At 39.5% G+C, this 263,303-nt stretch overlaps 1 protein-coding gene across 1 annotated transcript; it reads right to left on the reverse strand.

Annotated features, from left to right (window-relative positions):
- Positions 1–115,510: 115,510 nt before the first annotated feature.
- DNAJC12 (DnaJ heat shock protein family (Hsp40) member C12) lies at positions 115,511–231,799 on the reverse strand. The gene is made up of 5 exons (XM_053705115.1): positions 231,791–231,799; positions 231,449–231,527; positions 176,835–176,974; positions 132,483–132,603; positions 115,511–115,736 (listed from the first exon to the last, which is right to left on the reverse strand). The coding sequence occupies exons 1-5, from the start codon at positions 231,797–231,799 to the stop codon at positions 115,642–115,644; spliced, it is 444 nt and encodes a 147-aa protein (XP_053561090.1). The 3' UTR covers positions 115,511–115,641.
- Positions 231,800–263,303: the final 31,504 nt, after the last annotated feature.

Consider the following 263,303-nt stretch of genomic DNA (forward strand, 5'->3'; position numbering starts at 1 on the left):
TGTCTGTGTTTTTATATTAACTCCTATAGAAATTAAGCTCTTATAGCACATGTATATTACACTGCACTAGTATGTCTGTGTTTTTATATTAACTCCTATAGAAATTCAGCTCTTATAGCACATGTATATTACACTGCACTAGTATGTCTGTGTTTTTATATTAACTCTTATAGAAATTCAGCTCTTATAGCACATGCATATTACACTGCACTAGTATGTCTGTGTTTTTATATTAACTCCTATAGAAATTCAGCTCTTATAGCACATGTATATTACACTGCACTAGTATGTCTGTGTTTTTATATTAACTCTTATAGAAATTCAGCTCTTATAGCACATGTATATTACACTGCGCTAGTATGTCTGTGTTTTTATATTAACTCCTATAGAAATTCAGCTCTTATAACACATGTATATTACACTGCACTAGTATGTCTGTGTTTTTATATTAACTCCTATAGAAATTCAGCTCTTATAGCACATGTATATTACACTGCACTAGTATGTCTGTGTTTTTATATTAACTCCTATAGAAATTCAGCTCTTATAGCACATGTATATTACACTGCACTAGTATGTCTGTGTTTTTATATTAACTCCTATAGAAATTCAGCTCTTATAGCACATGTATATTACACTGCACTAGTATGTCTGTGTTTTTATATTAACTCCTATAGAAATTCAGCTCTTATAGCACATGTATATTACACTGCACTAGTATGTCTGTGTTTTTATATTAACTCCTATAGAAATTCAGCTCTTATAACACATGTATATTACACTGCACTAGTATGTCTGTGTTTTTATATTAACTCCTATAGAAATTCAGCTCTTATAGCACATGTATATTACACTGCACTAGTATGTCTGTGTTTTTATATTAACTCCTATAGAAATTCAGCTCTTATAGCACATGTATATTACACTGCACTAGTATGTCTGTGTTTTTATATTAACTCCTATAGAAATTCAGCTCTTATAACACATGTATATTACACTGCACTAGTATGTCTGTGTTTTTATATTAACTCCTATAGAAATTCAGCTCTTATAGCACATGTATATTACACTGCACTAGTATGTCTGTGTTTTATATTATCTCCTCTAGAAATTCAGCTCTTATAACACATGTATATTACACTGCACTAGTATGTCTGTGTTTTTATATTAACTCCTATAGAAATTCAGCTCTTATAGCACATGTATATTACACTGCACTAGTATGTCTGTGTTTTATATTATCTCCTCTAGAAATTCAGCTCTTATAGCACATGTATATTACACTGCACTAGTATGTCTGTGTTTTTATATTAACTCTTATAGAAATTCAGCTCTTATAGCACATGTATATTACACTGCACTAGTATGTCTGTGTTTTTATATTAACTCCTATAGAAATTCAGCTCTTATAGCACATGTATATTACACTGCACTAGTATGTCTGTGTTTTTATATTAACTCCTATAGAAATTCAGCTCTTATAGCACATGTATATTACACTGCACTAGTATGTCTGTGTTTTTATATTAACTCCTATAGAAATTCAGCTCTTATAACACATGTATATTACACTGCACTAGTATGTCTGTGTTTTTATATTAACTCCTATAGAAATTCAGCTCTTATAGCACATGTATATTACACTGCACTAGTATGTCTGTGTTTTTATATTAACTCCTATAGAAATTCAGCTCTTATAGCACATGTATATTACACTGCACTAGTATGTCTGTGTTTTTATATTAACTCCTATAGAAATTCAGCTCTTATAGCACATGTATATTACACTGCACTAGTATGTCTGTGTTTTTATATTAACTCCTATAGAAATTCAGCTCTTATAGCACATGTATATTACACTGCACTAGTATGTCTGTGTTTTTATATTAACTCCTATAGAAATTCAGCTCTTATAGCACATGTATATTACACTGCACTAGTATGTCTGTGTTTTTATATTAACTCCTATAGAAATTCAGCTCTTATAGCACATGTATATTACACTGCACTAGTATGTCTGTGTTTTTATATTAACTCCTATAGAAATTCAGCTGTTATAGCACATGTATATTACACTGCACTAGTATGTCTGTGTTTTTATATTAACTCCTATAGAAATTCAGCTCTTATAGCACATGTATATTACACTGCACTAGTATGTCTGTGTTTTTATATTAACTCCTATAGAAATTCAGCTCTTATAGCACATGTATATTACACTGCACTAGTATGTCTGTGTTTTTATATTAACTCCTATAGAAATTCAGCTCTTATAGCACATGTATATTACACTGCACTAGTATGTCTGTGTTTTTATATTAACTCCTATAGAAATTCAGCTCTTATAGCACATGTATATTACACTGCACTAGTATGTCTGTGTTTTTATATTAACTCCTATAGAAATTCAGCTCTTATAGCACATGTATATTACACTGCACTAGTATGTCTGTGTTTTTATATTAACTCTTATAGAAATTCAGCTCTTATAGCACATGTATATTACACTGCACTAGTATGTCTGTGTTCTTTTAATGTCTTGGTGACATACCCTAGCTCAAATTTACTCATGGAGTTAATAGAGGATAACTTTACTAGTAGTGTATTTGAAAGCTTAGAGACCCGATAGTAGTTACAAACCTGACATGGTAACTGGCTCCGCCCTCCACCCCCCATGACACTATAAAGCTAACTCCCCCTGGCCCTAATTTTACCTGAATAGATACTCTAATTTACTTTCTATACGGCACAGAGAGGACCATTATTGTTTTCACTACCTTTTTTATAAAACTGAAGTCTCACTATAGATTGCCCACATCTAATAATAACGCTTGAGATATATGGATATATAATGTCCTTTCTACATGGTTTTTTCTGCAATACTTATCTAGCAATAGTGTATATGCACTTTTCTGTAAATGTTTTGGGGCATACCCTTTATGTTGTATTTGTTTATGACTTCAATAAAAATTGTTTATAAAAAAAAAAAAAAGTGGTGTTTGAGTGCTTTGTTATATCCCAATTAATGAATTTATAAAAATGTACTAAAGTTATTCTGTTCATTTAGTCCATATGGTTGGACACTGTTTAATAAGAATATCCATTTGGTTTCTGCTTGGAGTAAACTTCTTTCTAAGTCACCTCCTCGAATTCCTAAGGATATTTTTTGTAGACCAAAGCACTTCAGTTCACATTGTCTTGCTTGATGGTAATAAAGAAAGTGCCTGGCCACTGATGTAATGTTTTTACCTTCTTTCAAATCCTTATCTGCGTTTTTGATATTTCTCAAGTGTTTCTGTAGTCTGGTTCTTATTTTTCTTGATTTCATTCCTATATATAATTTCTCACATTTGCATTTTAGGGCATAAATTACTCCTTCGGTATGGCAGTCAATGTGCTTGTTGATTTTATGTCTTTTATTGAATCTGTCTATGACAGTATCAATCTTCACCATGAAGCTGCAGGTGCTGCATATTCCACATTTAAATGATCCAGGTTTCAGAGCATTTCTTGTTTTTGGACCTTGAAATGACTTGGACTGACCATATCTTTAAGGTTTTTAGCTCGTCTATCTTCCAGATTTTTTTCCAATGTTGGGTCAGATTTGAGAATATGCCAATGTTCATTGATAATATCTACAATTTCTCTGGAATTTGGATTGTAAGTAGTTATAAATCTTACTTTATTATCACATTTTTTGGCTTTGGTTTCGAGCAGTGATGTTCTTACTGTAGTTCTTGCCCTAAATTCAGCTTTTTTAATAGACCTTTTGCTGTAACCACATATTATTAGCCTTTCTTTTAGTTCTTTGGCTCTTTGGTTGTAATTAAGTTCATTTGAGCAATTTCTATGCTTTCATAGAAATTCTCCTATAGGTAATGCTCTTATTGTGTTTGGTGCATGAGCACTGGCACTTTGTAAAAGGCTATTGGTTGCTGTTTTTTTCCGATGAACATCTGTGAACAAGGCAATTCGTGTAATATTGAAAAAATGAATGGGGTAGACTGTGTGATTGGTAGGGAATATAGCTCACCTTTAAAACGTTTATCCCAAAAAGTTTGCGAGTTATTTCTAGTATAAGGTGGCGCAATGGAAGTTGCTATTCCCAATGTAGGTCTAATTGGATTATTAAAAATTGTATATATTTGTTAAAAATTCCGTAGTTCATTAAACACGCCTCTATTTATATATTCCTCTTTGAAAAATAGATACTGAACCAAAATTTTGTGTTTTAAAAGTCTATGCAGTTTTATTACATTTCTATGCAGTTTTATTATTGCAACAATATATATCAGTTTAAAAGCTTGACACAGGTGTCTTCTAGATTAAAAATACATAAAATTGTATCTATTTGTTTATACAGCTGGTAGTATAAAATGTAAAATTGAATCTTAAAACCATATACAAAAGTGTCGATATACAATTCTAATAAGCTTATATGGCAAAATGTCTTTTATCCTGCAATGTGAGTTGCAGAATGAGTGTCGTAATTAACCACACTATGGAGACTATTAAGTCCGGTGTTACCTTATAGTGTATCTGCCTGATTACACTATATTGGTGAGTCCGTGGTGTGGGAAGATTTAACGTGCAGAAATTGCTCTTGGTATTTGAAAACAATCTTCCTTTCGGTCAGTGACCGCACGTCTGCTTCTGATTCGACCGCTTCTCCTGAGATGCCTCCTTGGCGGTTTTTTCTTTCTCTGTGGTCCTTGATTGACCTCCACTTGTCGAGGTTCTTGATTTTGTGGTCCTTTTTGTGCTGGGAGTAAGTCAGCGATCCTTGATGCAAATGGATAGTTGCGGTAATCCTTTGTTGGGCCACAATGAATATGGCTATTGGTCCGATGTCTGATCTTCCTCTCTGACTGTGACCGATCGATTCCTGCTTGTATAGCCCCTCTTTATTAGGGTCTTTGGGTGATAGTCTTTAGTACAGGCAAGTGGAGTAACGCTAGCAGTTGCAAATAGCAGTTCGTCTTGCCGGAGTTTGAAGGGTAGGTAAAGTTTGTTTAAGAGCACAAAAAGCTCCCTGATATCCTTTATTCACCACAATCAGTGTGGCTATCAGGGCCGCCATCAGGGGGTGACAGGGGTGACTCCTGTCAGGGGCCCAATGAGCTAGGGGGGCCCCATGAGGCAAGAACTAAAAAAAAAAATATGTTTTTTTTTTAAATTTTGGCAGTCACCAGTGGGTACTACAGCAGAGTGCTAATTGAGCATGGGAAATGTTATTACAAGGAGTAAAGTATTAGCATTTGAGAGGATTTCTGAGTGTGCACTAAACCACTATGCACAGTGTGAGACAGACTTGGCACTTTTTAGAGTGTGTGCCTGAGTCAGACGGCTGATCACTTTCATTTGCAGAGGAGGTAGGAATTACTTAGCAAATGTTTTTTATTTCTTTGTGCAATTTAAGATTGTAACTTCAGTGTGGTAGTAGTTGTATGGTGGGGCCAGCGGTCCATAAAAACACATTTTTTTAGCAGCAATGTATTTATGATTATTTGACAATGCTGTAGAAATTCTATATTTAAAACCATGCAGAAATGTTTCCTCCTCAATACACAAATGATATATATTACATTCCAGTTTACTGCCCCTTTATGCAAGGACTTTCCAGATACAAGGGGGCATTTTATCTAAGATTCTTACATCTGCATAACATCTTATACTCTCAGACTAAGATTGCTCAGTGTTGGAAATGAGACAGGTTAACTTAAAACTGTTCAGTTTACTCTACAGCTGACTTAATTTTGAAATGCATACCAGCAAGTTTAAATCCTGCATTTAACCAGATCTAATGGTATGAGTACCACAGCTTATGGTTCCCCCAAAGACCATATAGAGTACAGCATTTTCAAAATCCACAAGTACAGCTGACAGATGGGAACATTTGTACACTATATTTGAAGTGGTGCTCTTGGTTGGGGAAAATGGGGAAAATATCAAACAAACATATGTCAACCTTTTAAAAGTACTTTTCTTCATCTAGCCATCTACCCAGATCATTAATGTACAATTTTGAATTCACAGAATTATTTTTGTTTGCACATTTACAAATATGATTCTTTAAAAAGTGATCTCTTAATTTCTGCATTTTCTTTATCATGCATGTCACACACTGTTGATTTAGGGGATGCAAGGTGCATACATGTTTCCTCCTGTGAGTGTTTCTGTGGGTGTCTGTGTTTATGTAGGGTTTATGTAGGGTTTATGTAGGGTTTTGCATTTTCTGTGGATGTCTGTGAGGGTGTGTTCATATGTCTTTTGAGCTTTTTCTTTGGGTGTCTCTGTGAGGGTGGGCGTGTGTTTGTCTTTGTGTATTTTCTCTGGATGCCTCTGTGAGGGTGGGTGTGTATGTCTGTTTTCTGTGGATGTCTCTGTGAGTGTGTGTGTGTGTGTGTGTGTGTGTGTGTGTGTGTGTGTGTGTGTATGTCTGTGTTTTCTGTGGATGTCTCTGTGAGGGTGTGCTTTTTCTGTGGGTGTTTCTGTGAGGGTGTGTGTATATCTTTGTGTGTTTTCTGTGGATGTCTAAGTGAAGGTGTGTATGTATGTCTTTCTGTGTTTTCTGTGGGTGTCTCTGTGTGTGTGTGTATGTCTTTGTGTGTTTTCTGTGGGTGTCTCTGTGTTTGAGTATGTCTTTGTGTGTTTTCTGAGGCTGTCTCTGTTGGTGTCTCCTTGGGTGTATTTGCAAGTTTGAGTTTGTGTGTGTGTGTCCATTGTCTGTTCCTTTTTAGGACATTTTGATCTTACTACTGATTATTCACATCTTTCTACAGACTTTGAGACTAATGAGACCTTTCTGGAAGTCACCAATCTACCATTTAACCGTTAAATTGTTTAGGCAGTTCAGGGCCCTTCCTTTCAGCCACTGCATGCTGTTATCATTTAGTTGGCATCTTCCTTTACAAAAAGATAATCAGAACTCCATATTTTGTTTTCTAATTCTCCTTTTTTTTTTACAAAACTGTAGTGTACCTCATTACTTGTCAGGTCAATGTAAACACGTGCTAAGTGTCTGTTTGGGTGTCTGTGTCTGAGTTTCTTTGCGTGTTTGTTAGAGTGTCTATATGTGAATCCTTATGTGTGAGTGTGTGTGTGTTTCAGTGTATGAGTGTGTTTCAGTGTATGTTACTACCTTTACAACATTTCCAAGTTTAAATAGACACTATTATATAGAATAAAGTGCATATACGTTTTAGTCACTTGGTCAAAAATTGCACATGTCAAAGGAGAGGGGGGGGGGCCCTGATCAATGGTTAAGTCAGGGGCCCCAAAATTTCTAGTGGCGGCCCTGGTGGCTATTGCTCTGGTATCAACGAATTTCGGCTGGGCAGCCTTTCTCAAGATACCAGTGGGGTGAATTCTTGGCTTTTTAAAGCCTGATTTCTAACTCCTTCTTTGCCCATCATAATTGTTTGGTGTGTTTCATTTGTATTCCGTAATTATGTTTTTAGGAAGAGAGTCCGATCCTTTCTCTGCAATATGGTTCATATTTTAATAAAAACATTAGTGGAAACGTAAAATACTTCAAATATTTAGCAATATATTAGTATTTGTTGAATTTTTGTAAAAGATTGTCTTAATTTAAATCTTAGATTATACAGCTTTTTATAGGTATATGCTCAAAAGTTTTTTTTGCTTTTTTTCTATATAAAAGGATATTTATTAATTTTTTAGGCATATCAAAAAGGAATAAATAAACATATATGGATCTTGGCATTGGGTTTCACACTTTCTGATGTAGTTATGTTTGTTATTGTAAATTTGACCAGGTTTTAGTTTAATGTCTGGGTTTAGATATTAGTGGATTTTGGTCGAGATATTCTTATCCATTTTTTGGGGCATTTCTATAGTGGGGGCATGTGTTTGTCATAGAGTAATCGGTGGCAGATATTTGCATATTGTAATTGAATCCATTATATAATAGCGTTAAGGTCTAATTCGCTATTCAAGCCTTTTGGGTATAGAGTGCCCATTTCAAATATTAGTTTGGCTTCTTGGAATAGTAATCTATTTTCTAGATTCCCTCCTCTACCATCTGTCTTCACTTTCTTTATGCCCCAGAATTTCATGTCATTTGGGTTACCTCTATGAAACTGTTTGAAATGGGCATATAGCCTTGTGTTATCCTTCTCTTTTTCTATACTACGAATGTGTTCCCTAATTCTTTCTTTCAGTTTTCTGCCCATTTGGCCCAAATATTGAAGCTCACATGAGCACTGTAATACATATATAATGTTGGTGTCTGTGCACCTAATGATGTTGTTTATCTTAATTTCCTTCTGAGTTGCAGTTGATTTTACCATTTTGGTTTTGGTGCTGTACTTACACGATTTACATTCATGGCAGGGGAACAAACCTAATACTTTTTAATTTCTAAGATTATATTGGTTTACACAGGGTTTAGATTTGAACTCACTTGGGGCTAAAATATTTTTTAGGTTTGTAGCTTTCCTGAATATTATTTCAGGACGATATTTGAGTCTTTTCCCTATTATGGGGTCACTTCTGGCAATATGCAAGTGTTTCCTTATGATGTTTGCGATTTGTTTGTGCTGGCTCGAAAAAGTGGTTATAAATGGGATATCGTAAGGGTCATTTTCTTCTTTATTTGTTATGGTTTTATCTTGCAGTAGTGTCTTTCTTTCTATTCCTCTAACTTGTTCTTTAGTTTCTAGTAATGATTTAGAATGGTATCCTCTTTCTACAAATCTATCGTATAAGATGTTAGCTTGTCTATCATAGTCTGATATTTGAGTGCAATTCCTTCTGATTCTAGAGAATTGTCCTTTTGGTACGTTTTTCTTCCACCTTTCGTGGTGGCAGCTTTTAAAATCAATGTAACTATTCGCATCAACCTTTTTAAAGAATGTTGTGGTGGTGATTCTATTGTTTACTATGGCAATTTCAATGTCCAAAAAATAAATTTTTGTTTTGTGATATTCATGTGTGAATTTCAATCCAAAGTCGTTGGTATTGAAATCAGAAATAAATTGTTCAAGTAATTCCTCATCCCCTCTCCAGACAATAAATATGTCATCTATGAATCTCTTGTAGAGCACGAGATTCGCACCCCATGGTGTTCTTGATATAAAAAGTTCTTCAAAATATCCTACGAACAAATTCGCATAGCTGGGTGCGAATCTCATGCCCATGGCAGTACCTCTTTTCTGTAAGTAGTAGTTCCCATTGAACAAGAAATAATTATTTGTCAATATAAATTCCATACAATCTAGTATAAATTCTTGTTGTGGTTTGGACATATCATTATCTTTTGTTAAAAAAGTACTGGTGGCTTCTAGTCCTCTATTGTGTTCTATGCACGTGTAGAGGGAACTCACGTCACAAGTTACTAAAATGTAGTTGTCTTTCCACTCTAAATTTTCTATCAGATTTAAAAAATGTTTTGTGTCTTTAAGATGTGATGGTATGGATTTGACGTATTTCTGGCGGAAGTAATCAGTGTATTGCGAAAGATTTGATGTTAGGGAATCAATTCCTGAAATGATGGGTCAGCCTGGGGGGTTTGTGATATCCTTATGGATTTTAGGCAGGAAATAAAAGACTGGTTTTCTTGGGTGTTCTACTAATAGGAATTTAGTTTCCTGATGGTTAAGTATTCCTTTATCTTTTGCTGAAGATATCAGTTTTTCCAAATTATTTTTCATATGTTCTATGGGGTTCCCAGTTAGTTTTTTATATGTGACCTCATCTCCCAATAGTCTATTGGCCTCCTTGAGATAATTTACAGTGTCCATTATGACCACTCTCCCACCTTTATCGCTTGTTTAATCGTAATGTCTTTGTTCTCTTTGAGATCTTTTAAGAATAAGTTTTCTTTTTTACTTAAATTCCATTTTATGTCTTTTTTCTCCTCTAGTTTTTCAATATTTTCTTTCACCTTTTTTTCAAATATTTCAATTGCACTACCTTTATCTTGTGTAGGGTAAAAGGTTGATTTTTGCTTGAAATTGGTGCGAATGTAGGTAGAAGTGTAATTTTTTGTACTTTCTAAAGGTTTTTTTAGGAAATATTTTTTAAGGGCTAGTCTCCTTGTGAATTGATTAACATTAATCAAGGTTTCGAATTTGTTAATTTTGCAAGCAGGTGCAAAGGACAAGCCTTTGTTTAGCACAATTTTTTGCTCATTATTCAGTATTAATTTGCTCAAATTAAAAATTCCCTTAGATTCTATTTCAATTTTTTTGTGGCTTTCTTTGGTTCCACCTCCCCTTCCTCAGTTTCCTCTACCTTTCTTTTTCCTTTTGGGGGTTTGTGGGTCTGATTTGGGCCCTCTTCTAAAAAAGACAACCTCTTCCTAAAAACATAATTACGGAATACAAATGAAACACACCAAACAATTATGATCAGCAAAGAAGGAGTTAAAAATCAGGCTTTAAAAAGCCAAGAATCCACTCCACTGGTATCTTGAGAAAGGCTGCCCAGCCGAAACGCGTTGATACCAGAGCAATAGCCACACTGATTGTGGTGAATAAAGGATATCAGGGAGCTTTTTGTGCTCTTAAACAAACTTTACCTACTCTTCAAACTCCAGCAAGACAAACCGCTATTTGCAACTGCTAGCGTTACTACACTTGCCTGTACTAAAGACTATCACCCAAAGACCCTAATAAAGAGGGGCTATACAAGCAGGAATCGATCGGTCACTGACCGAGAGGAAGATCAGACATCGGACCAATAGCCATATTCATTGTGGCCCAACAAAGGATTAACGCAACTATCCATTTGCATCAAGGATCACTGACTTACTCCCAGCACAAAAAGGTCCACAAAATCAAGAACCTAGACAAGTGGAGGTCAATCAAGGACCGCAAAGAAAGAAAAAAATGCCAAGGAGGCATCTCAGGAGAAGCGGTCGAATCAGAAGCAGACGTGCGGTCACTGACTGAAAGGAAGATTGTTTTCAAATACCAAGAGCAATTTCTGCACATTAAATCTTCCCACACCACGGACTCACCAATATAGTGTAATCAGGCAGATACACTATAAGGTAACACCGGACTTAATAGTCTCCATAGTGTGGTTAATTACGGCACTCATTCTGCAACTCAAATTGCAGGATAAAAGACATTTTGCCATATAAGCTTATTAGAATTGTATATCAACACTTTTGTATATGGTTTTAAGATACAATTTTACATTTTATACTACCAACTGTATAAACAAATAGATACAATTTTATGTATTTTTAATCTAGAAGACACCGGTGTCAAGCTTTTAAACTGATATATATTGTTGCAATAATAAAACTGCATAGAAATTTAATAAAACTGCATAGACTTTTAAAACACAAAATTTTGGTTCAGTATCTATTTTTCAAAGAGGAATATATAAATAGAGGAGTGTTTAATGAACTACGGAATTTTTAACAAATATATTCAATTTTTAATAATCCAATTAGACCTACATTGTGAATAGTAACTTCCATTGCGCCACCTTATACTAAAAACAATTTGTGCAATATGTTGACTGCCATACCGAAGGAGTAATTTATGCCCTAAAATGCAAATGTGAGAAATTATATATAGGAATGACATCAAGAAAAATAAGAACCAGACTACAGGAATACTTGAGAAATATCAAAAACGTAGATAAGGATTTGGAAGAAGGTAAAAAAAATTACATCAGTGGCCAGGCACTTTCTTTATTACCATCAATCAAGACAATGTGAACTGAAGTGCTTTGGTCTACAAAAAATATCCTTAGGAATTTGAGGAGGTGACTTAGAAAGAAGTTTACTCAGGGTCGGCTCTAAGGGGGGGCATTGGGGAGCAATGCCTCCCCAAATGGAATGCTGTGCCCCCCAGGGCAAAAGAAGTGATTTAAAAAAAAAAAAAAAAAAATTTTTACATTTTAAAAGTGACGGAACGTCCAGGGTCCCAAATGTCGCATCAACCATTTGCAGCCACTGGACCCTGGAGATCCGCCACTGGAGGGCCCAGCTAATCTCTTTACTCTCCTCTATTTACAACCAGATAACAAATAAAGTTGCATTTCCCTGCTGGTGCTCTCATAGTTAACCTAGGGCTTGCAATGCCCCTCCTCCTGCTAGCCCACTTACTACTGAGCTGCAGTGAGATGATGACATCATCAGACCTCTGCAGGAAGTGCTGGGAGAAGCTAACAGTCAGTGAGAGGGAAGGCAGAAGTAAGTTTGTGAAAACACAGCCGTATAACCAATGTGTGTGTGAGAGTAGTATCCCTTCCCTATTGTGCTTTATATCCTGGCAGCCACAGATAAAGAAGCACATTGGGAATTCCTTGGTTTCCCCACTGCAGGTCACAGTGTGTGTGTGTGTGTGTATATGTATATATATATATATATATATATATATATATATATATATATATATATATATATATATATATATATATATATATATATATATATATGTGTGTGTGTATATGTGTGTATATATATATAATTTGTGTGTATATACATACTGTATATACTGTGTGTGTGCTAGTAAATATCATTAATAATATCTGTACAAGTAATGTACTGATTGGCACTCAAACTTATTGTCACGTAAAAGCTTATTTGATCATTAGTAGGGTCATTGGTAGAGCTACACATGCAAACAGTGTCCACTGGCTGTGTCATATGTTGGAGACATTCCTGAGATATGACAAATGTAACCCCTGCACTGCCATAAATCTGGTAAATGTAACTGCTGCGGCATTGCCAGACATCTTATAAATGTAACCCCTATACTCCTTGAGATATGACACATGTAACCGCTGCACTTCCAGAAATATAAACAAATCTAACTCCTGCACAGCTAGAGATCTGATAAATGTAACCCCTGGACTGCCACAGTATGTCTACTCTTATTTTGATTCTCATACATGCTTTTTAAATGCGTGCCCCCTCGTGAAAAAAAAATGCCCCCCCCATTTCATTTGTTCTGGAGCCGACCCTGAGTTTACTCCAAGCAGAAACCAAATGGATATTCTTATTAAACAGTGTGCAACCATATAGACTAAATGAATAGAATAACTTTAGTTCATTTTTATAAATTCATTAATTTGGATATAACAAAGCACTCAAACACAACTTCTAATAAGACACCGAGCAGGACAACATCAATATGAATTCTAAATAAGTATTATACAGCAAAGTAATGTACTAACCTTACATATAAACTACCATTGAATTAATACTCATAAATAATTGTAAAAATAATTTAATAAGAACAGTAAATATATAGCAAAATCAATATAATAACATAATTTCAAACCATTTTGAATAATAAAAAAATAGAGACCGGAGAAGTATGTTAAAAAACTTAAGTAAGTAATTTTTAGATAAATTCACGTATAAGAGTTTTTATTTGCTTACATAATGTCTACCTAATAGACACAATCCCTGTAATCACCTTAAATTTTAGTATAAAAAACACCCTAAATATTTTTCTTTAAAGCAATATCATTATCACACTTCACATCAAATTCACCTTAATACAATTAGTGAAGATCACATAGATAATATATATCTATATCAATTCATATTAAATCACAATTATTTCACATTAGTTCACTATAATAACACATTTATTCACTTAAAATCCATTCACTCATTATTATTATTTTTTTAGCTAATGTCCACATATGTCTCTTTTTATTTATTTATTTTTTTTATATTTTTTTATATTTTATTATTTTTTTTTTTTTAGTAAAGCACACCACGGCACAGTCACAACCACCGCACAATTTATTTTTTACTACAACAATGACACATTCGATTTTGTATATTACTAAATAATTTTAAGAATATATTATATATGCATTTGTTATTTCCAAAATGTATAGTCTCCATTTGAATAATGATAAAATGGGTTTTGCATATAATGTATTGGTCTTTAATAACATCACATATGTAGATATTACATTACCATCATAATCTAATGATGAAATACATATAAGGTCAAATTTATATTAAGTAAAATCATGATATCAGAATACATCATTTATATTACATGTAAGATGATAGAGATACGTATAATACATACTTTATGACAAACAATATTTGAAATTCTTCAGCCCAGCATTAAATCCAAGTTTATGAACCGACATAATAAAAACTGTCAAAAATAATGAGGACCAGCATTGACTCGTCTATACCATATGCAAAGAATTCATGGTAAAAGATAGAGAGAAACATGGGATTATACCGCACAGAACACAATCCAATCTGTGCCTACAATACCCAGAATTCCTTAAGGCCTCGTTTGAACTCTCATCATTACGTAATCGTAATGATGCTTTCCAAAAGGCGGAGCCAAACGACGAACCGGAATAAAAGGTGACAGCTAACATTGCAATCGCGATAACCCTTTGAAAAACCAGTGTTAGACGGCGAAACATGTTAGGGACTTAGGGAATTGTTGAGTTAATGCGCGCTCCTGTATTTTAGTAGCAAACCTTAACTGGTGACTCATGACTTTAATGAATGTAAGCAGGCTTTATAGATAGAAGCTATATCTGATAGCGATAGCGTTATAGTGAATTACTTAGTCTGTATACTTGAACCACTGAACTATCAATTAAACATAGGGTTAACAGTGGATCTAGCTGCCGCTTGTAAGAAACACTATCCGAGCGGTTAATTAGCTTGATATTCCACGAGATTGAATCCTATAATTCGGCATAATGCACTTTTTCTAATATACACGTAGTGGTTCAAAAACGTTACATTATTTGCCGTGTGTGTGTATGATTAGAAATCCAGACCAACTAATCTGGTATGAATGAATGGGAAACGTTTTTAGTCTGATGCCACACTACAAAAGCACATATTAGATCATATTATCTAAAGTGGATGAGAGGTTATTCTAATATATTTACATTGTGTGCGAATCTGAAGGATATAACTAGCTGCACTTTAGTCAATCCAATAAATGATTGAAAACCCTATGCTATAAAATAACAATGTATGTACATCAAGCAAATAAACACTCTCAAAAAAAGATCCATTAGCACATGTACTGGGAAAAGGAATTGGGCTCAGGAATATAACAAGTGACTAACATAATCTGTAGTCTAATGTTAATAAATTTACAAAAGTATCATCAAAGGAATACAAAGAAAGAAAACCTGATGGTGAAAGGAACCAAATCCTGTATATCACAAGCCACAACATTCTTGTGATGTTACATGAATGAAATAAAGGACATCATTTTTTTCACAACCTATCCCACTCAATATTTACACAAAGTGCAAACAATATATTGCTAGAAATCTAATAGTGCAAACCGGCAAATCTGATAATAAACTTGTCAGATATATAACATCATTTATAGTTACTCTATATTAATATTGGGTTTGAGTAACACTTTCTCACATCAGTTAACAGATGGTAACAACAAAGTTGAAGGATATCAACAAAAAACACAGTGTGTTTACATCAGTATACCAAACTGATAGAATCTACTGTTCAACAAAGGATACCTACACTATCCAATATTGTTAATAACACAAACAGAATATGTCTACTCTTTAGAAATAACTAGAGAAGACCATCACTAGATGATAACAACAAAATTCAAGGATATTAATAGCAAACACTGTGGCCTATATTTAGAGTTTTGTCGGTAACGACCCGCGTAGCTAACGCTGGCTTTTTTCTGGCCGCACCTTTTAAATACCTCTGGTATTGAGAGTTCACATAAAGGCTGCGTTAGGCTCCAAAAAGGGAGCGTAGAGAATATTTAACGCAACTGCAACTCTCGATACCAGAGTTGCTTACGGACGCGGCCAGCTTCAAAAACATGCTTGTGCACGATTCCTCCATAGAAAAAAATGGGGCTGTTTGAGCTGAAAAAAACCCTAACACCTGCAAAAAAGCCGCGTTCAGCTCCTAACGCAGCCCCATTCTTTGCTATGGGGAAACACTTCCTACGTCTGCACCTAACACTCTAACATGTACCCCGAGTCTAAACACCCCTAACCTTACACTTATTAACCCCTAATCTGCCGCCCCTGCTATCGCTGACCCCTGCATATTATTATTAACCCCTAATCTGCCACTCCGTAAACCGCCGCTACTTACATTATCCCTATGTACCCCTAATCTGCTGACCTAACATCGCCAACCCCTATATTATATTTATTAACCCCTAATCTGCCCCCCACAACGTCGCCACAACCTGCCTACACTTATTAACCCCTAATCTGCCGAGCGGACCGAACCGCTATTATAATAAAGTTATTAACCCCTAATCCGCCTCACTAACCCTATAATAAATAGTATTAACCCCTAATCTGCCCTCCCTAACATCGCCGACACCTAACTTCAAACATTAACCCCTAATCTGCCGACTGGAGCTCACCGCTATTCTAATAAATGTATTAACCCCTAAAGCTAAGTCTAACCCTAACACTAACACCCCCCTAAGTAAAATATAATTTAAATCTAACAAAATGAATTAACTCTTATTAAATAAATTATTCCTATTTAAAGCTAAATGCTTACCTGTAAAATAAATCCTAATATAGCTACAATATAAATTATAATTATATTATAGCTATTTTAGGATTTATATTTATTTTACAGGTAACTTTGTATTTATTTTAACCAGGTACAATAGCTATTAAATAGTTAAGAACTATTTAATAGTTACCTAGTTAAAATAATTACAAAATTACCTGTAAAATAAATCCTAACCTAAGTTACAATTAAACCTAAAACTACACTAGCAATAAATTAATTAAATAAAATACCTACAATTATCTACAATTAAACCTAACACTACACTATCAATAAATGAATTAAATAAAATATCTACAAATAAATACAATTAAATAAACTAACTAAAGTACAAAAAATAAAAAAGAACTAAGTTACAAAAAATAAAAAAATATTTACAAACATTAGAAAAATATTACAACAATTTTAAACTAATTACACCTACTCTAAGCCCCCTAATAAAATAACAAAGCCCCCCAAAATAAAAAAATGCCCTACCCTATTCTAAATTACAAAAGTTCAAAGCTCTTTTACCTTACCAGCCCTGAACAGGGCCCTTTGCGGGGCATGCCCCAAGAAATTCAGCTCTTTTGCCTGTAAAAAAAACACATACAATACTCCCCCCCCAACATTACAACCCACCACCCACATACCCCTAATCTAACCCAAACCCCCCTTAAATAAACCTTAAGGTAGGAAAATTCTGATTGGCTGATGGAATCAGCCAATCAGAATCAAGTTCAATCCGATTGGCTGATCCGATCAGCCAATCAGATTGAGCTCGCATTCTATTGGCTGTTCCGATCAGCCAATAGAATGCGAGCTCAATCTGATTAGCTGATCGGATCAGCCAATTGGATTGAACTTGATTCTGATTGGCTGATTCCATCAGCCAATCAGAATTTTCCTACCTTAATTCCGATTGGCTGATAGAATCCTATCAGCCAATCGGAATTAGAGGGATGCCATCTTGGATGACGTCCCTTAAAGGAACCGTCATTCTTCAGTTGGACGTCGTCGGAAGAAGATGGGTTCGCGCTGGAGGTCTTCACGATGGAGCCGGTCCTCATCGGATGAAGATAGAAGATGCCGCTTGGAAGAAGATGGTTGCCGGTCCGGATCTACTCTTCTTCCCGGATAGGATGAAGACTTTGGACCCTCTTCTGGACTTCTTCAGCCGTCGGATGATGGATGTCTAGCCCCCGCTTGGGCTTGGATGAAGATTTTGGAGCCAGGACGGATCGGTGATACCTGGTGAGGTGAAGATAAGGTAGGAAGATCTTCAGGGGCTTAGTGTTAGGTTTATTTAAGGGGGGTTTGGGTTAGATTAGGGGTATGTGGGTGGTGGGTTGTAATGTTGGGGGGGGTTTGTATGTGTTTTTTTACAGGCAAAAGAGCTGAATTTCTTGGGGCATGCCCCGCAAAGGGCCCTGTTCAGGGCTGGTAAGGTAAAAGAGCTTTGAACTTTTGTAATTTAGAATAGGGTAGGGCATTTTTTTTATTTTGGGGGGCTTTGTTATTTTATTAGGGGCTTAGAGTAGGTGTAATTAGTTTAAAATTGTTGTAATATTTTTCTTATGTTTGTAAATATTTTTTTATTTTTTGTAACTTAGTTCTTTTTTATTTTTTGTACTTTAGCTAGTTTATTTAATTGTATTTATTTGTAGGAATTGTGTTTAATTAATTTATTAATAGTGTAGTGTTAGGTTTAATTGTAGGTAATTGTAGGTATTTTATTTAATTAATTTATTGATAGTGTAGTGTTAGGTTTAATTGTAACTTAGGTTAGGATTTATTTTACAGGTAATTTTGTAATTATTTTAACTAGGTAACTATTAAATAGTTATTAACTATTTAATAGCTATTGTACCTGGTTAAAATAAATACAAAGTTGCCTGTAAAATAAATATTAATCCTAAAATAGCTATAATATAATTATAATTTATATTGTAGCTATATTAGGGTTTATTTTACAGGTAAGTATTTAGCTTTAAATAGGAATAATTTATTTAATAAGAGTTAATTTATTTCGTTAGATTTAAATTATATTTAACTTAGGGGGGTGTTAGGGTTTGGGTTAGACTTAGCTTTAGGGGTTAATCCATTTATTACAGTAGCGGCGCGAATCGGTCGGCAGATTAGGGGTTAATAATTGAAGTTAGGTGTCGGCGATGTTAGGGAGGGCAGATTAGGGGTTAATACTATTTCTTATAGGGTTATTGAGGCGGGAGTGAGGCGGATTAGGGGTTAATAACTTTATTATAGTAGCGGTGCGGTCCGCTCGGCAGATTAGGGGTTAATAAGTGTAGGCAGGTGGAGGCGACGTTGAGGGGGGCAGATTAGGGGTTAATAAATATAATATAGGGTCGGCGGCGTTAGGGGCAGCAGATTAGGGGTACATAAGTATAACGTAGGTGGCGGTCGGCAGATTAGGGGTTAATTATTGTAGGTAGCTGGCGGCGACGTTGTGGGGGGCAGATTAGGGGTTAATAAATATAATATAGGGTCGGCAGTGTTAGGGGCAGCAGATTAGGGGTACATAAGTATAACGTAGGTGGCGGTCGGCAGATTAGGGGTTAAAAAAAAATTAATCGAGTGGCGGCGATGTGGGGGGACCTCGGTTTAGGGGTACATAGGTAGTTTATGGGTGTTAGTGTACTTTAGAGCACAGTAGTTAAGAGCTTTATGAACCGGCGTTAGCCCAGAAAGCTCTTAACTACTGACTTTTTTCTGCGGCTGGAGTTTTGTCGTTAGAATTCTAACGCTCACTTCAGCCACGACTCTAAATACCGGCGTTAGAAAGATCCCATTGAAAAGATAGGATACGCAATTGACGTAAGGGGATCTGCGGTATGGAAAAGTCGCGGCTGAAAAGTGAGCGTTAGACCCTTTCCTGACTGACTCCAAATACCGGCGGTAGCCTAAAACCAGCGTTAGGCGCCTCTAACGCTGGTTTTCACGGCTACCGCCAAACTCTAAATCTAGGCCTGTGTGTTTACATCTAGATGTAATATTGAGGAATACAAATTACAACAACAATATATGATTAATATTAACAAGCAGGATACCTAACTGACAAAATCTATTGTTCAACATAGGATACCTAGACTATCCATTATTCTAACTTATAATATCAGAATATGTTTATTCTTCAGACAACTAGAGAGGGTAACCACGGAACCGATGTAATTTCAAAACCAAAATTGATTTCCAATAAACGAATATCTCAAGTATTGCCAATTGCCTACCTATAATTAACACATTTGCAATTTAACATTGAGTAAATGGTCATATGCGCATATCTACTCACAAAACAACTCACTTTTGGAGAGAGATATATAAAGCTATCAAATTGATTTTCCTCTGTACACAGATATGTACTCTTATTATAGATCACAATCTTAATACAGTTGTGATCTATTCTCGACCACATAAGCCTGATACTTAAATAATCAGACATTGAGTCACCTATTATTGTTTGTGTTTTTAAATTAAATTTCCTTTTCCGCATATTTTAAGCAATGTTAGAACATTAAAAGTTAAGTTTTAGGACTAGCAATAATCTTGACACTTTAGAGATCTGTGAACTAATCAGTTAAATATTCAGTCTTATGAAATAGTTAAGCACAGTGAGTTGTATCTATATAGCTCTAGAATGCTAAAGGTGTACTCTTTCCAGTGGTTATCTCTTTAACCACTACCAATCTGTCTAAGTTTATAAACCGTACACAGCACCACGTACTCTGATACCCAATATATAGTGATCTAGTAAATATTACTGACCACCTAAATAGAGTGATTTAGAGCTCTTTTCTAACCAATACAAATAGTGCCATTGTTTTTTTTTTCTCTTCTAATTAACAATGGTTACCTTATAAGTGACAGTCACAGTGATTACCTTATAAATGACACAGTGGTTACCTTATAAATGACAGTCACAGTGATTACCTTATAAATGTCAGTCACAGTGGTTACCTTATAAGTGACAGTCACAGTGATTACCTTATAAATGACAGTCACAGTGGTTACCTTATAAGTGACAGTCACAGTGATTACCTTATAAGTGACAGTCACAGTGATTACCTTATAAATGTCAGTCACAGTGATTACCTTATAAATGTCAGTCACAGTGATTACCTTATAAATGACAGTCACAGTGATTACCTTATAAGTGACAGTCACAGTGATTACCTTATAAGTGACAGTCACAGTGATTACCTTATAAATGTCAGTCACAGTGATTACCTTATAAATGTCAGTCACAGTGATTACCTTATAAATGACAGTCACAGTGGTTACCTTATAAGTGACAGTCACAGTGGTTACCTTATAAATGACAGTCACAGCGATTACCTTATAAATGACAGTCACAGTGGTTACCTTATAAGTGACAGTCACAGTGATTACCTTATAAATGACAGTCACAGTGATTACCATATAAATGACAGTCACAGGGGTTACTTTATAAATTACAGTCACAGGGGTTACCTTATAAATGACAGTCACAGTGGTTACCTTATAAATGACAGTCACAGTGATTACCATAGAAATGACAATCACAGTGGTTACCTTATAAATGACAGTCACAATGGTTACCTTATAAGCGACAGTCACAGTGGTTACCTTATAAGTGACAGTCACAGTCATTACCTTATAAATGACAGTCACAGTGATTACCATATAAATGACAGTCACAGGGGTTACTTTATAAATGACAGTCACAGGGGTTACTTTATAAATGACAGTCACAGGGGTTACTTTATAAATGACAGTCACAGGGGTTACTTTATAAATGACAGTCACAGGGGTTACCTTATAAATGACAGTCACAGTGGTTACCTTATAAATGACAATCACAGTGGTTACCTTATAAATGACAGTCACAATGGTTACCTTATAAGTGACATGCACAGTGGTTACCTTATAAATAACAGTCACAGTGATTACCTTATAAGTGACATGCACAGTGGTTACCTTATAAATAACAGTCACAGTGATTACCTTATAAATGACAGTCACAGTGGTTACCTTATAAATGACAGTCACAGTGGTTACCTTATAAATGACAGTCACAGTGATTACCATAGAAATGACAATCACAGTGGTTACCTTATAAATGACAGTCACAATGGTTACCTTATAAGCGACAGTCACAGTGGTTACCTTATAAGTGACAGTCACAGTCATTACCTTATAAATGACAGTCACAGTGATTACCATATAAATGACAGTCACAGGGGTTACTTTATAAATGACAGTCACAGGGGTTACTTTATAAATGACAGTCACAGGGGTTACCTTATAAATGACAGTCACAGTGGTTACCTTATAAATGACAATCACAGTGGTTACTTTATAAATGACAGTTACTTTAACCACTACCAATCTGTCTAAGGTAACCACTGTGACTGTCATTTATAAGTTAATCACTGTGACTGTCATTTATAAGGTAACCACTGTGACTGTCATTTATAAGGTAATCACTGTGACTGTTATTTATAAGGTAACCACTGTGCATGTCACTTATAAGGTAATCACTGTGACTGTTATTTATAAGGTAACCACTGTGCATGTCACTTATAAGGTAACCATTGTGACTGTCATTTATAAGGTAACCACTGTGATTGTCATTTATATGGTAATCACTGTGACTGTCATTTATAAGGTAACCACTGTGACTGTCATTTATAAGGTAATCACTGTGACTGTTATTTATAAGGTAACCACTGTGCATGTCACTTATAAGGTAATCACTGTGACTGTCATTTATAAGGTAAGAGCCCTCCGTTTTTTATATAACCTGTCTCCGGTTCCCTGTATATAGCTTTATAAAGGCAAAGAGGACTCCAGCTAATTGTTTTACCTCATATACGGGACTTTGCTGCCATTGATACATATATGTTTCACCTATGTTTCTATTTACCAGGATAGGCTCAATGACCTAAATATGTATAGCTTAGAGGAGAGAAGGGAAAGAGGTGATATGATAGCAACTTTCAAGTACATTAAAGGGTTTAGTAAAACTGAGGCTGTGGGTATTTTACATAAAATGGAAAATTCAAGAACAAGGGGTCATGAGCTCAAGCTAAAGGGTAGTAGATTCAGGAGTAATTTGAGGAAGCACTTCTTTACAGAAAGAGTGATTGATTTATGGAATAAACTTCCTCAAGAGGTAGTAGCAACAAACACTGTGGGGGACTTTAAAAATGCATGGGACAAGCATAGGGCTATCCTACGAACTAGATAAGTTTATACTGTTAGGTAAGGTCGGGCAGACTTGCTGGGCCTATGGCTCTTATCTGCCGTCAATATCTATGTTTCTATCTTTGATTGGTGCAGCTCTTTGTTTAATATATCCTCGAACTCTCCTTTTTTCTATTTGACTTTTTTCCTTGAATTTGGATATATATCAAAGAACTTCCAAAGGACACTGAAAGAACTGCATGCTTATATATCTCTATTTGGGACAGTTTATGTCTACAATTTATTTATTTATTAACTTTAATTGATTACATTTGTATTTCATCCACAGTATACATATTTATACTTTATTGATATGGAATTAACACATGATACCACACAATTTTATTCATTGCAACATTTAAATGATCAAGATTTTGAAGGGTTAGAATTAGAAGAATTATTCTCTACTGTGTCTAAAGATGTGAAACTAGGTGATTTATTTCATAATCTTGAAATCTTGAGACTTAAAGAATTACGTCTCAAATTAGATTCATGGATCCTAAACAAATATTTATTGTTACAAATGATTCCAAGAGGTTTAAGAGTTAAAAAATTCCCTAACTTTGATGTCAGTGACACAGAATTTATTAGAGAATGGAACAGCATATTGTCTGAATGTTCTTTTCGCCTGATGACTATGCTAGTTAAATACAAGACTGAACAACTAATCAGCATTAGAAATAACATTGCTAAATTACAGTCTGACTTAAATTGTTATAGAGACAGTGAGGAATATTAAAGATTCGATATTATGCTGAAAGAGGTAGTGGAAACATCTAGGACAGACTTAATCCATACTAAACACTCCAAATTTTTACGTGACCAAAAAGACTATAGTGATGGGCAGGTGTTTTTATGGCAGAAACAGAGGAGATTTAGAAACAATTTCCAGAGAAAACTGGGGTTCAACAAGAATAAAAACAATAAAAATAGAACTAATGACACCAATGCCAGTATTGAACACCTAGCTATTACTTCAGGAGAGGAATCAAATCCTGTACAACCTAAGAAAAAGAAAAATAAGTCTAAGAATCATAAGAAAAAGGTGACCTTTTCAGACCCTGAGACGAATGACGATGATCAATCATCACAGGTGGCATCGACATCATGTGATGAGGGCTCAGCTGTTGATTCTGAATCATTTACTGACATTGATGACATGGAGCCCCCATCATTGGATGTACACCCCAGTGGTGCTAATCAATCAAATTTGGGAGCTATACAAAAAAACTCTATGACTCATCCCTCAGTATTAAAACAAGGCCCTAGCTCACAATATAGTCACAACACAAAAGAGAGAAATACTTTGAGTAGTAATGAAAATATGAACAAGGAGACAACACCTCAGGTTTTTCACGTGGCCCAGAAACATACAGGAGGAGGGGGGGAAGCAGAAACACAAGCAACAACAACTACCCCCAAAACAACCACCTGCACAACTACATCGTTACACACTGAGGGACCAAAAAACAAGCATACATTGATAAACAGCAATGTAATTAATGTGTCTACATATAATCTGAATAAGACAGAAATACAAGTACTTGAATATGGCTTGTTATTTTGTCCTGATAGAAGGTTTGACATCTTTTAAACTATCATTGATGTCAACCGGTTTGTCAGGAAATTAACTCTTAAAAAACACTTAAATTCCAATAAAGCTCCAGATCAATCTACAAGGGTTATACATCATTCAGGTATCGGACATACAAATTTGGGGTTTGATGAAGCTTGTAGTGTAGTAACCCTGGAAAATTTAGAAACTGAATCTGATACTCATTCAGAACACCACACTTGCCAACTACCTAAGTTAAAGCCCAGTAGTGATTTTTACCCGATACACAACAGGGGAAAAGCCCTAGAGACATTTCATAAAAGGGTTTTCGAAGATCTACATCTACTAAATCAACAAAATACAAAACCCCCACACAACCTTTTTAAAAGAGAGAATGAAGCAATTGCCTCACTGAAAAACAGTGAATCCATTGTGATTCGTCAATCGGATAAGGGCGGTAGTGTGGTGGTTATGGATCGTACACATTATGTCAATGAAGCTCTATGTCAATTAAGTGACACCAATGTCTAGTCTATCTTAAAACGAAATCCAGTAGTTGAGTTTCAACATGAACTTGGGCAGGTCTTGGATGACGGAATATTTTTAGGTATTTTGGATCAGAAGACATCAGATACTTTATATGTCAGAAATCCCTTAACACCCGTCTTCCATCACCTGCCCAAAGTCCATCAAAGTCTGAGTGATATCAAGGGCCGACCCATCGTATCCGGTATTGGGTCTTTGTTGGAACCCCTATGCGATTGGTTGGATAAAATTCTTCAACCTTTTGTATTAGCTTTACCCAGCCATATCAGAGACACTACACATATTTTGAAACTTCTTGATGATATTGAGTGGAAACAGGAGTACAGCTGGCTCACCATTGACGTGGTATTGCTGTACTCCAGTATTCCCCATGACATGGGCTTAGAAGCCATAAAATTCTTTCTCCTAAAAGATCAAGGTATGTCTGATACAACTATTGAGTATCTACTGAGAGTTACTCGATTTCTTTTGAAGCACAACTATTTCCTCTTTGAGGGGGTGTTTTATTTACAAAAACAAGGTACAGCAATGGGGGCAAAATTTGCCCCCTCTTTTGCAAATTTATTTATGGGCTGGCTTGAACGAACATTCCTATACAATGAGAGAAACCCCTTCAGAGAGGAAAAAGTTGTTTCCTAACGGTTTATAGATGACCTTATTTTCATTTGGGCATCTACGGAAACCAGAGCTTCTGGATTTGTCAGATACCTAAATAGTAGCGACAATGGCCTCAATTTCACCTTCGAATGGCACAAAACACAAGTGAATTTTCTGGATGTCACTCTAAGTGGAAATTGTACAGACAATAAAATCCATTCTACTCTTTACAGAAAGACGATCTCTGCTAACACTATCCTACACAAAAAAGTGTCCATCCTTCACATGTGTTTAAAGGAATTGCTAAAAGTCAATTCCTTAGGGCACGTAGGATATGTAGTAGAGATCAGGATTTCCAAATTGAAAGCACAAACATAAAAGATAGACTCAAATCACGAGGGTATCCACTTAGAATGCTCAACCATCTGGCCAAAAAAACTTGGGAAGATGGTAGACCTTCTTTACACAATCAAGCATGTAAGAATAGTGAGGATAGAGATCTATCCTTTATCACTAAATATTCCACTGATTATTCATCAGTGTGTGATATTGTAAAGAAATATTTCCCAATTTTATTGGGGGATAACTGTCTAAAAGAAACAGTTGAGAAAGGATTCAAGTGTGTATACTCACGTGATCTTACCCTAGGTAACATTCTTGCCCCCAGCCAATTACCTAATACAAAGAAAAATGCTGGCTCATGGCTTCTTGTTAATGGCACATACAAATGTGGTAATCGTAGATGCAAAGCATGCAATTATGTGATTGAGGGCAGAGAATTTTACTCTTGTCAATCTAGTGAATCCTTTCTCACAAAAGGATGTGTAAAATGTTCTACTAGTTATGTAATATACCTTATTGAGTGTACGGATCACTCGAAACAGTATGTTGGCATGACTAGTCGGGATGTCAGAACCCGCATACGTGAGCATTTAGGCTACATAAAATATGAAAAACCTTGTTCAGCACTATCGAGACACTTCTTAGAAGTCCATCAAAAAGATGTTACATCTTTTAAATGGCGGGCAATAGAGGTGGTCACATTGCCCACAAGAGGAGGTGACAAAGATAACCTCCTTGCCCGACAAGAAGTCTATTGGATCATGAAATTAAAGACACAAATTCCACATGGCTTTAATTCAGAATATGACATAATCAATCATTGGAAATAGGTTAAGATGACTTTAAACTAATATATTATTAATTCCCTTTTAGGACATCATACACACCTTGATTATTTAACATTTTTTCCATCATCATATGAATATTACATCATTTAGGGGTCCTTAATTTAATTTAATCTATATCTTATATTGGATTGAGTAGGTTTTTCTATTTCCAATTTAGAGTTGTAATCAAGTAACCAAGATTTTCACTTTTTTGTTATTATCATTACCAATATTTCCATAAAATAAATATTTTTTCAAAATATTTTTTTAAAAATCTTTTCCAGATGTATGTAGTAAGGATGCCTTTCACTTGTGCTGGTTATATAATTAAATTACTATTCTCAAGCTATAGAAATTAATTATTTATCTATTCACTAATATTAATTTTGTATTCATCTATTTATATATTAGAACCATACTTGCACATCTGAAGATCGTTCTTGCTTCCCACTGGGTTTGTTTAAGATTCCACACTTCTAGATTAAATAGTCATATATCTGGAAGGGGTTTGAATGTTTCATGATACAACATAGCATAGTATGGTATTATGAAACACTACGTGTTCTTCCCGTATGGTTTTGTATCCTTTGTTGCTGTTGTATTAGATTCTATGATTCTTTTTGGAAAATGTTCTTATGGTACATACTCTAAGTTATTGATTGTCACTAAATCCTACCTTATATATACTTATTTATACATATTTACTATTTACTCTTTTGTATTTATGTATGTTTATATGGTTGTGTTCTTGGATCTAATCATTATGGAATATTCCCTTACACACATTTAGTTTATGTTGTGTATTAGAGTGTATAACAATATTATCTTGTCCTTAGTCTCCTCTAAACTGCATATTGTAATTTAATACATTGTACTACATTGTTTCTCTAATCCTTTATTATCAAAATTACTGTTCCGCTCTTGAATACTTTTTATGTATATAGGCAATTATACTATTGGTATGGTATGAGTTAATATTTTTGGTAGGTGTGTCTACACTAGCCAATTATCTCTTAGAGCACGCTTTTTAAACTTTGTCAGCTAGTGCACTCACAGGTTTATGAATACGGCTCTTAGCCGAAACGCGTATGTCATGATCCAGTGTACATGCGCTCAGGACACAGATCCTTGGGGCAGTGGTAGGGATTTGAAGACACCGACCCCTGACCCGGGGAAGAGTATCCTGGACGTGGATAGATGATATTCTGTGATTCATAGTTGCTAGAAGTTATTGTAGAATAAATGGAGAGTGCAACTTTTGTATACAATATATTCTGACTTCACTGTGACTTATAGTTAGTTAATAGAAGTAACTGCAGGATTCAATGAGAGAAAAAATATAGCAATGTGGAATGCAAACTTGGTTTGTTGCAGGTTCACAGTATATAATATTATAAAGAGCTGTATGTCAGTAATTAGCAGAGCAGCACAGGTGAAAGTTAGTTTAAGGCATCAATTACAGTTTGAACATATATTGGAGAATCACATGAAAGCTTTTAATTGAACACATAGATGCAGAGTTCAGAATATGTTAACATATTTGCAGCAGGATATTTCAGCAATGACAACTTGTAGCAGAGAAATAGTTATAAAGTTCTGAGTAAGATGCTGTTGTAATTAGAGAGTGATGATAACCAAAAGTATGCTTGATTTATAATAAAGTTCTGAGTTTGTTAAGTAGCAGTGTCCAGGAAACAGAAAATGGAATTATTTGGATACTTGCGATTTGATGATTTTAGGCATTGGAATAGAAAATGCTGTAGGTTGAAATAGTTGGTAAATTCATACAGGAAACAGTCACAGACCTCTGTTGTTCAGGATCACAACTTCAATGTTAATGCAAGGCACATTAGACCTGAGAAGGCTTAAAAAGAGGCTGAGGTAATCAGGTGCATGAATGATTAATCAGGCAGGCAAGCAAGCTGAATGTGAATACTGCCCAAATGCAGCAGTCAGAGAAGGAAATCTTAAAGGGATAGTGACATTAGGCTGAGATATGTTACAGATCGCCCTCCTTAAAGGCGACCTCCGGGCGCCCAACACAATCCAAAAGGAGAGAGAACAAAAATGATATGGAGAACCGGTAGTAAGCGTATGGAGGTAGTGAGTCCAATCGGAAATCAAGAAAGGAGGGTTGGAGATCTCTTGAAAAAGTTGAATGACGAAGTAAAGGCCATGTAATTCAGGTATCAAAAGATCTTGACAATGATGAGAGCAAAACTTGAAGTCAACTTTTTTGTAGTCATCGTGAGAATGCATGAACGTAACATACAATGAGCTTCCTACCACAGAATCATCCTGAGGGTAGATAGGCGGATGTTCTTCATGATAGATGACCATGTACATAGCCAATGAAAAGGCAGCCAGTCCTAGAGAAATGAATAGGCTTTCCTCAGCTTCAGAAATAGAGATGCAGCATTCTGGATTGATAACCAGATTAAGCACCTTTGGGTCAGAGATTTGAGTATCCTCAGAATTAACCTCTTGGCTGAGGATTAGATATACTCCAAAAGAAAAAGCTATAGCCACTTCTAACGCAATAGCAGGGCTTTCTTCAAAATAGGAGATAGGAGTGTAGAGTGCAAGATTTGTCCAGTTCTTGCCATCTTCTAATTCAATATGAAATGTCTCCTTACTGGATTCAGAATCAAAAGTGTTCTTACTAAGAACAGGTATATGAATGTCCACACCAGGGCAAGGTTCAGGAATACCCACATCTGGGCAAGGTTCAGTCATATCCTCAGTAGGATCAGGTGAAGGAATGCCCATGCCAGGGCAAGGTTCGGAAGTACCCACATCTGGGCAAGGTTCAGGAATATCCTCAATAGGATCGGGTGAAGGAATGCCCATGCCAGGGCAAGGTTCAACTATAGAGAAAGAAAAAGAACCCACTTTAGAGCCAGGAACCATACTCTCTTCTGAGCAGAGGGCAAGGCTTTCTTCAGGGTTCATAAACGAAGAATTAACAAGACCCACTTTAGAGCCAAGGACCATACTCGCTTCTGAGTAGAGGGCATGGCTATCTTCAGGATCAAGTATTATTACACCCATTTCTGGGTTAAACAAAGGAATACCCATACCAGGGTTAAAAACAGGAGAGTCCACCTTGATGTCAGGTTTAGTAGTATAATCATGGAAAACAGGAACAGGAATGGGCACTGGGGAATCTTCTTGAAGAACTTTTGTATAAGTTTCCGGTTCAAGAATGTCCACTTGCGAACTTGGTTCAAAGTTGTCCTCACAGGATTGAGTATCAGGAATTCCTGTACAGGAAACTGATGTAGTTGAAAATGTAGGTTGGTGCAAAGTATCTCCCAAGGGAAACAATTCCTTAGATGCAGTAACAGAAGAATTTTGAGAAGGTGAAGTGTACTGAAATATGCCACACTCAGGTAGATGCGAAGGAATTGTGACACAAGATTCTGACTGAGAAGTTGTCTGGGGTTCAGCAGGCATACTTATTTGAGTTTGAATATCAGAGCTAAATTCTCCAGGGACTATCTCTGGTAAACTGTTAGATTGTATATCTGGAACAAAATTATCTTTTGTTTCTAGCACAGGATTTATAGACATTGAGGCAGCATGAGTGGGATGCAAGAAATCAATAGTTGGAAACAGTTTTTGTAGTTGTTGTAGAGTCTGAGAAGAGATACCATTAGATGCTTTAAGAACAGACAGATGGTGACTAGAGACAACATCCAGCTTGGTGTTGACAGTGTCATGAGGCAAGAGAGGGTCTGGTACAACAGAAACTAAAACAGGGGAATCAGGCTGAGTTTCCTCTTTGCACTTCTGATTTTCTGTGGGCAGAAAGACTTTCTTCTTCTTCTTCTTCTTCTTTTCCTTAGATAACTGATATTTCTTCCCAGTATGAGGCTTCTTAGGTTGCTGCCATTGTGGCTTGTAGTAAGGTTGAGAACAGAAATCCTCTTCATCACTGTATGCTTAATTCTGATGTGATAAATCAGCATAGTAGTTGAGGGGACCTTTACTCCTAACAGCAGTCTGTAAACCAGATGTCTTTTCTTCCAGCTCTGCATCTGTCCAATCTAACAAATCCATGGTAATATCAGAAATAGGAAGATCAGTATTTCCATGAGAGGTTTCATGATGGGAGCTGTCTGTATCATCCATGTTGTAAATATAACAACCAAGGATGTCATTATAGCAAATAGGTTGAGGTTTTGTCTGAGTTTGTGGCGAATTAGAGTTGCGCTCATACCAGTCTAATGCCAATTCAGCTGGATCTGTGAAGTCATCCTCCTTGTTGACATATTCAGACTCAGAATCAGTATCACCAGGATAGGAATCACAAACAGGAGGAGTAGATGGTTTTCTGGAACAGTAGTCCTGTCTCTTTAAATCTTTAAAGGTCTGAATTTTTTCTGCTGAATCTATGAATGCATCCTCTTCAGCTACATAGTCAGACTCAGAATCAGTTTCACCAAAATGGAAATCACGAACATGAGGAACAGATGAAATTCTAGAATAGTGGTTCTGTCTCTTTAAATCTTTGAAAATCTGATTTTTTTCTGCTGAAGATATGGTTAAATCCTCTTTGTTTTCATAGTCAGATTCAGGATCAGTTTCACCAAAATGGTAAGCATGAAATTGAGGAACAGATGACATTTTAGAAAAGTGGTTGTTACGGTACCAACTGTGTACCAAGGGTTAACCCCAGATGAACAATGTCCTGCATAGACAATCAGCAATTCACAACCCAGCCAGTTTCAGGTTTAAAACAGAATGACATTTATTAAAAGGCAGCACACAGATTTATACAGGTTTTTGACCCCCCCTCAGATGGGGGTTGAAAGAATGTTGTACATTAGATAAAAGGGAGAAGCGCCCTTGACATGATACAATAGGATTATATTACTTAAACACTTCAACCACAAGACACTCTTGACTCTTCTTATCACTTTCTCTCTGGAGGTGATCAAACAATAGAATGCTAAGCATTAATTAGATTGTAGCTGGAGCCAGCCACTTGTGGTTAGAAAATAAAGTTAACACTTTCAGTCCTGACCGAAGGGTCTGTCACATAGCTCCCCCCTTGTGGAACACTCCGGCAGACCCGGCTTGACCCTTTTGCGGGTCAACCTGGGGATGACCGGACTAAGGGGTGGTAGGCATGTCAGTTTGCTGGGACAATCCATTTGTATTCCCGTTATGAGAGAGAATTCCTGTCCATACAAAGAAGGGTTCAACTTCCTCAGTGCCCAGACTAGGGCTAAACAGTCCTTCAAAATCCCATCAGCTTCTTTACGAGTTTTCTGTACCTGCTCTTTATAGGTATCCACAATCCCTTCATACTGACATAGGGTGCCCTTGAGTTGCTGCACCTCACTATGAGCCAGCGTCAGCTTCTCCTCAAGTGTCGCTAAGTTTGTCTTTAATGTTTCATGTCCCACTCTCAAGCTGGTGTTTTCTGCAGTCTGTCGGTGCAGCTTGTCTAGCAGAGATTCCTGTTCTAAACGTGCTTTTTCCTCTGCACTCCTCTTCTCTCCCGCTAGCACTGTTACATGATTATTTAACGTGACCATTTTATCCTCTACGTGACTCTTCTCCTTCATCAGCGCATTGTAACGTGACTCCCACATATCAATAGCGGATAGAGATTTACTGAGCTCAGCGTCCTGGGGCTTAGCAGCAGGGGGGTCAGTCTCTGCTGCACGGATCTGAGCACGGGTAGTCACAGGGTTAACATCAGCGGGACCCATGGGAGCATAGGCAGAAACAAGGGGGACCAAGGTATTTCCAAGGAGAACATCAGCTGGTAAATCCTTCATGACCCCCACATTCACAGGTCTAGCGCCCCCTCCCCAATCCAAATGCACCCTGGCAACAGGCAGGCGGAACACAGTGCCCCCTGCTACCCTCACAGCCACAGTGTCTCCTGTGTGCTGTTTCTCAGACACCAAGTTCTTTCGAAGCAAGGTCAGGGTAGCACCAGTATCCCGTAGACCACTGACCTCCTTCCCATTCACTTTAACCAGTTGCCGGTTATTCCGGTGGGCAGCTTGCACAAGGTCTGCCTCATGTAGGATGCCCCAGCATTCTTGCGCCTCTACATAGCGGGCCGCAGGCTGAGGATTACGTGGGATTCCGCTAGCGGGTCTTCTCCAGGACTGTGCTTGGTTCGCTGCGTTTAGGGGACACTCTGGTCTTTTGTGCCCTAGTTGCTTACATCCAAAGCACCGAATCGATTGTGAGTAGCCCCGCGAATTGAACCGGGCTCTCTGAGGGTAGTTCGTGGCCAGAGGCCGTGTGGTATAGCGGTGCGCCGGGGGTTGGTAACTGGCAGCTGCTGGGGTGACTGGGGGTCTGTACTCCACTCTAGCAGGGGGCTTAGTGGTAGCAGTGTCCAGTTTGCGGGCATCCGTATACTCATCTGCCAGGCGAGCAGCTTCATGCAGGGTGGAGGGTTTACGGTCCCGAACCCACTCTCGAACTCCTGCGGGTAACTTGTCGAAGCAATGTTCCAACAGGAATAGCTGCAGCACCTCTTCCCCAGATACGGCTTGGCACCCCGCTATCCAGTGAGCTGCTGTGCGGTGCACCTTACATGCCCCCTCAAGGTAGGAATCACCAGCTAATTTAACAGTGTCTCTGAACCGCCTCCGGTATGCCTCCGGTGTAACCGCATACCTGGAGAGCAGAGCCTCTTTTACAGTATTATAATCCCCGACTTCCTCATCTGGAATGGCCCGAAAAGCCTCACTGGCCCGGCCGGATAATTTTCCGGATAATATCATGACCCAGTCCTCTGCGGGTACCTTGTATAGTGCACATTGCCTCTCAAAATCCGCAAGGTACCCACCAATCTCTCCTTCTGTTTCCAGGAAGTTTTTAAAAGCTGCAAAATTTACTTTTCTCTTTTCCACTGGGGTTGCTGTGACTTGGGCTGCTGCAGCGCCGCTTTGGCGAAGTAGGTTGGCCTCCACAGCTGCTATGACCCGGTCGATAATTTCGGCAGATGGGTTGGGGCCATAATATGCCAGTCTTATTTTAACCGCCCGATCAAAGCTTGCTTCTTCAGGGGTTCTGTCTGATATGCTGGGCCCATTGGTTCCTTCTGTCCCTGGTACTCTTTCCATCTTAGTCAGTATTGTAATAATCCCCCTCTTCCTGAGGTTACTGGCTTGTGTAGTTGCTCTTCTGGGCGATAAGGATTATCCCACCGCTGCCACCAATGTTACGGTACCAACTGTGTACCAAGGGTTAACCCCAGATGAACAATGTCCTGCATAGACAATCAGCAATTCACAACCCAGCCAGTTTCAGGTTTAAAACAGAATGACATTTATTAAAAGGCAGCACACAGATTTATACAGGTTTTTGACCCCCCCTCAGATGGGGGTTGAAAGAATGTTGTACATTAGATAAAAGGGAGAAGTGCCCTTGACATGATACAATAGGATTATATTACTTAAACACTTCAACCACAAGACACTCTTGACTCTTCTTATCACTTTCTCTCTGGAGGTGATCAAACAATAGAATGCTAAGCATTAATTAGATTGTAGCTGGAGCCAGCCACTTGTGGTTAGAAAATAAAGTTAACACTTTCAGTCCTGACCGAAGGGTCTGTCACAGTGGTTCTGTCTCTTTAAATCTTTAAAAATCTGAATTTTTTCTGCTGAAGCTATGGTTAAATCCTCTTCATTTTCATAGTCAGATTCAGGATCAGTTTCACCAAAATGGTAACCACGAACATGAGTAGAGGATTGTCTAGAATGGGAGTACTGTGTCTTTAAATTTTTTAAAGTTTGAAAATCTTCTGTTTTTCCTTTAGGGATTGCTTGGGTCTGAGTTAAGTTGTAATTTTTTATTTTCCTTTGAGGGTCGGTGCATCCACTACCACTGCGGATCCCTTTTTTAGGCATTAACATTTTGTCATGATCCGGTGTACATGCGCTCAGGACACAGACCCTCGGGGCAGTGGTAGGGATTTGAAGACACCGACCCCTGACCCGGGGAAGAGTATCCTGGACGTGGATAGATGATATTCTCTGATTCATAGTTGCTAGAAGTTATTGTAGAATAAATGGAGAATGCAACTTTTGTATACAATATATTCTGACTTCACTGTGACTTATAGTTAGTTAATAGAAGTAACTGCAGGATTCAATGAGAGAAAAAATATAGCAATGTGGAATGTTCAGGCTTCAGAGTAATCTAGTAAAAGATTGACACTTAGATGCAAACTAAGGTTTGTTGCAGGTTCACAGTACATAATATTATATAAAGCTGTATGTCAGAGTTTAAGCACAGCTGCACAGGTACTTAGACAAGCTGCAAGTTTAGGCATTAATTACTGTTTATGCATTTAGATGCAAACTTGGTTTGTTGCAGGTTCACAGTATATAATATTATAAAGAGCTGTATGTCAGTAATTAGCAGAGCAGCACAGGTGAAAGTTAAGTTTAAGGCATCAATTACTGTTTGAACATATATTGGAGAATCACATGAAAGCTTTTAATTGAACACATAGATGCAGAGTTCAGAATATGTTAACATATTTGCAGCAGGATATTTCAGCAATGACAACTTGTAGCAGAGAAATAGTTATAAAGTTCTGAGTAAGATGCTGTTGTAATTAGAGAGTGATGATAATCAAAAGTATGCTTGATTTATAATAAAGTTCTGAGTTTGTTAAGTAGCAGTGTCCAGGAAACAGAAAATGGAAATATTTGGATACTTGCGATTTGATGATTTTAGGCATTGGAATAGAAAATGCTGTAGGTTGAAATAGTTGGTAAATTCATACAGGAAACAGTCACAGACCTCTGTTGTTCAGGATCACAACTTCAATGTTAATGCAAAAGCACATTAGACCTGAGAAGGCTTAAAAAGAGGCTGAGGTAATCAGGTGCATGAATGATTAATCAGGCAGGCAAGCAAGCTGAATGTGAATACTGCCCAAATGCAGCAGTCAGAGAAGGAAGTCTTAAAGGGATAGTGACATTAGGCTGAGATATGTTACAGCGTAAAACCTGTTAGTCCTATTCTAACATGTGTTTTTAACTGGATGTATAATTAATAAAGCTACTTTTACTTACCACGGATTTGAACTCCTTCTTCTATATTGAATCACTGTGACTGTCATTTATATGGTAATCACTGTGACTGTCATTTATATGGTAATCACTGTGACTGTCACTTATATGGTAATCACTGTGACTGTCATTTATAAGGTAACCACTGTGACTGTCATTTATAAGGTAATCATTGTGACTGACATTTATAAGGTAACCACTGTGACTGTAATTTATAAGGTAACCACTGTGACTGTCATTTATATGATAATCTCTGTGACTGTCATTTATATGGTAACCACTGTGACTGTCATTTATATGGTAATCACTGTGACTGTCATTTATAAGGTAATCATTGTGACTGACATTTATAAGGTAACCACTGTGACTGTAATTTATAAGGTAACCACTGTGACTGTCATTTATATGGTAATCGCTGTGACTGTCATTTATATGGTCACCACTGTGACTGTCATTTATATGGTAATCACTGTGACTGTCATTTATATGGTAACCACTATGACTATCATTTATAAGGTAATCACTGTGACTGTCACTTATAAGGTAACCACTGTGACTGTCATTTATAAAGTAACCCCTGTGACTGTCATTTATATGGTAACCACTGTGACTGTAATTTATAAAGTAACCACTGTGACTGTCATTTATAAGGCAACCACTGTGTCAGGCTCACTGCTGCAGGGCATATTGTTCTGCCTGTTCCTTTAAATAATAAACTCTGATTAACAACTTTCTCTATAAAACCTCTAATCTACTATCCTACATTGCTTGTTATTGACCGTCTGCCACCCAGTGGTAGCTAAACGGTATTATCCTGAGCCTTGCCTGTTTCCCTGCTCCTCACTGAAACTTGCCTGCACAACCTCTCAGAGTACCGGATCTACTTTGAATCACTCCGCGGTGACGTCACACGCCGACAACGGAACTACCTGAGCCCTGATCAAGCTCTCTACTCCGGTCCAGCTTACTCCCCACTGGGGTTCCCTATACCGGATTCCAGACCTCACTCTATAGGGAATTAATTCCCACTCAGGTACTTTTAAAAACTTCACTTGTTGCAATTTTGTTCTTACTGCTACCATTATTCTCTGAGCCTGTAACTAGAGTACACTTTAAAGTGCAACTTGTCAATTTCCTCTAGCTGTGCACATTATTCTTAACTTCTCAAAATATTACATATATATATATATATAACTAAGTTGTTCAACATTTATCCGCTACATAGCTATGCTTTATGATAATTATTTTTTTTACAAGTTTTGTAAGTTTGTTGTTTATTTGGGATTCATAGTGAGAGACACTGCTATATAAAACCAGTGTTAATACCAAACACATGTGATAGCAATAGTATCTTCTCACCTATTCCCCGTATATCAATCTTGCTGACTGTTCAATCTGCTGTCTGACACTATCTCTGATGATAGTTTATGTCACACAGCAATACCTCATTCTGCTACAATCATTCATATTTTTTAATACAAGTATAGTCCTCAGCAACTGTGGTTCACATAACTCATTATATGAATCTCATTACTTACCTATCGTATCTGAGTCTGACAGAATAACAAGCCATTATTACAAAATGGACCCAGCTGAGATGACTACAAGTATGCAGAATCTAAAGCAAAGAGTTGATTTACTAACAGAGGGCTTATCCACACTTAAGGCAGAAAACACTGCCCTTAAAGCTTACATTAAAGAATACATAGAACCTACGTTGCATACATCAGAACCACCAATAAGTCTCCCTGATAAATTTTCTGGAGACAGATCTCAATATAGAGATTTTAAAAATGCCTGCCTTCTGCTTTTCACAATGAAACCACAAACCTACCCAAATGATAGGTCACGTGTCCTGACTATCATTTCTTTCTTGAGAGGTGAACCCCGTACGTGGGCCAATACCTTTTTTGAGACTAACAACACTATATTGAACTCACTTGATGCCTTCCTAGCAGCTATGGGTCAATTATATGAAGACCCGTTCAAACAACAGACTGCTGAGACAGCTCTTAGGGCTCTGAAACAAAAGAAAATAATTGTAGAAGAGTACATCTCTGATTTTAAAAGATGGGCAAAAGATTCCCAGTGGAATGATGTATCTCTTGAAAACCAGTTTAGAATCGGTCTATCTGACCCTATTAAAGATGAGCTGTCTCGCATAGACTTACCTCCCACCTTAGAGGGGCTTAGGATTGTAACTATTATCCCTGTTTCATCTTTTTGCTTGCAACTATAATTTTTATACATTCATTGTTTATTATTATATTGCCAACAGCTAATGAATAGGATTGGGTAGGGGGAGGTGTGGGTGTGCGTGTGTTTGAATATGTTACTGATTGGTTAATTGACTGGAGGGTGTGTAACTCCAACTCCAATCAGTCTTGGAGCTAGGTTTTTTAAAGCTTTGTTTGATCACTTGTGTTTTAAGAGGCTATGAGTAAGGCTCACGCCGAAACGCGTTAGCCGCTATTTTGTCATTTAGCTCATTCTTTTTCATGCACTTCCATCTCTGTATTGAGTTTATTATTATTTTAAGAGGGATGTTTCCCTGAACATATTTTCTGTTACTTTTTGTACCCTGTTCATGGTTTTTCATTAAACTATAGTGTAACGGCCATCCCAGGTGCTCCTGTGTTTTCTTATGTGCTTCACTTTGTATCCAGGCCGGAGTGAGCACTGGTGTTTGGCCGCTAACTGCTGATTCATTTGACCACCGAGGGACAGCTCGTGGGACCAGGTGTCGAAAACAGCCTCCCCTATTTCAACCTAGGTAATAAACTCTGCAGTACGGTGGGATATGGAGAGAGCTGCTGGAGTATCTTGTGATAAGGTATTTGCCTAGTGTTTTTGCAAAGGGGTATCTGTTTGTCACCAATTCAGGGGTCCTGTGCCTTGGCTACTGTGATTTGGAGAGCCTTTAGAAGTGTGACTTTAGACCCAATTCCCGGTTTATATTTACCTGTACACAGGGAGGGAGGAACCCTGTTGTGCAGGATCAAGTTTGAACTGTCCATTGCAAGAATATCAAGGGGTGGATATAGAGTGCTCTTTACTGCCTATACACACCATCGCATTTGAAAGACTATTACTTGTGTTATTAGTTCGTGTAAACACCCATTGTTCTTTTTTCCTCCTACTTTGTCTTATTGTTTTAACACTGAAGTGTGGGGTCTGGCTGGACCCCGGGTGTTTACGCATTGTCATTTGAATCAGCAGTCAATATGGACAATGAGGGTACTACCAATACAGAGAGAACCCCTACCCTGTTCGCATTAAGGCCTGTGGAAGAAAGGGACCTTAATATTAAGGATTGTTACAAAATTTTCTCAACAAACAAAAGAAATTACAATCTGATAACACTTTTTGAGGAATTAGAATTTTTACTCCTGAAAGAGGATAAACTGTTCTGGGATATAAATACTCTAAACAAGTACCATGAGTTGGGTATTATTCCCAGAGGACTGAGACTCAACAAATATCCAACCTTCCTGACCGATGACAAAATATTTATCGAATTGTGGAATAGTAACCTTTCTGAGTGTTCTTTCAAACTTATGAAATTAATATGTGAATACAAACAAAAGGAATTGGAGGATACAGCAACCAAAATAAGGGAAATACAAAAGGAGCTCAACACCCGGAGTGAGGATACCAACTTCCTCAAGTTTAATGACACATTACAACGAGTAATAGCTGAGGCTAAGACCTTACTCCTACAGATTAAGCACAACAAGTACCTGCGGGATCAACAGGACTACGACCTTAACAGAGTATACATCTGGAATAAAAGGGACAGATCACTGTTGAGGAGGGAGCAAGGTAAAAATACCTTTCACCCCAATCAGCAACGTGGCGGTAATAGACATAGAAGACACAGAGGAAGGAGAGTGAATTTCTTTGAGAGTGAGGGTGAATCAGAGGGATCAGGGTCTGGTTCGGGAGGGGAAGAACGCCCGCTGGACCAGAGTGTAAGACCCAAGGAAATAACCCCAATTCTCAAGGTACCAACCCAACAATTCTACTCCCAGACTAACTATAGGGAGGAACCGACCACGAGCACAGGTCAGAGAGGTGAGACCAGGAATCAAGACCAAACCCAGATCGATCAGGTTTTTTCCATCCCCCAAAAAAGACCATAAGGGGGGGGGGTGAAGGAGACCCACACAGGATCCAGGATACAAACCATCAATACAAGGAGCAACGGAGGTACCCCCAGAGACGAGGAAGAGGAAGGGGGAACTACAGGTTCTGAATATCATCAATCTTTCGAACTATACTCCAGACACTAGTGAACTAGAAGTCTTAAGCCTGGGCTTAACATTTGTGCCCACGGCGGATTTTGATCTATTCAGGACACTACTTAATGTCAATAAACTCATACGTGACTTGACTTTAAAAAAGTTCTTTAAGATGAATCCTACGAGAGATCCTAATGAGAGCCATGATACCATGAATTGGGAGGATAGATTGAGGCCAATGGGGTCACAGAGGGACAGTACTCTAAGTTTCCAGGAGTTCTGTGATATTGGGACTTTGGAATCTCTCTCAGAAGGTGGGGGGAGTAACCTAACTGTATCTAATAGGTTACCCAATTTCAAAGAAAAATCTACCTTTTACCCCATTCAATGTCGAGGTAACCTTCTGGAGAAATTCCAAAACAGGGTTGAAGAGGATCTCACCCGCCTGTATTACAAATCTGTAAGGGGGGAAAAGAGCAATATCACTAGGAAACAAAAAATTGCAATAGATAAACTTGGTAAGAATGATGGGATCATCATCAGGGCGGCGGACAAAGGTGGTACCATTGTCCTGCAAAATAGAGAGGATTTTATCTCAGAGGCCATGAGGCAACTTACCAATGTGGATGATTATCTGTTGCTATCAGGGGATCCCACTCGAGCCTACCAGTCACGGTTGGCCTCCCTTGTAGATGATGGGGTGGAGGGTGGGATCATTGACCAGGCCACAAAAGAGTATCTGCTTGTTGTGAACCCCACCATAGCGACTTTTAACCATCTCCCAAAGGTACATAAATCTTTGGTGAACGTACAGGGGAGGCCAATTGTGAGTGGGATTGGCTCATTACTTGAGCACCTTTCGGAGTGGTTGGATGGCATCTTGCAGCCAATAGTGAGCACTCTGTGGAGCCATTTGGCTGATACGAAACATGTTCTAAACCTGTTGAATCAGGTCAAGTGGAATAAGCACTACAGATGGCTCACTGTGGATGTTAAGTCCCTCTACACCTGCATTCCTCATGATAAAGGGATAGAGGCCGTACGCTTTTTCCTCAACAGGCATTATGGTGAGCAACCAGTGTTCATCAACTTTGTGGTTGAGGTGACTCGGTTTCTCCTCACCCACAATTACTTTTAATTTATGGGACAGTTCTATCTACAGAGGCGTGGGACAGCCATGGGAGCCAAGTTTGCCCCATCCTATGCAAACATCTTCATGGGGTGGTGTGAGCTGTCCCACGTCTTTGGGGATCAGAATCCCTTTAGAACTGAGATCATCTGGTATGGTCGCTTTATTGATGATCTATTGTTCATCTGGGGAGGAACCGAGTCACAAATTGGTGAGTTTGTGAGAAATCTAGACAATAATGACTGTGATCTGAGGTTTACGTCTGAGGTTCAAGACAGGTGTGTTAACTTTCTAGACATTTTATTGGAGGGTGTAGAAGGTCAGGGGATTTGCACTGAGGTTTTCCGCAAACCCATAGCAGGGAATTCGCTGTTGCACGCTTCTAGCTGTCACCCGAGGAGAGTATTCAGGGGTGTGGCTAAGGGTCAATTTATCCGCCTGAAGAGGAACTAGACCCTTAGACTAAAGGAGAGGGGATATGATCCCCGTTTGATTATGAAGGCTAGGAGAGATGTAGAGAGAATTCCCAGAGAAACTTTATTATCCAGAACCAAAAGGAGAGAGAGAGAGGGGGGCGATCAGGATTTCACCACTAGAGTGTCTTTCATCACTGAGTACTCCAAACAATATGAAGAAGTTTGTGAAATAGTGGGCAAACATTTTAATCTCCTGCTAGCGGATGATGGACTAGCAGATGTAGTGGAAAAGGGGATCAGATTTGCGTATAAGAAGAACAGGACAATTGGCAACATGGTTGCCCCCACTAAGATTTGGTCAGAGCCTGTTGGGAATAGTGCCTCATCCTGGCTGACATCTGTGGGAGTCTTTAGATGCCACCATCACACGTGCGTTGCCTGTGAAAAGGTTGTGGTAGGGGATGTATTTAAATCCTCAGTGACGGGTGAGAGCTACAGGATTAGATATTGCCTAAACTGTAGACAAACATATATAGTGTATTTGATCACTTGTAGTGTGTGTTCTCTGCAATATGTTGGACTCTCAACAAGGGAGGCCCGAACCCGTATAAAGGAACATTTGTCAGACATCAGGATTTGTCAGACATCAGGATAGGGTCCAAAACTACCCCCCGGTGAGACATTTTGTCGAGACACACAACAAGTCAGCGAGGTCTTTTGTATGGAGCATCATTGACAAAGTTCCCCCAAAACGTGGCCAGGGAGATAGAGTGAACAAGCTTGGTGAAAGAGAGGCCTTCTGTATCTTCAAGTTGAAGACGAGGATTCCAGGGGGCCTCAACTCAGAATTTGATTTGATTAACTTCTGGTCACGTGTTTAGGTGTATATATATACATTTATATTTTATATTTCTCACAACTGAGGTCATTTATCTAGTTACTTATGTATCTTTTGACCTCCTTTGAATCATATGTTGAGGTAATTTTGTCATCTTGGAATTGACCCGGTTGGATTGATTCCTTAAATACTTAGATCCATGTCCACATATATAATATATATTTTTATAAAATCTTTTGTTCATTTGGTGTATAGGTATCAACTGGTTCCGTTTATGAGTTTGTTCCCTTATATACTCAATTCATTTGATTGCTATTGACATCGGTCTGGAGTACGGTATAAGGTTAGGATTGTGATTCTATAAACCCTAATTTTAATTTTACTGACATCATCAGATCAGTTTATGTCCATATATTGGGTGCAATTAGTTTGTTATGAACTACTTTTTGGATTTGGGGGACATATCAGTGTTACCTCTACATGGATTTATTTGATTACCTGTCTGTGTTGGTGGTACTCTATATCTGTTCAATGGTCCCCAGCGTGACACCTAGGTATAGATATGTATGTTTACGGATATTTTTGTTTATAACTGTTTACAATTTACGAGTTTTGTTTGGAGAATAGGTTTAGCTCGTGGTTTTAGACTAACAAATTCCTGTATTTACCTCTATAATTGAATGTATATCTACAGATAAGCTGACTTGTACATACAGAATGTGGTCACACTATTTATTTCTGTACAATATTTGGGTGCATAAGGTTGCCTATTCGATATTCATTTGCTTGTATGCATACTGGCATTATAGATATGCTGTGTCTTTTCACCAGCCTTTAGTGTGTTGCTCTAATTCTCTGGCACTCTGGTCTAAGTGGTTTGCAGTATATCGTTTAGTATTGCACATCGGGGTGGCGTGTGTTTATTTATTTATGTCTCTCCCTGTAATGATGACATGCATCTCAGGGGTGGACCCTCTGTAAGGGATAGGCGTTTGTTTATGCTCTGTTGACCAGCCAATTAGAGCTTTCCTGTCACGGAGCAGTGACGGCGGGCCCCGATCATCATTGGAGAGTATGATCCCTGTGACGGTATGGAGTCACGCGGTCGATTTGCGCTTTGCATATTTGATCCTCTTTTCCCCATCTCTAGCGGGGCGCTGTTTAAACGCAAATCAACACGGTTACATTGTAGGAGCGCTCAGTGATGGAGAGTACTGGGATAATTGTGCTTAGGATTGTAACTATTATCCCTGTTTCATGTTTTTGCTTGCAACTATAATTTTTATACATTCATTGTTTATTATTATATTGCCAACAGCTAATGAATAGGATTGGGTAGGGGGAGGTGTGGGTGTGCGTGTGTTTGAATATGTTACTGATTGGTTAATTGACTGGAGGGTGTGTAACTCCAACTCCAATCAGTCTTGGAGCTAGGTTTTTTAAAGCTTTGTTTGATCACTTGTGTTTTAAGAGGCTATGAGTAAGGCTCACGCCGAAACGCGTTAGCCGCTATTTTGTCATTTAGCTCATTCTTTTTCATGCACTTCTATCTCTGTATTGAGTTTATTATTATTTTAAGAGGGATGTTTCCCTGAACATATTTTCTGTTACTTTTTGTACCCTGTTCATGGTTTTTCATTAAACTATAGTGTAACGGCCATCCCCAGGTGCTCCTGTGTTTTCTTATGTGCTTCACTTTGTATCCAGGCCGGAGTGAGCACTGGTGTTTGGCCGCTAACTGCTGATTCATTTGACCACCGAGGGACAGCTCGTGGGACCAGGGGTCGAAAACAGCCTCCCCTATTTCAACCTAGGTAATCAACTCTGCAGTACGGTGGGATATGGAGAGAGCCGCTGGAGTATCTTGTGATAAGGTATTTGCCTAGTGTTTTTGCAAAGGGGTATCTGTTTGTCACCAATTCAGGGGTCCTGTGCCTTGGCTACTGTGATTTGGAGAGCCTTTAGAAGTGTGACTTTAGACCCAATTCCCGGTTTATAGTTACCTGTACACAGGGAGGGAGGAACCCTGTTGTGCAGGATCAAGTTTGAACTGTCCATTGCAAGAATATCAAGGGGTGGATATAGAGTGCTCTTTACTGCCTATACACACCATCGCATTTGAAAGACTATTACTTGTGTTATTAGTTCGTGTAAACACCCATTGTTCTTTTTTCCTCCTACTTTGTCTTATTGCTTATAAATCTAACCATTACAATAGACAGACGTCTCAGAGAACGCATGCATGAAAGGTCTTATCAGGACACACACTACAAAAAACACTATAACACTGCTACACCTCAGGCCTCTAGTAAATCAACAGCTGAACCTATGGATATCGGGTTCCTAAAAGGACCCCTATCTACCCAAGAGAAAAATAGAAGACAAGAGAACAACCTGTGTTTATATTGTGCTTCGGAAGATCATACTGTAAAAGACTGCCCCTCCTTGCTGAGACAACGAAAGGGTAAGAACTATTCAACCTTATCCTGCTGTAATACCTATGACTCCACCACAACCTATTGTAAAATTAATCTTCTATTACAGTGGGATCTTCTACGGGTCAAAGTTCCAGCCATTATTGACTCTGGGGCAACCACCTCTTATATCGATAAGGAATTCACCTATAATAATAAAATACCACTTGTGCACAAAAAATCTCCTATTTATTTGCGTGGTATAGATGGTAAGATCCTTTCCTCAGGTCCAGTTGAATATCAAACAATACCCCTTTTAGTATCCACGACTGACCATCACAGGGAATATATGTCTTTCAATGTCATTTCTTCACCAGTTTCCCCTGTTATCCTGGGTTTAACGTGGTTGAGTTTACATAACCCCAAAATATCCTGGGAGACACTCTCTCTCACTTTTAATTCTAGATACTGCACTACCACATGTTTCCCTATGCCTATCCTGCTCACTCCCCAGGCAGATACTGAGAACCATATACCCAATGAATACAGGGATTTTATGGATTTATTTAACAAAACTGAGTCAGAGAATTTGCCTCCTCATAGGAAGTACGACTGCCCTATAGAGATAATACCTGGAGCAGAGATTCCCTGTGGGCACATTTTTCCCCTCTCTAAAACAGAGCTTGATCATTTGAAATCGTATTTAGAGGAAAACCTAAGGAAAGGGTTTATACGCCCCTCAACATCACCGGCGGGAGCCGGAATATTCTTTGTAAAAAACAAAGACGGCTCCCTAAGGCCTATTATAGATTATAGACAATTGAATAAGATCACAGTAAAGAACAGATACCCTTTACCCCTGATCCCAGAGTTAATCGAGAGGTTAGAAGTGGCCAAGTTCTTTACGAAATTGGACCTTCGGGGGGCGTATAATTTAATCAGAGTGCGAAGTGGCGACGAGTGGTTAACAGCATTCAGGACCCGATACGGCCACTATGAATACACAGTCATGCCATTCGGGCTCTGTAACGCCCCGGCCACTTTCCAGTATTTAATAAATGATCTGTTCAGAGATATCCTAGATGTTTTTATAGTCATATATCTAGACGATATATTAATATACTCTAAAACGCTCTCTGAACACGTTCTACATGTCAGGCAAGTCCTATCTTGTTTAAGGGACAATCACCTGTATGTCAAACCAGAAAAATGTATATTCAATTCTCAGACCATAGCTTTTCTTGGGTATAACATCAGTTCCTCAGGTATCCATATGGAGGAATCAAAAATACAATCCATTAAGGATTGGCCTGTCCCTAAATCTAGAAAAGAAGTCCAAAGTTTCCTGGGCTTTGCGAATTTTTATTGCAAATTCATAAAAAATTTCTCTACCCTCACTAAACCATTAACGATGCTAACAAGAACTAGCATACTTTTTAGATGGAACCCCTCAGCACAGGAAGCTTTTGAGCTTTTAAAACTGAAGTTCACTACCGCTCCTATCCTTAGGTTTCCTAATCCAGAGTATCAATTTATACTGGAGGTCGATGCCTCAGATGTTGCTGTGGGTGTAGTTCTTTCACAAAGAAAAGGCTTAAAACAACCTCTCCATCCTGTTGCTTTTTTCTCTCGATCACTGAATTCTGCTGAACAGAACTACCCCATTGGGGAAAAAGAAATGTTAGCCATTAAACTATCACTCGAGCATTGGAGGCACCTACTCGAGGGTACAAGTGTTCCTATATTGATCTATACGGATCATAGAAACCTGCAGTACTTGAAAAGCACTAGGACCCTCTCCTCCCGGCAAGTAAGGTGGAATTTATTCCTTACCAGATTTAATTATCAAATAGTATATCGACCAGCAAGTAAGAACCATAAAGCAGACACCCTCTCCAGGTTACCATGTTATGAAAGGAAGCCTGTACCTAATGACAGCCTAATTCCTAAAGACAGGTTTGTTTCTTTTATCTGTGACTTCAAACCACAGTTACTACATGAACAAACGGAGGATCAAACAAAACCATTATCGCTCCTGCACAAGAGAAACGATAAATTATACTACCACCAAGATCAGTTGTATGTTCCCCCAATTCGTAGACAAATGGTTCTACAAACCGTCCACGATTCTTCGCTCGCCGGACACCCTGGAATGAAAAAGACATTAGAACTCGCAAAGAGATCCTACTGGTGGCCTAACATGGCTAAAGAAATAAACCAATATGTTGCATCCTGTCACAAATGTACCATTTCAAAATCAACAAAACAAGCACCCTATGGTTTTCTACTGCCCTTACCTACTCCATCAATTCCATGGTCTGAAATAGCACTTGATTTCATAGTAGACTTACCTGAATCGAACAACTTTAATACCATTCTAGTAGTATTGGACCTATTTAGTAAAATGGCACATTTAATTTCATATCACAAATTGCCTACCGCCATGGAAACCATCCAATTACTCATAAAACATGTCTTCAAACACCATGGCCTTCCTACTACTATCTTGAGCGACAGAGGCAGTCAATTCTCTAGCAGGTTATGGACGAACTTTTGCAAATTATTTAGGATTGACAAGAGGCTCACTACGGCATATCATCCTCAAAGTAACGGACAGACAGAGCAATGTAACCAATGGATCGAACAGTATATACGACTGTACTGCTCTGATCAACAAAACTCATGGTCCCTACATTTACCATATGCTGAATTTTCATTTAATAACACTATCAATACCTCCACTGGAACTACACCATTCTTTGCTAATTATGGATTTCACCCCAGGTTTCATCTACACCCTGATAATCGTACCACTTTCCCAGGTTTATCTGAACTCTCCGATGCCATCTCTGCCAGCTTCTCTGCTACACAGAATGCTATTGAATCTGCAAAGGAAACACAAAAAAAGTTTTATGATAGAAAAAGAAGAAAACCACCCTCTTATGCTGTGGGTGACCTCGTCTGGTTATCCACAAAAAACCTGAAGCTCAACACTCCTTCAAGGAAATTCTCTCCTTTATTCCTGGGACCCTATCCTATCACTTGAATACTCAATGTAAAGGCTGTCACCCTGAAACTACCGGACAGCATGAAGGTACACCCTACCTTTCATGTGTCCCTTCTAAAACCCTACAAGGCTTTAAGAAACGTTCCTTCGGATTCTGCCCCTCATATCTCAATAGACCCTACAACCGAATATGAAGTTCGAGCAATTCTTGATTCCCGGTTGTTCAGAGGGGTGTTGCAATATCTTATCAGTTGGAAGGGGTATTCTTCGGAGCACGATTCCTGGGAGCCTGCTAGTAACATCTCTGCACCGCGACTGGTGTCGCTTTTCCATAGGAGGAACCCGGATCGGCCGCATCCTGAGCACCGGAGCTGCTCCTAGAAGGGCGGATACTGTCAGGCTCACTGCAGGGCATATCGTTCTGCCTGTTCCTTTAAATAATAAACTCTGATTAACAACTTTCTCTATAAAACCTCTAATCTACTATCCTACATTGCTTGTTATTGACCGTCTGCCACCCACTGGTAGCTAAACGGTATTATCCTGAGCCTTGCCTGTTTCCCTGCTCCTCACTGAAACTTGCCTGCACAACCTCTCAGAGTACCGGATCTACTTTGAATCACTCCGCGGTGACGTCACACGCCGACAACGGAACTACCTGAGCCCTGATCAAGCTCTCTACTCCGGTCCAGCTTACTCCCCACTGGGGTTCCCTATACCGGATTCCAGACCTCACTCTATAGGGAATTAATTCCCACTCAGGTACTTTTAAAAACTTCACTTGTTGCAAGTTTGTTCCTACTGCTACCGTTATTCTCTGAGCCTGTAACTAGAGTACACTTTAAAGTGCAACTTGTCAATTTCCTCTAGCTGTGCACATTATTCTTAACTTCTCAAAATATTACATATATATATATATATATATATATATATATATATATATAAAACTAAGTTGTTCAACATTTATCCGCTACATAGCTATGCTTTATGATAATTATTTTTTTTTACAAGTTTTGTAAGTTTGTTGTTTATTTGGGATTCATAGTGAGAGACACTGCTATATAAAACCAGTGTTAATACCAAACACATGTGATAGCAATAGTATCTTCTCACCTATTCCCCGTATATCAATCTTGCTGACTGTTCAATCTGCTGTCTGACACTATCTCTGATGATAGTTTATGTCACACAGCAATACCTCATTCTGCTACAATCATTCATATTTTTTAATACAAGTATAGTCCTCAGCAACTGTGGTTCACATAACTCATTATATGAATCTCATTACTTAGCTATCATATCTGAGTCTGACACACTGTGACTGTGATTTATATGGTAATCACTGTGACTGTCATTTATAAGGTAATCATTGTGACTGACATTTATAAGGTAACCACTGTGACTGTCATTTATAAGGTAACCACTGTGACTGTCGACTTCCGGTTGGGGGAAGGAGAGCAAGTAAGTTGCTGAAGCTCTCTGTCTCGATCCATCAAGCTAGCTACCATTCCCCAACATCATAGGACACCTTTGCCGGTTACAACGATCGGCCTGGATAACAGACTTACGGGTCCCTGACGATCGGCCTGGATAACAGACTTACGGGTCCCTGATGTGGAAGTCATATTTTGCCAAATAAAGCTTTGTGGCAGAAGCATCTCTATTGCCTATCGACCCAAGTAGATTCTGAAGTACAGGCACTGGTCAAGTCAAGCCGTGTCCCCGCAGGTACTGAAAACAAAGTTACCAGCTGACTACAGAAGGCTCCTGAGAACAGAGCGAGGACGCTAGAACACACTACATTAATCTGATAGTCGGAGGACGGGTAAATCCCATAGCCTCCGAGCATTACCCTCTGTGAGGCTGACGACTCAGATCAGCAGGTGGATCTCCAATGTAGCGATCAAGTTGGTGAATGCGCTCAAAATATCGGTGGAGAGGCTGTGGAGGCAGACCGCTCCTGTAGGCTCCAGGCTTCTTTGGTACTACCTACGGTGGTCTTAGTTGGAGTGACGTGGAATAGAGGAGATGGAACCGGCCCAAGCGTGGTGAGCATAGGTACCTGGATTGCTAAACACTCGAAAGAGCAGTGTCGTGACTATACCTGGATCTAAAAGGAGACGATCACACAGCTTTATGTTGGGAGACGGGCAAATCCTGCGGCTCCCAGGGAAATAAGGGTCTTGGCCGGTATAAGATTAAAGGTACTTTTTATTTTGTCCCATATGCTTGGAACTTTACAATTTCTTAACAGGAAACAGTGATTGCTCCCAGGGGACTCAGAGTCGTTTTTATATTTAGGCAAAAACCGGCTTATTTACAAACAGGCTGTAGACCATAGAATAGAGTTTAATACAGTGGAACTAAACATTGTCTTGGGGCAACCAGTTGGTGAATAACTTTTGTGCTTCAAAGCCCGTTTAAGCTGGAATAATTGTTCCTAAAGTGCATTGCATGAACATTGGCTGTTATTGTATAAGTAGCAAATAACAAAATATGTGTTAAACACGAATATAATAAGGAGGTTTTGTTTCAGCATAATATAATACCCAGTAAACTGGGACAGTTCTATCTACAGAGGCGTGGGACAGCCATGGGAGCCAAGTTTGCCCCATCCTATGCAAACATCTTCATGGGGTGGTGGGAGCTGTCCCACGTCTTTGGGGATCAGAATCCCTTTAGAACTGAGATCATCTGGTATGGTCGCTTTATTGATGATCTATTGTTCATCTGGGGAGGAACCGAGTCACAAATTGGTGAGTTTGTGAGAAATCTAGACAATAATGACTGTGATCTGAGGTTTACGTCTGAGGTTCAAGACAGGTGTGTTAACTTTCTAGACATTTCATTGGAGGGTGTAGAAGGTCAGGGGATTTGCACTGAGGTTTTCCGCAAACCCATAGCAGGGAATTCGCTGTTGCACGCTTCTAGCTGTCACCCGAGGAGAGTATTCAGGGGTGTGGCTAAGGGTCAATTTATCCACCTGAAGAGGAACTGTACATTTCAGTCTGTGTATGAAAGACAGGCGGATGACTAGACCCTTAGACTAAAGGAGAGGGGATATGATCCCCGTTTGATTATGAAGGCTAGGAGAGATGTAGAGAGAATTCCCAGAGAAACTTTATTATCCAGAACCAAAAGGAGAGAGAGAGAGGGGGGCGATCAGGATTTCACCACTAGAGTGTCTTTCATCACTGAGTACTCCAAACAATATGAAGAAGTTTGTGAAATAGTGGGCAAACATTTTAATCTCCTGCTAGCAGATGATGGACTAGCAGATGTAGTGGAAAAGGGGATCAGATTTGCGTGTAAGAAGAACAGGACAATTGGCAACATGGTTGCCCCCACTAAGATTTGGTCAGAGCCTGTTGGGAATAGTGCCTCATCCTGGCTGACATCTGTGGGAGTCTTTAGATGCCACCATCACACGTGCGTTGTCTGTGAAAAGGTTGTGGTAGGGGATGTATTTAAATCCTCAGTGACGGGTGAGAGCTACAGGATTAGATATTGCCTAAACTGTAGACAAACATATATAGTGTATTTGATCACTTGTAGTGTGTGTTCTCTGCAATATGTTGGACTCTCAACGAGGGAGGCCCGAACCCGTATAAAGGAACATTTGTCAGACATCAGGATAGGGTCCAAAACTACCCCCCTGGTGAGACATTTTGTCGAGACGCACAACAAGTCAGCGAGGTCTTTTGTATGGAGCATCATTGACAAAGTTCCCCCAAAACGTGGCCAGGGAGATAGAGTGAACAAGCTTGGTGAAAGAGAGGCCTTCTGGATCTTCAAGTTGAAGACGAGGATTCCAGGGGGCCTCAAGTCAGAATTTGATTTGATTAACTTCTGGTCACGTGTTTAGGTGTATATATATATACATTTATATTTGATATTTCTCACAACTGAGGTCATTTATCTAGTTACTTATGTATCTTTTGACCTCCTTTGAATCATATGTTGAGGTAATTTTGTCATCTTGGAATTGACCCAGTTGGATTGATTCCTTAAATACTTAGATCCATGTCCACATATATAATATATATTTTTATAAAATCTTTTGTTCATTTGGTGTATAGGTATCAACTGGTTCCGTTTATGAGTTTGTTCCCTTATATACTCAATTCATTTGATTGCTATTGACATCGGTCTGGAGTACGGTATAAGGTTAGGATTGTGATTCTATAAACCCTAATTTTAATTTTACTGACATCATCAGATCAGTTTATGTGCATATATTGGGTGCAATTAGTTTGTTATGAACTACTTTTTGGATTTGGGGGACATATCAGTGTTACCTCTACATGGATTTATTTGATTACCTGTCTGTGCTGGTGGTACTCTATATCTGTTCAATGGTCCCCAGCGTGACACCTAGGTATAGATATGTATGTTTACGGATATGTTTGTTTATAACTGTTTACAATTTACGAGTTTTGTTTGGAGAATAGGTTTAGCTCGTGGTTTTAGACTAACAAATTCCTGTATTTACCTCTATAATTGAATGTATATCTACAGATAAGCTGACTTGTACATACAGAATGTGGTCAGACTATTTATTTCTGTACAATATTTGGGTGCATAAGGTTGCCTATTCGATATTCATTTGCTTGTATGCATACTGGCATTATAGATATGCTGTGTCTTTTCACCAGCCTTTAGTGTGTTGCTCTAATTCTCTGGCACTCTGGTCTAAGTGGTTTGCAGTATATCGTTTAGTATTGCACATCGGGGTGGCGTGTGTTTATTTATTTATGTCTCTCCCTGTAATGATGACGTGCATCTCAGGGGTGGACCCTGTGTAAGGGATAGGCGTTTGTTTATGCTCTGTTGACCAGCCAATTAGAGCTTTCCTGTCACGGAGCAGTGACGGCGGGCCCTGATCATCATTGGAGAGTATGATCCCTGTGACGGTATGGAGTCACGCGGTCGATTTGCGCTTTGCATATTTGATCCTCTTTTCCCCATCTCTAGCGGGGCACTGTTTAAACGCAAATCAGCACGGTTACATTGTAGGAGCGCTCAGTGATGGAGAGTACTGGGATAATTGTGCTTAGGATTGTAACTATTATCCCTGTTTCAAGTTTTTGCTTGCAACTATAATTTTTATACATTCATTGTTTATTATTATATTGCCAACAGCTAATGAATAGGATTGGGTAGGGGGAGGTGTGGGTGTGCGTGTGTTTGAATATGTTACTGATTGGTTAATTGACTGGAGGGTGTGTAACTCCAACTCCAATCAGTCTTGGAGCTAGGTTTTTTAAAGCTTTGTTTGATCACTTGTGTTTTAAGAGGCTATGAGTAAGGCTCACGCCGAAACGCGTTAGCCGCTATTTTGTCATTTAGCTCATTCTTTTTCATGCACTTCCATCTCTGTATTGAGTTTATTATTATTTTAAGAGGGATGTTTCCCTGAACATATTTTCTGTTACTTTTTGTACCCTGTTCATGGTTTTTCATTAAACTATAGTGTAACGGCCATCCCCAGGTGCTCCTGTGTTTTCTTATGTGCTTCACTTTGTATCCAGGCCGGAGTGAGCACTGGTGTTTGGCCGCTAACTGCTGATTCATTTGACCACCGAGGGACAGCTCGTGGGACCAGGGGTCGAAAACAGCCTCCCCTATTTCAACCTAGGTAATCAACTCTGCAGTACGGTGGGATATGGAGAGAGCCGCTGGAGTATCTTGTGATAAGGTATTTGCCTAGTGTTTTTGCAAAGGGGTATCTGTTTGTCACCAATTCAGGGGTCCTGTGCCTTGGCTACTGTGATTTGGAGAGCCTTTAGAAGTGTGACTTTAGACCCAATTCCCGGTTTATAGTTACCTGTACACAGGGAGGGAGGAACCCTGTTGTGCAGGATCAAGTTTGAACTGTCCATTGCAAGAATATCAAGGGGTGGATATAGAGTGCTCTTTACTGCCTATACACACCATCGCATTTGAAAGACTATTACTTGTGTTATTAGTTCGTGTAAACACCCATTGTTCTTTTTTCCTCCTACTTTGTCTTATTGCTTATAAATCTAACCATTACAATAGGCAGACGTCTCAGAGAACGCATGCATGAAAGGTCTTATCAGGACACACACTACAAAAAACACTATAACACTGCTACACCTCAGGCCTCTAGTAAATCAACAGCTGAACCTATGGATATCGGGTTCCTAAAAGGACCCCTATCTACCCAAGAGAAAAATAGAAGACGAGAGAACAACCTGTGTTTATATTGTGCTTCGGAAGATCATACTGTAAAAGACTGCCCCTCCTTGCTGAGACAACGAAAGGGTAAGAACTATTCAACCTTATCCTGCTGTAATACCTATGACTCCACCACAACCTATTGCAAAATTAATCTTCTATTACAGTGGGATCTTCTACGGGTTAAAGTTCCAGCCATTATTGACTCTGGGGCAACCGCCTCTTATATCGATAAGGAATTCACCTATAATAATAAAATACCACTTGTGCACAAAAAATCTCCTATTTATTTGCGTGGTATAGATGGTAAGATCCTTTCCTCAGGTCCAGTTGAATATCAAACAATACCCCTTTTAGTATCCACGACTGACCATCACAGGGAATATATGTCTTTCGATGTCATTTCTTCACCAGTTTCCCCTGTTATCCTGGGTTTAACGTGGTTGAGTTTACATAACCCCAAAATATCCTGGGAGACACTCTCTCTCACTTTTTAATTCTAGATACTGCACTACCACATGTTTCCCTATGCCTATCCTGCTCACTCCCCAGGCAGATACTGAGAACCATATACCCAATGAATACAGGGATTTTATGGATTTATTTAACAAAACTGAGTCAGATAATTTACCTCCTCATAGGAAGTACGACTGCCCTATAGAGATAATACCTGGAGCAGAGATTCCCTGTGGGCACATTTTTCCCCTCTCTAAAACAGAGCTTGATCATTTGAAATCGTATTTAGAGGAAAACCTAAGGAAAGGGTTTATACGTCCCTCAACATCACCGGCGGGAGCCGGAATATTCTTTGTAAAAAACAAAGACGGCTCCCTAAGGCCTATTATAGATTATAGACAATTGAATAAGATCACAGTAAAGAACAGATACCCTTTACCCCTGATCCCAGAGTTAATCGAGAGGTTAGAAGGGGCCAAGTTCTTTACGAAATTGGACCTTCGGGGGGCGTATAATTTAATCAGAGTGCGAAGTGGCGACGAGTGGTTAACAGCATTCAGGACGATGCCACTATGAATACACAGTCATGCCGTTCGGGCTCTGTAACGCCCCGGCCACTTTCCAGTATTTAATAAATGATCTGTTCAGAGATATCCTAGATGTTTTTATAGTCATATATCTAGACGATATATTAATATACTCTAAAACGCTCTCTGAACACGTTCTACATGTCAGGCAAGTCCCATCTTGTTTAAGGGACAATCACCTGTATGTCAAACCAGAAAAATGTATATTCAATTCTCAGACCATGGGCTCCATGTACTAAGCAGTCAGCGAGCTACCCGCAACAAATCTCGCGCCCAAACTCGCAAACTGATATGTACAAAGCCGTCAATTATGTAAAAACTCGCATCTTTAAAATTGCGAGCGTACTTATCCGCCATACCTCGCTACCTCTCCATTTTTTACTGTAATTAGACACATTTGACCACCAACTCGCCAAAAACGAATGTACTAAAAAATCTATTTGTCCGCTCGCGTCAATTTCCGCTCCCACCTCGTTATTTTTGCCTCGCCACCTTTTAGGTGGCGGGCAAGGTACAAAACAATAGGAAAGTCACTCTAGACGCCAGTCTAGACATATATAAAAGGCAGTAATATCAGCATTGTACTTACATTGTTCATTTCAGCAGCTATGGAGAGAATTCTGTTTTTGTTTATTCTCCGTTTGATGCGAATCCGGGCTAGAAGACAGAATACTGGAAATGTAGCTAATCGATTGGTTAGAAGAAGGAGAGTTCGAGTCCCCCGTGTATTCCTTCCACGGGTTGGTTTGCACGGCCTTTCTGACCGAGAGATCATACAAAGATTCCGGCTTGATCGTGAATCGATATTACACCTGTATCGAGAGATTGAAGATCATTTGGAGCCGATGACTGCTCGTTCACAAGCTATTCCGGGACTTCTCAAACTATTAGCGGCATTGCATTTTTTTGCAACAGGCTCCTTTCAGGCAGTTTCTAGCGTCATTATTGGAATGAGTCAATCTGCTTTTTCACGCCACTTATCCAAAGTAATAGGGGCTATGATGGTTATTTTTCATCGATATGTTTGTTTGCCATCTACCCCTGAAGAATGGCAATCTATCAAGTCAAATTTCTATAGGATGGCTGGGATGCCCAATGTCCTAGGTGCCATAGACTGTACCCATGTTGCTGTAAGACCACTTCAAGCTCGTGAGGAGATCTATAGGAATCAAAAGCATTTCCATTCCTTGAATGTCCAGATGGTCTGTGACCCCCACATGAGGATTATCAGTGTCCGTTCTAACTTTCCTGGATCCTGTCATGATTCTTACATTTTAAGGCAGACTGGGTTATACCGGAAGTTCGAGGAGGGAAATATGCCTGACGGATGGCTTCTAGGTAAGCATAACTGGCGTCTAATATGTCTCTCATTTCAATGTACCAAAATTGCGCCCAATTTGTCGACTGTAATCTGTATAGTTTAATTGTATTGTATAGTTCTGAATCTTTATAATTATTCTTATATTAATATTTATATTTATTATATCTTCTATTAGGAGATGGAGGGTACTCATGTACAGAATGGCTGTTGACTCCCTATAACAACCCACAGACCAGAAGTCAAGTACGTTTCAATGAAGCTCACCAATCTACCAGGGGGATTATTGAGAGGACTTTCGGTCTTTTGAAAATGCGGTTTCGATGTCTTGATCGTTCTGGTGGTGCTATGCAGTATGCACCAGAGAAAGTTGCCAAAATTATATTGGTTTGCTGCATACTGCACAATATTGCAATTAAAAGAGGCTGTCCATTAGAAGATGAAGATCCAATAGATACTGATGATTTACCAGAAGAAATATGTGTCGAACAAGCTAATAGGCGTGGAAATGCAACAAGGGACATGGTTTCAGAACAATATTTTGTGTTTGAGGATTAAAGTTTCAGTTGATCAATAAAAAACTTTCTTTATTAACTTGTCTCCATTTTTTTTAAGAGTTAAGGTTATTAAAAATCACTCATGATAAACAGTTAAATACATAACAGTTGTTGATCTTCAATTATCAAAGGTTTCAAATAAATAAAGTTTATGATCAAAGTTATTACAGACAATATATTATAGGTAATACATTGTCTTTGTGACATCACACTAGTGTCTACAGCTGCTCTCACTCTTTTACATATGTGATTATTGTAATGTAATCCCTCCATAGCTGATGCTAATTCATTATTGTGTCATTGAATTGTAGCTGTAACAAGCGACAGTATATTCAACAGTGCTTTATGTTATCAGATTGGATTTTTGAGTTAAAAAAGACTTGCTAATTTTATTTGTTTTATTCTAACCTCTATTTTTAACAGCTACTAGGTTTTCCCATATTCAAATAAATACCTTAAGGGCTTACTCTTAGCACTTATTTTCTTAACCTTTATAATATATTTTTGCATTCAAGATTTGTTAAAAGAATAGTGGCATATAGAAAATAATGGCAAAATAAATTATTTTATTACAAAATTATAATCTTTAAACATTATATATTAACAATTGTAAACCAAAGTAACTTGTTATACATATAAACACATCTGAAAAAAAAGGAAATGTTTAGAAACCAAATAACAATTGTAAACCAAAATAAATTCTAATACATATAAACACATATGAAACAAAGAAAATGTTTAGAAACAAAATAACAATTGTAAACCAAACAACATTTTAATACATATAAACACATCTTAAAAAAATTAAATGTTTAGAAACAAAATAAAAATTGTAAACCAAATTAAATTTTAATACATAAAAACACATCTGAAACAAATAAAAAAATGTTTAGAAACAATAACTATTGTAAACCAAAGTATAAATGTTAATACATACACATCTGAAACAAAGAAAATGTTTAGAAACAAAATAACAATTGTAAAACAAAGTAAATTTTAATACATATCAACACATCTGAAACAAAGAAAATGTATATGAAACAAATATCATTTCTAATAACTATAAACATTGATATTTACAAACCTTCATAAAATACATTAATCTACATATACATTATATTTTTCTCTATTTTTCGGGGATACATATCTGGATCAATGCGCTAATGATTGACATAACGATTAATCACGTCATCGTCAAACATGTCGCGTCCTGAACCTTTTGGTGCTGGAGAATTGGTGATATTAGTTTATGCCATGGATAAATATTTCCCTAAACGGATTGGTGGTGTGAGGGGAGTGAGACAGGAATGCCGAGACAAAATTATATACGAGATGCTGAGAAGAATGCATCGTATTTCAAAAATTAAAAGAACAAGACGACAGTGTCTTAGAAAATATAGTGATTTGAAGAGAAGAGAACCGAAGTACTATAAATCGATTCGAAGATTGATAAGGACATGTAAGTTTCAAAATTATATATGAAATAATTTTTAATAATATAAAAAAAGGGTTTATTTTTGAACTGCGTCATCATTGACGAATCCAGGAAAATAATATTTCCTGACTGTTACTTTGACTATATTAGTATATACAATTGCAAAAAGTTACAAAAGTTAGCATGCAGAACTGAGTTAGTAGATTAAAATTTAACTATATAACTATATACACTTAAAAGGTTAGAAAACTTAGCATACAAAAATGAGTTAGTAGAGTAAAATATAACTATATTAGTATATAACATTGAAACATGCAGAACTGAGTTAGTAGAATAAAATATAAATATATTACTATATAACATTGAAACATGTTAGAAAAGTAAGCATGCAGCATAATTATTTCAATTTTTTTTATTAAATTTTTTTCTTATATATATGTTTATAGATATGAGAAGTAGGAGAATGAAGTGTGCACACCCACCACGCTACTTAAGGTCAATGTTGGTGCAAACACCCAGAAGTGAAGCTCTTTCTCCACCTTTGCCAATAACACTATTGGATATTGAATTATCTCCAAATCCATATGCAATTTGTCATAAAGAGACACAGACAGGTAATGACTTATTATTTAAATTTTAAATCATATATTTTAGGTTTTGGCTTAAAAAGTTTTAGCATGCAATATTAATCAAGTTGCTAATTTACTTCTATTATCATTTTTTTCCTCATTTACTTTCTATTTTTATTTGAAAAAGAGGGCATCTAAGCTAAGGAGCCAGCCAATTTTTGGTTGAGCACCATGGACAGCACTCTTTGATTGGTTCTGTCCAATTATCAAGTACAACACAGTTGGTTCACCAAAAATGGGCTGGCATCTAAACTTAGATTCTTGCTTTTCAAATAAAGATACAAAAAGAATGAAGTAAAATATAAAGTTTATTTAAATTGCATGCACTATCTGAATCATGAAACTTAAAAATTGGTTTCTATGTCACTTGTAATGATTATTATTATTATTGTTTTAAATAATATATACAAGGTTTTTGATTTAATAGTTTTCTATCTTTGTAATTTCGTTCATAGATATTACCATGGAAGAAATGGAAACTAGTATGGAAATGGAAGAATTTCAAAATCCAGATAGTGTGACAATATTTGAAGCATTAACTTCAGATGATACTCAACCAAGGATAGAAGTTTTACCAACAATGATGGTAGATAAAGGTATGTTTCATACTCAGTAATCTTAAATCTAAGAAAATACAAGTTTTAACTAATACATATATTGTATATTTCAAATAGGAGTTGGCTCAGATGAAAGCTTTAAAGGAGTGGACATAAGTGTAGAAGCCAATATAGTAGATAACGTAGATAACAGCACATCAGGAGGTAATATTTGTGATGAAAAACCCTATCATACATTGAATATGTATATGACAATTGAATTAAATTTTGCTTTTCATTTATTTTTCTACAGATTTATCTTCAACATCAACTATTGAGACTGCAGACAAAAGTACTCAGAGTTGTCTAGAAGATCATGTCAAACAAAAAATTTCTAAAATTAGGGCAACTTTGGCAATGTTAATGGAGCAAGTAGATTTTTTATACCGTAAATATGTAATTTGATTTCATTTTTTGTTTTGTCATGATTAATAACTGAGAAAAAGTTTTGTGTTGAAGAATCAAAAGTGAGTTTGAATTTATGTAAATAAACTTTTTTTTTGGCCATAAAAAAATTTGTCTTTATTAAATAATAACATTTTAAACTTAAAGGGACACTGTATCCAAATTTTATCTTTTGTGATTCAGATAGAGCATGCAATTTTAAGCAACTTTCAAATGTACTCCTATGATCAAATTTGCATGCTCTATCTGAATCACAAAAGAAAAAATTTGAGTACAGTGTCCCTTAAAAATACACAAACAATAACTTTGTACACAATATACAGAGTAAAAAAATTAACAGTGACTAACATTTTAAACTTAAAGGGACACTGTATCCAAATTTTATCTTTTGTGATTCAGATCGAGCATGCAATTTTAAGCAACTTTCAAATGTACTCCTATGATCAAATTTGCATGCTCTATCTGAATCACAAAAGAAAAAATTTGAGTACAGTGTCCCTTAAAAATACACAAACAATAACTTTGTACACAATATACAGAGTAAAAAAATTAACAGTGACTAACATTTTAAACTTAAAGGGACACTGTATCCAAATTTTATCTTTTGTGATTCAGATCGAGCATGCAATTTTAAGCAACTTTCAAATGTACTCCTATGATCAAATTTGCATGCTCTATCTGAATCACAAAAGAAAAAATTTGAGTACAGTGTCCCTTAAAAATACACAAACAATAACTTTGTACACAATATACAGAGTAAAAAAATTAACAGTGACTAGATAATAAAAAATGTTCACTCCAGACGTTGCCTCTTTGGGTCTGTTGTCGCCTCCCTTTCACTGACAATAGCCAACAGAGATTGTAATGTCCTTTCGCTGATGCTCAAAGCTCTGTTAATTTGATGGTTTTTCTCTTCATCCATCTGCCTCTGCCACTGGAACATCTCTCTTTGCAGCTGTAATTTCTGCATCTCTATCTCATTCCTTTGCCTTTCGATTTCCACATTTTTTTCTGACAGAGCAGCCCAGCGTTCAATATTAGTGTTAATAATATTCAGCATTTCTCTGTGGTCCTCTCTGTATTGCCTTGCCAGTGTCAACATTTCCCTCAATGCAACATCGCCAAATTGTCCTTCTGCCGGTGTATTGTCAATATTTACACCACCTGTTTGCAGTTCAATTGGTGGTGCCTGTGTTTCAACAGGTTCCTCAATGTTTTCTGGTGTGTGAATTTCATCCGGTTGCGCATCTCCCAAATCTTCAAGAATATCCGGAGTCTCACTTCCATCATGCCCTCCTGGTGGTTCATCTTGAATGGGATTTTCCACTATCGGCATGAGATTGATAGTGATCTCCCTTGATGAGTTTTCTTCTTCTAGATCAAGACATAACAAATTGTTAGTAAATAAAAATAAAATGTTATAAAAACACTTGCAGAAATAGAATAGAAGGAGAGAGCAGATACAACCGTCATACACCAATTTAAGTTATATTATATATATATATACATATGTGATACATACCATCAAATAATGGAGATGAATGTCCAGTCAATCTCTGGAAAAGACGTCCCAAATCACCTATAAAAAAATAAATAACATAAAAATAAATAAATAAAATGCTTTTTTGTCAATGTAACGATATATTCGAAATTATTAATGGAAATGTATTTTGCAATTAACTGGACACTGAAGCAAAAATAATCTTTTTGAGAATAAGATATATTGCATGGAATTTCTATCAGCTTTCTTATGTAATACTATGATCAATTCTCAAAAAGAAAATAATGATAAATTTTAAAAAAATTTGAAAGTTGATTAAAATAGCATGCATGCTCTACAAGAATCCTCATTTAAAAAAATATGTACAAGATCTCGAAATAGAATATGTCAATAATGACATTTGACATTTAAAAAAAAAATTACAAAAAAAAAATTGAGAGATAAAAGAGATAAAACACACAACATTGAAATTATTCATTTGTAAAGTACTTACCAGTTGCTCTACCAACACCAGTTTGTGGAGTGCTGGTCCTTAGATCCGGAAGTGTGTCCGCCGAGGAAGTTGTGTGTGTAACATTAGATGATGAGCGTATAAATTGTCCATGTGTAAAACTGTCCGAAGGTCTTGAAACAGCTGCACCGGGTGGTCTCGAAACCGCAGAAGAAGAAGTAGAACAAGTGGGCACCTCGTTACTCCTCACAGGCTCTGCTGTTGTTGGCATTGCTTAAAAAAAAAAAAATTTAAAAAAAAATTAGGTTTATTTTTATTTATATTTGAAACTGAAAGTTAAAACTGTTAATAATAATAATTACAGCAGTGAATGCAGGCTCAATCATTAAAGGGACATGCCAACCACCTTTTTTTATGATTTGGAAAGAGAATGCAGTTATAAACATCTTTATAATTTACTTATATTATCTAATTTGTTTTATTCTATAGATATTCTTTGTTGAAAAGCATTTGATTGATGCACAAAGAAGCCTCGTGTGATTGGCTCAACATGTGTATTTATTTTTCTTCAACTAAGAATATCTAGAAAATTGAAGTAATATGTTGTTTAAATTTCAATTCTCTATCCGAATCATTAATAAAAGATTTTGGGTTTAGTGGCCCTTTAAAGGGACATGAAAAAAAATAATTACCTTTACAAATTGCATAAGAAAATGCATTTTTAAAAATATTTAAATGTATTATGTTTTTGCATTCATTGGATTTTTATACTTTGAGGAAAAGCAAATCTATACAGGCACAGTAAATGATCATTGGTTGATGCACATAGATGGTTCATGTGACTGCGTCAACTATGTGCATAGCTATATCTGAAAAATGTATGTTTATAAAGCGGAGAACAATTTTGAAAGATGCTAACAATAATATTCTATAGTGAAATAACGCAACATGGAAGTCAATAGATCAGAAATTTAAGAAGGCATGTGATCTGGGGTTAGTCTCATGATTAATGTCGGACATACAATATTATTTTAATAGTTTCAAATTACATTATTTCTATTGTCATTATCTCTTTAAGGTTTCTATGCAATACTGGTTTGAAAATAAACACATGGGTGTTATCTTTAGGGATCACTATAGTAATAATCAACAAATCTTTAGTTCCGTTAGACCATTAAAAAAAAGGCAGTATAACAATACTATTATTGTACAATCCCTTATACATATATGAGACATAAATGATTACAGTATTTGGGGCCTAAATGGCTTGTACAATCCCTTATACATATATGCGAGATAAATTATTACAGTATTTCGGGCCTAAATGGCTTGTACAATCCCTTATACATATATGCGAGATAAATTATTACAGTATTTGGGGCCTAAATGGCTTGTACAATCCCTTATACATATATGCGACATAAATGATTACAGTATTTGGGGCCTAGATGGCATATAGGATACTGAAGCGTAAGAAGTCAGATAATGTTATTTTAAAGAAATATATATTGGAGACAATAACCTATCATAACTTTAAAAAGAACATTTACGTCAACTATGTTGTACATTTACCTCTTAAATCACTGTCACAATCATCCGTTATGCCAGTGATGATCTCCGGTCCCAGACGCTGAACAAGCTTCTGCTCATAGTCATTGAGGTCTGCCACATATGCTGGTCCACCTCCGGTAGCACGTGCCGAATTTTTCTCTCTGGCCAATTTAGCTTTGGCGAAGCGTTTAATGTCGTTGTAACGCTTCTTCAGCTGATCGACATCCTTTTTTCCTGGACCCTGGGCACTAACAGCGTCGCTGATCCTTTGCCAGATCTGCTTCCTTCTAGAAAAATTTGTCTGTTTGACACGACATCCAAACAAATAATCATAAGAGTCAATAATCATATCAATCAAAACGACGTTTTGCTGATGAGAAAAGTGAGGATTCTTGGATTTTGAAGCGGTTTCAGATCCAGATGAAGCCATATCGAAATAGTAAATAAAGATCTCAAAAACGAGCGCTCTGTAATTACTCTCCAAAAATTTTGGAACAATAATAAAGTTGTTTAGAAAACTTGTCCATTTATAGGAGCAAAATTCTATTCCCGCTTCTACTATGACGTTCATGACACCTTACATCACGTGTTAACAATTGGCCAGACAATTGAACTGAAAGTTAAGTACATCAGCTTATTCGCGGCGAGCGAGGCGTCAAATTTATCAATATTCCGCCACTGCTCGCGGCGGGCTAGAGGTGTCTATTTGTTGTGGGATTATTAGTACATAGCTACAGCGGACACCATTTCGCCCGCGGCGAGTAACGGCGAGTTTAGCCGCGACTAAAATGACGGATGAATTGACGGCTTAGTACATGGAGCCCCATAGCTTTTCTTGGGTATAACATCAGTTCCTCAGGTATCCATATGGAGGAATCAAAAATACAAACCATTAAGGATTGGCCTGTCCCTAAGGGCTCCATGTACTAAGAGGCGGGCGGACAGCTTCTTAACTCGCGAAGCTGTCCGCCCGCCTCCGCTACACACGGGCAGCGGATCTATTGATCCGCTTGCCCGTATGTACCATTACACACTCAGCGGAGTGTGTAATGCCCGCCCCTTCAGTCGCGCGACCAATCACGCGACTGAAGGGGCTGTCAATCACCGAGAGCGAGCGAGCTCTCGGTGATTTTGCTTCGCCACCTAAGAGGTGGCGTAGGGTGTAGGAAGCAGCGGTCTAATGACCGCTGCTTCTTACATTGCGGGAAGCAGGCTCGCATATGCGAACCTGCCCCGCAAAGGCTCCGGAGCAGCTTTAATGGTTTGTATTTTTGATTCCTCCATATGGATACCTGAGGAACTGATGTTATACCATTTACCATATGCTGAATTTTCATTTAATAACACTATCAATACCTCCACTGGAACTACACCATTCTTTGCTAATTATGGATTTCACCCCAGGTTTCATCTACACCCTGATAACCGTACCACTTTCCCAGGTTTATCTGAACTCTCCGATGCCATCTCTGCCAGCTTCTCTGCTACACAGAATGCTATTGAATCTGCAAAGGAAACACAAAAAAAGTTTTATGATAGAAAAAGAAGAAAACCACCCTCTTATGCTGTGGGTGACCTCGTCTGGTTATCCACAAAAAACCTGAAGCTCAACACTCCTTCAAGGAAATTCTCTCCTTTATTCCTGGGACCCTATCCTATCACCTGAATACTCAATGTAAATGCTGTCACCCTGAAACTACCGGACAGCATGAAGGTACACCCTACCTTTCATGTGTCCCTTCTAAAACCCTACAAGGCTTTAAGAAACGTTCCTTCGGATTCTGCCTCTCATATCTCAATAGACCCTACAACCGAATATGAAGTTCGAGCAATTCTTGATTCCCGGTTGTTCCGAGGGGTGTTGCAATATCTTATCAGTTGGAAGTGGTATTCTTCGGAGCACGATTCCTGGGAGCCTGCTAGTAACATCTCTGCACCGCGACTGGTGTTGCTTTTCCATAGGAGGAACCCGGATCGGCCGCATCCTGAGCACCGGAGCTGCTCCTAGAAGGGGGGATACTGTCAGGCTCACTGCTGCAGGGCATATCGTTCTGCCTGTTCCTTTAAATAATAAACTCTGATTAACAACTTTCTCTATAAAACCTCTAATCTACTATCCTACATTGCTTGTTATTGACCGTCTGCCACCCACTGGTAGCTAAACGGTATTATCCTGAGCCTTGCCTGTTTCCCTGCTCCTCACTGAAACTTGCCTGCACAACCTCTCAGAGTACCGGATCTACTTTGAATCACTCTGCGGTGACGTCACACGCCGACAATGGAACTACCTGAGCCCTGATCAAGCTCTCTACTCCGGTCCAGCTTACTCCCCACTGGGGTTCCCTATACCGGATTCCAGACCTCACTCTATAGGGAATTAATTCCCACTCAGGTACTTTTAAAAACTTCACTTGTTGCAAGTTTGTTCCTACTGCTACCGTTATTCTCTGAGCCTGTAACTAGAGTACACTTTAAAGTGCAACTTGTCAATTTCCTCTAGCTGTGCACATTATTCTTAACTTCTCAAAATATTACATATATATATATATATATATATATATATAACTAAGTTGTTCAACATTTATCCGCTACATAGCTATGCTTTATGATAATTATTTTTTTTACAAGTTTTGTAAGTTTGTTGTTTATTTGGGATTCATAGTGAGAGACACTGCTATATAAAACCAGTGTTAATACCAAACACATGTGATAGCAATAGTATCTTCTCACCTATTCCCCGTATATCAATCTTGCTGACTGTTCAATCTGCTGTCTGACACTATCTCTGATGATAGTTTATGTCACACAGCAATACCTCATTCTGCTACAATCATTCATATTTTTTAATACAAGTATAGTCCTCAGCAACTGTGGTTCACATAACTCATTATATGAATCTCATTACTTAGCTATCATATCTGAGTCTGACACACTGTGACTGTGATTAATATGGTAATCACTGTGACTGTCATTTATAAGGTAATCATTGTGACTGACATTTATAAGGTAACCACTGTGACTGTCATTTATAAGGTAACCACTGTGACTGTCGACTTCCGGTTGGGGGAAGGAGAGCAAGTAAGTTGCTGAAGCTCTCTGTCTCGATCCATCAAGCTAGCTACCATTCCCCAACATCATAGGACACCTTTGCCGGTTACAACGATCGGCCAGGATAACAGACTTACGGGTCCCTGACGATCGGCCTGGATAACAGACTTACGGGTCCCTGATGTGGAAGTCATATTTTGCCAAATAAAGCTTTGTGGCAGAAGCATCTCTATTGCCTATCGACCCAAGTAGATTCTGAAGTACAGGCACTGGTCAAGTCAAGCCGAGTCCCCGCAGGTACTGAAAACAAAGTTACCAGCTGACTACAGAAGGCTCCTGAGAACAGAGCGAGGACGCTAGAACACACTACATTAATCTGATAGTCGGAGGACGGGTAAATCCCATATCCTCCGAGCATTACCCTCTGTGAGGCTGACGACTCAGATCAGCAGGTGGATCTCCAATTTAGCGATCAAGTTGGTGAATGCGCTCAAAATATCGGTGGAGAGGCTGTGGAGGCAGACCGCTCCTGTAGGCTCCAGGCTTCTTTGGTACTACCTACGGTGGTCTTAGTTGGAGTGACGTGGAATAGAGGAGATGGAACCGGCCCAAGCGTGGTGAGCATAGGTACCTGGATTGCTAAACACTCGAAAGAGCAGTGTCGTGACTATACCTGGATCTAAAAGGAGACGATCACACAGCTTTATGTTGGGAGACGGGCAAATCCTGCGGCTCCCAGGGAAAGAAGGGTCTTGGCTGGTATAAGATTAAAGGTACTTTTTATTTTGTCCCATACGCTTGGAACTTTACAATTTCTTAACAGGAAACAGTGATTGCTCCCAGGGGACTCAGAGTCGTTTTTATATTTAGGCAAAAACAGGCTTATTTACAAACAGGCTGTAGACCATAGAATAGAGTTGAATACAGTGGAACTAAACATTGTCTTGGGACAACCAGTTGGTGAATAACTTTTGTGCTTCAAAGCCCGTTTAAGCTGGAATAATTGTTCCTAAAGTGCTAACAGATTTTCATTGCATGAACATTGGCTGTTATTGTATAAGTAGCAAATAACAAAATATGTGTTAAACACGAATATAATAAGGAGGTTTTGTTTCAGCATAATATAATACCCAGTAAACTGATAGAGTGTTGATTCTGGTTGTATTATAACATCTGCAGGTAATCCTGAATTTTTAAGAAGGGCTAAACTCCTAGAAAGGTCAAGGGGCATATTATATAGTGGCAAACTAGTAGTATAATTGGTGTTATCTTGCTCTGTATATGATATATTGTGCTACAAACCAGTTTATGACTCACTGTAATGTTAAATAGGTGTTACATGTAAGCTAGTTTTTCTCTTGCAAGACAGCAACTTGTGCTCTATTTAGTTGTCCTGATTTGATATATTTTTTACAAAGTTGCTTTGGGGAAATATGAATTAATTTTGTCTGGCGCTATAGCACGCACACTGAAGCTTACATTAGCTTCTTAGATTTCCACTTATAGTCAACAGAAGGGAAGTCACACCACGTTTTGTTGTTCTTGTTTAAGATATAGATTTTTTTTTTCTTCTCTATATAATATAATCACAATTTGCTTTTTTTTTTTTTTTGGTTTGCACAATCAATTTCCAACTACATACACACACACACACACACACACACATATATATATATATATATATATATATATATATATATATATAACTTCTGGTGTTTCAATTAGAATGTATATATTGTCCTATTGTTTAACTAAGCACTGTTAAATTGTATTGCTTGAAGTTGAATGTTAGCAGCTAAATATATTTGGATATCATATCTCATTGTGTTAACTGAATGAAATTCTATTGTGAATAAGGCTAGTTTAAAAGTTACAATCTGGGTTGCTTTGTGAATAGTATAGCATATTTTAATAATTCATATACGTGTATAGTATTGATTCATATTCTTGTTCCTACAAATATATTTCAATGTGTTCACAGATATTAACTAATAATAAAGAATTTAGGAATTTTATATTAATTTTATGGTTTCTAGTATATGCATATTTTATTGGGGTTTAGTTTAAAGGATAATTATTAAATATATTGTGTTATAGCCCTGCCATATACTGACACTATCAAAGGCCTTAATGGCAGTAGGTGACCAATAGAGTGGATCATTCTCTTTACGGGTCATGTCTGTGATAGGTTTGACCAAGGAAGAAAAGTTTTTAATAAACTTTCTATAGTAATTGGCGAACCCCAAAAAACATTGAAAAGACCGAAGACCAACTGGGCGAGGCCATTGCAGAACTGCAGATAACTTGTCAGGATCCATGGAGAACCCTGCAACGGAGATAACCTAACCTAGGAAGGTTACTTGAGTCTGATGGAACTCACATTTCTTGAGTTTACAAAACAGGCCGTTCTCACGTAGTCTCTGAAGAACCTGTGTAACATAAGAACGATGAGCCTCAAGTGTGGGTGAGTGTATGCAACACTGTGAGTGTATGCAACACTGTTTCAACATTGGACATCATTAATAAATTCCTGAAAAACAGCAGGAGCATTACATAGGCCAAAGGGCATTACAAGATACTCATAATGCCCGCTCCTGGTGTTAAATGCTGTTTTCCATTTGTGGCCCTCCTTAATCCTAACGTGATTGTACGCTCCTCTCAAATCAAGTTTAGTAAAGACCGTAGCTCCCTTGAGGTGGTCAAAGAGTTCCGTAATGAGCGGAATAGGATAAGCATTCTTAATGGTAAGACGATTAAGACCCCTATAATCGATACATGGTCTTAACTCGCCACCCTTTTTCTTCACAAAGAAGAAGCCAGCCCCTGCAGGAGAGCAGGATTTGCGGATGATCCCCCGCGACAGAGCATCGGCAACATACTCCTCCATAGCACAATTCTCTGCAACAGACAGAGGGTACACCCGGCCCCGAGGAGGAATGGCTCCAGGTTGCAGGTCTATGGCACAATCGTAAGAACGGTGAGGAGTTAACGTACCGGCACGCACCTTGTCAAACACGTCTAGGAACTCTCGGTACTCCTCTGGCAATTGAGATACCGAAAAAGTGCACAAGACTTTAACTGGTTTCCGAAGACAAGTGGAAATACATTGCAGGGACCACAACAAAATTTCGGACCTGCGCCAGTCGAGACTGGGATTGTGCTTTTGGAGCCAGGGATAACCCAGAACAACCGGAAAATGCGGAGAGTTTATCACCTGCAACTGGAGGGTTTCAAAATGGAGAGCACCAACAGCCATGGACAATGGAGCAGTTTCGAGAGTAACAAGTGCGGGCTGAAGGGGCCTGCCATCAATGGCCTTAATAGCAAGCGGAACAGACCGAGGCAAAACAGGAATGGAGTGCTTTGATACAAAAGCACTGTCAATGAAATAGCCCGCAGCACCGGAGTCAACAAGAGCCTGGGTGACTATGGAGGAGTCCACCCAGGAAAGGACAACCGTGACCAAAGGTTTCTCTTTAAGCGGTTCCGGGGACGAGGATAAACCACCCAAGGTCTGCCCCCGACAGGACCTTAGGTGTGAGTGTTTCCCGGCCGTGTAAGACAAGACTTCAAAAGGTGGCCCTGTAACCCACAATAGAGGCAGAGCCCCTCCCTCCTCCTAAAGGCCCACTCGGGACCAGGAAGCATGGGAGGAGAGGGAGGCATGGGTGGGAACGAACATGTAGGAGACAACGGAACAGGAGGTTTCTGCAAGCGCTCCTTGAAAGAGGGCCTCTCTCTGAGTCTGATGTCAATTAGGATAAAAAAAGACACCAATGCCTCGAGATCCTCTGGTAAATCTCTGGCAGCAATTTCGTCTTTAATCGCATCAGAGAGCCCATGAAAGAAGGCGGCAACAAGGGCTTCATTGTTCCAACCTACTTCTGCGGCAAGCATACGGAACTCAATAGCATACTGAGCAACAGATCTTGTACCTTGCTGAATGGACATGAGTCGTTTAGCAGCAGAGGAGGAGCGAGCCGGAACATCAAATACCCTTCGAAAGGAGGCCACAAATTCAGGGTAATTTGAAATCACAGGTTTATTAGTCCCCCACAATGGATTGGCCCAGGAAAGAGCTGTGTCAGAGAGTAACAAGATGAGAAATCCCACCTTAGCTCTGTCAGAGGGAAACGCCTGAGGTAACATCTCAAAGTAAATGCCCACCTGGTTCAAAAACCCTCTACACTAAATAGGTTCTCCTCCATATCTCTGAGGTAGAGGTGCAGAACCGGACATCCTCTTGGTAGGACTAGGTGCAGCAGCGGAAACAGGAGCAGCCATAACTTGTGGGACACTTTGGTCCAAATGTGCAGTGCGAGTCAGCAGGATTTGCAGGGCTAGTACAAATTGATCCAAGCGGTGATCCTGTTCATCCATCCTGGAAATGATGGCAAGTAAAGGTGGATTATTAGCACCATCAGGATTCATGGCCTTTGCGTAATGTCAGGGTGCCAGGAATCAGACTGAGACGAGAAGTGCAAAAATAATCACACCTTTATTAATAACAAAAAATAATAAAAAGTCCACAAGTCGAATAACAAGCCAGGAGTCAAAACCAGAGCTGGTAGTCAGACGAGCCGAGTCAGGAGCCAAAGAGAATAGTCAGACGAGCCGAATAAGGAGCCAAAGCGAGTAGTCAGATGTGCAGGAATCAGGAACAAGGAAAACAGCAGAGTCAGGAACAAGCCAGGGATCAGGAACCAGGAAGGACATCAGACAGCCAGGTAATACACAGGAACTCTCACAAACAGGTCTGAGACAACGCAAAGGCAAAGCATACTGAACAGAGGCCCTTTAAATAATAAGTGATGACATTACAATTCTGAGACTGCATCCTGTCTCACACAGATGATGCACACCAGTCTGGCCATAGAAGGAATTGCAGGAAATGAGCAGCATCCCCCACAATGCACCATAGTCAGCAAGAGAGGTGAGTAAAATGGCTGCCAGCAGCACATGGCAAACAAAACAGGGAAAAAACCCTGACAGTGAAATGGTGGCATGAAATATAACAAAATGGGCCTAGATCAATACTTTGGGTTGTCTACTAAAAAAAAAAAATATACATGTGAAGGGTTATTCAGGGTTTCCTGACAGATATTAGTGTCGCAATGTAACTAGCGCTAATTTTGAAAAAAAAAATGGTTTGGAAATAGCAAAGTGCTACTTGTATTTATTGCCCTATAACTAGCAAAAAAAGCAAAGAACATGTAAACATTGGGTATTTCTATACTCAGGACAAAATTTAGAAATTATTTAGCATGGTTGTTTTTTGGTGGTTGTAGATGTGTAACAGAGTTTGGGGGTCAAAGTTAGAAAAAGTGTGTTTTTTTCCTTCATATTTTATAAAAAGAGATTACTAATTATTTTCTTTTGTCAGTTAACGTTTTATTTCACAAAATTAAATTAAAATTACACATACTGTTAAATATACTAATTAATTCATTTAACGACACCGGTGTCTATATAGACTAAAATACTCACTACTTTTCTATATTCAAATTAATCAAGTGTAGTTGAAAATTAACCCTAAATTGATTGCTTCTTTAAAAAATTATCTAAATAGTTTTCTCACATACAATACTTTATACTTAGAATTGTTTCTAAAAAATGCCACACATAATACTAACGCCTAGATTTAGAGTTCTGCGTTAGCCGTCAAAATCAGCGTTAAGGGCTACTAACGCTGCTTTTTACTGCCCACTGTTATTTAGAGTCAGCCAGGAAAGGGTCTAACGCTCACTTCCAAGCCGCGACTTTTCCATACCGCAGATCCCCTTACGCCAATTGCGTATCCTATCTTTTCAATGGGATCTTCCTAACGCCTGTATTTAGAGTCTTGGCTGAAGTGAGCGGTAGAGCCTCTACCGACAAGACTCCGGCCACAAAAAAAAGTCAGTAGTTAAGAGCTTTCTGGGCTAACACCGGTTTATAAAGCTCTTAACTACTGTGCTCTAAAGTACACTAACACCCATAAACTACCTATGTCCCCCCACATCGCCGCCACTCTAATAAAAAAATTTAACCCCTAATCTGCCGACCGCACACCGCCGCCACCTACATTATACCTATAAACCCCTATTCTGCTGCCCCTAACATCGCCGACACCTACATAATATTTATTAACCCCTAATCTGCCCCCCCCAACGTCGCCGCTACCTACCTACACTTATTAACCCCTAATCTGCCGACCGGAGCTCGCCCCCCTAAGTTAAATATACTTTTATTCTAACTAAATAAATTAACTCTTATTAAATAAAGTATTCCTATTTAAAGCTAAATACTTACCTGTAAAATAAACCCTAATATAGCTACAATATAACAAATAATTATATTGTAGCTATTTTAGAATTTATATTTATTTTACAGGCAACTTTGTATTTATTTAAACTAGGTACAATAGCTATTAGTTAATAGTTATTTACTATTTAATAGCTACCTTGTTAAAATAATTACAAACTTACCTGTAAAATAAATCCTAACCTAAGTTACATTTAAACCTAACACTACACTATCAATAAATTAATTAAATCAATTAACTACAAGTACCTACAATTAAATAAACTAAACTAAATTACAAAAAAAAACAAACACTAAATTACAAAAAATAAAAAAAGATTACAAGAATTTTAAGCTAATTACACCTACTCTAAGCCCCCTAAAAAAATAACAAAGCCCCCCAAAATAAAAAAAAAATACCCTACCCTAATCTAAATTTAAAAAGTTAACAGCTCTATTACCTTACCAGCCCTTAAAAGGGCTTTTTGCGGGGCATGCCCCAAAGAAATCATCCCTTTTGCCTGTAAAAAAACACAATACCACCCCCCAACATTACAACCCACCACCCACATTACCGTACTCTAACCCAGGGTAGATAGGATTCTATCAGCCAATCGGAATTAAGGTAGGAAAAATCTGATTGGCTGATTGAATCAGCCAATCAGATTCAAGTTCAATCGGATTGGCTGATCCAATCAGCCAATCAGATTGATCTTGCATTCAGTTGGCTGTTCCGATCAGCCAATAGAATGCGAGCTCAATCTGATTGGCTGATTGGATCAGCCAATCTAATTGAACTTGAATCTGATTGGCTGATTCAATCAGCCAATCAAATTTTTTCTACCTTAATTCCGATTGGCTGATAGAATCCTATCAGCCAATCGGAATTCGAGGGACACCATCTTGGATGACGTCATTTAAAGGAACCTCCATTCGGCGAGTAGGCGTCGGTAGAAGAGGATGGATCCACGTCGGCTGGAAGAAGATGGCTCCGCTCCGCACCGGATGGATGGATGAAGATAGAAGATGCCGCTTGGATGTCTGCCGGTCCGGATGTCCTCTTCTGCCCGGATAGGATGAAGACTTCTGCCGCTCCGGATGCCCTCTTTTGGTCCATCGGATGAAGACTTCGGCCCGGTTGGGTGAAGACGACTCAAGGTAGGGAGATCTTCAGGGGGTAGTGTTAGGTTTATTTAAGGGGGGTTTGGGTTAGAGTAGGGGTATGTGGGTGGTGGGTTGTAATGTTGCGGGGTGGTATTGTGTTTTTTTTTTACAGGCAAAAGAGCTGATTTCTTTGGGGCATGCCCCGCAAAAAGCCCTTTTAAGGGCTGGTAAGGTAATAGAGCTGTTAACTTTTTAAATTTAGATTAGGGTAGGGTATTTTTTATTTTGGGGGGCTTTGTTATTTTTTTAGGGGGCTTAGAGTAGGTGTAATTAGCTTAAAATTCTTGTAATCTTTTTTTATTTTTTGTAATTTAGTGTTTGTTTTCTCCAACATTGGTGTGTCCGGTCCACGGCGTCATCCTTACTTGTGGGATATTCTCTTCCCCAACAGGAAATGGCAAAGAGTCCCAGCAAAGCTGGTCACATGATCCCTCCTAGGCTCCGCCCACCCCAGTCATTCTCTTTGCCGTTGCACAGGCAACATCTCCACAGAGATGGTTAAGAGTTTTTTGGTGTTTAAATGTAGTTTTATTCTTCTATCAAGTGTTTGTTATTTTAAAATAGTGCTGGTATGTACTATTTACTCTGAAACAGAAAAGGATGAAGATTTCTGTTTGTAAGAGGAAGATGATTTTAGCAGACAGTAACTAAAATCGATTGCTGTTTCCACACAGGACTGTTGAGATGAAGTAACTTCAGTTGGGGGAAACAGTTAGCAGTCTTTTCTGCTTAAGGTATGACTAGCCATATTTCTAACAAGACCATGTAATGCTGGAAGGCTGTCATTTCCCCTCATGGGGACCGGTAAGCCATTTTCTTAGTTAAACATAAAAGAATAAAGGGCTTCAAAAAGGGCTTAAAAACTGGTAGACATTTTTCTGGGCTAAAACAATTGCTTTACTAGGCATATTATGCAGATTCTAACTAATTATTGGTATTATAATCTTGGGGAACGTTGATTTATTTTACAGGTAATTTTGTAATTATTTTAACTAGGTAGCTATTAAATAGTAAATAACTATTTAATAGCTATTGTACCTAGTTAAAATAAATACAAAGTTGCCTGTAAAATAAATATAAATTCTAAAATAGCTTCAATATAATTATTTGTTATAGTGTAGCTATATTAGGGTTTATTTTACAGGTAAGTATTTAGCTTTAAATAGGAATACTTTATTTAATAAGAGTTAATTTATTTTGTTAGATTAAAATTATATTTAACTTAGGGGGTGTTAGGGTTAGATTTAGCTTTAGGGGTTAATACACTTATTAGAGTAGCGGTGAGGTCCGGTCGGCAGATTAGGGGTTAATACTTGAAGTTAGGTGTCGGCGATGTTAGGGAGGGCAGATTAGGGGTTAATACTATTTATTATAGGGTTTTTGAGGCGGGAGTGAGGCGGTTTAGGTTTTAATACATTTATTAGAGTAGTGGCGAGCTCCGGTCGGCAGATTAGGGGTTAATAAGTGTAGGTAGGTAGCGGCGACGTTGGGGGGGCAGATTAGGGGTTAATAAATATTATGTAGGTGCCGGCGATGTTGGGGGCAGCAGATTAGGGGTACATAGGGATAATGTAGGTTGCGGCGGTGTATGGAGCGGCAGATTAGGGGTTAATTGTGTAATGCAGGGGTCAGCGATAGCGGGGTCGGCAGATTAGGGGTTAATAAGTGTAAGGTTAGGGGTGTTTAGACTCTGGGTTCATGTTAGGGTGTTAGGTGCAGACTTAGAAAGTGTTTCCCGATAGGAAACAATGGGGCTGCGTTAGGAGCTGAACGCTGCTTTTTTGCAGGTGTTAGGTTTTTTTCCAGCCCAAACTGCCCCATTGTTTCCTATGGGGGAATCGTGCACAAGCACGTTTTTCCAGCTAGCCGCTACTGTAAGCAATGCTGGTATTGAGAGTTGAAGTGGCAGTAAATTATGCCTGTACGCTCCCTTTTTGGAGCCTAATGCAGCCCTTCAGAGAACTCTCAATACCAGCGTTATTTAAAAGGTGCGGGGGGGGAAAAAAGGAGCGTTGGCTACGCGGGTCTTTACCGACAAAACTCTAAATCTAGCCGTTAGTTTCTTATAAATTCATAAGCAAAAGATACAATATCACAGTTATTCAAAGTCCCAATGGTTTGGTGCATTCATTAATTCAGCAACGTAATGGCACTTTCTTTGACCCAAACTATAGCTGGATTTTTTGCTTTATATTTGTTGCTTTAGATGTAAAAATATTTTTTTCCAACTAGATGGTAATGCACAAAGGTTTTAAAGGTCATTTTTAACTTGGTATCTTGTTAATGTGGTCTCCGGTAAGTAGCCACGCTAGCTGTGTTTCAGAAGTAACAGAGTGGGGGAGTCGATTTAATTTAAACCTCCGTCCTCTGCTGCAAACTTCCACTGATATGTTGTCTCGTCCGTTGGTGCGCACATTTCTTTGGTTCCTCCTACCGCTCCACCTGCACACTCACGTTTGGTATCCGTATGCAACACTTCTTGTTATTTTGATTTCTTGTTTATCGGAGGTTTATAAATAGCTTCTTTCTTCTTTATTTTATCTATCCAGACCTTAGTAATTCGCTCCTGTATTCATGCAGCTCCAGATAGTATCAACACGTATCGGCTCCCATAGAGCCTTTGTCAAGATAGTTAGTCCTTGCTGCTCCTCCCTTATTTATATCCCTATATTTAACCCATTGTTCTCTTCATCATATTAGGCTTAAAGGTAACAACACCAAGCACATTTTTCTTGGCATTTAAATTATATGTTTGTTCAGATTTTTATCCAAGTATGGCAATTCATTCATATATAAAAAATTCATTCATATATAGAAAACTACTTCTAATAATTATAGAAATGGTCAATATTAAAATGTAATTCCTAATATATATAATTACATTTTAGTTTTTTGTTTTTGTTTTTTTTTATGAAGTTTTTTATTGATTTTACAACTTGTACATTTACAAAACTTAGTAGAAAATCGGAACAAAGAAAGACAGTTTACAATCATTAGTATCACATGTTCTTGACATCTTAGTAATAACAGAATTACCCGTCTCTCTCCGTCTGCATTACAATCATCTAAATTCTAAACAATCAAACTAGGTCACATCGACCCAACTTAAATCAAATCTAAATGCTTTAATTAAGTTTAATTATATTAATAATAATAGATTGCTGCTGCATCATTCCTCTCTCCTTTATCATCGTGTCTGTGTCTGTAGTAAGATATATGGTTTGAATGACCTCAATGCCGTCCCCAGGTACTCTTCCCAAAGGAACACCATGGAGTGATAATCTCCATACGGTTGGTTTGCTGGTAGTGATATTTTTCTAGTGATAGCCACCTAGATACCTGTTCCCTCCACTCCTGAGCCGTAGGTAATCTTACACTTTTCCAGAGTCTCGGGACCAGCTGCCTAGCACAGTTTAACATAATATATAGTAACATTGCTCTCAATTTACATTTTATTTTAGGTACTTTGTTGAGCAGGAACACAAATGGATTACATTCTAATTGGGCTGTTATTATCTTCCCTATTTCTGATTGTATATTATTCCAGTATGTTTTCATTAAGGGGCAGCTCCACCATATATGTGAGAGACTTCCCTCTTGTCCACATCCCCTCCAGCATAGTTTACTAGCACTTGGATAAATACTAGACAGTCTCTTGGGGGTTAAGTACCATCTGGTAAGCAGCTTCATATTGGTCTCTGTGGCATTCATGGAGGATGGGGCTTTCCCCATTTGCTGGAAAATCGTCTGCCACTCACTTGGTGTTAGGGGGATCTGTAGTTCCCCTTCCCACGCTTTAGTGTAGGCAGGCAGTTGTTTTGAGTGCATCGCTACTAATAATTTATAGGATTGTGATAGCCCCCTTTTCGATATACCTGGGGAATAGCATAACAATTCAAACGGGGTGAGTGGCCTGGTGAAGTCAGATTTTTTATTGTTGTGGCTAATATAGTGTGAAAGTTGTAGATACTCATACCAGCTCTGGCCTTTGAGTATATTCTTGTCTGTCATTTCTTTTCTGGACAGTATTCTACCATTATCTAAGCTTGAATATATCGGCACACAGCAATGTATGTTCATGGCTCCTTCCTCTATCTTGTTGTGTCCTATCGGGGAGTCAGTGTTTGTTAGTAAAGGGGTTAAGGGGGCCGGAATGAATGAAATATCTTTTTTATTTTTGAATGAATGAATGAAATATCTTTTTTATTTTTTAAAATTGAGTCCCATACATCAAATGTTTCCCCTACTATGTTTGGAGGTATATAACCGAGCCTCCTCGTGTTCTAGCTTCACCCATTCTTTGTTATCTACGTGTTTACACCAATCTATAATTCTCGTCAACATAGACGCTTGCTTATACCACAGAAGGTTAGGCACTCATAGGCCGCCATTATATCTATCCCTATACAAAATTTTCCTTGAGACTCTCGGCATTTTGTTCTGCCAGATAAATGCATTAACATTGTTTTGGAGTTTATTCAAGTATGCTTTTGAGAGTGTGATGGGTACCGTTTGAAATATGTATAATATTCTTGGCAGAAATGACATTTTAAAGGCATGTATTCTACCAAGCCAGGACAGACATTTATTTTTCCACCCATTAATCTCTACCTGTAGTTCTTTTAGCAATTTCGTATAGTTTAATGTAAAGAGTTCTTCCCTGGTTCTTGCTATATATATACCTAGGTATGTTAAAGAGTTTTTTTGGATAGAAAATTGGAATTGGTTACTAATGCGCTGTAGCAGGGTGTCAGATACTGCCACCCCCAGGACCTCCGACTTAGTTGTGTTAATTTTAAAATAAGAGTGTGAGCTATATGAGTCAAACTCTATTTGTAATGCATTTAAGGATGATATCGGATTGGTCAATATCAAGAGAATATCAACTGCATAAAGTGATAATTTATAATTTGTGTCTTGGATCTTGAGGCCCTCAATAGCAGGATTTTGGCGTATTTTGGAGGCCAATACCTCCATAGCTAGCACAAAAAGCAGAGGGGAAAGAGGCCATCCCTGTCTGGTTCCATTTCTTATATTGATGAAGTTCGAGAGTGAGTCGTTTAGTCTGACCTTGGCCGAGGGGTTACTATACAGTGCAAAAATCTTGTCTAGCATATGAGGCCCGATTCCAAATCTAACGAGAGTTTGCCTTAGAAAAGTCCAATTCAGCCTATCAAAGGCCTTCTCAGCATCGATACCCAAGAATATCGTTGGTATCTACTCTTTGTAAGCATATTCCAGAAGATCAATGGTTTTTACCATATTGTCCCGCGCCTCTCAGCGCGGCACAAAGCTGGTTTGGTTTAGGTGTATTAGTTCTGGCAGGTATCTATTAAGTCTCGCCGCTAGTACTTTCGCGTATATCTTCACATCTACATTTAGCAGAGATATAGGTCGAAAGTTTGCAGGGGTGACCCCTGGTTTCTCAGGCTTTGGGAGCACCGTAATGTGTGCTTCCAGCATACTAGATGGGAATGTAGTATCATTTGATATTTGATTGAAAATCTTCTGCAGGTGTGGTATTAGAATAGGGTAGAACTTTTTATAGTATTGTACAGAATAACCGTCTGGGCCAGGGCTTTTTCCTGAGTTTAAATTATTGATGGCCAATGTTATCTCCCCTGACGTTATTGGATTTTCTAGGTCAAAAACCAAAAACCAGAAGCTGAAAATGGAAAAATGTATAGCCCTGGTCCCAAATGGTCAGAAAATGGTTTAAGTACAAAATCACTTTGTGTAGAAGAAGGATCTTGGTTAAAATACCAACCAATAGCATCTAATCCTAGAGTATGTGGTATATAAAGAGCGTTTGCATCACAAGACAGCCAAATGTCTGTAAATTATATTTAAAGGGACACTGAACCCAAATTTGTTTTCCATGATTCAGATAGAGCAGCAATTTTAAGCAATGTTCTAATTTACTCCTATTATCAATTTGTCTTTGTTCTCTTGCTATCTTTATTTGAAAAAGAAGGCATCTAAACTTACATTCTTGCTTTTCAAATAAAGATACCAAGAGAATGAAGAAAATTTGATAATAGGAGTAAATTAGAAAGTTGCTTAAATTGCTGTAAGAAAACAATTGGGTTCCGTGTTTCTTTAAGATATTTTGGACGACAAATCTGTTGAATCCTTAATATATGATTCTAAACCAACCACATAGATATTTCTGGAGACAATAATCTTGTCTGTAAGGCTTCCTATACCTGCGCCCAGGGGGTAGCAAAAGGCCACATTAGGTTTAATAGGAATAATAGAATCTCTCTCTCTTTAAATCTTCAATTGCCAATGTCTCTAAATAAAGATAAATGTCTTCCTATTTGAGATTGGGTGTAAATTTGTTACTGTAAGTGAAGCCACTAAATAATTGTTCTGCTAATGTGTCTGTGTAAATTGTTTGTTGATTTCCTTTCCTAGATATAGGGCAAGATTTATCAGTGAGAATAAGAAAATTCTCACATTTGTCGTTAAAAACCCCCATTACAAATGATATCACCATATTTATGAAAGGTTATGCGCCAATAAAGTCGCAACTTTTCATATGTGCGAACAAATTGACTCATAACCATTCGCAAGTCTTAAGTATATGCGAATAATGCCTAATTCTTGTATTAATCTCTATTGGCATTTTAAAATGCCCGTATATATTCGCAGTTCTCATATATTTATGAAAAGTGGTGCATGCCATATTCACTGCTTTTAATCTCGCCAATTTGTTGGTTGCGAGGAGTGAAAAATAAAGAGCGATATTGTTGTTTGTCTGGAGGGAAAATGGAAATATGTCTTTTTCTTGCTGTATCTAGGGTTAGAAATTGCCCACAACAAGGCGCAGCACCTGAATAATAATAAATATATTATAAAAAAGTTAAATAATTTAAGTGCAATTGAAATAAGTGTATTAAAAAGAACGAAGATGAGCTCCAAAAAACAGGCAACCTTCCTTAATGAAAGCGAGCCAAAGAAGGGGCAACCTTCCTTAATGAAAGCGAGCCAAAGAAGGGGCAAAATAAAACTAACTTTAATATATAAGAAATAATATTCTTTTGAACAATCACTGGATTAAAACAATAAACCATTTACCGGTGTCTAAAATTAAGATTGATAAATAAAGTGAAAATGACATTTTCGCAAGAAAACTAGGATCAGCCAGTCGCTTGACACCGCAAAAAAGTTTTGCTCAAAAAATGTCTCTAGAATTTTGATAAATACTGGCGACATTTTTTACTTCACACATTGTGAACTATTGCAAAAATAATCTCGACTTTTTAGACGCATTTTTTCAGGGCTTGATAAATTTTGCCCTTAGTGTCAGAATAGTACACAAATAAGGATTTTTTAGTTTATTTTGGGCAAAATATTTTTTGTAGGGATAGTTTTCTAACATATCTGTTAGTGTCTAGATAAAGTTTAAGGCATCTACTTATCAAGCCGTCAACTGTGCTGCATTCAACGGCACCAATACGCTCACCTAACATCTCTGCCACGGACCTGAATACGTTCTCCAAAGTCACCAAAAAAGCCGTGCACCAAGTATGGGGCGATGAGCAGCGGACTGTTGTTAACTAACAGTTATCGATCTCGCTGCTAGTCGGCTTTTTCACACCTTTATTGGTATACTGTCACTAAACACCGCCACTATACTAAACTGTTTAACCCCTATCCCGCTGCTCACGGACCCCGCTGCAACTAAATAAAGTTATTAACCCCTATCCTGCCACTCCCGGAGCCCACCACCACCTACATTATGTTATTAACCCCTAATTTGCCGCCCCCTACACCGCCGCCACCTACATTATACTTATTAACCCCTAATCTGCCACCCCTACACTCCGCCACCTACATTATACTTATTAACCCCTAATCTGCCGCCCCCAACGTTGCCGCCACTATATTAAATTTATTAACCCCTAAACCTAAGTCTAACCCTAACACCCCCTAACTTAAATATAATTTAAATAAATCTAAATAAAATTCCTATCATTACCTAAATTATTTCTATTTAAAACTAAATACTTACCTATAAAATAAACCCTAAGCTAGCTACAATATAACAAATAGTTACATTGTATCTAGCTTAGGGTTTATTTATATTTTACAGGCAACTTTGTATTTATTTTAACTAGGTAGAATAGTTACTAAATAGCTATTAACTATTTACTAACTACCTAGATAAAATAAATACAAAGGGAAATGGATAGGACTGCGCTAATTGTTAATGGTTCTAGCAGTGGGAATGGGGAGGATTCAGATGAGGAGACTCCAGAATGTAGCTAGGTCACAGTCAGAGGGCGAGGTAAAGGTAAGCGGAAGAGACAGGCCAGTTCTGAGCTGGTACACCCCAACATATTTGCCAGATTAAGTGAAGATGTTGGGGATATCAGTTCGGGGGTGGCAGTGTCAGAGAGGGGTGTGTTGCCTCGTAAAGTGAACAGTCCTTTAGCTGTGGAAGAGGAGCATACTATGGTGGGCAGGCCTTCAGACATGGTAGAGGGGCATACTATAGTTAACAGTCCTTTAGTCATGGAAGAGGGGCATACTATAGTTAACAGTCCTTTAGTCATGGAAGAGGGGCATACTATAGTTAACAGTCCTTTAGTCATGGAAGAGGGGTATACAAGTCAGGGCCTGAGACAGATGTTGGTGGTAGGAGACTATTATTAGGAAGGTAGATAGGGTAATTTGTTATCCAGACCCTTTAAATAGAAGTTTGCTGTCTTCCAGGGGCTCGTGTTAGGCATATTGTGGAGCGTATTGATAGATTGTTAGAGGGATGTGGGTCTGATCCTGCAGTCATGGTGCATATTGGTACTAAAGAAGGAATCAGCAGGAGATGGAGAGTCCAAAAAATGACTTCAGGGAGTTAGGTAGCAAGCTTAAAGCAAGGCCCTCCAAAGTAATATTTTCTGAGATATTACCAGTGTCGTGTGCTAACTCAGTAAGGCAGAAGGAGCTAAGGTCTGTTAATTCATGGTTAAAAACATGATGTAAAAATGAGGGGTTTTACTTTTTAGAGCACTGGGCTGATTTTTTATTAGGGTACAATTTGTACAGTAAGGATGGATTGCATCTGAATGACATGGGTGCAGGTGTGTTGGGGGAAAGGATGGTAGCAAGTTTAGAGAATCTTTTAAACTAGGCAAAGGGGGGGGAGGGTCAGTTAGAACACAATAGAATAGAAGGATCAGTCTGTGAATCTGTCAGTTCTTTGATATCTCAAGGAAGAGATGACTTAAGAAATGTCACATTAGAAAGTATAGAGGAAAGCACATGAAAATTAAATGTATGACAACAAATGCAAGAAGCATGACAGGTAAAATGGGGAGCTGACGCTCTTAGTTGCAGAAGAGGACTATGATGTTATCAGTATAACTGAAACTTGGTGGGATGATTCACATGACTGGGCAGTTAACTTAGAGGGGTATACTTTATTTAGGAGGGACAGAAATAAGAAAAGGGGTGGAGGAATCTGCATGTATATTAAACCTAACCTTAAACCTACAATAAGGGAAGATATTTCTGATACAGGCCACAATGTAGAGACCCTGTGGGTGGAAATAAAGAGTGGGAGGAAAAATCCTAAAAAAAATATTACTAGGAACATGCTACAAGCCCCCCAACATTAGTGACCCAGAGGAAACAACTACTAATAAAAATAGGTAAGGCTGCTAATAACAGTGCTGTAATCATGGGAGATTTGAACTACCCTGATATAAACTGGGCCGACTAGTAATTCAGCTAAGGGGGATAGATTTATAAATGTTCTCAGGGATAACTTCTTGTCACAATTAATAGGAGGAGGAGCCAGCTAGGAGTAAAGCTATATTGGATTTAGTGCTATCAAATAATACAGATATAATATCAAACATAGAACTCAAAGAACATTTGGGTAACAGTGATCATAACATGGTCACATTTGAAATCTCTTTTCATAAGCAGTGTCTTAAAGGTTTAACCAAGGCTTTTAACTTTAAGAAAGCAAAAGTCAACGATTTAAGGAAATCATCAAATAACATAAATTGGGACAAAGTATTCTCTAATAAAAATACAGAGGATAAATGGATAACATTTAAAACTTTGTTAAATAAATATACATATCAACAAATACCATATGGTTATAAAAATAAAAATAAAAAATCCAAGCCAATGTGTCTGAATATAAATGTGTTAAGAGAAATTAGGAAAAAACGTAGGGCATTTAAATTATTCAAAGAAAATAGTACAGACTCAAAATTCCATATTTATAAGGAATGTAACAAAGCATGCAAAAAAGCAATCAAATTAGCCAAAATTGAAAATTAAACATTAATTGCAAAGGATTCTAAATCTAACCCTAAAAGGTTCTTTAAGTACATAAATAGCAAAAAATCTAAGAAAGACAATATTGGTAGTGATGTTGTGAACTTAAAAAGTTCGGTTCGCGGACGGCTCCCATGGAAAATTACATAGTTTATGCAGAGTCTGCTTTTAACCCATAAAGGGCCTTAATCACCTAACATAACTAAAATTTTTTTGAATAACATGCTTTAAAACATCAGGTATGATGTTGTATAGATCAGGTAGTGTAAGGGTTACGCCCGCTTCACAGTGACAGACCAAACACCCCGTGTAACGCACCGCAATCAACCGCAAACAGTCCATTTGCACAACCACGAGATAGATAGATTTCATAGATAGATACATAGATTACATAGCTCAATCGATGCAATATACATATGATCGATACACTGTACATAGATCAATACATGCAATATACATTTGATAGATATGAATTTCATCGATCAATAGATGCAATATACATTTGATAGATACGAATGTTATCGAATCAAAGATGCAATATACATTTTATAGATACGAATGACATCAACCAAAATATGTAATATACATTTTCTAGATACAAATTACATAGATCAATAGATGCAATATACATTTGATAGATACGAATTACATCGATCAATAGATGCAATATACATTTGATAGATACGAATGTTATCGAATCAAAGATGCAATATACATTTTATAGATACGAATTACATCGATCAATAGATGCAATCTACATTTGATCGATACGTTTGATAGTTCGATCGATTTGATAGATAAATAAATCGATTTGAAATATATATAATTTCCCTGACAGAGTATAACAATAAGATATGCGGTCTGTGACCCGTGGTGTGTTAAGTAGTACTATTCTTAACATTTTACTACAACGTGTTACTCCCCCTATCGGGGGAGGTCTATATGGCCTTCATTTTTGGAACCGGGAGATGGAAGAAGATGATTGTTCTGTCCTCCTACTTCAAATTTGTCAAAAACACAAGTGGCTGTCTCAAAACAGTCCGGACAGAAGATAGATCGATAGATAGGATAGATAGATATACATAGATTGATAGTTAGATAGAATCGATAGAATAGAAATAGATAGATTTGTTAGATATATAATTACCCTGATAAAGTATAATCATTAAACATGCGGTCTTGGACCCATGGTAACTCGGTTGTGTTAAGTAGTACTATTCTTAGCACTTTCACCCCTGTAACTCCCCCTATTGGTGGAGGTCTATATGGCGGTTATGATTACCCTGACAAAGTATAACAACAAGACACGCGGTCTGGGACCCATGGTAATTTTGCTGTGTTAAGTAAAACTTTTCTTATCACTTGAAGCCCTCTTACCCCCCCTTTTGTTGGAGCTCTATATGGCCTGCATGATTAGCCTGACAAAGTATAATAAGAAAACATCTGGTCTTGGACCCATGGTAATTAGGTTGTGTTAAGTAGTACTATTCTTAGAACTGTAATCCCTGTTACTCCCCCTATCAAGGGAGGTCTATATGGCCTGCATGATTACCCTGACAAAGTATAACAACAAGACACACAGTGTTGGACCCATGGTAACTAGCTTGTGTTAATTAGTACTTTTCTTAGCACTTTAATCCCTGTTACCCCCCCTATCGGGGGAGGTCTATATGGCCTGCCTGATTACCCTGAAAAAATATAATAATAAGACATGCGGTCTGGTACCCATGTTATCTAGGTTGTGTTTTAAGTAGTACCATTCTTAGCACTTTAATCTCTGTAACTCCCCCTATTTGGGGAGGTCTATACGGCCTGGATGATTACCCATACAAAATATAATAATAAGATATCTGCTCTGGGTCTTGGACCCATGGTAACTATGTTGTGTTAAGTAGTAATGTCCTTAGCATTTTAATAGCTGTTACTCATACTCACCCTATCGGTGGAGGTCTATATGGCCTGCATGATTACCCTTACAAAATATAATAACACAACCTAGTTACCATTAGTCCCAGACCACATGTTTTGTTATTATATTTTGTAAGGGTAATCGTGCAGGCCATATAGACCTCCACCGATAGGGTGAGTATGAGTAACAGCTATTAAAATGCTAAGGACATTACTACTTAACACAACATAGTTACCATGGGTCTCAGACCACATGTTTTGTTAAGTAGTAATTTCCTTCGCATTTTAATACCTGTTAGGGGAGGTCTATATGGCCTGCATGATTACCCTGACAAAATATAATAACAAAACATGCGGTCTGGGACCCATGGTAACTAGGTTGTGTTAAGTATTACTCTTCTTAGCATTTTAATACCTGTTACTCACCCTATCGTGGGAGGTCTATACGGCCTGCATGAATACCCATACAAAATATAATAATAAGACATATGCTCTGGGTCTGTGACCCATGGTAACTAGGTTGTGTTAAGTAGAACTGTTCTTAGCATTTTAATACCTGTTACACCCTGTCGGGGGAGGTCTATATGGCCTGCATGATTACCCTGACAAAGTATAACAACAAGACATGCGGTGTGGGACCCATGGTAACTAGCTTGTGTTAATTAGTACTGTTCTTAGCATTTTAATACCTGTTACTCACCCTATCGGGGGAGGTCTATATGGCCTGCCTGATTACCCTAACAAAATATAATAATAAGACATATGCTCTGGGACCCATGGTAACTTTGTGTTAAGTAGTACTGTTCTTAGCATTTCAATACCTGTTACTCACCCTATTGGGGGAGGTCTATATGGCCTGCATGATTACCCTTACAAAATATAATAACAAAACATATGCTCTGGGACCCATGTTAACTTGGTTGTGTTAAGTAGTACTGTTCTTAGCAGTTTAGTACCTGTTACAACACCAAATGGTGGCAGGTCTATCTGGCCTTCATGATTAGCCGCACCCAAACCCAAAAAAAAGCCTAGCGGTCTTGGACTAACACCCATGGCTAACTCGGTTGTTTCAATTAGTACTATTCTTAGCACTTTCATCCCTGTTACTTCCAGGACTCTCGGTGGTGGTCTACATGGCCATCATGATTAGCCTAACCAAATACTACAATCCAACCTTGTCTCAGTCTTCATAAGGCCCTTCATTGGCTGTATTTTGGTAGTACTGTTCTTATTAGTGTAATACCTGATACAACACCGAATGGTGGCAGCTCTATATGGCCTGCATGATTAGCCGCACCCAAAGCCAAAAAAAAGCCAAGTGGTTTTGGACTAACACCCATGGCTAACTCGGTTGTTTCTAGTTGTACTATTCTTTGCACTTTCATCTCATCCCTGTTACTTCCAGGCCTCTCGGTGGTGGTCTACATGCCCATCATGATTATCCTAACAAAGTACAACAATAAAACCTTGGCTCTTGAAAGCCTGTTAATTGGCTGTATTTTGGTAGTTCTGTTCTTATTAGTTTAATAACTGATACAACACCGAATGGCAGCAGCTCTATATGGCCTGCATGATTAGCCGCACCCAAACCAAAAAAAAAGCCAAGCGGTCTTGGATTAACACCCATGGCTAACTCGGTTGTTTCAAGTAGTAGTATTCTTAGCACTTTCATCTCATCCCTGTTACTTCCAGGACTCTCGGTGGTGGTCTACATGGCCATCATGATTAACCTAACCAAATACTACAATCCAACCTTGGCTCAGTCTTCATAAGGCCCTTCATTGGCTGTATTTTGGTAGTTCTGTTCTTATTAGTTTAATACCTGATACAACACCGAATGGTGGCAGCTCTATATGGCCTGCATGATTAGCCACATCCAAACCAAAAAAAAAGCCAAGCGGTCTTGGATTAACACCCATGGCTAACTCGGTTGTTTCAAGTAGTACTATTCTTAGCACTTTCATCTCATCCCTGTTACTTCCAGGCCTCTCGTGGTGGTCTACATGGCCATCATGATTAGCCTAACCAAATACTACAATCCAACCTTGGCTCAGTCTTCATAAGGCCCTTCATTGGCTATATTTTGGTAGTACTGTTCTTATTTGTTTAATACCTGATACAACACAGAATGGTGGCAGCTCTATATGGCCTGCATGATTAGCCGCACCCAAAGCCAAAAAAAAGCCAAGCGGTCTTGGATTAACACCCATGGCTAACTCGGTTGTTTCAAGTAGTACTATTCTTAGCACTTTCATCTCATCCCTGTTACTTCCAGGACTCTCGGTGGTGGTCTACATGGCCATCATGATTAGCCGAACAAAATACTACAATCCAACCTTGGCTCAGTCTTCATAAGGCCCTTCATTGGCTGTATTTTGGTAGTACTGTTCTTATTTGTTTAATACCTGATACAACACCGAATGGTGGCAGCTCTATATGGCCTGCATGATTAGCCGCACCCAAACCAAAAAAAAAGCCAAGTGGTCTTGGTTAACACCCATGGCTAACTCGGTTGTTTCAAGTAGTACTATTCTTAGCACTTTCATCTCATCCCTGTTACTTCCAGGACTCTCGGTGGTGGTCTACATGGCCATCATGATTAGCCTAACCAAATACTACAATCCAACCTTGGCTCAGTCTTCATAAGGCCCTTCATTGATTGTATTTTGGTAGTACTGTTCTTATTTGCTTAATACCTGATACAACACCGAATGGTGGCAGCTCTATGTGGCCTGCATGATTAGCCGCACCCAAAGCCAAAAAAAAGCCAAGCGGTCTTGCACTAACACCCATGGCTAACTCTGTTGTTTCAAGTTGTACTATTCTTAGCACTTTCATCTCATCCCTTACTTCCATGCCTCTCAGGGGTGGTCTACATGGCCATCATGATTACCCTCACCAAAATATAACAACAATACGTGCATGCAGGGAACCATGGTAAGGTTACTTTCTTTCGCAAAATCGAGTATAACAGTTGCAGGCAGAGGTTCTGACCCTGCATTATGGCTGCACCTCTCCCTAAAAGAGGCATGCATTACAGAGTCTGTGGGCATGTATGCAAAGAGCTGGCCTGCCTAAAAGGAGCAGCAAGGCAGTACAGGTCGTTCTCTTTCAGCCGTTTTATACGCTGTCCCACGGCCACGACCCTCAACAGCCACAACAGAATGAAACACCACATATGCCATCCTTTTGAACAATAGAGTACAGGTATGGCATTGATTTTAGTTACACGGAGATATTTATTATGAACCGTGAAATTGAAAACAAAAACATGATTGGACACCCAGTACAGTACAGGTCGTTCTCTTTCGGCCTTTTTAGAAGAGTGTCCCAGACCCTAAACAAAAACAACAGCAGGAAAGAGGACATATGGCATCCTTTTGAACAATAGAGTACAGGTACATCATTGATTTTAGAAACCCAGAGATAATTATTGGCAAATGGGAAATAGAAAAAAACATTGATTGGACACCCAGTACACTTCTTTCTCCTTAGGCCTTTTTATAAGAGGGTCCCAGACCCTCAACAGAAACAACAGCAGTAAAGAGGACATATGCATCCTTTTGAACAATAGATGACAGGTAAGGCATTGATTTAAGAATCCCTGAGATAATTTTTATGAACCTGGAAATAGAAAAAAACATTGATTGGACACCCAGTACACTTCTTTATCCTTTTGCCTTTTTAATTTTTTATAAGAGGGTCCAGGACCCTCAACCAAAACACCAGCAGGAAAGAGGATATATGGCATCCTTTTGAACAATAGATGACAGGTAAGGCATTGATTTAAGAATCCCTGAGATAATTTATATGAACCGGGAAATAGAAAAAAACATTGATTGGACACCCAGTACACTTCTTTATCCTTAGGCCTTTTTAAAAGAGAGTCCCTGAGCATCAACAGAAACAACAGCAGAAAAGAGGACATATGGCATCCTTTTTAACAATAGATGACAGGTAAGGCATTGATTTAAGAATCCCTGAGATAATTTATATGAACCGGGAAATAGAAAAAAACATTGATTGGACACCCAGTACACTTCTTTATCCTTAGGCCTTTTTAAAAGAGGGTCCCGGAGCCTCAACAGAAACAACAGCAGGAAAGAGGACATATGGCATCCTTTTGAACAATAGATGACAGGTAAGGCATTGATTTTAGAAACCCAGAGATAATTTTTATGAACAGGGAAATAAAAAAAACATTGATTGGACACCCAGTACACTGCTTTACCCTTAGGCCTTTTTAGAAGAGGGTCCAGGACCCTCAACAGAAACAACAGCATGAAAGAGGACATATGGCATCCTTTTGAACAATAGATTACAGTTAAGGCATCGATTTTAGAATCCCTGAGATAATTTATATGAACCGGGAAATAGAAAAAAACATTGATTGGACACCCAGTACACTGCTTTACCCTTAGGCCTTTTTAGAAGAGGGTCCAGGACCCTCAACAGAAACAACTGCAGGGAAGAGGACATATGGCATCCTTTTGAACAATAGATGACAGGTAAGGCATTGATTTTAGAAACCCAGAGATAATTTGTTGCAACCGTGAAATGGAACCAAATAAATGATTGGTCAGTGGTCACCCAGTACACTTCTTTCTACTTCTGCCTTGTTATAAGAGGGTCCCGGACCCTCAACAAAAACAACAGCAGGGAGCTGGGCATAGGAGTACAAGGGAGTGTGACAATAATAATGTGAAGGGGAAGATTGAGGAGTTGTGGCATTTTGAATTTGTTATCGTGGGAAGTACTTGCAATGACCTTGCTCTGGTGAATCCATATCGCAAAGGTCTTTTTAAGGCACTGTTTGTCTATTTTTTGAATTTCAGCATTCGGTAAATGAAGCGCGACTTAAGGCTGGTGAGAACCGACCTTTCTTCTGGCTGTTTGAAAATGTTGTGGCTCTGGACAAACATGTGAAGAAGAGGGCCATCTGCCATATTCTGCACGCAACCCCTTTGATGATTGACGCTAAACATGTGTCACCTGCAAGCAGAGCTTGTTACTTCTGTCTAAATCTTCCTGGTATGGACAGGCCACTGTTTCCCACAGCAAGTCATAATCTTGAACTACAAGATTGTCTTGAGTATGGTAGGAAATCAAAGTTTAGTGAAGTCTGTACTATCACCACAAAAACTGAACTTCTTGAAGCAAGGGAAATGCCAGCAGTTTCCTGTGCTTATGGATGACAAGGAGGACATCCTGTGGTGCACAGAGATGGAGAGGATTTTTGGTTTCCCTGTACACTACACAGATGTCTCCAACATCACCCGAAACACAAGACAGCGCGTTCCGGTAGCCATCTCTTTGCGCCCCTAAAGGAATACTTTATCAGTGTTTAACCCCTTCACTTCTAAACCTAACCGCCTTGATGAAGCAGATTGTATATTTTTTTTATGCTGCTACTTATAGATCTAACCCCTATTGTAAATCATGCTTCAGTTAGTAACTCAAGTTAAATTATATTAATTTTTTTTTTATTATTATTATGCTCAGCAGATTCAAAACATACCATTCTTGTATTCATATCACACGATATGTCAAAATGCTGCATGGAAAATGGCAGTGTGCAAAGTCATAATCTTAGTGAACCTGTAAGTGCATTCAATTTTCTAAAATAAAAAAAAATACAGAAAAAAAAAGAAAAAAAAGGAAAGAGGACATATGGCATCCTTTTGAACAATAGAGTACAGGTGAGGTAAGGCATTGATTTTTGAAACCCTGAGATAATTTGTTGCAAACGGGAAATAGAAAAAAAACATTGGACAGGACACCCAGTACACTTCTTTATCCTTAGGCCTTTTTATAAGAGGGTCCCGGACCCTCAACAAAAACAGCAGCAGGAAAGAGGACATATGGCATCCTTTTGAACAATAGATTACAGGAAAGGCATTGATTTTAGAAACCCAGAGATAATTTGTTGCAACCGGGAAATAGAAAAAAACATTGATTAGACACCCTGTACACTTCTTTATCCTTAGGCCTTTTTATAAGAGGCTCCAGGACCCTCAACAAAAACAGCAGCAGGAAAGAGGACATATGGCATCCTTTTGAACAATAGAGTAGAGGTAAAGCATTGATTTTAGAAACCCGGAGATAATTTTTAGGAAACGTGAAATAGAAAAAAACATTGGACAGGACACCCAGTGCACTTCTTTATCCTTAGGCCTTTTTATAAGAGGGTCCCGGACCCTCAACAAAAATAGCAGCAGGAAAGAGGACATATGGCATCCTTTTGAACAATAGATTACAGGAAAGGCATTGATTTTAGAAACCCAGAGATAATTTGTTGCAACCGGGAAATCGAAAAAAAAACATTGATTAGACACCCAGTACACTTCTTTATCCTTAGGCCTTTTTATAAGAGGCTCCAGGACCCTCACCAAAAGCAGCAGCAGGAAAGAGGACATATGGCATCCTTTTGAACAATACATTACAGGTAAGGCATTGATTTTATAATCCCTGAGATAAATTGTTACAACCGGTAAATAGAACCCAAAAAATGATTGGACACCCAGTAAACTTCTTTCTCCTTAGGCCTTTTTATAAGAGGGTCCAGGACCCTCAAACAAAACACCAGCAGGAAAGAGGACATAAGCATCCTTTTGAACAATAGAGTACAGGTAAAGCATTGATTTTAGAAACCTGGAGATAATTTTTTGCAACCGGGAATTTGAATAAAAAAATGATTGGATGGACACCCAGTACACTTCTTTCTCCTTCAGCCTTTTTATAACAGGGTCCAGGACCCTCAACAGAAACAACAGCAGGAAAGAGGACATATGGCATCCTTTTGAACAATAGAGTACAGGTAAAGCATTGATTTTAGAAACCCGGAGATAATTTGTTGCAACCGGGAAATTGAACCCAAAAAATGATTGGACACCCAGGACACTTCTTTCTACTTCAGCCTTTTTATAAGAGAGTCCAGGACCCTCATATGAAACAACAGCAGTAAAGAGGACATATGGCATCCTTTTGAACAATAGAGTACAGGTACAGCATTGATTTTAGAAACCCAGAGATAATTGTTTGGAAACGTGAAATTGCCCAAAAAAACATGCTTGGACACCCACTACAGGTCGTTCTCCTTCAGCATTTTTATATGAGGGTCCAGCACCCTCAACAGAAACAACTGCAGGAAACACCACATATGCCATCCTTTTGCACAATCGAGTACAGGTATGGCATCCATTTTAGAAACCCGGAGATAATTGAGAGGAACTGGGAACATTTTTCAAAAAATTTGCTGGGGCACCCATTACAGGTCGTTCTCCTTCAGCCTTTTTATACCATGGGCCACGACCCGCAACAGGCACAACAGCATGAAACACCACATATGCCACCCTTTTGCACAATAGAGTACAGGTATGGCATAGATGGAACCCAGAGATAATTTAGAGCAACCAAGAGACGGATAAAGATGCTTGGTCGGTCCTCCTACTTCACATTTGGGGCACTGCGCGTGCAATTTAATGGTCCACCAGATATGAGTGGTGTGTTAAATTGTACTATTCTTAACAGTTTAATCACTGTTATGTGCCTTATTTTTTTATTTGAGTTTTGTACCCACAGAGCAGCAGCAGAGGCCAGAAAAATTAGGAATGTACAAATGACTGAAAAATGTGGGTATTGTTGTAGCAACTGCTGTAGCAGCGGCCAGAAAAATTGATGTCTGTAAAACATTTAGAAAGTGCCCTAAAAGCTTGTGGCTTGAACACTAGTTGTTGGCGGATAAGTCAAGCAAGTCATCTGGCTTTATAAGAAAAAAAAGGCCAGCCTGTGTACCAGTTGTAGCCCAAGCCAGCTCATCTCATCATCAGGGCCTTTTTTACTCAAATGTATCGCCCAATGTCAGTCCCTTCAGGATCCATCCCTCATTCATTTTTATAAAAGTGAGATAGTCAAGGCTTTTTTTTACCTAGGCGACTTCTCTTCTCAGTGACAAAACCTCCTGTTGCACTGAAGGTCCTTTCGGACAGGACACTTGAAGCGGGACAGGCCAGATGTTCCATTGCAAATTGGGATAGCTCAGGCCACAAGTCAAGCCTGCACACCCAGTAGTCAAGGGGTCCATCGCTCCTGAGAGTGTCGAGATCCGCAGTTAAAGCTAGGTAGTCTGCTACCTGTCGGTTGAGTCTTTCTCTGAGGCTGGATCCCGAAAGGCTCTGGGGATGCATGGGAGTTAAAAAGGTACGCATGTCCTCCATCAACAAGACGTCAGGAAAGCATCCTGTCCTTGCCGCCGTGGTCGTGGGAGGAGGAGGAGGATTACTTTCATCTCTTCCCCTGTTACATTTCCGTTGTGCTGTGACATCACCCTTATACGCTGTGTAAAGCATATTTTTTAATTTATTCTTAAAATGCTCCATCCTTTCCGACTTGTGGGAATTTGGTAACATTTCAGGCACTTTATGCTTATACCGGGGGTCGAGGAGCGAGGACACCCATTACAGGTCGTTCTCCTTCAGCTTTTTTATACGAGGGTCCCTCAACAGGCACAACAGCATGAAAGAACCCATTTGAACAAGGTTGGATGCTGAGCTAATCATGTCCCGTTCCTCATCCTCACTGAGGGTATCTTCTTCCCCCCAGCCACGTACAACACCACGGGTACCAGAGAGGTGACAACAACGAGCACCCTGGGATGCTTTTGTGCTCTGTCTTCCTCCTCCTCCTCCTCCTCAAAGCCACATTCCTCCTCTGACTCCTCTTCCTCACAATCCTCTTCCTGCGTTGCTGCAGGTCCAGCAAGTGATGCTGATAAGGCTGTTTGTGGGGGTGATGGACACCACAACTCTTCCTCTTCACGCTCATCTACGGCCTGATCCAGCACTCTTCGCAGGGCACGCTCCAGGAAGAAAACAAATGGTATGATGTCGCTGATGGTGCCTTCGGTGCAACTGACAAGGTTTGTCACCTCCTCAAAAGGACGCATGAGCCTACAGGCATTGCGCATGAGCATCCAGTAATTTGGAAAAAATATCCCCAGCTCCCCAGAGGCTGTCCTAGCACCCCGGTCATACAAATACTCATTAACAGCTTTTTCTTGTTGGAGCAGGCGGTCAAACATTAGGAGTGTTGAATTCCACAGTGTCGGGCTGTCGCAAATCAAGCGCCTCACTGGCAGGTTGTTTCGACGCTGGATATCGGACAAGTGCGCCATGGCCATGTAGGAACGCCTGAAATGGCCACACACCTTCCGGGCCTGCTTCAGTACGTCCTGTAAGCCTGGGTACTTATGGACATATCATTGTACAATTAGATTACACACATGTCCCAATTTCAATGCCGCCACCAAATTACTTCCATTGTCAGAAACAACCTTGCCAATCTCCAGTTGGTGCAGAGTCAGCCACTGATCCACCTGTGCATTCAGGGCGGTCAGGAGTGCTGGTGCGGTGTGACTCTCCGCTTTCAGGCAAGTCAACCCCAAGACGGCGTGACACTGCCGTACCCGGGATGTAGCATAGTACCTGGGGAGCTGGGGGGGTGCCATAGATGTGGAGCAAGACGCAGAAGTTGAAGAGGACTCAGCCGAGGAAGAGGTTATGGAAGAGGATGGAGTAGGAGGAGTAGAAGAGGTAGCAGCAGGCCTGCCTGCAAGTCGTGGCGGTGTCACCAACTCTTCTGCAGAGCCACGCATTCCATGCTTGTCAGACATCAGCAGGTTTACCCAATGCGCAGTGTAGGTGATATACCTGCCCTGACCATGCTTTGCAGACCAGCTATCCGTGGTCATATGGACCCTTGCCCCAACGCTGTGTGGCAGACATGCCATAACTTCCTTTCTCACAACAGAGTACAGGTTTGGGATTGCCTTTTGTGAAAAGAAATTTCTGCCAGGTACCTTCCACTGCGGTGTCCCAATAGATGCAAATTTTTTGAAAGCATCAGACTCCACCAGCTTGTATGGTAAACAGCAGTGGTTGACGTGGCTGAAGATGCTGGAGCAGGAGGAGGAGGGCGGCTTTCACTTTGTGTGCTGCTTCTACTCATGTGTTCTTCCCATCGGCATTTGTGATTGGAGATCATGTGCCTTCGCAAAGCAGTTGTACCTAGGTGGGTGTTGGACTTCCCACAACTCAGTTTCTTTTGGCACAGGTTGCAAATGTCATCGTTGTTGTCAGAGGCAGACAGACAAAAAAAATGCCACACTGCTGAGCTCTGCGATGACGGCATTCTGGTGGTGGCAACAGCATGCGTTGATGGGCGTCGGCGTGCTGTCTGGCTGACCCCGGGTGCCGATGCATGCTGTCTGACTGTGCCACTAGCTCCTTGAGACAACCTCCCCATGCTTCCAACTCATCTCCTCCTCCTCCTCCTCCTCCTCCTCCTCTCTGTCTCCCCATCTGAACTTTCCCCCTCTTCTTCTTCTCTTCTAGCAGGCACCCACGTGACATCCACCGACACATCATCATCAACCACTTCACTTGTATCTGACACATCAAGAAAGGAAGCAGCAGCGGGTACAACATCATCATCATCACACCGTACCTCCATGTTGGTAATGCTGCCTGACTGAGACTGATCACTGTTATCTACATCCTCTGTCAATGATGGTTGCGCATCACTCATTTCTTCCAACTGATGTGTCAATAACTCCTCTGACAGATCAAGTGAAGCGGCTGTGGTGCTAGTGTTGGTGGTGGCGACAGGCGGGCGAGTGGCACTGGTCACTTGAGACCTGCCCAAAGCACAGCTGGACGTAGATGGTGCATCAAGGTTAGGAGGACTAGGAGTGGAAGCTGTAGAAGATTGGGTGTCCTGTGTTAGCCATTCAACTAGGACCTCCTCAGAACTTTTCGCGTCCCCCCTGGCACCCAGCGTCTGAACAATGTGCAAATTTGTAGGGTCTAAAGGAATCACAGCACCACGACCCCGACCACAGAACCTGCGGGGTGGCCTGCCTCTGCCTGTCATTTTTTTTAAATGGACACTAACAATACTATTACACAAATTATATGAGTGGTGGCACTGTGCAAGTGGGCACAGTATATGCTGTGAGACTGACAACAACAAAAAAGACAGATGTTTTAAAAATCACAAATTGTTAATTTTTTTAAATATTAGAAGTACTGTGACAACAAATATGATTGTTGGCAATAGTTGGCAAATGGGCCTGTCTGGCACACACGCTGGGAGAAAAGAAACTGCAATTCAATGGCACTAGGAGACTGAAGATTCACAGTCAAAACAGTTATGATTAACAAAAATTTCAATACTGCTACAAGAAATATGATTGGTGGCACTAATTGGCTAGTTGGGCCTGGCACACAGGCTGGCAGGCAGGAGGAAAATGCAATTCAAGGACACTAGTAGACTGAATATTGACAGTCAAAACAGTGATTGACAATTTTTGCAATACTGTTAAAATAAATATGATTGCTGGGAATAATTGGCTAGGTGGGCCTTGCACACAGGCTGGCAGGCAGGAGGAAAGTGCAATTCAATGGCACGAGCAAACTGAGGATTCAGAACAACAATTAAAAAAAATTTACATTTTAATTATTAAGAATACTGTGACAACAAATATGATTGGTGTAAATATTTGGAAAGTCGGCCTGGCAAACAGGCTGCCAGGCAGGAGGAAAGTGCAATTTAATGGCACGAGCAAACTGAGGATTCAGAACAACAATCAAAAAATGTTTGATTTTAATTATTAACAATACTGTGACAACAAATATGATTGGTGTAAATATTTGGAAAGTCGGCCTGGCAAACAGGCTGGCAGGCAGGAGGAAAGTGCAATTCAATGGCACAAGAAAACTGAGGATTGACTGAATATTTGCAGTCAAATAAAATATGATTTTACATTTTTTATATACTGTTACAAGAATTATGATTGGTGGCACTAATTGGCTAGTTGGGCCTGGAATACACGCTGGCAGGCAGGAGGAAAGTGCAATTCAATGGCACGAGCACACTGATGAATCACAAGCGAACAATTTGGAATTTTAAAGATTAACAATACTGTTACAACAACTAGGATTGGTGGCACTAATTGGCTAGTTTGGGCCTGGCACACAGGCTGGCAGGCAGGAGGAAACTGCAATTCAATGGCACTAGGAGACTGAATATTTGCAGTAAAAAAATTATGATTTTACATTTTTTATATACAGGGAGTGCAGAATTATTAGGCAAGTTGTATTTTTGAGGATTAATTTTATTATTGAACAACAACCATGTTCTCAATGAACCCAAAAAATTCATTAATATCAAAGCTGAATAGTTTTGGAAGTAGTTTTTAGTTTGTTTTTAGTTATAGCTATTTTAGGGGGATATCTGTGTGTGCAGGTGACTATTATTGTGCATAATTATTAGGCAACTTAACAAAAAACAAATATATACCCATTTCAATTATTTATTTTTACCAGTGAAACCAATATAACATCTCAACATTCACAAATATACATTTCTGACATTCAAAAACAAAACAAAAACAAATCAGTGACCAATATAGCCACCTTTCTTTGCAAGGACACTCAAAAGCCTGCCATCCATGGATTCTGTCAGTGTTTTGATCTGTTCACCATCAACATTGCGTGCAGCAGCAACCACAGCCTCCCAGACACTGTTCAGAGAGGTGTACTGTTTTCCCTCCTTGTAAATGTCACATTTGATGATGGACCACAGGTTCTCAATGGGGTTCAGATCAGGTGAACAAGGAGGCCATGTCATTAGATTTTCTTCTTTTATACCCTTTCTTGCCAGCCACGCTGTGGAGTACTTGGACGCATGTGATGGAGCATTGTCCTGCATGAAAATCATGTTTTTCTTGAAGGATGCAGACTTCTTCCTGTACCACTGCTTGAAGAAGGTGTCTTCCAGAAACTGGCAGTAGGACTGGGAGTTGAGCTTGACTCCATCCTCAACCCGAAAAGGCCCCACAAGCTCATCTTTGATGATACCAGCCCAAACCAGTACTCCACCTCCACCTTGCTGGCGTCTGAGTCGGACTGGAGCTCTCTGCCCTTTACCAATCCAGCCACGGGCCCATCCATCTGGCCCATCAAGACTCACTCTCATTTCATCAGTCCATAAAACCTTAGAAAAATCAGTCTTGAGATATTTCTTGGCCCAGTCTTGACGTTTCAGCTTGTGTGTCTTGTTCAGTGGTGGTCGTCTTTCAGCCTTTCTTACCTTGGCCATGTCTCTGAGTATTGCACACCTTGTGCTTTTGGGCACTCCAGTGATGTTGCAGCTCTGAAATATGGCCAAACTGGTGGCAAGTGGCATCTTGGCAGCTGCACGCTTGACTTTTCTCAGTTCATGGGCAGTTATTTTGCGCCTTGGTTTTTCCACACGCTTCTTGCGACCCTGTTGACTATTTTGAATGAAACGCTTGATTGTTTGATGATCACGCTTCAGAAGCTTTGCAATTTTAAGAGTGCTGCATCCCTCTGCAAGATATCTCACTATTTTTGACTTTTCTGAGCCTGTCAAGTCCTTCTTTTGACCCATTTTGCCAAAGGAAAGGAATTTGCGTAATAATTATGCACATCTGATATAGGGTGTTGATGTCATTAGACCACACCCCTTCTCATTACAGAGATGCACATCACCTAATATGCTTAATTGGTAGTAGGCTTTTGAGCCTATACAGCTTGGAGTAAGACAACATGCATAAAGAGGATGATGTGGTCAAAATACTCATTTGCCTAATAACTCTGCACTCCCTGTACTGTTACAAGAATTATGATTGGTGCCACTAATTGGCTAGTTGGACCTGGAAAACACGCTGGCAGGCAGGAGGAAAGTGCAATTCAATGGCACGAGCAAACTGATGAATCACAAGCAAACAATTTGGAATTTTAAAGATTAACAATACTGTTACAACAACTAGGATTGGTGGCACTAATTGGCTAGTTTGGTCCTGGCACACAGGCTGGCAGGCAGGAGGAAACTGCAATTCAATGGCACTAGGAGACTGAATATTTGCAGTCAAATAAAATATGATTTTAATTTTTTTATATACTGTTACAAGAATTATGATTGGTGGCACTAATTGGCTAGTTGGGCCTGGAAAACACGCTGGCAGGCAGGAGGAAAGTGCAATTCAATGGCACGAGCAAACTGATGAATCACAAGTGAACAATTTGTAATTTTAAAGATTAACAACACTGTTACAACAACTAGGATTGGTGGCACTAATTGGCTAGTTGGGCCTGGCACACAGGCTGGCAGGCAGGAGGGAACTGCAATTCAATGGCACTACTAGACTGCAGATTGACAGTCAAAAAAGTGATGATTCACAATGTTTTCAATACTGTTACAACAACTATGATTGGTGGCACTAATTGGCTAGTTGGGCCTGGCACACATGCTGGCAGATATGAGTCGTGGCTGGTAGGTAGGGCAGCAATTTAACACAGTATGCTGTGTAAGTGACAAAAACACAGGCCTGATAGAAAATTAAGTTAGATTACACTAGCAAAATAATTTAAAATTTTATATTTTAATATTAAAATGTTAAGAAGTGCAATGCACATATGAGTGGTCACACTGGCTGGCTGCTACGTAGGGCAGCAATTAACAGTATGCTGTGTAACTCAGATAGACAGTTAGACACAGGCCTGATAGAAAATAAAATTAGATTACACTAGCATAATGATTTAAAGATTTTTTGGGGGAATTTAAAGAAAAAGGTTAAGCACATAGATATGAGTCGTGGCTGATAGCCTTGGAAGGGCAGCTATTAAAAACAGTAGGCTCTGTAAGTCAGATACACACACGCCTGATAGAAAATACTATTAGATTACACTAGAAAAATGATTTAAATTTTTTTTGGGGGGGGGAAATTAAAAAAAGGTTAAACACATATGAGTCGTGGCGAATAGACTAGGGGGGGGAGCAAGTAAACACAGTAGGCTCTGTATGTCAGCAAAACACACAGGCCTGATAGAAAATGATATTAGATTACACTATCAAAAAAATGTAAAGGTTTTTTTTTTTTAAATTTAAATTAAGGTGAAGAAGATATGAGTGGTGGCTGCCTGGCACAGAGCAATTAACCAAAAGACTGAAAAAAATGAAGTATATTAATGCTGTGTTAGCATGACAGACACAGGCCTGATAGAAAATGTAATTAGATTACACTAGCAAAATTATTTAATTTTTTTTTTTTTAAATTTAAAATCCTATATAATAAATGGCCAAGTATGTTTGTCAGATGCAGTCATGCGCAGTAGAGACTGCACGTGACAAACATACCTGGCCATTTGAATCCTGACACTCAGCACTCAGCACAGAGTAAGGCTGAAGCAGAGTGTCAGGGGGCGTGGCCGGGTGCGGCGAGGGGCATGGCCGGCGGGTGTCACCGCGATGGGCGTGGCCGGGCGGAGTGCTGCGGTGGGCGTGGCCGGGCGGGTGTCACCGCGATGGGCGTAGCCGGGCGGGTGTCGCCAAGAGGGGGCGTGGCCGGGCGGGTGTCACCGTGAGGGGGCGTGGTCGGGCGGGGTGCCGCGATGTGGGCGTGGCAAGAGAGGGAGCAAGAGAGGGGGGAGAAGGCCCAAAGAAGGTGGTAGAGAGCCAAATTCATGGGGGAGAGAGCCAAATACAGGGGGGAGAGCCAAAGAGGGGGCAGAGAACAATAGAGGGGGGAGAGAGAGCCAAACAGGGGGCAGAGAGAGCCAATAAGGGGGCAGAGCGAGCCAAAGAGGGGGCAGAGAGAGCAAAAGAAAGGGGGGAGAGAGCCAAAGAGGGGGCAGAGAGAGCCAAAGAGGGGGGAGAGAGAGCCAAAGAGGGGGGGGAGAGAGGAGAGCCAAAGATGGGGGAGAGAACAAAAGAGGGGGCAGAGAGAGCCAAAGAGGGGAGAGAGAGAGCAAAAGAGGGTAGAGTGCAAAGGAGAGGGGGGAGAGAAAGCAAAAGAGAGGGGGAGAGAGAGCAATAGAGAGGGGGTGAGAGCAAGGGGTGGGACCGCTGTACTGCACAAATTGGCCCGTGTACACAGGCTTTAGTACTAGTAATGTTATAAACGGATATTAACACTGGTGGCTGGCACAGAGCAATGAACCAGAGTATATGCTGTGTGACACAGGCCTGATAGAAAATGCTGAAAGCCAGGCAAATGCTAATAAAAATACGAAGAAACGGCTCAAACTATAGCCCTAAAAAGGGCTTTTTGGGGTGCTGTCCTTGCAGCAGAGATGAGATGAGTCCTTCTGGACTGTAGTGGAAACTAAATACACTAGCCTAGCTATCTTTTTCCTTATAATGTCAGCAGCACAAAAACAACACGTCCTCTCACTAAGAAAGCAAGGTCGTTATGAGTCTAAAATGGCGGCTTCCAAGTAGCTGGGAGGGTCTGTGAGGGAGTGTCTGATGTTGATTGGCTCTAATGTGTCAGAAGGCTGTGACATACAGGGTCAAAGTTTCCTCAATGATGACACATAGGGGGCGGATCGAACATCGCATGTGTTCGCCCACAGCCGCGAACGAGAACATACTATGTTCGCCGTGAACCGGTCGCGGGCGAACAGTTCGGGACATCACTAAATATAGGTACATTAAAATACGGGGAGGGTAGCATGATTAACAGTGACAGGGAGAAGGCTGAGATACTAAACCAGTTTTTTTCTTCAGTATACACAAGAGAGGAACCATTGGATGATACTTTGGAACAAAATAGAACATGCCAGCCCATACTATTAATTGGGTTATGTATAGAGGATATCAGGAACAAATTGTATAATATTAAGGTAAATAAAACTCCAAGCCCAGATGGAATACACCCAAGGGTGTTAAGGGAACTTAGCACTGTTATAGACAAACCTCTACTCTTAATTTTTCAAGATTCATTATCCTCAGGCATGGTACCCAAGGATTGGCGTAAAGCTGATGTGCTGCGACTCTTCAAAAAGGGAAGTAGGGATGATCCAGGAAGCTATAGACCAGTTAGTTTGACATCAATAGTGGGGAAGATATTTGAAGGGATTATAAGGGATTATATTGATGAGCATATTCATGTAAACAAGATTATGAGTTTTAATCAGCATGGTTTTATGAGAAATAGATCATGTCAAACTAATCTAATTAGATTCTATGAGGAAGTAAGTAAAAATATAGATAAAGGGGAATCAGTTGATGTGATATACTTAGATTTTGCAAAGGCGTTTGATACAGTGCCACATGAGAGATTAATGCACAAAATGAAGGAACTAGGAATAGCTGAAAATGTTAGTTTGTGGATAAATAACTGGATAAAAGATAGGGAGCAACGAGTAGTAGTAAATGGATCATACTCAGATTGGACAAAGGTAATCAGTGGAGTACCCCAGGGATCAGTTCTGGGTCCTATTCTTTTTAATATTTTTATAAATGACTTGGAGCTAGGATTAAATAGCTACATCTCTAATTTTGCAGATGATACTAAGTTAAGTAAGGTCATTAGGTCAGAGGAGGAATAACTTTCGTTACAAAGGGACCTGCAAAAATTAGAAGTATGGGCAGGTAAATGGAAAATAAGATTTAATACGGGAAAATGCAAGGTTCTACATTTTGGAAGTAAAAATAAGCAGGCAACGTATTATTTAAATGGGACAAGATTTAGCCAAACACAGGAGGAAAGGGATTTGGGGGTAGTAATAGACAATAAGCTAAAGATGGATGCACAATGCAGAGCAGCAGCTTCAAAGGCTAATAAGATACTAGCATGTATTAAAAGAGGCATTGACTCAAGGGAGGAAAGCATAATTCTGTCACTATATAAATCCCTGGTAAGACCTCACCTTGAGTATGGAGTGCAGTTCTGGGGACCAATCACAAAAAAAGATATTGCAGAACTAGAAAAAGTTCAGAGAAGGGCCACAAAGCTAATAAGGGGATTGGAGAATTTAACCTATGAGGAGAGGCTAGCCAAACTGGGTCTGTTTTCTTTAGAAAAAAGGCGCTTAAGAGGTGACATGATTACTTTATATAAATATATTCAAGGCCTATATACAGAGATGGCAGAAGCTCTGTTTATTCCAAGAAAATTGTTTGTGACCAGAGGTCACAATTTAAGGTTGGAGGAAAGGAGATTTAATCTCCTGCAACGGAAACGTTTTTTCACTGTAAGAGCAATAAAATTGTGGAACTCATTACCAAAGGAGGTAGTGAATGCCAATACCCTAGATACATTTAAAAATTATTTGGATACATTTCTGTCTATAAACAAAATTCATGGATATGACTGCTAGTATTAAATGGGTCACCTTTTAGTGGGATTATTTAAGCTTAACTGGAGCTTTTTGTATATATTTTAGATTTGTATAGGTTGAACTCGATGGACTTCGGTCTTTTTTCAGCCTCATCTACTATGTTACTATGTTACAAAAGTACCTGTAAAATAAAACCTAACCTAAGTTACAATAACACCTAACACTACACTATAATTAAATAACGTAACTAAATTAAATAAATTAAATTAGCTAAAGTACAAAAAAATCCCCACTAAATTACAGAAAATATTAAACAAATTACAGATATTTAAACTAATTACACCTAATCTAATAGCCCTATCAAAATATAAAAGCCCCCAAAATAAAAAAACCCTAGCCTAAACTACCAATAGCCCTTAAAAGGGCCTTTTGCGGTTCATCGCCCCAAAGTAATCAGCTCTTTTACCTGTAAAAAAAAATACAAGCAACCCCCCCAACAGTAAAACCCACCACCCACACAACCAACCCCCCCAAAAAAAATTACTAAAAAGACCTAAGTTCCCCATTGCCCTGAAAAGGGCATTTGGATGGGTATTGCCCTTAAAAGGGCAGTTAGCTCTTTTTCAGCCCAAAGCCCTAACCTAAAAATAAAACCCACCCAATACACCCTTAAAAAAACCTAACACTAACCCCCTGAAGATCGACTTACCGGGAAACGTCTTCATCCAAGCCGGGCGAAGTGGTCCTCCAGACGGGCAGAAATCTTCATCCAGACGGCATCTTCTATCTTCATCCATCCTGCGCGGAGCGGCTCCATCTTCAAGACATCCAACGTGGAGCATCCTCTTCTGCCAACAACTACCTGACGAATGAAGGTTCCTTTAAGTGATGTCATCCAAGATGGCGTCCCCTAGATTCCGATTGGCTGATAGAATTCAGAATCAGCCAATCGGAAGTAAGGTAGAAACAATCCTATTGGATGATTGGAACAGCCAATAGAATGCAAGCTCAATCCTATTGGCTGATTGGATCAGCCAATAGGATTGAACTTCAATCCTATTGGCTGACTCCATCAGCCAATAGGATTTTTTCTACCTTAATTCCGATTGGCTGATAGAATTCCATCAGCTAATCGGAATCTAAGGAACACCATCTTGGATGACGTCACTTAAAGGAACCTTCATTCGTCGGGTAGTCGTCGGCAGAAGAGGATGCTCCACGTCGGATGTCTTGAAGATGGAGCCGCTCCGCGCAGGATGGGTGAAGATAGTAAATGCCGTCTGGATGAAGACTTCTGCCCGTCTGGAGGACCACTTCGCCCGGCTTGGATGAAGAGGTCTTCCGGTAAGATGATCTTCAGGAGGTTAGTGTTAGGTTTTTTTAAGGGTGTATTGGGTGGGTTTTATTTTTTGTATTCTTTCTTTTTTGGCGGCTGTATTGCATCCTCTGCAACCCTGTTTGTCTGTGTTTTGATCTTGGTGTATTTTGTTGATTTGTGTGATTGGAATGCATTTTAAAACAAGGGTTTGGGGGATTCCATAAAAATGGGGTGCGTGTAACATTACTTTCATTCCTTGCTGTAGATGGAATGACAGTGTATTCAGTGGGGGATTCCATAAAAATGGGGTGCGTGTAACATTACTTTCATTCCTTGCTGTAGATGGAATGACAGTGTATTCAGTGGGGGATTCCATGACAATGGGGTGTGTGTAACATTACTTTCATTCTTTGCTGTAGATGGAATGACAGTGTAATCATTGGGGGATTCCATAACAATGGGGTGTGTGTAACATTAGTTTCATTCCTTGCTGTAGATGGAATGACAGTGTATTCAGTGGGGGATTCCATAACAATGGGGTGCGTGTAACATTACTTTCATTCCTTGCTGTAGATGGAATGACCGTGTATTCAGTGGGGGATTCCATAACAATGGGGTGTGTGTAACATTACTTTCATTCCTTGTTGTAGATGGAATGACAGTGTATTCAGTGGGGGATTCCATAACAATGGGGTGTGTGTAACATTACTTTCATTCCTTGCTGTAGATGGAATGACAGTGTATTCAGTGGGGGATTCCATAACAATGGGGTGTGTGTAACATTACTTTCATTCCTTGCTGTAGATGGAATGACAGTGTATTCAGTGGGGGATTCTATAACAATGGGGTGTGTGTAACATTACTTTCATTCTTTGCTGTAGATGGAATGACAGTGTAATCATTGGGGGATTCCATAACAATGGGGTGTGTGTAACATTACTTTCATTCCTTGCTGTAGATGGAATGACCGTGTATTCAGTGGGGGATTCCATAACAATGGTGTGTGTAACATTACTTTCATTCCTTGCTGTAGATGGAATGACCGTGTATTCAGTGGGGGATTCCATAACAATGGTGTGTGTAACATTACTTTCATTCCTTGCTGTAGATGGAATGACCGTGTATTCAGTGGGGGATTCCATAACAATGGGGTGTGTGTAACATTACTTTCATTCCTTGCTGTAGATGGAATGACCGTGTATTCAGTGGGGGATTCCATAACAATGGTGTGTGTAACATTACTTTCATTCCTTGCTGTGGATGGAATGACAGTGTATTCAGTGGGGGATTCCATAACAATGGTGTGTGTAACATTACTTTCATTCCTTGCTGTGGATGGAATGACAGTGTATTCAGTGGGGGATTCCATGACAATGGGGTGTGTGTAACTTTACTTTCATTCCTTGCTGTAGATGGAATGAAAGTGTATTCAGTGGGGGATTCCATAACAATGGTGTGTGTAACATTACTTTCATTCCTTGCTGTGGATGGAATGACAGTGTATTCAGTGGGGGATTCCATAACAATGGTGTGTGTAACATTACTTTCATTCCTTGCTGTAGATGGAATGACCGTGTATTCAGTGGGGGATTCCATAACAATGGGGTGTGTGTAACATTACTTTCATTCCTTGCTGTAGATGGAATGACCGTGTATTCATGGGGGATTCCATAACAATGGTGTGTGTGTAACATTACTTTCATTCCTTGCTGTGGATGGAATGACCGTGTATTCAGTGGGGGATTCCATAACAATGGGGTGTGTGTGTAACATTACTTTCATTCCTTGCTGTGGATGGAATGACAGTGTATTCAGTGGGGGATTCCATAACAATGGGGTGTGTGTAACATTAGTTTCATTCCTTGCTGTAGATGGAATGACAGTGTATTCAGTGGGGGATTCCATAACAATGGTGTGTGTAACATTACTTTCATTCCTTGCTGTGGATGGAATGACCGTGTATTCAGTGGGGGATTCCATAACAATGGGGTGTGTGTAACATTACTTTCATTCCTTGCTGTAGATGGAATGACAGTGTATTCAGTGGGGGATTCCATAACAATGGTGTGTGTAACATTAGTTTCATTCCTTGCTGTAGATGGAATGACCGTGTATTCAGTGGGGGATTCCATAACAATGGGGTGTGTGTAACATTACTTTCATTCCTTGCTGTGGATGGAATGATAGTGTATTCAGTGGGGGATTCCATAACAATGGGGTGTGTGTAACATTACTTTCATTCCTTGCTGTAGATGGAATGACAGTGTATTCAGTGGGGGATTCCATAACAATGGTGTGTGTAACATTAGTTTCATTCCTTGCTGTAGATGGAATGACCGTGTATTCAGTGGGGGATTCCATAACAATGGGGTGTGTGTAACATTACTTTCATTCCTTGCTGTGGATGGAATGACAGTGTATTCAGTGGGGGATTTGGTACAAGTGCTTGGTTAGGATCAGGGTCAATACCATGATTGTCTGGTATCTATTTATTGTGTTTATGTTGATCCCCATCAGATCTCATGTAGGAAGTCTGATGAGATCCTGTTTTATTGTTAATTTGTTGTAATTTTTATTGTTTTTGTTTTTAACCAATGTCCATTCATTATTTGTTTGTTCTGAGGTTTCTTTTCTACGATTATCGGTATAAACTTCTCCTTTCATGTGTTCAGCTAGCACCTAGTGCATTGCTGCTCCTTCAACAAAGAAAAACAAGAGAATGAAGCAAATCTGAGAGTAAATCATAAAGTTGTTGCTGTATAACACTAAGTTCTATCTGAATCATGAAAGAAACATTTTGGATTTCATGTACGTTTATTACATATTGAGGCCAACAGGGTCTTACAAATGGCAAATCGCACAAAACTTCCTACAATAATCCATTGAACGAGATGTTTTACATAAAAACCACAAGTCACAACTTTACTTAGATATCATAATTTCGGAATTTTTGAAGAAGAGATGAAGGAACATCAGCGGCACAGCGGAAGCGCAGGAGGCTGAACATTGTGTCACATGGCCCTGCGGTAAAATAACAAAAGAAACAAATGTGTATTAATCACTTGTTCAAGGGTACAATAAATACCCAGCGACAGCGCAGGCACAATAAATACCCAGCGACAGCGCAGGCACAATAAATACCCAGCGAAAGCGCAGGCACAATAAATACCCAGCGACAGCGCAGGCACAATAAATACCCAGCGACAGCGCAGGCACAATAAATACCCAGCGAAAGCGCAGGCACAATAAATACCCAGCGACAGCGCAGGCACAATAAATACCCAGCGACAGCGCAGGCACAATAAATACCCAGCGACAGCGCAGGCACAATAAATACCCAGCGACAGCGCAGGCACAATAAATACCCAGCGACAGCGCAGGCACAATAAATACCCAGCGACAGCGCAGGCACAATAAATACCCAGCGACAGCGCAGGCACAATAAATACCCAGCGACAGTGCAGACACAATAAATATGCAGTGACAGTGCAGACACAATAAATGTGCATCGACAATGCAGACACAATAAATATGCAGTGACAGTGCAGGCACAATTAATGAGCAGTGACAGCGCAGGCACAATTAATAAGCAGCTACAGCGAAGGCACAATAAATATGCAGCGACAGGGCAGGTACAATAAATACGCAGTGATATTACAGGCATAATATATCATTAGTGTGATACAAAGAGATAAAACTCACAACCCAAAAACCGAATGTTAAAAAAGAGAGAGTTGGTGGTGTGGGTGAGGTTATCAGGGAACAATCTGCGAAATGTCTTCTATAGTAAGGGATGGATCTCACAGGTACGGGTGAGGTTATCAGGTTATTGTCTGTGAGTGGTGAAATGTCTTCTATAGTAACGGATAGCGCTCGCGGGTACAGGTGAGGTTATCAGGGTATTGTCTGCGAATGGTGAAATGTCTCCTATAGTAAGGGATAGCGCTTGCGGGTATGGGGGAGGTTATCAGGGTATTGTCTGCGAGTGGCAAGATGTCTCCTACATTAAGGGATATAGCTCGCGGGTACGGGGAAGGTTATCAGGGTATTGTCTGCAAGTGGCAAGATGTCTCCTACGTTAAGGGATGGAGCTCGCGGTTATGGGGGAGGTTATCAGGTTATTGTCTGCGAGTGGTGAAATGTCTTCTATAGTATGGGATGGAGCTTGTGGGTACAGTGTGAGGTTATCAGGGAATTGTCTGTGAGTGGTGAGATGTCTCCTATAGTATGGGATGGAGCTTGCGGGTACAGTGTGAGGTTATCAGGGAATTATCTGTGAGTGGTGAGATGTCTCCTATAGTATGGGATGGAGCTTGCGGGTACAGTGTGAGGTTATCAGGGAATTGTCTGTGAGTGGTGAGATGTCTTCTATAGTATGGGATGGAGCTTGCGGGTACAGTGTGAGGTTATCAGGGAATTGTCTGCGAGTGTTGAGATGTCTCCTATAGTAAGGAATAGAGCTTGTGGGTACAGTGTGAGGTTATCGGGGAATTGTCTGTGAGTGGCGAGATGTCTCCTACAGTAAGGGATTGAGCTTGCAGGTACAGTGTGAGGTTATCAGGGAATTGTCTGTGAGTGGAGAGATGTCTCCTACAGTAAGGGATGGAGCTTGCAGGTACGGGGGAGGTTATCAGGGAAATGTCTGTGAGCGGTGAGATGTCTCAAATAGTAAGGGATGGAGCTCGCGGGTACGGGGGAGGTTATCAAGGAATTGTCTGCAAGTGGTGAGATGTCTCCTATATTAAGGGATGGAGCTTGCGGGTACGGGGGAGGTTATCAGGGAATTGTCTGCAAGTGGTGAGATGTCTCCTATATTAAGGGATGGAGCTTGCAGGTTACGGGTGAGGTTATCAGGGAATTGTCTGTGAGTGGTGAGATGTCTCCTATAGTAAGGGATGGAGCTTGCGGGTATGGGGGAGGTTATCAGGGAATTGTCTGTGAGTGGTGAGATGTCTCAAATAGTAAGGGATGGAGCTCGCGGGTACGGGGAGGTTATCAGGTATTTATCTGAGTGGTGAGATGTCTCCTATAGTAAGGGATGGAGCTTCCAGGTACAGTGTGAGGATATCAGGGAATTGTCTGCAAGTGGTGAGATGTCTCCTATATTAAGGGATGGAGCTTCCAGGTACAGTGTGAGGATATCAGGGAATTGTCTGCAAGTGGTGAGATGTCTCCTATATTAAGGGATGGATCTTGCGGGTACGGAGGAGGTTATAAGGGAATTGTCTGCAAGTGGTGAGATGTCTCCTATATTAAGGGATGGAGCTTGCGGGTACGGGGGAGGTTATAAGGGAATTGTCTGCAAGTGATGAGATGTCTCCTATATTAAGGGATGGAGCTTGCAGGTACGGGTGAGGTTATCAAAGAATTATCTGCAAGTGGTGAGATGTCTCCTATAGTAAGGGATGGAGCTTGCAGATACGGGGGAGGTTATCAGAGAATTATCTGTGAGTCATGAGATGTCTCCTATACTAAGGGATGGAGCTTGCGGATACGGGGGAGGTTATCAGGGAATTATCTGCAAGTGGTGAGATGTCTCCTATAGTAAGGGATGGAGCTTGCAGATACGGGGGAGGTTATCAGAGAATTATCTGTGAGTAGTGAGATGTCTCCTATAGTAAGGAATAGAGCTTGCGGATACAGTGTGAGGTTATCAGGGAATTGTCTGTGAGTGGCAAGATGTCTCCTACAGTAAGGGATGGAGCTTGCAGGTACAGGGGAGGTTATCGGGGAATTGTCTGTGAGTGGTGAGATGTCTCAAATAGTAAGGGATGGAGCTTGCGGGTACGGGGGAGGTTATCAGGTATTTATCTGAGTGGTGAGATGTCTCCTATAGAAAGGGATGGAGCTTGCAGGTACAGTGTGAGGTTATCAGGGAATTGTCTGTGAGTGGAGAGATGTCTCCTACAGTAAGGGATGGAGCTTGTGGATACGGGGGAGGTTATCAGGGAATTATCTGTGAGTGGTGAGATGTCTCCTATATTAAGGGATGGAGCTTGCGGATACGGGGGAGGTTATCAGGGAATTATCTGTGAGTGGTGAGATGTCTCCTATAGTAAGGGATGGAGCTTGCAGATACGGGGGAGGTTATCAGAGAATTATCCGCGAGTGGTGAGATGTCTCCTATAGTAAGGTATGGAGCTTGCGGATACGGGGGAGGTTATCAGGGAATTATCTGCGAGTGGTGAGATGTCTCCTATATTAAGGGATGGAGCTTGCGGATACGGGGGAGGTTATCAGGGAATTGTCTTGCTGTAGATGGAATGACAGTGTATTCAGTGGGGGATTCCATAACAATGGGGTGTGTGTAACATTACTTTCATTCCTTGCTGTAGATGGAATGCCAGTGTATTCAGTGGGGGATTCCATAACAATGGGGTGCGTGTAACATTACTTTCATTCCTTGCTGTAGATGGAATGACAGTGTATTCAGTGGGGGATTCCATAACAATGGGGTGTGTGTAACATTACTTTCATTCCTTGCTGTAGATGGAATGACAGTGTATTCAGTGGGGGATTCCATAACAATGGTGTGTGTGTAACATTACTGTCATTCCTTGCTGTAGATGGAATGACAGTGTATTCTGTGGGGATTCCATAACAATGGGTTGCGTGTAACATTAGTTTAATTCCTTGCTGTAGATGGAATGACAGTGTATTCAGTGGGGGATTCCATAAAAATCGGGTGCGTGTAACATTACTTTCATTCCTTGCTGTAGATGGAATGACAGTGTATTCAGTGGGGGATTCCATGACAATGGGGTGTGTGTAACATTACTTTCATTCCTTGCTGTAGATGGAATGACAGTGTATTCAGTGGGGGATTCCATGACAATGGTGTGTGTGTAACATTACTTTCATTCCTTGCTGTAGATGGAATGACCGTGTATTCAGTGGGGGATTCCATGACAATGGGGTGTGTGTAACATTACTTTCATTCCTTGCTGTAGATGGAATGACAGTGTATTCAGTGGGGGATTCCATAACAATGGGGTGTGTGTAACATTACTTTCATTCCTTGCTGTAGATGGAATGACAGTGTATTCAGTGGGGGATTCCATAACAATGGGGTGCGTGTAACATTACTCTCATTCCTTGCTGTAGATGGAATGACAGTGTATTCAGTGGGAGATTCCATAACAATAGTGTGTGTGTGCAACATTACTTTCATTCCTTGCTGTAGATGGAATGACAGTGTATTCAGTGGGGGATTCCATGACAATGGGGTGTGTGTAACATTACTTTCATTCCTTGCTGTAGATGGAATGACAGTGTATTCAGTGGGGGATTCCATAACAATGGGGTGTGTGTAACATTACTTTCATTCCTTGCTGTAGATGGAATGACAGTGTATTCAGTGGGGGATTCCATAACAATGGGGTGTGTGTAACATTACTTTCATTCCTTGTTGTAGATGGAATGACAGTGTAATCATTGGGGGATTCCATGACAATGGGATGTGTGTAACATTACTTTCATTCCTTGCTGTAGATGGAATGACCGTGTATTCAGTGGGGGATTCCATAACAATGGGGTGTGTGTAACATTACTTTCATTCCTTGCTGTAGATGGAATGACTGTGTATTCAGTGGGGGATTCCATAACAATGGGGTGTGTGTAACATTACTTTCATTCCTTGTTGTAGATGGAATGACAGTGTAATCATTGGGGGATTCCATGACAATGGGGTGTGTGTAACTTTACTTTCATTCCTTGCTGTAGATGGAATGACCGTGTATTCAGTGGGGGATTCCATAACAATGGGGTGTGTGTAACATTACTTTCATTCCTTGTTGTAGATGGAATGACAGTGTAATCATTGGGGGATTCCATGACAATGGGGTGTGTGTAACATTACTTTCATTCCTTGCTGTAGATGGAATGACCGTGTATTCAGTGGGGGATTCCATAACAATGGTGTGTGTAACATTACTTTCATTCCTTGCTGTAGATGGAATGACAGTGTATTCAGTGGGGGATTCCATAACAATGGGGTGTGTGTAACATTACTTTCATTCCTTGCTGTAGATGGAATGACCGTGTATTCAGTGGGGGATTCCATGACAATGGTGTGTGTAACATTACTTTCATTCCTTGCTGTAGATGGAATGACAGTGTATTCAGTGGGGGATTCCATAACAATGGTGTGTGTAACATTACTTTCATTCCTTGCTGTAGATGGAATGACAGTGTATTCAGTGGGGGATTCCATAACAATGGGGTGTGTGTAACATTACTTTCATTCCTTGCTGTAGATGGAATGACAGTGTATTCAGTGGGGGATTCCATTACAATGGGGTGTGTGTAACATTAGTTTCATTCCTTGCTGTGGATGGAATGACAGTGTATTCAGTGGGGGATTCCATTACAATGGGGTGTGTGTAACATTAGTTTCATTCCTTGCTGTAGATGGAATGACAGTGTATTCAGTGGGGGATTCCATAACAATAGTGTGTGTGTGTAACATTACTTTCATTCCTTGCTGTAGATGGAATTACCGTGTATTCAGTGGGGGATTCCATAACAATGGTGTGTGTAACATTAGTTTCATTCCTTGCTGTGGATGGAATGACAGTGTATTCAGTGGGGGATTCCATAACAATGGTGTGTGTAACATTACTTTCATTCCTTGCTGTGGATGGAATGACCGTGTATTCAGTGGGGGATTCCATAACAATGGTGTGTGTAACATTACTTTCATTCCTTGCTGTGGATGGAATGACCGTGTATTCAGTGGGGGATTCCATAACAATGGGGTGTGTGTAACATTACTTTCATTCCTTGCTGTAGATGGAATGACAGTGTATTCAGTGGGGGATTCCATAACAATGGGGTGTGTGTAACATTACTTTCATTCCTTGCTGTGGATGGAATGACCGTGTATTCAGTGGGGGATTCCATGACAATGGGGTGTGTGTAACATTAGTTTCATTCCTTGCTGTAGATGGAATGACAGTGTATTCAGTGGGGGATTCCATAACAATGGTGTGTGTAACATTAGTTTCATTCCTTGCTGTAGATGGAATGACAGTGTATTCAGTGGGGGATTCCATAACAATGGGGTGTGTGTAACATTACTTTCATTCCTTGTTGTAGATGGAATGACCGTGTATTCAGTGGGGGATTCCATAACAATGGGGTGTGTGTAACTTTACTTTCATTCCTTGCTGTGGATGGAATGACAGTGTATTCAGTGGGGGATTCCATAACAATGGGGTGTGTGTAACATTACTTTCATTCCTTGCTGTAGATGGAATTACCGTGTATTCAGTGGGGGATTCCATAACAATGGGGTGTGTGTAACATTACTTTCATTCCTTGCTGTGGATGGAATGACCGTGTATTCAGTGGGGGATTCCATAACAATGGGGTGTGTGTAACATTACTTTCATTCCTTGCTGTGGATGGAATGACCGTGTATTCAGTGGGGGATTCCATAACAATGGGGTGTGTGTAACATTACTTTCATTCCTTGCTGTAGATGGAATGACCGTGTATTCAGTGGGGGATTCCATAACAATGGGGTGTGTGTAACATTACTTTCATTCCTTGCTGTGGATGGAATGACAGTGTATTCAGTGGGGGATTTGGTACAAGTGCTTGGTTAGGATCAGGGTCAATACCATGATTGTCTGGTATCTATTTATTGTGTTTATGTTGATCCCCATCAGATCTCATGTAGGAAGTCTGATGAGATCCTGTTTTATTGTTAATTTGTTGTAATTTTTATTGTTTTTGTTTTTAACCAATGTCCATTCATTATTTGTTTGTTCTGAGGTTTCTTTTCTACGATTATCGGTATAAACTTCTCCTTTCATGTGTTCAGCTAGCACCTAGTGCATTGCTGCTCCTTCAACAAAGAAAAACAAGAGAATGAAGCAAATCTGAGAGTAAATCATAAAGTTGTTGCTGTATAACACTAAGTTCTATCTGAATCATGAAAGAAACATTTTGGATTTCATGTACGTTTATTACATATTGAGGCCAACAGGGTCTTACAAATGACAAATCGCACAAAACTTCCTACAATAATCCATTGAACGAGATGTTTTACATAAAAACCACAAGTCACAACTTTACTTAGATATCATAATTTCGGAATTTTTGAAGAAGAGATGAAGGAACATCAGCGGCACAGCGGAAGCGCAGGAGGCTGAACATTGTGTCACATGGCCCTGCGGTAAAATAACAAAAGAAACAAATGTGTATTAATCACTTGTTCAAGGGTACAATAAATACCCAGCGACAGCGCAGGCACAATAAATACCCAGCGACAGCGCAGGCACAATAAATACCCAGCGACAGCGCAGGCACAATAAATACCCAGCGACAGCGCAGGCACAATAAATACCCAGCGACAGCGCAGGCACAATAAATACCCAGCGACAGCGCAGGCACAATAAATACCCAGCGACAGCGCAGGCACAATAAATTCCCAGCGACAGCGCAGGCACAATAAATTCCCAGCGACAGCGCAGGCACAATAAATACCCAGCGACAGCACAGGCACAATAAATACCCAGCGAAAGCACAGGCACAATAAATACCCAGCGACAGTGCAGGCACAATAAATACCCAGCGACAGCGCAGGCACAATAAATACCCAGCGACAGCGCAGGCACAATAAATACCCAGCGACAGCGCAGGCACAATAAATACGCAGCGACAGCGCAGGCACAATAAATACGCAGCGACAGCGCAGGCACAATAAATACCCAGCGACAGCGCAGGCACAATAAATACCCAGCGACAGCGCAGGCACAATAAATACCCAGCGACAGCGCAGGCACAATAAATTCCCAGCGACAGCGCAGGCACAATAAATACCCAGCAACAGCACAGGCACAATAAATACCCAGCGAAAGCGCAGGCACAATAAATACCCAGCGACAGCGCAGGCACAATAAATACCCAGCAACAGGGCAGGCACAATATATACCCAGCGAAAGCGCAGGCACAATAAATACCCAGCGACAGCGCAGGCACAATAAATACCCAGCGACAGCGCAGGCACAATAAATACCCAGCGACAGCGCAGGCACAATAAATACCCAGCGACAGCGCAGGCACAATAAATACCCAGCGACAGCGCAGGCACAATAAATACCCAGCGAAAGCGCAGGCACAATAAATACCCAGCGAAAGCGCAGGCACAATAAATACCCAGCGACAGTGCAGGCACAATAAATACCCAGCGACAGCGCAGGCACAATAAATACCCAGCGACAGCGCAGGCACAATAAATACCCAGCGACAGCGCAGGCACAATAAATACCCAGCGACAGCGCAGGCACAATAAATACCCAGCGACAGCACAGGCACAATAAATACCCAGCGAAAGCGCAGGCACAATAAATACCCAGCGAAAGCGCAGGCACAATAAATACCCAGCGACAGCGCAGGCACAATAAATACCCAGCGACAGCGCAGGCACAATAAATACCCAGCGACAGCGCAGGCACAATAAATACGCAGCGACAGCGCAGGCACAATAAATACGCAGCGACAGTGCAGGCACAATTAATGAGCAGTGACAGCGCAGGCACAATTAATGAGCAGTGACACCGCAGGCACAATTAATGAGCAGTGACAGCGCAGGCACAATTAATAAGCAGTGACAGCGCAGGCACAATAAATACCCAGCGACAGCGCAGGCACAATTAATGAGCAGTGACAGCGCAGGCACAATTAATAAGCAGCGACAGCGCAGGCACAATAAATACCCAGCGACAGCGCAGGCACAATTAATGAGCAGTGACAGCGCAGGCACAATATATACCCAGCGACAGCGCAGGCACAATAAATACCCAGCGACAGCGCAGGCACAATAAATACCCAGCGACAGCGCAGGCACAATAAATACCCAGCGACAGTGCAGGCACAATTAATAAGCAGTGACAGCGCAGGCACAATAAATATGCAGTGACAGCGCAGGCACAATAAATACCCAGCGACAGCGCAGGCACAATTAATGAGCAGTGACAGCGCAGGCACAATAAATACCCAGCGACAGCGCAGGCACAAATAAATACCCAGCAACAGCGCAGGCACAATAAATATGCAGTGACAGTGCAGGCACAAATAAATACCCAGCGACAGCGCAGGCACAATAAATACCCAGCGACAGCGCAGGCACAATAAATACCCAGCGACAGCGCAGGCACAATAAATACCCAGCGACATCGCAGGCACAATAAATATGCAGTGACAGTGCAGGCACAATAAATACCCAGCGACAGCGCAGGCACAATAAATATGCAGTGACAGCGCAGGCACAATAAATACCCAGCGACAGCGCAGGCACAATAAATACCCAGCGACAGTGCAGGCACAATTAATAAGCAGTGACAGCGCAGGCACAATAAATATGCAGTGACAGCGCAGGCACAATAAATACCCAGCGACAGCGCAGGCACAATTAATGAGCAGTGACAGCGGCGGCACAATAAATACCCAGCGACAGCGCAGGCACAATAAATATGCAGTGACAGTGCAGGCACAAATAAATACCCAGCGACAGCGCAGGCACAATAAATACCCAGCGACAGCGCAGGCACAATAAATATGCAGTGACAGCGCAGGCACAATAAATACCCAGCGACATCGCAGGCACAATAAATATGCAGTGACAGTGCAGGCACAATAAATACCCAGCGACAGCGCAGGCACAATAAATATGCAGTGACAGCGCAGGCACAATAAATACCCAGCGACAGCGCAGGCACAATAAATATGCAGTGACAGCGCAGGCACAATAAATACCCAGCAACAGGGCAGGCACAATATATACCCAGCGAAAGCGCAGGCACAATAAATACCCAGCGACAGCGCAGGCACAATAAATACCCAGCGACAGCGCAGGCACAATAAATACCCAGCGACAGCGCAGGCACAATAAATACCCAGCGACAGCGCAGGCACAATAAATACCCAGCGACAGCACAGGCACAATAAATACCCAGCGAAAGCGCAGGCACAATAAATACCCAGCGAAAGCGCAGGCACAATAAATACCCAACGACAGCGCAGGCACAATAAATACCCAGCAACAGCGCAGGCACAATAAATACCCAGCGACAGCGCAGGCACAATAAATACCCAGCGACAGCGCAGGCACAATAAATACCCAGCGACAGCGCAGGCACAATAAATACCCAGCGACAGCACAGGCACAATAAATACCCAGCGAAAGCGCAGGCACAATAAATACCCAGCGAAAGCGCAGGCACAATAAATACCCAGCGACAGCGCAGGCACAATAAATACCCAGCGACAGCGCAGGCACAATAAATACCCAGCGACAGTGCAGGCACAATTAATAAGCAGTGACAGCGCAGGCACAATAAATATGCAGTGACAGCGCAGGCACAATAAATACCCAGCGACAGCGCAGGCACAATTAATGAGCAGTGACAGCGCAGGCACAATAAATACCCAGCGACAGCGCAGGCACAAATAAATACCCAGCAACAGCGCAGGCACAATAAATATGCAGTGACAGTGCAGGCACAAATAAATACCCAGCGACAGCGCAGGCACAATAAATACCCAGCGACAGCGCAGGCACAATAAATATGCAGTGACAGCGCAGGCACAATAAATACCCAGCGACATCGCAGGCACAATAAATATGCAGTGACAGTGCAGGCACAATAAATACCCAGCGACAGCGCAGGCACAATAAATATGCAGTGACAGCGCAGGCACAATAAATACCCAGCGACAGCGCAGGCACAATAAATATGCAGTGACAGTGCAGGCACAATAAATACCCAGCGACAGCGCAGGCACAATAAATATGCAGTGACAGCGCAGGCACAATAAATATGCAGTGACAGTGCAGGCACAAATAAATACCCAGCGACAGCGCAGGCACAATAAATACCCAGCGACAGCGCAGGCACAATAAATATGCAGTGACAGCGCAGGCACAATAAATACCCAGCGACAGCGCAGGCACAATAAATATGCAGTGACAGTGCAGGCACAATAAATACCCAGCGACAGCGCAGGCACAATAAATATGCAGTGACAGTGCAGGCACAATAAATACCCAGAGACAGCGCAGGCACAATAAATATGCAGTGACAGTGCAGGCACAATAAATATGCAGTGACAGCGCAGGCACAATAAATACCCAGTGACAGCGCAGGCACAATAAATATGCAGTGACAGTGCAGGCACAAATAAATACCCAGCGACAGCGCAGGCACAATAAATATGCAGTGACAGCGCAGGCACAATAAATACCCAGCGACAGCGCAGGCACAATAAATATGCAGTTACAGTGCAAGCACAATAAATACCCAGCGACAGCGCAGGCACAATAAATATGCAGTGACAGTGCAGGCACAATAAATACCCAGCGACAGCACAGGCACAATAAATACCCAGCGACAGCACAGGCACAATAAATATGCAGTGACAGCGCAGGCACAATAAATATGCAGTGAAAGTGCAGGCACAATAAATATGCAGTGACAGTGCAGGCACAATAAATATGCAGTGACAGCGCAGGAACAATAAATACCCAGCGACAGCACAGGCACAATAAATACCCAGCGACAGCGCAGGCACAATAAATATGCAGTGACAGTGCAGGCACAATAAATATGCAGTGACAGTGCAGGCACAATAAATATGCAGCGACAGTGCAGGCACAATAAATATGCAGTGACAGTGCAGGCACAATAAATAAGCAGTGACAGCGCAGGCACAATAAATACCCAGTGACAGCGCAGGCACAATAAATAAGCAGTGACAGCGCAGGCACAATAAATATGCAGTGACAGCGCAGGCACAATAATTATGCAGTGACAGCGCAGGCACAATAAATAAGCAGTGACAGCGCAGGCACAATAAATAAGCAGTGACAGCGCAGGCACAATAAATACCCAGCGACAGTGCAGGCACAATAAATACCCAGCGACAGCGCAGGCACAATAAATACCCAGCGACAGCGCAGGCACAATAAATACCCAGCGACAGCGCAGGCACAATAAATACCCAGCGACAGCGCAGGCACAATAAATACCCAGCGACAGCACAGGCACAATAAATACCCAGCGAAAGCGCAGGCACAATAAATACCCAGCGAAAGCGCAGGCACAATAAATACCCAGCGACAGCGCAGGCACAATAAATATGCAGTGACAGCGCAGGCACAATAAATATGCAGTGACAGTGCAGGCACAATAAATATGCAGTGACAGCGCAGGCACAATAAATGAGCAGTGACAGCGCAGGAACAATAAATATGCAGTGACAGTGCAGGCACAATAAATATGCAGTGACAGTGCAGGCACAATAAATATGCAGTGACAGTGCAGGCACAATTAATAAGCAGCTACAGCGCAGGCACAATAAATATGCAGTGACAGTGCAGGCACAATAAATATGCAGTGACAGTGCAGGCACAATAAATACCCAGCGACAGCGCAGGCACAATAAATACCCAGCGACAGCGCAGGCACAATAAATATGCAGTGACAGTGCAGGCACAATAAATATTCAGTGACAGTGCAGGCACAATAAATATGCAGTGACAGTGCAGACACAATAAATATGCAGTGACAGTGCAGGCACAATAAATATGCAGTGACAGTGCAGGCACAATAAATACCCAGCGACAGCGCAGGCACAATAAATATGCAGTGACAGTGCAGGCACAATAAATACCCAGCGACAGCGCAGGCACAATAAATATGCAGTGACAGTGCAGGCACAATAATAAGCAGTGACAGCGCAGGCACAATAAATATGCAGTGACAGTGCAGGCACAATAAATATGCAGTGACAGTGCAGGCACAATAAATATGCAGTGACAGTGCAGGCACAATAAATATGCAGCGACAAGGCAGGCACAATAAATACGCAGCGATATTACAGGCATAAGATATCATTAGTGTGATACAAAGAGATAAAACTCACAACCCAAAAACCGAATGTTAAAAAAGAGAGAGTTGGTGGTGTGGGTGAGGTTATCAGGGAACAATCTGCAAAATGTCTTCTATAGTAAGGGATGGATCTCGCAGGTACGGGTGAGGTTATCAGGTTATTGTCTGTGAGTGGTGAAATGTCTTCTATAGTAACGGATAGCGCTTGCGGGTACAGGTGAGGTTATCAGGGTATTGTCTGCGAATGGTGAAATGTCTCCTATAGTAAGGGATAGCGCTTGCGGGTATGGGGGAGGTTATCAGGGTATTGTCTGCGAGTGGCAAGATGTCTCCTACATTAAGGGATATAGCTGGCGGGTACGGGGAAGGTTATCAGGGTATTGTCTGCAAGTGGCAAGATGTCTTCTACGTTAAGGAATGGAGCTCGTGGTTATGGGGGAGGTTATCAGGGTATTGTCTGCGAGTGGTGAAATGTCTTCTATAGTATGGGATGGAGCTTGTGGGTACAGTGTGAGGTTATCAGGGTATTGTCTGCGAGTGGTGAAATGTCTTCTATAGTAAGGGATGGATCTCGCAGGTACGGGTGAGGTTATCAGGGTATTGTCTGCAAGTGGCAAGATGTCTCCTACGTTAAGGAATGGAGCTCGCGGTTATGGGGGAGGTTATCAGGGTATTGGCTGCAAGTGGCAAGATGTCTTCTACGTTAAGGAATGGAGCTCGCGGTTATGGGGGAGGTTATCAGGTTATTGTTTGAAAGTGGCAAGATGTCTCCTACATTAAGGGATGGAGCTCACAGGTATGGGTGAGGTTATCAGGTTATTGTCTGCGAGTGGTGAAATGTCTTCTATAGTAATGGATACCTCTCGCGTGTACAGGTGAGGTTATCAGGGTATTGTCTACGAGTGGTGAAATGTCTCCTATAGTAAGGGATAGCGCTCGCGGGTACGGGGGAGGTTATCAGGGTATTGTCTGCGAGTGGCAAGATGTCTCCTACATTAAGGGATATAGCTCGCGGGTATGGGGGAGGTTATCAGGGAATTATCTGTGAATAGTGAGATGTCTCCTATAGTAAAGGATAGAACTTGTGTGTACAGGTCAGGGTATCAGGGAATTGTCTGAGAGTGGAGAGAAATCTCCTATAGTAAGGGATAGAGCTTGCGGGTACGGGTGAGGTTATCAGAGGGTTTTCTGCAATTGGCAAGATGTCTCCTATAGTAAGGGATAGAGTTAGCGGGTACAGGGTGAGGTTATCAGGGGATTCTGTGTGGCAAGATGTCTCCTATAATCAAGACATCTCACCACTCGCAGACAATTCCCTTCACATGGTGTGGGGAAAGTGTAATTTTATGTTTTATATTTTCCATGATAACTAGGGGCAGCAGGGAGGGGATCTGGAGGTGTGGGCTACCACCAGGCAAATGGGTTAAATGGGGGTGGGGGATAGATTATTGTTTGTACGTAGAGGGACTGGGAATCCCCTAGGTATTTTTTAATTTGCATGAACTTATTTTTATTTTATATGAATTTATCTAGAGTGATTGGGACCTCTCTTGGTACTTGTATTATTATATACTGCCCATCTCACAGGCTGCCATGCATGAAGTGTCAATATTAACCCCTATACTTGCAGAAGGTGGCCGGATATAACCTCCCCCATACCCGCAAGCTCAATCCCTTACTATAGGACACATCTTACCACTCATAGACAATTGCCTAATAACCTCCCCCGTACCCGCAAGCTCCATCCCTTATTATAGGAGACATCTCACCACTCACACGGGGGAGGTTATCAGGGAATTATCTGTGAGTGGTGAGATGTCTCCTATAGTATGGGATGGAGCTTGCGGGTACAGTGTGAGGTTATCAGGGAATTGTCTATGAGTGGCATAGATGTCTCCTATAGTATGGGATGAAGCTTGCGGGTACAGTGTGAGGTTATCAGGGAATTATCTGTGAGTGGTGAGATTTCTCCTATAGTAAGGGATGGAGCTTGCGGGTACAGTGTGAGGTTATCAGGGAATTGTCTGCAAGTGGTGAGATGTCTCCTACAGTAAGGGATGGAGCCTGCGGGTACGGGTGAGGTTATCAGGGAATTGTCTGTGAGTGGCGAGATGTCTCCTACAGTAAGGGATGGAGCTTCCAGGTACGGGGGAGGTTATCTGTGATTTGTCTGTGAGTGGTGAGATGTCTCCTATAGTATGGGATGAAGCTTGCGGGTACAGTGTGAGGTTATCAGGGAATTGTCAGCGAGTGGCCAGATGTCTCCTACAGTAAGGGATGGAGCTTGCAGGTACGGGGGAGGTTATTAGGGAATTATCTGTGAGTGGTGAGATGTCTCAAATTGTAAGGGATGAAGCTCGCTGGTACGGGGGAGGTTATCAGGTATTTATCTGAGTGGTGAGATGTCTCCTATAGTAAGGGATGAAGCTTGCGGGTACAGTGTGAGGTTATCAGGGAATTGTCTGCGAGTGGTGAGATGTCTCCTATAGTATGGGATGGAGCTTGCGGGTACAGTGTGAGGTTATCAGGAAATTGTCTGTGAGTGGTGAGATGTCTTCTATAGTATGGGATGGAGCTTGCGGGTACAGTGTGAGGTTATCAGGGAATTGTCTGTGAGTGGTGAGATGTCTTCTATAGTATGGGATGGAGCTTGTGGGTACAGTGTGAGGTTATCGGGGAATTGTCTGTGAGTGGCGAGATGTCTCCTACAGTAAGGGATGGAGTTTGCAGGTACGGGGGAGGTTATCAGGGAATTGTCTGTGAGTGGTGAGATGTCTCAAATAGTAAGGGATGGAGCTCGCGGGTACGGGGGAGGTTATCAGGTATTTATCTGAGTGGTGAGATGTCTCCTATAGTAAGGGATGGAGCTTGCAGGTACAGTGTGAGGTTATCAGGGAATTGTCTGTGAGTGGAGAGATGTCTCCTACAGTAAGGGATGGAGCTTGCAGGTACGGGGGAGGTTATCAGGGATATGTCTGTGAGTGGTGAGATGTCTCCTACAGTAAGGGATGGAGCTTGCAGGTACGGGGGAGGTTATCAGGGAAATGTCTGTGAGTGGTGAGATGTCTCAAATAGTAAGGGATGGAGCTCGCGGGTACGGGGGAGGTTATCAGGGAATTGTCTGCAAGTGGTGAGATGTCTCCTATATTAAGGGATGGAGCTTGCGGGTACGGGGGAGGTTATCAGGGAATTGTCTGCAAGTGGTGAGATGTCTCCTATAGTAAGGGATGGAGCTTGCAGGTACGGTGGAGGTTATCAGGGATATGTCTGTGAGTGGTGAGATGTCTCCTACAGTAAGGGATGGAGCTTGCAGGTACGGGGGAGGTTATCAGGGAATTGTCTGTGAGTGGTGAGATGTCTCCTATAGTATGGGATGGAGCTTGCGGGTACAGTGTGAGGTTATCAGGGAATTGTCTATGAGTGGCATAGATGTCTCCTATAGTATGGGATGAAGCTTGCGGGTACAGTGTGAGGTTATCAGGGAATTATCTGTGAGTGGTGAGATTTCTCCTATAGTAAGGGATGGAGCTTGCGGGTACAGTGTGAGGTTATCAGGGAATTGTCTGCAAGTGGTGAGATGTCTCCTTCAGTAAGGGATGGAGCTTGCGGGTACGGGTGAGGTTATCAGGGAATTGTCTGTGAGTGGCGAGATGTCTCCTACAGTAAGGGATGGAGCTTCCAGGTACGGGGGAGGTTATCTGTGATTTGTCTGTGAGTGGTGAGATGTCTCCTATAGAAAGGAATAGAGCTTGCGGGTACAGTGTGAGGTTATCGGGGAATTATCTGTGAGTGGTGAGATGTCTCAAATAATAAGGGATGGAGCTTGCGGGTACGGGGGAGGTTATCAGGTATTTATCTGAGTGGTGAGATGTCTCCTATAGTAAGGGATGGAGCTTGCGGGTACAGTGTGAGGTTATCAGGGAATTGTCTGTGAGTGGTGAGATGTCTCCTATAGTATGGGATGGAGCTTGCGGGTACAGTGTGAGGTTATCAGGAAATTGTCTGTGAGTGGTGAGAGGTCTTCTATAGTATGGGATGGAGCTTGCGGGTACAGTGTGAGGTTATCAGGGAATTGTCTGTGAGTGGTGAGATGTCTTCTATAGTATGGGATGGAGCTTGCGGGTACAGTGTGAGGTTATCAGGGAATTGTCTGCGAGTGGTGAGATGTCTCCTATAGTAAGGAATAGAGCTTGTGGGTACAGTGTGAGGTTATCGGGGAATTGTCTGTGAGTGGCGAGATGTCTCCTACAGTAAGGGATGGAGTTTGCAGGTACGGGGGAGGTTATCAGGGAATTGTCTGTGAGTGGTGAGATGTCTCCTATATTAAGGGATGGAGCTTGCAGGTACGGGTGAGGTTATCAAAGAATTATCTGCAAGTGGTGAGATGTCTCCTATAGTAAGGGATGGAGCTTGCAGATATGGGGGAGGTTATCAGAGAATTATCTGTGAGTGATGAGATGTCTCCTACAGTAAGGGATGGAGCTTGCGGATACGGGGGAGGCTATCAGGGAATTATCTGCAAGTGGTGAGATGTCTCCTATAGTATGGGATGGAGCTTGTGGGTACAGTGTGAGGTTAGCAGGAAATTGTCTGTGAGTGGTGAGATGTCTCCTATAGAAAGGAATAGAGCTTGCGGGTACAGTGTGAGGTTAGCAGGAAATTGTCTGTGAGTGGTGAGATGTCTCCTATAGAAAGGAATAGAGCTTGCGGGTACAGTGTGAGGTTATCGGGGAATTATCTGTGAGTGGTGAGATGTCTCAAATAATAAGGGATGGAGCTCGCGGGTACGGGGGAGGTTATCAGGTATTTATCCGAGTGGAGAGATGTCTCCTACTTTAAGGGATGGAGCTTGCGGATACGGGGGAGGTTATCAGAGAATTATCTGTGAGTGATGAGATGTCTCCTATAGTAAGGGATGGAGCTTGCGGGTACAGTGTGAGGTTATCAGGGAATTGTCTGTGAGTGGTGAGATGTCTTCTATAGTATGGGATGGAGCTTGCGGGTACAGTGTGAGGTTATCAGGGAATTGTCTGCGAGTGGTGAGATGTCTCCTATAGTAAGGAATAGAGCTTGTGGGTACAGTGTGAGGTTATCGGGGAATTGTCTGTGAGTGGCGAGATGTCTCCTACAGTAAGCGATGGAGTTTGCAGGTACGGGGGAGGTTATCAGGGAATTGTCTGTGAGTGGTGAGATGTCTCCTATATTAAGGGATGGAGCTTGCAGGTACGGGTGAGGTTATCAAAGAATTATCTGCAAGTGGTGAGATGTCTCCTATAGTAAGGGATGGAGCTTGCAGATATGGGGGAGGTTATCAGAGAATTATCTGTGAGTGATGAGATGTCTCCTACAGTAAGGGATGGAGCTTGCGGATACGGGGGAGGCTATCAGGGAATTATCTGCAAGTGGTGAGATGTCTCCTATAGTATGGGATGGAGCTTGTGGGTACAGTGTGAGGTTAGCAGGAAATTGTCTGTGAGTGGTGAGATGTCTCCTATAGAAAGGAATAGAGCTTGCGGGTACAGTGTGAGGTTAGCAGGAAATTGTCTGTGAGTGGTGAGATGTCTCCTATAGAAAGGAATAGAGCTTGCGGGTACAGTGTGAGGTTATCGGGGAATTATCTGTGAGTGGTGAGATGTCTCAAATAATAAGGGATGGAGCTCGCAGGTACGGGGGAGGTTATCAGGTATTTATCCGAGTGGAGAGATGTCTCCTACTTTAAGGGATGGAGCTTGCGGATACGGGGGAGATTATCAGGAAATTATCTGTGAGTGGTGAGATGTCTCCTACAGTAAGGGATGGAGCTTGTGGATACGGGGGAGGTTATCAGAGAATTATCTGTGAGTGATGAGATGTCTCCTATAGTAAGGGATGGAGCTTGCGGATACGGGGGAGGTTATCAGGGAATTATCTGCAAGTGGTGAGATGTCTCATATAGTAAAGGATGGAGCTTGCAGATATGGGGGAGGTTATCAGAGAATTATCCGCGAGTGGTGAGATGTCTCCTATAGTAAGGGATGGAGCTTGCGGATACGGGGGAGGTTATCAGGGAATTATCTGCGAGTGGTGAGATGTCTCCTATAGTAAGGGATGGAGCTTGCGGATACGGGGGAGGTTATCAGGGAATTGTCTAGGAGTGGTGAGATGTCTCCTATAGTAAGGGATAGCACTTGCGGGTACAGGTGAGGTTATCAGGGTATTGTCTGCGAGTGGTGATATGTCTCCTATAGTAAGGGATAGCGCTCGCGGGTACGGAGGTGGTTATCAGGGTATTATCTGCGAGTGGCAATATGTCTCCTACATTAAGGGATATAGCTCGTGGGTACGGGGGAGGTTATCAGGGAATTATCTGTGAATGGTGAGATGTCTCCTATAGTAAGGGATGGAGCTTGCGGATACAGGGGAGGTTATCAGAGGATTTTCTGCAAGTGGCAAGATGTCTCCTAAAGTAAGGGATAGAGTTAGCGGGTACAGGGTGAGGTTATCAGGGGATTCTGTGAGTGGCAAGATGTCTCCTATAATCAAGACATCTCACCACTCCCAGACAATTCCCTTCACATGGGGTTGGGAAAGTTTAATTTATGTTTTATATTTTTCATGATAACTAGGGGCAGCAGGGAGGGGATCTGGAGGTGTGGGCTACCACCAGGCAAATGGGTTAAATGGGGGTGGGGGATAGATTATTGTTTGTACTTAGAGGGACTGGGAATCCCCTAGGTGTTTTTTAATTTGCATGAATTTATTTTTATTTTATATGAATTTATCTAGTGATTGGGACCTCTCTTGGTACTTGTATTATTATATACTGTCCATCTCACAGGTTGCCATGCATGAAGTGTCAATATTAACCCCTATACTTGCACAGGGTGGCAGGATAAAACCTCCCCCATACCCACAAGCTCAATCCCTTACTATAGGACACATCTTACAACTCAGACAATTGCTTGATAACCTCCCCCGTACCCGCAAGCTCCATCCCTTATTATAGGAGACATCTCACCACTCACACGGGGGAGGTTATCAGGGAATTATCTGTGAGTGGTGAGATGTCTCCTATAGTATGGGATGGAGCTTGCAGGTACAGTGTGAGGTTATCAGGGAATTATCTGTGAGTGGTGAGATGTCTCCTATAGTATGGGATGGAGCTTGCGGGCACAGTGTGAGGTTATCAGGGAATTGTCTGTGAGTGGTGAGATGTCTCAAATAGTAAGGGATGGAGCTCGCGGGTACGGGGGAGGTTATCAGGTATTTATCTGAGTGGTGAGATGTCTCCTATAGTAAGGGATGGAGCTTGCGGGTACAGGGGAGGTTATCAGGGAATTGTCTGCGAGTGGTGAGATGTCTACTATAGTAAGGAATAGAGCTTGCGGGTACAGTGTGATGTTATCAGGGAATTGTCTGCAAGTGGTGAGATGTCTCCTACAGTGAGGGATGGAGCTTGCGGGTTACGGGTGAGGTTATCAGGGAGTTGTCTGTGAGTGATGAGATGTCTCCTATATTAAGGGATGGAGCTTGAGGGTACGGGTGAGGTTATCAGGGAATTATCTGCAAGTGGTGAGATGTCTCCTATAGTAAGGGATCAAGCTTGCAGATACGGGGGATGTTATCAGAGAATTATCTGTGAGTGGTGAGATGTCTCCTATAGTAAGGGATGGAACTTGCGGATACTGGGGAGGTTATAAGAGAATTATCTGCGAGTGGTGAGATGTCTCCTATAGTAAGGGATGGAGCTTGCGGATACGGGGGAGGTTATCAGAGAATTATCTGCGAGTGTTGAGATGTCTCCTATAGTAAGGGATGGAGCTTGCGGATACGGGGGAGGTTATCAGGGATTTATCTGCGAGTGGTGAGATGTCTCCTATAATAAGGGATGGAGCTTGCGGATACGGGGGAGGTTATCAGGGAATTATCTGCGAGTGGTGAGATGTCTCCTATAGTAAGGAATGGAGCTTGCGGATACGCGGGAGGTTATCAAGGAATTATCTGAGAGTGGTGAGATGTCTCCTATAGTAAGGGTTGGAGCTTGCGGATACGGGGGAGGCTATCAGGGAATTATCTGTGAGTGGTGAGATGTCTCCTATAGTAAGGGATGGAACTTGCGGATACGGGGGAGGTTATCAGAGAATTATCTGTGAGTGGTGAGATGTCTCCTATAGTAAGGGATGGAGCTTGCGGATACGGGGGAGGTTATCAGAATTATCTGTGAGTGGTGAGATGTCTCCTATAGTAAGGGATGGAGCTTGCGGGTACGGGGGAGGTTATCAGAATTATCTGTGAGTGGTGAGATGTCTCCTATAGTAAGGGATGGAGCTTGCGGGTACGGGGGAGGTTATCAGGGAATTGTCTATGAGTGGCGAGATGTCTCCTATAGTAAGGGATGGAGCTTGCTGATACGGGGGAGGTTATTAGAGAATTATCTGCGAGTGGTGAGATGTCTCCTATAATAAGGGATGGAGCTTGCGGATACGGGGGAGGTTATCTGGGAATTATCTGCGATTTGTGAGATGTCTCCTATAGTAAGGGATGGAGCTTGCGGATACGGGGGAGGTTATCAGGGAATTATCTGCGAGTGGTGAGATGTCTCCTATAGTAAGGGATGGAGCTTGCGGATACGGGGGAGGTTATCAGGGAATTATCTGCGAGTGGTGAGATGTCTCCTATAGTAAGGGATGGAGCTTGCGGGTACGGGGGAGGTTATCAGGGAATTATCTGTGAGTGGTGAGATGTCTCCTATAGTAAGGGATGGAGCTTGCGGGTACGGGGGAGGTTATCAGGGAATTGTCTATGAGTGGCGAAATGTCTCCTATAGTAAGGGATGGAGCTTGCTGATACGGGGGAGGTTATCAGAGAATTATCTGCGAGTGGTGAGATGTCTCCTATAATAAGGGATGGAGCTTGCGGATATGGGGGAGGTTATCTGGGAATTATCTGCGATTGGTGAGATGTCTCCTATAGTAAGGTATGGAGCTTGCGGATACGGGGGAGGTTAACAGGGAATTATCTGTGAGTGGTGAGATGTCTCCTATAGTAAGGGATGGAGCTTGCGGATACGGGGGAGGTTATCAGAGAATTATCTGTGAGTGGTGAGATGTCTCCTATAGTAAGGGATGGAACTTGCGGATACGGGGGAGGTTATCAGGGAATTGTCTATGAGTGGCGAGATGTCTCCTATAGTAAGGGATGGAGCTCGCGGGTACAGGGGAGGTTATATCCTGCCACCCTGTGCAAGTATAGGGGTTAATATTGACACTTCATGCATGGCAGCCTGTGAGATGGGCAGTATATAATAATACAAGTACCAAAAGAGGTCCCAATTAGTCTAAATACATTTATATAAAATAAAAATAAATTCATGCAAATTAAAAAATACCTAGGGGGTTCCCAGTCCCTCTAAGTACAAACAATAATCTATCCCCCACCCCCATTTAACCCATTTGCCTGGTGGTAGCCCACACCTCCAGATCCCCTCCCTGCTGCCCCTAGTTATCATGGTAAATATAAAACATAAATTACACTTTCCCCATCCCATGTGCAGGAGGGTGGGGTTTAATAATATTGAGATGGGTTGTGGATTAATATTGAGATGGGTTAATTCCCAATAGGAGCAGTGGCTATAAACCTCTCAATAAGCTGTGTTTTCAAGTGGACTCTGTGCTGCTAGGATCAATTGTTTTGTATTGTGGTCATTGTTTTTAATTATTTAGTACTGCATTGGTTTATTCTGGATTTATTTTTGATTGATGGATTATGGATGCCCTAGTTCAAGGGACCAAAGATTAGCAATCTACTGGCTTAGTGGAGATAACTGCAATTACTAATTTTATTATTCCAACAGGACTTATTATTTGTATGAAACATTAATGGAAGACACCTATCCCCTGTCCATGTGGTATTATATGAGCGTACCTAGAGAGATTGGGGATTTAGGATTATTGGCCTTAGGATATATGGTCATTTATATGGTCGCGAGGACCTCAGTGAGTGCTAGGGTCAGCATGGAGCTGATACTAGTGTCTGCTCCATGTCGATGCGGCATTCTAGTAAAAGCACAGTTTTGAGCCCTGATATTACTATGAGCAATAGTGACCATTTGTCTTATGACCAAATATCCTATGACCATATGTCCTATAACCAAATATCTTACGACAATAAGTCCTAACACCCTACTCTATATCTCACTCCCTCCTCTACATCTATCTATCCCTCTTCTATATTTCTCTATCCCTCTCCCTCCTCTATATCTCTGTATCCCTCTCTCTATCTCTCTATCTCTCCTCTATATATCTCTCTCCCTCTATCTACTCTATATATCTCTATCACTCTCTCCTCTATATCTCTCTATCCCTCTCACCCCTTTATATCTCTTTATCCTCCCTCCCCTCTATATCTCTCTCCTCTACATCTCTCTCCTCTACATCTCTCTATCCCTCTCTCTCATCTATATCTCTCAATCCCTCTCTCTCTCTCCTCTATATCTCTCTATCCCTCTCTCTCTCATCTATATCTCTCAATCCATCTCTCTCTCTCCTCTATATCTCTCTCTCAATCTCTCTCCTCTATATCTCTCTATCCCTCTCTCTCTCCTCTACACCTCTTTATCCCTCTCTCTCTCCTCTATATCTCTCTATCCCTCTCCCTCCTATATTTTGTGGGCACATATAGTTGTATATTTTGGTGGCATGTATAGAATATTATTATTTTGGGGGCATGTATAAAATAATATTTTGGGCCGTATATAAAGAATAATATTTTGGTGGAATGTACAAGTGTAGATTTTGGGGACATGTATAGGAGTATATTTTAGAGCATATAAAGGGGTATGTTTTTGGGACCTGAATAGAGTATATTATAGGGGTACAATGCCTTGGGGTTCTTATAACGTTGATAAAACATACAATCTTTAGTCTTGTGGGTAATAAGGTCATCAGAACCCCTAGGGAATGCCCCAAATAGAGAATTAAATGGTGAGTAGTACAAAACACTCTCTCAGGCAGGTCACTGGGTACAAACAGACAGTTGTTTTGTTACCTTCAGAACTTTCAGGTGATTCTTTGTTTGCACCAATAGGTTCTGTTTTCTTGTCTGCAGAGGCGCAAACCGGCGATTCCAGCATCGGCTCTTTCTTGTGCTTTACGCCCCAATGCATGGACTTAAATCAAGAAATAAATCATTAAAATAGGCCAATAATCTGCATCATAGGGCAGATATTTATTTAATAATAAAATACAACATGGTATAATAATACAAACTTCCGTGTATATTCATCAATCGATACACAATATGGTAAAGCCAATCAAATCTCCAGAGAAAGAAGGGGAGATTATTATATAGTAGAGGAACCAAACATAGAGATAAATATTAGTGATGTCCAGTTCATGAACGAATCGTTCTTTTGAACTGGTTCTTTTCAGTGAACTGTATGAATCAGTTCACCAGACTGAACTGATTCATTTGCAAACAGTCCACTTCCTGAGTCTGCAGTAGCACTGTTAATAGGATCCTAGAGTGAGTTCTGCTTCTGCTAACTCCTCCTTTGCAATGAATCAGAACTCCTCACTCTAGGATCATATTACCAGTACTGTTACTGATTCAATAAGTGAACTGTTTGCAAATGAATCAGTGTACTGTTAACTAACTCCTTTGCTATGAATCGTTAGATAACAGTACACTGATTCAAATAACAAGTCACAGCAGTTCTCAACAGACCCCTGCATTTACCCCTAACATCCACCTTAAATTAACTCTTACTCTCCCTTACCATATGCCTTACCATAATTTAACCCTAATGACCACTAACTGCCCCTAAATTAACCCCAAATAGTGATGTGGAGCTCTATGATAATATTTAATATTTATATGTATTATTATACCTTTAAGGTAAATAAAGCTGTTATCACTCATGGATAAACAGTCTTTTGTTAGATAGGCTGATACAACATTGTATGCCAAGATTTTAAGCTGACATTTTGCTGGGGATCATTATAGCAGGTTACCAGCCTCACAACCACCCCACATATTGCTTTCTCCCCGCAGATACCTCTGCACTTCAAACTACACATTTCAACTTAAACCCTCAGTTGCAGTTTGCATGCTAAGCTTTCACTGTGGGACTATCACTGCATTAACCCCTGTGTCTGCGTGTATATTAGGCAAATACAACATAAGTACTGTACATATAATAGAGTTTGCTGCAGGCTGTGTGAGACCCACACAACACGCAGCATACTCTATTCTATGTATTGTGCTTTTTGTATTGTCAGACAGTGACTCATGACTCGAGTCAGGAATCGGATCCCCAGAGCGTCCATACAGTAGAATCGCATCAATGCCAAAAAGTGAACTGATGAATCGTTCATGAACCGGTTCAGTTAAACGAATCGTCCGAAATGAACCGATTCATCAAGATGAACCGAACTTCCCATCACTAATAAATATGCATTTAACACATCCAGAACAATTAAGATTACCTCCATATTTTTCTAAATAGGGTGACCATAAATTTCAAAATGAATTTAATCTTCATCCATTCTCAGAATATTCAATGATTATTTGTTTTACAATTTCACTTTTCAAATGAGTAATATTCGAACATTTCTTTTCCTATCCCATACTTTAATTTCTAGCCAATAATAGGATATAACTCTTTGCATTGGGGTCTTTTGTACTGCTCTCCTGACAAGAATAGCAGATCTACTAAAGTATATCCAGTATTATGCAATTTACCTAAATAAAGAAACTTTGTCCCAGAATTGAGTTATCTTAAGAAAATACCACACGAAATGAAGCAAATTTGGATTATTTAAAGAACATTTTAAACCTTAATTTCTTTCATATTGGCAAGAGTCCATGAGCTAGTGACGTATGGGATATACAATCCTACCAGGAGGGGCAAAGTTTCCCAAACCTCAAAATGCCTATAAATACACCCCTCACCACACCCACAATTCAGTTTTACAAACTTTGCCTCCTATGGAGGTGGTGAAGTAAGTTTGTGCTTGATTTTTATGATTTCTTCTATGATAAGCGCTTCTCAGCATTTTGAAGCCCAATTCCTCTCAGAGTACAGCGAATGTCAGAGGGATGTGAAGATAGTATTGCCTATAGATTTTATGGTTTTCCTTGTGGCAAATCTTTTCAAAGGTTCTCTGTTATCGGTCGTAGGGATTCATCTCCTACCTCCCTTTTCAGATGGACGATATACTCTCATATACCATTACCTCTACTAATAACTGTTTCAGTACTGGTTTGGCTATCTGCTATATGTGGATGGGTGTCTTTCGGTAAGTATGTTTTTATTACTTAAGACACCTCAGCTATGGTTTGGCACTTTATGTATTATTATAAAGTTTTAAATATATGTATTGTACTTATATTTGCCATGAGTCAGGTTAATGTATATTTTCTTTTGCAGACTATCCGTTTCAAAATTGGGAAACATATTTAGGAAGTTACTTGTCTTACTTGGGGGTATAGTCCTTTTTTTCAAATTGACTGTTTTTTTTCTTTTAATTTTGCGGGCAAAATTAGGCTCGCGAGGGCACAAATTGCTGGTTTTTATTGCGTCATTCTTAGCGCGATAATTTTTTTTTTTTTTTTGATGATGCAAGTTTGTCAATTCCAGTGTCTTAGTTAAAGCCAGGTTTTCTTGCACGAGGTGGCGTCTGTTATGATGCAAGTTGCGTCATTTCCAGATGTTGTTGGTGGCAAAACATTTTTCAACTTCCTTTTGCGTCGTGCGTCATACTTGTCGCCAAAAAATTGAGTTTATTTTCCACCTCACTTCCTATATGCCTTCTATATGCTCAGATGGCTATGCTGTTTGCATTTTTTCCCATTCCTGAAACTGCCATATAAGGAAAATGTAAATTTTGCTTTAATGTTGTTTTTTCTTTTACATTTTACAAGATGTCTCAATCTGATCCTGTCTCAGAATCTGATCCTGTCTCAGAAGCAAATGTTGGAACCTTGCTACCTGATCACAGTTCTACCAAAGCTAAGTGTATCTGTTGTAGGTAAGCTGAGATTATTTTTCCAGCTGTAGTATGTAACAGTTGTCATAATAAGCTTTTGCATGCAGAAAACGTTTCCATCAGTACTAGTACAGTTTCTGTTGTTCCTTCAACATCTAATGTACATGATATCCGTGTTGATATGAAAAATTATATTGCTGATGCGATACAGAAGGCTTTGTCTGCTATTCCACCTTCTAATAAACGTAAAAGGTCTTTTAAAACTTATCATAAATTTGATGAAATTTCTAATGACCGACAACATACTGAAATATCCTCTTCTGATGAGGGTCTCTCTGATTCAGAAGATCCTACCTCACACATTGACACTGACAAATCTACTTATCTTTTCAAGATTGAGTATATTCGTTCCTTGTTAAAAGCAGTGTTGGTTACTTTAGATATTGAGGAGTCTAGTCTAGTTGATATCAAAACTAGTAAACGTTTAAATTCTGTTTATAAACCTCCTGTGGTTACTCCTGAGGTTTTTCCAGTTTCTGATTCTATTTCTGATGTGATTGCTAAGGAATGGATTAAGTCTGGTACTTCTTTCATTCCTTTTTCTAGTTTTAAAAGGTTGTACCCTTTGCCAGCGGCTAGATTAGAGTTTTGGGAAAAAGTCCCCAAAGTTGATGGGGCTATTTCTACTCTTGCCAAACGTACTACTATTCCTATGGAAGACAGTACTTCTTTTAAAGATCCTTTAGATAGGAAACTTGAATCTTATCTAAGGAAAGCTTATTTATATTCTGGCTATCTTCTCAGGCCTGCCATTGCTATGGCTGATGTTGCGGCTGCATCAACCTTTTGGTTGGATAGCTTAGCGCAACAGGAAACTGATCCTGATTTGTCTAGCATTGTTCGTTTGCTTCAACATGCTAATAATTTTATCTGTGATGCTATTTTTGATATCAAAATGTTAAATCTATGTCTTTAGCTATTTTAGCTAGAAGAGCTTTATGGCTCAAATCTTGGAATGCTGACATGGTATCTAAGTCTAGATTACTATCTCTTTCTTTCCAATGTAACAATTTATTTGGTTCTCAGTTGGATTCAATTATTTCAACTATCACTGGGGGAAGGGAGTTTTTTGCCTCAGGATAAAAGATCTAAGGGTAAATCTAAAGCTTCTAATCATTTTCGTTCTTTTCGACAGAACAAGGAACAGAAAACCAATCCTTCCCTTAAAGACTCTGGTTCCAATTGGAAACCTTATTCAAGTTGGAATAAATCCAAGCCTTTTAAGAAACCAAAGCGAGCCCCCAAGTCTGCATGAAGGTGCGGCCCTCAATCCAGTTCAGCTGGTGGGGGGCAGATGGAAATTATTCCAAGACATTTGGGCAGATTCTGTTCAAAATTAGTGGATTCAGCGTATTGTCTCTCAAGGGTATCGAATAGGATTCAGAGTAAGACTCATGTGAGAAGATTCTCTCTCTCTCACGTTCCAGCAAATCCGGTGAAGGCTCAGGCTTTTCTGAAGTGTGTTTCAGATCTAGAGAATTCAGGGTTAATAATACCAGTACCGTTTCAGGAACAGGGTCTGGGGTTTTATTCAAATCTATTCATTGTCCCAAAGAAAGAAAATTCATGCAGGCCAGTTCTGGATCTGAAGTTTTTTAATCGTTTTGTAAGAGTCCCAGACTATAAGGACTATTTTGCCTTTTGTTCAGCAAGGTCATTATATGTCCATGATAGACTTACAGGATGCATATCTTCACATTTCGATTCATCCAGACCACTATCGGTTTCTGAGATTCTCTTTTCTAGACAAGCATTACCAATCTGTCGCTCTTCCATTTGGCCTGGCAACAGCTCCAAGGATCTTTTGAAGGTTTTCGGTGCCCTTCTATCTGTAATCAGAGGTCAGGGTATTGCGGTGTTTCCTTATTTAGACGATATCTTGGTACTAGCTCAGTCTTTACATTTAGCCGAATCTCACACAAATCAACTAGTGTTTCTCCAAAGACATGGTTGGAGGATCAATTTACCAAAGAGTTTCTTGATTCTTCAGACAACCTTTTTAGTGTTCCAGATAGATTCAGTGTCCATGACTCTGTCCTTAACACACAAGAGACAAATGAAATTGGTTTCAGCTTGTCGAAACCTTCAGTCTCAATCATTCCCTTCAGTGGCTATGTGCATGGAAGTTTTAGGTCTCATGACTGCAGCATCAGACGCGATCCCCTTTGCTCGTTTTCATATGAGACCTCTACAGCTTTGTATGCTGAATCAATGGTGCAGGGATTATTCTCGGATATCACAATTGATATACTTAAATCCCAACATTCAACTCTCTCTGACTTGGTGGTTAGACCATCATTGTTTAATTCAGGGGCCTCTTTTATTCGTCCTACCTGAACTGTGATCACAACAGATGCAAGTCTTTCAGGTTGGGGATCTCTGACAGCACAAGGGGTTTGGAAACCTCAAGAGGCGAGGTTACCAATCAATATTTTAGGACTCCGTGGTATTTTCAGGGCTCTTCAGGTTTGGCCTCTGTTAAAGAGAGAACCATTCATTTGTTTTCAGATGGACAATATCGCAACTGTGGCATATGTCAATCATCAGGGTGGGACTCGCAGTCCCCTAGGTATAAAAAAAAAGTATCTTGGATACTTTCTTGGGCAGAATCCAGCTCTTGTCTAATATCCCAGGTGTAGACAATTGGGAAGCGGATTATCTCAGCCGTCAGACCTTACATCAGGGGAGTGGTCTCTTCATCCAAATGTATTTTGTCAGATTGAACAGATGTGGGGTCTTCCAGAAATAGATCTTAGCTCAGTGGATCTCACTAAAATAAGGATCTCATCTATATAAGGATTGCATTAAGTGGAAGAGTTATTTCAGGAGTTATTCAGAGTTAGTCAGTGAGGAGGTTAAATATTGTAGTCATTTGATAGAGTATCTACATATTTATTTAATCATGTCTCAGATTCAGTGCAATGGATGCCTTTCCTTGTTTGATCGTGCCATATTCTGGAGATTCAGAGGCTGCCCAGTGTGTAAGCAGTTTTCTCTCTTATGGAAAGAAATAGCTTATCTTAAAGATACAATGAATAACATGTCTGTTTGCTCAAAGCAGCCTCCTAAGGAAGCTGCACCTCTACCCCGGAGACTAAGAAAAAAAGAGATTGACAACTGTTGGCACAGGAAGGGTAAGAACAGTAGAACAAAGGCATACTTCTAATCCTCTGCCTTTGAAAAACTCTTATGCTGCTATTACTGCTGGCATCTGTGAAGAAGAGAGCACAACTGCTAGTACTTCTGACAGTGTAACAGGGAGGTCTGAGAGAGCACAACTGCTAGTACTTCTGACAGTGTAACAGGGAGGTCTGAGAGAGCACAACTGCTAGTACTTCTGACAGTGTAACAGGGAGGTCTGAGAGAGCACAACTGCTAGTACTTCTGACAGTGTAACAGGGAGGTCTGAGAGAGCACAACTGCTAGTACTTCTGACAGTGTAACAGGGAGGTCTGAGAGAGCACAACTGCTAGTACTTCTGACAGTGTAACAGGGAGGTCTGAGAGAGCACAACTGCTAGTACTTCTGACAGTGTAACAGGGAGGTCTGAGAGAGCACAACTGCTAGTACTTCTGACAGTGTAACAGGGAGGTCTGAGAGAGCACAACTGCTAGTACTTCTGACAGTGTAACAGGGAGGTCTGAGAGAGCACAACTGCTAGTACGTCTGACAGTGTAACAGGGAGGTCTGAGAGAGCACAACTGCTAGTACTTCTGACAGTGTAACAGGGAGGTCTGAGAGAGCACAACTGCTAGTACTTCTGACAGTGTAACAGGGAGGTCTGAGAGAGCACAACTGCTAGTACTTCTGACAGTGTAACAGGGAGGTCTGAGAGAGCACAACTGCTAGTACTTCTGACAGTGTAACAGGGAGGTCTGAGAGAGCACAACTGCTAGTACTTCTGACAGTGTAACAGGGAGGTCTGAGAGAGCACAACTGCTAGTACTTCTGACAGTGTAACAGGGAGGTCTGAGAGAGCACAACTGCTAGTACTTCTGACAGTGTAACAGGGAGGTCTGAGAGAACACAACTGCTAGTACTTCTGACAGTGTAACAGGGAGGTCTGAGAGAGCACAACTGCTAGTACTTCTGACAGTGTAACAGGGAGGTCTGAGAGAGCACAACTGCTAGTACTTCTGACAGTGTAACAGGGAGGTCTGAGAGAGCACAACTGCTAGTACTTCTGACAGTGTAACAGGGAGGTCTGAGAGAGCACAACTGCTAGTACTTCTGACAGTGTAACAGGGAGGTCTGAGAGAGCACAACTGCTAGTACTTCTGACAGTGTAACAGGGAGGTCTGAGAGAGCACAACTGCTAGTACTTCTGACAGTGTAACAGGGAGGTCTGAGAGAGCACAACTGCTAGTACTTCTGACAGTGTAACAGGGAGGTCTGAGAGAGCACAACTGCTAGTACTTCTGACAGTGTAACAGGGAGGTCTGAGAGAGCACAACTGCTAGTACTTCTGACAGTGTAACAGGGAGGTCTGAGAGAGCACAACTGCTAGTACTTCTGACAGTGTAACAGGGAGGTCTGAGAGAGCACAACTGCTAGTACTTCTGACAGTGTAACAGGGAGGTCTGAGAGAGCACAACTGCTAGTACTTCTGACAGTGTAACAGGGAGGTCTGAGAGAGCACAACTGCTAGTACTTCTGACAGTGTAACAGGGAGGTCTGAGAGAGCACAACTGCTAGTACTTCTGACAGTGTAACAGGGAGGTCTGAGAGAGCACAACTGCTAGTACTTCTGACAGTGTAACAGGGAGGTCTGAGAGAGCACAACTGCTAGTACTTCTGACAGTGTAACAGGGAGGTCTGAGAGAGCACAACTGCTAGTACTTCTGACAGTGTAACAGGGAGGTCTGAGAGAGCACAACTGCTAGTACTTCTGACAGTGTAACAGGGAGGTCTGAGAGAGCACAACTGCTAGTACTTCTGACAGTGTAACAGGGAGGTCTGAGAGAGCACAACTGCTAGTACTTCTGACAGTGTAACAGGGAGGTCTGAGAGAGCACAACTGCTAGTACTTCTGACAGTGTAACAGGGAGGTCTGAGAGAGCACAACTGCTAGTACTTCTGACAGTGTAACAGGGAGGTCTGAGAGAGCACAACTGCTAGTACTTCTGACAGTGTAACAGGGAGGTCTGAGAGAGCACAACTGCTAGTACTTCTGACAGTGTAACAGGGAGGTCTGAGAGAGCACAGCTGCTAGTACTTCTGACAGTGTAACAGGGAGGTCTGAGCTTCTGGTGTCTGAATCTGCAAACAAGAAATCCAAGGTAAGATCTGCAAATGTAAATTTCTGTAAGACCTTGTTAATAGGCGACTCCATTTTAAGAAATGTACAGATGATAAAGGAGATTTGAGAGAGAGATTTAAGGCAGCTAGAAAAGACAGTGAGTTAGATGTTTTTGCTGTGTAAACTAGGAAGTTGTTTAGATCATGTGGCTGTGTCCTGTTCTGCTGTTTTATCTGTGTATGGACAGGAAGAATGCAGCGTATTATAGAATTTAACTCTTGGTTAGAGAGGTGGTGTAGGGAGAGAAGATTTGGTTTTGTGTTTGGCTTGATAGCAGCTTGTATAAGAAGGAGGTTTGCATCTGGATATTAAAGGGACAGGGGTATTAAGTAAACAATTTAAAGACATTCGGCTAGATTACAAGTTTTGCGTTACGAGGGGGCGGTGCTAACGAGCAGTTTTTTCTCACCGCTCACTTACAGACAGCGCTGGTATTACGGGTTTTTACAAACCCGGCGTTAAAAGACAAGAAGTGAGCGTTGAGCAAAATTTTGCTCCACATCTGACTTCAATACCAGCGCTGCTTAAGTGAGCGGTGAGCTGGTGTAACGTGCTTGTGCACAATTTCCCCATAGGAATCAATGGGGAGAGCCGGCTGAGAAAAAGTCTAACACCTGCAAAAAAGCAGCGTTTAGCTCTTAACGCAGCCCCATTGATTCCTATGGGGAAATAAAGTTTATGTCTACACCTAACACCCTAACATGAACCCCGAGTCTAAACACCCCTAATCTTACACTTATTAACCCCTAATCTGCTGCCCCCGACATCACCGACACCTACATTATATTATTAACCCCTAATCTGCCGCTCTGGACACCGCCGCCACTATAATAAACATATTAACCCCTAAAACGACGCACTCCGGCATTGCAAACACTAGTTAAATATTATTAACCCTTAATCTGCCGTCCCTAACATCGCCGACACCTACCTACATTTATTAACCCCTAATCTGCCGCCCACACTGTCGCCGCCACTTTACTACATTTATTAACCCCTAAACCTAAGTCTAACCCTAACACCCCCTAACTTAAATATAGTTTAAATAAATCTAAATAAATATAACTATCATTAACTAAATTATTCCTATTTAAAACTAAATACTTACCTATAAAATAAACCCTAAGATAGCTACAATATAACTAATAGTTACATTGTATCTAGCTTAGGGTTTATTTTTATTTTACATGCAAGTTTGTATTTATTTTAACTAGGTAGAATAGTTATTAAATAGTTATTAACTATTTAATAACTACCTAGTTAAAATAAATACAAATTTACCTGTAAAATAAAACCTAACCTAAGTTACAATTACACCTAACACTACACTATAATTAAATTAATTCCCTAAATTAAATACAATTAAATAAAAGTATCTAAAGTACAAACCCCCCCCACTAAATTACAGAAAATAATAAACAAATTACAAGATTTTTAAACTAATTACACCTAATCTAATCCCCCTAACAAAATAAAAAAAAACATAATTTATGCTTACCTGATAAATTTATTTCTCTTATGGTGTATCCAGTCCACGGATCATCCATTACTTGTTGGATATTCTCCTTCCCAACAGGAAGTTGCAAGAGGATCACCCACAGCAGAGCTGCTATATAGCTCCTCCCCTAACTGCCATATCCAGTCATTCGACCGAAAACAAGCAGAGAAAGGAGAAACCATAGGGTGCAGTGGTGACTGTAGTTTAAAATTAAAAAATACCTGCCTTAAAATGACAGGGCGGGTCATGGACTGGATACACCACAAGAGAAATAAATTTATCAGGTAAGCATAAATTATGTTTTCTCTTGTAAGGTGTATCCAGTCCATGGATCATCCATTACTTGTGGGATACCAATACCAAAGCTAAAGTACACGGATGAAGGGAGGGACAAGGCAGGTACCACTGCCTGTAAAACCTTTCTCCCAAAAATAGCCTCTGAAGAAGCAAAAGTATCAAATTTGTAGAATTTTGAAAAAGTATGAAGTGAAGACCAAATCGCCGCCTTGCAAATCTGTTCAACAGAAGCCTCATTTTTAAAGGCCCATGTGGAAGCCACAGCTCTAGTAGAATGAGCTGTAATCATTTCAGGAGGCTGCTGGCCAGCAGTCTCATAGGATAAGCGGATTATGCTTCTTAGCCAAAAAGAAAGAGAGGTTGCCAAAGCCTTTTGACCTCTCCTCTGTCCAGAGTAGACAACAAACAAAACAGATGTTTGACGAAAATCTTTAGTAGCTTGTAAGTAAAACTTTAAAGCACGAACCACGTCCAGATTGTGTAATAGACGTTCCTTCTTTGAAGAAGGATTAGGACACAAAGACGGAACAACAATCTCTTGATTGATATTCTTATTAGATACCACCTTAGGTAAAAACCCAGGTTTGGTACGCAGAACTACCTTATCTGCATGGAAGATCAGATAAGGAGAATCACATTGTAAGGCAGATAACTCGGAAACTCTACGAGCCGAGGAAATAGCTACCAAAAATGAACTTTCCAAGATAAAAGTTTGATATCTATGGAATGAAGAGGTTCAAACGGAACCCCCTGAAGAACTTTAAGAACCAAATTTAAGCTCCAAGGTGGAGCAACAGGTTTAAACACAGGCTTGATTCTAACTAAAGCCTGACAAAATGCCTGAACGTCTGGAACATCCGCCAGATGCTTGTGCAAAAGAATAGACAGCACAGAAATCTATCCCTTTAAGGAACTAGCTGACAATCCTTTTTCCAATCCTTCTTGGAGAAAAGATAATATCCTGGGAATCCTGACCTTACTCCATGAGTAGCCCTTGGATTCACACCAATAAAGATATTTACGCCATATCTTATGATAGATTTTCCTGGTGACAGGCTTTCGTGCCTGAATTAAGGTATCAATGACTGACTCGGAGAAACCACGCTTTGATAAAATCAAGCGTTCAATCTCCAGGCAGTCAGCCTCAGAGAAATTAGATTTGGATGGTTGAAAGGACCTTGAAGTAGAAGGTCCTGTCTCAGCGGCAGAGTCCATGGTGGAAAGGATGACATGTCCACCAGATCTGCATACCAAGTCCTGTGTGGCCACGCAGGCGCTATCAAGATCACTGATGCTCTCTCCTGCTTGATTTTGGCAATCAGACGAGGGAGCAGAGGAAACGGTGGAAACACATAAGCCAGGTTGAAGGACCAAGGCGCTGCTAGAGCATCTATCAGCGTTGCCTTGGGGTCCCTGGACCTGTATCCGTAACAAGGAAGCTTGGCGTTCTGGCGAGACGCCATGAGATCCAGTTTTGGTTTTCCCCAACGATGAATCAATTGTGCAAACACCTCCGGATGGAGCTCCCACTCCCCCGGATGAAAAGTCTGTCGACTTAGAAAATCCGCCTCCCAGTTCTCTACACCTGGGATATGGATAGCCGATAGGTGGCAAGAGTGAATCTCTGCCCAGCGAATTATCTTTGAGACTTCTAACATCGCTAGGGAACTCCTTGTTCCCCCTTGATGGTTGATGTAAGCCACAGTCGTGATGTTGTCCGACTGAAATCTGATGAACCTCATTGTCTCTAGCTGAGGCCAAGCCTGAAGAGCATTGAATATCGCTCTTAGTTCCAGAATGTTTATTGGAAGGAGTGTCTCCTCCTGAGTCCACGATCCCTGAGCCTTCAGGGAGTTCCAGACTGCCCCCCAGCCTAGAAGGCTGGCATCTGTTGTTACAATTGTCCAATCTGGCCTGTGAAAGGTCATTCCCTTGGACAGATGGACCCGAGATAGCCACCAGAGAAGAGAATCCCTGGTCTCTTGATCCAGATTTAGTAGAGGGGACAAATCTGTGTAATCCCCATTCCACTGACTGAGCATGCATAGTTGCAGCGGTCTGAGATGTAGGCGTGCAAACGGCACTATGTCCATTGCCGCTACCATTAAGCCAATTACTTCCATGCACTGAGCCACCGAAGGGCGAGGAATGGAATAAAGAACACGGCAGGAATTTAGAAGTTTTGATAACCTGGACTCCGTCAGGTAAATTTTCATTTCTACAGAATCTATCAGAGTCCCTAGGAAGGAAACTCTTGTGAGGGGGGATAGAGAACTCTTTTCCTTGTTCATTTTCCACCCATGCAACCTCAGAAATGCCAACACTATGTCCGTATGAGACTTGGCAATTTGGAAGTTTGATGCCTGAATCAGGATGTAGTCTAAATAAGGGGCCACTGCTATGCCCCGCGGCCTTAGGAAATTCGCAAAAATTCTTGGGGCTGTAGCTAACCCAAAGGGAAGAGCTACAAACTGGTAATGCCTGGTTAGGAAGGCAAACCTGAGAAACCGGTGATGATCTTTGTGCATCGGAATGTGAAGATAAGCATCCTTTAAATCCACTGTAGTCATGTATTGACCATCCTGGGTCATAGGTAGGATGGTACGAATAGTCTCCATCTTGAATGATGGAACTCTGAGGAATTTGTTTAAGATCTTTAGATCCAAAATTGGTCTGAAGGTTCCCTCTTTTTGGGAACCACAAACAGATTTGAGTAAAATCCCTGTCCCTGTTCCTCCTTTGGAACTGGATGGATCACTCCCATAACTAGGAGGTCTTGTACACAGTGTAAGAATGCCTCTCTCTTTATCTGGTTTGCAGATAATTGTGAAAGGTGAAATCTCCCTTTTGGGGGGGAAGCCTTGAAGTTCAGAAGATATCCCTGGGATATAATTTCCAACGCCCAGGGATCCTGGACATCTCTTGCCCACGCCTGGGCGAAGAGCGAAAGTCTGCCCCCTACTAGATCCGTTACCAGATAGGGGGCCGTTCCTTCATGCTGTCTTAGAGGCAGCAGCAGGCTTTTTGGCCTGCTTACCTTTGTTCCAGGTCTGGTTAGGTCTCCAGACCGTCTTGGACTGAGCAAAAGTTCCCTCTTGTTTTGCATTAGAGGAAGTTGATGCCGCACTTGCCTTGAAGTTTCGAAAGGCTAGCTTAAGTGCTCTAAGCTTGTCAAGTATGTCATCCAATGGAGTCGCTACCTGTAAAGCCTCTTCCAGAGACTCAAACCAGAATGCCGCAGCAGTGACAGGAGCAATGCATGCAAGGGGCTGTAGGATAAAACCTTGTTGAATAAACATTTTCTTAAGGTAACCCTCTAACTTTTTATCCATTGGATCTAAGAAAGCACAACTGTCCTCGACAGGGATAGTAGTACGCTTTGCTAGAGTAGAAACTGCTCCCTCAACCTTAGGAACTGTCTGCCATAAGTCCCGTGTGGTGGCGTCTATTGGAAACATTTTTCTAAAAATAGGAGGGGGAGAGAACGGCACACCTGGTCTATCCCATTTCTTAGTAATAATTTCTGTAAACCTTTTAGGTATTGGAAAAACATCAGTGCACAACAGCACTGCATAGTATTTATCCAGTCTACACAATTTCTCTGGCACTGCAATTGTATCACAGTCATTCAGAGCAGCTAAAACCTCCCTGAGTAACACGCAGAGGTGTTCAAGCTTAAATTTAAATGTAGAGATATCAGAATCAGGTTGCATCATCTTCCCTGAGTCAGAAACATCACCCACAGAAAGAAGCTCACCTTCTTCAGCTTCTGCATATTGTGAGGCAGTATCAGACATAGCTCTTAAAGCGTCAGTAAGCTCTGTATTTCGTCTAACTCCAGAGCTATCTCGCTTTCCTCGAAATTCAGGTAGTCTGGCTAATACCGCTGACAGTGTATTATCCATGACTGCCGCCATGTCTTGTAAAGTAAACGCTATGGGCGCCCTAGATGTACTTGGCGCCATTTGAGCATGAGTCCCTTGAGCGGGAGTCAAAGGATCTGACACGTGGGGAGAGTTAGTCGGCATAACTTCCCCCTCGTCAGATTCCTCTGGTGATAAATTTTTTAAAGACAGAATATGATCTTTATTGCTTAAAGTGAAATCAGTACATTTGGTACACATTCTAAGAGGGGGTTCCACCATGGCTTTTAAACATAATGAACAAGGAGTTTCCTCTATGTCAGACATGTTTGTACAGACTAGCAATGAGACTAGCAAGCTTGGAAAACACTTTAAATCAAGTTAACAAGCAAATATAAGAAACGGTACTGTGCCTTTAAGAGAAACAAATTGTCAGAATTTGAAAAACAGTGAAAAAAGGCAGTAAATCAAACGAAATTTTTACAGTGTGTATAATAATGGATGATTAACCCCTTAGTTAAAAAAAACGGATCAAAAAAACGTTTTTTAACAGTCACACCAAACTGCCACAGCCTTGCTGTGGGCCTACCTTCCCCAACAAACGATTTTGGAAAGCCTAAGAGCCCTTTAGAGATGTCCTATAGCATTCAGGGGACTCCTGGAGGAAGCTGGATGTCTCAGTCTGTAAAAGTTACTGCGCAAAAAAACGCTAAAGTAGGCCCCTCCCACTCATAGTAACACAGTGGAAAACCTCAGGAAACAGTTTCTAGGCAAATTTAAGCCAGCCATGTGGAAAAAACTAGGCCCCAATAAAGTTTTATCACCAAAGTATATATAAAAACGTTTAAACATGCCAGCAAACGTTTTATATTGTAAATATAAAAGAGTATTACCTCAGAAAGTAAGCATGATACCAGTCGCTATTAAATCACTGTATTCAGGCCTACCTTACATAATTTTGGTATCAGCAGCATTTTCTAGCATTCACATCTTGTAGAAAAAATCTTAACTGCACATACCTCATAGCAGGATAACCTGCACGCCATTCCCCCGCTGAAGTTACCTATCTCTTCAGTCATGTGTGAGAACAGCAATGGATCTTAGTTACAACCTGCTAAGATCATAGAAATCACAGGCAGATTCTTCTATTTTTCTGCCTGGGACAAAATAGTACAACTCCGGTACCATTTAAAAAATAACAAACTTTTGATTGAAGCAAGATAACAGCTACATTTCACCACTTTCCTCTTACTACCTCCATGCTTGTTGAGAGTTGCAAGAGAATGACTGGATATGGCAGTTAGGGGAGGAGCTATATAGCAGCTCTGCTGTGGGTGATCCTCTAGCAACTTCCTGTTGGGAAGGAGAATATCCCACAAGTAATGGATGATCCGTGGACAGGATACACCTTACAAGAGAAAAGCCCTACCCTACACTAAATTACAAATAGCCCTTAAAAGGACCTTTTGCGGGGCATTGCCCCAAAGTAATCAGCTCTTTTACCTGTAAAAAAAATTACAAATTGCCCCCCCAACATTAAAACCCACCACCCACACAAACAACCCTACTCTAAAACCCACCCTATACCCCCTTAAAAAAACCTAACACTAACCCCTTGAAGATCACCTTACCGGGAGAAGTCTTCACCCAACCGGGCTGAAGTCCTCAACGAATCCGGCAGAAGTGGTCCTCCAGACGGGCAGATGTCTTCTTCCAGACGGCATCTTCTATCTTCATCCATCCGGCGCGGAGCGGGTCCATCTTCAAGACATCCGACGTGGAGCATCCTCTTCATCCGACGGATAAGACTGAATGAAGGTTCCTTTAAATGACGTCATCCAAAATGGCGTCCCTTCAATTCCGATTAGCTGATAGAATTCTATCAGCCAATCGGAATTAAGGTAGAAAAAATCCTATTGGCTGATGCAATCGGCCAATAGGATTGAGCTGGCATTCTATTGGCTGATTGGAACAGCCAATAGAATGCCAGCTCAATCCTATGGGCCGATTGCATCAACCAATAGGATTTTTCCTACCTTAATTCCGATTGGCTGATAGAATTCTATCAGCCAATCAGAATTGAAGGGACGCCATCTTGGATGACGTCATTTAAAGGAACCTTCATTCAGTCTTATTCGTCGGATGAAGAGGATGCTCCACGTCGGATGTAATGATAATTATATTTATTTAGATTTATTTAAATTATATTTAAGTTAGGGGATGTTAGGTTTAGACAGGTTTAGGGGTTAATAAATTTAGTATAGTGGCGGCGACGTTGGGGGTGGCAGATTAGGGTTTAATAAATGTAGGTAGGTGTCGGTGATGTTAGGGACGGCAAATTAGGGGTTAATAATATTTAACTAGTTTTTGCAATGCGGGAGTGTGGCTGTTTAGGGGTTAATATGTTTATTATAGTGGCAGCGATGTCCGGTTCGGCAGATTAGGGGTTAATTATTTTTTTTTAAGTGTTTGCGATGTGGGAGGGCCTCAGTTTATGGGTTAATAGGTAGTTTATGGGTGTTAGTGTACTTTTTAGAACTTTAGTTAAGAGTTTTATGCTACGGCGTTGTAGTGTAAAACTCTTAACTACTGACTTTAAAATGCGGTACCAGTCTTGACAGGAGAGGGTCTACCGCTCACTTTTGGTCAGACTTGTAATAACGGCGCTATGCAAGTCCCATTGAAAAAATAGGATACGCAATTTACGTAAGTGGATTTGCGGTATTTCCAAGTCTGGCCAAAAAAGTGAGCGGTACACCTGTACCTGCAAGACTCGTAATACCAGCGGGCGTTAAAAAGCAGCATTAGGACCGGCTAACGCTGCTTTTTAAGCATAACGCACAACTCGTAATCTAGCCGATTATTAGTAACAATTTAAACTAATGAAGGGGGACAGAGTTACTATACCCATCTGTCCCCCAGAGCATGACAAGACAGTCAACCAAATTTTAGATTCTTCTTTATTTAAGAAAAAACCCCATTACTTTTAGGAATAAGACTTTGAATAATGTAGGCAGTGGTTGTATTGACCATGCAAAAGGATTTGAGAATTCTAGAAATATTCTACGTGCAATATGCACAAATGCTTGCAGTTTAGTAAGTAAATTACCTGCACTTACTTCAATAATTATTCAAGATAAATTGGATTTAGTAGCTATAACAGAGACATAGTACAATGACTCTCACGACTGGGAAACAGTCATACCTGGTTACATCTTAAACAAACAAACACTTTGAAAAGCGCCAAACACATATATCCATAGGCCTAGATTTGGAGTTCGGCGTTAGCCGTGAAAACCAGCGTTAGAGGCTCCTAACGCGGGTTTCTTACGGACTCCGGTATTTAGAGTTCAGTTACCGACACTCAAAAATCACCTAACGCTCAAATTTCTACCGACACCTCAGAACCAGTAGTAAACATATACCGACAAAAAAAACATCCACGAATCACAAAACAAATATTACACAAACTACACTTACACTCATACAAACACTACACTATGTTTATTTTTCATATTTAATAATTTTTCATCAAAATACAAAGGATTAAAGTTGCGAGATCTCGGGTGTTAGAAAAAAAACAACACAAATCCATTTTCCCATTGACTTACATTGACACACGGGAAAAGACCCTCATATACCTACATCTAACTAATAACATTATCACAAACATACACTCATCGATGCATACAAACAATATACACCACATGACATACACAAAATATTTATTTATCACAAAAAGAACACGATTTTGTTACTTTTTCACAAAAGCTCATGACGTCATTCACTTTACGAGGAAAACCAGTCTTAGAAAAAAAAAATGAACAAATTTTAGAGCCTCCATTGACTTCTATTGGGAAGACGTGCTCGTGCACGCGAAACCCTCATTTCCCTAACGCACGCAAATAGCGTAGACATAAAAACTCCAAATACCAGCGCTAGAAAATACATGATTTCACGCGTTAGACACAGCTATGATAAATAGATCAAGAAATGACTATTTCCCTATGATTTATGGATTTTACTGTTTGAATATTCACAACACCATTAAATTCTTTCATACTTTTATATTACATCAACTACAAATCAACATCACTAGTAACAACATTTTTGTTTTAAAAATATTACATTTAAACAGACACAAAAATAATGTCAACTTTTCAGGATTCACAAACACTACACAATGGGAAACAATTCTCATTTACATTTATTATTGCATTTCAGTTATTCAACTCATATGCTTGCAGCAACAGCATATCTACATAGGCTTAACACATGATCACTCATGGATGCACATACATTACTTTTAACATTCACTCATACATGTGCATTAAATTGATGGGGGAAAAACACATTACATTCTCTCGAGGAATCACAAAACACAACATATGGATTTTACTGTACTTTTAACATCATGATTCCATCACCAGAAACCATTAGGAATTACGTACAACAAGAACATCATTACACCAGATTACAGATGTCACTTTATGGGAAGGAACAACAATGACAGACCGCTATATAGAAGTCAGCATATGTGGGACACAATCACAATATATACGTATATGTACATAACACGCATCACCCATCACGCAACCACAAAGCACACATTTAGATTTTATTCAGCACACAATAACAATGTAGTCAAATACAACAACACAATGAGGATTTCACAACTACATAGGCAGGTTAATAATATCATGACGTCATTAGAAGATTCAACCATACACATCACAGATTCACGACTGTACCGCCCCTTTCGGAACTTTAACACTCAATACTACAATACAACATATACGTAAACAACAGTTTGGAACATCATTATTAAGGCTATTTCAATGGGACAATTAATAAATATTGTCAGATCGCAAATCACTTATATATATAATACTACAGATGACAGCCGGAAGTTCTTCAGTATTAGTGCCATTTGAATGGGACGCATACAATATTGACATCTCGGCAATCACTTATATATACAATACTACAGATGACAGCCGGAAGTTATTCAGTATTAGTGCAATTTTAAAGGGACGCATACAATATTGACAGCTCGGCAATCACTTATATATACAATACTACAGATGGCAGACGGGAAGTTCGGAATTATTATTGCGATTTTAAAGGGACGCATACAATATTGACAGCTCGGCAATCACTTATATATACAATACTACAGATGGCAGACGGGAAGTTCTGAATTATTATTGCGATTTTAAAGGGACGCATACAATATTGACATCTAGCTAATCACGTATAGATACAATACTACAGATGGCAGATGTTACTTTATCGTTTACAAACAATATTGCAGCAACATTGATCGATCACATTCGATGCACATTATACACAACTATGCACTTTCATTCATGTTAGCCTGGACGTGTGCTTGTTACTATAAGATCGCGTTTAAGAAATATTGATTACGCATATGAACAAACATTACAAACATGCACTGTATGTGTGATATTTGACACTTTCACATTGAGATTCATTGTTGCAAAATAACATTTCAGCAAACAACAAATAAACGCCCACTGTGAAAGCATTCGCGCCGCTCACATACAAACAGGTGAATACAATCAGCAATCATTACAAACTCACTACCATTGGACTAATTGTACTATAAATCCCCCAAACAACATGGCCAATGCATCACTTGTGATCCACATCAGATCAAGTGCTTACCTTGTTACGCTGTTTTGAAAGATGGATGACGATGACATGGTAGACGCTGCTGGTGCTGCTATTGGCGAACTAGCTGTTGGTCAAATCAGGCAGCCTCGGCGGCTCAGACTGAGACGAAGGGGTCATCTGGTTCGAGGTCCTCGTGTCTACAGGGTGAGACCCACCTTGGAAAACATGAGCGACTTTGAGGTTTTTGATAAGTATCGGCTCGATCGCGAACAGCTCATTGGCCTTTACGATCTTCTTAAACCTCATTTGGAGCCACGTATAAGAATAAGGACTGCTGTTCCCGCCATGAGTAAGATGCTAAGCTGTCTATACGCCCTGGCCTCCGGGAGTTTTCAATCCGGACAACTGTACATGCATGGCCTGGCTCAAGGTACATTCTCTGGGGTGTTTGATAACTTTCTGGACGCCATGGTACGTATCAGTAAGCAATACATAGGATTCCCACAGAATGATGGTGATTGGAGGCACCTGAAGCGGGAATTCTTTGATATTGCTCAATTGCCCAATGTCTTGGGAGCCATAGATTGTACCCACATTGCGCTGCGTGCTCCAATTGATGACTCGCCCTTCAGAAATCACAAACATTTTCATAGCCTCAACGTGCAGTATGTTTGTGACGCTCAGATGAGGATTATGCATGTGTGTGCGAATTTTGGAGGGGCTTGTCATGATGCCCGCATCCTCTCTCTGTCGTCCCTGTGGAGACAGTTTGAGGAAAGACAAATGCCCCCTGGTTATCTCGTTGGTGAGTATTTGTGCACAACATGGTTAATTAGTTTGACAATTGCCACTGTAGTTTTAAAATGTTAGCGTAATGTTCAGCTATAGGATGCAATTTAACCATATATTTTCCCCCCGCTAATGTCTACTTTTAGTTCAATGCAGATATGTAGCATGTCTTACCTTAAATGCTCAGATAGAGAATGTAATGTAACCATGTAGTTAGCATTTTACACAAGGCTTGATTTAGGAGAAATACGCATATGTAGCATGTCTTAGCTGAAATGGGAAGATATTATCTAATGCAATTTAACCATGTCATTGTCTCTTTCCGCAAATGTCTTTTAGTTCAATGCAGATATGTAGCATGTCTTACCTTAAATGCTCAGATAGAGAATGTAATGTAACCATGTAGTTAGCATTTTACACAAGGCTTGATTTAGGAGAAATACGCATATGTAGCATGTCTTAGCTGAAATGGGAAGATATTATCTAATGCAATTTAACCATGTCATTGTCTCTTTCCGCAAATGTCTTTTAGTTCAATGCAGATATGTAGCATGTCTTACCTTAAATGCTCAGATAGAGAATGTAATGTAACCATGTAGTTAGCATTTTACACAAGGCTTGATTTAGGAGAAATACGCATATGTAGCATGTCTTAGCTGAAATGGGAAGATATTATCTAATGCAATTTAACCATGTCATTGTCTCTTTCCGCAAATGTCTTTTAGTTCAATGCAGATATGTAGCATGTCTTACCTTAAATGCTCAGATAGAGAATGTAATGTAACCATGTAGTTAGCATTTTACACAAGGCTTGATTTAGGAGAAATACGCATATGTAGCATGTCTTAGCTGAAATGGGAAGATATTAGCTAATGCAATTTAACCATGTCATTGTCTCTTTCCGCAAATGTCTTTTAGTTCAATGCAGAAATGTAGCATGTCTTACCTTAAATGCTCAGATAGAGAATGTAATGTAACCATGTAGTTAGAATTTTACACAAGGCTTGATTTAGGAGAAATACGCATATGTAGCATGTCTTAGCTGAAATGGGAAGATATTAGCTAATGCAATTTAACCATGTCATTGTCTCTTTCCGCAAATGTCTTTTAGTTCAATGCAGATATGTAGCATGTCTTACCTTAAATGCTCAGATAGAGAATGTAATGTAACCATGTAGTTAGCATTTTACACAAGGCTTGATTTAGGAGAAATACGCATATGTAGCATGTCTTAGCTGAAATGGGAAGATAGAGAATAATATTGAACTAGATATTTTAAAGTTAAAATAAACATTTGTTAATGGATTATTGTGTACAAAACTTTTTATTGTACTACAAATACTATTTTGAGGATTCTGTTAGAATTATGTTCTGTTCATAATTTATAGGTGATTCTGGGTACATAAGCCGGCCTTGGCTCATTACCCCCTTGCGTAGCCCGACTGATGTGTCTGAGGAGCGCTACAATAGGGCTCATAAGAGAACCAGGGCGGTGGTTGAACGGATGTTCGGGCTCCTGAAGATGAGGTTCAGGTGCCTGGACAGGTCGGGAGGAGCCCTCCAGTACAACCCAAAGAAGGTGGCTAAGATCGTTGTAGCCTGTAGCGTCCTGCATAATATTGCACAGCGGGCTGGGATGCTGCAGGCCGTCCGGCCGGACAGAAACCTCCTCAGAGATGAGGAGGATGATCCTGTTCTAGAGGGGCCATTCCGGGACGAGGGGCTCAATGTCAGAGCAGACATCATCAACCGCAACTTTAGACGGTAAAGAATAGAAGTTAGACTGGAGTATTATCAATAGATGTGAACTCTAGGGAAATGACAAGTAGAGAATTGTGCAAACATGTTAGGATTGTTCATCAAATGCTAAAAATGTGTTTCATTTATTAATATAGGTGATGCTCTGGCCATTGGGTCCTGTAGCGAGTCTTTGCCACCTGGTTTTTAAAGAGGACATCAGCTGGTAAGTATAAATGTCTGGACTGTTGCTGGCATGAATTGTACACAAATAGATCATATGGCATACATTTTATAAACTAGTATTTAGTTTACACATTACTTAAAATGTAAATACTCAGAAAGGGATCCTCTAGCATGACTATGGTTCAATGTCACACATTAGAGGTTTGTTCTGCTCAATATGACTCATCTTCACACTTGATAGAACATAACACAAGATGCTACACAGTAAGCTAGTGACAGAAATTTCTTATGAAATGGGGGGTGGGAGAGGGCTACAGAAATGATTCACACACTTGTAGTAATTTTGAATAAACTTTTTATGCCATTAGGGAGCTGACGTAATCTAAAGACTGAAAGGGAAGAATTAGAAGCCTGACAGTGAAGATTGCCCAGACTGACAGTGGAAAAAGCCAAGATTGAAATTGAAGTATACCAATGGGATCATGTCTGGCATTATCATTCAAATCTGCTGACCTTGAAAACCATACAAAGACATGTTCACATGGTAAGTGCCAACTATTTGATAGAATAAGGCTGTTGAGGCATCCTATTGGAGACACTTAGATGATTTTCTAATTTTTAGATGGTATTTCACAGTCCTCTATTTTTGAAATGATGAATAAGACACCTATTGAAGATCAACTTTTTACCCCTGAATTGACTTTCAAAGACCATGCATTATCCAGGTTGGTGTACCAATGCATGCTAGTTAAGAATCACAGGAAGAATGTTGAATATTAGTAGCTTACATACATTAGTCATATTTAGTTCTTAATTAGATATTTAGGGATCACAATCAGACACTTAGATGAATTTCTAATTTTTAGATGGGATTTCAGTCCTCTATTTTTGAAATGATGAATAAGACACCTATTGAAGATCAACTGTTTACCCCTGAATTGACTTTCAAAGACCATGCATTATCCAGGTTGGTGTACCAATGCATGCTAGTTAAGAATCACAGGAAGAATGTTGAATATTAGTAGCTTACATACATTAGTTATATTTAGTTCTTAATTAGATATTTAGGGATCACAATCAGACACTTAGATGAATTTCTAATTTTTAGATTGGATTTCAGTCCTCTATTTTTGAAATGATGAATAAGACACCTATTGAAGATCAACTGTTTACCCCTGAATTGACTTTCAAAGACCATGCATTATCCAGGTTAGTGTACCAATGCATGCTAGTTAAGAATCACAGGAAGAATGTTGATTATTGGTAGCTTACATACATTTGTCATACATATTTCATCATTAGATATTAAGGGATCACAATCAGAAAAAGGAATACATATTATAGTTGATATAGAGGTATTTGAATGGACATGAAATATGACATTTATGTTCAACATATATATTATTGAAATATGATATACATTATTATGTATAATAAGAAAATCAGATTTTTTTTTTTATTTTATTACACAATATAATGGTTATTTTTTATTTTTTTAAATATAATTAATAAATATCTTTAAAAAATGTTGAACAAAGTTAGAGCATAGACACAAGATGATTGTAAATGTATTTTATGAATCTTTGACTACGTGTGTATTAACTTTGTTAAAAAAAAATTTTTACATTTCAGATTGGCATCTGATGACTTCCAGGAATATTTTTTTCTTTTTGGTTCAGAAACTATTAAATTTTAAAATGGTAATAATAAACATTTTAGTATGAAATACACTCTTTGGAACAGATTATAATAAATATCCATATAATCTGTCAATAAAATTTTTTTTGACTCCCATGACTGGTAGTTGTCTATTTGACAAGCACATGCATAAGATCAAATAATGCATTAATCGTGGAAAATCCACTGATTCCGAGAATATTACATTAAACTATCTTTTTTAACATTCATTATTCTAAAAGTCAATTTTGTAATATCAATGATATCAAATGTTTCTCACCAATTAATCATTTGTCTGTGTTTATTTAAATTTGCTAGCTAAACCTATGAGGTTCGTGTGCTCATTTCTTCGAGCTTGAAGAGTGCATGTAATCATTATACAATTTGACCACTAGAGGGCATTTGGATAGCATTTCTATATGTAAAACCTTGTGCTCATACAGCATATTATTTACCATGTATTGATCATTGATATCTAAAATGTTGTTATGTCAGAGCAACAAATAAGTGGTCATTTTTCCTAGTCATAGATACAAGGTTAAGCACATAAGTCACACGTATTTCTCCATGTTTTGTTGTTTCCAACTTGATAATGCGTAATACAGTGTTTTCTTTGTAATCAATAATTTTCTGACTTTCCCTTTAAGCTGTGTTATTGGCATTCAAACAGTAATATGCCATCATGGATAATTGTAATGGTAATTTTGTTTGCGATTCGGGAAACAGTTTGGACATCACATCACAGAAACTAATCAATATCATGAACAAGGATAGGTATGTGATGATGTGGTTTTCACACACTTATAACCCACACTCTGCAAACAATCTGCCTCCATGGACCTGGTCCCATAGAAGTAGATTATATACAGAGTGTGGTCCACAAGTGTATGAAAACCACATCATCACATACCTATCCATTACACATTAAATAAAAAAACATTAAAGATGAAAATAAATAATTACTTCCTCTTCCTTCCCCTCTTCCCACGGGGCTGAGGCTCTGGGAGGGGCAACTGCCGACTCCGAAGAGTTCTCCTTGGAGATGTTGTGGGAAGAGTGGAAGGAAGAGTACTGGGACGACCAAGGTGAGGAGGAGAAGATGGCTGAGGAGGAGAAGATGGCTGAGGAGGAGAAGATGGCTGAAGAGGAGGAGATGGCTGAAGAGGAGGAGATGGCTGAAGAGGAGTAGATGGCCCGGCAGGAGTAGATGGGCCGGCAGGAGGAGATGGCCCAGCAGCAGGAGGCCCAGCAGCAAGAGGCCCAGCAGCAAGAGGCCCAGCAGCAGGAGGCCCAGCAGCAGGAGGCGGACCAGGAGGTAGACCAGCATGCGCCTCCCGGAAAAAATTGAACATCTCTTGGTGCAGATTAATGATTCGGTTTTGGCCTTGTTCGATTCTATTAAGTATGTTTATTATTTGGTTTTGTCCTTCAATTATTTGATTTTGTCCATCAAGAATTCGAGTTCAGCCTTTGATATTTTGTATCCGGGAGTTACGCATCTGGTCTATGTAGTCCAGTAGAACCCGCACCTCCGCTATTTCCTCTTGTTGTGCTTGGCGGGGTACCCGTGCACGGCAGTGTGCGGGTCCTTGAGGGTCCTCTGGTTCCGCGGGCTCCTCCTCTGCTTCCGGGGCCTCTTCATCAGCTTCCGTGCGCTCTTCGTCACGGGGGGCCTCTTCCCTCCGAAGTGGAAATTCCTCCCCACCACTCTCATCCCGGGGAGATGGATGAGGCTGTGTTTCTTGTGCTGCCTCCTCCCCAGACTCTGTATATTTAAAAAAATAAATAAAAAATGTATATATTAGCATATTTGCAAATGAAGCTTTAAATGACTTAGCTTTCGATACAATTACAAATGCAGAATCATTAATCCACTTTGAAATCTAACAAACAATCAATACGATTTCCGCATTTTCTAAACCGTGTTTGTGATATCTCTGGTCAATCTGAATGTTTTCGCGTTTGTTTTCAGTCTGTTTAAATGCACACCTAACCTATAGCCTAGATACTGATGTAACGCAAAGTAATTGAATGCGTGTAAACAACGTTATAGCATTAATCTGATCCTTAAAGGGACATGAAACCCAATGTTTTATCTTTCATGATTTAGAAGCATACATTTATTATCAACTTTCTAATTTACTTTTCTTATCTAATTAGCTTCATTCTCTGGATATTCTTTGCTGAAAAGCATATCTAAATATGCTTATAAGATGCTGATTGTTAGCTGAATATAGCTGCCTCCTGTGATTGTTTCACCGTGTGCATGGCTATTTCTTTATTAAAATATATCTCAAGAATGATTCAAATTAGGTAATATAATTACATTTGAATTTTTTGTCAAATTGTATTCGCTACCTCAATCATGAAAGTAAATGTTTGCGTATAGTGTCCCTTGAAATACATTCGTATGTGAATTTATTGTTCAATGAGCTTACCGTCAGATGAGAGTGGCAGGTTCCCGGTATCAATTCCTCCGATACCGACTATTTCCACCTCGGAGATGCTGGGCCGCAACATTTCATCCCATCGGCAGTAATCTATTTCCAGGGCAGGTCCGCCACCGGTTCCTGCGGCATGTCGGGCCTCCAGGCTTAACTTTTTCTTGAGATCCATCTTACAGTCCCGGTAGTGATGTTTTATCGAATCCAGATCTCTGTTCCGGCCACCCACTGCATTGACTGCATTTCTTATCTTATTCCAGAGCCTCCTCTTGTCAGTCGGGGTAGTCTTCTGGTGCTGCAGCCTCCTATACCTGGCCATATAGGCCTCTACGAGGGCCTCCTTCTCCTCCATCGAAAACCTCGCCTCCCTAGTCGCCTTGGCCTTCCCCTGTGACGATGCCCTCTGTTTCGCGGACTGTGAAGCCCTACTCTGTCCGCCACTGGGCCCAGCCACTTGTTCATCTTGAACCAAGTGGCTGGGTCCACCCACCGCTTCCACCCCCGCTTCCTGCCCCCCTTCCTGCCCCCCTTCCTGCCCTGTTCCTCTCCCCCTCCCTCTCCTCCCCCCTCTACCTCTCCCCTGCCTGGCCTCCATCTGTTCCCTAAACTAAACCCCAAATAATCAAACAAAAAGTGAGTGTGATGAAATGAAAGGGGGTCAAAATAAAGAACTAAAAAGACAAAAAAAGTGCTGAAAGTGTGAGAGGGATGTAAAAAAACAAAGAGGGTAAGGAGTATTTAAATAAACCAAAAGAAGAAGAAGACTAAAAGGAGGATATGTAAACTAAATGTAACTAGGGTATGGGTATGGGATAAGTATGGGGTATGGGATAAGAGTAAATGGGATGAAAGGGAATGGGACTACAGGGAATGGGGTATGGAGTGTAGTATGAGGGGGTAGGGGGTATGGAGTGTATGTAGTGTTATTGATAAGTGTATGTATGTATTGAATGTGTTTGCGTGTAAATGTGTTACGTGTACAGAAAAATCACTCGCTCGCTAACTCACACTACTACTAATTCTCACTAACACACTACTACTAATTCTCACTAACAAACACTCCCACTAACTCTCACTAACTACCACTAACTCACGCTCCCACTAACAACTCTCACTAACAACTCCCACTCCCACTAACTCACTCACGCTCCCACTAACAGACTCTATCCCACTAACTCCCACTAACTCACTCACGATAACACTAACAACTGACTCTCTCACGCTAACACTAACTCACTCACAATAATGCACCAACTCTTAAATCTTAAACCACCAACTCTTAAATCTTAAACCTCCAATCTCCAAAGACCCAACAGCAACACAGTCAAAGAAGCCCTGCTTGTGTGGTGCTTATATACCCTGTGTAAATGTTTAATGATGTACCAATTTCCGTTGTAAATTGTGTTCAGGTGTGCTTTATTAGCAATTAATATTAGTGCAATGTGTATTAGTTGTGTGAATTTGCGCATGCTCATTTTGAGTTAGTATTTGTGGAATGTGTAGAATGCGATGATGTCATAGTGGTCGTTTTCTCTAACATTGTCCAATAGTATTATGTTTAAATGTGAATTTGCGATGGTGTGGTATTAGTGAAGTGTTGTATATGTATGTTTGTCCTAATATATAGTGATATTGAATGCGATTATTTTTCTAGTGTAGGTATATATTTTTTATTCCTTGTTGTTATTTTGCGAATTTCCGCATCTTAAAGTATATGCATATTCCCCGTATTAAATTTTAATAAAAATCGCCCCGCTTGTGAATGTGTAATGCTTGTGTGCTTTGTTGAGTGATTGTTGTTGTGACATTTGCGGCGTGTTATTGTTGTGCATGATGTGGTATGCGTCATATGACTGAGCTGTGCGTATTCTCGCGAGATCGAGTGTTAGGGGAAAAAAGCTATTTTTTTGCTTTCCCATTGATCTCTATGGGAGACTGTCTAACGCGGGCAGTATTCCGCGTGTGACATACACGCGTTAGGAGTATCGTTAGATGGTCTTTTTTGAACTCTAAATACCTGAGTCAAACAATGCCATGCGTTAGACATAAAACACGCGTGGCGTTAGCAACCCATCTACCGCCGAACTCCAAATCTAGCCGTTAGAAAGCTACTGAATAAGCAAAATCTTAAAAATATTTCAAAACATACAAGCATATATAAAATGCATATAAATTCCAATGGTATTAAAACATGCAATACAGTTAAAAATGGATAAGTAATGAGGAAAACCTTTCCTACTTTATTGCAGGTAGTGTCTCTTTAAATGCTTGTGTAGCAATGTCCAAAAGTGAAAGCAATTCTCTTTTTCCTTGTGCAGCTCCTTTTAAATCACTGGTGTGATAGCGATGAGGTAGAAACTAAAAAAAGAAAAACATGGAGCGCAAGGAAGAAAGCAGAGAAAAGATCATAGTGCAGTATATCTGGATTAAAATAACAATTTATTAATAACAAAAAACAAACTCACAAACTAACCCTCAAACAATATGAGGTATGTGACAGCGTGTGGTATAGATGTTGCTATACGATCTCACAATGTCCTGTTTCTCCCTCCTGGCTAACCTGGCTGTGACCGTCCAGTCTCAGTATTTCTTACAGGAAGTCAGGATACAGGATCTTGGTCCTTCAAACAGAAATTTCCCTCATGCGGTAGGTCAATCCGTGTAGCCGGCAACAGATTCTCCTAACCTAGATGGATTACCACGTAACTCAGCGTGTGCGTGTGGGCGTGGCCTTATATCATGCTAACAATCTGAACCATAATAAATAAATAAATAAACATATATGAAGATATATGTAAAAATATAATTTAAATATAAGTTAAAATTTAAAAAAATGCATTCACTACTTTTTTAATTGCTAAAACCTGATACATTACCATCATTAAAAATACATTATCTAAATATTATTATTAAAAAAAAATTCATTGTTCAGACAAATGATCATTTCATAAATGTTAAAAGGCTTCCAACAAATTAATTCCTCATAGTTGATTAATATGCATATCCACTATTCTTCAATAAATGCTGCTAGGTCTATTGAGACCCACTGGTTCCATAGTTCCCAACTTGTGGATCCAGTAGGTCTCACGTTGCCTGAGTTTGAGCAACTTATTCCCCCCCCTAATCTCATTCTTTACACATTCAATAGCCCTAATACTTAGCCCTGTCCTATCTTTATTGTGTACTTCAGAAAAATGAGCCGACAACCCATGTGTCGTCAGCCCATTTTCTATGTTCTTCAAATGTTCACTAAACCTTATCTTCACGGGGCGTTTAGTACGTCCTATGTAAAGCCTATTACATGGACATTTCAACATATACACTACGTACTTGGTTTTGCAATTCATTAGGTCTTTAATTTTAAAATGCAAATTCATTTCCTTCTTCTCCAAAGTTTTTATTATTTTTGTCTATATGTTCACAACAAGTACAACCTGCTCTTCCGCATCTATAGAAGCCACAGGATGCTTTGTTTAACCAATTCATCTCTGTTTCTACTTTTAACATACTGGGACTGATGCGATTCCTTAGGTTCATATTTCTCTTAAAAACTACCTGTCCTCTATCAGTTATTGTATCTTTAAGGATGGAATCTTGCATGAGGATAGGGGGGGAATAAGTTGCTCAAACTCAGGCAACGTGAGACCTACTGGATCCACAAGTTGGGAACTATGGAACCAGTGGGTCTCAATAGAGATATTGATCTAGCAGCATTTATAGAAGAATAGTGGATATGCATATTAATCAACTATGAGGAATTCATTTGTTGGAAGCCTTTTAACATTTATGAAATGAGCATTTGTCTGAACAATTACATTTTTTTTAATAATAATATTTAGATAATGTATTTTTAATGATGGTAATGTATCAGGTTTTAGCAATTAAAAAAGTAGTGAATGCATTTTTTTAAATTTTAAATTTTAACTTATATTTAAATTATATTTTTACATATATCTTATATGTTTATTTATTTATTTATTTATTATGGTTCAGATTGTTAGCATGATATTTGAGTATCCATCAAATCTATCTATATATATATGAATTGGTATTACATATTCCTTTTGTGAGTTTATCATTGTAGTATTTTAATGTGTTTGTATACAAATTAATTTATGTTTAGATATAAGCAGGTAATGTTTGTTTTAAGGATTAACCAAATTTTCAAACATGATGGACAAAGTTAATTAACCGCATATATAGAATAAAGACTTTCATAATATTCCCCTGCATAAGCTGATGTGACAGGTTATGGGATTGCTGAACCGCACTATTGTCTATAGGAGTCACAGCATAAAAAGGGGAATACAAGGAGGAGTGGGCATAAACCTCTGACGAAGCGGGAGGAGTCCCGTGAAACGCGTAAGGCCACGTCCACACGCACACGCTGAGTTACGTTGTAATCCCTCTAGGTTAGGAGAATCTGTTGCCGGCTACACGGATTGACCTACCGCATGAGGGAAATTTCTGTTTGAAGGACCAAGATCCTGTATCCTGACTTCCTGTAAGAAACACTGAGACTGGACGGTCACAGCCAGGTTAGCCAGGAGGGAGAAACAGGACATTGTGAGATCGTATAGCAACATCTATACAACACGCTGTCACATACCTCATATTGTTTGAGGGTTTGTTTGTGAGTTTGTTTTTTGTTATTAATAAATTGTTATTTTTATCAAGATATACTGCACTATGATCTTTTCTCTGCTTTCTTCCTTGCGCTCCATGTTTTTCTTTTTTTAGTTTCTGGTTACATCTTGTTTAAAAAAAATAGAGTAGGAAAAAAAGGGGGCGGAGTTGCTCTGTACGTGAAAGACAATATTAAAGTAACTGAAATTGTAGAAAAAATGACAATGTAGAAAGTGTTTGGGTAACTATAGAAACTGAAGGGAAACAGGTGTTTATAATAGGAGTAGTATATAGACCACAATTACAGGATGAAGCATCAGACAATTTATTCATGATGAAATAGCCAAAATTACAATGAAGGGCAATGTTATAGTAGTGGGGAACTTTAATATGCCTGATGTAAACTGGGAAGTACCTGTTGCCAAATCAACTAGAAGTAAATATATCCTGGAATCTTTACAAGGGGAATCTCTTGAGCAACTAGTAAAAGAACCAACACGTAAAGGAACTATATTAGATTTAGTACTTAAACAGTGATATAGTATCTGAGGTGTCTGAGTGAGAACCTAGGCTCTAGTGATCATCTGTCTGTCTGGTTTAATATTCATGTGGTGCAACCATAGTAAAACAATAGTCTTAGACTTTAGATCAATTGATTTTTCTTACATGGGCAGATACCTAGATAAATCCATAAAAGGGATGGCACAGATTACAGGAGTACAAGAACAGTGGGGATATTTTAAAAATGCTATTCTAGATGCAACTAAACACTGTATTAGACTTGTTTGTAAAAGTAAAAGAAAAAGAAAACCAATATGGTTTTCAAGAGAAGTAGCATATGCAGTTAAGACAAAAAAAGACAGTCTATAAAATATTCAAACTCACTGGCTCAGAGGAGGATAAAGAAAAATGGAGAACCCATCAAAAGATGACAAAGCAGTTAATCAGAAAGGCTAAAGCTGATGCAGAAGAGAAAAGCACAATCTGTAAAAAACGGTGACAAAACCTTCTTTAGCTATATCAGTGAAAAGAGAAAAACTAACAGAGGGATAATTAGACTCAAGAATAAGGATAGAGTAGTGGAAGAAGATAGACAAATAGCAAACAGTTTACATGATTACTTTTGTTCAGTCTTTACAACAGATGGTAAAGATAGTGAGATTCTATTAAGGGATGCTACTGTAAATAATGTGAGTAGTACTTTTCTTTTTACAGAGGAAGAGGTTTCAAGGGCTTTATCAAAAATAAAAGTAAATAAGTCTGTGGGTCCAGATAATATTCTGTCAGGGTACAGGTAAATGACATATATATATATATATATATATATATATATATATATATATATATATATATATATATATATATATATATATATGTGTGTGTAAATAGGACAAGGGAATGTGTTTATGTATGAAACCATCTTTTTGTCAGATATTACTAAAGTAAGGGCTGCAATTCTGATGTCAGGTTTGATTCAGGGTCCCATGAGTTGAATAAACATTTCAGGACTAAATTGCCGACAGGATGTCTCCAGAGACTTTGACACTAAAGCATTTGCTCTTTAGTTGGAAGTGCAAATTTCATAGCACTCTTTATATATGGAACTGGAACATATTATATTAAATTAATAATTGCTGCAGTGAATAGATATATGAATACATAAATTCAAATCTGTAATAGATTAAATAGAAATTACAATAAACCCATTGTTAAAAGACAGCATAGAAATTAATACATGTGTGTGCATATAACATAATTTTTCTATTTTTCAGATGGACCATAGAGGAATTCATGCAGGCAGAACTTGTTGGAGATGTAGAACAGGCTGTATCTGTGTAGATACATACATATAACAGATGTATAAATGCCAGGATACTGATAAAAATTGTAATGGACTTTAAGCTAATAATTAGCAGCATAATTCTTTTAATATAAAGTAATATTAAAAAGAATTTGAGGGCATACTGCGTTTCATATTAAAATAATCAGAATAAATATTGTGATATAATACAATACATATAAACATATAACTTATTAATGTAAGGAAATTATGACAGTTATTACACATTTTAAAGAAATATTTTAAATGCTAGAAATGTTAAGAATGAAGCTGTGTTGTTTTGTCACGCTGCCCCCGGTGTTATGATTATATAACAGAAAAGTTAAATGTAAGAGAGGACAGTTTTTTGTGATTTGCTTAGACTGGTAATTGATAACTGGCGGCCATACTTGGAACACGGCCATTTAAGCAAGGAGCTGAAACTAACCTTGATCTATGCAAAATAACTTTCCTTCAAATGAGGAGATCTAAAGATATTTGGAAAAGATTTAATTACAATTTGGTTCAAACTGGTGATGTATGATTTCTAACTATTAATATTTTAAACAAAGGTTATTGGCACAAATAATATTTACAATTTCTGCTATTTTAATATAAGTGTATATTGTACTATTGATTAAATTAGTATTGTAATTATTTTGCTGAATATTAGTAGCTGCCATCTTAAGTCTCATTGTGATATTTTAAATGCAATATTAAATGAAAGGCTATTTGTAAATAAGGCTGGTTTTAAAGGTAAACTCTTATGAGAGTTGTAAGAAGTATAGCATATCTAAATAGTTTTTTTTTAACGTGTATAATATTGTTTCATATTCTAGTATTACAAATATATTCCAATATGCTCTTAGATATTAACTAATAAAAAGAATTCAGATATTTATATTAATTTAAAGGTTTCTAGTAGATGCATATTGATTGAGGGTTGATATTTTTAAAGGATAATTATTAAATACATTGTATTATAACCCTGCCATAGGTTGATATATTATTTGGAGAGCACTACTGAAGATTTTTATAAATATACTGACATATAGTATGGAGGCACTTGCATGAGATATTATTAAAATTTATCATATTGATATAATATATTTGTAGTAAATAGAAATTATTATAAAATATTTTTTTTTTCATATTTCGAAATTAATATTTTGAAATATTGATGTTCATATTTCGAGATTGATATTAATATTTTGAAATATTGTTAAAGATAAATTTTTGAAAAATTAATAAAAATATTGATTTTTCATATTTCAAAATTAATCAAAAATATTAATTTTTCATATTTAAAAATTCATAAAAATATTAATTTTTCGTATTTTCAAAATTCATAAAAAAATATATATTTTTTTTTAACATGTTTATTTATTTTTCCATCAGTGTCAAGAGAAGTATAACAGAGCTCATTTGCTCACATTGTGCGCCACGCAGGTTTTTAGAGGTTAAACCAATTGCATCTTCTGGGATTTAGCATTAGAGTAGATGAGTGTTGTATCTCTATAACATTTTTGTTTCCCAATAATTCTCTTAATATCAGACCTTCAAAGTAGTCTGTTTTTTCATATATAATATATATATTATATATATATATAATATATATAATATTTTTCATGTATAATTTTTTTCATATTTCAAAATTCATAAAAATATTGTTTTTTCATATTTCAAAATTAATATATTTTTTTTTTTAAATATAAATTTTTTCTTCTCTCTTTTTATTGGTAAAAATTGTATTGGCATTTTAATTTAACTAAATACTAAGCCAATATAATAATGTCTGTATCCAGAAGTGACTCATTTAATTCTGTACACAGCGTTGAAAATGGTCCCATCACAATACCCATTACTAGAGGTCAGGTCCTTAAGAAAGATATCATAAGTCACATTAAAGAGAAGTTTAATATTGCGGGTGAATTAAATGATTTTATGGATATGCTTGAAATTAGGGCTAAAAATATTACCGTTAATAATAATATGTGGAATGAAAACAATGAATTTTTCCAAGAATTATTAATGATTAATCAATGCAAGACTCTCAAAAAGTGAGACGAACTAATACTAAAATCTTGGCCCCTTATGATATGTATTATTGACGAAATGTCGCTTTGTGTCATAGACAAACAATTGCAGATACAGGAGCTAGAAAGTAGTATTCGTTCCTCACGCAGATGCAAAGAGGATTTAAAAATAGCCAAAAATAAAATGGATGAATTTGCCCAACACCTAACCCCTTAGATAAGCATAACATAGATTTACTCGCACAGATACAAGAATTAAATAAACAGCTTGCGCAAAGCCAGAGAGAATTAAGTGATTTAAAAAGGTCATATCACCATAATGAAAACCCCTATATTAACAGTGAGAATAATGCAGATAATGCTAACTCCCTTAGAGAACGCGTCAGGGACGAGGTACAGAAATATATGGAAGAGTATAGACAAATGTCCCCTAATGGGTCAGAAATAGATTTCCCAAATAGGCAGTCACCTCATGATGTAAATCCAGGAAACTGCTGTAACTCAGCCGGTGAGGGTGAGGGTGAGGGAAACTAATAGAGAATCCCAAAGTAAGTCTAATAAGGTCTACGACTCCCATAAAATAATTACTTTAATACAGGGTGCAGTACCTATATTCTCCAATAAAGGAACAAAATCTGTAATTGATCACTTAGAGGCTTTTGAAAATGCATTAGTTATAATGAATGTAACAAGTGAGAAATTAAAAATTGAATTTCTACCCTGGGTATTTGACAGTAAACATCACAAATTCTTTACTTCACTAAAGGATATGAACATTCATTCCTGGTGTGAAATAAAACGACAATGCAGGAAATAATTCGGGCAACATCGCACTAAAACTGCCGTGAAAATAGCGGTATATGGTTTAAAATGTAGTGCGAATCAGAGTCCCATTGAATTCCTTTCTGAATTGAAAAATGCGTACAGTATGACTGAAGATAATCCCAGATTTGTTTGCTTAGAGTTTGTAAATTTTAGAAGCACTGCCTACACCCATCAAAATTAACTTAGCTAGAGATTTTGATGAGGACTGCTCATTGGAATGGCTGATCAAAGAGAGTACAAAATTATACTCTATTCAGCAGTCCAGTGAGCAGGGGGTTAAAAAGGAATCAAAACCCAAAATTGTAGCAGAAACTAGGGTGTCACCAAGCCCCCTCAATTTGGAGTTTAAAAAGAAAACCTTCGCGGAGGTGGCCAGTCAAAACAGGCCATCTCCACAGAGGTTTAACTCTGCCCCTCCCCCAACACGGGCTGAGGCGCAGAGAGACTATAACCAAAGTGGGGGACATAATCAGTTGAATAATTACTCACAAAGAGAATACTCACCAAATAATTGGTACCCACACAAAGGTAAATACAATAGATGGTGAAGATATTCTCAAGTTAACAAGACACCCCAAGTATATAATGCTCCCCAAAGTAATAATACTGAACAAGTTGAACCCCAGGGGCAACCACACCAAAATAGAAATAGCGGCCCTGATTCTGAGGGGACCCAATGGTCCAGGAATCACTATTATGGGGCATCAACAGATAGGCCCAGGGGTAGAGGTAACTTGTACAATCAGGTAGATATGCTTTTTACCCAGTTAAATCAGTTGAGCGAACAATTTGCTAATATGAGTCAACCTTCTACGGCTCAGCAAACGAACAATACTTTTTTAGGGGTACAGCCAGTGGTCAGCAGTGTACCACAGGCGCAGTCATAAATACTGCAGCATCACCTGAGAGGAAGGGGAGAGATATACAAAATGTAATAATAAATATCAATGATACTAATCATGTTCTCTCCCCACAGACCGGAAAGGGACGATTTAGCTGTGATGACGAGCAACCTAGGCCTGAAAGCACTAACCAATCTTTCCCTTTGCAGTGTTCTCTTAACCTTATTTTCACAGATGCAGTACACAAGAATCCAGCTGACCCTGTCATAGAGGAGACCAGTAGGTATGAAATTCCTTCTGCATGGGAAAACATAGCGGATTTTGATAGGGGGAGGCGCCGCTGCTGGCTGCCACACTTTCCTCAGGCTCCTGACCTCTTCTGGATTTATCTTAATTTTAACCTTCTTACATTCAAAATTCATTATAATTATTTCAAGGACCAATACCGACTCCACATAATGCACAAGACTCAACCCATGCACAAATTGGATTTTGGATTTCATCATCCATTTAACAATGCTCAGATTTAATTTCTAAACACAAGAAAAACTAATTGATTAAGTCTATTTTACTAAAATACATTGGTTTTAAAAACCCCTGCATGCTTTCTTATCTGTTATCTACAATGCAGCCTGAAGTGCAAAATTTCACACCTCATTCTGGCCTGAATCCTATAGAGCAGGGAAATGTAACCAGCCCCCACTGCTAACATTCCAACAAATACTAGAAGCAATTTTAACCCCTTCACTGCAGAGGGAATGACCACCTATACAACCTCACATCTGCACTCCTTAAGACCCCAAAAAGCGGTCGCAGCACTCAGTCCCTCACTAGTGGCTACCCTAAAATCACTCAGCATTTTCAAAGGGACCGACAGGGGCTGTCGTGGAGGAAAATCAAAATTTAAAGTTCTATATCCTGACACTATCACAGCTGCCCCACCATCCTGTCCACCCGCAAGCCCAATTGAAGTGATCCAACCTAAAAGCCACAAAAACCGCACTATCAAATCAAGAAAATCTCTTTGTGTGATCCCTATTAGAAGACATGTTGTCTCCAAAGTACAGAGCAAAAACTCAGAATCCCAAGACTGTCCTATTAGAGCAATCCTATGCAATGCCAGATCAATAAAGAACAAAACAGCTATTATTTCCGACCTTATTGAAACATGTGAATTAGCATGCATCACAGAATCATGGTTAGATGAAAATGCAGGGCCTATTCTAGAGGCAGCTATTCCAGACAATTACACAGTGTTCCACCGCCCGAGACAAGAGCGCAAGGGAGGCGGAGTTATGATCTGTGCAAAATCATCCTTAAATCCCAGACCAATATCAGTCCACAAAACCCTATCTTTTGAATGTGTGGCTGCCAGCCTCTCAATAGAGAGAGGATTCCGAATACTGCTAATATACAGATCACCAGGAGATGGGAAGAGATTTCGTCAGGAACTCCCAGACCTTTTGGCTGGCTTAATCCTTGAACACCCCAGATGGCTTATATTAGGAGACTTCAACACTTGGATTGACAACACCCTATCCCTGCTTGGGCACGATCTCCTCAGCTTGATGAGTACACTCGGCTTTACACAAATCGTCACCACTCCCACCCACAGAAAAGGTCATACACTTGATCTAGTGTTTCAGTCTGGACTAGAAGTGTCACCAGTAACTGTAAACCCAGTTACCTGGTCAGACCACCACTCCATTCACTTCTCCATTGTATCACAATCAACCAGACACCAGCCTCAGAACCTGGTCAAACACCGCTCATTAAAAGGGGTGACACCACTGGATGTAGCATCACATATGGATCTAAGTGAACTAATGGGCACCTGCGAAGACCCCAGCTCCTTAGTCCGACTCTACAACAAAACCATGAGAGACACCCTAGAAAGCATTGCACCAACTCGCATAGGCACTGTCCAAACCCACAACCATGCACCGTGGTTTGATAGCTCCATCAGAGAAATGAAAAGAACAGGACGTAAGCTCGAGAGAAAGTGGCGCAGAACACATGATCCAGAGGATAAAGCTGCTCTTACCAAACATCTAAATAAATATCAATCCAAGATAACTCAGAAAAAATCTTCATTTTTATCACGTGAAATTGCACTCTCCCACAATAGACCCAGGCAACTGTTTCGCACAGTAGAAAGGCTCTGCAAACCAGCATGCATGCTTAGCCCCACCAACTTTTCTCAGGATATATGTGAAGCATTTGCAAACTTCTTCAGAGACAAGATTTCCTCAATCCGAACTGCTATCAAAGCAGGCCAAACAGTTACACACCAGAACCACTACAATGGAATGCCAGACTGCCCCAGTTTATGGTCCACTTTTACAAATGTGGATATAAAAGAAGTTAAAAACACCATACAAAAGTTGCACCCTACTACGTGTGACTTAGACCCTGCTCCAAATCAGCTCATATCTGGATGCATTGAAACACTCGCCCCAGTCCTCACAAAAATAGTGCAGTGTTCACTAAAAACAGGAGACTTTCCAGATCCTCTAAAAGAAGCTGTGGTAAAACCACTCCTAAAGAAACCTTTATTAGACCCAGACTGCATGACTAATTACAGACCGGTATCCAACCTCCCATTTCTGGGGAAAATAATTGAAAAAGTAGTGACAACTCAACTGGAAGCCCATCTATCACGCCTAAACATATTTGATCCCTTCCAGTCAGGCTTCAGATGCCGCCACAGCACTGAAACAGCGCTAGTCCGAGTGCTAAATGATCTCCTCATGGTAAGAGACAAAGGTGATTACTCCATTCTAATCCTCCTGGATCTCTCAGCTGCATTTGACACCATTGACCATAGGATTCTAATAGAGCGCTTGCAGTACATCTGTGGTCTAGGAGGCACAGTCCTTAACTGGTTTAAATCCTTCCTCGCTGGTAGATCACAGAGAGTAATATCAGGATCAAGCTCATCAGCGCCAACAGAACTGGCCTGCGGAGTTCCACAAGGATCTATCCTGTCTCCCATGCTATTCGCAATTTACTTATTACCACTGAGGGACATCATTAACCGACATGGCCTAAGGTATCATTGTTACGCTGATGACACACAACTCTACTTCTCCTTTGCTCCAGATACTACAGACCCAGCATGCCGCATAAACAGTTGCTTAACAGACCTCATAGAATGGATGAATGCTAGCTGTCTCAAAGTGAACCCGGACAAAACAGAGTTACTCTTGGTGAGGGGACCCCGGGCATCAAAAATATCCCACGATTTCCCAACTGGCCTGGAGCTTGGAGGTTCTGAACTAGTTAGTTCAGCAAAGGTACGAAACCTCGGAGTGCTGATTGACGCTGGACTATCTTTTAAACAGCAGATTTCCTCCGTAATAAAATCTGCCTACTTTCATCTGAAAAACATAGCCAGGATACAACACTTAATTCCACCGGATGATATGCCAACATTAATCCATGCATTTGTATCCTCTAGGCTAGATTACTGCAATGCACTTTACTTGGGCCTCCCAAAAAAAGAACTCCATCGCCTTCAGACAGTACAAAACGCAGCAGCAAGACTATTGACCAATCAAACTCGCTCCTGCCACATAACACCTGTTCTCCACTCCCTGCATTGGCTTCCAATTAAATGGCGAACATATTTTAAAATTGGCCTGCTGACATTCAAAGCCTTAAACAACCAAGGCCCACAGTACCTGAAAGAGCTCCTAACACGCTACATCCCATCCCGTTCACTTAGGTCAGCCAACACATCCCTCCTCTCAGTGCCAAGAATAAGGACAAACTCAGGCTCCAGAGCATTCTGCCACACTGCGCCTACTTTCTGGAACTCTTTACCGTGCGCAATCAGAGAGGCACCGTCCTTACAGACTTTTAAAAAAAAGCTAAAGACCCACCTCTTCCATCAGGCATTCAGTCTGCTTATCTGACCTTCAGAAACTCCTAACTTTTATGTCTTATGTTGGTACAGTATATTTGTAAAGTGCTTTGAGTCTCACAGGGAGAAAAGCGCTATATAAATCGCAAATTATTATTATATATTATTATTATTCAGGTAACACGTGGCGAAACCCACATATGTACAATAATGCAAACTTTGTGTGAAATGATAGAAACTGCAGGGAGATATTATGTATTAGCTGAGCTGCAAGATTCAGTCTCCAACCCTATCATGGGATTAATTGATACTGGGTCTCAGGCAACTATTTTATCCCACAGGTACTACACACAGCTAAATGAGCTAACACCCCACAAACCTAAAATAAAAGAATTTGATGGTTCTCTAATAGGAATTGGGGTGACTCTCTAAAAGTCTACGGTACGGCCTGGCTAAAATTTAAACTAGGGAACAGGGTCATAAGACACCGTGTCATTATAGTGAATTTGCCAACTGATCGTTTAATTATTGGTAGTGATCTCCTGAAGCGACTAAGCACCATAATTGATTGCATAAATAATGTAATTTGGTCACAAGTAAAACGGCCAATAAATTATTAGCAATCCAGTATATATCGCACCCGACATAGCTGTCACGTGGTGGAAGAGAAACCAGATGCTGTGGAGATTCATTTCAGGAATAACTCTGTACCTGAAATCACTATTTTACAAATAGATGATCAGATAATACTTTTAAAATTTCGCCTGGAAAGATAGTGAATATTTCCCTAGATGGCGATGTATTAACCATATCTCTCCACAAGGGGGATCATAAAATGCCTAAGGGGGGAGGCCACGCTCAATACCTCACAGGGATTGAGAGAGTTAAAGAGGATCTATTTATCCCTATACAAGTGCATGACCTTGGTACAACAAAATACGCCAAGTTGAGTTTAAAACAGGAAGCCAGCTATATAAGCGAAGGTTTATTAGCGCAGATAGCTGAACCTAAAGTGATTAAATATCTTTTTCCCAAAGACCACTGTATCCACAACCTGGATAACAGGTTTGAAAGCTATAACATCACAGCAAAGTGCTTATTATCTATATCTATAGGTAATAAACCAGTAAAGCACCTGTTTTTAGTTTTAAATACTCCCCATAATCAAATATACATTGGCAATGATATCTTACACAGATATTCCATACAAATAGATTTGATTAACTCTTGCCTCTGGAGCAGGTTAAAGGGGGACCCTGAAGTATTTCAGGATGAGAATGCAGCCCTGAAATCAAACCATCAATTGCCATATGCTGTGAATATGCAGGTGTCTAGCGATGTTATAATTCCTGCCGGGGCTGATAAATTTCTTTTACCCTTACAGGTAAAGAGAGGTCAGAAATTAAAAACTTCTGAAACACTAATTTGCCTCTCCCATAGAATACAAAATATGGGTGTTACTATGGCCCAAACTCATTTGGTGAATATTGGAACTATTCCAATACGTGTTATTGTGCATAACATGACCCCACAGGATATAACCTTATCTAAGGAAACCACCATAGGATATGCGCTGGAATCTTTTGGATTCCAGAATAATGTACTTGAGCTAATACCTGAAGGATACTTAACTGAAGAACAATTAATAGAACAATCCTTTGCATCTATGCCAGAGGGTCTATTTAATATTCAGTCTATTTATCCCTTCAGCTCAGAGGAAGGCATCTGTAAAATTGAAGAAGCCTCTCAAAGAGCAAGAATACCCCAATACCCAGAATCATGGGGCAATGTAAATTATAATCAAGGGGATCTCACCTCTAGGTTGGAAGAAGCCTATGAAATAGGACAAAAAGAAGGGGGGAGAGGGAAAGTGGATAGTTCAGAGCACTCTACAGTACTATATGATACAAGCAAGTTAGTATAAACTAACAGTGAGGTTTGGTAGAATCAGAAGGTAAATAAAACAACATTTAATCAGGAGTTAATACAATATTAAAGAGACACTTACTAGTGTGTGTGTGTATAAAAACAAGTAAAATTTGTTATGAAACAAAAGGAAAGCGTATATGCCCAGGTAACAACCATACAGTGTGTTGTGGAAAATATTGTTGGTATATCTGGCAGGGAAGCACCCAAAAATGCTCACGGATTGCACAGTGTAACTTATCTAAAAAAGAGGATTGACCTCAGAACAAATTATCTATCCCTAGTGCAATACTGGAGCGGTGCAAACCCTGTCAGAGTCCCAACTATGAATAAACAAAATATAAATGGCAATAAAGGAGTTTGATGGCTTTCTATGTATCACTTAATAATTAACTCAAATAAGTGTCCCCATAGGGTTAATAATCACTCATAGTGCAAATACAAGTTATCAGAACATTCCTAAATACCAAGGGGGAAATCAATATAATTACAAATAATCTTCTAATAAAATACTAACACTATTAGCATCATAGTGTTAACAAACACACATGGGCAAAGGGAAGCTTTCAAAAAACGCGCCTGATGCGCATTTCGCCAAACAAATGGCTTTCTCAAAGGCTGACCCGATCCGGGCAAGCCTCACTGCTTAAATACTACAGTCATCCAATCAGGGGTGTGTAATCTCACACACCCCTTGCAGAAGAGCCAATGTCATGTGGCCTCTCTTCATTGGATCAACGTATGTCACATGACTTTGCTATGATGACGAAAGGGGGCGGGGCCAGTAGCCGATCCGCTGAGCTATTGAAGATAATATTGATCTTCTATCATTGTGAAATAGGTCTTAGGAGAGTGATGAAATTATTAATATTGGTTCCTTATACCACATGAATTTCTTCCGATTACAAAAATGAATAAATCATGAGTTGTTAGGGATGATATAACCAATGTCAGATTATTCAAATTAGTTACGTTATTGTTTCATTTGTGTACATTATTACCGATCATCAAGACCCCTGAATGATATATTACTGAAAACAGGGGGCAGATTTTTAGTCTATACGACGTACAAAGTACATATTTGTATTGACAAATTATAAATTATAAAACCTACATGAGCAATGTTAGCTCTTAATATTGAGAAGTTGCCCCACATACTAAGTTGACGTATATCTAAACAAAATTAATATTGGGCTAAAGATCAATGGGTCCCTTGTCGAAATTAATTTATATAACATATAATTTGTTACCAAATTCATTGTTTTGTAATTTCATTCGTATATATTTGTCAATCTAATTCATACCATTACCAAACTTACGTAATAAAAAGAACGCAGAACATAAGATTTAATGTTAAATACATAGTCAAAATCCTGCAAATTGGCTTATGGATGGATTACTGTAATAGTTTGATTCCGGTGAAATGCCCTTAGTGATCTTATGATTAAGATCTAATATCGATTTAGTGTTCATTATCGATATGAACCAATTTGTATAAAACAGGGGGGGGGAGGGGAAAAAAGGGGGAGATGTTATCCAATTTGAACAAATTACTGTCCCACTGAAAGTGAAAGCTCATAAATAAGGAATCATCTGTGGTTGTGTATATAAAGTGTTTCTAATCGATCCTTTAAAAAATTCTTATATTAAAAGAATTCATGTATATTTCACACAAGCTGTTGTTACAAGATATACTATCCCCATATATCTGTTAAGAAAAGCGGCATACTATATAAATAATATGATCACAATGAATATTTCGTTTAAATTAATGTCTCTCTGTACTGATCTGAAAATGATCAACTTTTATTTGCACTATGCCGTATGAAGACAGTGTTGTACATTTCCTATGGCATATAGTGTATCATAATCGATTATCTAAGCTATATAATGTAATGAAGGGGTATCAAGTTGTATTTATGGAATTGATGACTACTGTGGCCTTGTGATACAAACATTGGTGACTGTAAAACAAAAAACTCACCATCTTCACAGAGTCCTGTAGCACTGCCCACTGAGAGAAGGGAACCAGAATGCTGCTCCTGCGCCAATGATCATACTGAGCCCTCGCAACCTCGTTAGTGAGAACCTCTTTAGCCTTCTGCAGGGCCTGGAAATCTTGTACTACAATAAAACAGATATTTATCTAGTGAGTTTATTATTCTCATCACTAAACAGAAGCACAAGAACGGTCACATGACGTGCATCCTTGTCACTTAACCCTTTATTACCAATGAACAGTGCACCATTCGTCCCCCTGCTGCTTACGTACAGCGCACCGTCGTCCCCATGCTGCTAACGTACAGCGCACCGTACCCCTGCTGATTACATACAGTTCACGCCCCCTGCTGCTTACGTACAGCGCACCGTGCCCCTGCTGCTTACATACAGTGCACCGTCAACCTGCTGATTACATACAGCGCACCGTCCCCCTGCTGCTTACTTACAGCGCACCGTCCCCCTGCTGCTTACATACAGCGCACCGTCCCCCTGCTGCTTACATACAGCGCACCAGCCCCCTGCTGGCACACTCTACCTGAGAATATATACAGTAACATACTGTAATCCGACACACTACCTGAGAATATATACAGTAACATACTGTAAGCCGGCACATACTACCTGTGAATATATACAGTAACATACTGTAATCCGGCACACACTACCTGAGAATATATACAGTAACATACTGTAAGCTGGCACACACTACCTGAGAATATATACAGTAACATACTGTAAGCTTACACACTACCTGAGAATATATACAGTAACATACTGTAAGCTGGCACACACTACCTGAGAATATATACAGTAACATACTGTAAGCTGGCACACACTACCTGAGAATATATACAGTAACATACTGTAATCCGGCACACACTACCTGAGAATATATACAGTAACATACTGTAAGCCGGCACATACTACCTGAGAATATATACAGTAACATACTGTAAGCTGGCACACACTACCTGAGAATATGTACAGTAACATACTGTAAGCTGACACACACTACCTGAGAATATATACAGTAAGATACTGTAAGCCGGCACACACTACCTGAGAATATATACAGTAACATACTGTAAGATGGCACACACTACCTGAGAATATATACAGTAACATACTGTAAGCCGGCACATACTACCTGTGAATATATACAGTAACATACTGTAAGCTGGCACACACTACCTGAGAATATATACAGTAACATACTGTAAGCCGGCACACACTACCTGAGAATATATACAGTAACATACTGTAAGCCGGCACACACTACCTGAGAATATATACAGTAACATACTGTAAGCCGGCACACACTACCTGAGAATATATACAGTAACATACTGTAAGCCGGCACACACTACCTGAGAATATATACAGTAACATACTGTAAGCCGGCACACACTACCTGAGAATATATACAGTAACATACTGTAAGCCGGCACACACTTCCTGAGAATATATACAGTAACATACTGTAAGCCGGCACACACTAACTGAGAATATATACAGTAACATACTGTAAGCCGGCACACACTACCTGAGAATATATACAGTAACATACTGTAAGCCGGCACACACTACCTGAGAATATATACAGTAACATACTGTAAGCTTACACACTACCTGAGACTATTTACAGTAACATACTGTAAGCCGGCACACACTACCTGAGAATATATACAGTAACATACTGTAAGCCGGCACACACTACCTGAGAATATATACAGTAACATACTGTAAGCCGGCACACACTACCTGAGAATATATACAGTAGCATACTGTAAGCTTACACACTACCTGAGAATATGTACAGTAACATACTGTAAGCTGGCACACACTACCTGAGAATATATACGGTAACATACTGTAAGCCGGCACACAATACCTGAGAATATATACAGTAACATACTGTAAGCCGGCACACACTACCTGAGAATATATACAGTAACATACTGTAAGCCGGCACACACTACCTGAGAATATATACAGTAACATACTGTAAGCCGGCACACACTACCTGAGAATTTATACAGTAACATACTGTAAGCCGGCACACACTACCTGAGAATATATACAGTAACATACTGTAATCCGGCACACTACCTGAGAATATATACAGTAACATACTGTAAGCCAGCACATACTACCTGTGAATATATACAGTAACATACTGTAAACTTACACACTACCTGAGAATATATACAGTAACATACTGTAAGCTGGCACACACTACCTGAGAATATATACAGTAACATACTGTAAGCTTACACACTACCTGAGAATATATACAGTAACATACTGTAAGCTTACACACTACCTGAGAATATATACAGTAACATACTGTAAGCTCACACACTACCTGAGAATATATACAGTAACATACTGTAAGCCGGCACACACTACCTGAGAATATATACAGTAACATACTGTAAGCTTACACACTACCTGAGACTATTTACAGTAACATACTGTAAGCCGGCACACACTACCTGAGAATATATACAGTAACATACTGTAAGCCGGCACACACTACCTGAGAATATATACAGTAACATACTGTAAGCCGGCACACACTATCTGAGAATATATACAGTAGCATACTGTAAGCTTACACACTACCTGAGAATATGTACAGTAACATACTGTAAGCTGGCACACACTACCTGAGAATATATACGGTAACATACTGTAAGCCGGCACACAATACCTGAGAATATATACAGTAACATACTGTAAGCTGGCACACACTACCTGAGAATATATACAGTAACATACTGTAAGCCGGCACACACTACCTGAGAATATATACAGTAACATACTGTAAGCCAGTGGCGTCACTAGGGTTGGTGTCACCCGGTGCGGTAAGTTATGGTGTCACCCCCCCCCCCCCCAGAAAGCAGACACACACAAAAACACAGGCAAACACACATACAAACACTCAGACACACTTAAAACATACTCAGATGCACACACAAACACTCGGAAACACACTCAGACACACACACACACAAAAACACTCAGACACACACACACACAAAAACACACACACACAAAAACACTGATACACACACACACAAAAACTCAGACACACACATACAAAATATGTAAACTGCACTGCATTAATTATAAAGCTCATGTCTAGAGCTGCTCCCTGGCTCAGCAGAGCATCAAATGAAAGATAAACAGAGCACTCTAAAAATAAATCACTAAAGAAAAGTTTTAGGTGCAAACTATGAAAATTCTGCTCTCTGACTCTGTTCCAAGTCTGTCAGTGCACAGCCACGGGCCGCGTGCCTACCGCTTCTTATGGCCAATCAGCTCTGCACTCTGCCCACCCCCAGACCCCCGCCCGCCCTCCTACCTGTTCAGTGTGCACTTAGTGTACCGTAACCGTAATGGTCTGGTGGGCATCATATGTGGCTGCTTCACTTTAAAGACAGTGTCAAACAGTCATGCGGTCAGGTGCCAGGTATCCCCTCATGATTTGCCAGTTCCCGTTTAGAGAGACAGCACAGCAGTGAGTGACTCCACTGCTCCACATGTCACTGAGCAGTGAGCACAGATAGGCAGACAGGTTTAGGCTAGGAGCAGCCGGGAAAACTATTTGTTGAAATTGCAGCACTGGCTCAAGGGGCAAAAAAATTGTGTGTCTACATCTTCCCCAGTCCCACCAATGTTCACAAATGCCAGCCCCTCTAATAAAAAAAAAATCTATGCATCTCAACATTGTATTTCTTTGAATTTCAATAAAATTAAAAAAAAAAAAAAAAAAAAATTTTTTTTTTTTTTTTTTTTTGGTGTCACCCCCTGGTGGGTGTCACCCGGGTGCGGCCCGCCCCCCCCCGCCCCCCCCCTAGTGACGCCACTGCTGTAAGCCGGCACACACTACCTGAGAATATATACAGTAACATACTGTAAGCCGGCACACACTACCTGAGAATTTATACAGTAACATACTGTAAGCCGGCACACACTACCTGAGAATATATACAGTAACATACTGTAATCCGGCACACTACCTGAGAATATATACAGTAACATACTGTAAGCCGGCACACACTACCTGAGAATATATACAGTAACATACTGTAAGCCGGCACACACTACCTGAGAATATATACAGTAACATACTGTAAGCCGGCACACACTTCCTGAGAATATATACAGTAACATACTGTAAGCCGGCACACACTAACTGAGAATAAATACAGTAACATACTGTAAGCCGGCACACACTACCTGAGAATATATACAGTAACATACTGTAAGCCGGCACACACTACCTGAGAATATATACAGTAACATACTGTAAGCTTACACACTACCTGAGACTATTTACAGTAACATACTGTAAGCCGGCACACACTACCTGAGAATATATACAGTAACATACTGTAAGCCGGCACACACTACCTGAGAATATATACAGTAACATACTGTAAGCCGGCACACACTACCTGAGAATATATACAGTAGCATACTGTAAGCTTACACACTACCTGAGAATATGTACAGTAACATACTGTAAGCTGGCACACACTACCTGAGAATATATACGGTAACATACTGTAAGCCGGCACACAATACCTGAGAATATATACAGTAACATACTGTAAGCCGGCACACACTACCTGAGAATATATACAGTAACATACTGTAAGCCGGCACACACTACCTGAGAATATATACAGTAACATACTGTAAGCCGGCACACACTACCTGAGAATTTATACAGTAACATACTGTAAGCCGGCACACACTACCTGAGAATATATACAGTAACATACTGTAATCCGGCACACTACCTGAGAATATATACAGTAACATACTGTAAGCCAGCACATACTACCTGTGAATATATACAGTAACATACTGTAAACTTACACACTACCTGAGAATATATACAGTAACATACTGTAAGCTGGCACACACTACCTGAGAATATATACAGTAACATACTGTAAGCTTACACACTACCTGAGAATATATACAGTAACATACTGTAAGCTTAAACACTACCTGAGAATATATACAGTAACATACTGTAAGCTCACACACTACCTGAGAATATATACAGTAACATACTGTAAGCCGGCACACACTACCTGAGAATATATACAGTAACATACTGTAAGCTTACACACTACCTGAGACTATTTACAGTAACATACTGTAAGCCGGCACACACTACCTGAGAATATATACAGTAACATACTGTAAGCCGGCACACACTACCTGAGAATATATACAGTAACATACTGTAAGCCGGCACACACTATCTGAGAATATATACAGTAGCATACTGTAAGCTTACACACTACCTGAGAATATGTACAGTAACATACTGTAAGCTGGCACACACTACCTGAGAATATATACGGTAACATACTGTAAGCCGGCACACAATACCTGAGAATATATACAGTAACATACTGTAAGCTGGCACACACTACCTGAGAATATATACAGTAACATACTGTAAGCCGGCACACACTACCTGAGAATATATACAGTAACATACTGTAAGCCGGCACACACTACCTGAGAATATATACAGTAACATACTGTAAGCCGGCACACACTACCTGAGAATTTATACAGTAACATACTGTAAGCCGGCACACACTACCTGAGAATATATACAGTAACATACTGTAATCCGGCACACTACCTGAGAATATATACAGTAACATACTGTAAGCCGGCACATACTACCTGTGAATATATACAGTAACATACTGTAAACTTACACACTACCTGAGAATATATACAGTAACATACTGTAAGCTGGCACACACTACCTGAGAATATATACAGTAACATACTGTAAGCTTACACACTACCTGAGAATATATACAGTAACATACTGTAAGATTACACACTACCTGAGAATATATACAGTAACATACTGTAATCCGGCACACACTACCTGAGAATATATACAGTAACATACTGTAAGCTGGCACACACTACCTGAGAATATATACAGTAAAATACTGTAAGCTGGCACACACTACCTGAGAATATATACAGTAACATACTGTAAGCTGGCACACACTACCTGAGAATATATACAGTAACATACTGTAAGCCGGCACACACTACCTGAGAATATATACAGTAACATACTGTAAGCCGGCACACACTAACTGAGAATATATACAGTAACATACTGTAAGCCGGCACACACTACCTGAGAATATATACAGTAACATACTGTAAGCCGGCACACACTACCTGAGAATATATACAGTAACATACTGTAAGCTTACACACTACCTGAGACTATTTACAGTAACATACTGTAAGCCGGCACACACTACCTGAGAATATATACAGTAACATACTGTAAGCCGGCACACACTACCTGAGAATATATACAGTAACATATTGTAAGCCGGCACACACTACCTGAGAATATATACAGTAGCATACTGTAAGCTTACACACTACCTGAGAATATATACAGTAACATACTGTAAGCTGGCACACACTACCTGAGAATATATACACTAACATACTGTAAGCTTACACACTACCTGAGAATATATACAGTAACATACTGTAAGCTGGCACACACTACCTGAGAATATATACAGTAACATACTGTAAGCCGGCACACACTACCTGAGAATATATACAGTAACATATTGTAAACCGGCACACACTACCTGAGAATATATACAGTAACATACTGTAAGCCGGCACACACTACCTGAGAATATATACAGTAACATACTGTAAGCCGGCACACACTACCTGAGAATATATACAGTAACATACTGTAAGCCGGCACACACTTCCTGAGAATATATACAGTAACATACTGTAAGCCGGCACACACTAACTGAGAATATATACAGTAACATACTGTAAGCCGGCACACACTACCTGAGAATATATACAGTAACATACTGTAAGCCGGCACACACTACCTGAGAATATATACAGTAAACATACTGTAAGCTTACACACTACCTGAGACTATTTACAGTAACATACTGTAAGCCGGCACACACTACCTGAGAATATATACAGTAACATACTGTAAGCCGGCACACACTACCTGAGAATATATACAGTAACATACTGTAAGCCGGCACACACTACCTGAGAATATATACAGTAGCATACTGTAAGCTTACACACTACCTGAGAATATGTACAGTAACATACTGTAAGCTGGCACACACTACCTGAGAATATATACGGTAACATACTGTAAGCCGGCACACAATACCTGAGAATATATACAGTAACATACTGTAAGCTGGCACACACTACCTGAGAATATATACAGTAACATACTGTAAGCCGGCACACACTACCTGAGAATATATACAGTAACATACTGTAAGCCGGCACACACTACCTGAGAATATATACAGTAACATACTGTAAGCCGGCACACACTACCTGAGAATATATACAGTAACATACTGTAAGCCGGCACACACTACCTGAGAATATATACAGTAACATACTGTATCCGGCACACTACCTGAGAATATATACAGTAACATACTGTAAGCCGGCACATACTACCTGTGAATATATACAGTAACATACTGTAAACTTACACACTACCTGAGAATATATACAGTAACATACTGTAAGCTGGCACACACTACCTGAGAATATATACAGTAACATACTGTAAGCTTACACACTACCTGAGAATATATACAGTAACATACTGTAAGCTTACATACTACCTGAGAATATATACAGTAACATACTGTAATCCGGCACACACTACCTGAGAATATATACAGTAAAATAATGTAAGCTGGCACACACTACCTGAGAATATATACAGTAAAATACTGTAAGCTGGCACACACTACCTGAGAATATATACAGTAACATACTGTAAGCTGGCACACACTACCTGAGAATATATACAGTAACATACTGTAAGCCGGCACACACTACCTGAGAATATATACAGTAACATACTGTAAGCCGGCACACACTAACTGAGAATATATACAGTAACATACTGTAAGCCGGCACACACTACCTGAGAATATATACAGTAACATACTGTAAGCCGGCACACACTACCTGAGAATATATACAGTAACATACTGTAAGCTTACACACTACCTGAGACTATTTACAGTAACATACTGTAAGCCGGCACACACTACCTGAGAATATATACAGTAACATACTGTAAGCCGGCACACACTACCTGAGAATATATACAGTAACATATTGTAAGCCGGCACACACTACCTGAGAATATATACAGTAGCATACTGTAAGCTTACACACTACCTGAGAATATATACAGTAGCATACTGTAAGCTGGCACACACTACCTGAGAATATATACACTAACATACTGTAAGCTTACACACTACCTGAGAATATATACAGTAACATACTGTAAGCTGGCACACACTACCTAAGAATATATACAGTAACATACTGTAAGCCGGCACACACTACCTGAGAATATATACAGTAACATACTGTAACCGGCACACACTACCTGAGAATATATACAGTAACATACTGTAAGCTGACACATACTACCTGAGAATATATACAGTAACATACTGTAAGCCGGCACACACTACCTGAGAATATATACAGTAACATACTGTAAGCCGGCACACACTACCTGAGAATATATACAGTAACATACTGTAAGCCGGCACACACTACCTGAGAATATATACAGTAACATACTGTAAGCTGGCACACACTACCTGAGAATATATACAGTAACATGCTGTAAGCCGGCACACACTACCTGAGAATATATACAGTAACATACTGTAAGCCGGCACACACTACCTGAGAATATATACAGTAACATACTGTAAGCTGGCACACACTACCTGAGAATATATACAGTAACATACTGTAAGCCGGCACACACTACCTGAGAATATATACAGTAACATACTGTAAGCCGACACACACTACCTGAGAATATATACTGTAAGCTTACACACTACCTGAGAATATATACAGTGACATACTGTAAGCCGGCACATACTACCTGAGAATATATACAGTAACATACTGTAAGCCGGCACACACTACCTAAGAATATATACAGTAGCATACCGTAAGCTGGCACACACTACCTGAGAATATATACAGTAACATACTGTAAGCTTACACACTACCTGAGAATATATACAGTAACATACTGTAAGCCGGCACACACTACCTGAGAATATATACAGTAACATACTGTAAGCTGGCACACACTACCTGAGAATATATACAGTAAGATACTGTAAACTTACAAACTACCTGAGAATATATACAGTAACATACTGTAAGCTGGCACATACTACCTGTGAATATATATAGTAACATACTGTAAGCTTACACACTACCTGAGAATATATACAATAACATACTGTAAGCCGGCACACACTACCTGAGAATATATACAGTAACATAATGTAAGCTGGCACACACTACCTGAGAATATATACAGTAACATACTGTAAGCCGGCACACACTACCTGAGAATATATACAGTAACATACTGTAAGCCGGCACACACTACCTGAGAATATATACAGTAACATACTGTACGCTTACACACTACCTGAGAATATATACAGTAACATACTGTAAGCTGGCACACACTACCTGAGAATATATACAGTAACATACTGTAAGCCGGCACACACTACCTGAGAATATATACAGTAACATACTGTAAGCCGGCACACACTACCTGAGAATATATACAGTAACATACTGTAAGCCGGCACACACTACCTGAGATATATACAGTAACATACTGTAAGCTTACACACTTACCTGAGAAATATATACAGTAACATACTGTAAGCTTACACACTACCTGAGAATATATACAGTAACATACTGTAAGCTTACACACTACCTGAAAATATATACAGTAACATACTGTAAGTTGGCACATACTACCTGAGAATATATACAGTAACATACTGTAAGCTGGCACACACTACCTGAGAATATATACAGTAACATACTGTAAGCCGGCACACACTACCTTAGAATATATACAGTAACATACTGTAAGCCGCACACACTAACTGAGAATATATACAGTAACATACTGTAAGCCGGCACACACTACCTGAGAATATATACAGTAACATACTGTAAGCCGGCACACACTACCTGAGAATATATACAGTAACATACTGTAAGCTTACACACTACCTGAGACTATTTACAGTAACATACTGTAAGCCGGCACACACTACCTGAGAATATATACAGTAACATACTGTAAGCCGGCACACACTACCATGAGAATATATTCAGTAAACATATTGTAAGCCGGCACACACTACCTGAGAATATAACAGGTAGCATACTGTAAGCTTACACACTACCTGAGAATATATACAGTAACATACTGTAAGCTGGCACACACTACCTGAGAATATATACACTAACATACTGTAAGCTTACACGACTACCTGAGAATATATACAGTAACATACTGTAAGCTGCACACACTACCTGAGAATATATACAGTAACATACTGTAAGCCGGCACACACTACTGAGAATATATACAGTAACATACTGTAAACCGGACACACACTACCTGAAGAAGTATATACAGTAACATACTGTAAGCCGGCACACACTACCTGAGAATATATACAGTAACATACTGTAAGCCGGCACACACTACCTGAGAATATATACAGTAACTTACTGTAAGCCGGCACACACTTCCTGAGAATATATACAGTAACATACTGTAAGCCGGCACACACTAACTGAGAATATATACAGTAACATACTGTAGCCGGCCACACACTACCTGAGAATAATATACCAGTAACATACTGTAAGCCGGCACACACTACCAGAGAATATATACAGTAACATACTGTAAGCTTACACACTACCTGTGACTATTTACAGTAACATACTGTTAGCCGGCACACACTACCTGAGAATATATACAGTAACATACTGTAAAGCCGGCACACACTACCTGAGAATATTTACAGTAACTATACTGTAAGCCGGCACACACTACCTGAGAATATATACAGTAGCATACTGTAAGCTTACACACTACCTGATGAATATGTACAGTAACATACTGTAAGCTGGCACACACTACCATGAGAATATATACGGTAACATACTGTAAGCCGGCACACAATACTGAGAATATATACAGTAACATACTGTAAGCTGGCACACACTACCTGAGAATATATACAGTAACATACTGTAAGCCGGCACACACTACCTGAGAATATATACAGTAACATACTGTAAGCCGGCACACACTACCTGAGAATATATACAGTAACATACTGTAAGCCGGCACACACTACCTGAGAATTTATACAGTAACATACTGTAAGCCGGCACACACTACCTGAGAATATATACAGTAACATACTGTAATCCGGCACACTACCTGAGAATATATACAGTAACATACTGTAAGCCGGCACATACTACCTGTGAATATATACAGTAACATACTGTAAACTTACACACTACCTGAGAATATATACAGTAACATACTGTAAGCTGGCACACACTACCTGAGAATATATACAGTAACATACTGTAAGCTTACACACTACCTGAGAATATATACAGTAACATACTGTAAGCTTACATACTACCTGAGAATATATACAGTAACATACTGTAATCCGGCACACACTACCTGAGAATATATACAGTAACATACTGTAAGCTGGCACACACTACCTGAGAATATATACAGTAAAATACTGTAAGCTGGCACACACTACCTGAGAATATATACAGTAACATACTGTAAGCTGGCACACACTACCTGAGAATATATACAGTAACATACTGTAAGCCGGCACACACTACCTGAGAATATATACAGTAACATACTGTAAGCCGGCACACACTAACTGAGAATATATACAGTAACATACTGTAAGCCGGCACACACTACCTGAGAATATATACAGTAACATACTGTAAGCCGGCACACACTACCTGAGAATATATACAGTAACATACTGTAAGCTTACACACTACCTGAGACTATTTACAGTAACATACTGTAAGCCGGCACACACTACCTGAGAATATATACAGTAACATACTGTAAGCCGGCACACACTACCTGAGAATATATACAGTAACATATTGTAAGCCGGCACACACTACCTGAGAATATATACAGTAGCATACTGTAAGCTTACACACTACCTGAGAATATATACAGTAGCATACTGTAAGCTGGCACACACTACCTGAGAATATATACACTAACATACTGTAAGCTTACACACTACCTGAGAATATATACAGTAACATACTGTAAGCTGGCACACACTACCTAAGAATATATACAGTAACATACTGTAAGCCGGCACACACTACCTGAGAATATATACAGTAACATACTGTAAACCGGCACACACTACCTGAGAATATATACAGTAACATACTGTAAGCTGACACATACTACCTGAGAATATATACAGTAACATACTGTAAGCCGGCACACACTACCTGAGAATATATACAGTAACATACTGTAAGCCGGCACACACTACCTGAGAATATATACAGTAACATACTGTAAGCCGGCACACACTACCTGAGAATATATACAGTAACATACTGTAAGCTGGCACACACTACCTGAGAATATATACAGTAACATGCTGTAAGCCGGCACACACTACCTGAGAATATATACAGTAACATACTGTAAGCCGGCACACACTACCTGAGAATATATACAGTAACATACTGTAAGCTGGCACACACTACCTGAGAATATATACAGGTAACATACTGTAAGCCGGCACACACTACCTGAGAATATATACAGTAACATACTGTAAGCCGACACACACTACCTGAGAATATATACTGTAAGCTTACACACTACCTGAGAATATATACAGTGACATACTGTAAGCCGGCACATACTACCTGAGAATATATACAGTAACATACTGTAAGCCGGCACACACTACCTATAATATATACAGTAGCATACCGTAAAGCTGGCACACACTACCTGAGAATATATACAGTAACATACTGTAAGCTTACACACTACCTGAGAATATATACAGTAACTTACTGTAAGCCGGCACACAATACCTGAGAATATATACAGTAACTTACTGTAAGCTGGCACACACTACCTGAGAATATATACAGTAAGATACTGTAAACTTACAAACTACCCTGAGAATATATACAGTAACATACTGTAAGCTGGCTCATACTACCTGTGAATGTAATATAGTAACATACTGTAAGCTTACACACTACCTGAGAATATATACAATAACATACTGTAAGCCGGCACACACTACCTGAGAATATATACAGTAACATACTGTAAGCTGGCACACACTACCTTAGAATATATACAGTAACATACTGTAAGCCGGCACACACTACCTGAGAATATATACAGTAACATACTGTAAGCCGGCACACACTACCTGGAGTATATATACAGTAACATACTGTACGCTTACACACTACCTGAGAATATATACAGTAACATACTGTAAGCTGGCACACACTACCTTAGAATATATACAGTAACATACTGTAAGCCGGCACTCACTACCTGAGAATATATACAGTAACATACTGTAAGCCGGCACACACTACCTGAGAATATATACAGTAACATACTGTAAGCCGGCACACACTACCTGAGAATATATACAGTAACATACTGTAAGCATCACAAACTACCTGAGAATAGTATACAGTAACATACTGTAAGCTTACACACTACCTGGAGATTATATACAGTAACATACAGGTAAGCCTACACACTACCTGAAAATGTATACAGTAACATACTGTAAGCTTGGCACATACTACCTGAGAATATATACAGTAACATACTGTAAGCTGGCACACACTACCTGAGAATATATACAGTAACATACAGTAAGCCGGCACACACTACCTTGAATATATACAGTTAACATACTGTAAGCCGGCACACACTACTGAGAATATATACAGTAACATACTGTAAGCCGGCACACACTACCTGAGAATATATACAGGTAACATACTGTAAGCCGGCACACACTACCTGAGAATATTACAGTAACATACTGTAAAGCTTACACACTACCTGAGAATATATACAGTAACATACTGTAAGCCGGCACACACTACCTGAGAATATATACAGTAACATACTGTAAGCCGGCACACACTACCTGAGAATATATACAGTAACATATTGTAAGCCGGCACACACTACCTGAGAATATATACAGTAGCATACTGTAAGCTTACACACTACCTGAGAATATATACAGTAACATACTGTAAGCTGGCACACACTACCTGAGAATATATACACTAACATACTGTAAGCTTACACACTACCTGAGAATATATACAGTAACATACTGTAAGCTGGCACACACTACCTGAGAATATATACAGTAACATACTGTAAGCCGGCACACACTACCTGAGAATATATACAGTAACATACTGTAAACCGGCACACACTACCTGAGAATATATACAGTAACATACTGTAAGCCGGCACACACTACCTGAGAATATATACAGTAACATACTGTAAGCCGGCACACACTACCTGAGAATATATACAGTAACATACTGTAAGCCGGCACACACTTCCTGAGAATATATACAGTAACATACTGTAAGCCGGCACACACTAACTGAGAATATATACAGTAACATACTGTAAGCCGCACACACTACCTGAGAATAATATACAGTAACATACTGTAAGCCGGCACACACTACCTGAGAATATATACAGTAACATACTGTAAGCTTACACACTACCTGAGAATATTTACAGTAACATACTGTAGAGCCGGCACACACTACCTGAGAATATATACAGTAACATACTGTAAGCCGGCACACACTACCTGAGAATATATACAGTAACATACTGTAAGCCGGCACACACTACCTGAGAATATATACAGTAACATACTGTAAGCTTACACACTACCTGAGAATATATACAGTAACATACTGTAAGCTGGCACACACTACCTGAGAATATAAACGTAACATACTGTAAGCCGGCACACACTACCTGAGAATATATACAGTAACATACTGTAAGCTGGCACACACTACCTGAGAATATATACAGTAACATACTGTAAGCCGGCACAGCACCTTACCTGAGAATATATACAGTAACATACTGTAAGCCGGCACACACTACCTGAGAATATATACAGTAACATACTGTAAGCCGGCACACACTACCTGAGAATTTATACAGTAACATACTGTAAGCCGGCACACACTACCTGAGAATATATACAGTAACATACTGTAATCCGGCACACTACCTTAGAATATATACAGTAACATACTGTAAGCCGGCACATACTACCTGTGAATATATACAGTAACATACTGTAAACTTACACACTACCTGAGAATATATACAGTAACATACTGTAAGCTGGCACACACTACCTGAGAATATATACAGTAACATACTGTAAGCTTACACACTACCTGAGAATATATACAGTAACATACTGTAAGCTTACACACTACCTGAGAATATATACAGTAACATACTGTAATCCGGCACACACTACCTGAGAATATATACAGTAACATACTGTAAGCTGGCACACACTACCTGAGAATATATACAGTAAAATACTGTAAGCTGGCACACACTACCTGAGAATATATACAGTAACATACTGTAAGCTGGCACACACTACCTGAGAATATATACAGTAACATACTGTAAGCCGGCACACACTACCTGAGAATATATACAGTAACATACTGTAAGCCGGCACACACTAACTGAGAATATATACAGTAACATACTGTAAGCCGGCACACACTACCTGAGAATATATACAGTAACATACTGTAAGCCGGCACACACTACCTGAGAATATATACAGTAACATACTGTAAGCTTACACACTACCTGAGACTATTTACAGTAACATACTGTAAGCCGGCACACACTACCTGAGAATATATACAGTAACATACTGTAAGCCGGCACACACTACCTGAGAATATATACAGTAACATATTGTAAGCCGGCACACACTACCTGAGAATATATACAGTAGCATACTGTAAGCTTACACACTACCTGAGAATATATACAGTAACATACTGTAAGCTGGCACACACTACCTGAGAATATATACACTAACATACTGTAAGCTTACACACTACCTGAGAATATATACAGGTAACATACTGTAAGCTGCACACACTACCTGAGAATATATACAGTAACATACTGTAAGCTCACACACTACCTGAGAATATATACAGTAACATACTGTAAAGCCGGCACACACTACCTGAGAATATATACAGTAACATACTGTAAGCTGACACACACTACCTGAGAATATATACAGTAACATACTGTAAGCAGGCACACACTACCTGAGAATATATACAGTAACATACTGTAAGCCTGCACACACTACCTGAGAATATATACAGTAAAATACTGTAAGCTCGGACACACTACCTGAGAATATATACAGTAACATACTGTAAGCTGGCACACACTACCTGAGAATATATACAGTAACATTCTGTAAGCCGTCACACACTACCTGAGAATATATACAGTAACATACTGTAAGCCGGCACACACTACCTGAGAATATATACAGTAACATACTGTAAGCTGGCACACACTACCTGAGAATATATACAGTAACATACTGTAAGCCGGCACACACTACCTGAGAATATATACAGTAACATACTGTAAGCCGACACACACTACCTGAGAATATATACTGTAAGCTTACACACTACCTGAGAATATATACAGTGACATACTGTAAGCCGGCACATACTACCTGAGAATATATACAGTAACATACTGTAAGCCGGCACACACTACCTAAGAATATATACAGTAGCATACCGTAAGCTGGCACACACTACCTGAGAATATATACAGTAACATACTGTAAGCTTACACACTACCTGAGAATATATACAGTAACATACTGTAAGCCGGCACACAATACCTGAGAATATATACAGTAACATACTGTAAGCTGGCACACACTACCTGAGAATATATACAGTAAGATACTGTAAACTTACAAACTACCTGAGAATATATACAGTAACATACTGTAAGCTGGCACATACTACCTGTGAATATATATAGTAACATACTGTAAGCTTACACACTACCTGAGAATATATACAGTAACATACTGTAAGCCGGCACACACTACCTGAGAATATATACAGTAACATACTGTAAGCTGGCACACACTACCTGAGAATATATACAGTAACATACTGTAAGCCGGCACACACTACCTGAGAATATATACAGTAACATACTGTAAGCCGGCACACACTACCTGAGAATATATACAGTAACATACTGTAAGCTTACACACTACCTGAGAATATATTACAGTAACATACTGTAAGCTGGCACACACTACCTGAGAATATATACAGTAACATACTGTAAGCCGGCACACCTACCCTGAGAATATATACAGTAACATACTGTAAGCCGGCACACACTACCTGAGAATATATACAGTAACATACTGTAAGCCGGCACACACTACCAGAGAATATATACAGTAACATACTGTAAGCTTACACACTACCTGAGAATATATACAGTAACATACTGTAAGCTTACACACTACCTGAGAATATATACAGTAACATACTGTAAGCTTACACACTACCTGAAAATATATACAGTAACATACTGTAAGTTGGCACATACTACCTGAGAATATATACAGTAACATACTGTAAGCCGGCACACACTACCTGAGAATATATACAGTAACAAACTGTAAGCCGGCACACACTACCTGAGAATATATACAGTAACATACTATAAGCCGGCACACACTACCTGAGAATATATACAGTAACATACTGTAAGCTTACACACTACCTGAGAATATATACAGTAACATACTGTAAACCGGCACACACTATCTGAGAATATATACAGTAACATACTGTTAGCTGGCACACTACCTGAGAATATATACAGTAACATACTGTTAGCTGGCACACTACCTGAGAATATATACAGTAACATACTGTAAGCCGGCACACACTACCTGAGAATATATACAGTAACATACTGTAAGCTTACACACTACCTGAGAATATATACAGTAACATACTGTAAGCTGGCACACACTACCTGAGAATATATACAGTAACATGCTGTAAGCCGGCACATACTACCTGAGAATATATACAGTAACATACTGTAAGCTTACACACTACCTGAGAATATATACAGTAACATACTGTAAGCTGGCACACACTACCTGAGAATATATACAGTAACATACTGTAAGCCGGCACACACTACCTGAGAATATATACAGTAACATACTGTAAGCTTACACACACTACCTGAGAATATATACAGTAACATACTGTAAGCTTACACACTACCTGAGAATATATACAGTAATATACTGTAAGCTTACACACACTACCTGAGAATATATACAGTAACATACTGTAAGCTTACACACTACCTGAGAATATATACAGTAATATACTGTAAGCTGGCACACACTACCTGAGAATATATACTGTAAGCTTACACACTACCTGAGAATATATACAGTAACATACTGTAAGCTGGCACACACTACCTGAGAATATATACAGTAACATACTGTAAGCTGGCACACACTACCTGAGAATATATACAGTAACATACTGTAAACTGGCACACACTACCTGAGAATATATACAGTAACATACTGTAAGCTTACACACTACCTGAGAATATATACAGTAATATACTGTAAGCTGGCACACAATACCTGAGAATATATACAGTAATATACTGTAAGCCAGCACACACTACCTGAGAATATATACAGTAACATACTGTAAGCTTACACACTACCTGAGAATATATACAGTAATATACTGTAAGCCAGCACACACTACCTGAGAATATATACAGTAACATACTGTAAGACGGCACACACTACCTGAGAATATATACAGTAACATACTGTAAGCTTACACACTACCTGAGAATATATACAGTAACATACTGTAAGCTGGCACACACTACCTGAGAATATATACAGTAACATACTGTAAGCTTAAACACTACCTGAGAATATATACAGTAACATACTGTAAGCTCACACACTACCTGAGAATATATACAGTAACATACTGTAAGCTCACACACTACCTGAGAATATATACAGTAACATACTGTAAGACGGCACACACTACCTGAGAACATATACAGTAACATACTGTAAGCTTACACACTACCTGAGAATATATACAGTAACATACTGTAAGCTCACACACTACCTGAGAATATATACAGTAACATACTGTAAGCTCACACACTACCTGAGAATATATACAGTAACATAATGTAAGACGGCACACACTACCTGAGAATATATACAGTAACATACTGTAAGCTTACACACTACCTGAGAATATATACAGTAACATACTGTAAGCCGGCACACATTACCTGAGAATATATACAGTAACATACTGTAAGACGGCACACACTACCTGAGAATATATACAGTAACATACTGTAAGCCGGCACACACTACCTGAGAATATATACAGTAACATACTGTAAGCTTACACACTACCTGAGAATATATACAGTAACATACTGAAAGCCGGCACACACTACCTGAGAATATATACACTAACATACTGTAAGCTTACACACTACCTGAGAATATATACAGTAACATACTGTAAGCCGGCACACACTACCTGAGAATATATACAGTAACATACAGTAAGACGGCACACACTACCTGAGAATATATACAGTAACATACTGTAAGCTTACACACTACCTGAGAATATATACAGTAACATACTGTAAGCTCACACACTACCTGAGAATATATACAGTAACATACTGTAAGCTCACACACTACCTGAGAATATATACAGTAACATACTGTAAGACAGCACACACTACCTGAGAATATATACAGTAACATACTGTAAGCTTACACACTCCCTGAGAATATATACAGTAACATACTGTAAGACGGCACACACTACCTGAGAATATATACAGTAACATACTGTAAGCTTACACACTACCTGAGAATATATACAGTAACATACTGTAAGCTGGCACACACTACCTGAGAATATATACAGCTAACATACTGTAAGGCCGGCACACACTACCTGAGAATATATACAGTAACATACTGTAAGCCGGCACTCACTACCTGAGAATATATACAGTAACATACTGTAAGCTGGCACACACTATCTGAGAATATATACAGTAACATACTGTAAGCTCACACACTACCTGAGAATATATACAGTAACATACTGTAAACTTACACACTACCTGAGAATATATACAGTAACATACTGTAAGCTGGCACACACTACCTGAGAATATATACAGTAACATACTGTAAACTTACATACTACCTGAGAATATATACAGTAACATACTGTAAGCCGGCACACACTACCTGAGAATATATACAGTAACATACTGTAAGCTGGCACACACTACCTGAGAATATATACAGTAACATACTGTATGCTGGCACACACTACCTGAGAATATATACAGTAACATACTGTAAGCTTACACACTACCTGAGAATATATACAGTAGCATACTGTAAGCCGGCACACACTACCTGAGAATATATACAGTAACATACTGTAAGCCGGCACACACTTCCTGAGAATATATACAGTAACATACTGTAAGCTGGCACACACTACCTGAGAATATATACAGTAACATACTGTAAGCCGGCACACACTACCTGAGAATATATACAGTAACATACTGTAAGCCGGCACACACTACCTGAGAATATATACAGTAACATACTGTAAGCTTACACACTGCCTGAGAATATATACAGTAACATACTGTAAGCCGGCACACACTACCTGAGAATATATACAGTAACATACTGTAAGCTTACACACTACCTGAGAATATATACAGTAACATACTGTAAGCTTACACACTACCTGAGAATATATACAGTAACATACTGTAAGCCGGCACACACTACCTGAGAATATATACAGTAGCATACTGTAAACTTACACACTACCTAAGAATATATACAGTAACATACTGTAAGCCGGCACACACTACCTGAGAATATATACAGTAACATACTGTAAGCTGGCACACACTACCTGAGAATATATACAGTAACATACTGTAAGCTTACACACACTACCTGAGAATATATACAGTAACATACTGTAAGCAGGCACACACTACCTGAGAATATATACAGTAACATACTGTAAGCTTACACACTACCTGAGAATATATACAGTAACATACTGTAAGCCGGCACATACTACCTGAGAATATATACAGTAACATACTGTAAGCTTACACACTACCTGAGAATATATACAGTAACATACTGTAAGCCGGCACACACTACCTGAGAATATATACAGTAACATACTGTAAGCTGACACACACTACCTGAGAATATATACAGTAACATACTGTAAGCTGGCACACACTACCTGAGAATATATACAGTAACATACTGTAAGCCGGCACACACTACCTGAGAATATATACAGTAACATACTGTAAGCCGGCACACACTACCTGAGAATATATACAGTAATATACTGTAAGCCGGCACACACTACCTGAGAATATATACAGTAACATACTGTAGAGCCGGCACACAACACCTACCTGAGAATATATAACAGTAATATACTGTAAGCCCGGCACACACTATCTGATGAATATATACAGTAACATACTGTAAGCCCGGCACAACACTACTGAGAAAATATACAGTAACATACTGTCAGCTGCACACTACCCTGAGGAATATAAACATTAATAAAACTGTAAGCTGGCACACACTACCTGAGATATACACTGTAAGCTTACACACTACCTGAGAAAATATACCAGTAAGCATACTGTAAGCCGGACACTACACTACCTGAGAATATATACAGTAACGATACTGTAAGCTTACACACTACCTGAGAAAATATAGCAGTAACATACTGTAAGCCGGCCACACACTACCTGAAGAATATATACAGTAATCATACTGTAAGCTTACACACTACCTGAGAATATATACAGTAACATACTGTAAGCCGCACACACTACCTGTGAATATGATACAGTAACATACCTGTAAGCCTGCCACACCCACTACCTGAGAATATATACAGTAACATACTGTAAGCTGGCACACACTACCTGAGAATATATACAGTAAACATACTGTAAGCCGGGCACACACTACCTGAGAATATATTACAGTAACATACTGTAAGCCGGACACACACTACCTGAGAATATATACAGTAACATACTGTCAGCTGGCACACACTACCTGAGAATATATACAGTAACATACTGTAAGCCGGCACACACTACCTGAGAATATATACAGTAACATACTGTCAGCTGGCACACTACCTGAGAATATATACAGTAACATACTGTAAGCTTACACACTACCTGAGACTATTTACAGTAACATACTGTAAGCTGGCACACACTACCTGAGAATATATACAGTAACATACTGTAAGCTGGCACATCACTACCTGAGAATAATACAGTAACATACTGTAAGCTGGCACACACTACCTGAGAATATATACAGTAACATACTGTAAGCTTAAACACTACCTGAGAATATATACAGTAACATACTGTAAGCTCACACACTACCTGAGAATATATACAGTAACATACTGTAAGCCTCACACACTACCTGAGAATATATACAGTAACATACTGTAAGACGGCACACACTACCTGAGAACATATACAGTAACATACTAGTAAGCTTACACACTACCTGAGAATATAATACAGTAACATACTGTAAGCTCACACACTACCTGAGAATATATACAGTAACATACTGTAAGCTCACACACTACCTGAGAATATATACAGTAACATAATGTAAGACGGCACACACTACCTGAGAATATATACAGTAACATACTGTAAGCTTACACACTACCTGAGAATATATACAGTAACATACTGTAAGCTGGCACACACTACCTGAGAATATATACAGTAACATACTGTAAGCTTACACACTACCTGAGAATATATACAGTAACATACTGTAAGCTGGCACACACTACCTGAGAATATATACAGTAACATACTGTAAGCTTACACACTACCTGAGAATATATACAGTACCATACTGTACAGCCGGCACATACTACCTGAGAATATATACAGTAACATACTGTAAGCTTACACACTACCTGAGAAATATATACAGAAACATAACTGTAAGCCGGCACACACTACCTGAGAATATATACAGTAATCATACTGTAAGCTGACACACACTACCTGAGAATATATACAGTAAACATACAGTAAGCTGGCACACACTACCTGAGAATATATACAGTAACATACTGTAAGCCGGCACACACTACCTGAGAATATATACAGTAACATACTGTAAGCCGGCGACACACAACCCTGAGAATAATATACAGTAATAATACTGTAAGCCGGCACACACTACCTGAGAATATATACAGTAACATACTGTAAGCCGGCACACACTACCTGAGAATATATACAGTAATATACTGTAAGCCCGGCACACACTATCTGAGAAATATATACAGTAACATACTGTATAGCCGGCACACACTACCTGAGAATATATACAGTAACATACTGTCAGCTGGCACACTACCTGAGAATATATACATTAATAAACTGTAAGCTGGCACACACTACCTGAGAATATATACTGTAAGCTTACACACTACCTGAGAAAATATACAGTAACATACTGTAAGCCGCCACACACTACCTGAGAATATATACAGTAACATACTGTAAACTTACACACTACCTGAGAAAATATACAGTAACATACTGTAAGCCGGCACACACTACCTGAGAATATATACAGTAACATACTGTAAGCTTACACACTACCTGAGAATATATACAGTAACATACTGTAAGCCGGCACAAACTACCTGTGAATATATACAGTAACATACTGTAAGCCGGCACACACTACCTGAGAATATATACAGTAACATACTGTAAGATGGCACACACTATCTGAGAATATATACAAAAACATACTGTAATCCGGCACACACTACCTGAGAATATATACAGTAACATACTGTAAGCCGACACACACTACCTGAGAATATATACAGTAAGCATACTGTCAGCTGGCACACACTACCTGAGAATATATACAGTAAACATCCTGTAAGCTGGCACACACTACCTGAGAATATATACAGTAACATACTGTAAGCCGGCACACACTACCTGAGAATATATACAGTAACATACTGTAAAGCTTACACACTACCTGAGGACTATTTACAGTAACATACTGTAAGACGGCACACACTACCTGAGAATATATACAGTAACATACTGTAAGCTTACACACTACCTGAGAATATATACAGTAACATACTGTAAGCTGGCACACACTACCTGAGAATATATACAGTAACATACTGTAAACTTAAACACTACCTGAGAATATATACAGTAACATACTGTAAGCTCTCACACACTACCTGAGAATATATACAGTAACATACTGTAAAGCTCACACACTACGCTGAGAATATATACAGTAACATACTGTAAGTCCGGCACACACTACCTGAGAACATATACAGTAACATACTGTAAGCCTTACACACTACCTGAGAATATATACAGTAACATACTGTAAGCTCACACACTACCTGAGAATATATACAGTAACATACTGTAAGCTCACACACTACCTGAGAATATATACAGTAACATACTGTAAGACGGCACACACTACCTGAGAATATATACAGTAACATACTGTAAGCTTACACCACTACTCTGAGAATATATACAGTAACATACTGTAAGCCGGCACACATTACCTGAGAATATATACAGTAACATACTGTAAGACGGCACACACTACCTACTGAGAATATATACAGTTAACATACTGTAAGCCCGCACACACGACCTGAGAATATATATAGTAACATACTGTAAGCTTACACACTACCTGAGAATATATACAGTAACATACTGTAAGCCGGCACACACTACCCTGAGAATATATACACTAACATACTGTAAGCTTACACACTACCTGAGAATATATACAGTAACATACTGTAAGCCGCACACACTACCTGAGAATATATACAGTAACCATACTGTAAGACGGCACACACTACCTGAGAATAATACAGTAACATACTGTAAGCTTACACACTACCTGAGAATATATACAGTAACATACTGTAAGCTCACACACTACCTGAGAATATATACAGTAAAATACTGTAAGATCACACACTACCTGAGAATATATACAGTAACATACTGTAAGACAGCACACACTACCTGAGAATATATACAGTAACATACTGTAAGCTTACACACTCCCTGAGAATATATACAGTAACATACTGTAAGACGGCACACACCACTACCTGAGAATATATACAGTAACATACTGTAAGCTTACACACTACCTGAGAATATATACAGTAACATACTGTAAGCTGGCACACACTACCTGAGAATATATACAGTAACATACTGTAAGCCGGCACACACTACCTGAGAATATATACAGTAACATACTGTAAGCCGGCACTCACTACCTGAGAATATATACAGTAACATACTGTAAGCTGGCACACACTATCTGAGAATATATACAGTAACATACTGTAAGCTGGCACACACTATCTGAGAATATATACAGTAACATACTGTAAGCTCACACACTACCTGAGAATATATACAGTAACATACTGTAAGCCGACACACACTACCTGTGAATATATACAGTAACATACTGTAAACTTACACACTACCTGAGAATATATACAGTAACATACTGTAAGCTGGCACACACTACCTGAGAATATATACAGTAACATACTGTAAACTTACATAATACCTGAGAATATATACAGTAACATACTGTAAGCCGGCACACACTACCTGAGAATATATACAGTAACATACTGTAAGCTGGCACACACTACCTGAGAATATATACAGTAACATACTGTATGCTGGCACACACTACCTGAGAATATATACAGTAACATACTGTAAGCTTACACACTACCTGAGAATATATACAGTAGCATACTGTAAGCCGGCACACACTACCTGAGAATATATACAGTAACATACTGTAAGCCGGCACACACTTCCTGAGAATATATACAGTAACATACTGTAAGCTGGCACACACTACCTGAGAATATATACAGTAACATACTGTAAGCCGGCACACACTACCTGAGAATATATACAGTAACATATTGTAAGCCGGCACACACTACCTGAGAATATATACAGTAACATACTGTAAGCTTACACACTGCCTGAGAATATATACAGTAACATACTGTAAGCCGGCACACACTACCTGAGAATATATACAGTAACATACTGTAAGCTTACACACTACCTGAGAATATATACAGTAACATACTGTAAGCTTACACACTACCTGAGAATATATACAGTAGCATACTGTAAACTTACACACTACCTGAGAATATATACAGTAACATACTGTGAGCCGGCACACACTACCTGAGAATATATACAGTAGCATACTGTAAACTTACACACTACCTAAGAATATATACAGTAACATACTGTAAGCCGGCACACACTACCTGAGAATATATACAGTAACATACTGTAAGCTGGCACACACTACCTGAGAATATATACAGTAACATACTGTAAGCTTACACACTACCTGAGAATATATACAGTAACATACTGTAAGCCGGCACATACTACCTGAGAATATATACAGTAACATACTGTAAGCTTACACACTACCTGAGAATATATACAGTAACATACTGTAAGCCGGCACACACTACCTGAGAATATATACAGTAACATACTGTAAGCTGACACACACTACCTGAGAATATATACAGTAACATACTGTAAGCTGGCACACACTACCTGAGAATATATACAGTAACATACTGTAAGCTGGCACACACTACCTGAGAATATATACAGTAACATACTGTAAGCTGGCACACTCTACCTGAGAATATATACAGTAACATACTGTAAGCCGGCACACACTACCTGAGAATATATACAGTAACATACTGTAAGCAGGCACACACTACCTGAGAATATATACAGTAACATACTGTAAGCTGGCACACACTATCTGAGAATATATACAGTAACATACTGTAAGCTGGCACACAAATCTGAGAATATATACAGTAACATACTGTAAGCTGGCACACACTATCTGAGAATATATACAGTAACATACTGTAAGCTGGCACACAAATCTGAGAATATATACAGTAACATACTGTAAGCTTACACACTACCTGAGAATATATACAGTAACATACTGTAAGCCGGCACACACTACCTGAGAATATATACAGTAACATACTGTAAGCCGGCACACACTATCTGAGAATATATACAGTAACATACTGTAAGCTTACACACTACCTGAGAATATATACAGTAACATACTGTAAGCTGGCACACACTATCTGAGAATATATACAGTAACATACTGTAAGCTTACACACACTACCTGAGAATATATACAGTAACATACTGTAAGCCGGCACACACTACCTGAGAATATATACAGTAACATACTGTAAGCCGGCACACACTACCTGAGAATATATACAGTAACATACTGTAAGCCGGCACACACTACCTGAGAATATATACAGTAATATACTGTAAGCCGGCACACACTACCTGAGAATATATACAGTAACATACTGTAAGCCGGCACACACTACCTGAGAATATATACAGTAATATACTGTAAGCCGGCACACACTATCTGAGAATATATACAGTAACATACTGTAAGCCGGCACACACTACCTGAGAATATATACAGTAACATACTGTCAGCTGGCACACTACCTGAGAATATATACATTAATAAACTGTAAGCTGGCACACACTACCTGAGAATATATACTGTAAGCTTACACACTACCTGAGAAAATATACAGTAACATACTGTAAGCCGGCACACACTACCTGAGAATATATACAGTAACATACTGTAAGCTTACACACTACCTGAGAAAATATACAGTAACATACTGTAAGCCGGCACACACTACCTGAGAATATATACAGTAACATACTGTAAGCTTACACACTACCTGAGAATATATACAGTAACATACTGTAAGCCGGCACACACTACCTGTGAATATATACAGTAACATACTGTAAGCCGGCACACACTACCTGAGAATATATACAGTAACATACTGTAAGATGGCACACACTATCTGAGAATATATACAGTAACATACTGTAATCCGGCACACACTACCTGAGAATATATACAGTAACATACTGTAAGCCGACACACACTACCTGAGAATATATACAGTAACATACTGTCAGCTGGCACACACTACCTGAGAATATATACAGTAACATACTGTAAGCTGGCACACACTACCTGAGAATATATACAGTAACATACTGTAAGCCGGCACACACTACCTGAGAATATATACAGTAACATACTGTAAGCTTACACACTACCTGAGACTATATACAGTAACATACTGTAAGACGGCACACACTACCTGAGAATATATACAGTAACATACTGTAAGCTTACACACTACCTGAGAATATATACAGTAACATACTGTAAGCTGGCACACACTACCTGAGAATATATACAGTAACATACTGTAAACTTAAACACTACCTGAGAATATATACAGTAACATACTGTAAGCTCACACACTACCTGAGAATATATACAGTAACATACTGTAAGCTCACACACTACCTGAGAATATATACAGTAACATACTGTAAGACGGCACACACTACCTGAGAACATATACAGTAACATACTGTAAGCTTACACACTACCTGAGAATATATACAGTAACATACTGTAAGCTCACACACTACCTGAGAATATATACAGTAACATACTGTAAGCTCACACACTACCTGAGAATATATACAGTAACATAATGTAAGACGGCACACACTACCTGAGAATGTATACAGTAACATACTGTAAGCTTACACACTACCTGAGAATATATACAGTAACATACTGTAAGCCGGCACACATTACCTGAGAATATATACAGTAACATACTGTAAGACGGCACACACTACCTGAGAATATATACAGTAACATACTGTAAGCCGGCACACACTACCTGAGAATATATACAGTAACATACTGTAAGCTTACACACTACCTGAGAATATATACAGTAACATACTGTAAGCCGGCACACACTACCTGAGAATATATACACTAACATACTGTAAGCTTACACACTACCTGAGAATATATACAGTAACATACTGTAAGCCGGCACACACTACCTGAGAATATATACAGTAACATACTGTAAGACGGCACAAACTACCTGAGAATATATACAGTAACATACTGTAAGCTTACACACTACCTGAGAATATATACAGTAACATACTGTAAGCTCACACACTACCTGAGAATATATACAGTAACATACTGTAAGCTCACACACTACCTGAGAATATATACAGTAACATACTGTAAGACGGCACACACTACCTGAGAATATATACAGTAACATACTGTAAGCTTACACACTCCCTGAGAATATATACAGTAACATACTGTAAGCCGGCACACACTACCTGAGAATATATACAGTAACATACTGTAAGCTTACACACTACCTGAGAATATATACAGTAACATACTGTAAGCCGGCACACACTACCTGAGAATATATACAGTAACATACTGTAAGCCGGCACACACTACCTGAGAATATATACAGTAACATACTGTAAGCCGGCACTCACTACCTGAGAATATATACAGTAACATACTGTAAGCTGGCACACACTATCTGAGAATATATACAGTAACATACTGTAAGCTGCACACACTATTACAGTAACATACTGTAGCTCACACACTACCTGAGAATATATACAGTAACATACTGTAAGCCGACACTACACTACCTGAGAATATATACAGTAACATACTGTAAACTTACACACTACCTGAGAATATATACAGTAACATACTGTAAGCTGGCACACACTACCTGAGAATATATACAGTAACATACTGTAAACTTACATACTACCTGAGAATATATACAGTAACATACTGTAAACCGGCACACACTATCTGAGAATATATACAGTAACATACTGTAAGCTGGCACACACTACCTGAGAATATATACAGTAACATACTGTATGCTGGCACACACTACCTGAGAATATATACAGTAACATACTGTAAGCTTACACACTACCTGAGAATATATACAGTAGCATACTGTAAGCTGGCACACACTACCTGAGAATATATACAGTAACATACTGTAAGCCGGCACACACTACCTGAGAATATATACAGTAACATACTGTAAGCTGGCACACACTACCTGAGAATATATACAGTAACCTACTGTAAGCTTACACACACTACCTGAGAATATATACAGTAACATACTGTAAGACGGCACACACTACCTGAGAATATATACAGTAACATACTGTAAGCTTACACACTACCTGAGAATATATACAGTAACATACTGTAAGCTCACACACTACCTGAGAATATATACAGTAACATACTGTAAGCTCACACACTACCTGAGAATATATACAGTAACATACTGTAAGACGGCACACACTACCTGAGAATATATACAGTAACATACTGTAAGCTTACACACTCCCTGAGAATATATACAGTAACATACTGTAAGCTCACACACTACCTGAGAATATATACAGTAACATACTGTAAGCTCACACACTACCTGAGAATATATACAGTAACATACTGTAAGACGGCACACACTACCTGAGAACATATACAGTAACATACTGTAAGCTTACACACTACCTGAGAATATATACAGTAACATACTGTAAGCTCACACACTACCTGAGAATATATACAGTAACATACTGTAAGCTCACACACTACCTGAGAATATATACAGTAACATAATGTAAGACGGCACACACTACCTGAGAATATATACAGTAACATACTGTAAGCTTACACACTACCTGAGAATATATACAGTAACATACTGTAAGCCGGCACACATTACCTGAGAATATATACAGTAACATACTGTAAGACGGCACACACTACCTGAGAATATATACAGTAACATACTGTAAGCCGGCACACACTACCTGAGAATATATACAGTAACATACTGTAAGCTTACACACTACCTGAGAATATATACAGTAACATACTGTAAGCCGGCACACACTACCTGAGAATATATACACTAACATACTGTAAGCTTACACACTACCTGAGAATATATACAGTAACATACTGTAAGCCGGCACACACTACCTGAGAATATATACAGTAACATACTGTAAGACGGCACACACTACCTGAGAATATATACAGTAACATACTGTAAGCTTACACACTACCTGAGAATATATACAGTAACATACTGTAAGCTCACACACTACCTGAGAATATATACAGTAACATGCTGTAAGCTCACACACTACCTGAGAATATATACAGTAACATACTGTAAGACGGCACACACTACCTGAGAATATATACAGTAACATACTGTAAGCTTACACACTCCCTGAGAATATATACAGTAACATACTGTAAGCCGGCACACACTACCTGAGAATATATACAGTAACATACTGTAAGCTTACACACTACCTGAGAATATATACAGTAACATACTGTAAGCCGGCACACACTACCTGAGAATATATACAGTAACATACTGTAAGCCGGCACACACTACCTGAGAATATATACAGTAACATACTGTAAGCCGGCACTCACTACCTGAGAATATATACAGTAACATACTGTAAGCTGGCACACACTATCTGAGAATATATACAGTAACATACTGTAAGCTCACACACTACCTGAGAATATATACAGTAACATACTGTAAGCCGACATACACTACCTGTGAATATATACAGTAACATACTGTAAACTTACACACTACCTGAGAATATATACAGTAACATACTGTAAGCTGGCACACACTACCTGAGAATATATACAGTAACATACTGTAAACTTACATACTACCTGAGAATATATACAGTAACATACTGTAAACCGGCACACACTATCTGAGAATATATACAGTAACATACTGTAAGCTGGCACACACTACCTGAGAATATATACAGTAACATACTGTATGCTGGCACACACTACCTGAGAATATATACAGTAACATACTGTAAGCTTACACACTACCTGAGAATATATACAGTAGCATACTGTAAGCCGGCACACACTACCTGAGAATATATACAGTAACATACTGTAAGCTGGCACACACTACCTGAGAATATATACAGTAACATACTGTAAGCCGGCACACACTACCTGAGAATATATACAGTAACATACTGTAAGCTGGCACACACTACCTGAGAATATATACAGTAACATACTGTAAGCTTACACACACTACCTGAGAATATATACAGTAACATACTGTAAGACGGCACACACTACCTGAGAATATATACAGTAACATACTGTAAGCTTACACACTACCTGAGAATATATACAGTAACATACTGTAAGCTCACACACTACCTGAGAATATATACAGTAACATACTGTAAGCTCACACACTACCTGAGAATATATACAGTAACATACTGTAAGACGGCACACACTACCTGAGAATATATACAGTAACATACTGTAAGCTTACACACTCCCTGAGAATATATACAGTAACATACTGTAAGCCGGCACACACTACCTGAGAATATATACAGTAACATACTGTAAGCTTACACACTACCTGAGAATATATACAGTAACATACTGTAAGCCGGCACACACTACCTGAGAATATATACAGTAACATACTGTAAGCCGGCACACACTACCTGAGAATATATACAGTAACATACTGTAAGCCGGCACACACTACCTGAGAATATATACAGTAACATACTGTAAGCCGGCACACACTACCTGAGAATATATACAGTAACATACTGTAAGCTGGCACACACTATCTGAGAATATATACAGTAACATACTGTAAGCTCACACACTACCTGAGAATATATACAGTAACATACTGTAAGCCGACACACACTACCTGTGAATATATACAGTAACATACTGTAAGCTGGCACACACTACCTGAGAATTTATACAGTAACATACTGTAAACTTACACACTACCTGAGAATATATACAGTAACATACTGTAAGCCGGCACACACTACCTGAGAATATATACAGTAACATACTGTAAGCTTACACACTACCTGAGAATATATACAGTAACATACTGTAAGCCGGCACACACTACCTGAGAATATATACAGTAACATACTGTAAGCTTACACACTACCTGAGAATATATACAGTAACATACTGTAAGCTTACACACTACCTGAGAATATATACAGTAACATACTGTAAGCCGGCACACACTACCTGAGAATATATACAGTAACATACTGTAAGCTTACACACTACCTGAGAATATATACAGTAACATACTGTAAGCTTACACACTACCTGAGAATATATACAGTAACATACTGTAAGCCGGCACACACTACCTGAGAATATATACAGTAACATACTGTAAGCTTACACACTACCTGAGAATATATACAGTAACATACTGTAAGCTTACACACTACCTGAGAATATATACAGTAACATACTGTAAACTGGCACACACTACCTGAGAATATATACAGTAACATACTGTAAGCCGGCACATACTACCTGAGAATATATACAGTAACATACTGTAAGCCGGCACACACTACCTGAGAATGGTGCTTAGTGTTAGGTTTATTTAAGGGGGGTTTGGGTTAGATTAGGGGTATGTGGTTGTTGGGTTGTAATGTTGGGGGGGGGGTATTGTATGTTTTTTTTTCCAGGCAAAAGAGCTGAATTCTTTGGGGCATGCCCCGCAAATGGCCCTTTTAAGGGCTGGTAAGTTAATAGAGCTTTTCTATTTTAATTTTAGAATAGGGTAGGGCATTTTTTTTTATTTTGGGGGTCTTTGTTATTTTATTAGGGGGCTTAGAGTAGGTGTAATTAGTTTAAAATTGTTGTAATATTTTTCTAATGTTTGTAAATATTTTTTTATTTTTTGTAACTTAGTTCTTTGTTATTTTTTGTACTTTAGTTAGTTTATTTAATTGTATTTATTTGTAGGTATTGTATTTAATTAATTTATTGATAGTGTAGTGTTAGGTTTAATTGTATTTAATTGTAGGTATATTATTTAATTAATTTATTGCTAGTGTAGTGTTAGGTTTAATTGTAACTTAGGTTAGGATTTATTTTACAGGTAATTTTGTAATTATTTTAACTAGGTAGCTATTAAATAGTTATTAACTATTTAATAGCTATTGTACCTGGTTAAAATAAATACAAAGTTGCCTGTAAAATAAATATAAATCCTAAAATAGCTACAATATAATTATAATTTATATTGTAGCTATATTAGGATTTATTTTACAGGTAAGTATTTAGCTTTAAATAGGAATAATTTATTTAATAAGAGTTAATTTATTTCGTTAGAATAAAATTATATTTAACTTAGGGGGGTGTTAGGGTTAGAGTTAGACTTAGCTTTAGGGGTTAATACATTTATTAGAGTAGCGGCGAGGTCCAGTCGGCAGATTAGGGGTTAATAATTGAAGTTAGGTGTTGGGGAGGGCAGATTAGGGGTTAATACTATTTCTTATAGGGTTATTGAGGCGGGAGTGAGGCGGATTAGGGGTTAATAACTTTATTATAGTAGCGGTGAGGTCCGGTCGGCAGATTATGGGTTAATAATTGTAGGTAGCTGGCGGCGACGTTGTGGGGGGCAGATTAGGGGTTAATAAATATAATATAGGGGTCGGCGGTGTTAGGGGCAGCAGATTAGGGGTACATAACTATAATGTAGGTTGCGGCGGTGTACGGAGCGGCAGATTAGGGGTTAAAAATAATATGCAGGGGTCAGCGATAGCGGGGGCGGCAGATTAGGGGTTAATAAGTGTAAGGCTAGGGGTGTTTAGACTCGGGGTACATGTTAGGGTGTTAGGTGCAGTCTTAGGAAGTGTTTCCCCATAGGAAACAATGGGGCTGCGTTAGGAGCTGAACGCTGCTTTTTTGCAGGTGTTAAGTTTTTTTTCAGCTCACACTGCCCCATTGTTTCATATGGGGGAATCGTGCACGAGCGTTGCAGTGGCGGTAAATTATGCTCTACGCTCCCTTTTTGGAGCCTAACGCACTGAAAACGCAGCCATTCTGTGAACTCTAAATACCAGCTTTATTTAAAAGGTGCGGCCAAAAAGAAGCACGCATAGCTAACGCACCCCTTCTAACGCAAAACTCCAAATCTAGGCCTAGATGAGCCCTTTTCATTAGAGGAACTGCAATTAGTGATTAAGAATCTCCCTAATAGTAAATCACCAGGGCCTGATGGTGTCACATATAAATATTATTCAATATTTGCAGAACAACTATCCTTACATCTCTTACAATATTTTAAATCAATAGATCTCGGCCACTCCTTCCCGGATTCAGCTTTGGAAGCTCACATAACCACACTATTGAAACCAAATAAACCCCCTGATTTAACTACAAGCTACCGCCCAATTTCACTCTTAAATTCTGATAAAAAGATGTATTCCAAATTATTAGCAAATAGAATTAATGTCCTATTACCTGATCTTATCCACCCTGATCAAGTAGGATTTGTATTGGGAAGAGAAGCAAAAGACAAGACGGTCAGGATCCTAACTACAATCTTTTTCGCGCAAGACCAAAAAATACCATTAATTTTACTATCCATCGACGCCGAGAAGGCCTTTGACCGTGTTGCATGGGATTTCCTACAACTCACATTGCAAGCATTTGGATTTGGTGAGGGTGTAATCCAAAAAATATTTTCCTTGTATACCTACCCAAGTGCTAAAATACTAGTAAATGGAACCCTGTCCAACTCATTCAGAATATCTAATGGGACAAGACAAGGGTGTCCATTATCCCCATTATTATTCGCATGTGTAATAGAGACCTTGGCTGTTAGAATCAGATCCCATCCTAGCATTGAAGGGGTCACTATAGATGACCAAAATTATGTTATTTCCTTGTTCGCGGATGATATCCTATTTACATTAACAAACCCGGAAATATCCTTGCTTTTGTTGGTAAATGAATTAGATGTCTTTCATGCTCAGTCAAATTTTTTAGTTAACATTCACAAATCAGAAATCCTTAATATCTCGTTAGATCCACATAAAAAGAAATTAACAGAGAAGCTTACCCCCTTTAAATGGAACACGCATTCCCTCAAATATTTAGGAATCTACCTCGCTACATCTATAGAGACAATACACCAACTTAACTATGAAAAGATCAAATTCGAGGTTATAAGAGACCTATCGGGCTGGAGATCCAAAAATCTATCTTGATTAGGCCGCATAAATCTAATAAAGATGAATATATTCCCTAGGATACTATACATTCTCCAGACACTACCAATCCCCTTATCCGAAAAATTTATAAACTCACTTCAGCATGCTCTTAGCGATTTCACGTGGCACAAGAAACACCCTAGAATTAATAAACAACTCATGTCCTTACCCAAAACACAAGGAGGGCTTGGCCTCCCTAATCTAACCTACTACAGGTATGCAATATTCTTACAAAGAATAGTTGATTGGAACATACATGGGAAATATAAACGATGGGTGGGCATGGAGCATAGAATCGCCCGAACATTAAATCTTAATAGCCAGTGCTGGACATTCCCAACACAAAGATATAAATATTCTAACATTAACCCCATAATATCAGAAACATACATGATGTGGAATAAAATAATGGTCCATTTCCCAAATCTCTCTTCAAGACCCTCCACGCTCACGTCTTTAGTGGCAAATGGTGAATGGGATCTAGGCCCAAGAATAGAGAAGCATTGTTATCCTTCCCATATTCACGACTTTCCAATATGCTGGCTCATACAAAACGAACAAATTAAGTCACAAGATGATCTGATACAACAAGGCTTCACTTGCCTCACTAACTGGTTTACATATAGGCGAATTCATAGCTTTATTACAAATCATAAATCTAATAATATGACTAGACCACTAACCAGTTATAAGCAACTATGTATCAGGAATCCCCCAATTCGTCACACACTTTTGACGATTTATAAAATATTAATCACCCCATTCCCAGGACATCCTGTTCCATATATGGAAAGTTGGGAAAAAGATTTAGGAATAATAATTCTACAACACATAGGCACGAAAATAATCTAAACAACATTAAAAACTTCCATCTCCACAGCCACTGCAAAAATTAACCTAAGAAAACCTCAGAAAAATACATTGGTTATATCACAGAGCTAGCAACAAATGTTGGCGCTGTGGTCACGTTAATAGTGGCATGGCTCACATGTGGTGGTGGTGCAAAGTCATACAAAATTTGTGGAGATCTGTTGTCTCTGAAATAGAGGATATATTAGAACTCCAATTCCCACTAGACCCGCTAATCTGGCTACTAAATAAACCACCTAAGATCAGACATAAACCCTTTCTTAAACTATTCTTTATCATGTCTAATAGTGTGAAGTTTTTAATAGCTAAAAATTGGAAATCAAAAGAACCACCCACAATTCAAATGTGGGTACAAAGAGTATCTGAGTCGATTCACCTTGAAGAGCTCTATTATCTAAAACATGATAGAATAGATATATATTCAGACATTTTGTCAACATGGGAAACATATATTAAAAACAGATAATTAAGACCTATGACCAATACTTAAGGAGTTGGAAAGAGAGTTTAAAATACAATGTAGTCCTAAATGCTGTCCATGGACACGACTACAAATGAGAAGAAATATATATGAAGCCACATAAGGTAAACCAGGTGAGATAGTACCTAGATTGACATGAGTTGCACCAGTCCAAAGTTATGTTGATTTATTAAAATTGATTAGCTCAATAGTGCCTATAAACAGTGCTATATGTCGATTATGGAGCTGCATCTCCAAAAGTTGTAACCTTTATTTCATATATTATACAATAAAGCTAATTTTCAACAAAAAAAAAAGACTTCTGTACCTAAGGTATACTACATGGTTTTACATATGGTATGAAGATAAAGACCTCTGTACCTAAGGTATACTACATGGTTTTACATATGGTATGAAGATAAAGACCTCTGTACCTAAGGTATACTACATGGTTTTATATACAGTATGAAGATAAAGACTTCTGTACCTAAGATATACTACATGGTTTTATATACAGTATGAAGATAAAGACCTCTGTACCTAAGGTATACTACATGGTTTTACATATGGTATGAAGATAAAGACCTCTGTACCTAAGGTATACTACATGGTGTTACATATGGTATGAAGTTAAAGACTTCTGTACCTAAGGTATACTACATGGTTTTACATATGGTATGAAGATAAAGACTTACAGCACCTAAGGTATACTACATGGTTTTACATACGGTATGAAGATAAAGATGTGCAGAACCTAAGGTATATTACATGATTTTACATACGGTATGAAGATAAAGACTTCTCTACCTAAGGTATACTACATGGTTTTACATACGGTATGAAGATAAAGACTTCTCTACCTAAGGTATACTACATGGTTTTACATACGGTATGAAGATAAAGACTTCTCTACCTAAGGTATACTACATGGTTTTACATACGGTATGAAGATAAAGACCTCTGTACCTAAGGTATACTACATGGTGTTACATATGGTATGAAGATAAAGAACTCTGTACCTAAGATATACTACATGGTTTTATATACAGTATGAAGATAAAGACCTCTGTACCTAAGGTATACTACATGGTTTTAATTATGGTATGAAGATAAAGACCTCTGTACCTAAGGTATACTACATGGTGTTACATATGGTATGAAGTTAAAGACTTCTCTACCTAAGGTATACTACATGGTTTTACATACGGTATGAAGATAAAGACCTCTCTACGTAAGGTATACTACATGGTTTTACATACGGTATGAAGATAAAGACCTCTGTACCTAAGGTATACTACATGGTTTTACATACGGTATGAAGATAAAGACCTCTGTACCTAAGGTATACTACATGGTTTTACATACGGTATGAAGATAAAGACCTCTGTACCTAAGGTATACTACATGGTTTTAATTATGGTATGAAGATAAAGACCTCTGTACCTAAGGTATACTACATGGTGTTACATATGGTATGAAGTTAAAGACCTCTGTACCTAAGGTATACTACATGGTTTTACATACGGTATGAAGATAAAGACCTGCAGCACATAAGGTATACTACATGGTTTTACATATGGTATGAAGATAAAGACCTCTGTACCTAAGGTATACTACATGGTTTTACATACGGTATGAAGATAAAGACTTCTGTACCTAAGGTATACTACATGGTTTTACATACGGTATGAAGATAAAGACCTCTGTACCTAAGGTATACTACATGGTTTTACAGACGGTATGAAGATAAAGACTTCTGTACCTAAGGTATACTACATGGTTTTACATACGGTATGAAGATAAAGATGTGCAGAACCTAATGTATATTTACATGGTTTTACATACGGTATGAAGATAAAGACTTCTCTACCTAAGGTATACTACATGGTTTTATATACGGTATGAAGATAAAGACTTCTCTACCTAAGGTATACTACATGGTTTTACATACGTTATGAAGATAAAGACCTCTGTACCTAAGGTATACTACATGGTTTTACATACAGTACTGTCAGGGTTTTTTCCCTGTTTTGTTTGCCATGTGCTGCTGGCAGCCATTTTACTCACCTCTCTTCCTGACTATGGTGCATTGTGGATGCTGCTCATCTCCTGCACTTCCTTTTATGGCCAGACTGGAGTGCATCATCTGTGTGAGACAGGATGCAGTCTCAGAATTGTGATGTCATCACTTATTATTTAAAGGGCCTCTGTTCAGTATGCTTTGCCTTTGCGTTGTCTCAGACCTGTTTGTGAGAGTTCCTGTATATTACCTGGCTGTCTGACGTCCTTCCTGGTTCCTGATCCCTGGCTCGTTCCTGACTCTGCTGTTTTCCTTGTTCCTGATTCCGGCTCGTCTGACTATTCGCTTTGGCTCCTGACTCAGCTCGTCTGACTACCAGCTCTGGTTTTGACTCCTGGCTTGTTATTTGACTTGTGGACTTTTTATTATTTTTTGGTTATTAATAAAGGTGTGATTATTTTTGCACTTCTCATCTCAGTCTGATTCCTGGCACCCTGACATTACGCAAAGGCCATGAATCCTGATGGTGCTAATAATCCACCTTTACCTGCCATCATTTCCTGGATGGATGAACAGGACCACCGCTTGGATCAATTTGCACTAGCCTTGCAAACCCTGCTGACTCGCACTGCACATTTGTGTCAGGCTATGTAGATAGCAATAGAGATTAGGATCTCAACTGCTGACCTAGCAGACAAAAAGTGTAATATGTATCACTTTGAATGCTGAACTATCTTTTTTATAGCCCAGGTTTACTTAGTGACTTTTATAGAAATGAAATTCAGATAGCTGCTATACTTGTAATGAAGTTGCAACTGAGAGTTAGGATAGGTAGCTTCTTGCAGATGTATTTAATTATAGGACAAGTAAATCTCTGCTTCATTTGTAGCTAGGAATATAAAAGCACCTGGCTCAATAGAGAAGTACACAGTAACGCTTGCCCGTTAAATACTTGGTCTGTGTCCCTGCAGCAGTGCTTGCATTCAACTAAGCAGAGCTGTTGTGCTGCTGTAGAGCTGGTTCCTGTGTGTACTGTGATCAAAACAGGCTTGAGTGGAACCAATCCGTTTGCAGATGCAAAAAGGGGCGTGGCTAAGCTCTGGTGCTGAACTGACTGTATTGAAGGCAATCCTGTGCAGAGTAAATTCTTTTGAAATGTTGTCTGAACTCCTGAGTGAAAGGCTTCCCCCGGTAAGCAGGTTATGACTACAAGTGAACTTCAGGGAGCAAGGATGTGTGCATGTCAACACAGAGCAGTTTGCATTCAGAGTCAATTATTTTACCTGAGACTGGATGGTCAGAGCAAAACCATAGTAGCAGGTATTGCTTGTAGTATTCAAGCTTGCAGGAGCAGTTTGTTTAACAGCAAGTAAAGTCCTTTAGCTGCTAGATTGCTGTAGCTTGAAACAGGTATTTAGCATCAAGGAGAGTTCAATCCTATGGTAATGAAACTTGTGAAAGTTTTATATATAATAGGTATCCAGTGTTGTAATCCAGAAAGAGATTTGTCTAGAGACATGCAGTAAACAGGTGTAGCTTCAGCTTGAGAGCAAAATAACTAAGCACCTGTTTAAGGTGAAATGATGACTTAAATAGAGGAGTAACCAGGTAAACAGGAAATCCAAGTTAGGAAGGAAAAGCTGGACTGGAATCCTCACAATTTGGACCAAAGTGTCCCACAAGTTATGACTGCTCCTGTTTCCGCTGCTGCACCTAGTCCTACCAGGAGCATGTCCGGTTCTGCACCTCTACCTCAGCGATATGGAGGCGATCCTATTCAGTGCAGAGGGTTTTTGAACCAGGTTGGCATTTACTTTGAGATGTTACCTCAGGCATTTCCCTCTGACAGAGCTAAGGTGGGATTTCTCATCTCGTTACTCTCTGACACAGCTCTTGCCTGGGCTAATCCCTTGTGGGAGACTAATAAACCTGTGATTTCAAATTACCCTGAATTTGTGGCCTCCTTTTGAAGGGTATTTGATGTTCCGGCTCGCTCCTCCTCTGCTGCTAAACGACTTATGTCCATTCAGCAAGGTACAAGATCTGTTGCTCAGTATGCTATTGAGTTCCGTACGCTTGCTGCAGAGGTTGGTTGGAACAATGAAGCCCTTGTTGCCACCTTCTTTCATGGGCTCTCTGATGCGATTAAAGACGAAGTTGCTGCCAGAGATTTACCAGAGGATCTAGAGACATTGGTGTCTTTTTTTATCCTAATTGACATCAGACTCAGAGAGAGGCCCTCTTTCAAGGAGCTCTTGCGGAAGCTTCCTGTTCCGTTGTCTCCTACATGTTCGTTCCCACCCATGCCTCCCTCTCCTCCCATGACTCCTGGTCCCAAGTCACCAGGTACTGCTGAGCCGATGCAGTTGGGATTCACGCGTCTCTCCGTGGCGGAGAGGGCCTTTAGGAGGAGGGAGGGGCTCTGCCTCTATTGTGGGTTACAGGGCCACCTTTTGAAGTCTTGTCCTACACGGCCGGGAAACGCTCACACCTAAGGTCCTGTCTGGGACAGACCTTGGTGGTTTATCCTCGTCCCTGGAACCACTTAAGGAGAAACCTTTGGTCACGGTTGTCCTTTCCTGGGTGGACTCCTCCATAATCACCCAGGCTCTTGTTGACTCCGGTGCTGCGGGCTATTTCATTGACAGTGCTTTTGTATCAAAGCACTCCATTCTTGTTTTGCCTCGGTCCATTCCGCTTGCTATTGAGGCCATTGATGGCAGGCCCCTTCAGCCCGCACTCCTTACTCACTAAACTGCTCCATTATCCATGGCTGTTGGGGCTCTCCATTTTGAAACGCTCCAGTTCCAGGTGATAATCTCTCCACATTTTCCGGTTGTTCTGGGTTATCCTTGGCTCCAAAAGCACAATCCCAGTCTCGACTGGCACAGGTCCGAAATTTTGTCGTGGTCCCCGCAATGTATTTCCACTTGTCTTCGGAAATCAGTTAAAGTCTTGTGCACTTCTTCGGTATCTCAATTGCCAGAAGAGTACCGAGAGTTCCTAGACGTTTTTGACAAGGTGTGTGCCGGTACGTTGCCTCCTTACTGGTCTTACGATTGTGCCATAGACCTGACACCAGGAGCCATTCCTCCTCAGGGCCGGGTTTACCCTCTGTCTGTTGCAAAGAATTGTGCTATGGAGGAGTATGTTGCCGATGCTCTGTCGCGGGGGATCATCCGCAAATCCTGCTCTCCTGCAGGGGCTGGCTTCTTCTTTGTGAAGAAAAAGGGTTGCAAGTTAAGACCATGCATCGATTATAGGGGTCTTAATCGTCTTACCATTAAGAATGCTTACCCTATTCCGCTCATTACGGAACTCTATGACCGCCTCAAGGGAGCTATGGTCTTTACTAAACTTGATTTGAGAGGTGCGTACAATATCGTTAGGATCAAGGAGGGCCACGAATGGAAAACAGCGTTTAACACCAGGAGCGGGCATTATGAGTATCGTGTAATGCCCTTTGGCCTATGTAATGCTCCTGCTGTTTTCCAGGAATTTATTAATGATGTCCTACTAGATATGTTGCAACAGTGTGTTGTGGTGTACTTAGATGACATCCTCATACACTCACCCACACTTGAGGCTCATCGTTCTGATGTTACACAGGTTCTTCAGAGACTACGTGAGAACGCCTGTTTTGTAAACTCGAGAAATGTGAGTTCCATCAGACTCAAGTAACCTTCCTAGGTTATGTTATCTCCGTTGCAGGGTTCTCCATGGATCCTGACAAGTTACCTGCAGTGGCCTCGCCCAGTTGGTCTTCGGTTTATTCAACATTTTTTGGGGTTTGCCAATTACTATAGAAAGTTTATTAAAAACTTTTCTTCCTTGGTCAAACCTATCACAGACATGACCCGTAAAGAGAATGATCCACTCCATTGGTCACCTACTGCCATTAAGGCCTTTGATAGTCTTAAGACTGCCTTTGCTGCTGCTCCAGTTCTGGCTCATCCTAACCCTGTCCTGCCTTTCTTCTTGAGGTCGATGAGTCTGAGACTGGAGTAGGTGCCCTCTTGTCTCAACGTCCTACGCCTGACGGTTCCTTGCATCCGTGTGGTTTCTTCTCTAAGAAATTGTCTCCAGTGGAGGGCAATTATGAAATTGGCGAAAGGGAATTACTGGCCATAATTTTGGCACTCAAGGAATGGAGGTATCTTCTTGAGGGTACTAGCGTGCCAGTGCTCATTCTTACTGACCACAAGAATTTAAATTATCTATCTGAAACAAAACGTTTGACGCCCCGACAGGCCAGATGGGCGCTATTTTTGTCTCATTTAATTATGTGGTCTCCTACCTCCCTGGTAGTAAGAATGTTGGGGCTGATGCCCTCTCTAGACAATTTTCGCCTCTGTCCAAGGAGGAGTCTGTACCTACTCCTGTTATACCTCCTGACCATATTTTAGCTACCATATGTACTAATTTGACTTCTCCCTTGGGGGAGGAGATCCTGGCTGCACAAACCAATGCACCTCCTGAGAAACCTAGTGGTAAGTGTTTTGTTCCTGAGAATTTTCAAACTAAACTTTTGCACACTTACCACTATCCTTAAGCCGCAGGTCACCCAGGCAAGAACCAAATGAATTGGTCTGTCACTCAACAATTCTGGTGGTCAGGTCTTCATTCTGATGACCTCAGTTTGTGCACAAAATAAGACTCTTCCTGTGGGTCATCTTCAACCTATTGCTAATGGTGAGCGTCCTTGGACACATCTTTCCATGGACTTCATTGTCGAGCTCCCTGTTTCCAATGGCAATACTGTTATCCTTATGGTGGTTGACCATTTTTCTTAAATGTCACATTGCATTCCCTTGATGAAGTTGCCTACCGCTCAGGAGCTTGCTTTAATTTTTGCCAGGGAGGTCTTCCGTTTACATAGGTTACCCAAGGAGATAGTGTCAGACCGGGGTAGCCAGTTTGTCTCCAGATTTTGGCGTTCCTTTTGTGCTCAAATGGGGATCCAACTTTCCTTCTCCTCGGCATATCACCCTCAATCCAATGGGGCTGCGGAACGGTCTAATCAAGCTCTGGAACAGTTCCTCCGTTGCTATGTCTCAGATCACCACAATACTTGGTCTAAACTGTTAACTTGGGCAGAGTTTGCTCGTAATAGTGCTATTAATGCTTCCTCCAAGTTATCCCTGTTCATGGCGAATTATGGGCTTCAACCATCCTTGTTGCCCGATTCATTCATGTCTCAGGGTATTCCAGCTTTGGAAGAGAATCTCCGGCAACTCCGTTCCACATGGGTGCAGATTCAGGATTGCCTTCATCATTCTATTCAGTGCTAAAAGTTCCAGGCTGATCGTAGGCGTCTGCTTGCGCCTTCCTACCAGGTTGGTGAGAGAGTTTGGCTGTCCTCTCGCAACTTGAACCTTTGTGTGTCTTCCAAAAAACTGGCTCCCTGTTATGTTGGTCCTTTTTTAATACTCTAACGGGTCAATCCTGTGGTCTACGCTCTTGACCTTCCTCCTGCAATGCGCATCTCCAATGTTTTTCATGTCTCCCTCTTGAAACCATTGGTTTGTAATCGGTTTACCACTGCGTTGCCTCGTCCCCATCCTATCTTTGTTGACAACCATTAGGACTATGAGGTCAGCAGCATTACTGACTCTCGTATGTCCAGGGGCCGTGTACAGTATTTGGTTCACTGGAGGGGCTACGGTCCGGAGGAGCGTTCTTGGGTTCCCTCCTCTGATGTTCATGCTCCCACCCGCCTACGTGCCTTCCATGCCCATTTCCCCAATAAGCCTTTTGTCCTCCCGCGGGGGAGGAGTCATTGAGGGGAGGGTACTGTCAGGGTTTTTTACCTGTTTTGTTAGCCATATGCTGCTGGCAGCTATTTTACTCACCTCTCTTCCTGACTATGGTGCATTGTTGGGGGATGCTGTTCATTTCCTGCATTTCCTTTTATGGCCAGACTGGAGTGCATCATCTGTGTGAGACAGGATGCAGTCTCAGAATTGTGATGTCATCACTTATTATTTAAAGGGCCTCTGTTCAGTATGTTTTGCTTTTGCGTTGTCTCACACCTGCTTGTGAGAGTTCCTGTGTATTACCTGGCTGTCTGACTTCCTTCCTGGTTCCTGATCCCTGACTTGTTCCTGACTCTGCTGTTTTCCTTGTTCCTGATTCTGGCTCGTCTGACTATTCGCTTTGGCTCCTGACTCGGCTCGTCTGACTACCAGCTCTGGCTTTGACTCCTGGCTTGTTATTTGACTTTTTATTATTTTTTTATTATTAATAAAGGTGTGATGATTTTTGCACTTCTCGTCTCAGTCTGATTCCTGGCACCCTGACAAGCATTAATATACAGACCTCTGTACCTAAGGTATACTACATGGTTTTACATACAGTATGAAGATAAAGACTTCTGTACCTAAGGTATACTACATGGTTTTACATATGATATGAAGATAAAGACCTCTGTACCTAAGGTATACTACATGGTTTTACATACAGTATGAAGATAAAGACTTCTGTACCTAAGGTATACTACATAGTTTTACATATGGTATGAAGATAAAGATTTCTGTAACTAAGGTATACTACATGGTTTTACATATGGTATGAAGATAAAAACTTGCAGTACCTAAGGTATACTACATGGTTTTACATACGGTATGAAGATAAAGACCTCTGTACCTAAGGTATACTACATGGTTTTACATACAGTATAAAGATAAAGACTTGCAGTACTTAAGGTATACTACATGGTTTTACATACGGTATGAAGATATAGACTTCTGTACCTAATGTATACTACATGGTTTTACATACAGTATGAAGATAAAGACCTCTGTACCTAAGATATGCTACATGGTTTTACATATGGTATGAAGGTAAAGACCTGCAGCACCTAAGGTATACTACATGGTTTTACAGACGGTATGAAGATAAAGACCTCTGTACCTAAGGTATACTACATGGTTTTACATACGGTATGAAGATAAAGACCTGCAGCACATAAGGTATACTACATGGTGTTACATACGGTATGAAGATAAAGACCTCTGTAAATAATGTATACTACATGGTTTTACATACAGTACGAAGATAAAGACTTCTGTACCTAAGGTATACTACATGGTGTTACATACAGTATGAAGATAAAGACCTCTGTAAATAATGTATACTACATGGTTTTACATACGGTATGAAGATAAAGACTTGCAGCACCTAAAGTATACTACATCATGTTACATATGGTATGAAGTTAAAGACTTCTGTACCTAAGGTATACTACATGGTTTTACATATGGTATGAAGATAAAGACTTCTGTACCTAAGGTATACTACATGGTTTTACATACGGTATGAAGATAAAGACTTGCAGCACCTAAGGTATACAACATGGTTTTACATACGGTATGAAGATCAATACCTCTGCACCTAAGGTATACTATATGGTGTTACATACGGTATGAACATAAAGACCTGCAATACCTAAGGTATACTACATGGTGTTACATACGGTATGAAGATAAAGACCCCTGTACCTAAGGCATACTACATGGTTTTACATATGGTATGAAGATAAAGACTTCTGTACCAAAGGTATACTACATGGTTTTACATACGGTATGAAGGTAAAGACCTCTGTACCTAAGGTATACTACATGGTTTTACATACAGTATGAAGATAAAGACCTCTGTACCTAAGGTACACTACATGGTTTACGTATGGTATGAAGGTAAAGACCTCTGTACCTAAGGTATACTACATGGTTTTACATACGGTATGAAGATAAAGACTTGCAGCAGCATATGGTATGAAGATAAAGACTTCTGTACCTAAGGTATACTACATGGTTTTATATACGGTATGAAGATAAAGACCTCTGTACCTAAGGTATACTACATGGTTTTATATACGGTATGAAGATAAAGACATCTGTACCTAAGGTATACTAAATGGTGTTACATACGGTATAAAGATAAAGACCTCTGTACCTAAGGTATACTACATGGTTTTACATACGGTATGAAGATAAAGACTTCTGTACATAAGGTATACTACATGGTTTTAAATATTGTATGAAGATAAAGACTTCTGTACCTAAGGTATACTACACGGTTTTACAGACGGTATGAAGATAAAGACATCTGTACCTAAGGTATACTAAATGGTTTTACATACGGTATGAAGATAAAGACTTCTGTACCTAAGGTATACTACATAGTTTTACATATGGTATGAAGATAAAGATTTCTGTAACTAAGGTATACTACATGGTTTTACATATGGTATGAAGATAAAAACTTGCAGTACCTAAGGTAAACTACATGGTTTTACATACGGTATGAAGATAAAGACCTCTGTACCTAAGGTATACTACATGGTTTTACATACGGTATGAAGATAAAGACCTCTGTACCTAAGGTAAACTACATGGTTTTACATACGGTATGAAGATAAAGACCTCTGTACCTAAGGTATACTACATGGTTTTACATACGGTATAAAGATAAAGACTTGCAGGACTTAAGGTATACTACATGGTTTTACATACGGTATGAAGATAAAGACTTCTGTACCTAATGTATACTACATGGTTTTACATACAGTATGAAGATAAAGACCTCTGTACCTAAGGTATACTACATGGTTTTACATACGGTATGAAGATAAAGACTTGCAGCAGCATATGGTATGAAGATAAAGACTTCTGTACCTAAGGTATACTACATGGTTTTATATACGGTATGAAGATAAAGACCTCTGTACCTAAGGTATACTACATGGTTTTATATACGGTATGAAGATAAAGACCTCTGTACCTAAGGTATACTACATGGTTTTACATACGGTATGAAGATAAAGACCTCTGTACCTAAGGTATACTACATGGTTTTACATACAGTACGAAGAGAAAGACTTCTGTACTTAAGGTATACTACATGGTTTTACATACGGTATGAAGATAAAGACTTGCAGCACCTAAGGTATACTACATGTTTTACATATGGTATGAAGATAAAGACTTGCAGCACCTTAGGTATACAACATGGTGTTACATACGGTATAAAGATAAAGACCTCTGTACCTAAGGTATACTACATGGTTTTACATACGGTATGAAGATAAAGACTTCTGTACATAAGGTATACTACATGGTTTTAAATATTGTATGAAGATAAAGACTTCTGTACCTAAGGTATACTACACGGTTTTACAGACGGTATGAAGATAAAGACATCTGTACCTAAGGTATACTAAATGGTTTTACATACGGTATGAAGATAAAGACTTCTGTACCTAAGGTATACTACATAGTTTTACATATGGTATGAAGATAAAGATTTCTGTAACTAAGGTATGCTACATGGTTTTACATATGGTATGAAGATAAAAACTTGCAGTACCTAAGGTAAACTACATGGTTTTACATACGGTATGAAGATAAAGACCTCTGTACCTAAGGTATACTACATGGTTTTACATACGGTATGAAGATAAAGACCTCTGTACCTAAGGTAAACTACATGGTTTTACATACGGTATGAAGATAAAGACCTCTGTACCTAAGGTATACTACATGGTTTTACATACGGTATAAAGATAAAGACTTGCAGTACTTAAGGTATACTACATGGTTTTACATACGGTATGAAGATAAAGACTTCTGTACCTAATGTATACTACATGGTTTTACATACAGTATGAAGATAAAGACCTCTGTACCTAAGGTATACTACATGGTTTTACATATGGTATGAAGATAAAGAATTGCAGTACCTAAGGTATACTACATGGTTTTACAAACAGTATGAAGATAAAGACTTCTGTACCTAAGGTATACTACATAGTTTTACATATGGTATGAAGATAAAGATTTCTGTAAATAAGGTATACTACATGGTTTTACATATGGTATGAAGATAAAGACCTCTGTACCTAAGGTATACTACATGGTTTTACATATGGTATGAAGGTAAAGACCTGCAGCACCTAAGGTATACTACATGGTTTTACAGACGGTATGAAGATAAAGACCTCTGTACCTAAGGTATACTACATGGTTTTACATACAGTATGAAGATAAAGACCTCTGTACCTAAGGTATACTACATGGTTTTATGTACAGTATGAAGATAAAGACCTCAGTACCTAAGGTATACTACATGGTTTTACATACGGTATGAAGATAAAGACCTCTGTACCTAAGGTATACTACATGGTTTTACATACGGTATGAAGATAAAGACCTGCAGCACCTAAGGTATACTACATGGTTTTACATACGGTATGAAGATAAAGACCTGCAGCACATAAGGTATACTACATGGTTTTACATAAGGTATGAAGATAAAGACCTGTAGCGCCTAAGGTATACTACATGGTTTTACATACAGTATGAAGATAAAGACTTCTGTACCTAAGGTATACTACATGGTTTTACATATGGTATGAAGATATAGACTTCTGTTCCTAAGGTATACTACATGGTTTTACATATGGTATGAAGATATAGACTTCTGTACCTAAGGTATACTACATGGTTTTACATACGGTATGAAGATAAAGACCTCTGTACCAAAGGTGTACTACATGGTTTTACATACGGTATGAAGATAAAGACCTGCAGCACCTAAGGTATGCTACATGGTTTTACATACGGTATGAAGATAAAGACCTGCAGTACCTAAGGTATACTACATGGTTTTACATACGGTATGAAGATAAAGACTTCTGTACCTAAGGTATACTACATGGTTTTACATATGGTATGAAGATAAAGACCTCTGTACCTAAGGTATACTAAATGGTTTTACATATGGTATGAAGATAAAGACCTGTAGCGCCTAAGGTATACTACATGGTTTTACATACAGTATGAAGATAAAGACTTCTGTACCTAAGGTATACTACATGGTTTTACATATGGTATGAAGATATAGACTTCTGTACCTAAGGTATACTACATGGTTTTACATATGGTATGAAGATATAGACTTCTGTACCTAAGGTATACTACATGGTTTTACATACGGTATGAAGATAAAGACCTCTGTACCAAAGGTGTACTACATGGTTTTACATACGGTATGAAGATAAAGACCTGCAGCACCTAAGGTATGCTACATGGTTTTACATACGGTATGAAGATAAAGACCTGCAGTACCTAAGGTATACTACATGGTTTTACATACGGTATGAAGATAAAGACTTCTGTACCTAAGGTATACTACATGGTTTTACATATGGTATGAAGATAAAGACCTCTGTACCTAAGGTATACTAAATGGTTTTACATATGGTATGAAGATAAAGACTTGAAGTACCTAAGGTATACTACATGGTTTTACATACGGTATGAAGATAAAGACTTCTGTACCTAAGGTATACTACATGGTTTTGCATACGGTATGAAGATAAAGACTTCTGTACCTAAGGTATACTACATGGTTTTACATATGGTATGAAGATAAAGACTTGCAGCACCTAAGGTATACTACATGGTTTTACATACGGTATGAAGATAAAGACTTGCAGCACCTAAGGTATACAACATGGTTTTACATACGGTATGAAGATCAATACCTCTGTACCTAAGGTATACAACATGGTTTTACATACGGTATGAAGATAAAGACCTGCAGTACCTAAGGTATACTACATGGTTTTACACAAGGTATGAAGATAAAGACCTCTGTACATAAGGTATACTACCTGGTTTTACATATGGTATGAAGATAAAGACTTGAAGCACCTAAGGTATACTACATGGTGTTACATATGGTATGAAGTTAAAGACTTCTGTACCTAAGGTATACTACATGGTTTTACATATGGTATGAAGATAAAGACTTCTGTACCTAAGGTATACTACATGGTGTTACATACGGTATGAAGATAAAGACTTCTGTACCTAAGGTATACTACATGGTTTTACATACAGTACGAAGATAAAGACTTCTGTACCTAAGGTATACTACATGGTGTTACATACAGTATGAAGATAAAGACCTCTGTAAATAATGTATACTACATGGTTTTACATACGGTATGAAGATAAAGACTTGCAGCACCTAAAGTATACTACATGGTGTTACATATGGTATGAAGTTAAAGACTTCTGTACCAAAGGTATACTACATGGTTTTACATATGGTATGAAGATAAAGACTTCTGTACCTAAGGTATACTACATGGTTTTGCATACTGTATGAAGATAAAGACCTCTGTACCTAAGGTATACTACATGGTTTTACATATTGTATGAAGATAAAGACTTCTGTACCTAAGGTATACTACATGATTTTACATACGGTATGAAGATAAAGACTTGCAGCACCTAAGGTATACTTCATGGTTTTACATACGGTATGAAGATAAAGACCTCTGTACCTAAGTTATACTTCATGGTTTTACATACGGTATGAAGATAAAGACTTGCAGCACCTAAGGTATACAACATGGTTTTACATACGGTATGAAGATCAATACCTCTGCACCTAAGGTATACTATATGGTGTTACATACGGTATGAACATAAAGACCTGCAATACCTAAGGTATACTACATGGTGTTACATATGGTATGAAGATAAAGACCCCTGTACCTAAGGCATACTACATGGTTTTACATATGGTATGAAGATAAAGACTTCTGTACCAAAGGTATACTACATGGTTTTACATACAGTATGAAGATAAAGACCTCTGTACCTAAGGTATACTACATGGTTTTACATACGGTATGAAGATAAAGACTTGCAGCAGCATATGGTATGAAGATAAAGACTTCTGTACCTAAGGTATACTACATGGTTTTATATACGGTATGAAGATAAAGACCTCTGTACCTAAGGTATACTACATGGTTTTACATACGGTATGAAGATAAAGACCTCTGTACCTAAGGTATACTACATGGTTTTACATACAGTACGAAGAGAAAGACTTCTGTACCTAAGGTATACTACATGGTTTTACATACAGTATGAAGATAAAGACTTGCAGCACCTAAGGTATACTACATGTTTTACATATGGTATGAAGATAAAGACTTGCAGCACCTTAGGTATACAACATGGTGTTACATACGGTATAAAGATAAAGACCTCTGTACCTAAGGTATACTACATGGTTTTACATACGGTATGAAGATAAAGACTTCTGTACATAAGGTATACTACATGGTTTTACATATTGTATGAAGATAAAGACTTCTGTACCTAAGGCAACTACATGGTTTTACAGACGGTATGAAGATAAAGACATCTGTACCTAAGGTATACTAAATGGTTTTACATACGGTATGAAGATAAAGACTTCTGTACCTAAGGTATACTACATGGTTTTACATATGGTATGAAGCTAAAGACTTGCAGCACCTTAGGTATACTACATGGTGTTACATACAGTATGAAGATAAAGACCTCTGTACCTAAGGTATACTACATGGTTTTACATACGGTATGAAGATAAAGACTTGCAGCACCTAAGGTATACTACATGGTTTCACATACGGTATGAAAGTAAAGACTTGCAGCACCTAAGGTATACTTCATGGTTTCACATATGGTATGAAGATAAAGACCTCTGTACCTAAGGTATACTACATGGTTTTACATACGGTATGAAGATAAAGACCTCTGTACCTAAGGTATACTACATGGTTTTACATACGGTATGTAGTAAAAGACCTCTGTACCTAAGGTATACTACATGGTTTTACATACAGTATGAAGTAAAAGACCTCTGTACCTAAGGTATACTACATGGTTTTACATACGGTATGAAAATAAAGACTTCTGTACCTAAGGTATACTACATGGTTTTACATACGGTATGAAAATAAAGACTTCTGTACCTAAGCTATACTACATGGTTTTACATACGGTATGAAGATAAAGACCCCTGTACCTAAGGTATACTACATGGTTTTACATATGGTATGAAGATAAAGACCTCTGTACCTAAGGTATACTACATGGTTTTACATACGGTATGAAGATAAAGACTTGCAGTACCTAAGGTATACTACATGGTTTTACATACGGTATGAAGATAAAGACTTCTGTACCTAAGGTATACTACATGGTTTTACATACGGTATGAAGATAAAGACTTCTGTACCTAAGGTATACTACATGGTTTTACATACAGTATGAAGATAAAGACCTCTGTACCTAAGATATACTACATGGTTTTACATACGGTATGAAGATAAAGACTTCTGCACCTTAGGTATACTACATGGTTTTACATACGGTATGAAGATAAAGACCTGCAGCACCTTAGGTATACTACATGGTTTTACATATGATATGAAAGTAAAGACCTCTGTACCTGGATTGTTGCTATCCCCCAGTAAGTTGGGGATTTTATTCATTACAATTTTCTGCATTTTTAGTTCTTTTCAGTGAAAAAAAAACACTTTAACTAGAAGCTTCAATATGTTATTTTAGCGTTTTGATATAATTTGTCCCTTAATAATCTCATTCCCATCTGATGTTGCAAAAGGTGTCTGCTTATGGTCTTAACCCCAGTAAAATGTGCTTTTCTGTTCTGATAACATCATGTTTCATAAGGCAGTTTCTGGATTCCATGGTCATGTTTAGTTTTGTAACCTCTCTCCCTCTGCATATGGTGCTATATACTAGAATGTTGCAAACATCATCAAACACATATAGTTACCTGCATGTTCATTTCCCGGGTGTTTATCTGGATGGCATTCAAGGGCTCTGACTTTATATTCTGCAATAATTTGTTCTACCTGAAGGAAACACAAATTATAGCTGGTGATATGTACATACAATAGGTTATTTAAGGGTACATCAAGAAATTGAAAGGAAAAGTACTCGCACTAGTTATAGTGTAATATAGGAATTAATGGGAAAAAGTTATCATTCTGGTGCTACCCCTCCATATATGATAACTAGAAAAAGAGATAAAGGGAATCTCAGTGGGGTATTATTAAATATTAAAATATCAAACTTTAATGGTATAATTAAAATGTAGACATCTATTATCATTTACCTTAACCATAAATTATAACTGTGTCTCATCATCCCCCTGTTTCCTGGCCGATAACAGCTACCTCGGCTTCAGGTGACAGGGATAATGGACAACAAAAATTAAAACAAGAAATAGTGCACTCAGTGTGACACTATTCAACACAAACGCGTTTCGGCTCTTGTATCAGCCTTTCTCAATGTGTAGTGACAAGCCGAGGCCCGCGTGCCGCCTCTTAATATAACACAACCATTGTTGATAACATCCAATCACATCACGTAATATTGAACCACCCCTTAGCTCACCAATAACAGTCAAATACCTGTCATATCATGAGGGCGTGTATTTGCCAACTAATCCTATTGGCTGGGGGGCCGAGTATGTCAATAATGTTTAGTATTAGCAAATCCAGGAAAGAGCCACAGCACCTCAGTTATGCATCAAGTGTTGTTTATTGGTGAGACATCACAGCATACAGCAACAACGTTTCGGTCAACAATAGACCTTAATCATGATAACATGATTAAGGTCTATTGTTGACTGAAACATTGTTGCTGTATGCTGTGATGTCTCACCAATAAACAACACTTGATGCATAACTGAGGTGCTGTGGCTCTTTCCTGTATTTGCTATTACTTTTGAGGATCTGTGCAGGATCCTTTCTGCGTGCACCTGGAGTGTGGACTGTGAGTGCTGGGCTATACTGTTTGGTTAATAATGTTTAGTATATCTATAAGCTATAACTAGTGACCTGTATTATGATATAGATATCTAACAACTAATATCAGTTCCTACTCCTTCAATAGAGAGAGATCAAATATTCTATAATGAATACTGTTATGTTTGCGCACTTCCGGATCTCATTATATTAATATCTTCGTAAGATGTGTGATACCTCGTCTTTGCTTATTCTATGTGTTCACGAGCCTGATGCTTGGCAAATATGCATATGTCATTTCTATGACAGTGTCCATCTGTGATGTATGGATATAGAGCGTCCCACTCATAGGGTGAATGGACAGACCCAGACTTTATATGTGCCGATTGGGGGAAATTATCACAAATAGACCTTTACTTAGCAACCTCTTGGGTCTGATAGTGCAGAAACCTCTGCAAGAGTATATAGTTTAAGGTTTGCTAAGTCATGTATAAGATGCCGCTACACATCTATACTGTATATGCATCGTGTAATTGATGTTTAAAAAGTATCAGCAATTGTGAGGGGCGGAGCCAACAGCCAGGATGATCAGACGTGTGTACCCTGAGCTCCTAGGCCATATCTAATTAAAGTTACTATCTATAGAAACGGAATGAGCTAAACTTATATGTAGACTTGTGTTAGCTGATCTACAAGGGAAAGACACTATGCATGAGTCAATCTGAGGTGTTAACTCTGTGCTTTGCGCCCATATTGTGGAGAGCTGGTATACTGTGAGTGTTGAGATGCTTGGGCCTACCCCTGCTATCATTTGCCTGCAGATCTAGGCCTGAATTTGTCTTTAATATGGAAAAGACTCCGGAACTGCTCTATATTTTACTACAAGATCTGGATCAACAGATTGTAAACCGCTTTGCTGATCTTTCAGACACACTCAGTTCGGCAATGAGAGGCGAGATCAGAAACGCCCCTGGAGGCACATGGAAAGATTTCCTGCTGACAGATCCCTCAACAACATGTCGCCAATTATCACTATGTAGTACTGGAGATGAAGACATACCTTATCCATCGCAAGGCCAATACAGTGTGCTGCAAGTGGATAATACAACGGCTACCGTGAGTACTGCAGAAACTCCGGAACGGCCATTACAGAAAGAAGTGCTGTCGCAGCCATTAGACCATACGTCGCATCGCCTATACCACGAGCAGAGACTTGCTACTACTATTAAGCAGAAAAAGCCACCTCCAACATGTCACAGCATTCCTGAGAGACCGGAGGCTAAATTGGCAGAAGCGGTGACACTGCATTTCAGCTTTCAGCCTTTATATTCCACTACAGAAGAACTTACTGCAGACCCAGCTGGAATTGGGTGAGATACCATTAGCAGCGCTGGGAGTACAGGATTGTATGAGAGAGTTTTGGCTGATTTATAGTTAAATGACTGTTTCCTATGGGATATACGATGCAGATCTATCAGCAATAACTTTTGGTTCTCATCATAGCCTGCTCCTATATTTACACAATCCTTGGTTCCCTGTAAGAGACTTGCATATCACAGATGTTACTTTTAGTAGTCTTTAATAGTCACCTTGTACTATACACTTAATTTCAGCCCAAAGTTATCCTATTGTTATGTCTATGCATCAGATACTGTCATTTTGCAATGCTCAAATATGTTTTAAGGTTTTTCTCTGTCAAAGTCCATAGGTTCAGTTCAATGTGTTTATATTTTTTTATGTTAGGTCCTTTTGTCTATATATTATTTGTATCTTACTAGAAGTATTCCCCTATAGTGCACCTCATCCCCTGTTACTTATGGTATTGATGTGTCGCCGGCGGCCGAGGTGACACGCTTACTCTCCTTTAGTATACCTCGAGGTGGCGCGTAGACAAGCTTCTGGGACCTAGCACTATTTTATTTAACCGACTAAATGTATGTTAACACTTTATGATTAAGATTATTTATAGATAATCCTTGCAGCCACGGTTAAATTAGGTGGACAAATTCATACTTGTCCCCTTCTATATTCAGACTTTGATGTCATGAAGAGAGACGTTGACACTAGATCTCTTATCCTACCTTATCTTATATATTGATAATTTTAGCTAGACTCTTAACTTTAGTTGTAGGTGTCACGCCTCCACTTGAGTATTGCATCATACAGGTGTGTTATTGTAACTGACAGCTAAAGCTCTGGAAGGGGCCCATTTCTAGATTACCTTCAACACTCTCTACTTGAGATCACCTATATACCCCTATTACAAAGGTCATAGGATATAATTGATTGTATGATATATATATATAAAATATCTATATCTGTTGTCATTTTAGAGAAATATTGGTAATGGTCCTGCACAGTATATACCTGTACTACCTCCCCCCCCCCCTCCAGGTTAATAAGAGCTCCTGAGGGGTAATATTATTTTATCTCACATATTCACCCAGTCTGGTGTATTCTTCAGCGGTATTAATCCGCTCTATAATAGTTTAGAAGGTTTCTGGTTATCAATGACAGGTCCTCTCTGACCACTCATTAAGCAATTAATATGTGTAAGCTAAATCTTATAACCCTCTCATATCATTAACGTGATATTTTATTATTCATTACTTACAACTTGATCTTAGATATCATATTATCAGGCAAATTAAATTACTGAAGAGGATTCTTCACCTATCTAACTAAATAATACTTAAAAAAAAAAAAAGGCACATCCCATAGCAAAAGAGTATGTTATAGCCTAACAGGTTTTTATAAAGTATCATCCTATTAGGTAGCTATTTATGTTTTGGAGGTGCCAGGGTTGAGTTATTTTACAAATTAGCATAGAAAAATTAAAAATAGGTATCATTACCCAGCAGAAATTCTAGACATATATGCATTAAGATTGTTTCGCTGGGTTTCAACATTGAGTGCGGATATTTCTATATGTGTATGATATGCCACCCATGATGACATTTGTATTTGATAAAAGTGTTTTACTTATAAGTCGTTTATGTACAGGCTTTGGCATATCGAACATGTTATGTGTATCATTATATTATCAATATTGTTTGCTAAATACCTAAATAAAAAAACTTTGATTTAAAAAAAAAAAAAAAAAAAAGTATCAGCAATTGTAAATCAATATCATCGTCATTATGATATTGGGTACGCATATATGTTTGCATCTTTTAATAGGTGCCGTACTGACATCCGTTCATGATACATAATTGTTTTATAACTTACTATGTTTAGCACATTTATTAACCCTTGGATATGTATATGAACATGAGTTAGTGGGTGCTTGGGCTCATTTACACACTTGTTTTAACTTTTATAGTATGAAAAAGTTAATACACCTTCCTTAGTACTTGGATCAACATTGTTGGCAAATAAATGGTTAATCATGTCCTATGGCGGTATCCAATCTGTAACACAATTGAGGTGCCATACAGAAGATATTACTAACAGTATAAATACTAGGACATCATTAATATTCTCTAAAAAGGGTAATAGTCTCCACATATCAAGGTTTAAACTATGATATGCTCAACAAATAAAGTAGAACAATTGATTGTATCTCATATGGGTTGTGTTATGGGCAGCATTATATAATATGATAATGTTTTCCAGTGTATTAAAGTACATAATAACCTTATAATTACCTGTGAATCAGATTATTATGTTATTAGGGTTAAGATATCTGTAGTTTTAATTTTAGTTAAATAACTAATTCTAGGTCAACACACTGAGGTGGTGTTCACGAATTGTCATTAAACATCCACCCAATATGAACCCAGTGTGTTTTATTCAGATATATGTTCACTGATAGAGATTACCATAATTAAAGATACATAAGTTCATATCCATAATACATCCAAAACCTAATAAAATATATTATATAGTGTGAGGTTATGGTTATTAAAGAAACACACAATAGTTGTTAGCTTCGTTCATCCCGTGTGGCATAACTGTATTTAATTTAAAAATCCAGCCAGTCTCTTACTGCAAAAGTATTTTCTCACAGTTACCACCTCTAATGCCAGGTCTGACCTGTTCTATCTAGACACCAACACTTAAAGGATGTAGTTTTACCAGGGTGGCACAGGAGGAAATGTTTAGCCACACTGGTTATTTGTTTACCCTTGTATAGGTCCTTTTGTGCATTGCAAATATTGCTTAGATGTTCGGTTATTCGGATACTCAGTTTACGTGTAGTCATACCTGTATAGAGAGTATCACATGAACATGACAGGCAATATATAACGTTATTGCTTTGGCAGTTAATATGGGTTTTAATTTTCCAGATTTGGGAAAATCTGTCAGTGATGGTCTCTTTTTTAATCATATACTGGCATGTTTTACAGTGTCCACACTGAATTGAGCCTTGGTAAATGGGCTTTATGTTTCTATGTCTGCTAAAGTGGCTGGTCGTCAGATTGTCCATCAAATTATTAGCTCGTCTGAAAGTGAATGAAGTTCTGTCAGATAGAAGTGTCTTCAATTTTTCATCACTTTTCAGAATATGCCAATATTTATTGATGATCGGGGTCACTATGTTACTTTGGCAGTTATAAGTAGATATGAATCTAATATTGTTAGAATCTGATATTGTTTGCTTTCTTGGTTTGAGAAGTTCTGACCTATTTTTAGCTAGTGCTTTCTGGTAGGCTCTAGCTAAAAGTTTTCTGGTATAGCCACGTTTAAGTAATCTCTCAACTCCATGGCAGATTTTTTAAAAGAGTTTAAATCAGTGCAATTCTAAGGTATTCTCCATATGGTAGGCCTTTAACAGTAGACGGATGGTGATTGCTACTCGCGTGTAGTATATTATTCGTCGCTGTAGGTTTTCTATAGGTTTCTGTGACTAATTGTTCACCATCTTTGAAGATGGTCAAATCCAGGAATTCTACTTTCTCAATACTTGTATTATAAGTCAAAAATATTCCAAAAGGATTGATGTTTAATAGTATCACAAAATCATCTAATATTTCTATTGGGCCCTCCCATATCAGCAGAATATCATCTATATACCTGGACCAGTGGGAGATGTATTGGGTGTAGTTATTCATAGATTCATTGAACACTATCATCTGTTCCCACCAGCCCAGGTATATATTTGCATAAGTCTGTGCACACGACGAAGATATTAATATGATGAGATCCGGGAAGTGCGCAAACAGTATTCATTATAGGATATTTGATCTCTCTCTATTGAAGGAGTAGGAACTGATATTAGTTGTTAGATATCTATATCATAATACAGGTCACTAGTTATAGCTTATAGATATACTAAACATTATTGACATACTCGGCCCCCCAGCCAATTGGATTAGTTGGCAACTACACGCCCTCACGATATGACAGGCATTTGACTGTGATTGGTGAGCTAGGGGGTGGTTCAATTTTACTGGATGTGATTGGATGTTATCAACAATGGTTGTGTTATATTAAGAGGCGGCACGCGGGCCTCGGCTTGTCACTACACATTGAGAAAGGCTGATACAAGAGCCGAAATGCGTTTGTGTTGAATAGTGTCACACTGAGTGCACTATTTCTTGTTTTAACATTTGTTGTCCATTATCCCTGTCACCTGAAGCCGAGGTAGCTGTTATCGACCAGGAAACAGAGGGATGATGAGACACAGTTATAATTTATGGTTAAGGTAAATGATAATAGAGGTCTACATTTTAATTATACCATTAAAGTTTGATATTTTAATATTTACTACATAGGAAGGAGTGCTAATCTAAACCCCCACTGAGGTTCCCTTTATCTCTTTTTCTAGTTATCATATATGGAGGGGTAGCACCGGAATGATAACTTTTTCCATTAATTCCTATATTACACCATAACTAGTGCCAGTACTTTTCCTTTCAATTTCTTGTTGTTAACCCTTGAGCAGCATTATAGCTTCTCTATTTCTTTGAGTTACTTGAGCACAGTTATAAAATACAATGACCTCTTTTGACCTGGGCGCAGAAATGCAAAGATGGTCAGATGACAATAATAAACTTACATCTGACCTAAAAAATAAAAGTACAACCGATGGGAAAGTTGTGGGGGAATGGTTACAACCACTAAAAGATCTGAAGAAAATTAGGAAAAAACAAATTAAGGGACAGTGGAATCTGGGCATGTATGATTTCTACCAGAAAAACAATGTTATACCTAGAGGCCTACGTCTTAAAATGTTTCCCTCATTTTATAATCTTAAACCAGAACTTATGACTAAGTGGGAAGAAGCATTAACAGAATGCTCACTTAAATTAATAGGTTACCTTTTAGAACATGAAACAGATAAATTAAAAGAAGTTACACAAGAAATCAATAGAATGAGCGAGGACTTGAAACACTTTGAAACAAAGGAAGATTTTCAAAAATCGTATAACAAAATCAAAAGTGAAGTTGAAAGGTTCGCCAAGTTTGTCTCAGATAAAAAAAAAAAAATATAGAGACCTCAATGATTATGCACAAGGTAAAGTGTATTCTTGGAAAAACTAATCCATACTCTGACTCTGAATGTACTGATATAGAATATGAATCTACAGATGCTGAACTATCAGAAAGCGAACAAATTCCCAAGTCCATTTTAACTAGTACTAAAAAACTAAACCACATATTAATTTAAGAAATATCCCTTTAGACGTAGGACTAGGAGAGGAAGAGGGAACACAACCACGAACAAGACGACAGGTACGATTAAATCAAAGGACACAGTCCACAAAAACCAACCCCACAAAAAGAAATAGATAAGAATGATGAGATTGGTAATCTCAATATCATTAATTTATTGGATAAAACCTTAACCCCTGCACACTATTCTGCTCTCAAAAAAGGCTTATCCTTTGTACCGACTAACCATATAGACAAATTTGAGGCAATAAAAGATACACATCTTTTTGTTAGAAAGATTTTATTGAAGAAATATTTCTCAAATACAGAGGACCCCAATATCCTGTCTCAAAATGACAGAACAGCATTAAATGACCTTATAACATTATTAGAAGAGAATGAAGATGTGACAAATGAAACCATTAATGAATCAACTACTGATAACTGGCGCAAAATACTCAAACCAAAATCACAATTCATTTTACAGAGTAACATCTCACCTCAAGCAGTCACTTTTTTAACCTAGTTTGTAATGATATATTATCTATCAACGACTCTAAACATTATTCTCAAGCCAACATGACAAAGCTAGAAACCGAAGCTTTAAAAGAAATGGCTATTTGGACTGAGGTTCAAATTAAAAATAGTGACAAAGGGGGCAATATTGTTGTATGGCCAACAACTATGTATGTTGAAGAAGCTACAAGACAGTTACATAATATTAGCAATTACAAAAAATTATTGGGTAATCCTACAGAAGACTTCCTCGATAAATATAACAAACAGACACAGTTTTCTCTGAGAATATTATTGACCTTAAAAAACAAAAATATCTTACAGTGACCAATCCGAAAATAGCCACGATGTATCTTTTACCTAAAATCCACAAAAATATTTCTTGTCCATCTGGGAGACCCATTGTTTCAGGAATGGGGTCTCTAACAGAAAAAGCCAATAAATATGTGGACACTAGACTTAGAAATATAGTGGACACATTACCCTCCTACACTAGGGACACAATGCATATTTTAAATAAAATGCAAAACATTCAGGTTAAACAACATTCAATACTTGTGACCTGTGACATTGAGTGACTTTACACCAGCCTTAAAACTGAATGGGGTATTAAAGCAGTAGCACATTTTTTGAGCAAAGACAACTATATGGATTTGACAACCAAAGACTTCATTATTAAGCTCTTGAAGTTTGTCCTCACACACAATTATTTTGTCTTTGATGATAAATGCTTTTTACAAATATGTGGTACCGCTATGGGTATATTGTGTGCACCGACTTATGCAAATATATACCTGGGCTGGTGGGAACAGATGATAGTGTTCAATGAATATATGAATAACTACACCCAATACATCTCCCACTGGTCCAGGTATATAGATGATATTCTGCTGATATGGGAGGGCCCGATAGAAATATTAGATGATTTTGTGATACTATTAAACATCAATCCTTTTGGACTATTTTATTTAAGTATTGAGAAAGTAGAATTCCTGGATTTAACCATCTTCAAAGATGGTGAACAATTAGTCACAGAAACCTATAGAAAACCTACAGAGACGAATAATATACTACACTCGAGTAGCAATCACCATCCGTCTACTGTTAAAGGCCTACCATATGGAGAATACCTTAGAATAAGGAGGAATTGCACTGATTTAAACTCTTTTAAAAAATCTGCCATGGAGTTGAGAGAAAGATTAACCGAACATCTAAGCAATATTCGCAATGCACAAAAGGACCTATACAAGGGTAAACAAATAACCAGTGTGGCTAAACACTTCCTCCAGTGCCACTCTGGTAAAACTACATCCTTTAAGTGTTGGTTTCTAGATAGAACAGGTCAGACCTGGCATTAGAGGTGGTAACTGTGAGAAAATACTTTTGCAGTAAGAGACTGGCTGGATTTTTAAATTAAATACAGTTATGCCACACGTGATGAACGAAGCTAACAACTATTGTGTGTTTCTTTAATAACCATAACCTCACACTATATAATATATTTTATTAGGTTTTGGATATATTATGGATATGAACTTATGTATCTTTAATTATGGTAATCTCTATCAGTGAACATATATCTGAATAAAACACACTGGGTTCATATGGGGTGGATGTTTAATGACAATTCGTGAACACCACCTCAGTGTGTTGACCTAGAATTAGTTATTTAACTAAAATTAAAACTACAGATATCTTAACCCTAATAACATAATAATCTGATTCACAGGTAATTATAAGGTTATTATGTACTTTAATACACTGGAAAACATTATATTATATAATGCTGCCCATAACACAACCCATATGAGATACAATCAATTGTTCTACTTTATTTGTTGAGCATATCATAGCTTAAACCTTGATATGTGGAGACTATTACCCTTTTTAGAGAATATTAATGATGTCCTAGTATTTATACTGTTAGTAATAGCTTCTGTATGACACCTCAATTGTGTTACAGATTGGATACCGCCATAGGACATGATTAACCATTTATTTGCCAACCATGTTGATCCAAGTACTAACGAAGGTGTATTAACCTTTTCATACTATAAAAGTTAAAACAAGTGTGTAAATGAGCCCAAGCACCCACTAACTCATGTTCATATACATATCCAAGGGTTAATAAATGTGCTAAACATAGTAAGTTGTAAAACAATCATGTATCATGAACGGATGTCAGTACGGCACCTATTAAAAGATGCAAACATATATGCGTACCCAATATCATAATGACGATGATATTGATTTACAATTGCTGATACTTTTTAAAAATCAATTACACGATGCATATACAGTATAGGGGCGCGATCCGATAAACAGAGTAGTTTGCGGCGCAAGCGAGGGAACCCGCGTCGCCCGCAGTTTCAGCTCGCAACTCGAGCTATCCCATATACGGCGCCGTCAGATGCTAAAGTGCCGTAAGTCGGATAAACCAGCGATGTCCAGAAATCTGCGCAAGTACAAATTTCTGGCGTCGCCAGTGACTTACAGCACGTTAGAAACTGCCGGCGCCTACAAAACCTGACTAAAGTCTAAATCACCCGCACTGTCTAACACGCCTCCTAAACATAGCCCGACACGTCTAACCCTCTATCCGCTATCCCCCCTCACTATCCTAACCATAAAATATGTATTAACCCCTAAACCGCCGCTCCCGGAGCCCGCCGCTACCTAATAAAGTTATTAACCCCTAAACCGCCGCCAGCTATATTAAATCTATAACCCCCTAAAGTGAGCCCCTACCCTGCCACTATCTATTTTAAAATTATTAACCCCTAATCTAATCCCCCTACCCCGCCGCCATCTATATTAAATTATTTAACCCCTAAAATACTAAACTATCCCTACCACTAAACCTAAGTCTAACCCTACAAATAGCCCTGAAAAGGGCTTTTTGCGTGGCATTGGCCCAAAGTAACAGCTCTTTTGCCAGCCCTTAAAAGGGCTTTTTGCGGGGCATGCCCCAAAGAATTCAGCTTTTTTGCCAGCCCTTAAAAGGGCTTTTGGCGGGGCTTTGTCACAAAGTGACAAAGTAATAAATGTATTAACCCCTTATCTAATCCCCCTATACCGCCGCCAGCTATATTAACTATATTAACCCTAATTATATTAGGGTTAATATAGTTAATATAGTTATTATATTATATATATTAACTATATTAACCCTAATTATATTAGGGTTAATATAGTTAATATCATTATTATATTATATATATATATAAAGTATAATAACCCTATCTAACTCTAACATCCCTAACTAAACTCTTATTAAAATAAATCTAATATTAATATTATTAATTAAAATATTCCTATTTAAATCTAAATACTTACCTATAAAATAAACCCTAAGATAGCTACAATAATTAATAATTACATTGTAGCTATGTTAGGGTTTATATTTATTTTACAGGTAAATTGTTAATTATTTTAACTAGGTATAATAGCTATTAAATAGTTATGAACTATTTAATAGCTACCTAGTTAAAATAATTACCCAATTACCTGTAAAATAAATCCTAACCTAAGTTACAAAAACACCTACACTATCAATAAATTAAATAAACTACAAATATCAATCTAAAAATACAATTAAATAAACTAAACTACAAAAAAAACTAAATTACAAAAAATAAAAAAAAGATTACAAGATTTTTAAGCTAATTACACCTATTCTAAGCCCCCTAATAAAATAATAAAGCCCCCCAAAATAAAAAAATTGCCCTACCCTATTCTAAATTAAAAAAAGTTCAAAGCTCTTTTACCTTACCAGCCCTTAAAAGGGCCTTTTGTGGGGGCATGCCCCAAAGAAAACTGCTCTTTTGCCTGAAAAAAAAAACACAATACCACCCCCCAACATTACAACCCACCACCCACATACCCCTAATCTAACCCCAACCCCCCTTAAATAAACCTAACACTACACCCCTGAAGATCTCCCTACCTTGTCTTCACCACCGGGCCGAACTCCTCATCTGATCCGGGCGATGTCTATCCAAGCGGTAAAGAAGAGGTCTTCATCCCATCGATGTCTTTATCCAAGCGGCAGCAAAGTCTTCTTCCATCGGGCAGAATCTTCCATCGGGCAGAATCTTCCATCAAGCGGCATCTTGAATCTTCTCTCCACCGACGCGGAGCATCCATCCTGGCCAACGACTGAACGTCGAATGAGGTACCTTTAAATGACGTCATCCAAGATGGCGTCCGTCGAATTCCGATTGGCTGATAGGATTCTATCAGCCAATCGGAATTAATGTAGAAAAATCTGATGTGATTGGATGTTATCAACAATGGTTGTGTTATATTAAGAGGCGGCACCTGGGCCTCGGCTTGTCACTACACATTGAGAAAGGCTGATACAACAGCCGAAATGCGTTTGTGTTGAATAGTGTCACACTGAGTGCACTATTTCTTGTTTTAACTTTTGTTGTCCATTATCCCTGTCACCTGAAGCCGAGGTAGCTGTTATCGGCCAGGAAACAATTTATGGTTAAGGTAAATGATAATAGAGGTCTACATTTTAATTATACCATTAAAGTTTGATATTTTAATATTTACTACATAGGAAGGAGTCCTAATCTAAACCCCCACTGAGGTTCCCTTTATCTCTTTTTCTATTTAAGGGTACATGCCATAGATCTAGGTTTCATTTACATACGTTTTTACCTTAAAAGAAAAGATGAATTGCACATGACATGGGTCAGGGAGGTTGAGGGAGAGGATGGTAGCACGTTTAGAGAATGGTTTTGTCACAGATGCCCCATCCCTGAACTTTTAATGGGACGTAAAATTGTACTTTTAACACACAATAATAATAATAATAATAGGAAGTGAATGTGTGTTGTACAATGTTACCAGGGAAGGTGGGAGCTGCAATTTAATAAAACAATTTGTCCAGCAAGCTCCCTACCTCCCCTAACTCTTTTATGTATTAAGAGCATGTGGAAGTTCTCACTCTGATTGGCTGAAACAAATTCATGCGATTGGTTCTGTTTTAGCCAATCAATAGTCGAGCTACTGACCAATCAGGAATTGCTGTAGTGGACTTTCTGCTATTGGCTGGCTTACCATCAGGCTGTCACAGTGTCTAGATTCTGGCTGCTATTGTTTAGTGTCTTTGAAAGGGGATTGAGATAAGTTGTGCTATTTATACCCCTGCAGTTCCCTCAATAAAACTCCCCTTTGAAGACTTTGCAGGATACAAGTCTCCGCTGTGTCACTGGTATGAATGTGCTATTGTCACGTTGTCACTGGGGTGAACATACTTTTGTCATGTTGTCAATGGGGTGAATGTGCTATTGTCATGTTGTCACTGGGATGAATGTGCTATTGTCACGTTGTCACTGGGGTGAACATACTTTTGTCATGTTGTCAATGGGGTGAATGTGCTATTGTCACGTTGTCACTGGGGTGAACATACTTTTGTCATGTTGTCAATGGGGTGAATGTGCTATTGTCATGTTGTCACTGGGATGAATGTGCTATTGTCACTTTGTCACTGGGGTTGTCATGTTGTCACTGGGATGAATGTGCTATTGTCACGTTGTCCCTGGGATGAATGTGCTATTGTCACATTGTCACTGGGGTTGTCATGTTGTCACTGGGGTGAATGTGCTATTTTTAAGTTCTCACTGGGGTGAATTTGCTATTGTCATTGGTGTGAATGTGCTATTGTCATATTGTCACTGGGGTAAACATACTTTGTCACGTTGTCACTGGGGTGAATGTGCTATTGTCATGTCACTGGGGTGAATGTGCTATTGTCACGTCACTGGGGTGAACATACTTTTGTCACGTTCTTACTGTGGTGAATGTGCTTTTGTCACGTTGTCACTGGGGTGAATGTGCTATTGTCAAGTTGTCACTGGGTTGAATGTGCTATTGTCACGTTGTCACTGGGGTGAATGTGCTATTGTCAAGTTGTCACTGGGGTAATTGTGCTATTGTCACGTCACTGGGGTGAACATACTTTTGTCACGTTCTTACTGGGGTGAATGTACTTTTGTCACATTGTCACTGGGGTGAATGTGCTATTGTCAAGTTGTCACAAGGGTGAACATACTTTTGTCATGTTGTCACTGGGGTGAATCTGCTTGTGTCACGTTGTCACTGGGCTGTATGTGCTATTGTTATGTTGTCACTGGGGTGAATGTGCTTGTGTCACATTGTCACTGGGGTGAATGTACTTGTGTCACATTGTCACTGGGGTGAATGTGCTTGTGTCACATTGTCACTGTGGTGAATGTGCTTGTGTCACATTGTCACTGGGGTGAATGTGCTATTGTCATGTTGTCACTGGGGTGAATATACTTTTGTCACATTGTCACTGGGGTTGTCATGGGTTCACTGGGGTGAATGTGCTTTTGTCATGTTGTCACTGAGGTGAATGTACTATTGTCACGTTGTCACTGGGGTGAATGTGCTTTTGTCACGTTGTCACTGAGGTGAATGTACTATTGTCACATTGTCACTGGGGTGAATGTGCTATTATGTTGTCACTGGGGTGAACGTGCTTTTGTCACATTTTCACCTGGGTGAACGTGCTATTGTCAAGTTGTCTGGGGTGAATGTGCTATTGTCAAGTTGTCACAAGGGTGAACATACTTTTGTCATGTTGTCACTGGGGTGAATGTGCTTGTGTCATGTTGTCACTGGGCTGTATGTGCTATTGTTATGTTGTCACTGGGGTGAATGTGCTTGTGTCACATTGTCACTGGGGTGAATGTACTTGTGTCACATTGTCACTGGGGTGAATGTGCTTGTGTCACATTGTCACTGTGGTGAATGTGCTTGTGTCACATTGTCACTGGGGTGAATGTGCTATTGTCATGTTGTCACTGGGGTGAATATACTTTTGTCACATTGTCACTGGGGTTGTCATGGGTTCACTGGGGTGAATGTGCTTTTGTCACGTTGTCACTGAGGTGAATGTACTATTGTCACGTTGTCACTGGGGTGAATGTGCTTTTGTCACGTTGTCACTGGGGTGAATGTCTTATTGTCAAGTTGTCACAAGGGTGAACATACTTTTGTCATGTTGTCACAGGGGTTAATGTGCTTGTGTCACGTTGTCACTGGGCTGTATGTGCTATTGTTATGTTGTCACTGGGGTGAATGTGCTTGTGTCACATTGTCACTGGGGTGAATGTACTTGTGTCACATTGTCACTGGGGTGAATGTGCTTGTGTCACATTGTCACTGTGGTGAATGTGCTTGTGTCACATTGTCACTGGGGTGAATGTGCTATTGTCATGTTGTCACTGGGGTGAATATACTTTTGTCACATTGTCACTGGGGTTGTCATGGGTTCACTGGGGTGAATGTGCTTTTGTCATGTTGTCACTGAGGTGAATGTACTATAGTCACGTTGTCACTGGGGTGAATGTGCTTTTGTCACATTGTCACTGAGGTGAATGTACTATTGTCACGTTGTCACTGGGGTGAATGTGATATTATGTTGTCACTGGGGTGAACGTGCTTTTGTCACATTTTCACTGGGGTGAACGTGCTATTGTCAAGTTGTCTTTGGAGTGAATGTGCTATTGTCACGTTGTCACTGGGGTGAATGTGCTATTGTTACGTTGTCACTGGGGTGAATGTGCTATTGTTATGTTGTCACTGGGGTGAACGTGCTTTTGTCACATTTTCACTGGGGTGAACGTGCTATTGTCAAGTTGTCTTTGGGGTGAATGTGCTATTGTCATGTTGTCACTGGGGTGAACGTGCTATTGTCACGTTGTCACTGGGGTGAAGGTGCTTTTAAATAGCAACAAAGATTGTCCAGCATGGAGGGTACTGTATGCGCGCCACAGGAGTACCACAAAACTCCTCAATAAGCATACAAAGAATCCAAAATGTGGCAGCAAAAAGAGGGTTGTTATAAACGCACACAGGGAACAGCAGAGCAACATTTCGGGGGTAAACCCTTTGTCAAGAGGGACAAACGGGTTACCCACGAAACGTTGCTCTGCTATTCCCTGTGTGTGTTTATAATAAACTCCTTTTTGCTGCCACATTTTGGATTCTGTGAATGTGCTTTTGTCACATTGTCACTGGGGTTGGTGAATGTGCTATTGTCACGTTGTCACTGGGGTGAATGTGCTTTTTTCACGTTGTCACTGGGGTGAATGTGCTTTTATCATGTTGTCACTGGGGTGAATATACTTTTGTCACGTCACTGGGGTGAATGTGCTATTGTCACATTGTCACTGGGGTGAATGTGCTTTTGTCACGTTGTCACTGGGGTGAATATACTTTTGTCACGTCACTGGGGTGAATGTGCTATTGTCACATTGTCACTGGGGTGAATGTGCTTTTGTCACGTCACTGGGGTGAATATACTTTTGTCACGTCACTGGGGTGAATGTGCTTTTGTCTTATTGTCACTGGGGTGAATGTGCTATTGTCACGTTGTCACTGGGGTGAATGTGCTTTTGTCTCGTTGTCACTGGAGTTTTCAGGTTGTCACTGGGATTAATGTGCTTTTGTCTCGTTGTCACTGGGGTTTTCATGTTGTCACTGGGATGAATGTGCTTTTGTCTCGTTGTCACTGGGGTTTTCACGTTGTCACTGGGATGAATGTGAAAAAATATATATATAAGAGGGTGCTACAAGTAGCAATAGGATCTTGCAACAAGTGTGAGTCAGTGATTAGTATCAAAAGCTTTGGTCAAATATTTTGATACATGTAGAAAACAATTTATAAGTGTTAAAGTTATATCAACTTAGTGTCCTTGGTATAAAAAATGTATACAGTTGAAACTTATGTGTCAATTAGGAAACAAATCTTTCGAAGTGGGTTCTATACTTAGACGGTCTGGGATCAGATTCTATAATCGGGCTATGTGGGAGAGAATCTTAAACCTTAAAGGTGAAATGTTCCCAGGGATGATCTTATAGATCATTGAACTCTTATAAATTAACTTTAAAGGTTATATTCAAATCTCATATATGATATTACCACACTTCTATAGTAAATGTTATTTATTTTCTGTATTATCACAGGTTTAAAAAGGCATGTGTTCTATAGGTACATGAAATTTGTCCAATTTCAGAGAACAGTTAATAAAAAAGATTAATATAAAACAAAAGCATAAACATAATTCTCTTATACTGCAGTATACTCTTAAAATTGATAAGATATGCCACAACTCTGAGGATCAAAACCGAGTTTAAAAAATGTCCCAGAGTGTGCTCCAAATAGCTTATTAGCCAATTAAACATATAAAGTCTTGCATAAAAAAGCCACTTCTGGGGTCACCGTGAAATAAATTATAGTGTCCCGGTCTTACCGTAACTTCTTGTTTGGATAAGACAAACTTGGTGGGGCAGTTCTTTAGCCCACTTGAATGTACCTCACTTAGTGTAAAGGGAGCACTTTTTTGAAAGTCTGGAAGTCTCCACGAAACCTCAGTAGCCATTTGTGAACCCGCCAAATCGGGTAGCGGTTAGCTCTTTCAAACTGCGTGATGTCGGCATACATCACAATCTTCCGTTCTGTTGTTCCAAACCCTGCTTGAGAATTTCGTTTTTCGACTCTTTCGTTTACACTTGCGCAAGTGATTTTAGGTTGAAAATCACACCCTCACCGCTGTCTGCTCTCTTGAGGTGGTTAGAAATTCTGCACTTAGTACAAATGTACGCAGATTTCCTGTCACCTATAGTAATCACAGACACGGATCCTCTGGGTGTATACACAATTAAGTATGCTTTGGCTCACAGCTTCTACGCGTTTCACCCACTCTGTTGGGCTTTATATTCTTCTCAATTTTGTAAATTCTCCCTTTGAGATGGCAGTTAGGGTACATGGAGCATGTGCACTTGTATGATGTAATAAGGTGTTTGTTGCTGTTGCATTCCTATAGTGTTGTACTTACTTGACCTTGTTGATCTACTTGTATTTCTAGATCAAGGAAGTTCACTTTGTAATAACTGTATTCATAAATAAGTTTTAAATTAAGGTTGTTGTTATTAAGAGTGGTCATGAATTCTTTAAGTGCGTCCTCTGATCCTTCCCAGATAAATAGGATGCCATCTATATAGCGAATCCAAAGTGGAATATTCTGCATATATGTCATTACCATCCAAGAATACAGTATTATTCTCCCACCACCCCAAAAGTAAATTTGCAAATGTAGGGGCACGTGCTGTACCCATTGCGGTACCCTGAGAATGTAAATAGAAGTGGTCTTTGAATGTAAAATAATTGTGATATAATACAAAATGTAGTAATTGTTTAATTAACTGATTATGATCATCAGTTACATTATTGGTTAAGAAATATGAGACTGCCTTTTCCCCCAGATGGTTTTTTATGCTGGTATAGAGGGATTATACACCCACTGTCGCCAGTAATGAATTTGGAGATAGTGTTATATTTTCCAATTTTTGGAGCACCTCCATCGTGTCTTTGACATATGAAGGCAGAGTATATAGATATTACCTTGGTCGCTGATCAATGTATTGACTCTGCTTTTCTGTCAAGACTGTTATTGCCAGATACTATAGGACGGCTAGGTTTTTTTTTTATGTCTTTGTGCATTTTAGGAATAAGGTAAAATGTTGCCGTGGTTGGACGTGGCTGTGTTAGAAATTGTTTCTCTGTTGTATTATTTGGTCCTTATAAGCTTTCTTAATAATTTTATTGTATTTTTCTAAATACATTTGAGTTGGATTCCCAAATAATTTCTTGTAACATTGGTTGTTTTCTAATTGTAAAAAGAGAGAGAGAGATGCATTCAGCTGAGACAGAACAAAAGCTAGAAAAACTTCCGTGCCTGTTCATTTTCAGTGCCACTCAGGGTGCATACTCTTTTAGCACACTATGCCCCTTCACAGAGAAAAAATATCCTGTAGCATATCAGTCTGACCTTGCCCAATGACAGTCCAGCACTGAAATACCAGGCCATTCTTCTCTGAACAAGAGAAACAACAACCCCAGACGATTGTTTTGGCCTTCTGTGGGCCTCGTCAGTGAGGTGCAGTCGCATCTCTCTAAGGGCATGTGTGCAAGGAGTCCATGTCTGGTTTCCCCTTTTACCCTTAGGGTGACCCAAGAGCAATTTGCACAAATATAGGGCCGAAACAATCGTCTGGGGTTGTTGTTTCTCTTGTTCAGAGAAGAATTGCCTGGTATTTCGGTGCTGGACTGTCATTTGGCAGGGTCAGACTGATATGCTACAGGATATTTTTTCTCTGTGAAGGGGCATAGTGTGCTTAAAGAGTATGCACCCTGAGTGGCACTGAAAATGAACAGGCACGGAAGTTTTTCTAGCTTTTGTTCTGTCTCAGAATATAAGGGATTGCTGCTCTATTGGGAATACTTAAAACCACTCAATTTTGCTTTATCAATCAAAAGGGCTAATACACAGGTCATTAAAATGGTCTGTCAAACGTTATTACAACCACGTTCTAAAAAAGTGGATAACAAACCAAGATTGATCACAACATTCAACCCACAAATAAAACAGATAACAAAAGTGATTAATGACAATTGGCACATTTTATTAAATGATGCCCTACTAGCGAGCCAGATCGGTGATAGGGTATCCATAGGATATAAAAGACCAAGGAACCTTAAAGACACCTTGGTTAAAAGCCATTATATTCATAAACCAAAAAAAGATAGTCAATCTAAAGGCATGTTTCAATGTGGAACATGCAGCACATGTCCAAGAGTATGGAAAATCAAAAGATATCCATGACAAATATGGAAAAAAAACATCTACTGTCAGCCCACGTTTCATGTACAACAATAGGAGTTGTCTATGCATTACAATGCCCATGTAAACTGTTCTATAGAGGCATGACCTCACGACAAGTAAGAACAAGAATTATGGAACATAATAGAAATATCAGGAACGCCAAGAAAGATCTAGACAAAAATAGAACTATAACAAGTGTGGCCAAACATTATTACCACAAACATAACAGCAATAATCATCTGCTAAAATTCACAGTCTTACAACAGGCAACTCTGGGTATAAGAGGTGTAGATATAGAACAAACCCTGCTAAGAATGTAATGTAAATGGGTACATTTATTAAATAGTGTGAAACCTTAAAGGGCCAAATGATTACAACAATTCTAATGTATATTTGTAAATAAAATATGTTCATACTTAATAAACATACAATAACAGGGGGAACACCATGTATTATGTTCAATATAAACAAATATTAGTGCATACTATAGTAAATATAGGGCAACAAGGGCATAACTGCCCCCACAACTACTCTTTATTTAGTTCATTTAATTATTACTTACATTTATTTACATACGCCTAGATTTAGAGTTCTGCGTTAGCCAACAAAAGCAGCGTTAAGGGGTCCTAATGCTGCTTTTGGCCGCCCGCAGGTATTTAGAGTCAGGTAGGTAAAGGTGTACCGCTCACTTTCAAGCCGCGACTTTTCCATACCGCAGATCCCCTTATGCCAATTGCGTATCCTATCTTTTCAATGGGATCTTGCTAACACTGGTATTTAGAGTCTTGGCTGAAGTGAGCGGTACACCCTCTACCGACAAGACTCCTACCGCCCATGGAAAGGCTGTAGTTAAGAGCTTTCTGGGCTAATGCCGGTTTATAAAGCTCTTAACTACAGTGCTCTAAAGTACACTAACACCCATAAACTACCTATGTACCCCTAAACCGAGGTCCCCCCATATCGCCGACCGCACATCGCCGCCACCTACATTATCCCTATGAACCCCTAATCTGCTGCCCCTAACATCGACGACACCTACAAAATATTTATTATCCCCTAATCTGCCCCCCCCAACGTTGCCACCACCTAACTACAAGTATTAACCCCTAATCTGCCGACCGGACCTCGCCGCCACTATAATAAATGTATTAACCCCTAAACCGCCGCACTCCCAAACCCTATAAAAATAGTATTAACCCCTAATCTGCCGACCGGACCTCGTCGCTACTATAATAAATGTATTAACCCCTAAAGCTAAGTCTAACCCTAACACCCCCCTAAATTAAATATAATTTTAATCTAACGAAATAAATTAAATCTTATTAACTAAAGTATTCCTATTTAAAACTAAATACTTGTTACGGTTGCCTCCAGGCTGGCTGGAAGTTGGACCGTAGAAAAGGATGCTCCTAGCGCTCACCAAAGGAGCAGCAGCACCGTGGACACTCTATAACTGCTGCGTAGCCACCATAAGTAATGCAGACTCTATGAACCACCGCTGCTGGGCTGGTATCTCGCCGTCTGCTCTGCGCCCTGGACCTATGACCAGGCTCCAGTAGGTGAACCTCTTCCTTCTGTAGCAATCCCTGTAGCTAAGGGAGTATCAAGAGCATAGCAATCCCTGTAGTGATTATAAGCTGTCCCCTACAAACATGAGTCAAAGCTGCAAGTTAGAGGGTCAAAAATAGGTCTGAAGTGCTGGAGCACACAGCCTGCTTTTATTGAGGTTACATGCAAAACAGGACACTCTCAGGGGGAGGCATAAAATCCCCCATCACACATTTGATATTAGATAGAGAGACACTCCCTTTGACAGGCCACAACATTTACTTCAGCAGATAACATTACACACAATAAAACAATGCAGTCCACCTTATCAATACTAGTCTGATTAGACAATGGGAAAGTTGATCACTAAACCTAATTAGAGCTAATCCCAGCAGACTTGTATTTAGAATGCTTCTTGAAGCTGAACAAAGTTATCTCTGTAGTTCTGACTGAAGGGTCTGTCACATAGCACTTAATGGCACACAATGAAACTGAACCAAGTGGGAGAAAGCCAGGGACAAGTCATTTCACAGGTCTGGGGACATAGTCTTAAAGGGGCATTGTTCACCAAAGTCACAATATGTCCCCAGACGGTTCTTAAAGGGCCATACACACCCAATAAAAGTTAATATGTTTTCAGGGGCCCAATCTTCCAGGGGCCATAGTCATGAGGAAGGAGGCTGGCAAATAGGCTTCTCCAAAATCCAGGGAAGCAGGGCAACCTTCCATTTAAAGGGCCAGTCACAAATAGCAGTTTGTAACATATCTCCCCTTTTGGAGGGAGACTAACAAGGCACCTGACCTTCTGTCGGTCAGTGCCTAAGTTAGTCTCGCAACCCACCCACAAATAAACACTAGCAGCAAAGCAGCCCCCCCCACAACAAGTAGCACTGGCCTGTAGGTTCCAGGTTATAGGATGAAAGTGTAGCATCCTCTGCCTTCCTGGCGCAGCTGGGCAAATAGCTGATGGTACTTGGGGGGCAGAGGCCAGCGGCACTCTGCCCTGGTGCCAGCGCTTCTGCTGGGGTGAGGGGTTTGCAGGCCAGTCCTGTAACAAGGGGGTCTGTAGGGCAGAGGCCAGCAGCGCTCTGTCCTGATGCCAGCTCTTCTGCTGGGGGAATTGGGGCATAGTCCTGCCCGGTGGCAAAGGGAACGTGGGGGTCAGTGGGGGTTAACATCTCCACTGTTAACCCTGGGCCCAAGTTAGGAGTTAGCTGGGGAGGGGGAGATTGGCTTACCTCCTCCTCCTGATACTCCGGCGGCCATTGGGAAGGGAGGTCGATGCTCTCCTCTTCCTGTGGAACATGCTGCGGCTGGGGAGAGAGACCGGTTGTCTCCTCTCCCTGGAAGGCACACTCCGGCTGGGGAGGGAGGTCGATGCTCTCCCCTCCCTGTAGCTGGGTCTGTCGCTGGGGATCTGGGCCGCCTGCCCAGCATCCCTGTAGGGCCGGTAGAGAGACTGCGGTCCCATCTCCACCTGCCTGCTGGGGGTCCTCCCAGGACCAGTCTATGAGGCCTGCTGCCTCTGGTATCTCTGGTTGGGGTTGGGGAAGGAGACCGGTTGTCTCTTCCCTCTGCACAGTATATTGCCGCTGGGGAGGGAGGTCGCTGCTCTCCTCTCCCTGTGGAACATGCTGCGGCTGGGGAGAGAGACCAGGTGTCCATACCCTCAAACTCCACAGTTGGCGCTCAAAGGCTCGTGCCGCTTTGTTCTCCGTATCCAATTCCCGGATGATGCGACTGACTACCTCCTGCGCAGGGTCTGGACCATATCGGACTAGCCGCCTCTTTACCTCTGGAACGAAATCCGCGCCCTCATAGCGACGGATCCGGTTGAGGTGCTCTTCACATGGTTCTGACCAGTATCTTGTCAGCTCCATGCTGCTGTAGGTAGGGACGCTGCACAGTGGCTAGCGTTGCCCTCAATTACTCTCCTACGATACCAGTGCTGTTGTGGTGCTGCTCCTTGCGCTAGGACGCCAATCCCACCGCTGCCGCCAAATGTTACGGTTGCCTCCAGGCTGGCTGGAAGTTGGACCGTAGAAAAGGATGCTCCTAGCGCTCACCAAAGGAGCAGCCGCACCGTGGACACTCTATAACTGCTGCGTAGCCACCATAAGTAATGCAGACTCTATGAACCACCGCTGCTGGGCTGGTATCTCGCCGTCTGCTCTGCGCCCTGGACCTATGACCAGGCTCCAGTAGGTGAACCTCTTCCTTCTGTAGCAATCCCTGTAGCTAAGGGAGTATGAAGAGCATAGCAATCCCTGTAGTGATTATAAGCTGTCCCCTACAAACATGAGTCAAAGCTGCAAGTTAGAGGGTCAAAAATAGGTCTGAAGTGCTGGAGCACACAGCCTGCTTTTATTGAGGTTACATGCAAAACAGGACACTCTCAGGGGGAGGCATAAAATCCCCCATCACACATTTGATATTAGATAGAGAGACACTCCCTTTGACAGGCCACAACATTACTTCAGCAGATAACATTACACACAATAAAACAATGCAGTCCACCTTATCAATACTAGTCTGATTAGACAATGGGAAAGTTGATCACTAAACCTAATTAGAGCTAATCCCAGCAGACTTGTATTTAGAATGCTTCTTGAAGCTGAACAAAGTTATCTCTGTAGTTCTGACTGAAGGGTCTGTCACATAGCACTTAATGGCACACAATGAAACTGAACCAAGTGGGAGAAAGCCAGGGACAAGTCATTTCACAGGTCTGGGGACATAGTCTTAAAGGGGCATTGTTCACCAAAGTCACAATATGTCCCCAGACGGTTCTTAAAGGGCCATACACACCCAATAAAAGTTAATATGTTTTCAGGGGCCCAATCTTCCAGGGGCCATAGTCATGAGGAAGGAGGCTGGCAAATAGGCTTCTCCAAAATCCAGGGAAGCAGGGCAACCTTCCATTTAAAGGGCCAGTCACAAATAGCAGTTTGTAACAATACTTACCTGTAAAATAAACCCTAATATAGCTACAATATAACGAATAATTATATTGTAGCTATTTTAGGATTTATATTTATTTTAAAGGCAATTTGTATTTATTTTAACTAGGTACAATAGCTATTAAATAGTTATTTACTATTTAATAGCTACCTAGTTAAAAAAATTACAAAATTACCTGTAAAATAAATTCTAACCTAAGTTACAATTAAACCTAACACTAGACTATCAATGAATTAATTAAATAAATTACCTACAATTACATACAATTAAATAAACTAAACTAAATTACAAAAACAAACAAACACTAAATTACAAAATATAAAAAAAGATTGCAAGAATAGTAGGCTAATTACACCTACTCTAAGCCCCCTAATGAAATAAAAAAGCCCCCCAAAATAATAAAGGTCCCTACCCTATCTAAATTAAAAAGTAACCAGCTCTTTTACCAGCCCTTAAAAGGGCTTTTTGCGGGGCATGCCCCTAAGTAATCAGCTCTTTTGCCTGTAAAAAAAAATGCAACCCCCCCCAACATTAAAACCCACCACCCACATACCCCTACTCTAACCCAAACCCCCCTTAAATAAACCTAACACTACCCCCTGAAGATCTCCCTACCTTGAGTCGTGTTCACCCAGCCGGGCACCGATGGACCAAAAGAGGACATCCGGGGCGGCAGAAGTCTTCATCCTATCCGGGCAGAAGAGGACATCCGGACCGGCAGACATCTTCATCCAAGCGGCATCTTCTATCTTCATCCATCCGGACCGGAGCGGAGCCATCTTCTTCCAGCCAACGCGAATCCATCCTCTTCAACCAATGCCTACTCGCCGAATGAAGGTTCCTTTAAATGACGTCATCCAAGATGGCGTCCCTCGAATTCCGATTGGCTGATAGGATTCTATCAGCCAATCGGAATTAAGGTAGGAAAAATCTGATTGGCTGATCCAATCAGCCAATCAGATTGAGCTCGCATTCTATTGGCTGATTGGAACAGCCAATAGAATGCAAGCTCAATCTGATTGGCTGATTGGATAAGCCAATCGGATTGAACGTGAATCTGATTAGCTGATTTAATCAGCCAATCAGATTTTTACTACCTTAATTCCGATTGGCTGATAGAATCCTATCAGCCAATCGGAATTCGAGGGACGCCATCTTGGATGACGTCGTTTAAAGGAACCTTCATTCGGTGAGTAGGTGTCGGTTGAAGAGGATGGATCCGCGTCGGCTGGAAGATGGCTCCGCTCCGGATGGATGAAGATAGAAGATGCCGCTTGGATGAAGATGTCTGCCGGTCCGGATGTCCTCTTCTGCCCGGATAGGATGAAGACTTCTGCTGCTCCGGATGTCCTCTTCTGCCCCATCGGATGAAGACTTTGGCCCGGCTGGGTGAACACGACTCAAGGTAGGGAGATCTTCAGAGGGGTAGTGTTAGGTTTATTTAAGGGGGGTTTGGGTTAGAGTAGAGGTATTTGGGTGGTGGGTTTTAATGTTGGGGGGGTTGTATATTTTTTTAGAGGCAAAAGAGCTGATTACTTAGGGGCATGCCCCGCAAAAAGCCCTTTTATGGGCTGGTAAAAGAGCTGGTTACTTTTTAATTTAAAATAGGGTAGGGACCTTTATTATTTTGGGGGGCTTTTTTATTTTATTAGGGGGTTTAGAGTAGGTGTAATTAGCCTAATATTCTTGTAATCTTTTTTTATTTTTTGTAATTTAGTTTAGTTTATTTAATTGTATGTAATTGTAGGTAATATATTTAATTAATTTATTGATAGTGTAGTGTTAGGTTTAATTGTAACTTAGGTTAGGATTTATTTTACAGGTAATTTTGTAATTTTTTTTAACTAGGTAGCTATTAAATAGTTAATAACTATTTAATAGCTATTGTACCTAGTTAAAATAAATACAAAGTTGCCTGTAAAATAAATATAAATCCTAAAATAGCTACAATATAATTATTCGTTATATTGTAGCTATATTAGGGTTTATTTTATAGGTAAGTATTTAGTTTTAAATAGGAATACTTTAGTTAATAAGATTTAATTTATTTTGTTAGATTAAAATTATATTTAAACTTAGGGGGTGTTAGGGTTAGACTTAGCTTTAGGGGTTAATACATTTATTAGAGTAGCGGCGAGGTCCGGTTGGCAGATTAGGGGTTAATACTTGTAGTTAGGTGGTGGCGGCGTTGGGGGGGGGGGGGCAGATTAGGGGTTAATACTATTTATTATAGGGTTTGCGAGGCGGGAGTGCGGCAGTTTAGGGGTTAATACATTTATTAGAGTAGCGGCGTGGTCCGGTCGGCAGATTAGGGGTTAATACTTGAAGTTAGGTAGCGGCGACTTTGGGGGGGGCAGATTAGGGGTTAATAAATAGAATATAGGTGTCGGCGATGTTAGGGGCAGCAGATTAAGGGTACATAGGTATAATGTAGGTTGCGGCGGTGTCCGGAGCGGCAGATTAGGGGTTAATAGTATAATGCAGGTGTCAGCAATAGCAGGGGTGGCAGATTAGGGGTTAATGAGTATAAGATTAGGGGTGTTTAGACTCGGGGTTCATGTTAGGGTGTGAGGTGCAGACTTAGAAAGTTTTTCCCCATAGGAAACAATGGGGCTGCGTTGGGAGCTTAACGCTGCTTTTTTGCAGGTGTTAGGTTTTTTTTTCATCCCAAACTGCCCCATTGTTTCCTATGGGGGAATCGTGCACGAGCACGTTTTGCCAGCTTACCGCTACCGTAAGCAACGCTGGTATTGAGGGTTGAAGTGGCGGTACATTTGGCTCAACGCACCCTTTTTGGAGCCTAACGCAGCCCTTCAGACAATTCTAAATACCAGCGTTGTCTTAAAGGGACATAATACTCATATGCTAAATCACTTGAAACTGATGCAGTATAACTGTAAAAAGCTGACAGGAAAATATCCCCTAAGCATCTCTATGTAAAAAAGGAAGATATTTTACCTCACAATCTCCTCAGCTCAGCAGAGTAAGTTCTGTGTGAAAAGTTATACTCGGCTGCTCCCAGCTGCAGGTAAAAATAAAAAAAAAATGAAGAAATGAACAGCAGCCAATCAGCATCAGCAGTGCTGAGGTCATGAACTCTTACTGTGATCTCATGAGATTTGACTTAACTCTCATGAGATTTCATAGTAAGCTTCCTTTACCTGATTGGTGAAATAATATGAGCGTGCATGAGGCTCATCCTTTCAGCTGTCCCAGGACAGACATACTGATTTGCTGCTTAGAAATCCTTTACAATGGGAGGTGGCTACTGAGGAACTTTTGAGGTAAAATATCATTCTTTTTTACATAGAGATGTTCAGGTGATATTTTCTAGTCAGCTTTTTACAGCTATGCTGCATCACTTTCAAGTGTTTAAACATTTGGGTATTATGGCCCTTTAAGGGTGCGTTGGGAAAAAAAGCTGCGTTAGCTACGGGGGTCTTTACTGACAAAACTCTAAATCTAGCCGAATGTTATTTACAGTAAGCATTCACAATTTCACATTGAATTTGTAAATTAGAAGTAACACTTAAAATCAGCTACTACAATAGCTCATAGCAACTTTAATAGCACCAGCTAAAATTGACAACTATTTTAGCACACTTTTTACCCCACTAATGTTTTTTACTTTTTATAAAATTACACTGTATTTTGCTATTTATCTCTTTTGTACAAAGTAACACCACTCATCTCACACATGTACCTTCCCAATCTATGTGTGTATGTTAAAGAATACACACAAATTAATCAGAAAAATATAACCCTTACACCTAGCACACAAATAAATCATTTGTGAATTGAGCCATAACACACGTTACACTTTATCACACAGTTATCCTTAAAAATGAAATAAGCCCCTCAATATACACTGTGTGCAGAATTATTAGGCAAATGAGTATTTTGACCACATCATCCTCTTTATGCATGTTGTCTTACTCCAAGCTGTATAGGCTCGAAAGCCTACTACCAATTAAGCATATTAGGTGATGTGCATCTCTGTAATGAGAAGGGGTGTGGTCTAATGACATCAACACCCTATATCAGGTGTGCATAATTATTAGGCAACTTCCTTTCCTTTGGCAAAATGGGTCAAAAGAAGGACTTGACAGGCTCAGAAAAGTCAAAAATAGTGAGATATCTTGCAGAGGGATGCAGCACTCTTAAAATTGCAAAGCTTCTGAAGCGTGATCATCGAACAATCAAGCGTTTCATTCAAAATAGTCAACAGGGTCGCAAGAAGCGTGTGGAAAAACCAAGGCGCAAAATAACTGCCCATGAACTGAGAAAATTCAAGCGTGCAGCTGCCAAGATGCCACTTGCCACCAGTTTGGCCATATTTCAGAGCTGCAACATAACCGGAGTGCCCAAAAGCACAAGGTGTGCAATACTCAGAGACATGGCCAGGGTAAGAAAGGCTGAAAGACGACCACCACTGAACAAGACACACAAGCTGAAACGTCAAGACTGGGCCAAGAAATATCTCAAGACTGATTTTTCTAAGGTTTTATGGACTGATGAAATGAGAGTGAGTCTTGATGGGCCAGATTGATGGGCCCGTGGCTGGATTGGTAAAGGGCAAAGAGCTCCAGTCCGACTCAGACGCCAGCAAGGTAGAGGTGGAGTACTGGTTTGGGCTGGTATCATCAAAGATGAGCTTGTGGGTCCTTTTCAGGTTTAGGATGGAGTCAATCTCAACTCTCAGTCCTACTGCCAGTTTCTGGAAGACACCTTCTTCAAGCAGTGGTACAGGAAGAAGTCTACATCCTTCAAGAAAAACATGATTTTCATGCAGGACAATGCTCCATCACACGCGTCCAAGTACTCCACAGCGTGGCTGGCAAGAAAGGGTATAAAAGAAGAAAATCTAATGACATGGCCTCCTTGTTCACCTGATCTGAACCCCATTGAGAACCTGTGGTCCATCATCAAATGTGAGATTTACAAGGAGGGAAAACAGTACACCTCTCTGAACAGTGTCTGGGAGGCTGTGGTTGCTGCTGCACGCAATGTTGATGGTGAACAGATCAAAACACTGACAGAATCCATGGATGGCAGGCTTTTGAGTGTCCTTGCAAAGAAAGGTGGCTATATTGTCACTGATTTGTTTTTGTTTTGTTTTTGAATGTCAGAAATGTATATTTGTGAATGTTGAGATGTTATATTGGTTTCACTGGTAAAAATAAATAATTGAAATGGGTATATATTTGTTTTTTGTTAAGTTGCCTAATAATTATGCACAGTAATAGTCACCTGCACACACAGATATCCCCCTAAAATAGCTATAACTAAAAACAAACTAAAAACTACTTCCAAAACTATTCAGCTTTGATATTAATGAGTTTTTTTGGGTTCATTGAGAACATGGTTGTTGTTCAATAATAAAATTAATCCTCAAAAATACAACTTGCCTAATAATTCTGCACTCCCTGTATATGAAGAAATATGCCTAATATTAACAATAAAGTCAAAAGATCAAGTTTATAAGTTTTGCAAAACGCATTCTTGCAACATGATCAGTTATAATATATGACCCCCTTTTAATAAGAAACATATCAAATTGCATCAACATAAATTAAACATATGAGTAGTACAAATTATAGAAAGGTAGCAGAACACAATATGTATAATTAAACATCTTACATCTCTGCAATATTAAAGGGAAGATACGCTGTACAAAGTAAAACAAACCCGATGATTGACAACCTAAACAACCAATTGGATTTAAGAGGCATGTAAACATAAGCCAATAAATGAGCGTTTTTTTTGCCGACCCGCGTATCCCCTCTGAGGAAGCGTTAGAGAAACGCTGCGTCAGGGGTTCCTTAGTTTTAACGCGCTCTCCTATGTGGTATTAAAGAAAGTTTAACTTAATTTACAAGGTGTCCTAACCTAAGGTAAAATGGACTTAGAGTCAGTCTCGCTAGAACCATAGGCTGCAAACTTGTAGCAGCAACTTTGAGATAGATTTAAATAATTTACTAGTTGTAATATAAGGGATTGTTGCTCTATTGGGAACACTTAAAACCACTTAATTTTGCTTTACAAAGCTTTATAAGCTGTATAAAAGACAAACTAACTTTAACGCCTATAGAAATGGAAGTTTAGAAATTGGTTATATGTACCTAGAGGGTGCGTTACCATAGTGGCAGGTAGAACAATATAACAATTTTAAATGGCTTTACCTTTGAATAAAGGGAAGGTTAACACTGCATGTGTACTTTAATTACAGGTTTAATGAAAGACCAAGAAACATATACAATGTACAACTAAAAATATAAACCTTATATCTGTTGACAACAGAACAGACCCCCCTGGTATTACTGTTTCAATATCAGTAAACCATAGTCTGGATGATTGCAATTTACAAGGCTAGATTTGTTATGATCTCAAGATCATCAGGCCCATTTATCAAAGGGCTTGCGGACCTGATCCGACACTGCGGATCAGGTCCGCAAGACCTCGCTAAATGCGGAAAGCAATACGCTCTCCGCATTTAACATTGCCCCAGCAGCTCACAAGAGCTGCTGGTGCAACGCCGCCCCCTGCTGACTCGCGGCCAATCGGCCGCCAGCAGGGAGCTGTCAATCAACCCGATCGTATTCGATCGGGTTGATGTCCGGCGATTCCTGTCCGCCTGTTCAGAGCAGGCGGACAGGGTTATGGAGCAGCGGTCTTTAGACCGCTGCTTCATAAGTTGTGTTTCTGGCGAGTCTGAAGACTCGCCAGAAACACGGCCCTTCAAGCTCCGTACGGAGCTTGATAAATGGGCCTGTAAGAGTAACTTTAATGTAGAAATTTACTGTTGCAATTGTCACTTGCAACAACAGTTTCTTTGTTATTCCCCCAAATACATTAAGCATACCTAATGCTAAGTTAAAAGTATATTATCAATATCATAAGTGCTGCAAGCCAGCTATAGAAATATAAAGTACAGCCAGAATATTGATATATCTAGTACCAAGAGACAATACTGCAAGTAAGTTCCTTAGGGATCCAATAATTCAGTACACGCTACACACAATAAAATTTAAAGAGATATTACCTCTGCATACCTTGGTATGTAATACCCCAGTTGTACTTTAGATTAAAGCCAAATATAAGGCTAAAAGTATTTTGTATTAAGTATAGCACACTGTAATAAACCTATATAGTATTGAACTATTACTGATCCTTTGGATACCTATAGCCTAATACATTTACAGTATATATAATAATACACAGCAGATGTGTTTTTAAATTTGTGTGGGCAGCAAAACACCATTAATATTTGCTGTCTTTTTACTAAAACTAATAAAAGTTATCTTTGATTTTTTTCTTTTTCGTACCATACCTTGATCTATCAGTATACTAACAGTGCAAAGAAGCATACCTTTTGTCATACTCACCTGGGCTGGACTGGGAATAAAAACCAGCCCTGGAAAAATTGTAGACCAGCACTTTATATATACAGTATATAACAGCAAGTTTGTTTCAGCACTAAAGGACCATTCTGTAGATAGTTATATGAATAATGTAAATAGAAAATCTGGTACTAGGTTCCATTTACTAGAAC

Source organism: Bombina bombina, chromosome 3, assembly GCF_027579735.1.
Source record: "Bombina bombina isolate aBomBom1 chromosome 3, aBomBom1.pri, whole genome shotgun sequence".
In the NCBI taxonomy this organism is placed as follows: domain Eukaryota; kingdom Metazoa; phylum Chordata; class Amphibia; order Anura; family Bombinatoridae; genus Bombina; species Bombina bombina.

Coding starts and splice junctions, on each gene's coding strand:
- DNAJC12 (XM_053705115.1), bottom strand. Junction 132,604..176,834: donor TACAGGACTCTGTGAAGATG/GTGAGTTTTTTG, acceptor TCTTGATTTAAG/TCCATGCATTGGGGCGTAAA. Junction 115,737..132,482: donor ATCACCTGAAAGTTCTGAAG/GTAACAAAACAA, acceptor ATTTTACCGCAG/GGCCATGTGACACAATGTTC.